This window comes from Lissotriton vulgaris, chromosome 7 (assembly GCF_964263255.1).
Source record: "Lissotriton vulgaris chromosome 7, aLisVul1.2, whole genome shotgun sequence".
Taxonomy (NCBI): domain Eukaryota; kingdom Metazoa; phylum Chordata; class Amphibia; order Caudata; family Salamandridae; genus Lissotriton; species Lissotriton vulgaris.
In genome coordinates, this window is record NC_141695.1 from 1,279,526,880 (window position 1) to 1,279,815,237 (window position 288,358).

General features: G+C 47.2%; 1 protein-coding gene across 1 annotated transcript; it reads right to left on the minus strand.

Moving 5' to 3' along the window:
• Nucleotides 1-2,602: 2,602 nt before the first annotated feature.
• Nucleotides 2,603-191,042, minus strand: TGFB1I1 (transforming growth factor beta 1 induced transcript 1). Its single transcript, XM_086931839.1, has 12 exons — nucleotides 190,710-191,042; nucleotides 94,754-94,938; nucleotides 72,174-72,250; nucleotides 66,658-66,788; nucleotides 52,120-52,246; nucleotides 36,492-36,579; nucleotides 34,672-34,965; nucleotides 32,918-33,091; nucleotides 21,680-21,761; nucleotides 14,912-15,060; nucleotides 7,951-9,276; nucleotides 2,603-7,858 (listed from the first exon to the last, which is right to left on the minus strand). The coding sequence occupies exons 1-11, from the start codon at nucleotides 190,720-190,722 to the stop codon at nucleotides 9,010-9,012; spliced, it is 1,587 nt and encodes a 528-aa protein (XP_086787965.1). The 5' UTR covers nucleotides 190,723-191,042; the 3' UTR covers nucleotides 2,603-7,858; nucleotides 7,951-9,009.
• Nucleotides 191,043-288,358: the final 97,316 nt, after the last annotated feature.

Genomic DNA, 288,358 nt, shown 5'->3' on the forward strand with positions numbered 1-288,358 from the left:
ATTCATTTTTGGTAGGTACGGAGAGATTACGTGATACGGGGAGATTACGTGATTCACCCAGAATCACAGGATGTTGAGCGTCCCCGCCGAGACTCGAACCGGGTTCCCCAGCTTCAAGGTCAACCGCTCGAGCCGTTAGGCCCTATCCGTTAGATTAATCTGCGAGATAAGCAGGGCTGGTGGCCATGATGGTTTTGAAAATGATACAGCTGGTTTTGAAAATGGTGGTGGCTGGCAAGGGGGGCCAGTGGAGTTCCATCAGGATGGGATGTTGTGATCATATCTTTTTTAGGCCCTGTATGAGAAATTCTTGGGCAAGTAGGGTGCCCTTAACGGGTGCCTAGTGGAGTCTGGAAAGCCAGGGACTATGGTGTTACCACCATACAGATGCAAGTACGAGGGCTTTAACAGCAGTTTTGAAGTCGCTTTCTGGAAAATACTTTTGCACTTTCTTTAGAACTGAAAGCTGGTTCCAGGCCATCTTTATTTTTTGGTAATGTTTTTCTTGAGGGTGAGTTTCGTGTCCAGGGTGAATCCAAGTGAGTTGATATTCGGTAAAAGTTGGAGTTCAAAGCCATCAAGGTTTATGCCACTAATCCAGGTTTGCACTGTTTCTTTGCTATCTTCTCATACGTATCCTTCCATCACTACATGTACGGTTCCCTTTCATGTCCTATGTCCTTCGCTCCATCAGCACCCCAATTCATTGTACATATGTACAGGTATTTATGGAGTTCGAGCCTAGCTATAGGACAATGAACCACTAACCAAGGGCGGGGGCCCGGAGTTACAATTCAGCATGGTTTACAATGAAGCACGATGTTCTTGGGTGGTGAAAGCAGTGCTTACTTTGAACCAGTGGTTTCCGGTGCTTGGCACTGGCACTTAATTGTCAGCACCGGAGCTTATGATAGTCTTCCACATGGTGGCGCTGCCTGCCTATTATAGTTATGAGCATAGCAACAGCTGTTTATTAATTCAATACACATTAACATTGACTAATAGCTGACATCCTAAGCCATTCTTATAGCTTTGGGGGCTTGGAATAGTATAAATTGTTAAACTTGTAAGAGTGTGATGGTTAAGTCGTTGTGTTGGTACCGTCATTGGCAGTGCTGCGGGGCAAAGGATGGTGCAAGCTGCAATGGTCTCCTGGGAGGCAACTGGCACTTATTTATCCACAAATTAAGCACTGGGTGAAACCTTCTGTAAGGAGAGCTAGATTTAGCTGAAAAGGAGCTTCTTCAGCTCCTTTCTGAACTGCAGACAGGATGGGGTAGCACTGATGTTGATGGTGTGTTGTTCCAGATTCTTGGAACATAGTTGTATTCCATGACCGTCCCTGCTTAAATACAGGAATGCTTATACCTGCAGCCACTCCCTTCATCAAGACTGGTATGTCCCATCTCTCCAGCATCAGCACAGTTCACCCCCAAACCAGTAGCGGCTGCTACCGACCAGTGAAAGGGACATAATGTTTTTAAAACGTACCTTTTCACCACCGACCGCCGCATCTTCTTTCTCCGTCCTCCTCTCTGCACCGCAGGACTCACGCAGTCTCCTAAAATCCCCTGCCCAATCACAACGCTGCCTTAGCAGCATTGTGATTGGTCTGAGCACCGTGGTTCGGCGCTCAGACAGGGGCTGTAGGGGTAGGCATGTTCTCCACGCTGGCTGTAATCCAGCCTGCAAGGAGAACATGCCAAGTGCGCATGGCGCTTTGGCCAGCCTGAGACGGCGGGCCAAAGCGCCATGCGCACTTTAAGTGCTGCCACCACTCCTACCCCTGTGATGCGCGGGGAGCCCAGCCCCGCCCACCTTCAGCTGCAAGCTGAATTCAAACTGAATGCAAAAAACAAAATGGTAATAATGAACGTTATTATCATTTTATTTTTGCGTTCAGCTTGCAGCTGAAGCAGTGGGGCGATGCTCCTCCGCCTTAGTGGAGGAGCCGCCACTGCCAAACCATGCACCCACATGCCAGGGGTACACTTATAGCTCCCTCTGGCGTCGCCGTCCTCTCGTCCATTTACACCATCCGTCTTGTACCTCGATGTCCTGTACCCTTCTTCCCCCCACAGTACAGACACTCTAGGCGTAGACATTGTGCAGGGATAGGTTTATAAGGACCCATGTGTACACAACCACATTCTGGAGTATTATTTTATGGTAAAAGACACTGATGCAACACATGTACACATGGCCATGTTTCATCGATTCTGTACATGGAAGGCAGGGATGCAGACACATAAAAAATATGTGCCCCAATGTACATAGAATTATTGACAAGTGCATCCATATTACTGAGTGCCTGACTGAGCACAGCTATGTTTTGAAACTCTCTACATACACAGACATATTTCTAAGGATCCAAGTTTATACAGCCATATTTCTCAGTTCCCGGATGTACTTGTACACACACTGCTCGTGGGAATAGCGCTTTTATCGGAGTGCCTCGGTGTACACGAACTGTGAAATATGCCAGGCTACACCGGGGCAATTAATTCTGAATGCCCTGGTGTACACAGACATTTTTCTGAGTGAGCTAATGTATAAATATATGGTTCTAAGTGGCTTAATGCACACCTTTTAAGCCCATGAATTTTTAAAAATGTATATTTTCACGTTTCTGAGCACACAGGGAGATGTTTCTGTGTGTCCCCGAGTACACAGGCATATTTCTTAGTCCTTGAGCATAAGCAGACATGGTGTAAGTGCTTGAAAGAAACTAAGACTTAAGCATGAAGAGCCAAGTTTCAAAGTGCACACACACAAGTGCATCCGAGTCCACAGCCGAGTAAGTAAATGTACAAACGCATACGTCTGATTGACCAAGTTTACATAAGCATATATTTCCAAGCACCTGAGTTTACACAGGCATATTTGTTCTCAGTACCTCACTGCATGAAGACATATCTCAAAGTGCCATAGTGGGCGCATAGACACTTTTAGGTGCTTGATAATACAATTTTAATATTTCGAAGCTCTTGGGTGTACAGAGACACATTTTTAAGTGCTTTGGCATACATATATCTGTTTCTAAGTGTCTGGGCATAGACAAACATATTTCCTAGTGTCTGACCACAGAGGGTGCCTTTATATACAAAACCATACTTCTAGGCACCTGGACATAGATAGATATATTTCTACATGCTTCTAAGCACATACTTCTGAGCACCTCTTCCGGTTCTGGGCCTGAAGCTTTAAAATACCTGAGTTCCACAAACAATAATACTGTCTGGCAATGCCAGGCTGAGGCTCGAGGGGATACTCCATAAATGAGGAGGGGGGAGAGACAGAGGGAAAAGGAAGGAGGAAAGAAAAGACAGACAGAGAGAGAGAAGGTGGGAGAGACAAAAGGTTCAGAGACAGTGATATTGCTGCCAAGTTCCAGCTGGTGCAGTTTTGGACTCGCAGTCGTCGCATGCCCACAAGACAGGGGAGTCGGTGGCAATGATCAGTGCCAGCTTGGCCAGCTCACTGCTCGGGTGCCTGGTCTTTTGCGGGTAAATGGATGTCAGGGTCGGAATCAGGGTGAGCTCCCATCGCCCCACTACAAGACTTGGAGCTGGCACTGTGGGCACAAAACCAGTAAAATATACCCAGGCAACTGCCCTGTCATCGAACCAGCTCCTTTTTTGTAAATGAGCGCCAGATGTGCTGTCTCAGTTAGGGAGCGCGTGCCCTTCCAGGCTGCTTGAGCGTTCTACAAGTCCACACACAAGTGGCCACCACTTGGTGCCACCCTTAGTCCATAGAACTTAGCTGCTTAGCATTGGCAGTAGAATAAGGGAGCATTGGTTCACATTCGGTGGATCTTCAAAGGCAGCAAATCCCACATATGAGTAAGCGCCCTACACCAGGTCTGTCAATCCCCTGCGGGGAATGCCCTGAACCTTAGAACAAACACAATGCGGGAATAGTAGATTCCAAAATTCACCGCTTTTAAAAAATGGCATTGGATCCCCAATACCTATACCACTATTGTCCTCTTCTTGTACATAAATAGTATAATTGGACACTGTGGGGATTACTCGCCCATGCTACCTTCTAGCCATCAGCCACCCATTGTCTTGCTCAACGTAGAGTCTTGCTCTGGACGCTGGAAAGCCCCGCTGACAGGTACGTGTTCCCCAAACAGGAAGGCGGCATTGAGTGTGCCGGAACCAAAACAGGAGACTTCTTGGGTCTTCTGAGGGACCCCACCACACTCAATAGTTTTCTTTCCATGACAGAAGACTGTTCACAGAGAGCTCAACCCTTTGGGATGGTTCCTACCAGAGCCCAAGCGAAGTTACCTCTATCTGGGCCAAGGATCACACAGCCACCACCACTGGATGGACAGACACCCCATTTGAAAGAAGTATCTGAGGTTGGGGCTCAGATCAATGCTGGGTCAATGGGAGTAACCTGTGGCTTTGGCCAAACCGGCCTCCCTAAGACCCTGCAGTTGACTGCGGTCACCATTTCTGAGACAACAGCCATGATCTTAGCTCCATGGGAGGATTTTGCCCTCTGCACAATCTCTCACCCCATGACCCATCCCTGCTTTTGCATTCTACCAGCCCACAAGATGTCTCCAAGCCTTGACAAATCTCCCCAAACAAATCAATTCCTGCACTCGAGATTGATCCCCCTTTAACAAGCCTCTTAGAGAATTTCGCATTTCCTCTAGCTCTTCCTTCGCACACAGCCTCTCACTGCTGAAGGCCTCTATCCTCCTCCTAAGGCTATCCCATCTCCTCTTATTGACCCCTGACGTCACTTCCGTCCTCTGCTCGACTGAGCTGTTATCCCTCTTAAACACCTTTTCCAATCCCCGAGGTCTTTATCAGCCCATCCTCATAGGATTACTCATGCCGTCTATCATTTCTAGACAATGGGGCCCCCTCCTCGAGTCATTTTTTACCCATAATTTGTAAACTAAGAATGCACTGAACCTGAGAACAACTTACAGGTGTAAAGCTGAAGAAAACGTCAATCCTGAGCACACCACACAGAACTTAGCACGCTCACTGAGAAGGAAAATGTTAAAGAACAAAATAAGGCAGAGTCTGTGTCCTGTGCAGGATGACAAGGTCACAAGTCAGTCAGAATATGACTGAAGTCGAAAGAAAAGCCTTGGAAATATTACATTGCAGTCTTCTGGAACCAACACTAGATGGCGGAAGAGAGGGGCGCATGTCCATTCATAGCAGACCCCCTTGCACGTTACCTTACAGCACTGCACCATACAAGGTAACATCATATGAAGACCACACACTGCCAAAAGCATCAGAGCAGTCCAGGCTCGACACTGCTGAGAATAGCACATTAACCAGAACACCAGTCAGGAGAGGGCCCCAACGCCGAGTGACGTCTCACTGCTCACAACAGATGAACACTGGACACAGGCCAACCTTAAGGCTTCCTGATCAGCAATGCTGAAAGGAACACGTCTTCTCAGGCCAAAGCTGGGAAAGAAGAACAGACAATTAAGGTCCTTGATGGTGGCACGTTTGTGCAGTGACATAGTTTATCAGAGTAAGGTTGCAGCAGCACTCTCCACACCACAGTTCGAGTTAGACACATAGAATAGCACTCCTTTTGGCCAAGATGTCAATCATCTGGTTGTAGAAGCATGTGGCGATGACGTGGATGACGTAGATGCCGCTTAAGTAGGTGAAAATGTTAATGGTTTGACACAGAAATATTTGATGTCATCATTCATGGTATAGGCGCTTCGACGCGGCTGGAATTCCCCCGTGGTGCAGAAGATTTCCACGCGTACGCTGAACGGACGGCCCCCCGCAAACACTCACTGTGACGTCGGACGGCCGGGGGCCATCCGATGCATCATGGAGGTTAAATGACACTTTGGTGAAGATATTGATGACTGTTCTTTGGCACTATAGAGGCTATGATGATTGATCAGTTGTACGCGTATTTGGCCATCCTTTAGGTGGTTTACATGCAGCTTTATTGAACAATTATATTTATGATTTCACTGTGTGACTGCGTGGAAAGTGGTTATGATTTAGATTAGAGGCACTTTGGTGAAGATATTAACGGCTGCCTGCTAGACCTTTTGATGACGCGATGGATGGTTTGTTTATTGGACTCCCTATGACTGTTTATGGGTTTACCGAAGGACACAACCGGCGATAGTGATTGTTTGTGGTCGGACATATCAAATTGTGGCAGTGATGTTATTGATGTAATTCTCTTTGGTGGCTTTTACAGACACATTTTATGGCATGCTCAAAGTGAGTTCTGGCCCAGGGCCCCCACATTTTAAGTGCCCCCCTCCCCCTTATTAACCTTTCTGGATAGTTCCACGTTGCTATAAAATAACCTACTTGTTTACTCAATTTTTTTAGAGCCAGCCCAGGCTGCCTGGCAGTCCAGGTCCAGCCTGAGAGATTTAGGGCCTCATTTACAAGACCATTGCGCCACTGGTGCATCACTTTTTTTGATGCAGCGCAATGGGTATGCCCGTATTTACAAGGCCACCTAAAGTCGCCCTGCGTTACTTCTCATGGCCTTGTAAATATGGGTCCCTTTCACACATTGCTCGGTGTGAAAGGAGTATTCCATTGCTGTTGCTGTGCATTTTCTCAAGCAACATCCATGGAACCTGACACATTTCCAGATTTACAACGTGTATGGCTCATTCCTGCCCTTTTATTTTGACGCACAGCAGCACAGCAGGAAGTATTGTTAATGAGGCCCTTAGAGAGGTGCAGAATACACCTATTTGATTCTGGTTTGACTCAGCGAGCACTCTAACCTTTCTCGGTGTGTAGCCCCAGCTCTGCTGCACAAGCCTTTACCTTTATTCAGAATGTGCCCCTATGCAGTAAAGATTGGCTTGGTGTGTCCCACTGCAACTGCACCATTTTTGTGGAGCTGCGACCGGGCAATGTGATTGTAGCTTGCTGGCTCCTGACTGCGACTACCTAGGTGATCGCACCACAGGCTTTGCAGTAAAGAAAGGCCCCCCTCAGCACTGTGTGCCCAAATGGGTTGGACAGACTTGCTACAGAGTAGATTGTGGGTAGAAGGCTTGGTCGGACCGCTAGTCTGTCTGCGTTTCTGGCAGGTAAGCCATGTGCTAATGTGCAGGGCAGAGCCGCATTATATTCTCTCTCCATGATTGCACCATCCACATGGAGCTGCTACTGGGCTGTGTGAAAAAAGCCTAGTTCCGCCTGACTCAAAGTGCCTTTTCATCACAGAGCAGGGACTGGAGTGCAGTAAAAACAAAAGTGGAGTACAGTAAACAGAAAAAAACACCCTCCGTACGCACAGGCCCAAAAGGTAAGACACTAGCTCACTGCAACACAAGCAGCTGGATTGTATAGGCAGCTAATGTTTATGTTTCTCTGGTGTTGGCCAGCCAGAGAGAGACTGTTTGCTTCAGGGTTAGGCACAGGTGTAGGCTGGCCAAGGGAGGGGAAAAAGCATATACCAAGAAATGTGTTGGTATGTCATACACCCACCAAGAAGGAGAGTTGTCAGTCATACGACTAAAGTCACCAGGGGCGTAAATAAGCTGAAACTTATCAAAAAAAGTTCATAGTTGTTAACTTCTGAGCAGGGGGCCACACATTATTTTTGGCCTGGGGCCCCCAAAATCCTTCAGATGTCCCTGGACGTTTACTGATATTTTATCTGTAGGGCTGTTGGATGACAATTGTGACATTTTGACGTAGGATTGATGGAGCTTTTTGTGAGGAAGACTACAATTTAGATGTAGGATTCTCTAGTACAATGTCAATATCTTTTATATACTTCTCTTTGGCTCAAATGGGATAGAACTCTTTGGTGACAATGCTGATTGTGCTGCTTTATGAATATTTAGGAATCTGTTTAGGGCCTCATTTACAAGACCATTGCGCCACTGGTGCATCACTTTTTTTGATGCAGCGCAATGGGTTTGCCCGTATTTACAAGGCCACCTATAGTCGCCCATGTAGATGCAGTCTTTTGTGAGAATGCTAATGCCTTACTGTTAGAATTATTTGGTGATGGTGAACAATGCAACTTCTAAAGGCTCTTTGGAACAATGTGAACACATTTGCTGTAGGCCCTTGTGATGTTGGTTTTGTTGCAGAATATTTGGGAAGCATATGATGATGTGTATCACAATGAGCCTTTGGTAACAGCTACAATTTGCAGTTAGACTCCTTTTTATGACTTGGTTGCACTGCAGGGGAATTTGGTGAAAATGTTGATTTAACTATAGGTAGAAAATATTAATGTCTGGACTAAAGGATTTCATTTGGTGGGGACGTCAGTTAGATTTAGAATGAACCTAGAGAGGCACCAGGACACCCATGTGAAGGTGATCTCCCCAGGGAATGCAATAAAGCAAGCGCGATATTTGACTTATTGCTCAGTGAGATTGTAGTACAGCCAGAGGGTCAACATCACAGAGCTGCGAGTAGATCTCACCGTCCCTCGCGACTGTGGATTAAGAAGCTGGGTGGAGGTTGGGCCCTTTTGAGCTAGTGATGAAGGTTTCTCCCATGAGTTCACAGAACCTGACAGCATCATCATTGGGGGTTGGTTAAGATGGCCCCTTTAAGACTTCTTTTCAAGGCTTAGTCCATGGGTTTAAGCAGGCAGGTAGGCAGAATAACTCTTTAAGGCTGGTGGCAATGATTCAGCTCAGTGGTTGAAGAAGCCACACTGGCAGAAAGGACACTTTAAAGCTGCTGAGAATGGTCTAGCCCATGAGTTTCAAGAGCGTGGTGGATGAAGGACACTTTAAGGCGGGTGCTAATCAATTAGCTAATGTCTTCCAGGAACTGTGGCAGTTGGTAGGCATCAGGGGCACAAGGAAAAGCTGATAGGTTTGAGGGCACAGACCTGGCCGCAGTTGTTGATGGAGCTGGTCTTTATAATTTTGCAGATACGTGTAATGAAGCAAGGGTGTCAGCAGGTCTCTGGTGCTGGTGGCTGTGATTTACTTGAATACACGAATAAAACACATGTGGGAAGCTCTTTGGTGCCGGCGACTATGGGTTAGCCGAAAAGCTTAATGAAGCAGGGGTGGCAGTACGGCTTCTCGGTCTGCTCTTTGAATGTCCCTTTGTTGAGCTGCTTCAGGCAGAAGGCACACACAAAATGCTCAGGGTGGAATTTCTTGCCCATGGCGGTTATGCAGCGGCCAGTGATCGGCTTCTCGCAGCCAGAACAGAGGGATCCCCGGTTCTTGTGGTAATGAATCTCGCAGTACGGTTGACCCTCGTGCTCAAAGAAGCTTCCGTTGACAAAAGGGGTGTAACATTCCTGGAAAAGAGAGACATAGGTCAGTGGTTGTTGTTGTGGCTGTCTAATGTTGAGAAGTTTAACACTCAGGCAGCAATATAATTAGTGGAACTGAGTAGGGAGAATTAGATGAACAGAATGAAGTGGGTCAGTCTGAAACCCCAGAACCATTAATGCCAATGGCTATAAGTCTACCCCAGTGGAAAATCCAAATAATTCATAATTCATAGATGACTAAAGTGCACTGGCATTACCACAGTGATGGAGTTCAGCATCTCAGTGTGATAGTAACTCTCACCTAGTGAAAGAGCATCTAGATAGACTGATATGTTTGTCATGCAGTGTAGCAGCTCAGGGAGTGATAGTGTGTTACACGCTCATGCAGTGAAGAAGCTCGGGAATAGCTCAATATGTTACACTCTCACGCAGTGATAGAAGTCAGAGCTACCGCTTAGTGTTTCACTTTTACCAGTGAAGGATCTCGCAGACAGCTTGGCAAAATATATTCTCAACCAGCGAAGGTGTTTAGGAACTACTCAGTGTGTTACAATCTCACTAGTCCATAGAGTTGAACGACAACTCCCTAGTTTACAGAGTTGCCAGTGAAAGAGTAGTGGGATATCTGAGTTTGTTACAATCTATCCACGTGAAGGCAATTATTAGATGGCTAAGCTTGTTAAGCTCTCACCGGATAGGGAGCGGGCGGTCACTCAAAATGTTACTTTTTCATTAATAAAGGTGCTCAGGGATAGTTGATGATTCAGCACTCTCACTCAGGGAATCAACTTAGGTACACCTACATTAGCTATAGCCTCATCCAGTGAAAGAACTCAGTGTTATACTTTCACTCACAAAAATCACAATATATACCTCAGTGAGTTTCATTCTTACCTTGTACAAGATCTCAGATACACCTGTGTTTTGGCACTCTTGTTAGTTAAAAAACACTCTCATAGTGGTTAACTCTTGATAGTGAAAAACTCAGGAATAGCTAATTCTGCTACACTTTCACCAGTGAAGGAACTTGGATAGCTCAATGTGTCGCATTCTCACCTAAAGAAGGAGCTCAAACATAGCTATTTTGTACCATTGGTAGTGAAAGGGTGATGGATAGCTCAGTGTGTTACACTATCACTCACTGAAAGTAGTCGGGGATAGCACAGTGTGTTACACTCTCACCCAGTGAAAGAGCACAGATATCAATTTGCCTTGTACTCTTTTTGGTGATAGAACTCATGTATAGCTCAGTTTGTTAAACTCTTGCTGGTGAAAGAACTCATAAGGTGTGCACACTCTAACCATTGAAGGAACTGCAAAATAGTGTTTATTGGTCCACTCTCACCCAAGGAAGAAGCTCACAGGTCACTGGGTACGAGCAGTCTAGCACAGTGAAGGAGTTTATGGACACCTCTTCATGTTACACTCTCAACGAAGGAAGGAGTCCATGGGTCACTGAGTGCAGGTATGGTAGCACAGTCTAGGAACTCAAGGATACCTCCTCGTGTTACACTCTCACCCAAAGAAGGAGCTCACAGGTCACTGGGTAGGAGAGGGGTAGCACAGTGAAGGGGCTCATGGACACCACTTCATGTTACACTCTCACCCAAGGAAGGAGCCCATGGGTCACTGAGTGCAGGTATGGCAGCACAATGTAGGAACTCATGGATACCTCCTCGTGTTACACTCTGACCCAAAGAAGGAGCTCACAGGTCACTGGGTAGGAGAGGGGTAGCACAGTGATGGAGCTCATGGACACCACTTCATGTTACACTCTCACCCAAGGAAGGAGCCCATGGGTCACTGGGTGCAGGTATGGTAGCACAGTCTAGGAACTCAAGGATACCTCCTCGTGTTACACTCTCACCCAAAGAAGGAGCTCACAGGTCACTGGGTAGGAGAGGGCTAGCACAGTGAAGGAGCTCATGGACACCACTTCATGTTACACTCTCACCCAAGGAACGAGCTCATGGGTCACTGAGTGCAGGTATGGCAGCACAATGTAGGAACTCATGGATACCTCCTCGTGTTACACTCTGACCCAAAGAAGGAGCTCACAGGTCACTGGGTAGGAGAGGGGTAGCACAGTGATGGAGCTCATGGACACCACTTCATGTTACACTCTCACCCAAGGAAGGAGCCCATGGGTCACTGGGTGCAGGTATGGTAGCACAGTCTAGGAACTCAAGGATACCTCCTCGTGTTACACTCTCACCCAAAGAAGGAGCTCACAGGTCACTGGGTAGGAGAGGGCTAGCACAGTGAAGGAGCTCATGGACACCACTTCATGTTACACTCTCACCCAAGGAACGAGCTCATGGGTCACTGAGTGCAGGTATGGCAGCACAATGTAGGAACTCATGGATACCTCCTCATGTTACACTCTCATCCAAGGAAGAAGCTCACAGGTCACTGGGTACGAGCAGGCTAGCACAGTGAAGGAGCTCATGGACACCACTTCATGTTACACTCTCACCCAAGGAAGGAGCTCATGGGTCACTGGGTGCAGGTATGGTAGCACAGTCTAGGAACTCATGGATACCTCCTTGTGTTACACTCTCACCCAAAGAAGGAGCTCACAGGTCACTGGGTAGGAGAGGGGTAGCACAGTGAAGGAGCTCATGGACACCTCTTCATGTTACACTCTCACCCAAGGAAGGAGCCCATGGGTCACTGAGTGCAGGTATGGCAGCACAATGTAGGAACTCATGGATACCTCCTCGTGTTACACTCTGACCCAAAGAAGGAGCTCACAGGTCACTGGGTAGGAGAGGGGTAGCACAGTGATGGAGCTCATGGACACCACTTCATGTTACACTCTCACCCAAGGAAGGAGCCCATGGGTCACTGGGTGCAGGTATGGTAGCACAGTCTAGGAACTCAAGGATACCTCCTCGTGTTACACTCTCACCCAAAGAAGGAGCTCACAGGTCACTGGGTAGGAGAGGGCTAGCACAGTGAAGGAGCTCATGGACACCACTTCATGTTACACTCTCACCCAAGGAACGAGCTCATGGGTCACTGAGTGCAGGTATGGCAGCACAATGTAGGAACTCATGGATACCTCCTCATGTTACACTCTCATCCAAGGAAGAAGCTCACAGGTCACTGGGTACGAGCAGGCTAGCACAGTGAAGGAGCTCATGGACACCACTTCATGTTACACTCTCACCCAAGGAAGGAGCTCATGGGTCACTGGGTGCAGGTATGGTAGCACAGTCTAGGAACTCATGGATACCTCCTCGTGTTACACTCTCACCCAAAGAAGGAGCTCACAGGTCACTGGGTAGGAGAGGGCTAGCACAGTGAAGGAGCTCATGGACACCACTTCATGTTACACTCTCACCCAAGGAACGAGCTCATGGGTCACTGAGTGCAGGTATGGCAGCACAATGTAGGAACTCATGGATACCTCCTCATGTTATACTCTCATCCAAGGAAGAAGCTCACAGGTCACTGGGTACGAGCAGGCTAGCACAGTGAAGGAGCTCATGGACACCACTTCATGTTACACTCTCACCCAAGGAAGGAGCTCATGGGTCACTGGGTGCAGGTATGGTAGCACAGTCTAGGAACTCATGGATACCTCCTCGTGTTACACTCTCACCCAAAGAAGGAGCTCACAGGTCACTGGGTAGGAGAGGGCTAGCACAGTGAAGGAGCTCATGGACACCACTTCATGTTACACTCTCACCCAAGGAACGAGCTCATGGGTCACTGAGTGCAGGTATGGCAGCACAATGTAGGAACTCATGGATACCTCCTCATGTTACACTCTCATCCAAGGAAGAAGCTCACAGGTCACTGGGTACGAGCAGGCTAGCACAGTGAAGGAGCTCATGGACACCACTTCATGTTACACTCTCACCCAAGGAAGGAGCTCATGGGTCACTGGGTGCAGGTATGGTAGCACAGTCTAGGAACTCATGGATACCTCCTTGTGTTACACTCTCACCCAAAGAAGGAGCTCACAGGTCACTGGGTAGGAGAGGGGTAGCACAGTGAAGGAGCTCATGGACACCACTTCATGTTACACTCTCACCCAAGGAACGAGCTCATGGGTCACTGAGTGCAGGTATTGTAGCACAGTGTAGGAACTCACGATACCTCCTCATGTTACACTCTCACCCAAAGAAGGAGCTCACAGGTCACTGGGTAGGAGAGGGGTAGCACAGTGAAGGAGCTCATGGACACCTCTTCATGTTACACTCTCACCCAAGGAAGGAGCTCATGGGTCACTGGGTAGGAGAGGGCTAGCACAGTGAAGGAGCTCATGGACACCACTTCATGTTACACTCTCACCCAAGGAACGAGCTCATGGGTCACTGAGTGCAGGTATGGCAGCACAATGTAGGAACTCATGGATACCTCCTCATGTTACACTCTCATCCAAGGAAGAAGCTCACAGGTCACTGGGTACGAGCAGGCTAGCACAGTGAAGGAGCTCATGGACACCACTTCATGTTACACTCTCACCCAAGGAAGGAGCTCATGGGTCACTGGGTGCAGGTATGGTAGCACAGTCTAGGAACTCATGGATACCTCCTCGTGTTACACTCTCACCCAAAGAAGGAGCTCACAGGTCACTGGGTAGGAGAGGGCTAGCACAGTGAAGGAGCTCATGGACACCACTTCATGTTACACTCTCACCCAAGGAACGAGCTCATGGGTCACTGAGTGCAGGTATGGCAGCACAATGTAGGAACTCATGGATACCTCCTCATGTTACACTCTCATCCAAGGAAGAAGCTCACAGGTCACTGGGTACGAGCAGGCTAGCACAGTGAAGGAGCTCATGGACACCACTTCATGTTACACTCTCACCCAAGGAAGGAGCTCATGGGTCACTGGGTGCAGGTATGGTAGCACAGTCTAGGAACTCATGGATACCTCCTTGTGTTACACTCTCACCCAAAGAAGGAGCTCACAGGTCACTGGGTAGGAGAGGGGTAGCACAGTGAAGGAGCTCATGGACACCACTTCATGTTACACTCTCACCCAAGGAACGAGCTCATGGGTCACTGAGTGCAGGTATTGTAGCACAGTGTAGGAACTCACGATACCTCCTCGTGTTAAACTCTCATTCAGGAAAGGAGCACCTGGGTCACTGAGTACAGGTGTTACAGCACGGTGTAGGAACTCATAGATAGCTCCTCATGTTACACTCTCTTCTGCTCAAGGAGCTCAGAGATAGAGGTCTGTCACATTCTCAATAGTGGAAGGACTCTGGGAAAGAGGAGTGTGTTACACTCCCACATTCTGATGCACACACTCAGTTACAAAGTAAAGTGTCTCTTTTCCACTTTAAATCTGTCGGAGGATTACAACGGGGAGAAAGATGGCGGCTGACACATATTCAATTTCAGCTGTTAATGTTGGAAAAAAGTGACAGAAATGGCATTGGAAAAAATGGTGAGTTGTGGGTCATTCAAAAAATCGGGGAAATGTATTGAGGGTAACTTCCCGTCTGAAGTCTGTGCATGCCATCTTTCCCATCCTGCAGCACAATTGCACAACATTCTATATATCTGAGGGTTTCTATGTGCTCCGGGTGCTCGGCATGGCACATTAACCCATATGTATGGAGGACTCCACAGGATCTGATCGCCAGGCTAGGTATACCCACTTTACAGCCCTGTATATATCAGGTGCCACTTACTCTACAGACGAAGCACTCAGGATGCCAGAGGGCGTTGAGGGCAGATATGTAGTTTTCTAAGATGGCCTGGGCACAGCCATGGCAGCGAGTGGCGAACAGCTCGTGGAAGTCCTGACGGCAGTACTGCTTCCCATCCTTCTCATGAAACCCTGCATGGCGGCAAGAAACATAGGGTACATCAGCAACCAGCAGGAGGCAGACCACCTTTCTCAAGCTCTACCTATCCCACTGTGAAGAGGTAAGTTGGAACTTTCACATCCTGACAGGCAAAGTCTGTCCTTTTACATAACAACTCTTCCACACAGGGGAAGCCATGCACTCTCACCTTTCCCTTCACCCTCACGGGCATCACATCTTCCATCTTGATTGAATCAGAGGGCCATCTCACCTATTACCTCTCACTCATTTGAACGTGGTAAGGAGCAATTTGACTTTTTACCTTTTACCTTCACCCTCCAAGAAGTCTTCTTTCACTGACCATTGACCTCAGGAGCAGATAATCTTGTGTTGCAAAGTGACCCCTTTTTTAAAACCTGATTGACATATTTAACTTTCCTATAAGACTATAGCATATGGTGGAGATGGACACTCATGGCATTAAAAGTTACATTGTATAAACACAAGAGAGAGTAAGGGAAGTAGGGGAGAACACTCCCGGTCCCCTGGATCGATTATACCTAAAACAATAAGGGAGTTTCCCCGGGACTAAATGTCCCAGTGAGCGGCACGGAGGAAGAAGCAATTTAGAAAGAAAACTTTTCTTTTTTTAGAAACCCCTCACTCACCACCCTGGGTGGTGACATGCTTCATCATCAGGGTCCACCCAAGCGGCCGAATGCCACTCGGGTGTGCTTCAACGCCTGCAACTGCAGCGGAGCTGGTTTTTTGCGTGACAGTGTGTGCTGTTCATTTCCTAAAAACCAACCACACTCCAAACAATATGAAATGGACAGTCATTGAAGTGGTAATACCAGAGAAAAGACCACCCAACGCCTATTTGAAAAAGAGCAGCGCTGGGTGTATAGACTTTCCACAAACACCAATGGCCTAAATGACCACATACCTTGGAACACAGTAAGACAAATATAAGGGGTTCAATTCCAGTTTTCTTTCTAAATTGCTTCTTCATCCGTGCCACTCACTGGGACATTTAGTCCCGGGGAAACTCCCTTATTGTTTTTTGATTAAAAGTTACATGCCACTTGGGGACTGTAGGAAGGTGGATACCTGACTATGGTTACCCCAGATTTTTTGCCTGTGTTTAGCTGGTTTTCGACTTAGTTGGCCTGGTTCCCTACTAATCAGGGCCCCAGGCTATCTGCTCTCTCTGTAAAATGGATTCCATGTACCCTAAGTGCATAACTAAATTGGCTTGGGTCACCTTATCAGCCCCTGTACAGAGCACTATAGGTGCCCAGGGCATAGGTGCATCCAAGGCCTACCAGGGGCTGCAGCATATCTTTTGCCACCCCTGGCTGGCTATCTAAAATTGACACAACTGGCTGATCACTCAGCTGGGGCAAGGTGGTGTAATCACCCCTTGCTTAGATATAGTATGCCTATATCTAAACCTATCTGGACACATAGAAACCTATAAGCCACTCCTATGGCAGGCCTTAACAATCCTGGAGGCAGAGTGCGTGGTCTTATGTGAGATGGTGCTATAGCATGAGCTGAGCCTGTCTGCAGCTGTCGGGACCAGTTCCCTTAGCTGTTCCAGGATATTGCCATACCATATACTATTAAGTGCATTATAATCCTCGCGGTTATATGTTAACTTTGGTTTGGCTTTATCAAAACATGTCGTGTAAGGTGTCATACGAATTGGAATACTATCCCCTCGACAGTCCTGTTGACGGGGATAGCATTCCACCCCTCTAGAGGGAGACGACATGCTACTTTGCTAAAACGCGGTTGATTTTAAAAGAAGCCTCAGCACCATAAAATGGATGCTTCTGCTACAGACACAAGTCTGACCTCCTGCAGCTGACCGAAACTCAGCCAAGGAGGCCTGGACAAAGGCTTTCCTGTCACAGGGAGGTTTTACACCACCCCAGACAGGAGATAGTGGATTGTAGCAGGGAGGTTTGAAAGAAACCAGACACTGGCTGGAGAGCAAAATGCTTCCCCTTGCATAATCCGGCCAAACCGGTTCTGGGGCAGACCAGCCCCAGTCCCAGCGTGGCCTGGACAAAGGGAAAGGGATGTATCCACCCCCTTCCTGGGTCCCACCCATACGATGGGACCTAGCAGGTAATTCAGCCCCCTAGATTGGTATAAGAATGGGAGCAGTGCCAACGCACTCAGATTATCCTGATGAAACATTTGAAATGAAACTCTGGACCCTTCGACATCCTACTCGTCATAGAAGACTGAAGAATCTCCCTTGTGGTCAAGGAGTGACCACCCTGTGCAAACAGGCACCATCCAGTACCTCGACGTCTGCTTTGTTGCAGTTCCCGCCGGAACTCGAGCGACAAAGATCAACAAGATCAAGCTTGCCTGCCTTCTACCAGCCCGATCCACAGTCCCTGCAGAGCTGAGACCCGTGGAGGCGACCGGAAGCGTGGGGCCCACAATCTTGAAAAGACCATGAGACGCTGACCGTGCAGCCCACGGGTGACCCTTGAAGCTGTACATCGGGGTTTGAGAAGCCCCAGCCCTGAGCCACTTTTGCACCGAAGCTCACCCCTCTACACTCACCGAGTGCTGCATGGGGCCCTTCTGCTTCTTTTGGCTCAACGCGTTGGCCCGGTCACTTGCCCGCTGGCTTGTGGCCCCTGTGCCAACGAAACTTGAAATCCGACTTGTGATTCTGGTTGCTCCAGACTTGCGCCCGTTCCTCTGAAAAGGAGCATCCGCTCTGACCCTCCTGGTCCGAGTGAGAAGCAATCTTCCAGTCCTGCGTGGATTGCTCTTGCCAAGTGTTGTTTGCTCCAATCTTGAAGCTGACAGCGCCGATGGTGAGAGCCTTCGTGGGACAGCTCGTGACCCGCTCCTGGACGTCGCAGATGCCCTAGAGCCCATGTGGCAGCGGAGAGAAGCTCCTCGACAACCACCTGATTTCACCCGACATTGCCTGGTTCCGTCCTGGTTCCACCCTGGTCACTGCTGAGTGACCCAGACTCTGTCCCCTCTGCTTTCAGGTACTTTACGACTCTGATCCACCCTTGGATCACACCGGACACTTCTCCTTCACATCGCCTGCAGCATCTTCAGCTTCAAGCACCAACAACCTGCGTGACGAAACCCAACGCCACTTCGACCCTATGCACCCGTTTCCTGTGGGTGAGGTAACTCAGCAACGCCGGTGTTCCCACACTGGTACACACCTCTAGGGTCTGTGTCTAAAGTTTTATCCTTCTAGGTTAAGCGGAAGTCTCCTTAAACAGTAACTTTATAACTTTTACGCACCATTGACTTTACATTGGTGCATGCGTGTACTTTAAGCGCTGCACCCGAGTCCCGCGGGCTTTTCCCGATTTCAGCATTGCTAGTCCCGACTGCTCCCAGTGATTCCCCAAGCCCTAGGCCTGACCACTGTTTGATTGGTATCGGTTATGCCACTGTCCTAATATATGGTGTGAGTGGCCACCTGCCCTCATCCATAATTGTGCAACTTTCATATGTTATACTGTGCTTTTTGTTTAAACGCTTGTGCCCCTTTGCTCATAAAGAGTACTGGGGATTATTCTAGTAATAAATACATATATTTTTATAATATATACTTGTGTGGTGTCCTTTCATTTGATATTACAGGATTGTGATTGGTAAAACAGCTCGCTTAACACGACCTCTTGAGTTTAGCCTTTCAGGCTGCTTAGTCCATGCTACCCCTAGGATAGTTTGTCTATAAGGTTGACTTACAACCAGACACCATAAGGGATTGTTTGGACTGATACAAGGTGGTTCCAGAATTGGAAACATCATATATCAGGCCAACTTCTCACAGGGACTGCAGCACCTATTGTGACATCCACTACAATGACAGTGAAAACAAAGTTTCAAGCCTACTCTGTGTAGCCTGACTGCAGCAGCTTGAACTCTGCTACAAAGACTTGTCAAAGCACCATTTTGACAGGTAAGCAAAGCTGATTTAATTATTACATAAGTCACTCCTAAGCATATCTTGCTGCTCACATGGTTGGGTGGGTAATATTTAAGAGTGGAAAGTATGTGACATTAGAATTGTCAAGTACCCAAAGAGACTTGGCCTAAGACAGCATTGTCACTGGTCAGACTATAATTGGCACATAGAAAAGGTCAAAGGATAGATGATATACTTTAATCTATAATTTTAGGCCTGTACCAATTACAGACTCCATTCAAAGATGTATTTTTTCATTAAAAACCCAATCTAATGGTGAAATAAGATTTGTATTAAATATCTGAGAAATGTAACTTTTAAGAAGTTGAATTTACTCTGCCTGATGCTGCTGGAAGCTAATTTGCATTAGCTCAAATGCAAATGCTCCCTCTAAGGGCTTGATTTATTATTTGGTGGCTGGCCCATTGTTCCGCCAGGGGGACGGAGCAAATTGCTCCACCCCTATGGCAGAGGGACCATCCACCAAATGTATAAATGAGCAGGCGGTCATTTATGATGCATTGCCAGACTCAGAAACCACTGTCACAGTGGTTTCTTCCTATGCATTTCGCTGTTTGGTGCAGGTCTGCATCAACATGATGCAGCTGTGCACCAATTTTTTTTTTTAAAATGTTTAATCTAAAAAAGAAAATTGTTACACAGGATTTAATTTTTTTTAAATACAAAATGTAATGCTACCCTCGCCATGGGAGTCATCTCCCAAGGAGGGGGAAGCCTTATGAGCATTTTACTGTACTTCATCGCCAGGGTGTGCCTGTTGGTGATGGACAGTAAAAATGTGGCTACATGTCCACCCATCCTGATTGGGTGAGTAGAGATATAGTCATTTCTCTAGCAGCCCTTACTCTGTTGGCCGTCGGATAGGTCTGGCTATGGCGGTGATAGAGTAAGTCACTGCCGTAGTCAAATCTGTGGTCCACCTGCATTTAAATCGAGCGGGCCATTGTGTTGCCAATAAGGCTACTCTGTTGCTATTTTAGATTACATATAAATCAGGCCCTAATACTTGGTCTAAATGAGGTGGGAAAGAGGTGCGAAATTCCTCCTAGGAGCTACACAATATGTTGACCTCAAAGGGCAGAGATTATTCCTCTGAGCTCAGCAGAATACGCATGGGTGGGGTTGTTGGCATCCTTTTGACACTACAGTGTCAACTCCTTCCTGACAGGTCTGCTTAAGTCACATGGAGCACTTTGGCACACTTGAAAAGAAGAAAATGGGATGCCAGGACAATTCTTGTGTATCCATTGTCTGGGTGCTGTAGGGCCCTGCCTTTGTCCTACCAGACTTCTGTCTCCTTGTTTGTTTTGCATGCAGAGCCTGCTTCAAATTGGATTTTAGTTTTAGCTGTGGGAGGACACTGGGGATTCCCATAGTGCACTTCTTTACACACCTACCACACTCAAAGCCCAAGTTTAGTGTGGCCAAATACTTTTGCCATCTTGAAAATGCCATGTCACATTAAATTTGTTTGCTTGTTGGCAGCAAGGCAAACAGGAACTACTGAAAAAGTGGGAAGTGTTGACCTTGGGAACTTTAACTCCATTGGTTAGGGAGTGCCAGGAGTCATCGCCACTTACTAGCTTGTGCCAGGCATAAATGTAGCATCTCCAGGAACCCTCTTCATAACACTTTATGGACCTATAGAAGAACAGAAGAGAACTGGACCTGGTCTCTGTGATTGCGAGGTGTTCTGACGGGCTGAACTTGCTCCCCCATGGACCCAGTACAAGGAAGTGGGCTCCAAGGGTCAGTTGGCTGACCTCCTGATTGGCTACAGGGGCACAAAATTCAGCGAATCCCAACTGACTAGTGGCAACTGTAACTTGGACTGAACTTTGATGGTGGCCATTGTCTAATACTCTGAAAGCCTTTAGATACCATCCCTAATGGGACTTATACATTTATTCCTGTGGTTGAATGGGCACCGGAAAAAGTTTAGAAACTTTTGAAAACTTTGATTACAAAGCTCCATAGCCAAGGGGGCCTTACGCAAACCCAATCTGCGGTTCCACTACTACATCAGATTGAATTTCAGATTCATCACCCTCCAACATCTGTCAAAAAATTACAAAGATACTTTCTGTTTTGGGAATAGGATTTTTTTCTAGCAAAAGTCTCAAAAGCTTCAGAGCCTTCGCGGGACCAACCTGCTGCAGGTATCCAACCAACAGTTCCATTGATACGGCTACAATCTCAAATTTGTTCCATGGGGAGACAACTTTTCCTTTAGAAAAATGACTAAGTCTCTTTTTGGATTGGGACTTTGAAACGTTTTCAAACTTTCTGACTGCCAGAATTTCACCGGGTCCTATCCACTTGTATTCGAACAGGGCTCCATTGGGGTCAGCCTCAAATTGCGCTAAGGTCCCGGCCTATCACTTCCATGGACTATTTTTGCCGCTTTGTGCTTTTTGGCTCTATATCTTCTTAAATCTTTAAGAATTTATGTAGAGGTGGACAAGTAAAGTAATGACCCACTTTCCTAAACTTGCTAATTCTGCAACCCCATCACATTAACGCATGCCTCTTTACTATAGCCACACCGCGTCAGATGAGCACAGCTTCATTGACTCCTTAAAAAATTTACACTCAAGCACTCATTTATTCATTTACTAGTGAAAGGCAGAGAAAGATAAGTGTATGTTCCCAGATCCTACCATCTTCCCCAAAGGGTCTTCCACATTTAACGCAGCAGAAGTGCTCTGGATGCCAGTTCTTGTCCAGAGCAGTCACCATTTTCTAAAAGAAACATAAAAAGAATTAATCAGAAAGCATATCAAATGAAAAAACTATGAAGTGAAGACATCAGTTATGTAAGACATCTTCCCATGATCAATGCACAAAGGCCTCTTTCACAAGGCAGTGCTGAGAACATGAAAGGGGCATAATACAAAACTGAGGACAAGATGTCACTATTCGGGAAGCCACCACAAGCTGCCATGTAAACTTTTTGGAGACCACCCCCAGGCAACACTGAAAGTTTACAAAGAGTTTCCATGATGATAAAGAGCATCACACTTTACAAAGAACATTGAAACTCTGAAGAGCACCAAACTATCATACAAGATTCTAAACATGCAGAGTGTCAAACTTTACAAAGAGGATCAAACTGTCCAGATAACATTTAACTTCAACAATAGAACTGAAACATTACAAAAAGAATTCACGCTTACAAACAGCTTAAAAACAGCATTAGGCTTACAGACATCATTTGAAACTGCAAAAGAACACCAAGTTATTACACCAAGTTTTGACACTTACTAAGGGGTCGATTATGTTGGCGGACGGACCTGCGTCCGTCCGCCACCCCCGAGGTGGAGGGACCATCCGCAGGGGCTGCGGCGTTCCCTCCATACCAATTAGGATGTGATCGCCACCCTGGCGGTCACATCCCGTATATTTTACATTGCGGCGGGTGCTGCTTTGAGCAGCACCCGCCGCAATGTAAAATATGCATGTTTACCTTTGGCATGCACAACTTGGCAGGCACTGCATGGTACCTACCACCTTGTGCATGCCAAAGCAGGGGGGTACCATAGGTACCCCCCATGTGCACCCCCCACCCCCAACACCCTGGGGGCCCTCAATGGGCCCCCAAACACAAAAGACCACATGCTTTTCCATGGCGGAAAAGCCGCCGTGGAAAAGCATGTTTCCGCCTGCATCCTAATATGGCTGGCGGTGTCTTGCAGACACCGCCACCATATTTGCGTGCATACACTGCGGATCAGCGGCAGACGAACTTGCCGTCCGCCGCTGATCCCACCGCCATCCTAATATGGCGGTGGGTGTTTCCAATGTCCGCGGCAGTGAATCCGCATCCTCCGGGCCGGCAGTGGCTTCCACCGGCCCGGAGGATGCGGATTTACCGCCATCATAATCGACACCTTAGAGTGTCAAACTTTACGAAGGGCATCAAACATTACAAAGAACATCAAACTTTACAAATATCAGACTGCACAAATAGCACCGAAGCTGTACAAAAAGTGTCCACACATACAAAAAGCATAATACTTGACAGAGAGCATTGAAACTCTGCAAAGAGAACCCAATTATAACACTGAGTTTAGAATCATATCAAGGGGCAAGATCTACAAAGTGTATCAGACATTATAAAGGGCATCAAAACTTTACAGAGAGTACTGAAATGTTACAACTAGCATAGAAACATTAAAAGTTTAAAAGGTGCATTGAAATATGAAAAGAGCACACAAACATTACAAGAAGCACTGTATCTTGCTTAAACCATGGAAACTTGAGGTAGCTTTGAAATTGTGATAAGAGACTTACAAAAGCCATTAAAACTTTGCAAAGAGCTCACTAAGGGGTTGATTTGGAGTATGGTGGGTGAAGGCTACTCTATTAAAATGGCAGAGGACGTTGCCCCCACCTTCCAGAGAAACCGCCTCCCAACATATTTAGAGTTGTCCACCAGCCTAGCGGGCAACTCCAAACATTGGGAACAACCGCTGCCATGGCGGTTCCTGTCAATGTTGTAAGAGCTTAATTCCCATCAAACATGGCAGGTGCCCCACAAACATTTACAGTCTTTAATTTTTCAAAACCAAATTCGCAAAGGTAGAGTTTGATTTTGAAAAATTAATAAATAATGATCCCCCACACCATTGGATTTTTCTTCCATGCTGTGGGGGATATTTTTCTTTTTTTACTGTCCCTCACTTCAATGTTTTTCAGGCCGTGAAGAGAGCAAAACAAAGACATCCAATTGCCCACTCTAAATTAAATGGGCAGTTGGATGGCAGACTTGCGATGACCCTTATTCTGTCGGGCCATCAGAGGAGTATGTTGTCGACGGAGCCAAAGTTGGCTCTATCGGCGACATACTTAAGAGTTTGGCAGAGAGTGTACTCCATGGGTACTCAATCGCCGTTGCAATGGAGCAGCCTCTCTGCCAAACTCTAAATCATGCATATGGTTCATAGAAACATAACAAACAGCATTGTAATGTTTTAAAATTTTTAATTTGCAACACTCTACACATAAAATATACAAATGTACGTTTAACTCTACAAAAAGAACAGAAATTATACATAATTCATGGAAACATTGGAAAGCACTTTGAGGTGTACAAGGAGCCTCATAACTTTACAAAACCTACAGAACTAACAACCAGCCTCGCCGCTGCAGGAAAGAACAGTGGGCGGTGGAGCCGGCTGGGGGAGGATATCGAGAGACAACCACAAGGGAATATTAAATAAATAATTAATTTTCACTTGTGGTCGTCTCTCGAAATCCCCCCAAGTCGGCCCCACCGGCCATCGCTCTTACCTGCAGCGGCTGCTAACAAAGAGCACTGACATTATTTGGAGTTGTGAAATTACAAAAATCATAAAAAGTTTACAAATTGCAGTGTAACTAGAACACGCATTTACATTACATAACTAGCATTTAAATATTGGAAAGACTGGATAAAAACGTATCCAATCAACAAAACATGTTGGAAATTTAAGGCCTTTAAAACTTTAGAAAAGTCAGTGGTCCTTTCTAAATGCATTGAAAAGTAGAAAAATATTCAAACTCTATCTAGGTTGCCTTTGTGAGTACAGTGTAATTTCCAATTCTGCAAAAAATTATGATGGCAGACGGATGAGCGTCTGACTCCAATCGCCTAGGAGCAGGGGACCGCCCGACAAGACTTCTGAAGTCCCACTGCCCAATTACAATGTGTCCATGGGCTGGCAGGCGGAAAAGTGCTCAATACCACTGCAGCTTGTGCTGTGGTCCTGGAAAAGGGCTGCAGCACAAGCCGCCGTGTTATTGAGCACTTTGTGCCTGGCACACGGTGCATATATGTGCCCCTGTGCCACATTACAGTGGCCTACAGGGACCCTGTTTCGGGCCTCAAAGTCCCTTTCTGGCCGCCTGTTCATGGCAGTGGGACTGCATAATGGTATGCGTGGTAACAACTGGGTCGTTGTAACAACCGCATTGTAATGGTACCACGCTGTGGAGACAGCGTTGTAAATGCTGTTTCCTCTCCAGCATACTTACAAGGAGCATCAAAACCTTCCAAAGCGCAAAGAAGTGCTTAAAGTCTACAACAGTAATGTAATGGTACAAAGTTCACTGCAAGAGTACAAAGTAAACTTACACTCTACAGCAAGCAGCAGGAATGGAGAGGGGGCGGGATAGCAACAGCGCTTGATGGAGAGGAGGAAAAAAATGACAAGCATTTGCACAGCAATAGGTCTTGCGTTTGGTACCTATTGCCTTTACCACCGGTCTTTGGCCATGCTGGGCAACATTCCTGATGCAGTGCAGCATGGCTAATGTATAAAAAAATTGAAACTTTTGACATCATTTTGAAGGCACGCGCACCACTCATGCGCATGCTTATAAAATGACGCAGCCACTTCTTTTTTCTTCTTAAGAACTGCTCCGTGTTGGTTCTGTATTTAAAAAAGCAAACCAATGTGCAAAAGTGACTCTATTAAATGGGAGGGGAAAGGAAAGGGGTGTGTAAAAGCATTAGGGAAGAAGAAACAACATGGGATTTGCTGGTGTGGGGATGAAGCAACACAAGGATGGGGCAGGGTGTGATGCAGGGTGGAAGAAAAAGGAGGGATGTGGGGAGAGGCACCACCGAGGCTGCAGGTGGGGGGAAGCAACATGGATGGTGCAGGTGGGAAGAGTAAACAGGTGAAAAAGATACATGGAGCTTGCGGGCAGAAGCACATAGGCAAGAAAGTAATGCAGTGTGGTATGAGGGAGAAGCACATGGGTGAGAGCGGAACACAGACCATATGACGGGGAGAGAAGTACACAAGGGTGACAACTAGAAAACACATGCACTTTCATGGAGTGCTTAAACAAAAAGAAAAAAGGAGCGCTTGAAAAGTGAGCAGTGAACGGATCCAAGTACATGTCCATGCTACCGGGGACGTAGAGGAAGGAAAGTCCACACAATCTAGGGCCAGATGTATGTGGTTTAATACCGGTCGGTAATGCCGAAATTCAGAGAATTTCAGCGTTAGCGACCGGTATTTGGCTGGGTGCAATGTAGGTGAGTTCATACCTACATGCAAAATAAGGAATCGCAAAAATAGCGATTCCTTATTTTGCTCTTGCTTATAAGAAATCGGAAATACCGGTTCCTTAAATGCAATGTACGTAGCACTAAAAATAGTGCACTTGAGCCTTAAGGAATCAGTAATTACCATCAACTTCAAGTTGGTGGTAAGTAGCGATTTTCTTTAAAAAAGCACTTTTCTGCTTTTTTAAATGTGTCATGTGGCACACATCCATGCCCTTAGGGCATGGATGGGCGCCATATGTGCACACATGCATATTTCAGGGGTGCAACAGGGTATCCTTTGGACACCCTTGAAATACCTCCCGCTATTAGCGATTATGTAATACTGAATTGCTAATAGTGAATATCTTCCCATTCATTCCTATGGGCCTCCTAGCCCATAAGAATGAATGGCTAGGTATTCCTTAATAACGAATCTCAACTACTGATTCGTTATTAAGGAATGTTAAGGAATCGCTAATATTTTATCGATTCCTACCTACATTCCATTTAGCGAGTCCTTAATAGCGATTCGGTAGAAATCGCTATTAAGGACTCGCTAAATTGAAGTTACCTACATCTGGCCCTTAGTGACTAAGGAGCAAGCCATTAAGAGTGGCAACAAATCCAACCAATGGGAAGCAATGGGTGGACTATAAGTCCACTGAAAGCTAACAATATGTCTCGGAACAGACAGCGTATCATGCACTATCTAGTAGACTTCAGTCTAAAACGCAAATAAAAGCTCAAGGCGGGGTACGCAACGGACGAGCTGTGCAGAATGAGGGGGCAGCATAGAGAGCAAGGTGGTGGGTTTTAGAGAGTGGAAGGAGCGCATAAGGCAGAGAGCAAGAAGATACATGCACTCCTGTAGAGAGCTGAAATGAAAAGAAAAGAATAGCTCCCTAAATGTGAGCAGGGAAAACATACAAGTCACCCAATCAAAATGATGGTAAAGAAGATATGCTCCAGGGAAGGGACAAACACGATAAGAACAAAAGCCTTTGACTAAGAAGCAACCAAATGAGATCGGCAAGAAAGCCAGCCAGTGGTAAGCAATGAGTTGACCGAAAGTCCACTGTAAGTTTCGGTATTGTGATATTGTGTACAATAGGTCTTCTAAAAGCTGTCTGTAGGTTAGATCTAAAAAGATAATTCCAACTTTTTAAATAATTTTTTTATTGCACTTATCAGCATGTTGTAAGGCATTTTCCATGATCATCTAAGTAACACAACACCCTGGTGAGATGGGGTCAGTAATCAAGCAGAGCCCTTCCCGTAAGTATAGTGCCCCCCGATCGCACTTACGATGCAGTCAGTTAGATTGTGAGGAAAGTCAAGTGCAGACCTGCCGCAACATTGTTGTGCTCTTGCCACTAGCAAATTCCCCCATCCCTTGATGGTGTGATAGCCACTTCAATCTGCTTCCCCATGTTGGTATATCTGCCAAGCCCCTCGGATCTTACAGTGTTTGTTAGGGACAACGCCTTGCCCGGCACACCACCCGCTCCATAAGGGCACAATAGTTCATACCTTTCATCTATTCCTGGATGTTCGGGGTCTCCCTGGAAATCAACCTACTGACTATGTCAGGCTTAGCCACCCTTCATCTAATCCCCAACAGCAACCACTCACCTCGAGAATCCCCCTCCTCCTAGACCAGATCCAAGAGTGCCAGTTTCAGGTTGAGCTGCACCAGTCTACCCATTACCTGCCTCAGCTCCCAGCTAATCTGCTCCCAGTATTATGAACCCCTAGTGTATTTCCATGTCATATCAAAAAAGGTACCCACAACCCCAGAACATCAAGGGTAAGCCATACCCGACTGACCACCCATCCTCACATCCGCTCCGAGGTTTGATAGGCTCCATACAAATAATGTAGCGGAATGAGGCGAATATGTGCCCAAATCGCAAGGGCTTGGGGTGCCATCAGTGGTGTCCTCCACTCATCATCCTATTTGGGTACCCACATTCTCCTGTCACCGCTCTCCAAGGCTAGTCATCAAGTCAGGGGTGTTGACCACCAAGGATCGATACAGGCCCAAGATATTGTGCACTCTAATGGGCTCTTGTATCCATCGGGCCTAAAGTGGTCTGAATTCAGGGAGAGGATCGGAATGACCATGCAACACGCTCCTCAGTTGTAGGAAGCTATAAAACTGTGAATCATGCAGCTCATACTCCTCCTTAAGATCCTCTAGTGAGTCCCTGACCATACATCCCCAGCTTGGATAGCCCTGTGATGTCTCACTTTCTAAATTCACACGCCCTACTCGAGGTCTTCACTGAGTCCCCAAACCATAGCGCATTTTCTGTGTGAGATTTCTATACCATCTGATGTGCAACGCATTGCGCTGTGCCCCGAGTGCTACACTCATCACTTCTAGCAAATCTGGCATCACACTGGTGGTTAATAAGTAATGGTGTCATTGATTATCAAGAGGTGGGCTGCCCAGTAATAAATCAATAGATCTGTGGTGCTCATGCCCCTATCATATGAATGTCATGTGCATTTGTCGTAGGAGATCCGTGGTTGTCGTCCCACCGAGATGTACAACCCATTTGAGAACTGTAGCCTCCTAAGGACTGGCAGGGAAAACTTTTTGGGATAGTGCTGGAAGATATATAGCCAATGTATAGGGCGAATCTGCCAGGAATGCACATGGGAGTGAGGCCCGTCGCTTGAGGTTCCAATCTGTCCTGGTCTAGCAGGGGAGCAACATTGTTATCCCAGCACAGACACCTCTCCGGGAGACCTGCAACCCCCAAATAGCGAAATCTATCTGTGCGGCATTGTAGTTGTGATAACCTGCCCCATTTCTGCAGTGATCCCCTCAATGGCTTCGTTCAAAACTTCGTACAGTCTAGCCCGTGAGGCAATCCATGAGCTTCTGTTACAAGTTACACCTTGTCCATCAAGTCTACCACCCTAAGTTGAGTATCTTATGGTCTAGGGATAATATTTTAGTTTCAGTCACGGCCATGTCTCCTTCTCTCTGTTTCTTCCATGCCTTGACATACACCATAGTGCGCCTTCCGATTACTGCAGTGAACGTTTCCCAAATCAATATTGAAGCAAGGGGAAGTCCCTAAAGCTTAAGAAGCTGGTTTCCCAAGCATTCGTTATGACGTAGATGAACGGATGTAAATAGCCATGCCTGTATTTGGGTAGCATGGACCATGCCTAAATAAGGACTGGGTTTCTATGCCTATATAAGGGCAATGTGAATTGCACCTATATAAGGGCATGAATCGGGAAATTCATACAGATCTAAATCTATACACAACAGGGGACTGTGTAAAAGTACGAGATTCTGGCTTTCTTGGTGCACCGGTAATCCCCTCTTGTCTGGAGATATGGTTCCTGGCTTCTGCTGTTTCTACTACTGTGATTTTGGTGTTCCTTGGTGTTTCTGTAGGGTCCTCTCTGAGTTGCTTGTAGTTCAGGTGTTACTTAGGAGGCGATTTGATGATGATGTTAATGTTCTTTTGGGGGCTGAGCAGGGCTTCCAATTCTTTTGTGGTCAAGTTGTTGAAGGTTTCATTCTCGGTGGTCTCCTCTACCTCCTTGTAGACTACCTGTTCAAAGGTGGTGATCTCCACTGGTAGAGTGGCTGGGGGCGGGCAGAATGCTGATTTTAGTTCAAACCAGTTTCATTGGTGTTGAGGACCTGCTCTCTTGGAAATTGATTTTCAAAGTAAGCCTTAAGTTTCAGTTTGCTGAAAAATTCCGTCAGCTCACAGTGAAGTTGGAATTTGTCGAGGCGAGCGGTGAGGACGAAAGTGAGTCCTTTGTTCCGGACTCGTTCCTCTGTGGCCGTCAGTGTAGTGGAAGACAGGTTGAATACTAGGTTCGATTCCCGGTGTGTGTTCCCAAATATTTAGGTCCCGGTTAGAGTTCCTTGGATTTGCTTCTGGTGTGTGCACCCACTGGACCCTTTTTTTCTGCCCAGTGTACCCACTGTTGGTCTCTTCTCCTTCCTCTGGCCTCTTCCTATAGAAAAGGGTCTTTGGTTTGTTGTGAAGAAGTTTTGGGGTCCTGGATGGTAAGGGGTCCATCCGAAGAAGGGGTTTTGCAGTGGGTGATTGTACATAGTTGGAAAGTAGTTTTGACCCTGTTGGGGATATGTATCCCATGGTTATTGCCATCTACAGGGTTTTCCTCTCCCTCTAATTCTTTGATTGCTCCTTGAGCTGGATCCACTTGATAAAGATGTGTTGTCTCCCAAGATATCTGATGATGTATCCTGTTTATTTGGGGTGACGTAGTTGTAGTCAACATATGGGTACACCTTAGTGTAGGCAAACCTCTTGAGGTCTTTTTGGAACTTGGTAATCGTTGACTGTGTCATGTATTCCTTATATTCGGTTATCTCCTTGTGGGTCTCATCCAGTTTCTTTTTAAAGGAGGCTATGGTAGTTTTGAAGTGGTTTTTCTTTGCTTGGATTTCAATGAGCATTGCCTCATATAGTCTTTTAGCTGTTTTTATAATCAAGACTATCCAATCCCTTGTGCAAAGTCATGCTATTTTCGCCCATTCCTTCCTGAAGGATGGATCATCCAGGAAGATCCTGGGCGCACTGGTCACCAGTAAACCTTTGGGTGCTGTATTGCTGCGCAAGCATTTGGTCAGGATCACCCCATGTAATATGGTGCAAACCCTGTTCCTTTTTTGTTCAGTAAATTTGTCCCAGTCTGTGGTCTGGGAGATGGAAGCAGCAAGACCTATGGCATATGGCGTTTTACATAGTGTCTGACCGTCCCCAATTGATGTAGTTATTTAAGGTGTTCATGTTCCATGAGAAGCATTTATCCCCCTGATGCCTAACCCACCTTGGTCTTCAGCCATGCTGTGTTGTGAAAGAGCACCAACCAATGGATGCATGTGTGTGTGCAACTTGATATGCGTAAAATCTCTGAACAACTTGCTTCACTAACTACATTCCCCCATGCACTCTCCTCGTAGAAATATATGTCGACTCAACGACTAAAACAAATCACCCATCTTCCCCCCTCCAAACATTATCCAAAACAATAAAGGAAACCATAGTGAACAGTGGGACAAAGTCAGAGAATGCATGATGATCCCCAAGTACACTCATCAATCTAAACGTGTGCACAGGGTCGGTCTTCTGCTGATTGCATGGAAACAAGCAGAGGGATTGCGGCTGTCATTATTTAACAGCTTCCTCACTGTACATGTTGCACTCCTCAAGTCATGATGAACTTTGTGAGAGTCAGTCCCTCCTATCCCTCCGAGATCCCCATGTTTCTAATGCTGTTCATCCTGGAGCACCTCTCTGTATCCTCTGTCCATACCTCTAACTGAAGGACGACGCTCTGGAGGTCTACAATCTTGGGTAGGAACATGCAGAGAGTGTCCTCTGCCTTGGAGGCGCGAGTTTTAGTTTTTGTAACTCTCCTGGCACTGTTGTATAAGTCCTGCCACAGCAGGGAGAGATCCTGACTTAAGTCCCAATTTTCCCTCCAATGACAGTCATGACTCCTGTATGGCAAGCAATATGGAAGCTGCAGCATCTGAGGGATCCAGCAAATTGGGCTGCCCCTGTCTGACAAAGTAGGGGCCTGGCCTTGTGTACTTGTAAATTTCCCCATGCAAGGGTGTCAGGCCTGCTTTTCCTTGCCCAAGATCGCCACCAGTGCAGGGGCCTGCTAACCACACATGCACCCAGGAACTGCCCGTACTACACTCAGGCCTGCAATGCCGGTTAAAGTTGTTCCAGACCATGGGGTCCCGGGCACCAGGTCTCTTCCAGGTTTCTCACTTAATCATGGGCCATGCTTAGACCCCAGCCAGGTGGAGTCTACTCACTATACAGGGTCCGCTCCATGCACTGTCACAGGTGGGGGTGTAGGGTGCTTGCACACATCCCCCCATCATGTAGTCTGGACTAGTGGCCTATCCAACATATGCCTCTCCCTCAGGTGTGCCTCGGGTTCGCCTCACCTGCCTCTCCCTGAGTGCCCCCTATCTCCTCACCTGGTCACACAGGGCCCCCACAGGCATCACCTTGGGGCTCGGGTAGGAAGACCACTGGCCTTCCCGGGGGTGAATGCTGCCACAAACCTCCACTGTTCGGTGCCCCAGCCCGTCACTTTTGTGAGGGCAGCCCCTGGACACCGTTTGGCCACTGGCAGGCGAGGTCCTGTGCCCCTCCTCGCCTCTGCTGCATCTCAGCGGGTCCTCCTGCTGCAGAGCACTAACGTCACTATAGGCCTGGTTTGCCAGTCAGTCTTCCGCTGACGCCCCCACACACATAACTCAGGAGGCCTCGGAGTGTCAGCGGGCCACCATGTCGGTTATGGCACCCCCTGCATCCAGGATTATGCCGGATTGTCAGGGAGCACACAGGAGAGAAAATAGCAGTATATAAAATATCAAGCCCGGGCAAGGTAGGATTGCTAAGATATTTAGGGGGACAATTTACAAATCGGCTCCACACTCGTGGCTGGGGCCCCGCAGTCATGGCAGGGCCCGCACTCATGGCAAGACCTCCATACTGCAGCTACCTATTGCGGAGGTCCTGCCACGAGTGTGGAGCCCCTGCCACGAGTGCAGGGCCCCTGCCACGCCTGAAGGGCTCCCGCCATGAGGGCAGAGCCCTATGTGAATTGGCCCCTTAGTGTGGAGCAAGTGGAAGAAATTATAAGCCTTAAGTTGGAACATAGGTTTTGGACAGTACAATGCCTAATGTTATTCTAACATGTTTAAAGCAATAACCGGTGGGAAAACAGAAGCCTCTGTTGTGTTGAGAGGAGCAAAAAGCTAACCTTTATCACAGATAATTAATGTAAAAATATATATCACTATGGAGCACTATAGCAGAGATGTACTTACGTCTATGATAGGTTCATTGCACAGCCCGCAGCGTGGGGAGAAGAGGGTAAAGTAGTCTCGCTCACAGTACGGCAGCCCATCCTTCTCGAAGAAGTTGCTGCCACCCATCTCTTTCTGGCAGTGGCTGCAGACAAAATGTTCAGGGTGCCAGGTTTGTCCAAGGGCCGTTACCACCTAATGGAAAAAAAGAATACAGTCAGATTGAGGCTAAGAGGGTGCAGATCACAGCAGAAACAAAAGTAAGTGCCCTGCATCTGCCATCATGACAACAGTAAGTACACTGTCTCCATCACCAAAGCAACAACAAGTACACTACCTCTGTCGCCAAAGCAACAGTGAATACGCTGCCTCTGTCACCAAAGCAACATAAGTAAACTAAATCCAGCTGCAGGGCAACAGCAAAGGCAATGTCAGCACTATTGTTAATATTAATGTTGATGTATGCAATGAAACATGTATGTACAAAAACTACATCGAGTCACTGTTGCCAAAATTCCCCGATATGACCTCACCATCAACCCGAAGTCAGAAATATGTGATCAAGCAGGCCCTGCTCCCTAGGACTGAGGCTACTGAGTGACCGATCACAGGTGGGATGGCACGTAAACATTAGGACAAACTCTCAACCACGAAAAACCCAGATTAGTCCCACAGATAGGCAGTGACATCACAATGGCTCTGGGAGATTGGTCCCAATAAAACACACATGGCAGGAGGGGGAGGCGTTCCCAAAACACCATAAAGCTAGATGCCACATAAGGTTAGGAGCACTCAGCCAATCATGACACAGCACACACTACACATGCAGTGATAATGCGTTCCCCATACCGGACATCTGGACACATTACCCACTGGTCCCCATTTGGTCCATGCAAGGTCAGGACCCAGCTGCAATTGTCATCAGTTGGGAGTTATTTATGGCCTCATGACAAGGCCCACATTCCACTCCCAAAACAGGACCTATGAATTGTTTTATGATGCTTCAATAAATGTATAAAAAGACATTCAAAACTATTCTACTTTGAGTCAGCCCTCAGACCCATCTCTGTATGTTGCACTCCCGGCCATAGAGTTTGATTAAACCACTGTTCCTGTTTTGCCATATGCCTCTTATCTCTGTTTTCTCAAAGTTACATCATATCCGAGCAACACTACCAAAGCAACAGCAAGCGGCATACTGCCTCTGTCAACAAAGCAACAGCAAGTACACTGCCTTTGTCACCAAATCAACAGTAAGTGATGTCCCCAAAGCAACAGTAAGTACGCTACCTCCATTAGGAGGGCAACAGAAAGGACATTGTACTCTTGTGCAAGGCAACAGTGGGTACACTAAGTCCATGGGCAGGGCAATGGGAAGTACAATGTGCCCATGGGGACGGCAACAGCAAGTACACTGCCTTAGTCACTAAAGCAACAGCAAGTACACTGCCTCCATACGTAGAGCAACAATGTGAACACTACCTACAAACCCAGATGGACAACAACCGATCTAGAGCAAAGCAGACTGACACACTAAACTGATCCCATACCTTGGGGTTCCTTCCCACCCAATGTTGCCCTCGACACCTACATCTTCTGGATATGCCCTGGTGTCACCTGATGAGGGAATACCTCACTTTGCAATAGGCATGGCTTTTCCTCCTCTATGGTGCAAAGTGTGTGTGTGTGTGGAGCTAGGAGGACTCATAAGTAAAAGTTTGGGGCTCCTGCGCTTATGTTTTTATTTTACCCTACATATCAAGCGTTATCCTCACTTGTCCAGCGATGGGCTTCTGGCAGGAAGCGCATAAGCCCTTGGCCACTGTGGAGATGCCTTGCCGGCTGAGGTCTGACTGCAGCATCACCATCATGCTGTCCAAGTTCTCACTCTGCGGCGGAGCACTGCTGTGAACAACCGTCTGCGGCGACGCCACTTTCCCCTGAGTTTGAGGAGGGGCAGCCTTCACCTGAGGCTGAGGCTGAGTCTGTGTCTGCGAAGGAGCCGCAGTCACTGGGGCTTGGGGAGGGGCTACTTTGACCTGAGTCTGAGGAGGATTGCTTGGAGGAATCTGCAAGGAGAGAAATAAAGAATCAAGTATTAGTTACATTGGCACTTGATACATTTGCTAATCACTGTGCATTAGGGGGAAGCATGTCTTGGTTGGTGAATGTCTGGATTTGGGCACTATGATTGATTCGTCGTTGGACAAGTTGCTGTTTGACTGTATAAGCTGCTGAATGCTTGGACACGCGGTTACTTTACGATGATCTGGACACTGAGTCAGCTGCAAATGCTTTTACTTTAGGTCACAATGCGTTATTGTTGGATCAGATACTGAACCCTTGGGCAATGGGCTGGTATCCAAATGTCTAGAAATTGTATCAGTTGGTAAATATGTGGGGCGTAGGTCATATTGCGAATGACTCATGTTGAATCACTAAGCGAATGCCTTGAAACTGAGACAAAGAGCGCATAGCGCATGGCTGAATGTTCAATCACAAGGCAATGCATGTGTGGAGGTGAGTTGATGAATGACTGGATGTTAGGTTGGTTGTTTTACGTAGGGCAGAAGACAGCTATTTCAGGAAGAAGATTTCTCCCCGTCAGCGCATGGTTGAGGAAGCTGTGTAGTCGTTTTGAATTGTGCTTGCCACAGGTGGGTGTGTGGGGGTAGGGAAATTAGTTAATGGATGGGAAGATCCCATCTCTCATGAGTGAGGTGCAGTTATCATCTGGTCAGTATGTGATGTCTGCCCCTAAAGTTTCACTCTTTTTTGGTTACTGTATCCATTTGTGACCATTTCTCAGTTAAAAGCCTACTTGAAACGTTCAGTTACAATGTAAATATCTGTGTGTCAAATCAGTTGGTAGGTATCTCTAGGTTGGGTTAAATGGTAAATGCCAGAGCATTAGATTACTTAGAAACTGCCTCCATGCTGCTTCAGACAGTGATAGCTGGACATTGTGTTGGCTTGATGACTGCACCTACAGAGGGTCATTCAGAGTAGGGCTGCTCGTAGCGTCCACCAGTGTATATTGTAACATCAGTGTATTTTGTAATGCTAGGTTGGATGGTGAATATCTGGATGTTGGGTGACGTTGTGAAATCATAAATCTGGTGCTGGCATGCCTGTTAGTCAGTTGGCGAATACCTGGACATTCGATCTGTTGGTGAATGTCTGGATATGCTGCTAGTTAGTGGAAGCCTGAATATTGGTGCCAGCTACTGCATTCCAATGTACTGTGTCAGTTAGTGAATGCATGGGCTCTGTATCTGATGAATTCACATAGGATGGTGAGCTGGTGAAAGTCTGGTCCTCTGGTGGCTTAGTGAAGGCCTGCACATTGGGTAAGATGGTGAATGACTGGATTCTTTCAGCTAATGAATGATGGAAAGTTGGGTCTAATAGCAAAGTCTTGGGTCATCATGGGAATGTCTGGACATAAGGATAGTTGGTGAATATCTTTACATTCAGTGTATGTTATGACAAATGGAGATGTGGCAGAAGCAGCAAAGCATTTCTTAACAATCTGTGTGACTGTCCATTACCTCTCTGGGTGCATCACCCTTTTCAACACCCTCAATCAACTTACGTTACTCTGCACCCTGAAACCGGAGAGCGATGCCATGAGTCTGTCCAGCTCCAGTGTGGCCGAAGTTGCTGACGGAGTCATTGTAGACCTGAAGCCACAGGTGAAATAATGAGAACTATCTTCAAATTAATGAGTGAACCACTCCAATGCATTGTAAATATTGAACAGCTTTAATTATTGATCTGCCATTACAACAAATACTGTGCTAATGACTATTTTTGTGTTGTGGCTAATATTCCCTTATGATTCAAAGAAAAGTAGTGACATGGATAGTATGTACCAGCTCTCTCCTGACTTTGCCAATGTAGGGTAGACACAAAAATATTGCATCAACAACTTGCTGATCATATCCCAGCAATAGCAAGCACAACAAGACGATGGACGGAGTGCTGAAACTTTTGAACCACTCACCCCCAGTCAATAAATCTGGGCTTAATCCATCATTCTTTTGCTCACAATGCCACCCCAGTTTGCATCCAGCCATATGCAAATCAGTGTTGACCCTGCTCCTCATGGAAACAGGCCATTCCGAACTGCCAGGCCAGGTTCTCCTAGACCGGAAACAAGCATACTAGGACCGGTTTCAGGGTATCACCCCTCATCAGCCAGGTTAGCATGAATCCAGTCGCACAGCCAGCAAGCGACCCATGTCTGGGCACCCATTCCACTAATATCCAAGCAATCATATAGTAGAAACAAGTTACTCCCCTGTAACGAATAGTTTCTTACCTGTCGGTGTAGTTTTGCAGCTTGAAGATCTTTCTGGATTCACTATGCTGTGCATATTCCGCGGTCTTGTGGTTGGGTCCGGATTCGTAGTCTTTTCTTTGTTTTTTGTTTTTTTTTTGTAGCCCTTGTGGGCATCGGAGTCACACCCCCTCGGGTGCATTTCCGGTGACGTCGGCATGCTTCCTGCGGAAGCTCCCACTCTTGGGCGCCATCTTCGGATTCTTTTTTCCGTGTTTCTTCCGTTTCCGAAGTGATGGCAATGTTCTTTTTAGGTGACATTTTTAACCGCTTTGCACTTAAAGTCCTTTCTACTTTTTTTTTTTTTTTTTGACCACCTCTTCCCTCTCCAGCCTCATCTTTCTGGCGGAGGTGGGTGGGTTCGCTAGTGAATCCAGAAAGATCTTCAAGCTGCAAAACTACACCGACAGGTAAGAAACTATTCGTTTTGCAGCGTGAATCTTTCTGGATTCACTATGCTGTGCATAGATTTCGTAGCGGTTTCTCATTTCCGTGGCGGCTGGGTGGAAGATGAGCTCTGGTTTCTGAATATATGCTGGAGCACCCTTTGTCCGACTTGTGCTTCCTTGTTCATCTGAACATCCACGCAATAGTGCTTCGTGAATGTGTGCACCGAAGCCCATGTTGCCGCCAGGCATATGTCTTGTATGGGTGTATTGGCCAGGAAGGCTATTGTAGCCCCCTTTTTCCTAGTGGAGTGGGCGCGTGCCCCCTCTGCCAGTTCTTCTCCTGCCCTCTTGTGGCAGAGTTGGATTGTTTGCGCGATCCATCGTGCAATAGTGGTCTTAGTCACTGCCTTGCCCATGTAACTGTTGGCGAATGACACAAAGAACTGTTTCGTTTTCCTGTGTCCTTTCGTCCTTTCAATGTAATGCATGACCGCCCTTCTGGCGTCCAGGGTGTGCAGAGCTCGCTCTGCGCTAGTGGTTGGTTTTTGGAAAAAACTTGGTATCTGTATGGACTGGTTAATGTGGAACTTGGACACCACCTTCGGCATGAAGTGTGGGCCGGTCCTCATCACCACTCTGTCATTGTGTATTTGTAAGTAGGGATCCTGTAGCGTTAGCGCTTGCAGCTCGCTCACTCTGCGTAGGGACGTAATTGCGACCAGGAAAGCAGTTTTCATAGTTAGCATCTTCAAGGAGGCCTTGTGAAGCGGCTCGAAGGGCTGCTTCATGAGTTCCGTCAGGACCACGTTCAAGTTCCATGCCGGTGGTGGCACCTGCTTGGGCGGTGCAATCCTTTTAGCTCCCTCAAGGAATCTCTTTATAACTTGTGATGTGAAGAAGCTTCTGCCCATCTCACCCCTTGTGTATGCCACTATAGCCGCCAGGTGTACTCTCAAGGAGGACGAGCTGAGGTTTTCCTCCAGTAAGTGTGTCAAGTACTTCAGTACCGTGGAGTCCTTTTTCATTTTATTGTGGAGTCTTTCCCTCCTGCACCACATCGTGAATCTTTTCCACTTAGCGACATAGCACTTCCTTGTGCTGGGCCTTCGTGCCTCCCGAAGGACCCTGAGGGTGCTCTCTGGCAGTCTCAGATGTGCGAACTCTATGTCCTCAGGAGCCATGCTACTAGGCTCATGCTCTCTGGTTCTGGGTGCAGCACCTCTCCGTTCTGCATGGAGAGCAGGTCTTTTCTTCTGGCGAATCTGTGGGGTGCATACTGCGCCATCTCCATGATCTGCGAGTACCATGTCTGCCTCGCCCACTGTGGCGCGACCAGTATCAGGGTCATGGTGCTCGCCCTGCACTTGCTCAGTACTCTGTGTATCAGTGGTATCGGGGGAAAAGCGTATGCAAATTTCCCGGACCAATCTATCCATAGGGCATTCCCAAGGGACCCTTCTTCGTGTTGTCTGGATGCAAAGTTTCGGCATTTCGCATTCCGGCGTGTTGCAAACAGGTCCACTGATGGCGTTCCCCACCTGTTGAACAGCCTCCTCGTCTCCTGAGCATTGAGCTCCCACTCGTGGGATGCCGAGGTCTGTCTGCTCAGCCAGTCTGCCTGAATGTTCTCCTTCCCTGGTAGGTGTATGGCTAGCAGGTCTATCTGGAGAGGGATGGCCCATCTCCATATCTCCTGCGCCAGCGTCGAAAGCGTTGTTGACTGTGTTCCACCCTGTTTGTTGATGTAGAACATCGCCGTGGTGTTGTCTGTCTGTAGCAACACCCTTTGCCTGTACAGTCTTGTCTGGAAGGCTTTCAGTGCAAGGAAGATTGTCTTCAACTCGAGGTAATTGATGTGCTTTGTCGCATCTGCTGGCGTCCACAGACCCCTCACCTTGAGTTCCTCCCTGTGAGCGCCCCATCCCATCATGGATGCGTCCGTGGTGATGGTCACTGTTGGAGTTGGGAGTGTTAGAGGCTGTCCCCTTGTTAAGTTCTCCAAGGTCCACCATGCCATCTCCTTCTGCACTGCGTGCGTCACCACCACAAGATCCTCCCAACTGCCAGAAGCCTGTGACCATTGCTCCTGGAGCCACTCTTGCATGGGTCTCATGTGGAGCCGCACATTCGGCACTAGGTGGATGCACGATGCCATCATCCCCATGATCTTGCTCGCAGTCCTCACTGTCCGAGCTTGTCCCTTCCGGTAAAGGCGAGTTTCCTTGACCAGAGCCCTTGCTCTCTTCTCGCTGGGGAACACTTTGCCCTGTAAGGTGTTGATCTCTGCCCCCAGGAAGATCTTCACTTGCTCCGGCTCCATTGATGATTTCTTCCAATGGACGGAGAACCCCAGGTTTATAAGTGTGCTTGTCACTGTATGTGCATGCTGCTTGCACTTCTGGTACGAGTTTGCCTTCACCAGCCAGTCGTCCAGGTAAGGGTAGACGTGTATCCCCTGTCTTCGTAAGTGCGCTGCGACTGCTGCGAGGCACTTCGTGAATACCCTTGGTGCTGATTTCAGTCCGAAGGCCAGCGTTGAGAACTGGTAGTGGCCCCCTCCGATTGCGAACCTGAGCATATGCTTGTGCTTCTCGTTCATCGGTATGTGTAAGTAGGCGTCTTTGAGGTCTATAGTGACCATGAAGTCTCCGACCTGCAATTGCGGCAGCACCTCCTGCAGGGAGGTCATTTTGAACTTTTGTGTTCTTATGAATTTGTTGAGGAACCTTAGGTCTAGGATGGGTCTCATCTTGTCGTCGACCTTTGGTACTAGGAAGTACGTTGAGTATATTCCCTTGTTCCTTTCCCTGAGGGGAACTCTTTCTATGGCCTGTTTTTGTAGAAGTTCTTGCACTTCTTCCTGAAGCCTCGCCAGCTGTTCTCTTGCTGGTGGCTTCCCCCTTGGTTTTCTGTTTGTTGGCTTTCTTTCCAACTCCAAGCAGTATCCGAATTGGATTATGTTTAGGATCCATTTGTCCGATGTTATTTCTCTCCACTCCTGGAGATAGAACCTTAATCTTCCTCCCACTGGTGTACTGTGGTCGTAGGTCCTTAGATCGTCCTGACCCCTTCGTACGTGGTGCCCCCTGGGATCTTTTCTGTGGTCGGGCACCCAGAGGTGTCTGAAGTCACTTCGAGGTGGGCTGCTGCCCCCCCCTCTTCTATTCTGGCCACGGCCATTTCTCCCTCGAAAGGACTGACCTCTTGGCTGGTATTGCCAGGACTGCTTCTGGTGGCCTTGCTGAGCCTGCGAGTCTGCCTGGTGCGTCTGCTGGAAAGCCTGGTGCGATGTACCTGGCTGGTTTCCACCTCTCCCACCGGGCCTCCGTGCAGGGGTGCCTCTTCTGTTGCCCCTGAACTGCAATGCCCCCATGGATCTTGCCGTCTCGTTATCTTTTTTGAGTTGGCATAGTTTGTCGTCCACTGTTGCTCCGAAAAGCGTATCGCCGTTGTACGGCGTGTTCAGGATACTGTGTTGTACTTCGGGTTTGAACCCCGAGATCCTGAGCCAGGCGTGTCTCCTTTCCGTGACACCCATCATCATGAGCCTGCTGGCGGTGTCTGCTCCGTCCAGGGCCGTCTTAAGGCAAGAATTTGCCGCGTTTTTCCCTTCTTCGACCAATTTTTCGGCCTTCTGCCTGGCATCCTGGGGTAGGTCCTTCACCAACTGCCCCAGCCCCTCCATGATCTGGTACATGTGCCTGTTTAACAGGGCGTTGGAATTCGCCATGCGCCAGTGTGTCGCGGCATTCCGCTCGATTCTTCTCCCCACCAGATCCATCCTCTTGCTCTCCTTATCCGGCGGTGGGCCCAAGGTAGTGGATACGCTCGCCCTCTTCCTAGCTGTGGCCGTGATAATGGAGTCAGCGGAGACCTCGCCTCGAATGTAGGCCGGGTCCTTCGAGGAGTGTTTGTATTTTTTCTCTGTTCTGGGAGTTACCGCCTTGCATGTTGCGGGCTCTTTGAATGCTTCCTTTCCCTGAGCCAAGACGCTGTCGAGCATTGGCAGGAACTGGCTCCTTGTTTGTGTTGGGAGCAATGTCTCTAGCAGGAAGTCTGCTTTCTGCTTCTCTTCGTCGAGCTTTAGCTTGAATGCAGTTGCGGCAGATTGTATCGCCGAGTTGTATGCCCCGATGTCGTCCGGCGGCGAGGGTCTCGAGGGGTATGAGTCGACCGCCTCTTCCGGGCTCTCGGTGTCGACGTCTAGGTAATCCTCCTCGCGTGAGTCAGAGGTGGCCGACTCGGCGTCCACCCTACTGCCCTCTTCGTCCTCATAGTTGTAATCCTCGTAGGGATTCTCTTCACCCTCCTGGTCGTCGACCACCTCGTCGCTAGGCACATGGTCGTCGACCTGTTCTTCTTCCTCTTCGACCAGATCTAGCACGGCGTGCTTGGTCTTGTGTGGGATCGTGAAGGTACTCATCTCGGCGGCGAAATCTTTTCTCCGCTGCAAGAGGCTTGCCATTTCGTCTTCTAACCGACGTCTTTTCCTTTCGATCTCGGCCGCGATTTCGGCTTCGGAACATTCGGCCCCTCTCTTCGTCGCCTTGTTCGGCGGCGAGATTTTCGACGTTGACGGCTTGGACGCCGAACTGGCTTTCGGGTCCTTGGACGGTGCCGAGGCTTTAGGGCCTTTCTCCCTCGACGTCGATCTGTCCCTTTCGGTGACGATCTTCGACGCTTTCTGCTGGTCAACAGCTTTCGGCGCCAGGGACTCCTTCTCCGAGGATCCGCTGGGCCTGCTTGTGGTCGCGGACGGCAGATGTCGCTGCGTCGGCGCCTTCGGGCTCTTGGCCTCGTACTTTCGAGACTCAGGGTCTCTCGTGTTCTTGTGGGACGTCGAGTCTCCTACCTTATCAGGCATCTTCTTGTAATCGGTCTCTACGACCGTGTAGCTGTCGTCTTCGGCGGCAGCGTTGTCCTCCTCCTCCGAGGACATCCCCAGCTCGTACAGCGATGGTGTCGGGGCTTTTCCTCCGAGGGTGGCGTGTGCTACCCTCTGGCTCTTCCTCACACGAAGGGTCTTCTGGGCGAAGACGGCGCAGGCGTTGCAGTCCTCGCTTCTGTGTTCTACCGGTAGGCAAAGGTTGCAAACCGGGTGCTGGTCCTTCTGCGCGTACTTGTGTCTGCAGTTCGGGCAGAACTTGAACGGCATGTTGTCCATCCTCGTGCGTTCAGGCCTCCCTGACCGCGTGGACGTTGACGATCGTCGAAGTTCTCGAGGTTTTCACCTTCTCTTCTCCTCGGCAATGTTCTGCGAAGTCTTCTTTAGTCTTCTTCTTCCAAAATCTCCTCCAACTTCGACTCTTCTCAGTACTTTCTCCAAAAATGTCTGGAGCCCAACGGGAACGATCCAGACCCGACTGCGGAAAAAAGAATCTGAAGATGGCGCCCAAGAGTGGGAGCTTCCGCAGGAAGCATGCCGACGTCACCGGAAATGCACCCGAGGAGGTGTGACGCCGACGCCCACAAGGGCTACAAAAAAAAAAAAAAAAAAGGAAAAGACTACGAATCCGGACCCAACCACAAGACCGCGGAATATGCACAGCATAGTGAATCCTGAAAGATTCACGCTGCAAAACAATGGTTTTGCCTCCTGAAGCCCTTCTAGATTCACATGCTGTGCATATTCTGCTATTTTGTGGTTAGAGCCAGAAAGCCCTACTGGGTTTAACCTTTTTTTCTCTTCTTGGAGATGGGTGCTTCTGGTGAAATTAGACCCCTTGAGCGTAGGCTATTAAACCCCTCTTTGTGTGGCCAAGCCTTCAGATTTAGTTTTTCAGCCATAGAGCTCAGAGGTGTCTGATATGCTGTAGAAGGAGACAGAGAGGAAAACCCCAGGGTCTAACAACAATAACATGGGTGGTAGGAATAAATGTTGCTTGAGGGAAACCTCATGATTTTGCGTGTTTGAGATGTCGAGTCCAGGCCTGGGATAGTGTTATCAAGAGCCATCTCCCAACTCTTAACATCTAACATAGACCTGTGTCTAGTTGGATTTGCCAGAGCTGTCTTTGAGTTGTTTTTTTTCAAGGAATGGTGAACTGCACCATCGGGTGATCTGACTGTATTACTGGCAAGCAGGTCTCCACCTTCATGTTAGGTATATTTGAATAGATAGGATCCAATATATGACCTTTAACATGGGTGGGGGAAAGGACCAGTTGGGTGAGCTGTAATGATAGGTCTTGGCAAAAGTTAAATGCATGTGTACATGAGGTGTCATCTACATGAATGAATGTTCAAGTCCCCCAGCAGTGTTAAATTTGCTGACTGAAAGCTGTATGTCGCTATCATCTCTGGTATGACATTAACAAAATCTGCAGCTGACCCCAGTGGTCGATATAAGAGCAGACCAGTAAAAGTAAATGAGTGTGACAGTTTAATTGAAAAAAGTAGGTTTTTGAATCCTACAATCTCCAGTGGGGATACTATGCACACAATCTTTTCCTTAATTGCGATGGCTACTCCTCTACCTTTTTTCCCAACCCGGTCATTTTTCACAATTGCGTACCACACCGCACACCACAGTCATCATGAACTACATCCACTCAGGAGCACCCACTGCCTTTTCAACCTAGGAAGCAACGAGATAAGCAACCAACTCACAACCATCATCAAAGCATCCATCAACACAGCCACCTTACCTGTGGCGTGCAAACATGCAAAGGTCAGAGCTCTTGCCAAGAAACCCTCCACGAACCCCAGCGAACTCCAGAACTACTGCCCCCAAATTGCTGCTCCCATTTCTCTCCAAGGTCCTTGAGAAGGCCATCAACCATCAGCTCACTGAACACCTGGAGAGAATCAACCTGCTAGACGCCTCCTAATTTGGTTTCTGAGCCAACCACAGCACTGAGACTGCACTGATCGCCGCGACATACGTCAGCACCCTACTTGACAGAGAAGAATCTGCAGCCCTGATCCTCCTCTGACTATCTACAGCCTTTGACATCATTTCCCACCACACACTCATGCAGAGACTGCAATATATGAGAATCAAGGGAGACGCACTCAGATAGCTCACATCTTTCCTTACAGGATGCATGCAGAGAATTTGCCTCCCCCTTTACCTCAGAACCCATGAGCATCCTCTGCAGTGTACCTCAAGGCTCATCCTTCAGCGACACACTCTTCAACGTCTACATGATGCCCGTGGTTGACATCAACAGAACCCACGATATAAACATCATATTCTACCCCAACGACACACAGCTCACCCTCTCGCTCTCAGTAGACCCATCAACACCAAAACCAACTTCCGCAACTGCCTGAAGAACACAGCCTGGATGAAGGATAACGGGCTGAAGCTCAACATGGACAAGACCAAACTGCTGATCTTTGGCAACCATGCCTTCTTCTTGAACGACACCTGGTGGCCTGAGAAACTCTAAACCACCCCACACCCAAGAATCATGCCTGCAATCTCGGCATCATTCTGGACAGCAAACTCACCATGAAACAACAGATCGACAGTCACCTTTGCCAGCTTCCGTACTCTGCGTATGCGCCGAAAAATATTCAAATGGCTCCCCACAAGCACAGGAAAAATCGTCATGCAAGCCCTGGTCACTAGCTATCTGGACTACAAGAATGCATTGTACGCAGGAACCACAACCAAACTCATGAACAAGCTCCAGACGATTCAGATTTCAGCTGCCAGACTTAACCTCAACCTACCCAAATGGACCCACATCAACCAACACCTGAATAACCTCCACTGGCTCCCCCGACCAGAAAAGATGTCAATTAAAAATACTGACACGCGCCTACAAAGCCATCAACGACCAAGGACCAGCATGCACGAACTAGCGACTGAACTTCCTCCAACCAACCAGAAACCTGTGCTCCTCCTTCCTCGCCCATGCACAGAAACTACACATCCTTCGGAGCAACAGCAGAAACCTCTCCTTCTCCCACCTCGCCGCCAAGTCCTGGAACGCCCTCCCTCTCCGCCTCTGAACCTCACCATCGTTGGAAGAGACTCAAGACCTGGCTTTTTGACTAAGCTCAGCAACCCAGCGCCTGGGTCCCCTCACTGGGGATAAACTGAGCTTTACAAGTACTGTTTGATTGATTTAATAAAAATTATATGTATATCATACTTATAAGAGCTTCAGCCAGCATCTTCATCCATTAGTCTATTATTGTGTCAGTCACATTATCCTTCTGCCCACTATAACATACAGCAAGATGCTTTGTGTTAGCCCACTTCAGCAATGGAACTTCACTGGGAGTGAAGGCATCACTCTGCCCTTTCAAAAGGAGTATTTAAACATACAAATTAGTTCCCATAAGTAACAGGGATTACTATAGTAAAGTGCACTTTCGAAAAAAAACATGTTGCTTCTAGACATTTTTTTATATTGCTGGGGGCCCAGCAGCTTCCCCAATAATAAAGTTTCACAAAAACCATGACAAAACAAATAAGCACTGGCAAAGGCAAAAGGTTCGTAGTCAATGCCAGATCTATTGGCTTTTGCCAATACTTGTTTAACAGTTCAATATCAATTGTCATAAGAAGGATGATGGATACTTGTTACCGATATCTGACACATGCTATAACCTACCTTAAAAGGTTTGACTTTGATAGCTAATTTCCATGCACAGCTGAGCCAAAGGCTATGAGCAGTTGGCCTGCTGTACTTTAAGTATTTTCTGTCCTATTAATGTTAAGTTATGTTATGTTAGGATGAATTTATTAAGCGCACAGACACCAAAAAACGTCATGGCGCTAATCGGATGAATGTTAATACAAGAGACCAGATTAATAAGATTGCCCGAAGAGCCATGTTTTCAAAGCCTTTCTAAAGCCCAGTAAGTTGTCACAGTTCCTGACAGAGAGTGGAAATGAGTTCCAAAGCCTAGGTGCCAAAAAGGCGAACCTCCGTCCACCCAGCCTTTTTAGTTTGATGGTGGGGTAGTGAGAAGATGGAGGTGAGCAGACCGAAGGTTGCGCATAGGGGCATGTTTAATAATCCGGCTATTAAGAAATTTAGGGCTCACACAGTGTAATGTTTTAAAAACGATGCAACCTGTCTTAAAGGTGGTGCGTTGTGCTATAGGCAGCCAATGTAGTTTAGACAATAGGGGCCTGGCCGATTGCCATCTCGGTTGTTTATAAATCAGTCTCACCGCCTGATTCTGTATTATTTGGAGGCGGTTGAGCAGACCCTCTGTAAAGGGAGTTGGAAAAGTCAAGGCGTGAGAGCACCAGAGCTATAACCACCTGAACCAGAGCTTGGTGGGATAGCAAGTGTGAGATTTTCCTTATTTTACGCAGCTGGAAAAGGCTGGTGGAGACCATGGCACCCACATGTCCTCTAAGTGAGAGATCAGAGTCTATAGACACCCCGAGACTTTTTACTGATGAGGAAGGGACTGGTAGTGGGCCAAAAAGGAGGTCCCCAACAAGTAGAGTTCTTCCCAGGCAACACCAATTCTGTCTTGCCTGGGTTGAGCTTCAGTTGATTCAAGTCCATCCAACGCTGAATGTGGAGCATTGTGGATTGGAATTAGACAGCAGCATTAATAAAGTTGTACAAATTCCTTTCATTGTGAAGTGTATGCAGAGAATGCTCTGCTAGTTATGTTTGGCTGCAAACAGCTTTATTTGTCTTGAATATTTCAATTCATCAATTATTTATAAAAGTACAATAGGAAATATGGCTGCGAGAGAGCGGGCTTTTGAACACACATTTAGTCATAGACTTTTGTGGTTTGACCTAGCGTGGATGGGCTGTCCATTGTGTCAAATCCATTTCATAGACGGTTCATTCCTCCCATGTGTGCACCCATTTGTTTTTGGTGCTAGGACATCACAAAGTAGTCCTCTTTTTAGACTACAGATGCAACATGACATGTAACATGTAAATGAGACCCAGCGTTCTATAGTGCAGTGGTTCCCAAACGTTTTAGAACTGCAATCCACGTTTTAGAACAACAACGTTTTGCAACCCACCTACATTTAATGGACATGAGACGGGGTGATTTTTCAATGTAACTAAAAGCATCATGTGGTAGCGCATTGCCATTTACAGACAGCACATTTTCCACTGAAATGGCCACTAAATTTGCACAGACATACAGTTTTACTGATAAAACATACGTAGCACACAAATGATAATGTGTGAAAATCGGGTTTCAGTGAATATTTATCATTTGCGCATCACCAAGTAAGTGTCTTGATTTGTTTTGATCCTATTAAAATCTGTGTTTCCAGCACACTTCAGGGTTACAAAAAGACTGCCTCATTTTTGCTTTTCGAACTGCTGGATACACACAGTCCATTTACAGTTATTTACAATGTGTTGTAATAAACAACATCCTGCATTGTTCATAATTCACTTTAAAAAACCCTCTCACTTTTCAGTCAGAGAAAGAAAAGTAAACACCAATCCTCTATGTTAAAAGAATAAAGCACCCTGATATTTGACCTCTGTCTTTGAATCATCAGCAAACGTGACAAGATAATAACAGAATTTAACACCTTGCCTGCGTCGAACATTCAGCTCCAGTGCTGAACGTTCGAAAAACGGGTGGGGCACCGTCGGTCAACGGACGTTAGCAGCACTACCAAGGTAGTGCACGTGACGACTGTTGGCCGACGGCAGCAGCCAAGGGGTTAAGGGCGCGTTTATTTATTGCTCTGACTTTCCTCCACCCACCAAAATATAGTGTATTTAGTTTACTCATACAAATATAGTTTATTTGCTCATTTACTGCTTTTATGTTTAAGTAATGTATTGTTTGGATGAAGTGCTATAAGGCTAGAGTGCTAGTCACCAATTTCCCTTGAGTGTTCATTTATTTTGCCTTGCCATCACATTCACATGGTGGATTTAGGGTTTTTGTTTTGTTCACAGAGTATAGAGGCGCACCCACATAGGCTGTCTTAACACCATCGGTGCGGCGCATTTTCCCGCTGTGCGCTAAAGATTCGCAAATCCAGCGGTTCATGACGAGCTCAGCTCGTCATGAGCGTACGACAGGTGTACTTCATGACGAGCTGAGCTCATCATCAGCGTCGAAGGGGTTAAAGAAGCAGCAAAAATACTGGTATATGTCATAACTATCGACTGTGTATGATTATCAACATGTAAATGTGATCTTTTGACTCCTTTTCATAACACTCTTCTCTGACGGTACAGCTTATCTCTGCTAATACAGTCTGATCAGCAACGGGGCCAACTTACAGCTTCCACGTTTGTGTAGTCCCAGAATTTGCTTCAGTATGGGATTTTATTTTTCTTTCTAGGATAGCTGGAGGCAACACACTCAACGTTACCCAACTGTTAATATGCACTTCTAACGAAAAGTCAGATCTAATGGTAGGGAGAGGTATATTGCAGCGGCTAGAGCGGCTGGCTCCAGAGCGCGTGGCTCGTGGATAGATCGCCAGCAGAAGCTCAGCTCAGCATCATGTGACTCTGGGCAATAGCTCACTTAATCTCCCCAAAGCCCCCCAGTACCAGGATACACTTAGGGGTGATAAGGCGTGCTTTACAAATATGGAATTATAATTAATATTTTTGCCAGTGCCATTTTTAAGAGGACGGGCCGAACAAAAATCATATTAAACTAATTCATTAAAATTTCAAAATGATCAAAAGTGATATAGACCAGAATCATGGTCCACACATAGGGGTGCTTCAGTTTAAACGTTTTATGCGGTTTTATGTTTTTGATGGTTTCCTGCTTAGCGCTCACTACACAATCTCAAGGCGCTTCTCAGGGAAAATACCCGAGCACATCACACAAACAATGGCACTCCTTATGGTTAGAAAGACAGGAAATAATGGGGTTTTTTTGGTCTGGTGATTAAGGTGTTGCCTTGGAAGCAAAAATATAACCTGTCTTATTTGTTGGTGCCTTGGGCCCAATTCAAGGGAACCGGGAACCGCTTCCTGTCACAGGTTCGAAGGCATTTGACACACCTGTGATGACAGCATCAAGATATAGAAGAAATGACAAAAGAGAAACATCCAGTGCTTAAGTTATAGAAAAACAAGCTCTGGGGCTTAAGGTATTTCCCATGAGGCCACTGCCACTTGCACCACCCACTGCCCCTGCCAGTGCCACTGAATAACATCATTCTCCTTCCTGTACGGCCATTTGGACTATTCCAGGTCACTCAAAGTTGTAAGAATGACTTGGATGCACTGGCATTATGTATTGTGTTTTTTTACAGTACATTTAATTGATAAACACTCAGCCAATAAAATTGTGCTAAAAAATAGTCAGGCAGTGCCACCTTGTGGGGGATTGTCGCTAACAAGTGCCGGTGTTGGAATTACGTGATGGTGCTGAAGACAGGAAATCACCGGCACAAATGAAGCACCGATTAACATCCTGAGCTATCTTACTTTATTTTGTGACTTTTTGCCACCTGCATTACACTAGTAAAGGTTTTAGAAACGGCTAAAAAGTATTTGCATGTATTTTTAAGGTGCTTGAGTAACACCCATTTCAAGGCCAGAGCAATGCTAAATGATAGTGTGACCATCGCCGCGATCGCAGAGCCCTGTTGTGTTAAGGCTTTGTTAATAGGCACATTTAAGTTGTATCTTCCAAGTTAAGTAGGTACGGGAACTCTGCATTTCCAGCAGTTTTTCAAGCCTGGTGTAGCGGGTGGGTGGGCGTGTACTAATAAACTGGTGAACAGAAGTTGGATGCTCTTAGACGTTGAACCAAGGGATGGAAAGGGGTCACCCATCCCCCCCCATGTCCTGTTTTGGGCACAAATCCCCCAGGTAAAGACTAGTCCGCGACACGCCTCTCCCCGGGGGGCATCATTACGAAGACTGAGAAAATATACAAGACAAAAGAAAGGTTTTGATCAAACTGGATGCTGAACTTTGTAGCTATGACTGAAGGGAACAGGATGAGGGCCAAGGCCTGAAGATCTCCATTGAGTAGACCAGACTGAGTGCCGACAGTAATACTTTGGTTTATTTTTTGTCGCTATTTAGTTTGAGGCAGCTGTCATTTATCCATTTTTCTACCTCTGACATATATGCCCTGAAGGTCTCCTGTGTGGCGAGTGGCAGCTCGCACAGGTAAGAGCGGTGGGCGGTGCAGGGTGGGGGATAGCGGAAGTCGACATATGACGGGATAAGTAATATTAAATAAATAAATAAAACCACTTACTTTGCGCTCGCCGCAAAGCCGAAAAGTACGTGGTTTTATTTATTTAATATTACTTATCCCGTAATTTGTAGACTTCCAATGCCCCCACCCCACCGCGCTTACCTGTGCGAGCAGCCACTGGTGGGGTGGAGTGGAGTAGAGTGGAGTGGAGTGTGGTTGAATCGAGTGGAGTGGAGGAGAAGAGAAGAGAAGAGAAGAGAAGAGAAGAGAAGAGAAGAGAAGAGAAGAGAAGAGAAGAGAAGAAGTAGGGTAGAATAGAATAGAATAGAATAGAACAGAGTAGAGTAGAGTAGAGTAGAGTAGAGTAGAGTAGAGTAGAGTAGAGTAGAGTAGAGTAGAATTGAATAGATTAGAATAGAATAGAATAGAATAGAACAGAACAGAATAGAGTAGAGTACAGTAGAATTGAATATATTAGAATAGAATACAATAGAACAGAGTAGAGTAGAGTAGACTAGAGAAGAGTAGGGTAGAATAGAAGGAATAGAATAGAATAGAATAGAATCGATCTTAAGATGACATCATAGAGCTCATGGAGGCCGTATAAGAACAAAACATCAATCAGAAGTAATGTGATGACATCGTAGAGGAGGGATGCCATGGGGTGACATCACACAGAGCACACAAGACAAGTTGATGGCATAATAGGTCACACATAGTTTGTGAGATGACATCACACCACATGAACAACGCAGAGATCGAAACAGCGAAAGGTGATGGGTGGAATGGTTGCAAAAGTTTCAGCCAATAGCAATCCCTTTTGCAACATTCTAGATAACGTTTCTGTCCACTCTGACACTACAGATGGGGAGCAACCATATGCAAATGAATCTTGGTCCCGCTTCAATAGAAACAGCCCAGTCCGAACTGCCATGCCACATCACTTCAGTGCAAGAACACAAGCCGCCCCAGGCTCGTTTCAGTCTTTTTGAGCATCATCAGTAGAGTGAAGCTTGGATCCTATAGCACAGCAAGCAGTGGCTATGTGCTGATGTCACAGCGCACAAACATTAATTACATAATGGAGCAAAAGGATGATAATGTGCATAGACCCGATTAGCAATTATTTCACAGCTTCAGCTTCTCTTGCATAACTTTCTCATCCGCACTCCACTATTCTTCTCCCATGTTCTGTTTAAATGTCAGATTCCTAAAATTATCTATAACACTACTCCCGAGGAGGATGTATGTCTGTATTTGCTGTTCATACTCCCAAACGGTTAAATTACGCTCATCAAGGACCCTTGACCTGGTTTTGTGTTAAACATCCACTTGCCTATTATTCCATGGATATTACTGTCCTACTGTCAAACATTAGTCATCGAAATGGAGGCGACACTCACGTTGCCTGACTTCCGTCCTCTGCGCCCTTGCCTTTCCCCGTCTCCGTCACGCCAGCTGTGGCTGATCCGTCCCTCTTCTTCTCTGCATTGCTGCTTTTACTGCTCGGGAACTGCGACATGATCTCATCTGCAGGCAGAAGCGGAAGTGGATGAGCGGCCAATAGATGTGGTGTCAGATTTCATCTAAATACTTAAATTGGCAATGATGGCGCACCCTGTACACAACAAGCTACAACCGGGTGCTTTATGTACCTGCAGTACAGAGGAATCCGAAGTATTTATCTCCCTGTCCCTATTTATGACCCGCCTGAAGCTGTGATGCCATCTGTGACTTCTGTGACCCTCTGATATCATTGTCGGGTCCTTGTAGCCGTGATAGACAGCAGTGTGCTGTTGCCTGTTACTCTAGCATAATATGTTCCGCCAGGCGCCTGTCACACTCTCTGTGGCCTCACATCCGAAAAATAATCTGTGATTCCCTGCACATTTTATATATTGCACAGCTGCTCTGTAAGACAAAGGATATATTCTCTCTCTCTCTCTCTCTCTCTCTATACACACACATATATATATATATATATATATATATATATATATATATATATATATATATATATATATATATATATATATATATATATATATATATTCCGAACCAGTACTCCTTCCACTTCCACCAGAGAACCCCCGGCGGCGAAGAGAGAGACACGAACCACTTCTGATTTCAGGCAAGATGTTTTAATTCACCAAACAGCAGTCGACAGATGACGCGTTTCGGGCTCAGGCGCCCTTGTTCACATAAAGGCTGTGTGTAATAGATGCCATTTTTAAATAAAATGCCCTTCCCACTGAGGTCACATGTTCAGAGAACAAACCAACGGACATAGCAGAAAGACTTGATGGTGTGTAATGCATCAATGAACTAACGCTGTTCCATCAAGACTAAATTCATTTTCAAAAAAGCCTAGATGCTAAAATTCCAAAATATATACATTGGGGAATTCCTTTGCAATATTAGGGCGTTAGTAGTTATGAAATTATAATTAGTACAATTTCAAGAGTACTTAATGCAACAATAGCATTATGCCAACATTCCTGGATAAATCCAAACACACCTAAAAACACTGCAATGATTCACTTATAACTGCTTAAATGCATGTTGTTATACTCTGAGTTGTGACTTCTGTGACAAAAAGGGAAGAAGGAATATATACAAGGCTAAGTGCATGAAGAAGCTGCATTATTAGATTTCTCTGCAGAACATAGATACCCAGTGTAAATAATAAGTTACGTGTAAAATGTGTTAAACCAAGTGAAAAGATACAATAGCATCAATCACCATAACCTCGACTGATACGAGACATGATACAATATCTCTACCATAGTGACAAAAAGTGAGGTGAAAAGAATATATAAAAAATTGGTTATCCTAATTCATATACCCAAGGACAATTTATGTCTGTAATTTGGTTATGAATTTGACTAAACACATTCAATAAATCGGAAGATATTAACACGATTTACCTAAGAAATACATTCAATTTCTGATCCAAATGATGTACAGTATGTTACACAATACGTATGGGGGCTGCACACAGAGTATCGATTTACAGGCATGTGTACATGTCTTCGGTGTTGTTCAAACCGTTAGGGCACTTGCTATCGAAGTTTAGGATAAATTTAGTCTCTAATCTTCTCAGCGAGGCTTCTCGGTTACCCCCTCTACGTGGTTTGGGAACTGCTGATACCACAAAATATTTCAAACAAGATAAGTTGTTATTATGTACTTGTTTGAAGTGGCGTGCCACTGGATAATTAGGATCACTATGAAGGATGGCACGGAGATGTTGGAGTATTCTCTCGTGTACCTGTAGCTTCGTGCTCCCAATGTAATTTAGCCCACAAGTACAGGTAAGAACATATACTGCAAATTCGGTTTTGCAGTTATAGTTACCTATTATCTTGTGTGGTGTAGGGCTAAATGGGGTGTTGTATTCTGTGGTGCTGATCCCAAACTTACACGCCCGGCACGAGGAGCATTTGAAAAAGCCATCTTTGGGTTTTAACCAAATAGAGCTAGTTCTGATTTCAGGGCTAGTTAGATCTAATTCCGCTCCCATGTTTCTACCTCTACTGAATGTTATAGTAGGGCTGGAAGGTAAGCTGGTTTTTAGGACTGGATCAGTAAGAACTATTCTCCAGTTCTTATTAATGATGGATCTAATTTTGCGCTCGTTCTCACTAAAGGCTGTGATTAGTCTTGGACATTGGACCTGTTCAGCTACCCCCGATATTCTAGATAGAACCGCTAGATCTTGTGATGCAGGTTCTATGTTGTCAGGATCAGGTAGCAAGCTATCTCTAGATCTGGTGGAAGCCTTAGTTAAGGCAGATGTTACCATTTTGTCCGAATAGCCTCTAGCCTTCATGCGACGCATGGATTCTGCTGCACAGATATTAAATTCAGCTTCCGTGCTGCATATCCGCTTCAGGCGTAGCAGTTCCCCATAGGGGATACTGGCTATCAAGTGTCTGGGATGGGCACTTGTGGCATGGAGTGTGACATTCCCAGCCGTGGGCTTTCTGAATAATGTACTTTCTATTCTGCCATTGGCTATGTATAGCTTAACATCAAGAAATTCCAAATGGGAACTACTAATGTGGTGGGTAAAGTGGAGATTCAAATTGTTGTTATTGATGTTGTTGATGAATTCCACCGCCTTATCTTTACTGCCCTTCCACACCATGAAAATATCATCGATGAATCTATAATAGTGCATGATATTTCCCTCACAAACGGCAGAATAGTCTTTTTTAAGTACCTGCTCCTCCCACCAGCCAACGTGCAAGCACGCATAGCTGGGGGAGAAGCAAGCTCCCATGGCCACACCCCTTAGTTGTTTGAACAACTCCTTTCCGAAAAGAAAGAAGTTGTTATGGAGACACCACTGCATCATGCTGACTATAGCCTTATTGTGCTGGTAAAATTCGCACGGTCTTTGGTCCAAAAAGAATTTAACAGCTGACAGTCCTGCCTGGTGGTCTATGCTGGTGTACAATGATTCGATGTCTAAAGAGATTAAATACATCCCTTCTGACCATTGGATGTTCCTAATTTTACCGAGGAAGTCACCAGTATCTTTGACATAGCTAGGCAGTGTAGTTACATGGTTTTGTAAAAAGAAATCTATATATTGGCCAACCTGTTCCGCTGCGCTGCCTATAGCAGGAATGATTGGCCTGCCTGGAGTGGGAAAAACACACTTATGCACTTTCGGTATTAAATAAAATACAGGTGTAATAGGGGTTTCATTGTGCATAAACTTGAACTCATCATTGGAGATAAGGCCATCACTACGTAATTGAGTTAACAGTTTCTTTAATGAATCTGTAGCCTGCTTGTATTTTTTGATGTTAGATGGTTCATAACAGTCAGTGTTGCCAAGCTGGCGTTCAGCCTCTTTGATGTAGTCTGCCCGGGGCCAGATAACTAGATTGCCCCCTTTGTCCGATTTTTTTATGATGATTTCATTATTTTTTCCCAATTTTTTCATTAGATTGGCATAGTCCCTTTTCTTTCTTTCAACCTGTTTCCTTTGTTTGAATTTCTCAGACTGTACTTGCTTGTTCAATTTTTTAATGTCTTCGACCACACAGTCGTGGAACGTGTCTAATGCATCCCTCGGCATCATGGGGATATATTTGGATTTTTTCTTAAAAGGGCTGAGCCCAGCACCTTTCTGTAGCAAATTGATGTTACTCATTCTTTTTTGTGTGGATGGGTCACATTCGTTGTCACTGTCCACTGCTCCGCCAGTATTCAAATCATGAAGGTCCAGGTACACAGGGATGTCTGCTGCCCTGATTCCTAGACTGTCCACATGAGTAGCCTCATCTTGTCGTGACTCCCCGTCTTTATCTTTGACGTTTTTCAGGAAGAAATGCTTTTTTAATTTTAGTTTTCTCACGAACTTAAAGACATCGATTCTTGTGGAGCTGTAGTTAAAAATGTGGCCAGGACAGAAATTAAGACCCAAGGACAACAGTCTTATTTCAGCTTCAGACAGTGGTACATTAGACAAGTTGATGATGGTTTTGTCCAAGTCTACTTCCTCTTTGTCCAATTGCTCTTCTTTTTGTTTTTTCCTTTTTTGTTTATTGGCTTTTCTTCTTTCCTTTCTTCGTCTGTTTTTCCTTGTGTTTTTTGCTGTGGTCTGTTGTCCTTTCTCGGTCTCAAGGACCTCAGTCTCTCTGCTACTAAAAAATCCAATTCTTCTCCTGCATCAAGTACAATTGCGGGTGTAGGTCTCTCTCCGCTCTCTATGCTTGATTCACTGGATATGGAAATAGAGTCAGAGCTGATGCTTTCCGCTGCTGCTCCTCCAATTGCGGCAGATTTTTGTGTGTTTTGCTCTGCACTGCTTTTGCCCTTTTGTTCCCCGAATTTCTTGCGGTTTTCATTATTGTACTTGCGGGCAAAAGTGAAAATCTGCCCGTTGTTATAGTCTGCTTCATCCCTGGCAAACTTATGCGCTTTGCGTTGTTTGATTTTCTCCTCATGCTTGCGCAGTCTTTCTTCGATAGCAATTCTTGCTGTTCTGATGTAATCAACCTTGGCAGATTTTTTTAGCTCTTCCTCCATGGTTTCGATTTTCTTTACTATTTCCACTCGGTCTATTGCTGCATATTTAATTAAAATGCGGACTGAGGTCATGGAGGCTTCCAAGTTGTTCTGTGCCCATTCTTTTAACATTGCAGGGTTGGGGTTATCATAGCTTGGCGCCAAGAGGATCCGAAGACCTCTCGGAACCCTCCCTACCTCTGCATATTTGGAGAGTGAGCAATGCTCCCACCACTTAGTTATTTCTAAGCGCATGTACTTTTCGAGGTTCTTTAGAAGCGTTTTCTCATTATCATTCGGCCCCGCCGGTGTGCTTACAGATGGTACATCATTTGGATTGGAAATGGGTCTTTGACAGAACAATTCTTCCGCTGCCGCTTCGCGCTGGCGAACAGCCTCGTCTGACATACTAACTGCTTGGTTGATATATCTTACGTAACTCGGATCGTGTCACGAGTTGCTTCGTTGTGCCTGATCTCTCCCCACCTCTGCCAGAATGCCGTCGTCACTCACCGGGTGCTGTAGCCGCTTCGCCTTTGAACCTGTCTGGTTCTTCGTGCTGGCCAGTAACCCTTTGCTTTCCCGTGACGTGTGGCGGCGCGAGGGGGCTGCAGCCAAAGTTTCACCACGAACCACTTGCACTCCGACCTTAGGGCGGCAGCCACTTCCGGGTGAGAGGGTTCGTTGAAACGGAAGAAAGTCGAGCTTCCGTGTATTATGAATTCCGAACCAGTACTCCTTCCACTTCCACCAGAGAACCCCCGGCGGCGAAGAGAGAGACACGAACCACTTCTGATTTCAGGCAAGATGTTTTAATTCACCAAACAGCAGTCGACAGATGACGCGTTTCGGGCTCAGGCGCCCTTGTTCACATAAAGGCTGTGTGTAATAGATGCCATTTTTAAATAAAATGCCCTTCCCACTGAGGTCACATGTTCAGAGAACAAACCAACGGACATAGCAGAAAGACTTGATGGTGTGTAATGCATCAATGAACTAACGCTGTTCCATCAAGACTAAATTCATTTTCAAAAAAGCCTAGATGCTAAAATTCCAAAATATATACATTGGGGAATTCCTTTGCAATATTAGGGCGTTAGTAGTTATGAAATTATAATTAGTACAATTTCAAGAGTACTTAATGCAACAATAGCATTATGCCAACATTCCTGGATAAATCCAAACACACCTAAAAACACTGCAATGATTCACTTATAACTGCTTAAATGCATGTTGTTATACTCTGAGTTGTGACTTCTGTGACAAAAAGGGAAGAAGGAATATATACAAGGCTAAGTGCATGAAGAAGCTGCATTATTAGATTTCTCTGCAGAACATAGATACCCAGTGTAAATAATAAGTTACGTGTAAAATGTGTTAAACCAAGTGAAAAGATACAATAGCATCAATCACCATAACCTCGACTGATACGAGACATGATACAATATCTCTACCATAGTGACAAAAAGTGAGGTGAAAAGAATATATAAAAAATTGGTTATCCTAATTCATATACCCAAGGACAATTTATGTCTGTAATTTGGTTATGAATTTGACTAAACACATTCAATAAATCGGAAGATATTAACACGATTTACCTAAGAAATACATTCAATTTCTGATCCAAATGATGTACAGTATGTTACACAATACGTATGGGGGCTGCACACAGAGTATCGATTTACAGGCATGTGTACATGTCTTCGGTGTTGTTCAAACCGTTAGGGCACTTGCTATCGAAGTTTAGGATAAATTTAGTCTCTAATCTTCTCAGCGAGGCTTCTCGGTTACCCCCTCTACGTGGTTTGGGAACTGCTGATACCACAAAATATTTCAAACAAGATAAGTTGTTATTATGTACTTGTTTGAAGTGGCGTGCCACTGGATAATTAGGATCACTATGAAGGATGGCACGGAGATGTTGGAGTATTCTCTCGTGTACCTGTAGCTTCGTGCTCCCAATGTAATTTAGCCCACAAGTACAGGTAAGAACATATACTGCAAATTCGGTTTTGCAGTTATAGTTACCTATTATCTTGTGTGGTGTAGGGCTAAATGGGGTGTTGTATTCTGTGGTGCTGATCCCAAACTTACACGCCCGGCACGAGGAGCATTTGAAAAAGCCATCTTTGGGTTTTAACCAAATAGAGCTAGTTCTGATTTCAGGGCTAGTTAGATCTAATTCCGCTCCCATGTTTCTACCTCTACTGAATGTTATAGTAGGGCTGGAAGGTAAGCTGGTTTTTAGGACTGGATCAGTAAGAACTATTCTCCAGTTCTTATTAATGATGGATCTAATTTTGCGCTCGTTCTCACTAAAGGCTGTGATTAGTCTTGGACATTGGACCTGTTCAGCTACCCCCGATATTCTAGATAGAACCGCTAGATCTTGTGATGCAGGTTCTATGTTGTCAGGATCAGGTAGCAAGCTATCTCTAGATCTGGTGGAAGCCTTAGTTAAGGCAGATGTTACCATTTTGTCCGAATAGCCTCTAGCCTTCATGCGACGCATGGATTCTGCTGCACAGATATTAAATTCAGCTTCCGTGCTGCATATCCGCTTCAGGCGTAGCAGTTCCCCATAGGGGATACTGGCTATCAAGTGTCTGGGATGGGCACTTGTGGCATGGAGTGTGACATTCCCAGCCGTGGGCTTTCTGAATAATGTACTTTCTATTCTGCCATTGGCTATGTATAGCTTAACATCAAGAAATTCCAAATGGGAACTACTAATGTGGTGGGTAAAGTGGAGATTCAAATTGTTGTTATTGATGTTGTTGATGAATTCCACCGCCTTATCTTTACTGCCCTTCCACACCATGAAAATATCATCGATGAATCTATAATAGTGCATGATATTTCCCTCACAAACGGCAGAATAGTCTTTTTTAAGTACCTGCTCCTCCCACCAGCCAACGTGCAAGCACGCATAGCTGGGGGAGAAGCAAGCTCCCATGGCCACACCCCTTAGTTGTTTGAACAACTCCTTTCCGAAAAGAAAGAAGTTGTTATGGAGACACCACTGCATCATGCTGACTATAGCCTTATTGTGCTGGTAAAATTCGCACGGTCTTTGGTCCAAAAAGAATTTAACAGCTGACAGTCCTGCCTGGTGGTCTATGCTGGTGTACAATGATTCGATGTCTAAAGAGATTAAATACATCCCTTCTGACCATTGGATGTTCCTAATTTTACCGAGGAAGTCACCAGTATCTTTGACATAGCTAGGCAGTGTAGTTACATGGTTTTGTAAAAAGAAATCTATATATTGGCCAACCTGTTCCGCTGCGCTGCCTATAGCAGAAATGATTGGCCTGCCTGGAGTGGGAAAAACACACTTATGCACTTTCGGTATTAAATAAAATACAGGTGTAATAGGGGTTTCATTGTGCATAAACTTGAACTCATCATTGGAGATAAGGCCATCACTACGTAATTGAGTTAACAGTTTCTTTAATGAATCTGTAGCCTGCTTGTATTTTTTGATGTTAGATGGTTCATAACAGTCAGTGTTGCCAAGCTGGCGTTCAGCCTCTTTGATGTAGTCTGCCCGGGGCCAGATAACTAGATTGCCCCCTTTGTCCGATTTTTTTATGATGATTTCATTATTTTTTCCCAATTTTTTCATTAGATTGGCATAGTCCCTTTTCTTTCTTTCAACCTGTTTCCTTTGTTTGAATTTCTCAGACTGTACTTGCTTGTTCAATTTTTTAATGTCTTCGACCACACAGTCGTGGAACGTGTCTAATGCATCCCTCGGCATCATGGGGATATATTTGGATTTTTTCTTAAAAGGGCTGAGCCCAGCACCTTTCTGTAGCAAATTGATGTTACTCATTCTTTTTTGTGTGGATGGGTCACATTCGTTGTCACTGTCCACTGCTCCGCCAGTATTCAAATCATGAAGGTCCAGGTACACAGGGATGTCTGCTGCCCTGATTCCTAGACTGTCCACATGAGTAGCCTCATCTTGTCGTGACTCCCCGTCTTTATCTTTGACGTTTTTCAGGAAGAAATGCTTTTTTAATTTTAGTTTTCTCACGAACTTAAAGACATCGATTCTTGTGGAGCTGTAGTTAAAAATGTGGCCAGGACAGAAATTAAGACCCAAGGACAACAGTCTTATTTCAGCTTCAGACAGTGGTACATTAGACAAGTTGATGATGGTTTTGTCCAAGTCTACTTCCTCTTTGTCCAATTGCTCTTCTTTTTGTTTTTTCCTTTTTTGTTTATTGGCTTTTCTTCTTTCCTTTCTTCGTCTGTTTTTCCTTGTGTTTTTTGCTGTGGTCTGTTGTCCTTTCTCGGTCTCAAGGACCTCAGTCTCTCTGCTACTAAAAAATCCAATTCTTCTCCTGCATCAAGTACAATTGCGGGTGTAGGTCTCTCTCCGCTCTCTATGCTTGATTCACTGGATATGGAAATAGAGTCAGAGCTGATGCTTTCCGCTGCTGCTCCTCCAATTGCGGCAGATTTTTGTGTGTTTTGCTCTGCACTGCTTTTGCCCTTTTGTTCCCCGAATTTCTTGCGGTTTTCATTATTGTACTTGCGGGCAAAAGTGAAAATCTGCCCGTTGTTATAGTCTGCTTCATCCCTGGCAAACTTATGCGCTTTGCGTTGTTTGATTTTCTCCTCATGCTTGCGCAGTCTTTCTTCGATAGCAATTCTTGCTGTTCTGATGTAATCAACCTTGGCAGATTTTTTTAGCTCTTCCTCAATGGTTTCGATTTTCTTTACTATTTCCACTCGGTCTATTGCTGCATATTTAATTAAAATGCGGACTGAGGTCATGGAGGCTTCCAAGTTGTTCTGTGCCCATTCTTTTAACATTGCAGGGTTGGGGTTATCATAGCTTGGCGCCAAGAGGATCCGAAGACCTCTCGGAACCCTCCCTACCTCTGCATATTTGGAGAGTGAGCAATGCTCCCACCACTTAGTTATTTCTAAGCGCATGTACTTTTCGAGGTTCTTTAGAAGCGTTTTCTCATTATCATTCGGCCCCGCCGGTGTGCTTACAGATGGTACATCATTTGGATTGGAAATGGGTCTTTGACAGAACAATTCTTCCGCTGCCGCTTCGCGCTGGCGAACAGCCTCGTCTGACATACTAACTGCTTGGTTGATATATCTTACGTAACTCGGATCGTGTCACGAGTTGCTTCGTTGTGCCTGATCTCTCCCCACCTCTGCCAGAATGCCGTCGTCACTCACCGGGTGCTGTAGCCGCTTCGCCTTTGAACCTGTCTGGTTCTTCGTGCTGGCCAGTAACCCTTTGCTTTCCCGTGACGTGTGGCGGCGCGAGGGGGCTGCAGCCAAAGTTTCACCACGAACCACTTGCACTCCGACCTTAGGGCGGCAGCCACTTCCGGGTGAGAGGGTTCGTTGAAACGGAAGAAAGTCGAGCTTCCGTGTATTATGAATTCCGAACCAGTACTCCTTCCACTTCCACCAGAGAACCCCCGGCGGCGAAGAGAGAGACACGAACCACTTCTGATTTCAGGCAAGATGTTTTAATTCACCAAACAGCAGTCGACAGATGACGCGTTTCGGGCTCAGGCGCCCTTGTTCACATAAAGGCTGTGTGTAATAGATGCCATTTTTAAATAAAATGCCCTTCCCACTGAGGTCACATGTTCAGAGAACAAACCAACGGACATAGCAGAAAGACTTGATGGTGTGTAATGCATCAATGAACTAACGCTGTTCCATCAAGACTAAATTCATTTTCAAAAAAGCCTAGATGCTAAAATTCCAAAATATATACATTGGGGAATTCCTTTGCAATATTAGGGCGTTAGTAGTTATGAAATTATAATTAGTATATATATATATATATATATATATATATATATATATATATTGGCAGTCTTCTGTTGTCTGTTTAAGTTGCACCCCCCTCATTTCATGTTTTCAGGTTTTCATGTTAGAATCCAGCGTGGCCTGCTCTCTATGCATATTCAAATATGTAACTAATTGATATTCTATCGTGAGAATTTTCCATCTTGATTATTCAGATTTGATCTGATAGAATAACATTACAGCATTGCATCGGAATTTTATTTGGTTTTGACACTTTTTTTGCCATGAACCTATTGATTTTTTGAGCATAAAGCATTGATAACAGCATTTCATAACAGAATTATAGGATGAAATGGGCACTATGCCATAAGTTTTTCTTCCTTTTTTAGATGAATAGCTGTCATTATATCGAGATTGTCATTCCAACACATTGAGTGTTGGTAGGTGAATGGTTTAATAATTCATTAATACATGTAAACCTCATAATTGGCTCAACATGTTTAACCCATTGTCTTCCCTCTTTATTAATCAGCCAGTGACCCATGGGATATGACTGAGGCAGGGATCTACCTCCATGTCACGGCTGATATTACACTTTGCACGTTTGTTTGCACGATTTCTTCATGAATTTTAGCACTTGCACTTTAAAGAACGTTGGGGGAGTATGCCAGTATTAATTCCATCCGGTACTACATAACTCGTTTTTATCCTGTCATGTTTTGCGCAGAATGTTTCACAGCTATGAATGTAGAAATATTTATGTAAATTTGCACTATCCGTGGTCCATTGTAAATAGTGATCATAACCTTATTTATAATGTTGTGAAGACAGATAAAGGAAATAGAGAAAAAAATCGTCTTTTAAACATAATAGTCAAACCCGGATTATTTATCAAACAGGATATTTTATAATCATTGTATTTCTTCTATGTTGATGGATGGATACGCCCCTTGTTTGTTAATTGTGCATAGTATTTAAACACTGGTATTGGTTCCGCTAGGCATGTGATCAAGGCTACTGTGACATAGCCGAAACGCGCCATGCTGGCGACAAGGGATCAATAAACAACCTTTGAATTCTACTCGCAGCACTGTGGAGTGGTCTGTACCTGTGTTTTCTCTTCTTCGGAATACATATCCTAAAGGGAGGTGTAGCAGGAGTTTGAATCGGATATATATATATATATATATATATATATATATATATATATATATATATATATATATATATATATATATATATATATATATATATATATATATGAACGGTTACAATCTTCAGGAACACCACACATCTGCTGTGGAAACGAAGACACGGACCCAGTGGCTGCAGTAAAGGAGATTTTATTAGAAACCTCTCTGGTTACGCGTTTCGAGCAACAAGTGCCCTTGGTCACACACCGCGCACCAGGTCAGCTACAAATTTAAACCATTTTTTTGGAGTGATGCTCCACCCATAATCGTGAGTCACAAGGTGTAGACATAAAAAAAACACGTATTATATTATACAACACGTGTACACCTATAATATATACATATATATATATATATATGTATATCGATAGATAGATAGATGTATGTGTATAATGTTTAGCTCCGCAATCTATACGTCACAAAACAGCCATACAGACTGTAACTCATACACCAAATAGAATGCTCATGCCCTCACCCTTATATGACAGAAGCCATTAGAGATGTCATTAATTCTATTTCCAGCCAGATTACATACATTACCATTAACTGTATTATCATATGCATTTCGGTTTAAGCATGTGTTGCTATTGTTGTTAATGGGGTTCCGCTTTTAGGTATTATTACTTATTGCTATAAATATTGTGCTATAAACATTGTGAAGTCATGGGCATTGCCCTTTGTGTGCGTGAGTTGTGGCTTTCATGGCTGCTTAGCGACTTGCGGGTCACCATGCCACCCTCCTCCCTCAACAATATTAACGAATTACATATTACACTTTGCGCCGCTGCATATATGGCTCATGCATGATATTTTCCATACGTATTTGTTTCAAAATAAGGCATTTAAAAAAGTGGACTACAAGGGGTGAAATTCGTGCAATGGTTTAAAATCCTATTGAAGAGGTCTCCTGACTATCAGGACAGATGTTTCCCTAGGCAATGCCAATGTTGCCGCACTACAGTAGTAAATGTTTGCTTGTTAATGCACTTGCTCTAACTTGTATTGGGCCGTATTTATTTTCAATAACTTTTCAACGTCACGCATCCCAACTCTGTACCTGTGATGTTTTCTGTAGGTTTTTTTATACTTGTAATATTGTTACATTATTACGGGGTGCAAGTATTACTCCTGGACATATATCCAGTTATTAAGCTTTATGTTATAATCTGACATTCTGTCCTTTGATGTCCTATAGGGCAGTGTTTCCCAAACTGTGGTCCGCGGACCCCCAGGGGTCCGTGACACATTCCCAGGGGGTCCGTAGGCAACAGTTTTAAAAGCACATAAACTTTTCTTGTATAATTAGCAGCTTTCCAGCAACAATAAAAGTGTCAAGAGAATGCCAGTGATTAATGTACCTGCTGGAGCTGAGGAGAGTTTTGTTCAGTTGCAGCTTTGATTGAACTAATGTAGCACAGAGGGTTAATGTGCCTACTGCAAAGAACGTGTATCATGCATCTTAAAAAGCAGTATTTTATGTGCATAGGTTCGTGGTTACTGCTTTTGTCACAGAGATTATTTTGTTACTGTGTACTTCATAAGTGACAATTGTAATCTAGCAGAGGGACCTATAAACTGTCATCAAAGAGCTGCTTGCACACTGCATGGTACCAGTTAGTAACTTATATTTTTTCCCAGGTATTCATTATCCTGATGCTGCTAAAAAGATTTATTTGGGTGGAAATACATTTTTAATGTTAAAGTCAGTGGTAGCCACTGTGTTATGTTCTGAATCCTGAGTTTGTGCTTTCACAGACCAAGCACTCTTTAAACATTTTATATACACACTGATTTACATGTATGATTCAATGTCTCTATATGTGTGTGATGTAAAGTGCTCTGACATCCTAATGGTATGAGAGATGCTATAAAACAAATGAAATACATGTGACAGAGGGGCTATTACTTCAATATAAAATACTAAGCGCCAGATGTACGATTTATTTTTATATGCGCGAACAGGTTCACGAACCAGGTAATGCATGCAAAAACCTATTGAGCCATGTACATATCCTATTTCACGAGTCGCAATTTGTTTGCGACTCGCTAAAATGGTTTTGCAACTTGTTATTTGGAAGGGGCATTCCCTTCCAAATAGGGAGTCTCAAAACCATGTACAAATGTTTTGCGGTCGCAAATTAGTTGCAATTACCTCCTACTTCAAGCAGATGGTAATGCATTCGCAAATGGGAAGGGGTCCCCAGGGGACCCCTTCCCCTTTGCAAATGCAGGCAAAATTATTTTTTAAGGGCAGGCAGTGGTCCCAGGGACCTCTGCCTGCCCTTAGAAAATGAAACGAAAACATTTCATTTTCTTTTTTTTTTTAAATGCATGGTAAACAGGCTGCATTTTTTTTTAAACTGCTTTATTTAAAAGCAGTCCAAGACATGGTGGCCTGCAGAGCCCAGCAGGCACCATCGCTGGGAGAGCTGGCATTCCCAATGGGCTTCAAAATTGTGAGAGGCTCATCAATATTAATGAACCTCGCAATTTGCGACCCCTTTGGGAATCCCAAACAGTGTTAAACACACTGTTGAACACTTCATTTAGCGACTCGCAATTTGCCACTCGCAATGTGTCGCCAATTGCGAGGCGATAAATGAAATGGTCGTACATCTGGCCCCAAAATCCTTAGTACTTTGAGTATTTGTTTTGTGTGCACACGTGTGAATTTTTTTCGAATTACTGTTTTAATTTTGAAATTTAACTCATACAAATTGCTTGGGGGTCGACGACTTCCAGTGGTGACTCAATGGGGGTCCTCAGGAGTCAAAAGTTTGGGAACCACTGCTATAGGGTGACAGTGTCTGTGATGTGCTCTGCGTCCATGTGTACTTGTAATGTGGCCTGTAGCTCCCTATAAACTGCATCCCCCAGGATTTACGATATAACCTGTGCACGTGGCGTTGAGCTCTGCGGCCCACCTACCTGTGATGTTGAACTGCGTGGCATTCAGTTCCTGTAAGAGCCGGTCCAGTTCGCACAGCCCCCCTCCGAGCACAGACGAAGAGAACGGGGGCGGCTCCTTGGCTTTGGGGGACTTGGGTTTACACACAGTGCTACAGGAGAGAGAACAACAGAGCAAGAGTGAGTGCGTGTGGGACGGAACAGCCATCAAAAGTCACCAGCACCAGGCCAAGGAGGATCTGTGAGACAAAATGGAGGCTGAATAGGAGTGTTCGCTGCTAGGAGGAGTCTGCGATAGGTTTAACTGGAGTAGCTGAGTTATCAACACCTGAAAGAGTCTGTGAAAGAGACAACCATGCTAGCTGGGTCCCTGATGGAAAGCAGGGCGTGTGAAAAAACAGGCAGAGTGGCTTGAGAATAAGGGAAAGTCTGTGAGGGAGAAAATAACATGGTCAGGTAAACAACAGGTTCTGCAATAGTCTGTGCCAGTATGAAAAGAGAGCGCCTGAGATGTCAGCTCCAGAGACAGTGCTTAATTTGTGCCAGGGTTTACCGGAGCTCTGCACCAGCAGTTACATCTAAGCAGCACTAAACCTGATGAGTTATCAATGCAAGTGAATCTCTGCGAGAAGAAAAACAACTGTAAAAATTAAGCACCAGGGAGAATCAATGAAACAAGTTATATGACAGTGAGACAACAGAAACAGGGAGATTCTATGACCGAAAAGAAAAAAATGCCCGTGAGACGTGACCCGCAGAGACAATCTGTGAGAATGGGAGAGTTAGAGATCAGGAGTCAGTGAAGCCAGGGAGAGTCTGTGAGAGGAAATGACAGTGACTGAAAATAATCAGCACAGGGAAGAGTCTTTGAGATTAAAAAAAAGAGCATCTATGGTATACACAAGGGAGAGTGTTCGAGGGGTGAAACCTAAGTGGCAGAGAAAAAGAGACAACTATGAGTCCAACCACCCAGGAGAGTCTGTTTGAGACAAAGTAGAGCCCTTGAGATAAACTTGCATCAAGAGACAGGAAAGGAGAGTAGCTCCGAATCAAGAGTCTGTGAGGAGTCGGTGCAAGAGAAAAGAAAGTGGTTCCTGGGTCATCAGCTAAAGGGAGAGTCTGAGGGAGAAAAGTTGAATCACTGTGAGTACTGGGCATCAGGGAAAGTCTGCAAGAAAGCGATAAGATGGATACAGTGGAACAGAAAATAATGGAGAGAAAAGCAGAGAGAAAAGCAAAGGGGTCCTTAGTCAACAATACAAGTGAGAGTCTGCACAGGAGAAAAGCAGAGAAAACAGGAGAGTCTGTGAGAGAGAAATGGACACATATTGTGAATCAACAGCTAAAGGGAGAGTCTTTAAGAAAAGAAAATCAAACAGTCTGTCAGAAGAGAGATGGTGAATCATATACGCTAATGATCATGTGAGGTATTGATGCACAGCCAATGAGATCAGGAACAGTCAGCGACACTGAAAAGCAAAGCACCTTGGGGGTCCACCTGAGAGAAAAGCAAAGCGACTAAGTCATCAGCACCAAGAAGAGTCAGCAAGAGGCAATATCAAAGAGACTGGGAGTCACTGAGGTTGGGGAGAGTCTGTTACAGAGGAAACAAGAGTGACTGTGAAGCACAAGTACCAGGGAAGCCAGCGAGAAACAAAACTACAAGCCGCCAGCACATGCAGTCAGGGGCAAAATCAATAGAGAAAATCTGTTAAGGAGAAACACAAAATGGCGGTCAGTAAACATTACAAGGAAGACTGTGAGAGAAAATGAGAATAACTGTGAGGGACCGGCACTAGGGAGAGTCAGTGAAAAATAAAAACGGGGTGTCTGTGAGCGAGAAAATTCAGAGAGTTCCAGACACAGAAGAGTAGAGCAACTGAGTGTCACCCCTACTGGAAAGAAGAGTCTGTGTGAAAGAACAGCAGAAATAAGAGAAACCTGTGTTTAATTTGAGCCGGTGGTTTCCAGTGCTCAGCACCAGCACCTCATTGTCAACACCGGCATCTATGAAAGTCTGCCACATGGTGGTGCTGTTCGTCTAATTTAGAAATAAGCACACAGTTGTTAATTAATAAAAAATGGCTACAACCCGTCCCCAAAGCCATTAGTATAGCTTTAGGAGCCCAAAATGGTGTTAATTGCCACACGTGTAGGAGTGTGATGGTTAGTAGTTATCATGGTACTGTCATTGGCATCGCTAGCAGGTGCCATAGGTGGTGCAAGCTGCAGTGGTCTCCTGACGAGGGACCTGGCACTTATTTGTTTAAAAATTAAGCACTGAGAGTAACAGATCTATATGAAATCATGTGATGAAAAAGAAAAACACCAGGGGGCATATTTACTTAGGATGTGTGTTGTCCTTGCGTGCCACAAGTCATCGCATGGAAGCGCAAGTCCTCAAAAGGGATTTACAAAGCCACACAAGGGGTGATTTGCAAGTAAATGTAACGCAATACAGCGGCTTGGACTGCGTTGAGTTACATTTTATTGTGGCAGGCGTTCCATGGATGGAGCATGTGCGTTCCTGTGCACCTACCCATGGAATTTGATGCAATCCCAAATTGACTAGAGGCAGTAAACTTTTGATTGTGCCAAACTTGGTGTGCCTACCACAGAGAAGCATACTGAGGAGAAATATATTTATTTCTGCTTGTTATTTCCTCTTACCATGTGTGCTGCATCCAGCAGCATACAGAGAAAGAGGAATGGGCCTCTAAGAATTTTTTGTTTGCAGGAAGGTATCCAGCACAAAAGCAACCCTGCCGGACCTCTGGCCCCCTTGTGCCACAGCGCATGGGTGCCTGCACTGGCATTAGGCAGCCACAAGTGCGCCACTGCCAGGAGAGAGCTGAACTGCGCCATATCTTTGTAAATTTGGTGCAGTTCAGCTCTCTCCCTTTCATGCAACGCAGTGCAGCAACTTACGCAACGCAGTGCAGCAAGTTACTTTTCAGTGCTGCGTTGCATGAAATGTTTGTAAATAGGCCCCTAAATGTGAAACACCAGCATTGTGAAGAGTTTGCGAGAGAATAGGAAAGAAACTGTTAGTCACTAGTACCAAAGAGAGTGTGGGAGAGAGAAAGGAAAAGAGTTTGTGAGTTTACGGCACCAGAAGGTGTTTGCGAGACTGCTACCACCAACAGCAGAGAGACTGCAAGTCAACAGAACCAGGAACAGTGCAAGAGAAACAAAGGCTGACGAAACTGTGCAGAAGGGAGAGTGTGGGGAGGGAGAAGACAGAGCAATTGTGAGGGAACAGCAGAAGGGAGAATCTGTGAGAGAGAAAGTCACAGATATCATCAAGACATCTGTGAAAAACAAAAATAGTGACTTATGTGTGCAAGAGAAATTATATGAGAGTAAGACAGGGTGAATGTGCAGCATCAGATCAAGGGAGAGTCTTAGTGAGGGAGGGAGAGAGAGAAAGAGTGAGAGCTGACGCGCCCCTGGCTCTAGGGCGAGATTGAGAAGTGTGGCTCAATGGTTAGAGCGACAGACCCTGATGCAGAGGTCTGGCCCGGGACCAAGGTTCAATTCCCGCCTCAGCGGCTCTTGAGCTCAATTTCCTCGGACCTGATAATTCTCGCCTCGGTGCCTATTCTAATCATGGGTCCCACTCTGCAACTCTGGGCAATAGCTTGCTTAATCTCCACAACGGCCCTCACAACGCTAGGATGCCTGGCCTCACCTTGGGGGTGCCCAGGAGTGGGCGCCTCACAGGGAAAAAGCCAGGAAGGGTTCCACAGTGGTATTCGTACAAGCGCCGGAGAGACCCCATGTGCGGTGATTCGGGCGCTATACAAGTAATACAACATTTACGTTTACATTGAAAGAGAAATGCAGGGGCTGTTAGTCATGAGTACCAACCAGAAAGAGTTTGTGTGGAGGAGCAAAGCAAAGGCGCTGTGATTCAACAGCCTAATAGAAAGTCTAAGAGGGAAAAATAAATCACTCGGGATCCGGAGTACATCTGGAAGAGAGAAAATAGAGCAAGTGAGTCACCCTCCCAGAGGAAACAGGAAGATAGAGTAAGTGATTCAACGAGCAGCTGTTCAACATAAACACAGGGTGAAGTACGTCAGAGAAAAAACAATATATGAATCTACAGCGCAAGAGAGAGTCTGTGGGAATCAAAAATGAAAGCGACCATGAGCCAACCTGGAGAGAAAAGCTGAGAAGGTCTCAGTCCGCGCCAAGGGGCGAGTCGCTGAGAGGCAGGCAGCGCAGAGCCTGCCCCCAGAGAAACTGCGTGGTGCCTGCACGAGGGGCATTCGGTTAGGACGTAACACCGAGCCTTGGGAAGACTCACAAGACCAGGGCGTGTCAGTGAGAGTGAAAGCAAAACGAATTTGAGCTTCTTGGGTCATGGCGAGTCCGCCTGAGGAGAAAAGTGAAGCAGCTGACCGCGAGTCAGTAGAAATTGTCCTTGAGAGGACAGCAAAGTGGCTGTGGGGCTTGAACAAATGATTGCGAGTCCTCCACACGTGGGAGAGTCTGTGACAGTCGCAAACAGAGCGAAGGTGGAAACAAATACAGTAAGTGAGAAAGAAAGTTAGGTGTAATTAATCCGCCGGGCCTGTCAGCAAGTCACCGGAGTGTGGCTTGTCAGTTGCACCATAAGCGGTGCTGGAACATGTATGTATGTATGTATATATATATATATATATATATATATATATATATATATATATATATATATATATATATATATATCTGCAATACCTCGCAGCAGCTGCGCTTTCCATTAACGAATTACGAGGCAAGGACCAGCTTCTCATCAGCATACTTTATTAGTCAAACAGACAGATTGCCATGACGAGTTTCGGCCGTCCCAGCGGCCTTGGTATATATACTTTTTTTTTGGGGTTGTATGTTGAAGGAAATTCCGCTAGATTTGTGTATGCCTACAACGGGGAAAAAAGGCCCACAAAGCAAGAACTGACCAGTTCGATCAAGGTCCACTGAGACCCACACAAACCATAATAAATGCTCCCTTAGTGGGCAATTCAATGGTGTGGTCTTAGGCCCCTATGCATAAATCTTAAGGACACAGAGACTGTTAGCTGTTTGGTAGAACTGGCCCAAGCACGTGTGCCCGGCCCCTTTTATTCTCAGGGTCGCATGTCCTGTGACGCCTGTGTTGGATGGGTGTGGGGTAAGCCAGCCCTAAGGGAGTGGCCGGTAAATAGGAACCCTAGACCAGTGACCAGCAGGTCACTACAGGCATTTTTAGCAGAAAGAACAGCAGCAACTACCTTGAAGTACAAAATTTGACCATTCCTCACGTTCTCCTGCGAAGCAAATTTGAACAGTTTTCATAAACAAATGCAAGGTGTGAGTTTAAAAAAGTAAAAAAAAAATAGGCAGATTTGGCGTTCCACTAATTAGTTTGGACGCCCTAACCCATTATCTGTATTTGCGTCATGCAGAACCAATGTGCTTCAGTCCAATATCCGCAGGTATGATAACTCTAGTTACACTCTATCTATAGAAACTCTTCAAGCCTTTCATATCCAGCCTTTGGCAGTAGTTACCTGTACAGGTGGTCTTTGTCTCCCCCTGGTGGTGCTGGACAGGATGTCGGCTCCGCAGACATGCTCACTGTGACAGCCTGAGGAGAGAAAGGCAGCAGGTTATCCAAACCGTCGCCAGAGGGGGAAAAAAGACTGGATAGTGAGGCCTGTACTCTAAAATGAGCTGTTGTGCTATAGGCACACCTCAAAGAAACGTGTAATATACGCTGATCTTTAGCATTCATTGCTTTCTATCTAGCCTGGGTAAGGGAGGCCATTTTGGCCAGTGAATCAAGCCCCCTGGATGCAATGGGCACCAGGGTCCCATGCAGAATTCTACAGTGTGGCACGATTTTCTATATTATTGGTCAGTGGACCTTGCTATTCCTTGGGTCTGTGCTCGGCTCGTCTCACGGATTTTGGGAAATACTCAGGGGCAGATGTACAAGCTCCTTGTGGCACTTTTACACCGCCGTTGCATCACTTTTGTGATGCAGCAGCGGCGTAAACAATGTGCCACAATGCGACATATTTACAACGTGACGAATCTAGTTAGATGCATCACGTTGCAAAGCCCTGCGCTACATTATACCTGCGTCAGGTATAATGTATGCAGGGTGGGCGTTCCGTCGCAAGGAGGCCCCATAAAAGTGACACAGTGAAATCTACAAGATTTTACTGAGTCACTTTTACGTCCCCGCTGCGTCAAAATCTAGTACAGCAAGTATAGGGCGCCCCCGAGCAGTGCTGGAGTTGCGTCACACTTGCGACACAACTCCAGCACTGCCTCACTTTTACGGCATTCGATGCGTCACGCATCTGTCTACTCTTGCGCCATGGTGCGCAGCATTGTAAATGCAACGCATCCATGGTGGCGCAAGGGGTTTCTGCCGTGACGCGAAAATAACTGGCGCATCCCTGCTGATATGCAGGGATGCGCCAGTTATTGTAAATCTGCCCCTCAGAGTTTTACAAGCGCTTTTCTCCTGAAAGACATGTTGGGTTTATGCTAGAGGTGGGCGAGCCAACAATTGACCATGGAGAACCGAGACAGAGCCGATCAGTTGTCGAGCTCGGCTCCGAGAGCCTTTGCACGAGCCGAGCCCTGGAAATGTTTGCCATGTAAATCATGCGACAAACATTGCATAAAATATTTTAAAATATCTTTAAAATTCAAAAAGGCGCATTTCTGTAGCAGGCGCAAGCTTTGACATTAATAAGTCACAATTATAGCACTGTTCTGGGAGGTAGTTATTAAAAGTGTGTTTTTTAAACATTTACTTAGAACCATGCCTACCAAATTTCCCCAACTCCCCCAGCCCTGGCGACAAGGCCATTAGAGAACGGAGGGGCAGAGGTAAATCGGTTGCTCAGTGGATCCTGTATGTGGCCACAGTCTTGTAGATCGAGCAGCATTATTTTTTTTATAAATGAAACAGAATACGTTTGTACAGCTCGTAGTCTGGATGCACGTATCTGAAGGTGCTTTCATGTGCGATATTGAAGAAAGAGGGAAATTGGTGAAAAAAAAGAATTGCCTAAGATCACTCAGTTTGTTTAAGTGGGGAAGCCGGGACTAATCTCAGGTTTCCTGATTTTTACATTGTACAAATCAAATGTCCCATGTGCAGGCAGGTGAGCCGCCATTCTCTCCACCAGTCACAGCAGCAGGGGTTCAGGGGGACCCCCAGACCAAGACTCACTGTGGAGGGATCGTAGCAGCTCAGTAGAGGTCCCACTTCTGATCAGATCTTCCACCAATGATGTGCAGTGACCAGGCGATCTACCCCGCACCAGGAGCGAGGGCGGCACTTACCCTCTTTTAGTGGCCTCGTGGGAATCTCAGACCAACCAGAGGGTTTGAGTTAACTGTTTAAGCCCTGCTCCAATCCTGTAGAAATGTACCTTCCATGTATCCACCTTTCGGGGGCTCTGCATCGAGGACACATAGGTCAGACTCATTTGGACTAGCCTCGAGGATTTTATGTTCGGCGCTCAGACAAAGGCCTGCGTCTGTCCCTGTTTCCTGGGGAACCAACAACAGCGCAGGAAACTGGATGGACCTGTTTTATTGAAGCAGAAGCAAGCAGTGCTTCAATTGGAAAAATAGGATTGCTTGTTTCTGAGAAGCGCTGGTACACTCCAATTAAAAGTATTACGCCACTCTTGAGAAGTGCAGGTACTCTCCATCTCAAAATAAAAAAGTGCCGGTACTCAGTACCGGATAGTACTGGCCCATTTAAAGCACGGAGCAGAAGTTAAGCTACTCTGGACCCATTAGCTACGCAGGGTAGCCATCAGGAAAGGGAATCTGCGAAGGAGTACATTCAGGTCGGCATGTCCGGCCTGGACGCCGCCAGCTTTCCCATAGGAAAGGCGCCATCATGTGCAGCATGAGGTGGAGTCCAAACACATCTCATGCGTACCCCACATATCATGAAGGAAAAGCACCCCAGTTATGGGAACTGAATAGACCTCTAACCAGGAACAGCACATCAACACTGGGTTGTTGGACCACAAAGCTGCTGCTACTGCCGCCAGTCGCTGCAAGGGTAGGTCGGTTGAGATGGCAGGAGCCGCCTCAGCTGCGAATGGGTACACAGTAACCTCTATGTCTACAAATACAGATTTAATGTCAACAACACCAAACACATGCAACAAAAAATATTCCTGTCAGAGGCTATTTTGGTTATGTTCTGGTATCATACCAATTTGGTTTTGAACCTTATCTTGATAACACCTCACCTGAGTTCAGGCGCACCTGGTGAATAAGGTGTAGGGTTGGGATCTACCCTAAAGTAGTATCCTAAAGAGAATAACGGAGCTTTAATCATGATTATAAAAGGAGGGAGATTGAAACTATTACACATATTATGCTTTTCTGCATAGAAAATGTTGGTCTTGCGAAGGGAAAGCCTTTTGCCCTTGTTTAAGTCACATGGTACCATGACTTATAAAGAAGTCTTGGCATTAAGTTAGAGCACTCATTTACTTTTGATGGAGCAAGGTTTCATACGTAAAGAAACTTGCTCGGATTCAATCCTCTCGAAATAACATGTAATTTATCAACCAACATGTTTTGTGAATACTAAAACCGCACTACACAACATTTCTGGTATCTAGGGGAAGCTTTCCTATGTGCTTTTACTAACAGTAACCTGAGTGTCCTAATATGGCCGCCGAAAATGCGGGAACTCTTCTGCGCATGCGTCTGCCACATCTACGTGGTGTGACGTATCTATGCCTTTGGTGGGAATTCTTGCAGCGGCGCACTCGTATGAAAGATGGCTGCTTCATGTCTCACATACTAATGCGCATGCTTCTGCTCGAACTAGACTTTGTTTGTCCTGCTTAACTATTAATGCTATAGTTAAAATAAAGTAATGGGGTTAGAGTAAAAATAAGTGGTATACAGTGCATTCATTTATTTTCGCATTCTAATGTGTCTCTCTTTGACTTTATTATTAGCTCGTATTTGGGCCTGAAGGGTGACTTGAATCGCCATATTGAATTCCCTCTGCTCATGTGCTGGAAGCACTGAGAGATCTCGAGCGGTGGCATTGAAACCATGCCAAAGACCGCCTTACCCCTGATGTTCCTGGGAAAATGACCTTCTTACCCCACAAGAGGAAGAAATATGAACTAATCAAATACTTTGTATATAAATTTGAAACAAATATTGCTGGGTGGAATAAAATCATGGGAAAGTAAATTATGGGCGGGAACATTGATCAACTTTATTGAATGCAAATTATCTCATACTGGTATGGTGTGATGACCTCTCCTCGCCTTTCTGACCAATCAAATGAAGGGAATACGCACATTTACAACACTGGAGGGTGGTACATGCCCTGGAAAATGGTATAAATAAGGTAGGCTCAGTTAGTAAGATTGGCCGACTTGCCACAGACCTGTCACTGACGCAACGTATGCTGAAGGAGAATCGAGAGCAGAAGGCTGGTCGAGCACTCTGACAGAAGAATTGGGGTTTCACTGAGGGAGGAGAATTGATTACCCAGTCGGGGTCCGAGTGTAGCCGCAGAGAGGGGTGTGACGCTGGTGTTGCACTTAGCTGAGGATACCTGTCCTGATCTGCACCTGTCTTATCCTGTTGGCACCTGATTAGTCGGGTGCCTTTTCTTGCCCCAGCCCGTGGCCAGGGTTGGTCTTCGCACCATTGTAGGTAAATATAAATCTGTGTGGTAGATCCTTGTACTGTTTTCCCTTTTTCACCCTTCCCAGGTACCAATGTCTAAAGGTGTTCTTTTATAGTCTTGCAGAATGTATGCTTTAAAATTATTTTGTTACTTGAAAAGTCCTTAATATCACTACTGTGGCACCTGACTCATAAAATATTGCATAGATCAAGCTGTTAAAACTTTCCAGAGTCTGTGGTTATTTATGAAGGTAAATGTTATTCTCTATCTATTATGCTAAAATCCTTGATCCTTAGGACTTAGAGCACAGGTGACAAGGATTGGCAAGTCATGGTGTACAGGTATAAGTCCTAAAAGTGAATACAATTCTGATAGGCAGGAAATTAAGCTGGATTACCGGTTCAAGGTGTGAATGTTTATGGACCCAGGTGAGTATGGTACTCCGAGCTGGTAATCACGCGCCATCACTTTCAGTGGCATCCTATGTTTGGTCTTCATTGGTGATCTCAAGGAATGGTTCACAAAGAACTGCTTTTTGTTGATGTATTTTTAGATTCATATTAAACTTCAGAATTTAAATTTGAAGAAGCAAGCTAATGTTAGTAGATATTGTTTATATTTTTTAAATATAAATGTGTTTGCCATATTGTTAGGCTTTTTAGCTGAGAACATAAAACATATGGAATGAACATACTGCAGTTTATTGCAATATCTATTGCAGGTCTGATGAGTAAAAGACATAACATTCAGGCCTCTGTCCCTGAAGAATCTAATCTTGGACTACGGTTAGGAAGACCTGGGGCCATATTATCAAGCCCCAGCAATAATTATCGCTAAGCGCACTTAGCGCTAGGATATTATCGCCGGGTAGCGTGGATTTTTATCACTGAGATAGCGTGCTATTAGCAACGCTTACCTCAGAAGTGATAACAATCCTCGCGCTAACTGCCAAATGAGAGATTATCGCTGGAAAACCAACGATAATCTCTTGGTGTTTGGCGTTAGCTTGATGATAAGGGCTCACAAACTTAGCCATGATATCCACCTTCCATAGGATATCATGACTATCATTAGAGATGCAAGGGGAAGCATAGAGAAAAAGGGTGCTAACATGCGAATTTGCGTGTTAGCACCCTGTTGCTGATATGGAGGTAATTTTATCTCCGCTTTCTTGGCTTTTAAAGCCAAAAAAGCAGATATAAATCCCTTGATAATATGCCCCCTGGTGCTAGAAGAGGGCCTGGTAGGACCAAGCATTTCTAAGGGAGGTCCCTCTAATCAACCCAATGCCACTTCCCAACAAAGTAAGCCCTCATTTCTATTTAAAGCCTTTTCTAACCATCTCTGAAGACTCTGGAGGCAGGACCAGCATTGGCCTGTCTCTGTGCTCACTGATAAAGGCCTCTGTAGCTGTTTTACTGAGGAGGCGGGAGTGAGCAGACAGCAGTGATAACTGCTCTGTTATCCTCGGAGTAGATTATTATGGACAGAAGGCAAAACCACAGAAACTGCCAACTCCCATTAGGAGGCAATTAGAACAATTACAGCATTCATACAGAGATACAACACACATGTTTTCCCGAGATAAAGTGTTACATTTGCCAGGAAATGTTGATGAGACAATGCGCAAATGTAAAACGCATTTGTCTTAACCACTTGCATGCTTGTGACAGCCGGGAGCTGTCACGCGTCACGGTGGGCGTGTGCGCAGGACGGCTCCCGGCCATCCGAATCCCGCCCACTTAGTAAAACGCCCACACAGCGTGAAAATTCGCACCGCACGCAAGGGGTTAACAGTGTTGTTATAGTGCTTTGAGTCATTCTCGTCATGTTGTGCTATATCCACCACTCAAATTACTTTCATATTTCACTATACTAATCTTTTATGGGTTGCGCTACATGCCGAAAAAGTGCGTTGACGCCTCGTCAGGGGTGGTAAGCGCTATATAAATGCAATTACAATACAATACAATAAAAGCATGATTAAATGTGAGCCACACAAAATAGCTGCAAGATGTAGCGCCCGTCTATATGGAGTATGATCCATGATGTTTACAGACTGTAGTTACAGCTGCCAAGTGGCCTCATGTCACAGTCTTGGCTTTTTAGACAACAACCCTGCATTCCAGAGCTAGAGTTCACTTTAACTAATGTAAATGTGAGTTGAAAAACCCTCAGCACAACGTCTTCTGATGGCCAGAAACCAACACAGGTTAAATGCGCCAAACACGGCACAACCAAGCCACAGAGCTCAAGAAATTAAGAGAAGCCTTAAAAAATGAGAGGATCAGAGGAAGGATTTATTCTAAGATGCTGAAAGTGTTCACCTATGAAGATATGGCTAGAGGGATTAGTATCGCACTTGTGTCTTCCGAGGTGGAGAAACGACCACGTCAGGCTTCCAGCACATCTCCAGGGGGCATCCTCTGGCGGGGAGCAGCCTCTGCCTGGTGCTGTGATCCCTGCAGGCCCGCTGCATAAAAGCAGGGCCGGCTTTAGGGCAGTGCGACTGCTGCGGCCGCACTGGGCGCTGACCTGTGGAGGGGGCGCTGAACTCAGGGGGAGCGCTGTGTTTAGCAATAACGTATGATTGGAAAGATGAGTGGCACTTTAGCCCGGTGGTAGTGAGAGAATCTGAGGAGACAGTTAGGGGGTGTGGGTGCGCCCAAAACGATTGTCACACCAGGCGCCACCAGTGCTAAAGCCGGCCATGCGTACAGGGGGGGACACACAGGTAAGCCAGGGAGGTGAGTGCAGTTTGGAGTCAGCAACGGTCTGGCTCATCCTGTTTGTGGGTGGGGCCAATGGGCTCCACAAGGGTTCCCCAGACTGTGGGAGGTGTGAGAGACCGGAGGGGTTAGAGTGGCTGTCATCTGCCATTCTCATGACCCCTGGTTCATGTCACCACACCTCCTGCCCCAGCACCAGGGATCAGCAGGAGGCCCAGGAGTGGAGGAGTGGCTTGGCTCCTGAGAACGTCAGGCACCTACTGCCAGCTTGCAAGCACCATTCTGCCTTTGGTAGGGCCAGGGAATTATGTCCCACCTGTCTGAGATGCCACTGTGCTGCTGAATGGGTCAGGCATTCACTCCTGCTCAGGTCAGGCAAGAATGCTGTGGGTATCAGTCCGCGCCCCAGAGTGAACCTACGAGGAAGCATCCTCCTGTACTTCGGTGCCATTCAAGGCACTTTGGAGGGGAGGAGTCAGCACTCCCCGCCACGGTTCCCTACCAGCCACCACTGCGAGTAGGGCATAGAATGTCCACCCTGAGAGGCACACCAACAACCCAGAAACAGTACAGAGCTTGATGTGCAAAAATATTATGACATACAGATTTACTATTCTGTGCATGTTTATATATTTTTTTCACTGAAAAATACAAAGGTTAAAGTACCGTTATGGTTAGCTTTGTCTAGAAGAACCTAAAACTATTTAAAATACACTCTGATATTCACTGAAAAAAACATAGCTAAAGTTTGGAAAAACACTGACGTTTTCCAGTTATGGTTAGGTTAGCAAACATTAACTTGAGCCCCTATCATGCACCGTTTATAACCTCACATATAACATCGCTCATTACATTTGAATGGCATCATTGATTACAACATTGATGACCTCTGAAATGCCATCATAAATGATACCACTGATGTCATCACTGACAATATCACAGATGACATCAACCAGTGTTACAAACACTCTATCATCTGTTATGCACAGCTGAGATATGTCGCTTGGTCAGGCTCTGTGCCCAACCCATTCAGAGCAACCAGCCCACACTGTGCACATCCATTGGCTCTGTAAAGCAGGGGTTGGCTGCAGGATCTGGCCTTCAAATAGAGCACACAAAATCCTCTGCTGACAGCCAATCCCCGCTACACATGGCCATCAGCTGAGATCAATGGAGGCTGGCTGTAGGACCTGCCGTACAGCCGGGCCATGAGCCCGACCCCCCACAAGAAGGCAACCTGATCTGACCAAACGCCAGCGACACCCAACAGTCCACACTTGATAAATCCCAATGTGCAAGATTTCGTCTCTGTGCCGTGGGTGTTGGCTGCAGGGCCTGGTCTTCAGCCTCGTCCAATGCACAACCTACCATGGGTGGCTATTTCCCATTGCACACAACCGGTTGTACACTGTAATTGATGACTTCAAGGGCCGGCGATAGGTCAGCCACGGCCTGCATTGAAACATTTGAGAGTGGACAGTTCCTGCTGCGTGTACCCTTCAGCCCTGTACATCAGTTCCTGCTGCCTGCGCCCTACCCTTTAAAAATAGCCGATCCAGCCTTTGGTCATGCACAGCGGGGGTTGCCTGCAGGGTCTTGACTGCGGCCAGGAACAGTGACCACCCCTTTGCAGGCAGTCAGCCCCTCATGCTTAAGTCCATCGAATCCTTTTCTCCTTGTTTTAAAAAATATTTTAGGGTTCGCAGAGTAATTTCAAAAGTTTTCTGCTAAATGTGGTGCAATTCTGCTCAGCCATTGTTTTCTGTATTGGTGTCTCATTTTCCCTATGGAAATTGCATGGGAAAAAGGTGTTTTGGGAGCCGTCTTTTGCCGGATCATCCCAAAACTTTCCAGGAAGGAGCTGAGGTGGATGGATTTTTGTTTTGGGAACCGTTTATGAAGATTCGTCACATGGCGCCAAAGTTATTAGCAAAACAAAAAGCGCTCTTCTTATGGAAACTTTGACTTGTGTATAACTACACTTTGGCTACCACCACTGCCATGCACTGCTTATGACCTCACACATGACATCTCTCATGACATGTTCTATGATATCATTGATAACATCACTAATTACATAGGAAATTACATCATTAATGACATCATTGTGCCTGGTGAGTGTGCAAGTTATAGTTACTTCATTTAACTATACTTGGTGAATTTCAGTGTTTTGAGTTTAAAATTTTACCATTTAACTTACATTATCACCTAACTATAACGTCACTTTAACCTTTGTGTTCTTTTAGTGAATTTCTGAGGGTTTAAAAAAAATTTAAAGTAAGATATTTTATCATACCTAACTATTATATCATTTTAACATTTTGTCAGTGAACATATCTATATATGTATTCTAAACAGATATGGAGTAGTGTAATATACAGTCACATATTCTTTCTTACCGATATGCACTTATATTTAGATCACAATATTTTTCGATATTCTGGTAGTATACTCTTCTTGTTCACTCTCACCGCTATGGTATTTTTGTGCCCTTTGCATCCTTTCATCTTTCATAGATACCTAACAGTTACCATCCTGCCCAGTCTGCTGCCACTCACCCCTCCCCCCGAGCCACCAGCTCACTGACTGCCATGTCTTGTTTCAACAACAGCATACTTCCATCTGCCTCATCTGTTCAGTTCAGGGGACCTCAAACACTAAGCCCCTCTTCTCACCACTTCTGTCTCCCAGCACACCATCTCACCCAAGGGATCCAAATTGTGTGCCAACAAACCAAACAACTTGGGTGGGAGTGCACTTCTGGTCTGGGTACGATCTACACAGGGCCCATTGTGTAGCTACTATTTGCCATCTAACCTATTATTCTGAGGTACAGGTAAAAAGCAATGCTTCTTTGTGTTTGTTTCATCTGGATTATTTGCTGTTGAAAAGAAGTACTCTTTATGGTATTGTGCCACACAATTGGGTCCCCCGTTCTCCATTTTCTGGTGGTGCTGTGGCCAGTCCAATTCAGCATAATCTCTTGATTTAATACTCCTGAATCTCCAGCTAAAGCACACTCTCCCAATACCGCTTACACACCGGTGTAAGGTACTCTGTACAAAATATCTTAGAGGCATTTGGACAAATCCAATAGCTTCCAAGGACTCAGGTCTTCTACCGTTCCCTGGAATGGACAGTGAGCAGAAAACTTCTATTTGCTTAAAACCTACCCATGCGGGACCCGAGAACTACTATATCACTGTTTTCAAATTAAAGATAGGACTTGATAGGTTTCCCCAATTGTAACAAAACAAAGCTTTAAGATTCAGCATCTGGTACAATTGGCAAACGTATCATATGTATTGGTATTCATGATGTATGACAAGTTTGAAGTAATTCCTAATCGAATCAGAATTTACAAAAAAATTGAGACTGCGGCACGGCCAATTTGCTTACTAACTCTTCTCCCTGAACATTTACCAGCCAAAAAACGAGGAAAACCTCAGAGTGGTAAATAACAGATACATGGAGAATTACAGTAGCAATCAGGGCAGTAATAGGGGTTCCCACAGTACCCTGCCCCTCCTTCCTAAGGGCACCCTTAGGGTCAGAGTCAGAATACTGCAGTATTCCAGGATCCTGGAATTGTCCATGCTGCCCTCCTTCAAAGCATCTTCCCAGAAGCTCTCAAGACAGACCAGATTGACCCATTCATAAAGAAAACTACACTAGACTTTGATTTTTTTTAAACAGATTTTATTTTATTTTCAGCTCTTACATACAGCTTTATAGACACCAGTTCTCACATCTTGTATTATGTCTTTTCCACATTTTAGAATACGTTAATATTTAAATCTTCAGCATCTTGGACACTAGACCTTGATGACCTTGTCAACTACCAGCCCATCACTCACCTACCATTCATTGGCAAGATAATTGAAAATGCGGTGTATGTTCAAGATCACATCAATGGTAACCATTTCCAGCATGTTTATCAGTCTGGCTTCAGATTATGTTGCACCAACATATCACTACCTTACACATCGTAAAGGATGCTATCCCTACCACAGATGAGGATGGCCCCTGCCTCTTGATATTACCGGACTTCTCAGCAGCCTTCAACAGTCGACCATCCCACCCTCTTATGCACCCTGGAGTCTCGATTGGGATTCACCAGCAATGTCCTTCACTGGTTCTCCTACCTTTCCAACCAACACCAGTTTATTCACATGTACATGTCAAGGACCCAAAATATCCTAATCACCTATGGATTGCCCCAGGGATCATGCTGCCCTCGCTCATCTTCAACCTCCACATGGAGCCACTTGGTGCTCTACTCACATATAACACCGCCAGGATTCACCAATATGTCACTGATAGGCAACTCTACTTGAAAGTCTACTCTTCATAAGGCATCTAACACCTCAAACACTACCTGCACATCATCCAGACTTGGATGCTCAGCTTGCACCTGTAGCTCAACCCAATCAAGACAGAATTCTTGTTATTTGCAAAGGAGAATAAACACAAAACAGTACAAATCTGACTCAGTGACATGAAAATCTATAGCTTCTAACCCCAACTTTCACCAAACGCCAAGTAACTTGAATTCACCCTGGAAACCAACCTCGCCTTCAAGGAATACATTGCTAATAAGCAAAGTTGGTCTGTTACCAGCTTTGTCTTCTAAAGAAAGTGAAACTGTTTCTTCCAGAAAGTGACTTCAGAACTGTTTTTCAAGCCCTGGTACTCTTGTAAGTGGATGATGGTAGCGCCTTGCTCAATGACATACCAGACCTCACAATGGCACCCCTCAAGGGCATCCAACATGCTATAGCACGTTTTCTCCAGGTCCTGATGCTATATGATAACATCACCCTATGCATGATGGAACCCCGCTTATCTTTAAGACACCCTCTCTGTTGGCCCTCTGCACACACACAGCCAGGACACCATCGAAACTAAGAAGCGTGAAAAAGTAAAAACAAGACAGCGGGCCTTTTCCAGATAAACACCCAGGATCTAGAAGAACATCCCTGCATCCTTCAGGACCACCTAAGCATGAATATGCCTCTTCTCTCCGCATGTTAATTATTCCGTATGCTGTCACAACGCGGTCGTAATAACGACCGCGTTGTGACAACGCATACCATTACTCTGCAGTCGTTACAACGACTTGTGGAGGGGGGGCGCTGGATGTTGGAATAGTAAAATTTACTATTCCAACTCCAGTCTGTGCGGACACAAGGGAAGGTGTTGGATTTTAAATCCAACACCTTCTAACCCCTCCGCAAGTCGTTGTAACGACTTGCGGAGCAATGGTATGCGTTGTCACAACGCAGTTGTTGTAACAACCGCATTGTGACAGCATGAGGGGTCGCGGATGCGAAGTGAAGATGCTTTACCCCTAAGCACAGCTGCAGTTTAAAGACCATAACATAACAATGCATTAACATGCCACAATGCAGATGCTTCTTCTAACACTTGTTGACTTTATGGTTGTCCTTGGCTTAGTACAGTGCTCCGTCGACTTTTGGCTATGTTCACCCAATAGAAATGTCATATACATGCAAACATACATACATTCTGGAATTTCAGATACCAATGACGTTGATATATCCAGCCCAATTGGAATGAGGACCTTGATCACCTTTTAAAATCCATTAGTGCCCATACAGAACGGTAAATATATATGTTCTGCCTCTTTTTTCAGTCACTCTTTCCTACTTTTTAAGGTTATGTAAGTTTTAATAAGTTCACATAGTGGTTGGGTATTACAAATTGGCAATTTCAGAACACTATGGCAAACATGCACAAGTCCCTTTTGTTCGGCGTCCATCATTCATTGATCATTTTGACTCTCCCACTGCTCTTACTGCCTCAGTTTCAGGACACTCTGACTCATATTCACGCCCTTAGATAAGCTGGTTATCGCGGTTCATCACGCTCATGTTTTCTTGTTTATCAGCCTCAAAAAGACTGCTTAAAATAGTTCACATCTTCTCTTGTTGTCATCCCACATTTTTGTCAGTAGAGTTCCTGATACGTTCCTGAGTTATCGTCACTGCCATGTTTACAACATAATGGGTATTTGCTCACAGGGGCATAGATCCAGGGGGTGTTTGGGGTGTTACAGCCCCTTAAAAATGTATTCTGTAGTAATTAGTTGGGTACTAGGGCTTTCAGTCGGGTAATGTGAAGTGTCTGTCGGATTTCAACCGGGATTTTTACATGCCAACACTGACAAAAGCACACACACTCTCTCGTCTATGTTTTGAAAGCCTTCAAAATGCGGATTCTTCTCGTCTATGTTGTGAAAGCCTTCAAAATGCTGATTAGTTTAACAAATATTGTGTTTTAAGTACCCCTAACAATCTGCACTCCTCTTCCTTTCCACTGTCCCTTAAGCCCCCCTCATGTCCTGCTTCTCATATAATGAGATTTAAACAGCAGTCAAAGTGCATTAAAAATGCAAGTTAAATGAATCCATGAGTAATGCACTTTCATACTGTATGAAACCTCTTTTAGTTAATGCACTGCAGTGGTCTGTGTCTGTAACCAAAGAGCCATGGAATTGAATCCTGATTAGAACAGTGGAGAATAGTTAGGAGCGTAACACAGGCCCCTGCAGCACAAGTGCTGTGTTACCGCCTTTTAAAAAGCACACACTTGACTTCTCTGCTGGTAACTCGTTTCTAATACAGCTCAAAAAGAATAAATCTGTGTCATCAGGAAGCGATAAATTGATTCCATTAATTAAAGCCAATAAGGGCTTCAGAGCTTCCTTTAAATTTGCCGATTAACCAGTTGTGCACATTTACATGCCTTTCAGGTAAGCAGGCACCCTGGCAAGAAGGCTTGTTTAGCTGTTTGCCCCTCGCTTGGTTTCACAGCAAAGGAGACTCCCTGCCTTACACTGCAGCTGGAGCATTTCAGCTCTGGGAATTAACCGCCCCAGGACGGTTATCTTTTCAAAGAAAGTAAGGGAACTGTTTTCCTTAAATTAAAAACAGTATGAGCACATAAATTTTACACAAAAAAAAAACAGTATGAGCACATTGTGCCACTCCGATCCCGCCCACTTCTACCACTGGTTTTAACAAAATGCCCCAGCGGGATTGCTGGAAAATTTAAAGCTCACCCCCCCCAATCACACTGATCAAGCTATGCCCCTGTTTCCTCACTCCCCTCATATCAATAGCTCTAGTCCTTGGGGGCATGTCGGGCAGATCCCCACCTAGCACCCACCAGCCAGCCACCCCTGCTGCAGCTGAGATGCACATGCTGCTTAGTTATTGACGGTATGTCGACTAAGCATTTAGAGACTATGGCAATGTTCTGCTGCTGCCTGTCCACATGCAGTTTTCATCTAAGTCAGAGGTCTTCAAACTGTGGGGCGTGCCCCCCTGGGGGTCCATAAATGGTTTCCAAGGGAGGCGCGAATGCCTCTGCAATTACATGCAAATGAACTGCGGCCTTGTTCATTCGCCACATTTCCAGGCTGTCTTTATTTACACACATCCCTTTAAATTGGGACTATAAAAAGATTCTGAGTGCCCTGAAGAGCAGTCACCATGTGTTAAGAAGTTGTCTAAAAGGAAAATAAGTAAATAGTCTAAGTATTTGGTAGTTAGCAAATACTGTCACTGCAGACTTCTGTGAGTCTGAAACCTGAGCAACACATAATTGAACCCTAGCTGACACTTTGGGGAACAGTGACCTTTGCCCAGATAGTGCTGCGAGGTCTCAGCCTTTGACAGAAAGCGCTGTGGATATGCAAGTTATTATTTTAACCTTGCATTATACACTGTCTAGCACAGGATGCTGCAAAATTATGCCGTTTTCGAGATAAAAACACGTTCCTACAAAATATAGTTTTTAGTAATAAGTAATCACACTGGACCTAGTGCAAAAAATGTTATAAGTATCTCCATTAGTCCAGAACTCCGCTGATAACACCCCTAGGTTAACTCTTAAAAAAAATCTTTGTCACCATGAAGCATTAAGCAGGGCCACTGGAATTATGTGGCAAGAGAGGACCATATTTTGCAGCTGTGTTAACTCAATTATGCAAGAAAAGGTAAATTAAGCAGCATAATTCAGCACATATTTTGATTAGCATAACTAAATTTGTTTGTCATTTTTACTCATGGTAACACTGTCGGGAAATATAAATACCTCATTAGTACCAGTTTAGCATCCAAAATAAGCAACGGCAAGATGACCAGTCTGACTTTATAAAGGGCCTTCTACTGCTCCAGAACACACGTCGCCAGTCATTTTTAAGTAACTTTTGATTTGTTTGAACTAGAATCAAATGTTTTTGTTAAAATCTGAAGATTATGCAGCGGATGATGGATTATGTAGCAAATGCGGTAAACCCATAACTATGCAGAAAACGCTGCTGCCTCAGAAACTCATAATTCCAGTGGCCCTGGCTTTAAGTGACTCAATCAATTAATGGCTGGTAAGAGGATGTAGCGTAACGGCCAGAGCGGCCAACTTTGAAGCTAGGTTCCAGTCTTGGTGGGAAGCTTAAGCATCCTGTGATTCTAGGCAAATCACTTAATCTCCCCATGCCTGAAAAAAAATGAACGTGTCTCTCTGTAATGCAACTGGTGCTCATGTAAAGCACTCATACCTTCGGGTCGAGTTTGCGCTATATAAAACTGCAAAAAACAAGGCTTGTTTCGGTTTTCAACTGTCTGCATGACCACCCCATTGTGGCTTTCAGGCAGGTGCACCTCAAAGTCGGTATCAACTATTCACGGGCAGTTGTTTTTGTAAAAGATAAGTCCAGGCAGTGGCAGGGAGGAAGTCAACAGGTTTCCATTCAGATGCAGAGCCCTGATCCTCTCAACCCCCAGGGCCTCAGAGTAATGGTCTAGGAGAAAGAGGAAACAAGTGAGATTCTTAGATATACGTAAAGAGATGGCCCAGAAGAGGAAGCACTGTGTGGGGGCCCAGAAGAGGAAGCACTGTGTGGGGGCTCATTTTATGGTCACAAATGGCCAGAGATTGCTTCCTCAGAGAGATACCCCAAGGAAGGGGATGATATAAGGGAGCCTTTTTTCATATATATATAAAACAGGGCCTTCCATTAGTGCAGCAGGTAATGCTGTCAGCTGTGTATGGAACCACTGCTGCTTAGTTATGGCTGCCTTACCATGAAGTGGAGTGGGTGCCCCTTTTCCTTAGGATTAGAGCCCAGGTCACTCTTGCTTCTTTTTTACTGCACTGTAGGTACAGTGGTACCAGGAACCAGAGGTATGAATAGCCAACTAAACCTTAATAATGGCTGTTTACTATCCTTCCTTGCATTAGGACTTGCCAGTGTTTATTTGGGCCTCAGAGCAATAGAACATGAAGGGAAAAAATTAAAGCAGTGGAGACACCTGTGTTTGGCCTCAGAGTGAAAGCAGAGAAGGGTGTGTGGCTAGATGGGAATCCATGTTTTTAACAATGGGTAGAAGAGACTGCCCTCTTTGCAAGGCAGTAGCTAACATTAGTGAAGCAGGTTCAGCAGCACTGGGGCCCAGGGATCAGTGGGGCTCACTGCATCACAAGCATGACTGCCTCACTTTACAAAAGGTGCATCTGAGCTTATTTTCCTTTCTAACATTAGGGCCAAGGGCACCATTGCAATAAAAAGGGTGACAACATGTGGGAGCTCTTTTTTATGAAAGGGAAAAGGGCCTGCTTCAAGGTTAGTGTGATGGTCCGGCACAGTGGTGGAGGGGTAAAAGACGCAGAGGGCGGTGAGACTGCCATTGCCCGCCACAGCCGCCAGGGAACTGCCACTCCCTGGTAGTGGTGCAGCAGTTAGGAGGCAGTCCCACCGCAGTCCCGCCGAACATATCAAGAGTTTCCTCTCTGCTATGGTTTTAATAGTGGCTCCTTCTCCATGAAAACCCTGGTGGGGAGATAACAAAGAGGGCTCTACAGGGCCGCCCTTGAGCCTCTGCGCCCTCGGGTGCATGCAGGGGGTCACAACATTTGCCTCCTGTATGCATGCACCCTGGTTTCTGCCCAGCATGAACTTTTCATTCCGTGCCATGCAGGAACTGTTTTTGGCGTTCCTATTGAGGTGCCCATTATCAGGGCACAGCCATAGGAACATCAAAGCTCATCAGGTAGGAGTTACACTTGTAATCTGCTGGGCGGCCTGACCACGGCTTTGGTGGTGCGGCGGCGGGACAGACCCGGTGCTGCAGCGCCAAAAGTCGCAATCAGGCTCTTAGTGTGGTTTATGAGAAATAGTAAAAGTACTCCTGAAATTATTTTATAAGCCATGCACCCTGCACTCAGCCTTTTCCTTCCCACTCACCCAATCCTTGCCGTAAAGTTTTGGAGGGGGGCCTGACTTTAAAACATTTTTCTTAGGGGGGCTCGGAGCAAAAGAGTTTGAAGACGTCTGATCTAAGTGGACAAGGGAAGGGACCGGCAGACTGTTTAGCCAGCACTTCATGTGATAAATGTCTTTGGCACAACATTGGTAAATTACCTGGACCCCCCTACTCCTCATTGGTTGAACCTGAGATCCTGGAAGGCTCAGTCAATGAGGGCAGAAGGGGAGGCCCATAACAACATAAAGCATACACTTCCATTCAACAAACACCCTGCCTCTGTTCTCACCCACCACCTGCTGCCTCTGCAGTCCTCACAGCTGAATCTGGACCGGATGTTGACGCTGCCCCAGCCCTGGGCTTAGCAAGCCTTGGCTTTGTAAGTCTACAATGAGGAGGTTACTGCCCTCTTGCCAATGAGCCCTGTGACTTTCAGGGGGCCACAGTTCCGCTAAAAATGGATTTATCAAATAAATAAGCAGGTATTGCCTGTTTGTTTCTGATGAAGAAGAATGACAGCCATACTATGAGTTTGTGCCAAATGCAGAATCCATTGGGAAGTAAATTTTTTCCCCCAGAATTTTTTTTTTTTATTCAAAGGGTGTTTCTTGAATAAAAAACAAAGTGAGGCCATGCATAAAGACTTTGACCTGAGCCACACCAAAACATCTGACAGGTACACTTGAGCCTAGAGCAGAATCCATTTTGTAAATCAGTGGTGAGCAGAGGTAGTCTTGACAACCTCTGCCTTCCCCTTTGTATACCCATCACAGCCTTTGCCTCCCCTGGTCTCCAGAGCCAAGAGGCATCAGCAGGAAGGCTTAAAGCCCTGAATTCTTTCTGTAATTTGCAATCCTATCTATTCTCTTAAACTCTCAGCAGAACATAGGGGACTGTTGACATGCTAGGGTGGGAAGTTATCAGGATTTCAAGGCAAGTGAAGTCACTTCCGCTAGTCCTGGTGATTTGCTGAATAGACGTCCATGTCACGAGCAGCACCGTGACATCTGGCGCTGAGAACTAGAACTACTGGTTCCCGTTTTCTTTCCCCCAGACTGGAAGCAGGTCACTAGTGAGAACCAGGAGCTCTGAAGTAGACATGGCCACCAATACGGGCCGGATGGGTGAGGGTAATGGACAGCACAGACCGGTGTGCGTGTGCGTGTATACGTGCATGTGTCTGGTATGAAGCTGTAGACAGAGTGTGAATCTGAACCTGGTCATTGGAAAGAGCCCCTGAAGTATGATAACAATGCAGGAAAGATTTACCGGGGCATATGATGCTACAAGGGCTGCAAGGATGAGGATGAACCTGGGCAGAAGACGCTGTTCCCAGCATTTGAAGGTGGTACTGAGGTGTTGAGACCGGTCACCAAGCTTTGAGGCAGGACACCATAAGGAGTTCAAAGCACAAGTCGACAATGGTTGGCATGAATAAGCATGTACATGAGCCCACGAGCCTGAACCAGAATCCCTTCAAAATTGACGTTTAAAACTCTGCCCTTTGAATGAATGAATAAATGAATGAAAGTTTATAAAGCGCTCTATTGCCGAGGCATCTTGGCGCTAGAATAGCAGAGATATGAAAGGCAGGGAAGGAAATGGTTACTCAGCAGGAAAAAGCCAGGTTTTCAATGGTAGCTTATTCCATAGTTTAGGAGCTAGATAGTAGAGGCTTCTGCCACCCCACTTTATTTTCTTGATTCTTGGAGTCCTAACGAGTGCTTGCTTTGTTGAGTGCAGGGAGCGACCGGGAATATACCATTGAAATAATTTACAATATTCTATAGGTCCACCTCCATGTAAGGTTTTGTGTACCAAGCATAACGCTTTAAATTCAACTCGCTCCTTAACTGGGAGCCAATGACGTTTTCTAATAGCCCCAGATATATGGATATATTTAGTGAGATTCAATAGGGTCCGTGCTGCCGCATTCTGTAGGGATTGCAACTTGTTCAATTGTCTCTTTTTCAAACCAAGATAGAGAGCATTGCAATAATCAATCCGAGACAGAATGAGTGCCATGACAACTGTTTTCCGTAGCTCCATAGGGAGATACGGTAAAATCTTCCGCAGAATTCTCAGAGTGAAATAACAGGCCGAAGTGACCTGGTTTATCTGCCCCATAAAGCTGAGCTGGGTGTCAAACATCACACCCAGGTTTCTCATTTTAGTCACAGGCAGTGGGCAGGCTCCTGCTTCTCCCCGCCACCAGTCAGAATTCCAGATGGGATGGCCAGAGCCAAATTCAATGACCTCTGCCTTTTGAGTGATCAATTTTAAGTAGTTAAGGTGCATCCATTGAATAATGTGTACCATACAACTATGAAACCTGGCCAAGGGATAATTATCTGGGGAAGGTATAGAGATTACAATTTGTGTGTCATCAGCAAATGAGACGAGCAGAAACGGAGTCACATAGATTTTAAATAATGTGGATGACAGTGCCGAGCCCTGAGGGACTCCGCAAGGAAGATGAAATTTGTCTGACTTAAGGTTATCCCAGCAGGCCCTGTGTTCTCTCCCTGTCAGGAAAGAGGTGAGGAGGGCCAGCGCGGAGTCTTGGATCCCTATTGCCCTTAAACGCTGCGTGAGAACGGAGTGGCTCACCGTGTCAAACGCAGCAGACAGGTCCAACAGGATGAGGAACGCCCTGTCCCCTCTATCAATCTTTAAATCCATAGCTCCTTTGACAATGTGTGTAGAAAAGTGTGCTATGATATGCATTATTTAGCATTATTTTATGTTTTCATCAATGCAAATTGGGTGAGAACCTCGTAAACACTCTTTGGAAAAGGAACAAGGGAGGGTGGCTCACTTACTTCGGTCACTGGGTAGCACTAAGGGAAGAATTTCAGGGGTGCCCCAAACCTAGAGCCACTGATCAGTTTACTAAATGTAAACTGCCAGAGCCAGGTGTATGTGTAACCATGCCAGAGATTTCAAGCCTTTGAAAATACAGGATGCAATACAACCAATATATTTCATGTTTCTGTTTATATATTATTGTGAACCAACCACATCTGGTGCAAGCTGATTATCTCAGAGCATCTAGTACTGCAGGTTTTCACCCCACCCTTTACACCACATCACACTCGCCTGTTCATTGGCGTCCCCGTGTCATTCTAGAGCTGGGCCTGCAGTTAGATCTGAAAAACTTCCTTTTAAGGATCTTTTTTCTCAATAGTGTTTCTATCCCTGTCTTTCTGGTAACCTTTGAGTGCCTCAATTAGAGTATAGGGACAGTTACAGAGATAGGTCATAATGATATTAACGTACACTTTACCATTCACACGGATTTAAAGTTAAGCAGTAATAAAACACGTCCCTATTGCATTAGCATTACTACGGCATAAGAGTATTTTTTCCTGGATTTACCACTGTACTCTAAATGAAGGAGTGGGCCTTTTATGTTTAGAGGCAGAAAGACTATGGGCCACATGAATCATTTCAATTTGCGATCGCAAACGCCGAAATTCGCGATTGCAATTGGCCTCAGTGGTATGTATGAAAGAAAAACTGCCTTGCAAAATAAGGAATCGCAAAATTTGCGATTCCCTATTTTGCGATTGCATTTAAGAAATCGCAAATTGCTATTCCTTAAATGCAATGTAAGAAGCACAGAAAAAGTGCAATTTGGCCTTAAGTAATCGCAAATTACCACCAACTTCAAGTTGGTGGTAATTTGCAATTTCTCTGAAAAATGTACTTCTTTGCATTTTTCAAAGTGCCATGTGGCACACATACATGCCCTTAGGGCATGTATGTGTGCCACATGTGCACACATGCACATTTCAGGGGTGCAACAGGGTGTCCTTGTGACACCCTGACACCCTTGAAATTGCATTCTCAATTTGCGATTCTCTAATTGAGAATCGCAAATTGAGAATGTTTTCCTCTTCATTCCTATGGGCCTCTAGGCCCCTAGGAATGAATATGGAGGTATACCTTAATTTCGAATCACAATTTGCAATTTGCAATTAAGGAATATGTAGGATTCGCAAAATTGTTTGCAAATCCTACATTCATAGCGTTTTGCGATTCTCAAATAGCGATTCATAAAAAACGTAATTTGAGAATCGCAAAATCAGAGTTTGATACATATGGCCCTATAAGGCTAGTACAACATTCCACCCACTCAGTATAGAATTTTCTAGAACGAACAGGGAGAAACAGAAAGGCACACATAGGAATGCTGGAGCAGAAGGCCTTAACCAGCCATTACTGAACCTAATCCACTACATTGTCTTCAATGGAGCTCTCGGCATTCCATTCTATTACAGCCTGAGAGCCTGATATAGTAGGCTCTACCAGCCATTAAAGGCCGGACTCGGGCCTTTAACAAGGGAGTGGTCCTTTAATGGCCTGTAGAGCCTGCTACGGAGTGCTCTAAGGCTATTCGAACATTCCACCCCTAGAGGGCAGAATGTTGACAGCAGCAGCTGTGAACAAACATTGGAATGTTGATGCTCTGAGCCTCTACCAGCCACTAGAAGCCCAGAGCACTCCATTGTCTTCAATGGAGCATTCAACCTTCCAATGTTCTAGTATTGAATACATGTATGAATTGATATAATCGCTATTACTCAGAATCTATGGGCTACTGCATCCTCCACTGCCCCTGCAAGACTCCATTTGCCTTAAGCCCACAATCTTCCCTAAGCACTGGCAGGGCCATATTAATTACACTTCTCCTGGTGCAGAGCAACTCGGGATATTATACAGTTTTACATTTCAAGTGCAGGAAAAATGTGGTCAATGTGTGATAAACTGATTATTTCATTTTTTACACATTCCACTTATCTATAGTAATGTGGTATTTACTGAAATGCAAAATTGCCACATTACATCTGTGGTAGATTTGTGAACATTGTCACCTGCAATAGGCTGGGGAGGGGGGGGGGGGGGGGGAGTACTCCACTCCATTTGCAAGGGTCTTTTGTCTCGCTCTCGCTTGGACGGGTTGCTTGTGAAACCATAGCCTTGACCATAAGCTGACATCTGCCCTTTCTTTGTGTCTAGTGGGTGGAGTGGCATCTAACCAGGAGGCTGAGTGTATATCAGAGAGTAGACCTTCTTCCCACAGTGTCATGCTGCAGCCATTGGGGAGCAGGATCAGGGTAGACCAGATGACAGGACCCAATCCTGATGTGGCACCAATTACATTGATTGACTTTCTGGAATTCCAGTCCGGAGAGTGTGCAAAGACCCTGCCCCACCCTGTAGTGCTGTGTGGCCTGAATATGCGAGACCTGCGGTAGAAGCAAGCTTCAACGGAAGGAGGCCTGTCTTATAGATAGGCCACAATGAAGCTATCTGTGGTGCCACCTGCTGGCACAAGTAACATGTAGCTTTGCAGTGTTTTGCAGCAGATCTGATGTGGCTCACATGTTCGTTTTATTGAGTTATGTGAACAGTTGTCTTACCTGTGGGGCACTGTAGGGCGGAGGGAGCGGCCTCTGCTCCATGTTGTCCTTCCTCACTCCATTTGTGTGGGAAACTTGGTTGATGTGACTGATGTCCACGTGGGAGCCATTGGGTGAGTCGGTGAGGAGCACAGGCCGCTTGGACACATGCGAAGTGGTGTTCTCGAGATCCGCCAGCAGTGCATCTGGGGAGAAAGGAATAGAGGAATGACATGGACTGTCGGACAATCCTGCCCCGACTCACCACTGCGGCCCACTCAGTGAACCGTCAGCCACTGAGGATCTGACCCATCAGTAAGTGCCGGCTACACCTGAGACTTTGCACACAGAAGCATGGCTGACTCTCCGCCAGTGTGTAACTGAGCCACAATTGCCCGTATCCTCAGCGGGTTGACTTCACCCAACATAACAATTGATCATCAGAGCTTGCAGCGCCCACCAACAAGTACTGGCAACTGTAATGGGAGCCAGGGTCCCAAAATTATTATTTTAGAGTGCTGTAGGCCTATACACTTGTGAAATGTAAGCAATTTTATGAAAGGTAATATTGGACAATTCTGTTTATTTCATTGCCAGATCTCTGCTCCTGCCCAATCTGCACACACAGTTGCCACTCTGCGCTTACACTGCACCGTGTGGTCCCCATCAACTAAATCAGCCCCCACCGCAGTGAAATCAGCCCCCAGCTTGGCAGTACACCAAAACGCAAAACGCCCGGTAGCCAGTCCGGCACTGGTTGCCGCCGGCACTGAGCCATCCCTATTACCCAGGGTGACCAGATTTTTAAAACCAAACGCCCAGACATTTAGCCAAAAAAAAAAGAAGGACTCCAATTTTACATAAAATTACAGAAGAAGCACTAAGAAAATAAATACAATTAATTTTTAAAGCCAGTATCATGCCTGGAAATTAAATTGCTTTCTTATAACAGCTGCTAACTATCCCTGCTATAGAAACTAGAAAAACGCACCTCTCACTCTTTTCAGCCGACCCTCTCTTAAAACCGGGACATGAGCTAAATTTCCCAAAATCTGCCGGGAAAACTCGTGAAAAACTGGGACTGTCCCGGCAAATCCGGGACGCATGGTCACCCTACTCTTACCTGTTACAAACGACCGCCCACTAGTAAATGGCAACCACCCGACTCCAAAGCCTCCTGCAACTCCTCACAGAATCAGTTGCAATGACACACCAGGAAGACTCCGTCATAGACAAAACATTCCTTCACTTGCACTATTCCCTTCTTCTATGTTGATTAGGATACATTCTGATTTATTGCATAGGGAGAATGGATGCAAAAAAGTAATTTGGTGGTGCATAGTCACCTGCATGTGAGAGCAGCACAGATGCACTCCACCGAATTAGAGTTATCGCCCATATTGGAAGTGCCCGACATAAGCCCGGAGCGGCTAGTTGCATTAAACAATTACTGCAGCTGAACTGCTGTGCCTGTGTGCACTGGATATGACATAAGATTGAAGTGGATCAGTGGCGTAGCTAGACCTTTTGCCGCCCGTGGCGATCCCTGCGTTTGCCACTGAAGAGAATGTTTGTTTTCAAGATTTACAGGCGCTTAGGTGTCTTGAACTAGTAAAGAAATAAGGAAGTAAAGGTCACTGAAAGTATAATTTAACCACAGACTGTTTCTACATCGAAATCATCGGTCCTTATGAATTGTACATTGATTGATATTGGTCAGAAGGTTGCCTTATCAGTCAATCAACGAATCAGGGTTCTTATAAAGCACGGCTGATCACCCGTTAGGGTCTCAAGGCGCTGGGGGCGGGTTCTGCAGTTCAGTCGAAAAGCCTGGTCTTGAGGTCCTTCATTCAAACTTTACGCATAATATTATGCTACAGCCACAGTCAACAGGCTTAATCTCTAAAGTTCCATAGCTGTTGGTAAGTCAATAGACTTTGATTTCCGTAACCACGTAAAAAAAAAAGTATTGTTTTTTTGTTTGATGGTCCGCCTTAGGACAGATTTGAAAATACTGTTGCAACCATCAATGAGATTACATTTTGGAATACAATATAGTGAACAGTGTACTGCGTAAATAGTAGTGATAGCGCGGGTAGGTTTTGCCTCTTCTGTTTACAAACAAATTCCCAAGGTCAAAGGTCAGGTTTAGATCTGATAACCCTGTACAGCATGAGCAAATTAAATAGGGACATATAGGCGGAGAAAATAGGGCCTCAGCTATAAAGGGCACAGCTTGCAGTTCAAAGCAAGCGTTCAAGAAGAACTGGGAGTAGCATTAGGTAACTGGTAAATACTCCACTGGGCGGAACCAAAATGTGGGTGACAAATCTCAAGTCAATGAGTGGGAGAGGCTGGTGAAAGAGAGTCACCTGTTGAAAGGGGTGTAAAGTGGGTGCCGGCATGGGAATCAAGTGCCAAGTTGCAGTCCATCAACTATGTCTCCCAGCAAGAGACATGGGCAGCCAGAGCTCTTAGGCCTGAGGTTCTTTTTCCATGGAACGGTCTGTGGCAGTGAAATTGAAGGGAAGATGGCACAAGTGCATCCCTTGGGTTGTGTCCCACAGGGTCGGGATGGTAAGGCGGGCAATGGGTGAGGTGATGGGTTGGTATCTGACTCTGAGTTGCAGCAATGGGCTGCTTTTTTGGCCTGCATGGTGGCCGATTTGGGCTGTGTCTGTGCTGTTCAGATGCCGCCAGCGGCCCAGTGGTGGCCTGTGCAACCTTTACGGAGGCAGATGGGCCTCTACGGGGTGGAGGTGTCGTTCCCTGTCTGTCGCTGGGCCAGCCCATTAATGAATGCAGATTGAGCAGGGGCAGCAGGGCCTAAGCAGAAGTGGCCTCACTTATTTATATTCAAGTGTGGGCCACCACTGTGAACGAATCGTGCACAATTTGCCCTGGCAACATTTGCATAAGTGTGGGCCACCACTGTGAACGAATCGTGCACAATTTGCCCTGGCAACATTTGCATATTTTATCATAGTGAAGTGAAGAAAACATGCCTCTTTTATAGAAACCCTCTCCTTCTTTTCATTATACTTAAAACACTGAAGCAGTGTTTTGCGAAAAGGCGCATTCCGTGAATCTGGGCAACTTTTTATTAGGATGCCAGGGCCTATTTTTGATCCCAATCCAACCTTGGTGCCCCGCTGCAAGACTGTAACTGATGAGACAAGCAAAGAGGAAGAGTTCTCCCAGTTAATTTTAGGTCCAGAGGGGGGAGATAAAGGTAAACTAAACAAAAGGGGTACCTCTAGAGAGACCTATATTTCTTTTACAAGGAATGAATCCTAATAACGTTCACAATAGGAGGATGCTAAAGAGGGAAACCAGAACCTTAAAGTATTATCAAAACATATATATATTTTTTTATAGAGATATATTTGTGCATTTATACATTTCATTTTGTCATATAACATAATTAACAGAAGTTCATCAACATTCATAATACAATTTATATAATGAGATAAAGTGCAGGTTAAGAAAATGTGAAGATACCCCTAACAATCTAGTATGTTCCTACCATACATACATCCCTTCTTACATACCAGTCATACCTGTGCAGTAGTATAAAAACATGCCTAACAACATAGATACAGGAACTAAGCACAATAAGACAAAAACCCAAAGGTGTACTTGATGGTTTACAGTTAGAACCTAGATTTAACAGTTCTGCCAATTAATCATTGGTCTGTGTGTCATTGACCAATCTATATCCAGATTGTGGATGTACGGCCGACGTTTCGGTAAAAATAAGGCGCTTATATATGGATGAAGTGTAGCGTATAATAAATCTGGGCTATCCTTTTTTCGGACAGACCCAGGAACCCCAGGCTACAGCGTCAGCTCGTTACTAAGAAGATGTAGTGGCTGCCTCACATGAAATCTCACACTTCAGGAATTATAAAGTCAAATAACCAGATTTATTATACGCTACACTTCATCCATATATAAGCGCCTTATTTTTATCATCACATACGGGAGCAACTATTTGCTATCACCCTGTGGATCTTGTCATGCAATGCACTATGTGCAGCACAGAAAATCTCAGCAGCTAGTAGCAGTATCCAATGCCGGTTTTCTAACATATATCCAAACTATGTGTATCTAAAAGAATCCCAAATAGAAAAAATTCTTTGCAATGCCCCTGCTCTTTTAACTCGTGTACAGATTATGTATATATGTTAGTCTACTATATGTTTTTTCCTGGCCCTGAGGAAGGTGACATCATCACCGAAACGTACGTCGGCCGTACATCCACAATCTGGATATAGATTGGTCAATGACACACAGACCAATGATTAATTGGCAGAACTGATAAATCTAGGTTCTAACTGTAAACCATCAAGTACACCTTTGGGTTTTTGTCTTATTGTGCTTAGTTCCTGTATCTATGTTGTTAGGCATGTTTTTATACTACTGCACAGGTATGACTGGTATGTAAGAATGGATGTATGTATGGTAGGAACATACTAGATTGTTAGGGGTATCTTTCTTCTCATTTTCTTAACCTGCACTTTATCTCATTATATAAATTGTATTATGAATGTTGATGAACTTCTGTTAATTATGTTATATGACAAAATGAAATGTATAAATGCACAAATATTTTCAAATTAATCTCTATAAAAAAATAAATAAAAATATGTTTTGATAATACTTTAAGGTTCTGGTTTCCCTCTTTAGCATCCTCCTATTGTGAACGTTATTAGGATTCATTCCTTGTAAAAGAAATATAGGTCTTTCTAGAGGTACCCCTTTTGTTTAGACTGTAACTGATGCCACCCATCTCTGCCTAATGGTAATGCCTCCTGCAGGAATGAGTGAACTCACCTGAAGACGTAGAAAGTTGGCCAAAGACCACCAGGAAGTCACCAAAATGACGCTGAGGAAAGACTCATGTTTGGAAAGAATCCTAACTTTAAAACTCTGAAAGGCAGAACACACAGGCAGAGGAAAGGATGGGAAAACAAGTAAACATGGCGGTAGGGTTCTTGAAGACTCTATTATAAGAGTATGTGATGTGCTTGTGTACAAGAAGGGCCTCTAACAAAATACCCAGGTGAAGAAGAATTAGCGAAGATCAAGAATTCAGTCAAACAAGCAGCAGGAGGGTTGTAATGTTACCCAAGAAGTGGCAACTGGTCCACAACAGTGTTGTGTCACAACCGGTGCAATTGCCCCAGTTAGGGTTGCGTGCAGGGCCGGACTAGCCGTAGCGGCACCGGGTATTTCCCCGGTGGGCTGCCAGGGTTAGGGCTAGTTTTGGGCCCCTGGCGGGCCGATTTGGTACCTGGGAGTCGGCAATATCGCCCCCTGTAACAAAATCGATCGAAACCGAAGTTGGCGATGCAGCAAGCGCAAGGTAAGTTGTTTTCTTTTTTTTTATTTAATTTTACCTCATTGTCGTCTGTCGACTCCACCCCCCACTCTGCCCCACTGCTCTTACCTGCACGGGCCGCTCTTGTACGGTTGCCACCTGACTGGTTTTGTACCCGCACCACCGGTATTTTAATGTTCTGGCAGGTACAAAAATAAGGAAAAGCGCCCAACGCTGGTATTTTCAGCCCTTATCCCTACATACTTCAAACCACAACTATAAATAGAAAACACTTTTAAATGTGTTCTAGAGCTGCATTAATGGACCTTGACCAACAATTAAAGTAAACAAAGACGTTACAAATGAATACATAATATGTTGTTTAAAGTCCTATTTAGTGTCATGATCTGGCCTTTGCAGGTTCTTAAACACAACAAATGCCCGGTATTTTTATATATATATATATATATATATATATATATATATATATATATATATATATATATATATATATATATATATATATATATATATATATATATATATATATATATATATATATATATATATATATATATATATATATATATATATATATATATATATATATATATATATCCCCTCTCTCTCCCTCTCCACCACCCCGCCCCACTCCGGGGATGCGACAGTCTGTCATCGAGGTCGAGGTATGCGTGTGCGCATGACAGCTGATCGCACGGATCCTTGTGGAATTGCCAGCGGCTGTCCCAGGAGTGTCTGTGCATGACGACGGGATTAGTTTATCTGCAGAGCCAGCCCCAGTCGAGCTTTGATTTTAGAAACGCCACTTTGGGCGCAGCCCTCTCTTCCACTTCACCCCTCCCCCTTTGACAACTTCCTGCTTCTCACTCCCCCTCCTGGCGTCACAAGGTAATCCATTAAGGGACCCGTCACAGTGGCAGTGAAAGATTTATCAGTTCACGCTGCTGTTCGTAAATGACAGCACTTGCTTATGCAAATGCACCGCCTAAAATGGCGAGGACATTTTCCATCAGAACAGCGCTGGCTGTGTCAGCTAGGGAGACTTCCTCTCTATGGCTCCTGGGAATCTGGAAGTGCCATCGGTGGTGGAGAACGCATACCCTGGGGCAGTCGGTCGCACTGGCAGGGTAGGATAGTCAGTCGCACTGATATGTGCACAGTGCTGGAGGCCTCCTGTACGTCTGGGATACTGCTGAGAGAAGGCCTCTACTACTGAGTGCTGGAGCACCAACAAAAAACTAAAGAGAGAAAGCGCAAAATGCAGCATTTTGTAAGCACTAATGAGCTGCTCGGGGGGAAAACAAGCATTGGCAAAGCCACTACGTCTGACCTATGCAAGAGCTATTGGCTTTACCAATGTGTTTCAGCCATGTGATACAACAGCGTGGCTGCTGTTCAGCATGGCTATAAGTCTGTGGCAAAGAGGAGAGCGGAGAGGTGAGGAGTTGCTTAGAGGGGAGCAAAGTGGCATAGAGTGGAGTAGAGTGGAGCGGAGTGGAGTGGTGTAGAGTGGTTTAGAGTGGAGGAGCGCAGGATGTGGGCATAGATCAGAGGGGTAGAGAGTGGAATGGGGGCATAAAGTGGAGTGGCTGGAGTGGAGAGTGGCATAGAAAGGAGTGTCGTGGAGTGGAGTGACAGAGTGGAGGGCCGTAGAGTAAAGTCTTATAGAGCGGATTAAAGTGTCATGGATTAGAGTATGGTGCCGTACAGTGGAGTGGAGTGGCGTATCTTAGTACATATTGTGCATTTTTTTCTTTCCCTTTGACGCAAAGCAGCGCAGCGCAGCATCTGTTATACAGCATTGCCTTGCGTCAAAGAATATTAAATCTGAGCCTCAGTCTCACAAAATCTCCCTCCCTCCTTACCACTGACTCTCACTCACTTTTACTCGCACAGACATGCTTACTCATACAGACACATGCTCAGTCATACACTCACATATACACACTGTCTCCCACAAGGACACACAACATATATTTAAAAACATTTGTATTACTACAGCTGCCACCAAAGGCCCCATCCCACCTAAATCTGCTCCTGTTTTTTTACAGTAATAGTGCATCATAGAATATTATTCAAGATTAGAATATAGAAATATGAGCTGAAAATAAGGAATGTGGAGCCGCTGCTGTGTTCCTGGCACTGATTTTGACACTTCTGAGGCGAGGGGTCGCAAAGGCAGTGCCAGGGGTCGTAAGGGGGAATGCCACTGGTCGCAGCTGTGACCCCTAAATTATATCCATGATCCAACAACATAAATGTAAGATACAGTGTCTCGCCTTGACAGGCAGTAACTTCATGGAGAAGAAACACAGCGAGCCGAACTCAGATAGACAATCCTACACGCGGTTAAGTCCGACCCAAGACGAGCAAACACAGACTCACTCCTTCTGCAAAGGAAGCACTGAATATGCACTGCGTTTCGACAAAACAGTGACACACATTGGCATGAAAAAGCTCCATGATGACTTTTGTTTTGTCAGACAATATCTGGACACCCCCTTCCAATGGGTGCCGAGTAACTGACTCCACAGGTTTGTAGATAGGTACCGCAAACCCCGTGTACATATTCCCAAAAGCCATTTAGCTCTTTCGAATCGCTAAATGGTTTAAGAACAACAAATCATGATCATTCCCATCATCACACATTCACTTAAAAACACTAATCAACCAATGTTATAATAAGCAGACTTCCACCAAGATACCACACATTCAATTAGACTATAATATAGCCTTAAGGCCCTCCTCACTAGGCCTCACCAGCTAGTAAAGAACTGCTGAAAAGTTATTGACCCGAGCCGAAGGTGAGAGCCGAAAACAAAGGAGTGGGCCTTTAATGCTGTTCGCCGTGTGAGGATGAAAGTTCCCAACCTGTGCCAACTTTCCTATCCCTACAATGGTTCCTTTGCCCAAGAAGTTCACTTGTAGTATATCTTTTTGTGTCTTTTGTAAGGGGACCATTATCCAAGGGGCGCCACAAACTCTTAAGGACATCATTGGTGTATTCAGGTACAGAGGAGACCCTACACTTGTCCCCATATCATTAGTATCAAGGGGTACCCATTCGACCCCTTACTGCAAGTTCTGTCTGGTGTCTGCCTCCCACTGGTTAGCGGTGCGCTTGTGGTTCCCATGGTGTGGTCTACTACCCTCATGTGACTGAAGTCCAATGTACGAGTGGGGAGTGGGTACTTCTTTGGTACACACGCCAGTAGGTTTGCCATCAGAGGATCCTGTATGTTTGAATGAAATCTGAATGTAATGACTGAAGGATGCTGTCCACAGAGAAACAACCTGCTCAGTGAAATACCCCAATTCATATTTTTCTCTTTAGCTCCTTTGGCCCCATTTCCTCCATGGAAGTAAATACACAGAGCTCTAACCAGACCTGACCACTGTAGAGCGCACCAGCCATGCATCACATACGCTCCCGCCCATATACTAAAAAGATCCATCCAATCGGATTGGTAGAGGTCGGCAGCCCAGCCACCATGAACTGTGGCTAGAAGCTGGAACCAGCTTCCAACACTTTGACAAGATGTATATCTGTTGGCCTACAGTGCTGCTGCCACTGACCTTGCCTCTGTGGAAGTCCCTAGCTAACCCAAGGAGTCAGGAGATAGTGACCCAGAGTGGAAATCAGCCCTCTGTACTCTTGACCAGAGGCAGGGGCACAGCGGCCCTAAGATCAACCTAATGCTGGTGAGCAGAGAGAAGATTCTGCATAGAAAGCACACCCCCTGCATAGATCCACATTGTTTCACCTTTGAAGGACCACCACCTTGCCTTTCGTTGGCACCCACGAGCCTCCATCTGGAGTGGAGTTACGCCCAGGTCCATCACCAGCCTCGTTGTTCTGGCTGAAGGAACAAGCATCTGGGCGCCTCACAGAGAGGTTCCTGCCCCATACTGGCTGCGTAGAAGTTCAGCACCCAGCTATGTGACTTGCTAACTCGATACATTGTTCAAATATGGGACTGTGCAGTCCTTGCATGTAAGCCTTGCTTTGGTAGGTTCAAAACACCTTCTCCTTGTGGGTCAGAGGTGCTTTATTGAATCTATATGGTCTTTGCAAACAAAAATAACAGCACTAGAATAATCTACTAACAGGACCTAATCCAACAATAGGACAATGAGCACTACACTGTGATCATTGATAATTCTTCAAACTACTGGCACTGACTAGCAAGGCATAATATCCAACATCTACTAAACACCTTGCCCTACAGACTCAAATGCTCCAATAATCGCCAGCAAAGGATCGTCATCACCTCTTCGTTTTACAGGCATTGACCTAACTATGCTTTAGTAACCACCAACATTGTGATTGTCTTCATACTTTATCCTTTTAGCCACTGATGCAATAGTATAATGAACTCCAATCAGAAACCATCAACATGCCATCAACTACAGATGCCACGCCATCATCAATATGATTAGAAGCAACAAGTGACCATCATCTCACTATGTTATGTTAAGTTATTGTGATTTATACAGCGTGCAGCTACTTCAAGGAGTTTCCCGGCGATAGTCAGACATAACGGTGCCTACAGCGATGACCTATGGAGCTTGTCGAAAGAACCAGGTCTTTCGTTTTTTCTTAAAAGCAGGGCCTCCACACTCCTGGTGGAGGACTCAGACTCATGGTGGAGGCCCGCACTTGTGGCAGAGGCCACACACTCGTGGCAAAGGCTCCACAGTCGTGGCGAAGACCCAACACTTGTGGTGGAGGCCCGCACTCATCGTGGAAGACTCACACTCGTGGTGGAGGCCCCGCACTTGCGGCGGAGGCCTCGCACTTCTGGCGGAGGCCCCGCACTAGTGGCAGAGGCCCCGCACTTGGGGTGGAGGACTCACACTCGTGGCGGAGGCCCTGCACTCGGGCGGAGGCACCGCAGTCGGGGCGGAGGCACCGCAGTCGTGGCGGAGGCACCGCAGTCGGGGCGGAGGCACTGCAGTCGTGGCGGGGGTCCCGCACTTGTGGCAGACTCCCTGTAGTCTTGGTGGAGGCCCGCAGTCATGGCGGAGGGCCCGCACTTGTGTCACAATACCCGTAGTCGTGGTGGGGGGCCCGCACTTGTGGCAGAATACCCATAGTCATGGTGGTGGCCCTGCAGTCATTGGCCGGTGGCCCACACTTGTGGCAGAATACCCGTAGTCGTGATGGAGACCCTGCAGTCGTGACTGGACCTCTGCAATGAGATGCAATGCGTAGGTCCAGCTAGGAGTGCAGGCCCACCTGCCACGAGAGTGGAGGCCCTTTGTAAATCGAGAGCTGATTGTCTGTAACATTATCAACACTAATCAATAATCATCACAACTTCAATTTCAGCTACATGCATTGACCTAAGGGTGCTGAAATAAATTACAGATAAATGTAACTGTAATAAGTAGACACTGATCAACAACACTGAAAAACACTAACTAATGATCTTCACTACACCGTCAACTAAACACTATTTAAAATGCTAAATAATGTTTACTCCATATCTATTGCTTGGTGACCAAAATTTGTTATGCTTCATTGGCAACAAACCTGAAATCTTGTAGTGTCTGGAAAAAGCAGAAGAATCCATGTACATGGTCAGGACCCCGGCTCAATGCAATCCCAGTCCCTGTACAAAATTTGAGCACCTTAAGAGCAATCTGTGATTCTGACCTTTCGCTCACCTACAAATCACACTATTGTAAAAAGGACAAGCTTCCAACAGTCACCACTCTGCCAGCCTTTATCAGCTCTGCAAAAAAATCTCTAAGTGGGACTATCAAGGTCATTATTAAACAAAAAAGAATCCACTCAGAGAAGTGGTCGTGGTCCCTAAGATGATGGGGAACACACAGTGTTGTTTAAATGCCCCTCACACACCAACAGGCCCCTTGGTGTCATGCTTCATTATCGGGGCCTTCGCACCCCTCTACGGGAAGCGGCGTGCTACGACTTGCGGATACGTAGGAGCACTTGGTAGTGAACTATGTGAGGGTGTGTGTTTTTAGGAGTGAGTAAGTGAGGTGAGGTGAAAAAAGTGGAGTTAAAAAATACCTGGCTCGTAGGAAGAAAATAAATTTATTATGTCCTCGGCTGGTATTATTAAAAAGGTGCAAGGTGGGGTTGATTATATACGTATTAGGGTATATCAACCAAAGGGTGTCAACATGTTTCGGAGTACATAGACTCCTTCTTCAGGACAAGGATATGCACATTATCCTCCCCTTACTCACATGAGATGTCAAAGTGTATTCTACAAAAATAGATTAGGTGAAATGTACCTATCAATGTTTCAATGAATATGCTCAGTTGCGCCCAATTGGCGTTGAAGAGAACTTATAGTTCAAGGATGGGAGACCTCATGAGCCTTAGCGTGGTTTTGGGGGGATCCCTTCCTTACTGCTCAGTATAAGCAACGGTTACTGCATGGCCAGTGCACCTGCCTTCCCCTCAACGCTGCTCCGATGAAGTGGCAGTAAGGAAGGGATCCCCCCAAAACCACGCTAAGGCTCATGAGGTCTCCCATCCTTGAACTATAAGTTCTCTTCAACGCCAATTGGGCGCAACTGAGCTTATTCATTGAAACATTGATAGGTACAACTTCAGTAACGCTATTGACCAACAGACAACACATTTCCCTTTCATTGATATCTCGCAAAAGGGCCCCAGAGGCGAACTCCCCCTGTACTGGGAGCAGACCCTCCCTCCCCCCATCGTACGTGGCAGCCCGGACTGAGACAGTTCCCGGGACAGCCGCACCAGAGTACTTCACAGGTCTTTAAAAGACCATTTGCTTGATAATGAGGCATCGTTGTTTTTCACCCCTTCTGAGAGCCCCTGCATCCCAACTCAGACTGGGCTGTAAGAATCCCGCTCCCCCTCCCAAAAGTTGTGTCTAGTTGCGCCTTTGACTGGGAGCAAGGATAACATTACAAGGATTAAAGTCCCATAACCGGGAGTGTTAAAACTATGCGGTAGCCAGCACTGCCGTTGGGAGATCGATGGGTAAGTCAACGGCCGTCATCTAAGAAAGTTATGGGCGGCCGTGAGGGCAAGTGATGCCATTATAGAAAGCTCGGCTTTTGAGCAGGGGGGACGGCGTCCACCCGGTAAAATAAGTGGGGGACGCCGTCCACCCGCGTGGTACCCCGACTCGTGCCCTGGTTTCAACTACTGACAAGAAACAACACAATAACCGCAACCAGTGATCATCGTCACGCTTCAATTATAGACACAAACAATGTATGCAAGGATGATCGCCACCACTCCTTACCCGACAGAAGGCTATAAGCTCTAGCCAGTGATTCTCGACATCAGTTCTCCTACAGGCACCAAGCAACAGGGCTACATGAGCACCAGTTAAGGAAAAGGGGTTGAAAGTCCCAGTGGAGGGGCTCACGTGGCAACCTGCTCAGAGGCGGCTCTAGGCTCATGGCGGCCCTGGGCAGGTAGCGTAGGTAGGAAGCCCCCGGAGGAACGCAGGCGCGGAGGCCAATGAAGAGGGGGGGTCAGGGTGTTTGGAAGTGGAACAGAGACGGAGGCCGCCAAATCCCTGCCAGGGGCCGTCACGCAAATAGGTATCCATCCTCAGAGGATTATTATATTAAGGATATATATTGGCGTGGCGGCCCCTGGGGTTTGGCGGCCCTGTGCAGGCGCACAGCTTGCACATGCCTAAGGCCGCACCTGACCTGCTCCACTTTCTAATTGTTCTTCCAGAACCTGTATGTTTTCTGTGAAAAAGACCCATATCTCGAGTCACAAGACCAGAGCTCTACGTGATAAAGTCATGTTGCTCATTGACAGAGCACTAGGTTACATCAGGGGGCCACAGCAGCTTGCACTAAACCTTGCCCCTGCTATGCTGCCAATGATAGCAGCAACTCAACTACTGATCATCACATTCCTACAAGTGAGACAATTCTGGGACTGAATTATTTGTTTGTCCAATAGTTTTCATGCAACAATAAAAATGTCAAGATAACTCTGGTGACTGATGGAGTGCTGGGGCGAGATCAGTGTTTTGTTCAGTGACAGTTTTCACAAAACAACATGAACCATGCATATTTGCAAAACTGTATTTTATGAGGATTAGCTGTGAGTTACTGCTTATTACTAGGTTAGTGCCCATCCATTTCTGGTTCTTTAAAGCAGTTTTAAGATCTTGTTAGAGTTTCTCGTTGTTCAAATGGGTGTCATTTCTGATATTTATATGTTTACCTGGACTTCATTTCTTGATATTGCTCGCAAGAAAATGTCACTCATAGTCGTTGAATATCAGTCATAATTACACTGAAATTATGAAAATGTCCCACATAAGCAATCTAAAATATTGGCAGCTATGATTCTAGTAGGTGCTTCAAGCTGCAGAAGATGCCATCTCCCTTGCATGATCTTTGAAGCCAATAAAGCTCTCCTCTGCAGCTGCCTCTGATACCGTGACGCTCCTGCCACTGGCCGACAGGCACCACCCGGATCGCTTCCTCTGACGAAAGACTATGTGCTTCCACCTGCCAGTCTTCCTACCTGCCCAGACCTATCGTATGTGGCTTCAAACATGCTAGAGATATTGACCGCCCCTGCGTGCCACATCCCTGGTAAAAGACTGCGGACTGTAAGACACGTACACACCATTGCAATGTTAGAAAGCAGGCTGCGCCCTTAGCCCAACGGCCAGAGCTGCCGACTTTAGAGTTGGTGAAACCAAGTTCTAGTCTCAGCGACAGCTCAACATCCTGTGATTCTAGGCAAATCATGTAATCTCCCTATGCCTTCCAAAAATAATGTGTCCTTGTGTAATGGGACAAGAACAGGCACCTGGAAGTGCCACTGCACCAACATAGCACTTCAAGAGCCATTTTGAGGATAAGCACCAATAACCTCTTTAGGAGATATTCTACCCAGTCTGAACCTTGGGTATGCCAATTTCCCGTGTTGTACTGCTGGTTCTTGCGATTTATTGTATTGTATTGTAATTGCATTTTTTTATAGCTCTTACTACCCCTGACAGGGCACCGAAGCGCTTTTACGGCGAGTAGCATGCTACTCCCGAACCTATAAATGATTAGTGGTGAATTAGTATAGTGAAATATGACAGTAATTTGAGTGGAGGATACGTTAGTCGGTAATTTTGATTAAGAAGAATAGTGGCGGGATAGAAGAGGGAAAAAATGTGCATTTATATAGTGCGTGCTACCCCTAATGAGGTGTTGAAGCGCTTTTTCGGCGAGTAGCACGCTACTTCGGAACCCATAATGGATTAGCGCCCGAGTCATTAAAACGGTGGCACTGAGAGGCGCGCTGTACCCAATAATGTCTGAGAGGCAGGCAACATTTTCCTTGTTTGCATTATGGCCCGTGGTACCCTTGCTATGCCACAGCTAGTGATGCAGTATTTGTGCCTGCTGAGGGAGGGTCTGGGGGAGAGTATGAGAGGGATGAGGAAGGGCTTGCGGGCAGGCGAGCTGCTGTCAACAAACTTTCATTATATTTTACCATGCAGAATTGCTACATGGTAATTTCGGGTCTGATTCTCCCACACCTGTGCTATAGAAGGTCTTACAACCTCACCTACTTTTAGGGGGGTTGGAAGGTGAAGTCTGTGTCTGGTGGGAGTAAGTGAGGGTAGAGGAAGTGTTTTTGGGCAGGAGAGCTGCTTCAGCCAAAGTTTTGCGATATTGTGATATTTTCCCATTGTAGAATTACGGCATGGTAATTTGGGGTCTGATTCTCCCACACCTGTGCTAAAGAACGTCTTACATCCCCACCTACTCTTATGGTTTTGTCAACTTGAGACAGGGCCATGCTTTGAGGAGATGACAGACAGATTATCGGAAACAAAAATATTGTGTGGCCAGATTATCCTGTCAAAAATATTGAGGACAAAAATATCGAGAAGGTAAGTGCAAATAGGCAAGTATAGATTTACTAATCCAAACTCCACTGCTACATACCTTGAAGATATATATATTGTCAAGGTACATATATGTGGAGTTATATATAGTAAAACTTTGCTTACCTATAGAAATTACTTTCACTATATTTTGTCCCACGACATTTCTGTTTCCGATATTCTGTCTGAACACGGTTTGTGGATATCCATACATGGATATCCACAGGACCACTGCGCCCTTGGCCTGGTCGCCCCCACACCCCCTGCCTGCTCCTCCTACCTGCTGCCTGTGCCACGATCTGCACGACGCCCCAGCCGCCGCAGGACCGCCGCTGAGCCGCCCCAGCCGCCGCAGGGCCGCCGCTGAGCCGCCCCAGCCGCCGCAGGGCCGCCGCCGAGCCCCCAGGTTTTCCCGCCGGATTACTGCGAGACCCCGCCCCCCCGCCCGCCGATTGGCTCCCGCGCTCCCCGCCTCCCCGCACATCCTCCCTCCCGGCTCCCCTCTTATGACGCCCCCAGAGCGACCGCGCAGCTGACGCGCGCAGCGGGAGCACCGATTGAGCGCCGAAGGTGCGCCAAAGGTAAGCCCGTCTACGCCCGTCCGCGCCTGGACCGCGCCCAGCGCCAGGACCCCTGGCCCTCGCAGACCCCAGCCCACCCGCCGGACCTACGACGCCGCCACCCTCAACGCACTCAACACCGGCCGAATCCCGAGTTGCTACCGAGCCACCCCGAGACGAACCCACGGACCCTTCAGCTGCCACGCCTGCAACTTCACCTGCATCCGGACCTGCACTACACCAGCACCCACCAAGCCGAACAACAACAGCAACCACCTGAAGTGCATCCTCCTCAACACCCGCTCCGTCCACAGACACGCCATCGAACTCTGGAACCTCCTCGACACCACAGCTCCTGACGTCGCCTTCCTCACGGAAACCTGGATGAACGACTCCTCAGCGCCCGACATTGCCATCGCCATCCCAGAGGGCTACAAGATCACCCGAAGAGACCGCGACAACCACACTGGAGGAGGCATCGCCATCATCTACAGGGACACCATCCGCATCAAGACCAACACCGACGGCACCCTGACAACCGCCGAACACCTGCACTTCCAGATCCACACGGACCCCAAAACCACCCTCAGAGGCACCCTGATCTACCGACCCCCGGGACCACGCACACAATTCAGCGAGGACATCGCCGACTTCATCAGCCCGCATGCCCTCCCCTCCGCCGACTACATCCTCCTGGGGGACATCAACTTCCACCTGGAGAACAACAACGACCGCAACACCATCACCCTGCTCGACAACCTCGCCACCCTCGGTCTCAAGCAGCTGGTGTCCACCCCCACCCACCTCGCCGGACACACACTCGACGCAGTCTTCTCATCCTGCAAAGACATCGTCTTCAGCCACGCCACCGGACTCCACTGGACGGACCACAGCTGCGTCCACTTCACCTTCAAAAGAACGACGATCCACCACCACCAGCAACAGGTTGCTCGAAGAAGCTGGAACAAGATCACAGCCGACCAGCTCGCCGCTTCCCTGAGCCAGCACCCTCCCGCCAGCTCAGCGAACCCCAGCCAGGCCGCCGACAACCTCACGAAGTGGATCAGCAACTGCGCGGACGAACTCGCCCCACTGAGGACCCCGCCCAGCAGACCCGGCAGCAAGAAGGCCCCATGGTTCACCGACGAACTCAAGAGCTCCAAGAAGAACTGCCGAGCCCTCGAGAAAGCCTGGAGAAGGGAACCAACACCGGACAACATGACCACCCTCAAGCTTGCCACCCGGAAGCACCACCAACTGATCCGCGCCACCAAGAAAACTGCATTCAAGGACCGGCTGGACAACAACGCACACAACTGCAAGGAACTCTTCAACATCGTGAAAGAGCTCTCCAACCCCAACGCCGGCAACAACGACATCACCCCATCGCAAGACCTCTGCAACTCCCTCACCTCCTACTTCCACAGCAAGATCGCGGACATACACAACAGCTTCAGCACTCAACCGACGAACGCCACGACCGAACCACCGCCCCCCACCACCACCCTCCGCGCCAGGACTCCGATCAGCACCGAAGACACCATCCGCATGATGAACTCCATCCACTCCGGATCTCCAACCGACCCCTGCCCTCACCACGTCTTCAACAAGGCCGACGCTGTCATCGCACCCCACCTGCGGGACATCATCAACACCTCCTTCGCCACCGCCACCTTCCCGGAGAGCTGGAAGCATGCCGAACTCAGCGCCCTACTCAAGAAACCTACAGCGGACCCCACCGAACTCAAGAATTACCGCCCCATCTCGCTCCTCCCGTTTCCAGCCAAAGTCATCGAGAAGACCGTCAACAAGCAGCTGGCCGCCTTCCTCGAGACGAACGGATCCCTCAACCCCTCACAGTCTGGCTTCCGAGCCAACCACAGCACCGAGACCGCCCTCATTGCGGCCACCGATGACATCCGAGCCCTGATGGACAACGGAGAAACAGCGGCCCTCATTCTCCTAGACCTCTCCGCGGCCTTCGACACTGTATGCCACCGCACCCTAGTGCAGCGCCTCAGCAACGTCGGAATCCAGGAGAGGGCACTGGAGTGGATCATCTCCTTCCTCGACGGAAGAACACAGAGAGTCCGACTACCACCGCACAAGTCAGAGGCCACCGAAGTCATCTGCGGCGTCCCTCAAGGATCCTCGCTGAGCCCCACCCTCTTCAACGTCTACATGACCCCCCTCGCGGCCATCGCACGCCAGCACAACCTCAACATCATCTCCTACGCTGATGACACCCAGCTGATCCTCTCCCTGACCAACGACCCCGCCGCCGCCAGAGCCAACCTTCACGAAGGGATGAAACTCGTAGCCGAGTGGATGACGACCAGCCGCCTGAAACTGAACTCAGACAAGACGGAGGTCCTCATCCTGGGCTCCTCGCCCTCCGCCTGGGACGACTCCTGGTGGCCCCCCGCCCTGGGCACCGCACCCAAACCGACAGACCACGCACGGAACCTGGGCGTCATCCTGGACTCCTCCCTCTCCATGACCAGACAAGTGAACGCCGTCTCCTCGTCCTGCTTCAACATCCTGCGCATGTTACGGAAGATCTTCCGGTGGATCCCCACCGAGACCAGGAAGACGGTCACCCAGGCCCTCGTCACCAGCCGACTGGACAACGGCAACGCCCTCTACGCCGGAACCACCGCCAAGCTCCAGAAGAGACTCCAGCGGATCCAGAACACCTCAGCCAGACTCCTCCTCGACATCCCACGACACAGCCACATTTCCGGACATCTGAGAGACCTGCACTGGCTCCCCGTCAACAAAAGAATCACCTTCCGTCTCCTCACCCACGCACACAAAGCCCTACACGATCAAGGCCCGAGCTACCTCAACAACCGCGTCAACTTCTACGCTCCCAAACGCCATCTCCGATCAGCCAGTCACGCCCTCGCCGCCGTCCCCCGCATCCGAAGAACGACAACAGGAGGAAGGTCCTTCTCCTACCTGGCCGCCAAGACCTGGAACTCCCTCCCGACCGACCTGCGCCTGACCCAAGACCACCTCTCCTTCAGGAAGAAGCTCAAGACCTGGCTGTTCGAGCAGTAGCAGCAACCCCTCCCCTCCCCCCCCCCCCCAAGCGCCTTGAGACCCTCTGGGTAAGTAGTGCGCTCTATAACTGTCTTGATTGATTGATTGATTGAGCTCCTGCAGAGAAAGCATGAGACTGCTTTGCTGAAACACCTTCTACATGGTATGCATGTCTGCCATCAAGTCCACCTGCAAAGGACAGTGTTGAAAGGCAGAGTGGAAGCGGGACACAGCAGAAGGAAGGAAGAGGCAAAGAGTCGAAAGCATGGAGCAGTGACTTGAAGCTGGGCCAAGTGCGGCATGAGTACCTTCTCGAGTCCAGTCTTTTCATTCAGGCGTTTTATGTTATTAATATAGAACCACTAGTAACAGAATGCAAAGGAAAAACAGGAATGTATGAGGTAAACAGAGCTGGCTGAGACAACCTTAAATCTCTAGAGAAAGCAAAAAGGGAGAAGGGATGAGCGAGAATGAGAGGAAGAGAGTAGGACGTAGGTAGGGAGAAAAGCTCTCAGGTTGAGGACCTATGAAGAGATAAGGGAAGTATATGAAAACTGGGGAATGGCCGAGAGTAGGGGATAGTGAAGGAGAGGAAAAGCACCGGATATGTCTATAGTGGAGAGGGGAGAGGATTAAGTAAAAGAGAGTAGGGTGATCAAGACAGTAGGGAGGGAAAAATGAGACAGGGAAGAAGATGAAGCGAAGGAGAGGTTGTGGGATGAGGGACAGTCTCGACAAACCCTTTTATGCCCCTCCTATACCTGTCTCCATTTCCCCATTACCAGTATTTATGCACCTGCCTCATTTCCAGCGCTTGACCTTAATTTTGGCCTGTGATGGCGATCAGTCAGTGGTGTCCAGCATGGCTCGCGGGTGGCGGGGCGGGCTGGGTGGAAGGGGAGTGACACGGTGCACAATGTAACATTTTTTAAAAAAAACATACACTTGCCTAGCTGCCGGGTCCTGCATCTCTGCTCCTGCTCTCAGCATTGTGATTGGTAAGCACCAAGGCTCCCCTGATCAATCATAATGCTGAAATGCAGCATTTTGATTGGTCTGAGCACCATGGTCCGGCGCTCAGCCAGGGACAGGGGGCCTGGGCATGTTCTCCATGCAGGCTGTAATGCAGCCTGCATGGAGAACAGGGAAAGTGTTCATGACTGTTTTCTGCTGCCCAAGATACCTGCCAAACAGTCATTGTGCACTTAGGAGGGTTCTACCACTCCTCCACTGCTCTGAAGCCCTGCCTCTCCCGCCCATCACGCAAAGCTGTCGCAGCAGGAGGACAAAATAAAATTATAATACCATTACGTTATTATCATTTTATTGTTTCCTTTATTTACTTCTTCAAGGCAGTAGGGCGACGCTCCTCCGCCTTAGTGGAGGAGCCGCCACTGCTGCCAGCAGAGTCTACAGGAAATGGGCGCTACATGCGTGAACCTTGGCAGGGATGTAACTGCTCAACTACTGTGTTTTATAGGGATTCATGTTTTGTAATGTTTGTTTTTTGCGGAGTTCCTAATGAAAGAGAGTTACCTTAATTGATCCTAAAACCATTGCTGGATCTAGTGGTTGCACTTCTCACAACAAAAGTGTAACTCTTCCTAATACCTTGAGGTAATAACTGCAGGAGGATGCCATGGCTTCAAAGCGCTTGTCAATTGTCAGAGAAAACATCAATCCCAAGTTTCTTGTCATTGTTAGGAAGCTGCATTCTCAAACTACCAACTGGAGTGCTTTCGTGGTAGAGTTGGATCTTTTTTCTTTTTTTGTTTTGGTCCGCATTCTGAGAGGCATGGAACAATCACATGAAATGATACCACTACCACAGAGTAAATCCACCCCAGTACCCTTCAAGTTAATCTCACTGAATGAATGGGATGTCTTTAAAACAGTCATACATGGGTAATGTATCCAGGATGCTAACAGCATCAGGAACACCCTGGTGGCTGAGCTCAGTTCCACTGAGAGTCAGTTGCAGCCCTTAGACCAATTTGTCAATTAATCAAAGAGTCACACTGAGCGCCATAAACAGTTGACATTGCGGCACAGTAAAATCACTCATCAACCACAATGCAGTGATTGCAAAACCTATTCGGTCACACGCCATGCAGAAGGAGACAAGAATGGAAGGCTCCTTGCTTGGCTCATTCGCTGTTACCAGGGAGGAGCCCAGATGGACACTCCATCCTCACCCAGCTCGGGATAAAGGAAGACTTACATGGCTAATATGAAATCCTATATGCTTCCCCCCTGAACCCATCTCCTGAAGATGTCGAGGAATATCTCAGTTTCAAAAGACAGTGGTCCAAAACATTAGCAAAAGATATAGCAATCAGAATGAATATAGACCAAAATTGAAATCTATATTTTTTAACTGTCCAGCCGGACAAGATTTAATAGTATAAATATTTATATGTGACAGGAGAGATGAAAAACAATTGCCAAGCGGGACACAGCCTGTGTCCTACTATCACATATGACATACAAATAAGGCAAACAAAAAAGGAAACAGGGCAGTCTGTAAGTGCTTTAGATTTAAACAGACGATGGTAAAAATACACTTTGCGTGATCTTTTCAATATAATGTCAGAAATCATCAAGTGTAAAATGTCGACGGCGTTTCGATCCCTGTTAGTATGGGATCATCATCAGGACTTGTAATTATATGCCTTAGTGTCAAGAAAATCGACAAGGTCGTCAATTTATTAAAAATAACTTTGTATGGACCGATTAAACTTTCAAAAGGAAAACAGGTCCTGCCGGCCAAATAAAGGCGAATGTGGCGAATGGGGATCGTTATCGATTTAAGTGAATGATAACCGGGTCCAGGATGAAGCTCGAGTGCCGGTCTAAGGAATACAGATTAAAACCGGAGAAAAGAACCAGGTTCCGCCGCATTGGGGGTCTATTGCATCGGTCGAGTCAATACTCGTTACGTTCTGGAGCTCATCCGGAGAGAAGAAAAAGGATCCGCCGCAATGGGGGTCTGTTGCATCGGCCGAGTGAATATCTCAGGGCAACAAGGCTCGCAAGCCTGACCGCTGAACAAATTGAAGATGTCAGCTGCCCAATTACTCTGCAAGATGTCCAGCCAGCAATAACATCCTTATCCACGAGCAAGACCCCGGGTTCAGGCGGACAGCCTGCTGAGCTCTATAGGGTAAACTCTACGAGGCTGGCCCCTAGGCCACTGGACCTATATCCTGAGGCGTTAAAGTCAGGTCAGCTACCGACCTCACTAAGAGAGGCACTATTAGTTCTGCTCCCCAAACCCAACCAAGGCACAGGTGAGGCTGGAGACTATCGACCCCTATCGATATTAAATGTCAATTACAAAATTATAAGCAAAGCATTTGCCACCCGAATTCTAGAGGTTCTTCCAGACCTAGTTCACCCGGACTGAAGCAGCTTTGCGCCCGGTCAGAGCACATCTCCTAATATTCATCGCCATCTTTAACATTCTGCACTCCAACCTGAAGGAGAATGTCAAGCGGTAGACATCCACAAGACTGTTACCACTCTTAACTGGCGTTACCCAGAGATGTTTTAAGGCATGGGCAAAGGGGGCTACAGCCCAGGGCCCCAGCCTTTCAAGGGGCCCCCTGATAGAACCAGCTCTGTTCTGTAGATAGTCTTGTTCTGATGGCTTTGAATAATTCTTAAACAGATTGTTTTAAATACCACTTTCCTTCAATTTATTTTTAGTGTGAGTGGTGAATTAGAGTCTATTACTGACATTTTGCAGAGATATGTTTGTTTTTCAAAACCATGCAACGTCTATAAAAAAAAAAAGCTTGTTTTAGATCGAAACAGGACCTCACATTTGAGAAATGGAACGGGGTCACAAAGATTATTTGCAATAATATTAGTGAGCTGTTGTTGCATTATAATACTGAAAAAAACACGTCTCTATCCTTGAATATTAGATGTAAACAGATTTATAAATTGTGCCAGTGTGCCTGTGAACTGTCACTGACCTGGCCAAAGAGGGCACGAAAGAGCTGAAACTGGATCATAAATTCAAAGCTGGTTCGAACAATCCCCACAATATGTTTGATCCAGGGCCTCCGAAAACCTTAAGATGTCCATGGGCTTACCTGTTTGCAGTGATTAAAAACATGAGACCCCCTGATTCTGTAATCAGATGGATGCTAATCCCATACACTAATCCAGTGGCCAGAGTCAAGATCGGGTTGGCTTTCTGGGAGCAGGTCCACATCCAGAGGGTGGACAGCCAGGGATGCCTCCTATTTCCCCTTTTATTTGCTTTAGGAATAGAACTGTTGGCATCTAGTTTCCAATCGAAGGGCAACACCTTGGTCATAGTGGTGGGGGGCACTCACCACACAATCTCGCTGCACGCGGGTGATGTCCTGAATTAGGTGGGGAGCTTGACCCATAGTTTACCTCATCTGAGAGAGCTCCTTGAAGAGTTTGGGCACATGTCTTGGCTCCAGGTCAACTGGACGAAGTCCTGTATATTTCTCATCAGTCCAGGTGACACGAGTTCCGCCAGATCTCTGGGACTGATAACTCTGATGGAAACAGTCTTCCTTCAAATACTCAGGCTTTCAGGATTTTCACAAGTCAAAAGATGCCACAGAGACCAATATTGGGAAAGCAATGAAGTCCCTTAAGAGCAGTATGGACTTTTGGAAGAAACTAACTCAAGGCATAATGGGCAGGATAGCCTTCACAAAGATGGTGGTGCTCCAGAGAACTAAGGGGTTCTTCCCTCTAATACCTAGATCTGCGAGGGAAATGGTGACTTGGGCACTCATCTTGTCCCGTATTGACTATGCCAATGGTCTATATATTGGTCTCCCAGGGTATCAGTCAAAGAAACTACAAGTAATTGAGAATGCGGCTGCCAGGGTTTTGCTGCAAATCCCTGGGCGTGCAAGCATGAAACAACAGTTACGAGACTTGCATTGGCTGCCTGTGGTCCATCGAATCCAGTTTAAGGCCCTTACGCTGGCTCATAGAGCCCTGCATGGTTTAGGCCCGGTTTATCTCCAGAGGCGATTTTCCTTCTACGCTCCTCGTAGAAATCTCCGCTCTACCACCCAGCGCCTGACTACCGTTCCCCGCTTTCGCAGGGTTCGGATAGAGGGTAGCTCCCTCTCTGTTAAGGCTGCGGAGGCCTGGAATTCCCTTCCTCTGGAGTTGCGTAACATCCAGGACACCATGCTATTTAAGAAACAGCTGAAGTCCTTCCTTTTTAACCAACCCACCTAAAATTGCTGCTTTTCTGTTATGGTTCACCACCGCGCCGGGACACTCTTGAGTACCCGTGCACCCGTGCGCGATATAAATGTGTAATAACATAACATAACAATTTGCCTTACTAACACTCAGCAGCTCAATATCAGAGGAGTGCCTTATGGCTGACATCTATGCCCACGGGAGAAACAAAGTGGGCATGGACAAACAGACGCCCAGATGACCTGCTAAAACCTTTACTACCTATGGTGCAAAACAAACAAAAGGACTTACCTGTCCACATATCAGCTTAAAGAGAGAGTCTCTGGGGCTGACATGCCTATCAGGGAAACTCACTGAGAATCCCACTGAGGGTCTTGCTGGGAAGTCCATCCTCCAAGGAACATCTGGCAACAATATGGACTAATGACAGAAGGGGACCTCTATGAAAATGGTCCCCTGAAATCGTATGGGGATATCACGGAATCATTTGGGGCTCCCACACTTTTCTTGGAATATGGGAGGATGGTGAGGGCAATCCATAGTATATGGGGCCCAACAGCAATCGATGAACCTACGAATAGGTGCACATTGACCACTCTATTAACAGTGGATAACGTGTGGAAAGTCCCTATCTTCCTTTATCGGGCCCTCCACGAGGATCTTGATGGGGATCTTCAAGCCCTTAGAGACGAACGGACCCGAGACCTAGAACCAGGGACGGCTACTCCGTTATGACAAAGCAGCGTCGCCCCACTGAAAAATAAAATGATAATAAAACTAGTTTATTTTCATTTTATTTTTCTTACTGAGCCAATTACCTGCCTTAGGATGGGGGCTCGGCCATCCTGACCGAGCGTCACTCAGCTGCAGGGTGGAGGATTATTGGGCATGGTAAGTATGCATGTAAGTTTAGTTTCCGGCCATCTTAGGACGGCCAAACCGACATGCGCACATTTCTCCAACCCAGATGTGTTGCACAGTCGGGTGGAGAAAAGACATAGACTACCTGTGCCTGAGCGGGCATTAGTTCAGCCTGCTCAGGCCAATCACGGGGCTCCTCTCCTGCTGGTCGTACCTGCAGGAGAGCAGCACCGTGATTGGCCCCTGAGAGCCTGTGCAGTGTGCCCAGCGTCAGGAGAGAGCCACTGAGGCGGCGGCCGCAGCGGCAGGTAAGTGCAGCGGCAGGTCCTGCGTTCATCTTGTCCCACCACTCTCAGGTTAGAGAAGCCCCCACTGACTAGAGCTAGACATCACTGATAAGGAATGGCCTGAGCATTTGAATACCCCACTGAGTGTCCAGAAATTCCAGATTCTAACTCCAGCAATTCCATTTCCTACATACAGACTACCTCTTACCCAGGAGGCTAGGTTTAATCCACCACCGGGCTAACAAGAGATGCATTAGATGCAGTGTAGTAGATGCAGGCTTCCATCACATGGTCTGGTCTTGCCACAAGGCATTGTTCTTCTGAGAAGAAGTAAAATACCATCTTGAGAAAACCACAGACTGTGCGGAAACCTATTAGATCCCAAGAGATCCCTTTTTGGGCAGTTTTTACACCCCACAAAAAGGACAAAATAGGAAACAGATTTATCAACAAACCCTCACACTAGCGAAGAGGAGCATAGCCACATACCGGAAGTACCCCAGAGGCTCCTCCCTGCATGCAACAATAGATAAGATTAGTGAAATAGTGGCCAACGATTGAATTAGATTCACTCTATAGGTATAACCACAAGGGATAAGGGAAACAGGAACACAACCAGAGATGGGAAGACTACCTGACATTCTTTCAGGTACCCGCATTCGGCGGTGCAAGTGCCAGCACCAGCCAACCACGGCAGCAGCAACAAAGACCCCCGATCTGGGGACGCCCTAGATAGACTCAACCCTGCTGAATCCCCCCTGGTATTCAACTCATGAAATCTTATTGGGGCATACAATGCACAAGGGGACACCCGTGTATAGTCACAATACTCACTCCCGCGTGAGGGAAGTGTCAGTAGCGACCCAATCTCCCTCCCCCTTTTTTGTCACTAGTTTCTTATTTTTTCTTTGAGGAGATATGATGATGATGGTGTTTGGAGTTTTAAGCCTGGAGCCACCATGCACCCCCATGAACTAAACGCAGTTGTCCGACCCCGCTGAGAGCCAGACAGAAACTGAAAAAATAAAACGATAGTAAAACTATTTTTTTAGCACTTTTTTTTTTCTTTCTGCTACAGGCAGCTAAGTCTGGGCGGGGCCATGAAGAGTGCAAGGGGAGGAGTAGTGCACACTGTAAAGTGCGCATGATGGTTTGGCCGGCTGTCTTATGCCATCCAAACCGTCATGCGCACTTTGATCTCTCTCCATTCAAGCTGTGTTGTACAGCTGGGTGGAGTAGAGGCACAAGCTCCTGGGACCTGAGAGAGCGTTAAACAATTCCGCTCAGGCCAATCACGGCGCGGCTCTCATGAGAGAAGCATCTTGATTGTCGTCTAGGAGCCTGCACAGTGTGTAGGGACCCTGAGCAGAGGAATCCCGAGCCGGCAGCACAGCAACAGGTAAGTGTTTTATTTGTATTTATTGTATTTCACCTCTCTCCCTGTTCCCCCGTCCCGCCACTTGTTAAGAAAGGGAGCCACTACTGACTAAACGCAAGAAACAAGACTTAGCTGTCTTACTTTACTGGGGGTTATCACCAAAAGATTATTTATTAATAATTGTTTATATCTAAATCTCAAAATATATATATATTTTTTAAAGTTAACCCCATGGAATGGAGAAATACCGAGTGGGGCCTATGTTTCTGTAGGAGGGAATTTCGTGGGGTTTAACGCACACACATTTAACACCTTGTTTAAGCAGACAGTAAATTAATGTGGGGGCCACTGGGTGGGGTGGAGGGTGAGGGAGGGTGTCCTGGAGGGTTAGGGAGTGTCTGGGGGGAGTAAGGGAAGGAAAAGGAAGTGTTTTCTGAAGGGGTAACTGCTGCAGCCAAAGTATCTTGAGATTTTACCATGCAAAATGAGTGCATGGTATTTTCGGGTCTGGTCTCCAACACTTGGAAAACCTGAATGTGGAAATACTGTCCCTCTTGAAATTAGCCGAAGCGCGGTACAATTAGGTCATTCCGCTACACCAGACTTGTAATGAAGGCCCTAGTGTTTTGTTAACTCACCACATGTTGTCTAAAAGCCTCTCCAGAGGTCAGTAATAAACAGAGGGACAACAAGGCATAGTGTTGGAAAAGTATTCCTGTTGGCTCGAGCTGTCACGAGCGTTCAGGCATGTCTGGATGCTCGTGACAAGCTCGTGTTCTCTACCTGTTGTTATGTTTTGAAACACCGGAGAATGCTTCGTTGTAATACATCTGTTGAGCTGGCATTACTTGCCTGATTCTTAAGACGTGAGCATCTAAATAAACTCCGTCCTTAACTACAACTTTTATTTGCGTCCTTCTTTGACTTCCTACACTGGCGACGAGCGGGAGCTGCATCACCTGCGCCTAAAGACCTTTGGATATTTTTTTTTATCTTATCCCGGATTTTTTTTTTAAGGAAATTACCGGTGTTTCAAGAACAGCGTTGGATTATAGCTGCTTAAAGGGAAGCGGAAGGACCATTTGAGTTTTACGCTGTAAAGGGAAGCAGAAGGATTATCACCCCTTTAAAGAATTTAAAGTCCGATTTGCTTACTTTTCACTGTGTGCAAGATTTCGTGCTTTCAATCCGATTGCGCAATCCCACGCTCTGTCATCGCACGACTGGCATCTTTTGAAACCTCACTGCTGGAGTCCGTGCACTCCATTTGGATTGCGAAATTCTACGTCATCGCGCGATTTCAAGCATCGCGTGATTCTAAACCAACGTGACGTTTTCATCATCGCGCACGACGATCAACACGGAACGTTGCTAGGCAACCCATTGCCGATTTCTTCTTTCGCGCAAACGGAAACCATTGCATGAAATTAAGGGTTTTTTCTTACAAAGTACTGTGAAGATCCTGCTATCCTCGAACAACTACTGGAAATTCGACCAAAGATAACTTTACTCATTATTTTTTTTTCGTTGTTTTTTTTTTCTTTCTTTATTGAAGCTGTGTTGAATAATTTAAGTCATTTCCTTTTCTCGCATCCTACACATATTTATGACTTACAATGCAATTGTTTTTTTTTAAATGCTCATACTTATTTTGATATAGTTAGATGTGTATATCAACTCTCTCATAGTGTGTAAATATCCAAGGTAACATGTCTGGCATTGTACCACCTCCTCCATTTTTGTCAACACCTGGAGAGCCACCCATGGCTTGGGAGATTTGGGAACCTGTCTTTTTGGCTTATGTTGACGTATTGGAGGAGGGGGAGTGTGAACCACAGAGGAAATTGTCCTTATTAAAACATTGTTTAGGAGGCATTGCTTTGAAGGAATTTAAAACTCTACCTGTTTTAGTGAACCCTGGAGAAATAGATGTGTATGAATATGCTTCACAACAGTTATGTGTGAGATATGGGAAAAAGAAGAACGTTGTCATGGAGAGGTTTATATTTTACTCTCGTAAACAACGTTCTGATGAACCTGTTGAGGATTTTGTCTCAGCCTTAAGGTCGTTAGCTGTGACATGTGATTTTGAACATATCTCTTATGAGCAAGTTTTAAGAGACCAGATCTTAATGAGAACCAATAACAAAAAAGTGCAAGAACGTCTTTGGACAACCTCTGATATGTCTCTCAATAATGCTATAGACATTGCCAAGTCTATAGAACATTCAGAAAAATTTGTTAAAGAAATCAGAGGTAATGACAAGAGTGATGTTTTCAGTGTATCTAAAGACAGGGATAAGTTTAAGAAGAGTTTTTCGCAGAGAAATGAGTTTTCTGCTAAGACCGATAACAAATATAGAAATCAAAAATATGACAAAAGAACTACTAGACTTTTGTGTTTTAGGTGTGGAAGTGACGGACATTTAGCAGATAATAAGAATTGTCCAGCACTAGGCAAAACTTGTTCAAAGTGCTATAAAAAAGGTCATTTTACCAAGTATTGTAAATCTACCCCAGGGAAGACGAATTGTGTACACGAATGTTGTGAAGAGTTTCAATCAGATGATGAAGGAACTTTTCAAGTTAACACCGTTATCAATGTATGTGAAGATGGTGATTGCAAAAAATTTCCATCTTGTTTTATAACCATTGATAATGTGACTTTAGAAATTTTTGTAGACTCGTGTGCTTGGTACACTTTAATTTCCTTAAACGTCTTTAAAGATAAATTCCCTGATAAGAATCTAATTGACTCTGATGTTTCTCCTGGTGGCTATACTGGTCACAGAATTGACTTAATTGGCTATTTCATAGCAGATATACAATTCTCTGGGAACCACATTTCAGGGAAGATTTATGTATCAAGATCTGGTCTGTCACTTTTGAGTTGGCCACACCAATATCAATTAGGAATGAAAATTGATCCAAGGGCTGACCCTCCCGTGTATGTGGTGCAACCTGTGAGTGTTTCTAGTGTTTCTGGGGACAGTTCTTTACTGGTTGAGGATTTACGCCAATCTTTTCCTACGGTGTTCAGTGGTACCTTGGGTAGGTATAAGGGTTTTGAACATGTCATCAGACTGAGTGAGAATTCCATTCCTGTAAGACACAGAGTAAGAAACGTTCCTTTATCCTACAGAGTTAAACTTAAGGATATGCTAAAGGATTTGTGTGAGAAGAAGATCATTGAGCCTATTGAGTCGTCACCTTGGGTTTCTCCGATCGTTATTTCGATTAAATCCAATGGTGAACTTAGGCTATGCATTGATCTTCGCAGTGTCAATAACGCTATTTGGGTTGATTCGCATCCTTTACCAAACCTCCATGAGATGGTGTCAACATTGGCTGGCGCACAAGTTTTTTCATGTGTTGATCTAGCCAGTGCTTACCACCAGGTTGTGCTTGCTGAAGAGTCCAAAAATATTACTGCCTTTATCACTCCTGAAGGGTTATATAGATTTTGTCGGATGCCCTTTGGACTGGCTAGCGCTGCCTCTGTGTTCCAGAGGTTAATGAGAGATACCCTGGAAGGTTTAAATGGTGCCATAGCATTCCAGGACGACATTTTAGTGCATGGGAAGGATGACTATGAGCATGACAAGAATCTAAGGTGTGTGATTGCTGCCTTAGCACAAAAGGGCCTTACACTTCGCCTTGATAAGTGCAAGTTTAGGCAAAAGGAGGTAGAATATCTCGGACACACCATTAGTGGAATGGGGATCAAACCAAAAAAAAATCATGTTAAGAGCATTGTTGATGCTCCCGTGCCTACGTCAAAAGAGCAACTTGTGGCCTTTTTAGGCCTTATTGAATTTTATGCAAAGTTCATTCCAAATTTTTCAGTAAAAGTTGATCCGTTCAGATGTCTTTTAAAAAAAAACGCAAAGTTTGTGTGGACTGATGAAATGACACAAGCTTTTGAATCTCTAAAATTGTTTATTGTTAATGCTCCTTGTTTAAAACCTTTTGTCATTGGTGTAAAGTGCATCATCATGGTGGATGCTAGCTCCTCTGGTTTAGGTGGAGTTCTATTGCAGAAAGATTGTGAGAAAGAATGGGTTGTAGCCTATGCATCTAGGGCCTTACGTGATGCAGAAAAGAATTACTCCGTTATAGAAAGGGAGTTACTGGCATGTGTTTGGGGCGCTGAACATTTCAGACCTTTTTTGTGGGGGACTAAATTTTTGATAAAAACCGATCACAAACCCTTAGTGTATCTCATGGCTCCGGGTGGAGGAAGAACTATGTCACCACGCCTTGCTAGATTAGCCTCTAGGTTGCAATCTTTTCAATACTCAATCGAATATGTTCAAGGAAAGGCGAATGTTCATGCGGATTGCATGTCCAGACTGATCTCTGAACCTGATGCTTCAGAACTTGTGCATGAAGAAGAGTGTGAGGTTGCTTTCAATTTTAAAGATGTCAATTCTGTGTGCAGCGAACATTTCTCCTTACAAGAGGATGTTTGGATGGAAGAGATGGATAAAGATTTGGAGTTAAGCTGTGTAAAGAAGTATCTCATACAGGGTTTTCCTGAACAGAGGAAGTTATCTGGTAACATGATGGCCTTTTATAAGGTCCAGGAGGAACTTGCTCTCGAGAATGGTTTGATCCTTCGTGGCGACAAGATTGTTCCACCTTTTCAACTTAGAAATTCCCTGCTTGAAATTGCGCATGAAGGACATTTGGGGATTTCTTTTACCAGGAGGCGTCTGAAGGAGTCCTTTTGGTGGCCAGGTATTGACTCCTGCGTTGAACATTTTGTGCGGAAGTGTACCCAATGTTCAAACAGTGATAAATCTGCAGTTGCCTTACGCCCTGAGCCATGTCCCATTGATTTACCCTTAGGGCCCTGGCGGAAATTGGGGTTAGACATCATTGGGCCTTTCAGTTGTCTACCAAAGCAAGAGGCTTTCGGCATTGTACTCATAGACTATTTCTCTAAATGGCCTGAGGTCAAAATGGTTAGGGAAGTTACTTCTAATCAAGTCATAGAATTTTTAGATGAGACCTTTTGTAGGGAAGGGATTCCCCAGGAAATTGTGACTGACAATGGGCCACAGTTTGTGAGTAAGGAGATAGAGCTTTTCTTTGATAAATGTGGTATTGTCCATAGGAAGATCGCAGTTTTCCATCCTGAAGCGAATGGTCAGGTTGAACGCTTCAACCGTGTGGTCAAAGAAGCCATTCAGCTCTCTATCAAAGGCAATTTAAACTGGAGGAATGCTTTACAATCCATGTTATTGGCTTATAGAACTTCTCCCAATTCTGTGACTTTGGTCACTCCTTTTGAGCTTCTGAGAGGGCGGAAGCCCAGCACCAAGCTAGTTCCTTGGTGGCTAAAAAAAAATTTAGCTGGTTTCGAGAATTGTTCTAAAATTGATTTTGATGCCGTCCTACACAGGGTTCAGTCATATAAGGAAAGGATGAAACGTGAGATGGCCAAAAGGATTGGTTCTACGTCTAGTCGTTCTATCAGGGTGGGCGACCTTGTTCGCATTAAAAAGAAAGAGGGTGTGAGTAAAGGTTTTCCTGTTTGGTCAAACCCCAAGAAGGTTGTTGAAGTTTTTAGAAATGCAGTCAGGCTTGATGGTGGTTCTGTCTGGAATTTGAGCAGGGTTTCCTTGTTCAATGGTCCTTTTCAATTGATGGCAGATTCGGACAGCAGTGTTTTCTATGATGTTGGAAGAATGAGTGATAATGGCGAGTGTTCTCACATGAGTGATAATGGCGAATGTCCTCAAGCTGTGCGTGATTCTGACAACACCAGAGCTGTACGCTCACATCGCTTACCTGCCAGGTTTAATGACTTTGTGATGAATTGATTTTTTTTTTTTTTTTTTTTTGTTTTGTTGTTTTTTTTTCTCTTTTAAGGGGGGAAGGTGTGTTGGAAAAGTATTCCTGTTGGCTCGAGCTGTCACGAGCGTTCAGGCATGTCTGGATGCTCGTGACAAGCTCGTGTTCTCTACCTGTTGTTATGTTTTGAAACACCGGAGAATGCTTCGTTGTAATACATCTGTTGAGCTGGCATTACTTGCCTGATTCTTAAGACGTGAGCATCTAAATAAACTCCGTCCTTAACTACAACTTTTATTTGCGTCCTTCTTTGACTTCCTACACATAGTACCTGTCCAAGGACAGTTATAGTACAGTCTGATGCGAGGAAGACTCCCCTATTCTCTTTGATTGCTGGCTTGTCTGAAAGGTTCTGTTTTGCGACATTTCCTGAATCATAAATAGTTTCCTTCTACGTTCATTTCCGGGTCTGGTCAATTCCACAGTTTGCAGTTCCGGGTCTGGTGAGTTCCAGAGTTTGCATTTCCGGGTCTGGTGAGTTCCAGAGGTTGCATTTCCGGGTCTGGTCAGTTCCAGAGTTTGCATTTCCGGGTCTGGTGAGATCCAGAGTTTGGATGTCCGGGTCTGGTGAGTTCCAGAGTTTGCATTTCCGGGTCTGGTCAGTTCCAGAGTTTGCATTTCCGGGTCTAGTGAGATCCAGAGTGTGCATTTCTGGGTCTTGTCAGTTCCAGAGTTTGAGGCTCACTATGCCGGATGATCGGCTACCGTGCCATAGCTCTTTGAACAGTGGGGTAGCCAGTGTGTCATAGGCCCTCGTGCAAAGAAGAAAACAGCCCGCTGGCTACTGTTGGCATTGCAAAATACATCAATCATCAAGGTTTTGTAGGACTCTTGTTCCTCTGGGCCCCGGTGCCACTGCAACTACTGCACCAATGGAAGCTACGCACCTGTGTTTGAAGAATCATTGTTGATGTCAGTGAGTGGTGGCAGACTGAAAAGTCCTCATAGGGTAATCAGGTGCCAGCTTATGTAGGGGCACATGGTCTTTCTTCACGTAGGCCTTGTGAATAATGCAGAGGGGTGTAAACTTCATCTTGACTCCACCACGAGTTAATGGTAGATTTTCACAGTTAGTTGCATGTACTCATGTTTCCACATTTTACTGTTTAGCAACAACACCAGAAATTCTCTTTTAGACTTATTGAGACTGAGGGAGGAGTAATTCATCAAAACGTGAATCTGAGTGAAAGGGAGCCATTTTCATGTTCTGGGGGTGGAAAAGTCTGTCTACCTGGAGGAACACTAAAGGTGGATGTAACGGTATGAAATCGACAAAAAGGGGAAATAAGATCCCAGAGTGGCATCACAGAAGGTTCTAGTTGCAATGAAGTATAACCCAGTCATCCCACAAGTTCAATCTTATTATAATAAGCATTGGCAAAGCTAATAGATCTGGCGTTGAACTACAGCCTTTTGATTTTGTCGGTGTTTGTTTTGTTATGTCATGGTTTTTGCTAAACTTTATTGTTGGGGAAGCTGCCGAGCCGTCGTTAATCTATAAAAATTGGGTAAAAGTACAACTATTTGTTTTCTTCTTAAAATGCACATATTGTCATAATAGGCCCTTGCACTCAAGGGAATAACTTTGTGTGTGGGTGTGATCCTTGTGAAACCGATCCAAATTCTGTCACTCAGGGCCATATTTATGTACTGGTTGCGTCCCTTTTGCACTAATAAACGGAGGGTATGCTCGACACAACCCACCTTGCGTGACCCTGAGTGGCTTGATAAATCTAGAGTAACGAAACGCAGCACAAATCACTGTGTTGCGTTACTGTGCCCCAGGGAGGCATTTCTTGGGTGGTGCGTGGGTGTTCCCACACAACACCCATGGATTTTAACGCGATATCAGATTTACCATTACTGGTAGACCTGAGAATGTGCTAAAATGCTACGCCCTCCCTGGGGAGTCGAAACAAGGGGAAATATCTTCAGTTATCCTAAGTTTTCCCTCTTTCTATGTGTGCTGCATTCTGCAGGAAAGTGCCTGTTCCTGTACAAAAGCAATCCTGCTCACATCGCTGGCACCCTTGCACCATGTTGCAAGAGTGCCTGCATTGGCGCTAGGCAGCACATTGTGCGCCAGCACTGGAAAAAAGGCAGGAATGTGCCGCCTTGTGTCAAATACGGTGCAATCCTGCCCCTTCCATGTCACGCAGCACAGCAAGGAGACTTACTGTACTGCGATACCTCACTTCTACATAAATATGTCCCATAATGTGCAGTTAGCCAGTGCTACAGTGGACTGACTCAGTGCCCCTTGCTGTAGTTGGTGCAATTCAAATGTGAACGGCACAGTAACAGACTTACGGATGAAGGTGGCTGCTGAAAGTCCCTATAATTGAGAATACTATGCATTTGTTTTCTAAAATCAAAAGGTCTTGATTAATGCCAGACCTAAAAAGAAGAGAACCGTATGCTGGTCAGTTTCAGCTACCCTACAACTTCCCGAATACTGGAAAATAAAGCCCTCTGTGTGAATGCCCCATCTGGATTACACGATCCACTGTAACACCTCAGGGTGGAGTTTTTCACACTAAACACTTCACCTGCTTGAAAGACAGATTCCTGCATGTTTTTATCCAAAAACCTGTACAAGGGAGTAATTCAACGCCCCCAGAGTTATAGATGTACACATTATTCTGAGGGGGGATGACCAGGCCCTATTCCACCCACTCACTCATAATGGAAACCTAAGATGGATCTGCTGTGGCTGTTGGATGTGTCAGAACAGGGCCAGCAGAAAGGCTCATTGAGCTAAGTGCTCCCTGCAATGATCTGCAGGTCATGAGGTCAAATTTCAGCAAGGCCAACTCAGTCTTCCATCCCTACAGAGTTTGTGAATTGGACACCATTACATTGGGTGATATTAACAGACTGCTTACTGCACTTCAGAATGGCAGTGCTGTGAGGTGGAGCACTTTATGGTAAAAAATAACTTCATTGTTAAAGGCGCTTCTCCCTTGTCGATTATTTAAAAGATGCAAGATTGGGCTCAAAATACCATAAGCTGGGTGGTGGCTGCATTCTCCAGAAGTTTCAATGGAAAAGAATGATTATTTTTTTAAACACTATGTCTTGAAGGCTTTTAGATCGTCTGAAATTAGATGTATATGAAAGAAAGTGGTTAAAACACATAATCAATCACTGGTACAAGATTGTCTGTACCAGTTTTGGGGCTTAGCCTTCTTGGATATCAATTTGGAGAAACAAAGGCTAGACAGCACCAATAAGAAATGTCACAAACCTGAAATTCTAATTCTCTTTTCTTTCCCTCCCTATATATAGCTTTTTCCCTTCTCCTTTTTAGGTTTCGACTGGGGAACGGAGCTTTTAGCTCCGCCCCCAGAGAAATCTGTAGTTTCCAGTATGGGTGCCTTGAATACGCCCCTCTGTTTCATTGGCTAGCTCCATAAATGGAGGCTAGCCATTGGAACAGAGAGGCGTCCGTCATGGCCGGACCAGATTCGGGGGCGTTCCCGAGAATTTTTGGCTTTTGGCTACGTCATGCTACGTCAGCCAAAAGCCGGGAACGCCCCCGAATCTGGTCCAGCCGGGCCGTGCTTGCTGCTGTCCTGCCTTCCTCCGTGTCCCTCCTCCCGCCGTCCCCCCTCCCCTCGGCTTCTGCTATCTTGGAATTGATTGCATGATGATGCTTGTGCGCATATGTGTCATCACATTGCAACTGCTGGTTCTGTCAATGCTGTTATGCATCTGCAAACAGCAAAGCTAATAGGTCGGATAATACTATTGAAAGGCGAAGAATATTGACTTTGCCATTGCTTGTTTATAAAGTTGCGTTTTCACAACAAACAATGAACACAGAAGATTGTCCCTTCTCTCTTTCAATTGCCTCGAACGTCTCATCTCCTAGCAACAAGACAGCGTCTAGAGTCGGCGGCATGGTGCCCTGTCGTCCTCGCCGGGCGACTGACTGTTCCCTTGGAGCCAAGTATTAGTAACAGATGCAACTCTGGTTGTGTACGCCGGGACAGCGGGACGAGGTAAGAGAATAGGCGGGCTTACTCGGGGCTGTGTAAACTCTGATCGAGAGTTGCGGGGCGCACATAAGGAATGGCGGTTTAGGGGACAGTATTTGGAGGAAAGGCTGAATGGACAGCAGTGAAAGGGCAGGGCAGAAGAGATGGTTCACACTCACAGATATATGTTGTGGGCAGGGAGTGACAGACGCTTTGGTGTTGGGAGGGCTTTGAGCGTAGTGATGGGTGGCGGTGTAGATAGATTAGCCAATGGGGAGACAGGATGACAGGGCAGTGATGGTCGGGTAATGAGGCGAGAAAATTATGGGAAGCCAGTGATGAAGGGCGAATTGGCCGAATAGTGTTGGGCATGAGGGCTGCGGTTACCGACTGATGATGGTAGGCTAAACTGACAACGTAATGATAGGAAGGAGCCGGCTGGCAAGATTGTGTGAAAGGGCAGGCGTGATAGTGATGCAATAGGGGACAGACAGGTCAGTGAATTGGTGTGGAGATTGTCACGCCAGGGATGGGATGGAAGCCACGGGGAAAGAGTGCAGGCAGGGGAGTGATGAAAGAGAGAGGAACTTACTAAGATTATATGCTCTGCTTCGCCTTGGCGAGAACTATTGTCGTTGCTTTTTTGTGTCCGGCTTCTCTGGAAGCGGGGTTGGTGTCCGCCCTGTCGGCATTAGGCCCCGCCCACCCCGACTGCATATTTTGCGAGCCTTGCTCGGGCTTTTCATTAAGCATTCCCGGCGTTTGTTGGTGTCCGCCCTGTTCATTAGGCCCCGCCCACCTTGCTTGCGCTTTTCGGGGAAGCCTTTTTGGCGTTCTTTATCTGCATTTATGCTTCGTTTTAGTGATAACCATGTCATGTGGCCTGCTTTCCAAGAGTGCCCTGGATTCGTGTTGCCGCTTCCACCTCCCCGTTCTGCAGATTTCCCCTTTCCAGTCGTGTTCTGCCCTGCATGCACAGTGCGTTGCTGGCGCTGCGCGTGCCCGGCAAACACCTCCGTTAATGCGCATTCCTCGTTACCCTCGGAACGGATCCCCCTGCTGAAGAGCAAGCAAGACTCCAGAAGGAATGCTGAGATTACACGGCTCACCAGGGCGCGGCAATAGTGCAAGATAAAGGACACTCCTTACGGGTGAGCATCGTGTATTTCCTCTCAACCAAGATGCAATAAGTTAACACTGATCACTACCAAGTGGTGGTCTACAAGACCCGGAGGGGTGGCCTGCCGTCTTTTGGGCTCTGACATGCATAAACTGGTTGCGATTGGCCCCCTCTGTGCCTGGACATAGCCCTGGTGTATTCTTGAGGAAAGAAAGCACGCTATATTCCGTGGGGCTTTCACCGGTATCCACCTCTCAGCAAAAAGTGTCTCTGGGCTCTAGAGTTCTTCCCATACCCTAAGGCAGCTTTAATTCAATTTCACAAAAGTTCTAAAGTCTGCTTTTGTTTTTGATGATAAACCCATTAGCACCAACTCTGACTCTGTTCTACCCCAAGGGGCACAAAGCCTGCACTGAAAGCTGCCTTTATTCTGGACCCACTCTCTTCTAGTGTAACCCCTAATCCAATTCCCCACCCAGATACGCCATCCCCTGCCGCACTTGCCACAACTTGTTGACTTCCTGTTTGTTTTTTATCTTGATGTTTTGTTGGAATTAAAGTAGAATTACGGCTGGAATTTTTTTTGGACTGGTTTTTCTTTTCTTTTTTAATTTAACCTGTGCAATGTGCTGGTCGCTTTCAACACTACTTTTGTATGAGACTTACTGCTAGCATTTTGTGGGTAGATATCTTCTTGCTTGATTGTGCTAGTGTGGAAACCAGATACCTGCACAGTGACCTGTTTAACTCCCTGTGGTTAGGTAATATTCAACAGCAGAAAATGTGGATCAGTTTAAACATAGTAGTGAGGTGTGCTTTCACATGTGCTCATTTTGTAATCTCCCATGGCAACACCCCAGGTTACGTGTGTTGTTACTCTGTAGGCTTCAATTAGTCATAGGACTGTTTTCTAAAATAGTTTTGTCCTGCCTGCTGTTGCAGGCAAGACACGCTCTCTCCTAATGCTTTAAAACAAATTAGAGCATGCATTTGCAGTTCAGTAGGTCTCGCATTTGCAGGAGTTTGAGTTGTTGGCATTGTGAATGGCAATGCCTTTTATCTGTTTTAAAAACCACGTATAAATAAAAGGCATTGTCATTCACAATGCCGATGGCTCGAACTCTTGCAAATGCGAGTCCTATTGCATTGCAAATGCTTGTTTATTTCTTAGCTGATGCTGAACAGCGTGGGTAAAAGCCATGGGCAGTCAATATGCCTGCAGTGCCAAAGACAAAAGGTAAAAACGATTGACTTTTACGGTGCATTATGAATAGCTCCTAGGAGCTCATCACTGCTCTTCCTCCTGGAGGAACTCCGACCTTTTGAATCAGAAATTGTAAAAACTACTTTGGATCATTTTTGTGGTGCTTTTATGCGATGTTTGAATTTTCTAAAAATTAACGTGACAGATTTTTGACCCCCACTCCCAATACCTTGATTACATAAACCAAAAGCCACATATTTTATGAATTTTCACTTTTAATAAAATAATTATTCGTTGGATTTGATAAGGTGGGCAGTCACAGGGTCATTATAGGCTAAGCAAAGATGGTGCATGCACATAAGGAGTGGATGCAAAGGATTGGAAGTCGCAGTGATCATAAAATTTGACAGGGAGGGGGACGGTGGACGGGCCACACATATACACGCATATATATATATATATTTATATACATATATATATATATATATACACATATATATATATATACACTAATTCACACACACCATGCATTCTGAAATACGCGCATTCAGAACACTCACAACAAATTCATACATTTATACATACACACACATGCACCTAACATTCAAAAACATAAAACTTACTTATTTTGCAGCTTCGGAGAGGAAAACTTTGGAGGTTCCAATAGGGTTGAGACTAATGTCTAGGTCAGCCAATGACTTTAGGCTGCACTCCCTCACAAGTCACAGAGTGGGATGGGTTTAGTGAGACTGCTGACCCCACCCCACTCTGTCACAAGGTATCCCTGATCGACATTTGGCCCTGAGCCCTTCACGTTTTAAAACTAAAGTACCAGGTCCGCGGCTATCAGTAACCCCCCAACCTCGTGACAAGGGAGAGGGCTTCGAGGCACTTTTCTCAGGCTGTGGAGGTCACGCCCACAGGGCTGTGTAATCCTCAGCTTGGCACAGTTCAGCTCAGACAGGCAGGGGGCCTGCACATTTAGTGCATGTCTAGCTCCTGGCTGCCTGACCTGAACAAGAAGAGTTTTAGGCTGACCTTTGCTCAGCCTGACAGACACTCTTCATCTCCAAAAAAAGGTGAGGGGATGCAGCCCTTAAGCCCATATGGACGGGCCCCGACTGCTGGTCACTGCGACTAAGTCTAGCCTAATGTATTGCTTTCAAAATTCCCCACAAGGCAACCATCAAGGATACCATTAGGAAATTACAAGCGTGTACACAAATAGAGTCGACAAAAGAATACACAACTCCTTCCAAGAGGGTTCAATAAGGATTATGAAAGTGCATACTTATACCCGCAGCATGTGATAGGAGGAGGCCAAAACTCCTTGCCTACTACAGTAATCTGCCAAATCCCATGTACACCAAACATGTCTACAGGCTCTACTACAGTAAGATAACAATCCACCTCTAAATGCCTTTTGGCTTTAACAAATGCTTCTCACAATAAACATCTTGTCTATTGTCTTGGTCATAGCTTTTCATAATAAACAGATTAGTTCAATAGTATTGATTATTGGTTTACTTATCTATCCCCCATAACCAACTCATTCTGCTACATTGAGCATAATATTTCACAAGGAAAAAATTGCAATACAAACAGTATTTTTCAGTGCAAGCAGACAACTTCTGTCACTGCCACACGGGCCTGTGCCTCCTTGAAGGGCCCTACTTGACAAACGGCTCTGACGGTTGCAACACACAAAACCTCCCCCTTTCAGTGGAAAAGACTAAGGTTTTGTTCCTGAAGCAGAAGGGGGGTCTCAAATCTATGATTTCGCTTTTATTTTTTGCAAGCTTAAGATAGTCAGCGGGGTGGGGTGACGCCGGCCTCCTAAAAACGGGCCCTGAAATGATAGCTCTGTTCTGTGGTCGAGGCCTCCTGATTTGCATGAAAACGCCTTGTGGGTTTTAATGAGTGTCTGGGCTCGCGGGCCTCAGCCCTGGAAACCCCACAGTGCACATACATTTTGTAAGGTGAGATTAAGCTAATGGCAATGTAAATGACAATGCCATTTATTTATCTGTTTTCAAAACCAACACATAAATAAAAATTTTGCCATTTACAATGCCAATAGCTCAAACTTTTCCAAAGGCGAAACCATTGCATTGTAAATGCTTGTTCCCTTTCCCTCCTTTTTTCCTCTTCCTTAATATATTACAGGTGTATATTATTTGTCACATACTGATTTATATTTACTATATTGTTTTGTAACCTATGAAATTGCCTATCTTTGAACTTCAATAAAAAATTATGACACAAAGAAATGTCACAAAATCCAAACTGCTACCCGTCGAAGGGTATGAATTGCAAGCATTCCCAGTTAAGATGGAGAGGCTAATGGAGAAAGTGCAGTGTCAGTGTTATAAAATACTTTTTGGACTCCCCAAATTCACACGTAATGGCCTGATTCGGCTTGAGTTCGGCCTGGTGCAACACAACTATGAATGCATGAGCACTCAGGTGAAATACTGGGTTGAGATACTGAATGCCCAGAAAGGATCACTAAAGGAGGACCTCAAAATAATATTTGAAGGGGGACCCAACCCCTGGCAAAAGTACTTTCTTGACGATGTGGCAAAACTCCATCTATCTATAGCAAGTCGGTCCCTAGAGGAAGTAAACTACGCTACGTAGCAATAAAGAAGACGTTAAACAACAAATCTACCAGTTATCAAGAGAATAAGAAATGACTAGATACAAGGCCATTGAAGAGCAGTCAGGCGTAATGACGTCATATGAGGCAAACAACATTCAACAGCATTTGAATAACGTCTTTGGAAAGAAATGCCTGACAGAAATCCAATGGGCGGGGAAACGCCTGGTGCCTGCTATGCCCAGTCCGGCCCTGGCTCGGATAGTGTTGCTGCCTATCAAGGAATTGAATTTGGGCTATAAATCTTTGCTGAAGATTGGTAAATGCAAGATGTGTAACTATAGTGTGGAGTCCATGGAACATCTCATATGCCGCAGTCCCGCTTTACTCCAACATTGTCAGAAGCTGCTAAAACCGATGTCCATAAGGCATGGCGTTAGGATATGCGCAGAGGCAGTCTCCTGGCTCTTGTCTTGCACAGTGCCCTCGGAGCACGCCAAATTTGGTAAATTCATGAGTGCTACTCTAAGGAATTTAAACGAAACATTGCCGGAGCGGGTCAACCCTAGAGCCCAACAAGTGGGATAGAAGATAGAACATTGGAAAAAGCTGGGATAGTGGTTTGATCTGAGTTCTTAGGCTGCAGGGCATATCTGCCTAACCTAAGTAACTCCATGGTGCACTACAGCTAAATGGACACGTTGAACAGCTGCAACCAGCACGCTGGCACTTAGGAACAGTTTTATGGTTCCCCAATGGTTCCCTTGAACAGGGGTAACTATTTCGCTGTATCTTTGCACAGAGTTATTGTTTACCAATGTGGGGATGAATTGTTCACAATCTTGCTGACTGATTGTGCAGTAGCACTATTCAGGCCATGATACAGAGTCAACGCTAACAAATTGGGGATGAATTAATAAAAATGTTGCTGATTGGTACTGCACTAGCACTTTCCAGCTATCAATCAATCAATCATTTGTAAAGTGCACTACATACCCGTGAGGGTCTCAAGGCGCTGGGGAGGAGAGGGGGGGGTCGCTACTGATCGAACAGCCAGGTCTTGAGCATCCTCCTGAAGGTCAGCAGGTCTTGGGGTCTGTCGTAAGCTCAGTGGGAGGGTGTTTCCGTAGTCGAATCTGCTGCTGACGAGGGCCTGGTTGACTGTCTTTCTTGTATCTGTTGGTATCCACCTGTAGATCTTGCAGAGCATGCGGAGGGTGTTGAAGCAGGAGGAGGAGACTGTGTTGACTTGCTTGCTCATGGAGAGTGTTGAGTCGAGGATGACTCCAAGGTTGCGTGCGTGGTCGGTGGGTGTTGGGGCTGCTCCCAGTGCCGTAGGCCACCAGGAGTCGTCCCAGGCTGAAGGGTTGGAGCCGAGGATGAGGACCTCCATCTTGTCCAAGTTCAGCTTCAGACCGCTGATCTTCAGACGGCTGTTCTTCATCCAGTCTGCGACGGCCTTCATCCTTCATGGAGGTTGGCTTTGGCGGTGATGGGGTCCTTGGTGAGGGAGAGGAGCAGTTGAGTGTTGTCGACGTAGGAGATTATGTTGAGCTCTAAGCTATGTTAATCCGCTAGCAGGGGAGTTTAGCTTTTAAAGGCTCTTTAGCTTTTCTCATATTAGAATCCTTTTTAAGGACCATTGCCTTTTATAAGTGTGCATCTGGGCTGGATTTCCCCTGCCTGGTCAATGCGGTTTTAACAGTAGAATGTCTTTCCAAAAGCTGAAATATGGTGGGCCTGGCCATTTGGATGTCCTGAACTGGGGCATGCAGCATGTTGTATCTTAGCACAGAGTCATGGTCCACAGCTGTGAGGGGTGCTGTTTACAGTCCAGTCGACTGATTCTACATAGGCACTTTTCATGCTAAATCTTTAAGGGGAGTGGCTGGCTTCTAGGGGTCTTTTTTGTCTGGTAGTTTATGCGCAGTCATAGGTGGGTATCTGGGCTGGCTTGTTTCCGTCCGTCTGTCTTGGTTTTAACTGTTACTAATCCCATAGGTGTGTAATGGCAATGGTTTTAAGTTATGCAATAACATTATTTCATTCATTCAGGTTAGACCTTTGTTACCCTTGACCCTGCCCTTTGTTACCGCTGACACTGCCTTTGCTTCCTCTGATCTCAAGGGTAATAGAGGAAGTAAGGAAGGTTTTTATAACCCTGTTTATTTTCTGCATTTTGCACTCATGCACTTCCTCTATATTCCTAGCAGCACAGGAGGCTATGAGTCCACACTGTTATCATCAGGGTCAAAAGGTATGTGATCTCAATTTCACTTCCTTTGGTATTTTGGTGAATTGCGTTTAGGTGGGCCTCCCTCCCAATCTGAGCTTTAATCAGTCTCATGCCAGCAGATGTAATTGAATGCTCACAACGGGTGATTACTAACCTTAGCACATGATTCCTTTTGATCGAGGCAGTTTGGTACAACACCACTGCTCGCTTCTTACTCAGGGTGGAGGTACGCATAAAGTCCATCAAGGACTTGCGACAATACCATTGACACAATATTAAATGCCAAAATATCAACAGGTGAGTATATGTATATAAGTATAGGTTTACTATACTTCACTATATATATATGTACCTTGACTATATATACTTCGTCATTGCCGTGCGGCGATGATCAGTATGCAAGCGTTAGATAATCATGTATCTGTAGCAACAACGACTATCTACCTAAGGAATGTGATGATCATCAGGAAACGTATGACTACATAACTGCACTCTAAAATTGTAATTGCATTTTAAAATTGTAACTGTCTTATTTATGAATCCAATGAATTATTGTATTTTATATTTTTCTTTTATATTGTAATTTGTAACTTTTTACCTGTACTTTTATGATTGCACACAACAATCGAATAAAGATATTTTGAATTGAATTGACTATATATATATACCCACTGCTCGTTGCAGGTCCGTGTTGGCGCCATCAGGTGCTACAAGATACGGAGAGAAGAAGCTGGCGCCGATGCAGGGTTGGTGTCAGCTGGGGTTCCTATTGAACTCTTCAAAGCGGGGCAGGCAGTTTTACAGGACAGACCACAAACCCACTTGGGCATGTATTTGAACTTTTATTTTCATGCAGTATTGGAGCATACTCACGGGGGAAGAATTTCGGCGCACTGCACGCACCAGGAGGCCTTGCGAAAGGCCACAACTATTGGAGCAGGTGCTATGAATATATGAGGTGCGCGATAAACATTGCTCTTTGCTGTCGTGCCTGCCACTGATGAAAGTAACATTGTGGATTCCTGAAACGCTTTTGGCATATCAAAGACACTGATGCCTGTATCCTGCTTATTGCCTGCCTGCAAGTTTTCAATTAAACATTTGGAACTACGTGACCTTCTGGTGGTTGAATTCCTTTGGGGCTAACCTGCGCTTGAAGGATATATATATATATATATATATATATATATATATATATATATATATATATATATATATATATATATATTTTTTTTTTATTTTTTTTTTTAAGGTACATAGGTATAGATGCATCAACAATGCCATTTGCGATTCCTTATTAGTGAAAAATAAGGATTCGCTAATAAGGAATAGCAAAAGGCTATGCATGTAGAAATCGCAAAAAAAATAGCGATTTCTAAGCATTCCTTAATTGCGACTCGCAAATTGCGAGTCGCAATTAATTAATTAATAGGCGCACTTCTTCTTAGTGGCTTTAAATCTATCTAATTAATTGTGCCCACTGTGATATCACTCTGTCACATGCGCCGTCCTTAGCCACTCACTGTAGATAATTTGCACTCTATACACAGTGCGCCGACTACGCTGTTTTCACTTTTCTCACTTGCGTCGCCACTTGCACTATTTATTCACGTTTGTTGCACCAAGTTTAATGTGGTTGTCAATACATTTTATGCAGTGCTGTTCTTAACTGTGTACTCCCAACCATGAAATGAATGCTATAACAAAAAATGAATAACTATTTTTTGATTAAAAAATGAGTGATCTCCTTCTTGTCCATTGCAGCAATGCTATGTGCATGCTACTCATAACTGTCTACTAACTTTTACCTTACAGGACATTGTGTGACAAGTATACCTTCCTACCCAGTCCTGACTTGGTCTATGGGTTATACTCCTGTCTTATTTACAAGTGTGTCAAAAGGACACCCTGTTGCACCCCTGAAATCTGCATTTGCGAACATCTTGCACACACACATGCCCCAAGGACATGTGTGTGTAAAATGGAACTTTGAAAAATGCACTTTAGTGCATTTTTCAAAGTTTTTGTAAATTACCATGAAGTTCAACTTTTTTATTTAAATTTGTTTTTATTGTTGCATCAAAGTATATCAGTACAGTGTAAATAATCCGCTGACGTGGCCTCAACATTCAGCCACGAACAGCTAGGCGTGCAACGTTTTCTTGTTTTATATAACTGGTACAAATATACATTTCCTCAGTTAATCAGTACAGATCATGCAAATATGTCTGCAGGCTGGGAGACAGTGGACCTGCGTCGCCAAGAGGACGATCAATAATGACAGGCATGCAAGTTCCTGCCACGATAGCGTAGGATCGGGGTCTGTACTGTCCATATGACGGTGCTACCAGTGAACAGGGGGGGACAAAACTGTGGGAAGGAAGCATGTGGGCGCTAGCAGGGTCTAAGCAGGGGGATACTGGCGACGGGTGCCGGGGGGGGGGGCCACGGAGCCATACAGTCTGTGCTCCAAAATGGGGGGGGGAAAGAGGGGATTGGCAGGGGGTGGATACACCCCGCGCAGGCGAGTAACGAGATGGGCGGTATGACATACGAGAATTTGATCAGGATGCAGGGGGTACCGGGAATCGATCCTGGGATGGCTTACACCAGGTAGGGGCTACTGGCCCTCTCGGGCGGGGGGGGGGGGGAGGAGTAGGTGGGTCTCCTGCATGCGTGGACTGCCGGAAGCTGTGGAGGAGCATGGCCCATTCCATGGATATGGGAATTTTACGCGCGCCTCTGGCTTCTTCTTCTCTAAGAGCATCCTCCTCCGCCGCCGCCCACTTACCAACCGCCCCCTTCCATTGTGCTATAGGGGGGCCCTCCGGGGATCGCCAGCGCATGGTTATGCATCTGTTCGCCAACAGGAGCGCTAAGGACACGAAACGTCTATGCACCGGTTCTTGCTTAGAGACATGGAAGATGCCTAGTGCGCTGGACTCCCAGGTGGCCAGTGTAGTGAGACCTGTGAGTTCCGACAGTGTGTCGTGTACCGCCCGCCAAAAGGGATGAAGGTTGGGACAACTCCAAAACATGTGGCGAAAATCTGCGGCAGGGGAGCAACATCTGGGGCATAGGAATGGTGTGGAGGGATAGAACTTCTGCAATCGCGCTGGGGTGAGGTATGCCCTGTGTAGTATATAGTATTGGATGTTTTTGAAGCGGGCGTTCCTAGAGACGCGTTTTGGGGCCTCAAGTGCTTTAGTCCACTCTGAGTCGTGTAGAGCGCGACCTATGTCCTCCTCCCATGTAGCACGTAAGTTCGTCAGGGGAGCGTGTGAGAGTTCCCGGATGGATTTATATAGCCAGGTGACTAGGTGGCGTCCCACCCCCATATGCAGGATAGCATGTATTACTGGATGCGTGTCTGGCTCGCCAGTTCGGAGATTAAAATGGGGCCGGTATCCATCGAGCAGCTGCCTATATCTGAGGAATTGGCCCGGGGGGAGCCCGTATTCAGCGACCAGGCGGTCGAGTGGTTTCAACTGACCCTCCTCGAAGAGCGATTCCAGATCCGTGATGCCACATTGGGACCATTCGGCGAACAGTGGAGCCGTGAAGTAGGAGTCCTGCCTGGGACTGCCTATCAATGGTAGCAGCGGGGAGTACGGGGGTCTACTGGGGGACAACCGGTGGATCCGCATCATGCACCGGCGCGCTATCGCCACATGAAGGGGGTATGTGCGCCGTGGCTTGGTGCCCGGGAGGAGAAGACGGGTGAGTTCCGGGGTCGCGATTCTGCCGGTCGAGGTAACAGTCTCCTGATGGTAACGGTCCGCCGTCCAGTAGGATAGCCATTGGAGCTGTGCCGCGAGGAAATATGACTCGAAGGATGGAGCCCCGAGCCCCCCCTGCGTCGTGGGGAGTTGGAGGGTCTTCAGGGCGACCCTGTGTCGGCCTGCGCCCCAAATAAGGGTCCCTAAGAGGGAGTCAACGTCGCGGAAGAAGGACCTGGGTGGTATCACCGGTAGATTTGTGAAGTGGTAAAGGAGTCGGGGAAGCATCACCATTTTAGCTAGGGCTATCCGCCCTATTGGGGCCAACGGGAGTTTATTCCAGAAGGCGACAGTCGGGCGCAGACTAGCGAGTACCTTGCAGTGATTACCCTCAAAAATGTGTGCTGGAGAATGGTACAAGCGGACACCGAGGTACCGGGGAGCCTCCGCGGACCATGAGAGTTTATGCGGTCCGAGCTCGACTTCCCGGGGGGGCAGGCCCGGGTGTAAGGGGTAGACTGTGGACTTGTCCCAGTTCACCTGTAGTCCCGAGGCGTCTGCAAACTCCGCTAGCGTTGCCCCAATGGGGGCTAGGTCCGTTTCAATGTCTCGGACATATATGAGAAGATCGTCCGCGTACATGGATACGCAATGGGTGCCGTCTGCAAGCGGTATGCCCCAGTCCACACCCTCCAGGCGCAGCCGAACCGCCAGCGGCTCGACCGCCAGCGCGAATAAGAGAGGCGACAGGGGGCACCCTTGTCTTGTGCCTCGCCGAACTCCAAACGCCGGTGAGATGCGTCTCCCGATACGAACTCGGGTGGTTAGATCGGTGTACAGGAGGCGTGTGTACGCCATGAGTGTCGGGCCGATATTGAGGCGCCGCAGGACTGAGAACAGATAGGGCCAGGTGAGGGTGTCAAACGCCTTCTCCAGGTCCATAATGAGGCAGGCGGCACGGGGAAATCTGTCACGCACTTGATCTTGAATATGGAAGACTCGGCGGAGGTTCTGGGAGGTGTTCCTCCCTGGAACAAAGCCGCATTGGTCGGGGTGGACTAGTGGGCGTATGACCTGTGCATATCGATCAGCCAGAATCTTCCCTAGGATCTTACAGTCAGCCGACAGGAGCGTGATGGGCCGATATGACCCCAAGTGGAGTGGATCTCTGTGGGGTTTGGGAAAGGTGACAATCACGGATTCTCGCAGTGACTGGGGTAACCTCCCTAAATGAAGAGACGCCCCGAACATCCGTGACAGACGGGGGACCACTAGGGGAGAGAATGTCGAGTAGTATTCTAGTGGGAAGCCGTCCAGTCCCGGCGCTTAATTCCGAGACATGGCACGTATCGCCTGGGTGATGTCAGAGGGAATTATCTTGGCGTCAAGTTTGCGCTTGTCATCATTCGATATTGTGGGCAACGTCAGCGGGTCTAAAAAGTGATCCACAGAAAACGGGGAGTATTGGGCCGGGGTCCCGTATACTTGTGCATAGTGGCGCTGGAATGCCAGGAGGATCTCGGCCTGTGAGCGCACTAGTACACCTTCCGGGTTGATAATGTCCGTGATTGGCTTGATTTCGGGTCCTGCCTCGCCATCCAGGCCAGTAGCGCCCCAGTTTTGTCTCTGTCCTTGTGTACCCTAGAGGCGTAAGCCCTAAGATTGTATTTTCGGAGGTCAGCGCAGGCAGTCTGATACTCCGTCTTAGCCTCGGCCGTGAGCACGGCGTGTTCCTCCGAGTCGTCAGGCCGTTTAGTGAGTGCGGCCAGAGCTTGCTCTGAGGTTAAATGTAAATGTAAATGTGTAGGCATTTATATAGCGCACTGCTACCCGTAGGCGTCCTGGCGCTTCGACCGCCGCAAAACCCTTCCTGGCTTCCCTGAGAGATGGTCCCTTAATGGGTATCTCCAGGGTGAGACCAGGCATCCCCGGCGGTCTGGGGGGCCGTTAGTGAAGATGAGGCAAGCTAATGCCCAGAGTTGCCGAGTGTGATCGCTGATCAGAGTGGGCACCGAGGCGAGAGAATTATCGAGTCCGCTGACCCTGGTCCAGAAACCTGCCGCGCCGGGAATCGAACCCTGGTCCCGGGCCGTCCTCTGCTCTTGGGTCTGCCGCCTCTAACCAGTGAGCCACACTACTTCACTTGCTCTGAGGTTAAGAGCGTCCGCTCCAAGGTGCGGCGGACCCCTACTACCTGTTTGATGCATTCTCCCCTTGCCACCACCTTAAACGCGTCCCACTCTACCAGTACCGATGATGCCGTGTTCGCGTTGTGAGTGAAGTAATCTTGTATGCTGGTTTTGTGTGCGCCTCTGAAAACTGGATCCAATAGGCAGTCCCTAGGGAGGCGCCAGGTGGGGACCGGTGGGTGCGGGGGGCGCCAGGTCAGACGAATGATGTGGGCGTCATGGTCTGAGAGGATCCGACCTAGGTAATCTGTAGATGTTATCCTAGGGAGGATTGGTGCAGAGCAGAGGAAACGGTCTAGGCGGACTCGGAGGTTGTGTGGAATCGAGTGGAAGAGCCAGTGGGTGTAGGTGTCGCCATGCGTCAGTGAGCGCCCAATGCGTGGTCCATGCCCTGAAGAGTTCTGCCTGTCGGGGGGCCGGGGAGTGTGTAGGGGGAGGATGCGAGCGGTCCAGGGTGGGGTCCAGTGTGCAGTTAAAGTCACCTCCCAGCACCCACGGAACTGTAGTGAACTGGGCCAAAACGCCCGTGAGGTGATCCCAGAATTTATCCTGATCCGTGTTGGGGGCGTAAATGCTGCCAAGGAGTACTCCCTGTCCATCAAGTATTCCATCCAGAAGCGCATACCTGCCCTCTCTATCTACCACCCGCCGGAGCACCCGGAAGGGAGTACCTGGCCTTACCCAGATTAACGCGCCGCGCGCAAACGCTGAATATTGTGTGGCACAGAAGATCCCTCGCCATTTGACCTGCAAACGAGTGAGTTCAGTAGCGTTAATGTGTGTCTCCTGCAGAAATGCTATACTGGCTGACATACGCTTAATGTAGGAGTATACAGAGTAGCGCTTACTGGGCGTGTGTAGGCCCCGTACGTTTAGTGTAAGGATATTAATGTCTGAGCGTGGGACTGCCATTCCTAGGGTGACGTGGTTGGGAGAGGGGCCCCCCTACAGCTCCCGTGGGCCGCCCGTGTGTATGTGTCACATGTGCTCCTGCGCGCCAAGCTTCACAATCTTGGGGGGGGGACTAGGGGGATTAACAACAAGTAGAACCTTGGGTGGGTAACAGTCCCAATACTGAGGATACGTCACCGGGTGTGCCATATCCAAACTAGTGTCCCACTAGGGGAGAAATACAACAGATATCTGCGGGGGTGGCAGCGTGTGTCGCTGCTGGGCCTGTGCGCGGGTCGGGCTCTAGCAGGAGAAATGTCTATCGCTCGCTAGCGCATACATTCATCTGGCAAAGCAGTCTAGGCTCCTAGACGTCGCGCAATACAGTAGGCAACCATGAGAAGGATATAGCAGTTGACAGTTCAACCTTCACGAAGAGGTGGTAGGCTGGCTGGCCAGGGCAGCGTCCAGTGTGAGTGCCACAACGAGGGGGGAAGAGATTGGGCCCAATCCCGACATTGTCCCATCACTGTCTCGGTCTTTCTCAGGGGTGAACAGGTGCGGCTGACTCTCCAGGTCCGAAGCCGGGGGTGACGTGTGCAGTTTGGTCACCGCCCGTAAGGCATCTCGTCGCTCCTGCATGATTTGCGTGAGGTCGGGTGAGCCCGTGGGGGAGGATGCCTGGCTCTTGGGGCGGCCTGATCGGGCGCGGCTCGCGCCCCGTCTTCTGGATCGTCTGGAGTCGTTGTTGCGTGTCCTCTGGGGTCCGGGTTTAGGGATCAGCGGGCAATGAAATTCAGTCCAATCCTGCGCGTCCGCCGCCGTATTGAAGAAGAGGGCTTTCCCTTTGTGGATCACTTTAAGGCGGGCCGGGAACAGCAAGAAATATTGAAGATCGTTTGCGCGGAGGCCCCTCTTGACTTCCAGAAATGTGGATCGTTGCTGTTGGACCTCTCGGGCATAGTCTGGGAACACCATGACGTGTTGGTCTTCCACCTGCAGGGGACCCGCCGTCCGGGCCGCACGGAGCACCGCATCCCGGTCTCGGAAGTGCAGGAATTTAGCTAGCATGGGTCGTGGAGGAAGGCCGGGCTTGGGTGCCCGGGCCGGGACCCTGTGGGCCCTCTCGATGGAGAAGTATGGCGACCGTTCGCAGTCCGGGGTGAACGATTTAGTCCAGGATTTCATGTAGGTCAGAGGGTCCGAGTTTTCAATCCCCTCCGGCAGGCCCAGGACGCGGATGTTACATCGTCTCGAGCGCCCCTCTAAATCCACTGTGCGCTCCTCTAGGGCCGCCACGCGGCGCAGGACCTCCTGCATGTCCGCCTCCTGCGACTTCACCGCGGGTCACGATCCGCTCTCCTTCCTTCACCCTGTCCGCCAACTTACGGTGTTCATCACGGATTAAGCTAATGTCCGTCGTCAGGGTGCCCAATCTCTCTTCCATCGAAAGGCGAGACATTTCGATTGCCGCCAACACCTGATCCAACTTCGCCGATAGCGTAGGGTCGGTTTGCGACGCATTGGCTTGCGTCCACGTCCTTGTGTGTGGCATCTTCTCGATGGCCGTTTCAGGGACAGCCGTCACCTGAGAGGCCTTCGGTTTCCCCATGGGTGCTGTCAATAGGGCCCCCGGATCGTCGTGTGCCTCGGGAGCGGCAGGCCGTCGTCTCACAGTGTCGCCGGGTAGGTGGCAGCTCAGTGCCGGTCGGCTCCCCTAGTCCCCCCGGCTCCAGGGCGGGGTCCGTTTCTCTCCGGGGAACCCCCACCGGGGGTGTCAGAGGTGGTTTGCGGCCGCCGGGGCCGGTAGGTCCGACTGCAGGGGGTCGTGTGGGCGTCCTCTCCCCCCCGGGGGGTGTGGCACAGTATCAGTGCCGATTGGCAGGGTCAAAGGCCGGGTGGTGTGGACCAGGGGGTTCCGGGGCAGCGGATGTCCACCGGTACCGCCTCAAGTTCGAGGGGGGCACTCCTACCCCCGGGGCGAGGTTCGCGCTGTTCTTGGTGTCAGGCCTCCATGGGCGCCATCTTAGGGTCAGGCACCCGGGTCCACCGGGCAGTTCGTGGTGGTGAGCGCGTTCTGGTTCCCCCGGTCAGGTGGCGAGGTGCACTATGTCCTCCCACGGGGCCCGGAGGAAGGAGGGGGCCACCGGGGTGCTGGCGCTGAGATCCTCGGGGGAGGGGGGGAGAGATCAGCACTCACCGCCCTCGGTGGAAGGTTGCGGGCTTCTGGAGGGCCCAGCCCCGCACAGGCGGCGCGTTCGTCGGCTCCCCGCAGTCCGCGGTGGCAGGTTGGCCGAAGCTGGAGATTGATCAGGCTCCCGGCGGGATGATTGCTCCGGTGCAGCGGAGCCCCGGCGCGGCGGCCGCCATCTTGCGTGCCGGGGTGCTGTAACGAAGGAAGGCGCTGTCCGGTGCGCACCCCCGTGGGCCGGTCCCACCGCTTCCCCAGGTCTCTCCACAGCTGTCGGCTGGCCGCGTCCTCCAGGGCCGTCGCTCAGGGAGCCGGCTCTCGGTGGCGTGTACGCCCGCAGCACGGAGCTGCGCCCGCCATTTTCAGAGTCGGCGCCGCTCGGCTCCGGCGAAAAACAGTTCGGCTCGCGCCGTCCGCCAGCAGCAGTCCCAGGTCACCAGAAGGATGCCCCAGCGCGCGGGGGCATCACAGGTGCTTATTCAGCGAGTTGAGGCTCCCGGCGACTGGGCAAGATGCTAGCCCGATCGCGGAGCCTCAGCAGGACACAGCCGCCATCGTGGCTTGCTAAGCCACGCCCCCCGACCATGAAGTTCAACTTCATGGTAATTTGCTCCCCCAATTAGCGAAATCGCTATTTTTTTTACTTTGATGCATTGCATTTAAGGAATCTCAATTTGAGATTCCTTAAATGCTATCGCAATTTAAGTAATCGCAATTTTGCGATTTCTTAAATTGCGATTTTTGCATTTGGGATGATGCATCCCAAATGCAAAAATACACGAATCTGCCCCTTTGCGACCGGTTTTTCCTTTGATGCATCTATGCCATAGACATGAAGCTAAGAACTGCAAATATATAGTTACCTATATGCTCTTACTGCATGAGTATTTTGTTCCTTGATATTTTGGATACAATATTCTGGCAAATCGATATTCCCTTCTTAATATTTCAAACCACGACCCATACTCAGAGATCTTGTGTACAATGTGAAATTGTGTCGGAGGGAAGCTCTGCAAAGTGTCCAAGCAGTTGGCTTCTTTACAGATGTAGGTTCACCTAACCAATTCTCCAGAGTTTTTAGAATTTAACCAGTTATTTCGCGAAATGTTGTGCCTTTCAATACTTTATGCCTTCAGACAGTTTTCTTTCTTGATTGCAATAATGGGGCTTTTTAATAGCCTCTTCACCAGTGCTTAACTTGAGCCAGTTGTTTCTGGTGCTCGGCACTAACGACAGTCCACCACAGAGTGACGGTGTCTGTCTGATTTCAAGATGACTAGAACAGTGTTTTATAATTCAATATACATTAAACAAGCATTTGCAATGCAATAGGTCTTGCATTTGCGAGAGTTTAAGCTACTGGCATTGTTCATGACAATGTCTTTTATTTATCTATTTTACTAATTAACACATAAATAAAAGGCATTGTCATTTACGATGCTAATAGCTCAAACTCTTGTAAATGCCAGACCTATTTCATTTCAAATAAGTGGACGCCATTGTCCAGGCTGCTTGGAACGTGAAAGCACGTATGGCGCGCTGAATGTTGCAGGAAAGCATGTCATACCTCCAGTAGAAGAACCTCATTAAAGAAAATAGAGCTTACAGACTAAATAAGACATACTGTGTAACAACAGAAGTAAAAGAGCCAGTCCTCATGGGAGGTTACAAATGAAGGCAAGGAGGGACTAGCATGCCTATTAACGAATCAGAAGCGAGCATTTACGAAGGGCAATGACACAAGCCAATGACAAATATGGGCAGAGAGTGGGCGGAGCTTCTATTTCATACTCCAATATAGCATGTCACAGGGCAGCGATTGTGCTACCCAGGCTCGGCCTAAAAATTAAGAGTTTGTGCCACTCACGTCTTCCTTATAGCTTTGAGGGGCCTGGAATAGCCTGACTTGTCACACTTGTAGTAGAGTGGTGGGTAGTAGTTGTGTTGGTGCTGTCATTGGTAGCACTGGCAGGGGCAGTGGCTGGTGGACCCTACAGTGGCCTCATGAGAATGACCTAGGCACTTATTTATTTTTACAAACTACGCACTGCTTCTTTATACTTCTTTACATCGCACATCGAGGGATAATTTTGCCAAAGGTGTTGGCACATTCCACACTGGAGCTATAGCAATTTTATTTCCAATGAGAAGCATTTAGTTTGCTTGATTTTTAATATAATTATGTTCTATTCCAAGTGAAAAAGTTATTTCATGAATAATTATCATAATATTAACATTATCACGACCAAGACCTTAACATTAGTTCCCATCTCTGCCCACCACACTTAATTTTAACTCCTAGCCCACCATCACTAATGGAAGATGAAATGAAATTTCAGGGAGTCCATGTTGGAATTGGGAGTAAAGGCTGATTGGCGGGTGTGGGGTGGGATCTAGGGTTAAGTTTACCATAACTCCCACCCTGGCTGTCACTTGAGTAAGATCGAAATGAGATGTGATAAAGGGACTGAATATGTATATGTACAAGTGTCTTGCCATTACAGATGCACATCAGAATACTGTACATTAAATTATGTGGTATCTGGCATGCATCGATATATGTAGCATGTTAGAGACAGTGCATAGCGGAAGTGGGAATTAAGGTTTACCTAAGACAGCTGGCTGTGTGCTATGGTGGTCTTACCATAATATATGCATTTCTGGTCCTTTTACTATTGGTGCTTTAGTGAATATTACATCACTATCAACTATATTGTTAATGTTAATTTTAAAGGATTTTAAAGCGTTCATGTACCATTCGGCATCTAGGCGCTAGTGTCTAACATGGTGAACAGTACGAAGGCAATCAAGAAGAATTAAACAAGGGAACCATAGAGCCACGTTTTAAGTTCTTTCCTAAATTTACGCACATTAGGCTGAGCTCTGAGATGGAACAGCAAAGAACTCCACCATTTACAAGTGAATATGAAAAACTCCTCCCTCCCCAAAGTACTTTTTTGATTTTGGTGATGATCATCCTGCCCTTTAACTTTAGTTTTTAGGTCGAGCGTAGCGATGGACCTCCAGTATACTTTAGTATACATATATGCTTGAATATGTGGACACCAGACTGGGGCGCGCATTTTCCATCTCGGATTTGGCCTCGTGAGCGCGCGTTTGCTGCTGGCATGAGCTGTGAGCGTGTACGGCGGCGTCAGCAGCGTCTGTTCTCGCGCTCCTGCTTTCAATTTTGAGACGCCACATGAGCCTCTCGCAGGCACCTTCACTGTCGCCGATCTCTCCCCCACAGTGCAGTGCTTGTTTAGTTATCGCAGAAGGATGTATTGTTTTACTGTCTTGTCTGCCAAGTGATACAGACCGGACACCCGCAGATTGGCTTCTGTGTACGCGCTCGTGAACAAATGCATGTGCACATGTCACTTTCGTTTTTGTAATGCGCACGCGCGCTCCGTTTCCATCCACTCAACTTCGAAAACCGCTCTGTAATTATGAAATATCAATTTAGAAAAGCTGCATGCGGTGGTTTGCTAAACTAAGGAATATAAAATGCATAAATCAATCCAAGTACAAATGCAAAACAGCATTACCGACAGACGCACCCATGTCGTAGGGAGCACACAACTACGGTCCAATGTTCCTCGTACAGACTACCGCAACGTTAGTCCAATATAGATAAACTTTTATTTAACAGGGCTCCTTTTGGGGCTTGTAAGAATGCCTGGCCCTGAACCCACTGCTTCTCACACATGTGAATGCACTGCTGTGGCTGGGGTCCAGGTCCATGCAGAAAACACACACGCTTCACTGGCCCTCAAGGTGCGGTCCGTTCTGCCAGGAGTTTCACTCACCATTGCCGCCAGTCAGCCCGACGCCCTGTGCGCTCCAACGCCGAGGGCCAGTTCGCACGTCCAGCGCCTCCTTTCGGCTCAGCCGCTCGCTGTAGAGGCCCTGCCCCAAACCTTCCCCCTCGGTGCCGCGCCAGGGACCACTGCTCTCTTCTCAGCAGGGCCTTCCCGACAGGCGGATTTGAAGCCCCAGGTGCTCCAGTGTGAAGCAGGTTCAGCCAACCCGAATTTCTATCACATGACAGGTGTCATTAAAAAAAAAAAAAGTTAGCGGTATCTCTCCCCCGGGCCCTCGCCCACAAGAAACACAGACAAAATGTCAAGCGTGACTCAAATGGCAGAGATCCTGAAAAAGTCACTCCCTCCGCCTCGGTTTCTTTATCTGTGAAACTTAGAAAAGCTTAGAAACAGGTTCAATGTTGTTATTAAGTGATATTAAATAACTAAAAGTTAACCTCTTCTGCAGTAGATAAACAGATAAGCGAGGGGCGTGATATTTCTAAATGTTACATTCCCAAGTTAAAGAACTTGGCACGAGTTTGCAGCACCCAACCTATACCTGTGGATAGCGAGGCACATAGTGCTGTGAGGGTCCCCACCGTACTTGAAAACAGTTACTGCAAAATGCCAAACCATAGCACAGTGTGCGACGTAGCTGGAAACCATCCTGTCCAAATACCTTAGTCAGCCAGAATTCTAGTTTCCTTTCCACTTAAAAAAAAAAATAGAAAAGAAGCGCTGCATGTTTAAAGAGGATGGGATGGAGCCCCTCTCTGCCAGCACTACTCGGAGTGTGACGGGGTGTCAGGGAGCAAAGCCCGCTGCCGGGCAGTGCCATCTGCAGCCGCACGAGATTGTCTCCGGCAAACAAACACATCTGCCTCTGCGTACCCCTCTGTGCCGCCCATCTGAAGCAGGTAAGCTAGGGGGCGGGACCCCGGTATCAATGGGGGCCAAGGGGAGATGGCATGCTGGGAAATAAGGTAACGCAGCACAATGTCACATCCTGCTGTGCCGAGAAGCAGATTACATTTCCCTTATTAGCTACCGTATTTTTAATGGCTGTCGGTGCCTAAGTAGGCAGACACTTGCAGTCTCACTCTCACCTCTGCCATCTTCTCTTGCAACAGCATGGCCTGCTAATAAGCAACCTACCCACAAGGTTACCACAAACAGATGGTGGTAAAGAGGGCTAGTAGCTATGCCTCCCCCCGACGCCCCCAAAAGAATCATAGCCACAAAGTCCGTAAAAAGGCATGGTGAGCAGACCAGCTACCTAGGAAGCATGCGTGCATTCTGAAGTTCATATGTTTGGTCAGAAGTACAGCAAATGAGTCCTAAAATTGATAACCTTCGGCTAATAGGACTGACTAGGTGTCAGTAATGTGCCAAGAGGCAATTAGTTAGTTGGCAGCATGCGCTATAAAACCACTCAGTGCCACATAATTACACTGCACTCAATGCAACATACACTCCAAATAGCACTCAGTGCCACATAATTACACGCCACATAATTACACTGCACTCAATAGAACATACATTCCAAATACCTCTCAGTGCCACATAAATACACGCCACAGAATTACACTGCACTCAATGCAACATACACTCCAAATACCAACAGTACCACATAATTACACACCACATAATTACACTGCACTCAATGCAACATACACTCGAAATACCACACAGTGCCACATAATTACATGACACATAATTACACAGCACTCAATGCAACATACACTCCAAATACCACTCAGTGCCACATAATTACACGCCACATAATTACACTGCACTCAATGGAACATACATTCCAAATACCTCTCAGTGCCACATAAATACACGCAACAGAATTACACTGCACTCAATGCAACATACACTCCAAATCCCACTCAGTGCCACATAATTACACGCCACAGAATTACACAGCACTGAATGCAACATACACTCCAAATACCACTCACTGCCACATAATTACACGCCACAGAATTACACTGCACTCAATGGAACATACACTCCAAATACCTCTCAGTGCCACATAAATACATGCCACATAATTACACTGCACTCAATGCAGCACCCACTCCAAATACCAACAGTGCCACATAATTACACACCAGATAATTACACTGCACTCAATGCAACATACACTCGAAATACCACACAGTGCCACATAATTACACGCCACATAATTACACTGCACTCATTGCAACATACACTCCAAATCCCACTCAGTGCCACATAATTACACGCCACATAATTACACAGCACTCAATGCAACATACACTCCAAATCCCACTCAGTGCCACATAATTACACGCCACATAATTACACTGCACTCAATGCAACATACACTCGAAATACCACACAATGCCACATAATTACATGCCACATAATTACACAGCACTCAAAGCAACATACACTCCAAATACCACTCAGTGCCACATAATTACACGCCACATAATTACACAGCACTGAATGCAACATACACTCCAAATACCACTCAGTGCCACATAATTACACGCCACATAATTACACTGCACTCAATGGAACATACACTCCAAATACCTCTCAGTGCCACATAAATACATGCCACATAATTACACTGCACTCAAAGCAGCACACACTCCAAATACCAACAGTGCCACATAATTACACACCACATAATTACACTGCACTCAATGCAACATACACTCGAAATACCACACAGTGCCACATAATTACACGCCACATAATTACACTGCACTCATTGCAACATACACTCCAAATCCCACTCAGTGCCACATAATTACACGCCACATAATTACACAGCACTCAATGCAACATACACTCCAAATCCCACTCAGTGCCACATAATTACACGCCACATAATTACACTGCACTCAATGCAACATACACTCGAAATACCACACAGTGCCACATAATTACATGCCACATAATAACACTGCACTCAATGCAACATACACTCCAAATCCCACTCACTGCCAAATAATTACACGCCACATAATTACACAGCACTCAATGCAACATACACTCCAAATACCACTCAGTGCCACATAATTACACGCCACATAATTACACTGCACTCAATAGAACATACATTCCAAATAACTCTCAGTGACACATAAATACACGCCACAGAATTACACTGCACTCAATGCAACATACACTCCAAATACCAACAGTACCACATAATTACACGCCACATAATTACACTGCACTCAATGCAACATACACTCGAAATACCACACAGTGCCACATAATTACATGCCACATAATTACACAGCACTCAATGCAACATACACTCCAAATACCTCTCAGTGCCACATAAATACATGCCACATAATTACACTGCACTCAATGCAGCACACACTCCAAATACCAACAGTGCCACATAATTACACACCACATAATTACACTGCACTCAATGCAACATACACTCGAAATACCACACAGTGCCACATAATTACATGCCACATAATAACACTGCACTCAATGCAACATACACTCCAAATCCCACTCACTGCCACATAATTACACGCCACATAATTACACAGCACTCAATGCAACATACACTCCAAATACCACTCAGTGCCACATAATTACACGCCACATAATTACACTGCACTCAATAGAACATACATTCCAATACCTCTCAGTGACACATAAATACACGCCACAGAATTACACTGCACTCAATGCAACATACACTCCAAATACCAACAGTACCACATAATTACACGCCACATAATTACACTGCACTCAATGCAACATACACTCGAAATACCACACAGTGCCACATAATTACATGCCACATAATTACACAGCACTCAAAGCAACATACACTCCAAATACCACTCAGTGCCACATAATTACACGCCACATAATTACACAGCACTGAATGCAACATACACTCCAAATACCACTCAGTGCCACATAATTACACGCCACATAATTACACTGCACTCAATGGAACATACACTCCAAATACCTCTCAGTGCCACATAAATACATGCCACATAATTACACTGCACTCAAAGCAGCACACACTCGAAATACCAACAGTGCCACATAATTACACACCACATAATTACACTGCACTCAATGCAACATACACTCGAAATACCACACAGTGCCACATAATTACACGCCACATAATTACACTGCACTCATTGCAACATACACTCCAAATCCCACTCAGTGCCACATAATTACACGCCACATAATTACACTGCACTCAATGGAACATACATTCCAAATACCTCTCAGTGCCACTAAAACACGCCACAGAATTACACTGCACTCAATGCAACATACACTCCAAATCCCACTCAGTGCCACATAATTACACGCCACATAATTACACTGCACTCAATGCAACATACACTCGAAATACCACACAGTGCCACATAATTACACGCCACATAATTACACTGCACTCATTGCAACATACACTCCAAATCCCACTCAGTGCCACATAATTACACGCCACATAATTACACTGCACTCAATGGAACATACATTCCAAATACCTCTCAGTGCCACTAAAACACGCCACAGAATTACACTGCACTCAATGCAACATACACTCCAAATCCCACTCAGTGCCACATAATTACACGCCACATAATTACACTGCACTCAATGCAACATACACTCGAAATACCACACAGTGCCACATAATTACATGCCACATAATAACACTGCACTCAATGCAACATACACTCCAAATCCCACTCACTGCCACATAATTACACGCCACATAATTACACTGCACTCAATGCAACATACACTCGAAATACCACACAGTGCCACATAATTACATGCCACATAATAACACTGCACTCAATGCAACATACACTCCAAATCCCACTCAGTGCCACATAATTACACTCCACATAAGTACACAGCACTCAATGCAACATACACTCCAAATACCTCTCAGTGCCACATAATTACACGCCACATAATTACACAGCACTGAATGCAACATACCCTCCAAATACCACTCAGTGCCACATAATTACACGCCACATAATTACACTGCACTCAATGGAACATACACTCCAAATACCTCTCAGTGCCACATAAATACATGCCATATAATTACACAGCACTCAATGCAACATACACTCCAAATCCCACTCAGTGCCACATAATTACACTCCACATAAGTACACAGCACTCAATGCAACATACACTCCAAATACCACTCAGTGCCACACAATTATATGCAACATAGTTACACTGCACTCAAAGCAACATACATTCCAAATACCACTCAGTGCCACATAATTACACACCACATAATTACACTCTACTGAATGCAACACACACTCCATACAATACCACTCTATCTATCGCCCTGACTCTATCGGCCTCACTCTATTGGCCTCACTCTATCGGCCTCACTCTATCGGCCTCACTCTGTCTATCTATCGCCCTCACTCTATCTATGTATCGCCCTCACTCTATCACCCTCCCTCTATCTATCTATCACACTCACTCTATCTATCGGTTCGCCACAGCATCACTCAGCACCACCACAGCATCACTCAATGGCACCACAACATACTTTGCACTACCACAGCATCACTGAATGCCACAGCATCACTCGTCGCCACCACAACAACACTCAGCGCCACCACAGCATCAATCTGTGCAACCATTCAACAACGACTGATTCAAATATGTTCTCCCAATGTTTCAAACTTTATTACAAATGTCACAAAAAGATGTTAATATTTCACTTCTGTTCTTGCATTTTCATCATAATAAAAAACAGTGAACATAATCTTCACAAAAGTTATTTACAAAAGTTTAAGCTATTGCCATTATAATTTACAATAACCTTTTTTTACGTATTAATTATTAAAAAAATTACAAGCCATTGTTATTTGTAATATCAATACATCTAAGTCATGTAAATACAACACATATTGCGTTACAAATGCTATAGCTGTCTCATTTGCGAAATTTAAAACTATTGGCATTGTAAATGACAAAGATATTAATTTTGCTATTTTCAAAACCAATACATAAATACAAAATTGGTCATTTACAATACCAATAGCTCAAACTTTCCTAATGCGAGACCTATTGCATTGCAAATGCTTGTTTTATTGTATGATGTTATTTGTAACCAGCTAGTCTATAATGTAGCCCCTAGAACCAGTCGCCAGTTTTTCAATCCAATGTACTCGTTTACCAGCCTCCATGAGTCACACTTCACCAGTACCATACCTCATTTTTTTTGTAACATCGTTTTTATTGCAGCACCAAAATAATTGTACAGACAATATCTTTATGGCATATCCATTAAGCATAGCAGGAAGGCACATTATCAATTCTCTCCCCCCACCATACCAGGCACGTCTCCAGAAAGAAGACTAAACTGCCATCGTGGCGAGTCCATTCCCTGCTGCACAGGTCAATGTCCGTGGTCACATTCACAGGAAGAAGTGGACTGCTTTTGTAATTTTTGCCCCTCCCCCACCCCCATCAACCACCCTCCCCCCAACTTCTTACAGTCCCGAACTCCCCCCCCCCCCCGTGGCAGCGCTGTGTGATAATCCCAGTCAGATTAGATTAAGGTCTGGTGTGTGCAAGGAGGTCCTATACATTCACTAAGGTGTGTTCCCAGGTGTGTTGGTGGGGTCAGCTGCTACCGAGTCCACCTCCTCTCCTTCCTCCTCATCATTATCATCCCGGAGCGCCTGCACCATCATTTCCCACGCTGTAGCCCTCTCCATGGCTTTCACATCATCAGTCCTCCTAGCCATGTGGTACCTCAAAGTGCTTTCACAGGCTGCCCACCGCAGACATTCACCATACCACCGTTTATACGTGGGTCCCACTTTTGACTTCCAATTCCTCGTTATTTCCCTCTTTGCCAGGATCAGCCCCAAATCTATAAATCGGCTGGTATTTTTATTTTTAGACGTGTGTGGAAACCAATGTAGGACCCCCACTGCTTTGGTGTACTGTATTTCCCTATCTGTGGCATTATTCAGGGCCCTCCCAACTTCCTGCCAGTATTCCCCCAAGACAGGGCAGTCCCACAGCATGTGACCCAGATCTGCCCCAACTGTGTTACACCTGGGACAGGCCGCCTGTTCCACCCCGAAGTATTGCCGTATTTTCCCAGGCGTGAGGTATGCCCGATGAATAATATAAAAGTGTATGAGCTGGAACCTAGCGTTCCTTGAGCTTTTCCGCGCCCTTCGCAGCAATTGACCCCAAGTTGTATCAGGGATCTCCATTTGGAGGTCCAACTCCCATTTAGCTTTCAAAGCTGCGAGCGGCTGCAAGGCCTCCCGCAACATTCTGGAGTACAGGCAGGTTACCGCCTTAAAGGTCCCGGCTGCCATCATCGTATATTGGCACGCCATGGATGTCGCAGGTTCCTGCAAACCCTCACCCCAGTGGTCTTGCATGGCGCCTGTTACCGCCACATGTAACAAGTAATCTCCTCGCGGGAGGTCGAACCGCTCCTGCAACTCCTGGAACGGAAGCAACGCACCATCCTCATACAAGTCGCCCAGCATTTGAACCCCAGCCTCTTCCCAGCCTAGCAATCGCGACCAGTCCCCACCATGAGGCAAGGCTGTAACCATTCCCAGCGGAATTTCCGGAGCATACATATGTCGGATACCTGCTCGTTTGCGCGCCCGGTTCCAGCAAAGTCGGAACGTCTGTTCCTCCACTGTCAAATCTCTAACCAAGAGCTTCTGATGCAGCGTGATGTATGCCAGCACATGCCGCGGGGTGCCCTCATCTCTAGAATGCTCCGGGCCTCGATACACCCTCACGACCTCCTGAGTGAAAGTCTGCCTCCCTCATCCTTGGGTCGCAAGAGGGTATCCAGCGCGATTCGTCGCCTGCCCGTGCCCCAGAGAAACGCTATGGTCAATGGATAGGATAGGATAGGATAGGATAGGATGTGGATTTGTAGAGCGCGAATTGTTGCCCGGAGGCGTCCAAGCGCTGAGAATACCAGGTCCCACCAGGGGAAAAAGAAACACAGAGGGAGGGTGGGAAGTTTAGGTTGGAGTAAATAGGAAGGTTTTTAATTGTTTGCGGAAGGTCGTGAGATTAGAGGCGTCGAAAGACGGAGCCCGGAATCCATACCTGAAGAGTCCTAAAGTAATACAACAGCCTGGGCAGAGCCACCATCTTAAGTAGGGATACCCGACCAGCCAGTGAGAGTGGGAGAGTGGCCCAGAAATCCATACACCCTCTCAGGGCAGTAATACAGCGATTAATATTGCCATCCAGCATATCCGTCGGGGTATGGTAGATGTAAACGCCGAGATAGTGCAGACAATGCGGTTCCCATCGGAGTTCCTGCGCCGTGAGAGGGCACGGCTCTCCCTGTCTCAGAGGGTATAGACAAGATTTGGGCCAATTGACCCTCAAGCCCGACAGCCACCCGAACAGCTCCAACAAACGTCTCGCCCCCAGTAACTCCGCTTCCGAATCAGCCAAGAACATCAGTAGGTCGTCCGCGTACAAGGAGATGACATGCGGCCTGTCCCTGTATATCAGCTCAGTGTAATGGCGGCCAGACCTGGCTTCCGCTGCAAAAGGTTCCATTGCCAAAGCGAACAAGAGGGGAGAAAGGGAGCACCCCTGCCTAGTGCCTCGTCGTACCGGATATTGCTTCGAGATCAATGAACCCACTCTGACTCTAGCTGTGGCTTCCGTATATAGGACTTTGGCCCAGTTGATATACCCGTCCCCCAGCCCGAAACGCCTCATCACCTCATACAGATAGTTCCATTCAAGACTATCGAAGGCCTTCTCGATATCTATAGAGAGCACGAATGGAGTAGTGGCTTCTGACCACTGGGCCCCCATCAGCCTTGTAAGCCTGCGGATATTGTGGGTAGTGTTACGTGTCGGGATGAAGCCGCATTGATCCTTATGAATCAGACCGGTCATGTGGGTCAATAATCTATTTGCCAGGATTTTGCTCAGGATCTTGTAATCCGTTGTGAGCATAGACATTGGACGGTAGGATGAAAGGGCAGCACCCTCTCTGCCAGGCTTTAGCAATGGGATCATAAGGGCCTCGCACATGGAGCTCGGGAGCCTACCTCGTGATTGCGCTTCATTATAAACCAATTGCAGTTGCGGAGCCAGATACTCCAAGTACTTGCTATAAAACTCTATCGGGAGACCGTCAAGCCCCGGAGTCTTATTTCTAGCCATCTGCTTCACTGCACTCCCTATCTCCCCAATCGTTATAGGCCGACCCAGCTCCTCTGCTTCCGAGTCCTCCAATCGTGGTAGCTGCAACCCTTCGAGAAAGGTGCCCAGCTCGTCCGCCCCGCCCGACTGTCCGCTCTCATACAAACCCTCGTAGTACGCCCTAAACCTATCCAGGATCCCGGCTTGGGTGTGGCAAAGCCCCCCCCCCCTCCGCCTGAATCGCCATGATCGGCGCGCCCCGCCTGATCGGGTTGGCAAGCCACGCCAGCATCGACCCCGCCTTATCACCTTCCGCATGCGCCTTCGTCATATACGCCTTATGGTCGAAGCTACGCAGCCGCTCCAACTCCACCGCTAGCGCTTCCCTGGCGCCACTAATCCCCTCCTGAAGCTCGGGGTGGTTCGGGCGTTCCCTCTCCTTCTCCCTCAATCGTCTCTCCGCCCTCTCGAGATCATCCAGCAAAGTTTTACGAGCCCCTGCAGTGTTCCCAATACAGTGACCCCTGACCACCACCTTAAACGCGTCCCACTCCACAGCTCTTGTAGGGGCGGAGCCACTATTCTCCTCAAAGTAACGCGCTATTCGCTCCCCCAAGGCCTCCCTAAAGAGCAAGTCATCTAAGGTATCAGGCTGCAGCCGCCATGTTGGTACACAGTTGATTTCCACCATCCAGTTCAGGGACAACAATAAAGGGTTGTGGTCCGACATCGTGCGAGCCAAATACTCCGCGCTACCCACTGTTGAGAGCATATGCGACGAGCACAGAAACGCATCCAGTCTAACATGCAGGTCATGCAATTGTGAATGAAAGGAATAGTCCCTCGTGGTGGGGTGTAGTGTTCTCCAGGCGTCCCCCAGGTCCCAACTCTCCTGCCATTCCAGTCTGCGCTTCGCTACCCTGTGTACTGGGGATGTGTGCAGCGGGGGATGAGATCTATCCAAATCAATATCCACCACCGAGTTAAAATCCCCCCCCATGAGCATCGGCCCTGCAAAATAACTTGCCAGTTTGCCCGAGAGTGTCGTTAGAAAAGCGGGCAAATCTACATTTGGGGCATACACACTGCAGAGAGATACCACCCGGCCCCTGAGTCTCCCCTCCACCGCCACAAACCTACCCTCTGGGTCCACCACCGTCTTAGTGACCTGGAAAGGGATCCCCGCTAGTATCCAAATCAATGTCCCCCTCGCAAAGGCCGAATATGTCGTGTTAAACAGCTGCCCCCTCCATCTTCTTTGCAGCGCAATTCCCTCCTGCTTGGTGATATGCGTCTCTTGTAGGAAAGCTATATGCACACCCCTACGCTTTAGATACGCGTGAACCTTGTGTCTACACACCATAGTATGGAGGCCCCGCACATTCCAGGTCACACATTTCAAAGCCCCCGTACTAGCCATGTCCTCTTGCACAAACAGACAGAACAATAAAAGCCATCGACCATGCGCTTTTGCCAACAACGAGCTGCCCCCCCCTCCCACTCCAAACAAGTGAACCCCCCAACCCCCCAAAAACAACCTGAGCGTCCCCAACTACTCTCGGTTCCCACCCCCCCAGGACAGGCCCCCCCCGCAATTGGAAGCAAACCCATCCAAACTATCACAACCAACTATCCCCTCAAAGGAAGGCACTATTATTCGCAGTCTCCACTGCGATGACCGTAAGGGCCAGTAGGGCGTGGACCGATGTCGAGAGAGTTCGTTAAAGCAAATCAATCCCGCATATCCCGCCCCATGATCCCCCCATAATAGACTCACGAAATCCCATACAACAGTAAACTGCGCTCACGGGCACAGCGCCCCAGTGTCTGACCAGTAGGCCGCTCCTCCAGTCCAGCGGTTCATGCCTCGACTATCTCCCCAGATGTCTGCGGTGTCACTATAGGGCCTTTGGCTCCACCAAATTCCGAGAGCCCCGTCTCCGACCCTATGCCCTGCTCATCAGAGTCCGTGCCCTTCCCGGACTGACTTCTGGTCATGCTAGATAGGTCCACAACCGCCTGTAGGGCCGCCTTCCTCTCTGTCTCTGTCTGTGACACGGATGGTTTTCCAGTTCTCCGGCGATTTTTACGAATCCGTTGCGACTTCCTGATCGGCTGTGTCTCTCTAGCCTCCTCCGCCCTGGCCTTAGCTCCGTCCGTTCCAGCTTTATAGGTGTCCCACCAGGCCCAAGCATCCGCCGAGGTCGTGAAAAAAAGCGACTTTTCGTCCACCACAACTCTCATCTTCGCTGGGAAGAGCAGGGAGTATTTTAAGCCCTCTCCACAGAGCTCACGCTTGAGGGACAAGAAGTTGGCCCTGAGTTTTTGGGTCTCAAAAGTGTAGTCCGGGAACATGGTGACTCTGTTGTTGTCAACTTGAAAGGGTCCCGCTTCCCTCGCCCTCTGTAGTAGCCAGTCCCGGTCCTTGTAATGGAGCAATTTGAACACCACCGGGCGAGGCGGCAGGCCCGGGGCCGTTGGTCGAGCCGGAACCCTGTGGGCCCGTTCCAGGGAGAAGAAAGGAGATAGTCCTTCTGGTGCCACCTCAGTGCGTAGCCAGTTGTCGAGGTAGCCCACCATATCGTCGCCCTCAATTTTTTCCGGTAGGCCCACGAGGCGAACATTATTGCGCCTACTCCTGTTTTCTGCATCCTCGGCCCTCCTCTCCAACACCTTCAGCCTATCTAGAGCATCCGCCATCTGCGCTTTCACAACTGCGTGGTCCGGGGCCAATTCCTGAACAGCGATCTCCATAGACTTGACTCTGTCCTTAAGTTTATCATGATCCGCTTTCAGGAGACCCAAGCCCGTCGCCACCTGGGCGATGTCCTGCTGCAGGGCATCTTTCGTGGTCGCGATGGCCTCCAGTATACGATCTTGCATGCGCTGGAGAGCAGACTGGTCGCGATCCGCTCCATCCGCCACCTCTGTGTCAGTCGCTCCGTCCCCCTTCCCCTTTGGTTTCACCATCTTGGCTGCAGCTGTTAGCGGCCCTTAGAGTCCCTTTGTCCCCCTCACTGTCTCCGCACTGCAGAGCTCCGCCACTGGTTAACTCCCCGGGCAATAGGATCAGGGACCTAGGATGTCCTCAGGGCATTGGACTCTGCTCCGATCGCACTAGATGGTCCAGTTCCCGGGGGTCCACTGCTGCCGCTGAGCATCAAGGTGCTAGATGGCGCTCGGATAATCGGGACCGTCGTCACAAAGCCGCCGCCATTTTAGGACTTCGTCGGCGAACGTAATTGTGGTCGCGTTTCCCAACAGCTCGCACCAGCGTGAGGAAAGATCACCCGTGCTCACCGAGAAGGTCAAGAGGGGCCCTCCAGTTTAGTAAACACTGCCAGTAATAGATCAGCAGGAGAATCAGGCCTCGTGCCCCCGTCGTTGCTTTGTCCAGGCCTCAGGGCGCCATCTTAGATCGATGGCATCACACCCGGTGCTGGTCTTCAAAGTCAAATTTCAGGACAAGGAACAGCTCTGGGTCGTCCACTCTGAACGCCGTAGCTTCCGCGATGACTTCAGATTATGGATTATCCCAGTTTCACTGGAATCCGCACGGATAATCAGGATGATATTCGGGATCGGGCGCGGAGCTCCGGGCTCACGCTGCCTACCTCCTCGGCATCCAAGCCACGCCCCACCAGTACCATACCTCATTACCTTCATCATAGCCACCTCTCTCACTACTATCTCTTTTTGGCAACTTCAGTGCAGCCTTCCTTGCTCATAAAAAGTCTCTGCGCATTACCACGTTCTGTATCTACGATACACTCAATACCAGAGCAACTATTACCCTATCTCACCCACCTCCACTATACCACTGCCACTTCAACTTTTCCAGTTTCCAGACATCACCACTGAAGTGCCTTAAGGGGTTAGCAATGACAGAACCCTTTTGGCTCCTGATGAACTCCATAGAGCTGTGGCGTACATTTTAGAGCGGAATGCAATAAAGGCTGGTTTAGAATGTTGAGTTCGCACTTGCACGCAGACGAATAAAGGCATGTAATGCTAAGCTCTGTGTGTGGCATAGTCATTGGTGGGTACGCAGGTTGGCGACTATGCTACAACCACCCCACTCAAGACTAAACCCATTGACCAGCTTCAATTTATTCTTCCACAACTACTCCCATATTCCATGCATTGCCACCTTCTGCATTTACATCTCACCGCTTCGCTCATTACCATCTCCCATGCACCACCATGTTCTGCACCCAAACATCTCCCCACCTTACCTGGTACAGACTCCACACATCGCCTGCTTTTATATCTTTCATTTCCCCATTCCCAATCTACATATCTTCCCACTTTACCCAAAACGCTAGGTTGGTGCAACAAGGGGACTCCAGACCCCTAGAAACAGCCACACCCATGAGCGCCAACAAGGGGAGGAGGAGATTGCTTTCTCAGCACTATAAAGCACTTAAACACCTCATGCTACACAGGACTATATTGTTGCCACAAGGGGACTAAAGGCCCCTAAATCAGCCACGCCTATGACCGCCACTGAGGAGAGGAGAAGCCTACCTTCCCAGCACTCTAAAGCGCTTACACTCCTCCAGTTGCACAGGACTACAGTGGTGCAACAAGGGGACTCCAGGCCCCAGAAACAGCTGCGCCCATGAGCGCCAATGAACTGACTAAGGAGCCTGCTTTCCCAGTGCTATAAAGTGCTTACACACCTCCCTCTGCACGTGCCGCGGCTGGGGGAAACAGCCATTACAACGCAACTAAAACAGCGCACTACCATTACAATGAAACTTTTACAACGCAGGATCCATTACAACGCATGCCATTAAAACGCATGCCATTACAACGCAGCTGCTATTACAACACATGCCATTACAACGTAAGTATGGGTAAGTATTTACTTAAATGTTAACCCCTACACCATCCAACACGTACCCTACTATTACGCCCCCCTGGAGTTAGAATAGTAATTTTAACCCCTACACTATCCAACACTTACCCATCTATTACACCCCCCTGGAGTTAGAATAGTAATTTAAACTCCTACACTATCCAACACTTACACTACTATTACATTCCCATTAATTAAAAAAAAATATTTACCCATACTTACGTTGTAATGGCATGCGTTGTAACAGCAGCTGCGTTGTAATGGCATGCGTTGTAATGGCATGCGTTGTAATGGATCCTGCGTTGTCAAAGTTTTGTTGTAATGGTATGCGTTGTGAATGGATGCACTGTAACGTCATACATCCGCGCCTGGGCAAAGCCCGGGCCAAGGGCATGCTCGTCTGCGCCCATCAAAGCTGGGTTAAGGCTGGGCAGGGCCCCCCCCTGGTTTGCATCGGGAGGTTAGAGGCAGCTGTTTTTCTGTAAAAGCAAAGGTAAGATGACTCTTTTTTTCCTTTTTTGGTTGTTTGGATGCTTTTTATTTGAAGACCCAGGGCAGTGAAATTGTTGCTGACTATATATCTCTGTCAGCTCATCATTTCCCCTGCTTGTTCGATTGCCATTAACGTGTGTCTCCATGGGGAAAAGAAAGGCAACTAGCAGCTCCACAGGTGCTTCCTCTCAGATTAAAGAGCCTAAACATGCGGCTGAGAACTGCGTGGCCAGGGACATAGACATTCTAATTGAGATAGTGGAGAGTATGTTAACAAGCATTTGCAACGCAATAGGGCTCGCATTTGCAAGACTTGGAACAATTGGTTTTGTAAATATAAAAGGGGACCCCATGCTCAAACATAAAGCGTGCTACTAGTACACATAAAAGTTATGCATATTGCGGCCCGTGAAGCACCCTCCATGGTAATTTAAAAAAAATATGAAAGCTCTCGCTGTGCTCAAACATAAATTGTATCACCCGTGTTGTAAATTTGAAACAATTGTCACACTGAAACATAAAGCGCGGCGCCCGAGCACATAAAAGTGTTTTTTTTTTAAAACAGGGAAGCGGGCGCCCTGCTAGGCGCCATGGAGATACAATATCATTAGCACTAAATTAAAGAAATAGTCCCTAAACAAAACACATAGTCCTGAAGCGTAAGTAAACTGTAGTTGTCCAGTGCTCCTTGCCAGAAAACGGAAGTGATGTATCTGGAGTGACAACCAATAAGAAGCCAGGAAAGAAGAGCAGCGCAGGAGTGAACTAATGGCAAGAAGCAGGTGGGATTGTACTCCATATACTGATTACAGCAGGTCTTCCAGACAGTGCATGCGCGCTGCCTAGGTTCGATCTAAAAGTGAATGCTTCTTGCACACCAGGCCTAACTAAAGGGGGAAAGGTGGCTGAAATATCTAAGAAAAGACCCAAGAAAATAATCCCTCAGCCGCAACACAACCTATTGGAAAATTAATTTCTTCTACTTCTAGTGATTGTTCAATCACAGCCAGTAGGGGGGCAATTGGAAATAATTCCTAATGTAGAGTGTTAAAACAGATGTGTCATTTTGCTGCCTAAACAGGCTACAACAAGCCAACCTTTTAAACATCTGAACCTAGTGCTGATGATCTAATTAGTTGAGCTGATCTCCCAACTCTTGCCGAGGCAGTTGGCCTCATTAATGCCCTGAGAGGGGAGATTAGCGATTTAAAGCAAGTAATTTTAGGTGTGGTGGACACTTCATCCAAACAATCTCCGTGGGCCCTAAAAAATTACAATTGTTTGGAAAGTACAAATCCCAAGCTTACTACCTCTATACCACCCACAGGAGCCAAAAAATCTGAAGCTAACTTTAAAAAACTCCCCTGGGAATCAGACTAGGGTCCTGCCAGATGTAATAATTAGGACACAGATTAATCTTTGGCATTACACACTTTTAAGGCAGCTTGTTCATTATCCCCGAGTTCCTCGTACAATTACCTTACACCTTCTAAAGTAGCTCTGAATACTATACTTTCTCTTCTCCGTTCGCGAACCCAATTAGGTCAAACTGTGTACATGACGAAAGTTCCTAAACTATCGATTGGTTCTATCAAAAGCAGAGACTCACTAAACAAGCATTGGAAATGCAATAGGTCTCGCACCATTAGAGTTAGTGCTTTTAGAATTGTTTATGGGTTTTTTTTGTAAATGTTTAGCATTTTTGTTTCCTGTAGCCAATGCTAAAGAATTACAAATAAAAAAAGCCATAAACATTTCTAAAAGCTCTAACTGAAATGGTCTGAGACCTATTGCACTGTGTGAGGGTGAGGGGTTGAGGGTGAGTGAGGGTGAGGGTGAGGGTGGGTGAGGGTGAGTGAGGGTGAGGGGTTGAGGGTGAGTGAGGGTGAGTGAGGGTGAGGGGTTGAGGGTGAGTGAGAGTGAGGGTGAGTGAGGGTGGGTGAGGGTGGGTGAGGGTGAGTGAGGGTGAGGGGTTGAGGTTGAGGGTGAGGTGTTGAGGGTGAGTGAGGGTTGAGGGTGAGGGTTTGAGGGTGAGTGAGGGTGAGGGTGAGTGAGGTGTTGAGGTTGAGTGAGGGTGAGGGTGAGTTAGGGTGAGGGGTTGAGGGTGAGTGAGGGTGAGGGGTTGAGGGTGAGTGAGAGTGAGGGTGAGTGAGGGTGGGTGAGGGTGGGTGAGGGTGAGTGAGGGTGAGGGGTTGAGGTTGAGGGTGAGGTGTTGAGGTTGAGTGAGGGTGAGGGTGAGTGAGGGTTGAGGGTGAGGGTTTGAGGGTGAGTGAGGGTGAGGGTGAGTGAGGTGTTGAGGTTGAGTGAGGGTGATGGTGAGTTAGGGTGAGGGGTTGAGGGTGAGTGAGGGTGAGGGGTTGAGGGTGAGTGAGGATGAGTGAGAGTGAGGGTGAGTGAGGGGTTGAGGGTGAGGGGTTGAGGGTGAGTGAGGGTGAGGGTGAGGGGTTGAGGGTGAGTGAGGGTGAGTGAGGGTGAGGGAGGGTGAGTGAGGGTGAGGGGTTGAGGGTGAGTGAGGGTGAGTGAGGGTGAGGGTGAGTGAGGGTGAGGGTGAGGGGTTGAGGGTGGTGAGGGTGAGGGTGAGTAAAGGATTAATTTGATTGCAAAAGGTATGGACCATTAAAGAATTAAGATCTAAGGTGGAACAAATAATACTCAAATAAAAAAATAAAAAAAATACCCTGTGCAAGCGTGCTACCAGTAGCAAATTATCAGTTGTTGTAGCCCTTTAGAATTAATGGAAACAGAAATGACATTATAGTTAACATGACAAGAGCACAAGTAGAGATATTGAACTACGATTTACAATGCGAGAGTTGGAAAGTTCTTCCATAGTGCATCCAATTAATGAGGGCACATTCTGGGGGAGTGCGAGCGAAAGTTGTTGTTACATACTCTCCCTGCTTTAGTGACTCCGTTGGACAATAAAAGTAAATGCATTTCTGCGTGGTATCTCTGAAATCGATGTAGCGCAGACGTACTCTCCTTTCACGTTAAAGTTTGATTAGAGGCACGACAACATGGGGTAAAAAAAAAACAACAGGCTTTTACCATCTCTCACATTTTAAATGACCAAATGTTGTTGTATAAAACGGCAAATGCTAGCAGTCAGCGATAACACGCCACCTCCAAAGCCACCACCACTGGGGGACCAGTTGGGCCAGGGGAGGCGGGGCAATAACTGATAGAAAGGGGTCATCCAAGTTCTGGCAGCCACGATCCAGCTGTGAGGGCGGGGAGGTAGTTTCAGGAGTACCAACTTCTGCCGAAGATCCCAACAGACACAGAGGGGGAGGAGAGCGGGCTGAGAAAGCAGATCTGGCCGGGTGAGTTGGAAAAGCCATGCTGGATCTCCACCCCCTCCATACACAGCAGAGGTCTACTTGCCAGCGGAAAGGCAGGGCACAAACAGGCAGCCCAGGTAAACACAGAAACAAAATAAGTTTCAGAAAAAAAGCAGTCTATGGTTACTAAACTCCACCATCCTATCAGCCACACTTCATTACAATTAAGCGAGCAGTGCGAATTCTTAAAAAGCGGTAAGACATCGCAGGTAAAATCCTACCTATGAACATTCTGTGTGGTTTTAGTTTACATGTGTGCCCCGATCGCACTCTCATGTTCTTAGAATGCATGTAAATAAAAACAAGCATTGCTAAAGGCAATGCAATGCTTTAGGTCGAAACCTAAACGGGGGGGGGGGGCAAAGCCTCTCGCAGCCAGAGCACCCCCAGCCCTTTGAAGCCGTGTGTACAAAGAACGCCTGGAGGGATGGCGTCGTGGAGGGGGGCATTTGAAGCTGTATTTTCCCCCACTTGGCCCTGCTCTTTGAAGAGTAGAAAGAAGAACGGTGTGAGGGCGAGGGTCATTGACCAGGGCTGGCTGCACGAGGGCCTCATGGCGTGGGGTGATTGGAACATCTGAACCCACAGCGCAGCGCATTAATTAGCTGTGCCGCTCTCTTTCATTTGGCAGCTGGAGCTTTGTGCACCCACGTTTTTGTTGCTCATTTGCGCATTAAGTCCACCCAATGCAATAGGCCGAGTCGGCTTTGTAATGGCAAACCCCAGGGCATGTACGCTTTGAGGCTTCATCAATGCAATGACGCTGATGATGCAAGAAAGTGCTCCCGGGTATATTTAAACGGCTGCGACACAGGGACAGAAAACGTGCTAGCTTTGACCTTAGTTTCCAAACATGGACATTTATCAGCTCCTACAACCAGATGCACTGGGTGATCCTCGGCAAGCCCCCCCAATTCGGCTTCAAGGTGAGCCTGGTTAAAAGCTTTGGTGAACTGTATAGAAATTAGCACAGGGGATGGCAGAAAGAAAGCTGCATTATTTTCTGTTGAGTTGACAAATGATTTTATTACGTAATCAGGATTCTGTCATACTTGTCCGCTGTAACAGAGAAGTTTGGTTTAACAATAGCATTTTTTTTAAATACATGTTGCTTTTAGCTAACTATGTGGTACACAGTCATCAATCACGAACGGGTGAAAGGCAGTTGTCAGCACGTTTCTAGGCTGGTCTTTATGGATAGACACATAACCCATGTTAATTGCCTAATATTCCATAACAACCCATTCATTTAAAGAAGCCCCTTCAGCACCTATGTGCAATAGCCGAGAAACGCGGTTAAAACGGTACAGTCTAGAGAGGTGCAAAGCTCGGAAGGGACTTTGTCCTAAACACTTACAAATACTATTCCACATCAACAGACCTAATTTTAGGGTAGTGTGAGGGCTATATATGTTATGATAGACAGATAGTCCCACTGGACGTTCCCAGTCGGGAGAAAGCGTAAATAATAATAAACCGGGAGATCTGCAGCCTCCTAGCCTGGAGAACGGGAAGATGGAGGGCATTTCTGTGGGGAGGGGGAGGAGAAATGCGACACGGCGGGCAGGGGAGGGGGCGGAGCGGGGAGAGGGGAGAGGTGCGACACGGCAGGCAGGGGAGGAGAGTAGAGGAGGAGGGGGGAGGAGAGTAGGGGCCGTGCAATCAAGAAGTGGAGGAGAGTAGGAGGAGGAGGGGGGAGGAGAGTAGGGGAGGCACGGCCTAGCGGCCGTGCAATCAAGAAGTGAGGGGGCGGAGCTGGGGAGGCAGTGAGAGAGGGAGTAGGCAAGGCAGGCGGCTGGGGGCATGTGCACGCGCTTTTAAGCTCAATGCGCATGCGCATTGAGCTTAAATTTCTCGTGCACTGCAAGGAATCGCCACGATTCCTTGCAAGTTGGATAAAGAGTGGATAAGCCACCATAGTCTCGCTTGCTCGATGCGCATGCGCATCGACAGGCGAGACATAAAAAACGAAGTGTCACATTAGATTTGAAATGTTCGATATTGTTATTTTATTGTTTACTCAGATATTGATTATGAAAAACATAATGCTGTACATGGGGGGGCAATGGGATTCAATTGAGGTGAAGCTGATAGATGTAGAGTGAGCTGATGTCTTGATTATGCTAGATCAGCCTACTTCCCCCCAGAGGGGTCTGAAATTCGATTTAAGTCGGAACTCCCAGGCGACGCCCAAGAGCCATCAGGTGCAATATAGTTAGAAGCAGTGAAGTATTGCAGGCAGCATCTCCTTCAATGGGAGGAGGCACAACTGCTCTAGATTGACAGCCTTCTCTTCCATTTTCCTTAATGAAAGACAAAGTCCCTTCAGATAATATTCAAAGCCTTTATCAGCGTAGCCGGGGAAGTGAAGCGATCATCCATCTCAACATTAAAGGGCATCTATATAATCTGAAAGAGCATAAAGAAAATAACTTGGCCCCCGAAATTGTCCAGTGCATGATGCTTGTTCCAAAGAGTAAAAATGCAAAGAAACTGCACTGAGCCTCCCATTTAAGGCTAATGGATTGGAATAATTTAGCTGGGATTAGATCAAAACTAGCTGATGAGGAATTGTGAAGATTTATTGATGAATACCATATATGTCTCTTCGGAGAAACCCGGGCCGTCAATCAAGTTTACAGAATAGTTTACATCACATATAGCATTTTGTTTTTTAAATATATTTTTATTGCAGGAATTAGCCAAGTTACATGTTAGATCAGCAACATATCTGCAGTGGAAATAAAAAACATCCGATCCCCCGTGAGGAAACATCTTGGATACACAGCCATTCAGCCCACAACCCGAGGGTCGGGCGGCGTCTGCTTACAAAATCGCAGGTGGGGATCCGGTATAAAGTCGAAGCTGATCCGGATAATCCAGCGGCCTTCGTCCGCTTTTCTAAATCAACCTAATGGAACAAACCCTCCCCAACAGTTGCTCAGCTCAGCTCCCTCCCCCCACCCAACCCCGCCATCAGTGTGTGATACGTGTAGAAAGCGCTCGTGGGAAGAAACCCTAGGTAACTGCGTAGAGATCAGTGTTGTGGATGTCTAACGGGACTCAAGTTGTGTTGCGTCGTCGCCCTCAGAATCGCTGGAAGCGCAGTAATCTCGCAGGGCCTGCACTAATGTCTCCCATTCCAATGCTGTTTCTAGCGCCCTCTCATTCTGCTGCCGCCTCGCCAGTTGGTATCGTAGAGTTCTCTCCCCTGTGGCCCATTTCAAAAGTTCGTTGTGCCATTTAGCTCCTGTTGGACCAACTCTTGCCTTCCAATTCCTGGTTATCTCTCTTTTAGCGAGAATGAGTCCTAAGTCTATAAATTTGCTTGATATTTTATTTTTAGGGGTATGCGGGAACCAATGCAGGATCCCCACCGCTGCGTCGACAGTCAAAGTTCTCCCAGTAACCCCATTAAGAGTGTCCTCGATCAGAAGCCAGTATGAGGATAGCGCTGGGCAGGACCACAGCATGTGAATGAGCCGAGGTCTGCCTCGGGTGCTCGGCACCTGGGGCAATCTGCCGTGTCCGTGAGCGAAGTATTGCTGGATTTTCGCCGGGGTCAGGTAGGCCCTGTGGAGTATATAAAAGTGAACCAGTTGGAACCGGGCGTGGCGCGCTCCCTTCCAGGCTCGGCGCATTAGTTGTGTCCACGTCGTTTCCAGTATCTCTTTTCCTATGTCGGCTTCCCAACGGTTCCGCAGTGCAGTGAGCGGGGGCAAACCCTCATTAATCAGTCTATTATATAAGCACGTGACTGCCTTGACCGTCCCCGAGGACATCATAACATATTGGCACACCGGCGACGTAGGCGGTTCCTCCATACCACTTTTCCAGTGCGTCTGAATTGCTCTAATTAGAGCTGTATGTAGGAGGAAGTCGCCTCGGGGAACGTCGAAACGGTCCAGGATCTCCTGGAAGGGTAGTAACACCCCGTCTTCATAACGGTCCCCCACTAACTGCAATCCTGCATCCTCCCAATGCCCTAGGCGGGACCAGTCTCCCCCGTGCGGCAAGGCCGTTAACATCCCCAGCGGTAGTTCCGGTGCATATGGGAGTTTCAGCTCCCCTCGGGCGTGGGCGCGATTCCAGCACAACCTAATAGTCCGTTCTTCAAGCGTTAGGTCTTGCAGGGCTAAGCGCTGGCGTAGTGCGATGAAGGAAATAACATGTCTGGGCATTCCCCTGCCCCTCCCATTCTCCGGGCCACAAAACTATCTCGCTATCTCCTGGGTGAAGGTCTGCAATTGAGCTGCCAGATAGTATTTTTCAAAGTCTGGCACCGCTAGACCGCCTTCCGACTTTGGTCTCATCAGGGTCTTGAGTGCCACTCTCCGGCGGCCCGATCCCCAGAGGAACCCCACCACCATGGATCTCAGGAGCCGAAAGGTGGCTGGCGGGACCCAAATCGGAAGCGCCCTAAAATAGTATATCAACCGGGGTAGTGCCACCATTTTCAACAGTGTTATACGCCCCGCCACCGAAAGCGGCAGGGTAGCCCAGAAATCCATGTTGCCTCACAACGCGCGAATACAGCGGGCTATATTGCCGTCTAGAAGGTCGGCGGGGTCATGGTACACGTACACCCCCAGGTACTTGAGGCAGCTAGGTTCCCACCTAATCTCTCTGTTGGTGTCGGGTCTGGGTTCTCCCCTACGAACTGGAAATAGACAGGTCTTGGCCCAATTCACCTTAAGGCCCGAGACCTCCCCGAAGGTTGTCAGAGCCTCTGCAGCCCCGTCTAAAGCAGTATTTGAATTCTCAAGGAAGAGCAGCAGGTCATCAGCATACAAAGAAATATAGTGCTGTCCAGACAAGGTCCGCAGTCCGCCAAAAGAAGCTCCGGTCCGATCTGACAGCGCTAGTGGCTCCACCGCTAGCGCGAAGAGCAATGGGGATAACGAGCATCCCTGTCTCGTGCCTCGTTCTACTGGGTACTGTTGGGAGATCAGCGGGCCTGCCCTCACCCTGGCCGACGCCGAGGCATAAAGCACCGTAGTCCACCTGACAAAGCCCTCTCCTAGACCGAAGCTCAGTAGAACTCTGCGCAAGTAGTCCCATTCTAGGCTATCAAAAGCCTTTTCCAGGTCAACCGAAAGGACCAATGGGCACAGGGCCTCCGTGTGCGGTTCCTCTAGCAGACGAAATAACCGGCGAATATTCATGGTCGTATTGCGTTTTGGGATAAATCCTGCCTGGTCTTCGTGCACTAAGGAGCACATGTGTCCCAGCAGCCTCGACGCCAATATGCTGCTTAGAATCTTATAGTCGACCGTTAACATAGATAACGGTCAATAAGACGCCGGGTCAGCTGACTCCCTCCCAGGTTTGAGGAAGGGAACTACTAAGGCCTCACACATCGAGCCGGGGAGTCGTCCCAGGCGCTTCGCTTCTCTGTAGACTACTAACAGTCGAGGCGCCAAGAGGTCCACGTAGGTGGAGTAAAATTCGACCGGGAGCCCATCGAGGCCCGGGGTCTTATTTCTCGCCATCCCCTTTATGGCACTACGGATTTCCCCCAGTTCAATATCGGCACCCAGGGCCTTGGCCACGGCGGGCTCCAGCGCGGGAATCTCTAAGGATTGCAGATAATCGTCGATCAGGGTGGGATCTCGGGTCAGGTTACTGCGGTACAGCCGTTCGTAGTAACGCTGGTAACAATCTAATATCTCCGGTTGGGTGTGCACCTCAAGACCCTCCATGGTGCGCATGGACGTCGTCAGGGAAGTCCGGCGCGTGGGATTGGCCAACCAAGCCAAAAGCGCGCCCGACTTATCCCCTTCCGTGAGCGACCTGGTGGTATAGGCTTTATAATCAAAGCAACGCAGTCTTTCGACCTCCGCTGCCACCGCCTCCCTCGCCGCAGCAGTACGGTCCTGTAGTTCTGGATGGCCGGGGCGGCGAAGTTCCAGCTCGCGGAGCTTCCGGTCCGCAGTGGCCAGGTCATCGAGGATGACACGACGCATTCCCACTTTCTTAGATATACAATAGCCCCTGATCACTACCTTGAATGCATCCCACTCCGACGCCCTCGATCCAGCAGTGCCCCCATTGGTCGCAAAATAGTCAGAAATTTTGTCCTCCGGGTCCGCCCTGAAGACTATATCCTCTAAAATCTCGGGGCGCAGTTTCCAAGTAGGTACATTAGGGACCCCGGGAAACCAACGGAAGTCCGCTAGAAGGGGGTTGTGATCCGAGATGGTCCTGGCTAGGCATTCAGAGCGTACTGTCGCGGACACCAATTCCGCCGACCCCAGAAACCCGTCTAGTCGCACATGTAATTCGTGCAGGCCAGAAAAGAATGAATAGTCTCTAGTGTCGGGGTGTTGCGCACGCCAAATATCCGTCAGCCCCCAATGCGTCTGCCATACCTTCCTGCCTTTAGCCACTCGCCGGACCGGGGAGTCCGGAAGGGGGGGTGTGAACGGTCAGCGTCGACATCCACCACCGAGTTAAAATCGCCACCTAGTAGGAGGGTTCCTGACAAGAAATGGGCCAAGGAGCCCGACAACCCGGAGAGGAAGGCGAGCTGGTCCACATTAGGTGCGTAAACGCAACAGATATTCAGTGCTCTACCCCCCAATGTACCAGAGATAGCCACGTAGCGACCCTCCGGATCTACCACCGATTTGGAAACCTGCAGGGGAACCCCAGCCCTTATCCATATTAGTACCCCCCTCGCGTAAGCTGAGTAAGTAGTGCAGTAAACCTGCCCTCTCCATCTACGCTGTAGCGCCGCCCCTTCCGCCTTGGTGAGATGTGTCTCCTGCAGCAGCGCTATTTGCACCCCTCTACGCACTAGATAAGCGTGAATTTTGTGGCGTCTGGACATATTGTGAAGTCCCCGCACATTCCAAGTGACGCATTTCACATTAGCGATCTCAGCCATTGTCCCACATCGTCGCTCCCAGGCTCTCCCAACAACGCTCAATCAAAAAACAGGCAACATTCAAGTCAACACAAATGGCGGCCATCCCCCCCAACAGCATTTACATCACATATAGCATGGAGGCACAAGCATTTAAGGCAAGTAGACCATCTGGGGTGCTAATCATATGGATAAAAAGGGAAACAACCTTTACAACGCAACTTTTACACCGCACTACCATTACAACAAAACTTTTACAACGCAACATCCATTACAACGCATGCATTTACAATGCAACCATTACAACGCATGACACTACAATGCACACCACTACAACCATGCCATTACAACGCAGTCATTACAACGCATACCATTACAACGCATAACATTACAACACATAGTACCCTTACACTATCCAACACTTACCCTACTGTTGCACCCCCTGGAGTTAGAATAGTAATTTTTACCCCTACACTATCCAACACTTACCCTTCTGTTGCACCCCCTGGAGTTAGAATAGTACTTTTTACCCCTACACTATCCAACACTTACTGTTGCAGTCATCCTGTGCCCTGGGCACCCCCCAACTTTTTGCTGACTGGAACTGGTGGTAACTGACTCTGACTGACCCTGGGCTCTGTTTAACCAGGCCCAGGGCCAGTGCCAAGCCAAAAGGAACACATTAGAACACAGTTAAGACACACAACCTACACTAAGGTACACTTTAGTATGGTGGGGAACCCCTGTAGTTGGCATGACCTACCACCTAAGCCCCTAGTATGTAATAGGGCAGGGGATTGAAACTACCTAGAAGTCTCCAGTATCCTGGGGCATGGCAGTTTAGAGGCCAGCAGATTCTCTGCACCAGCATGTGTGCAGTGCTGAAGCCTGAGGTCAGTTTAAAAGCTGCACTGGTGGCCAGGACAGTTTTTTAAACCTTAAATTGTGCCCAAACTCGACTTTGGGGGTAGGGGCCCTTAAAAATTAAAAACCTACCATGTTTTTGCATATTTGGGACCCCCAGGGTCACCCCTAGGTATCCCAGGGGTGAGGGGTCAGTTATCTATAAGGAGCGCCCTTATAAAATTAGTTTTTAGAAGCCTGGGTAAAGTGAAATTTTACATTTCACTCCCCACATTGTCTTAAAGAGGTGCTCAAATTCGACTTTGATGCTGGAAGAATTGGATAAGGGTGATCTGCAATATTTCTGCAGATTCAGAACACCTGAAGTCTCCCCTAGTTGCACAGGGGGTGGGGGTCCGGTAGAAATTAGGGAAATACTTATAAAATATGGTTTTATAAGCCCTGGTGCTACAAAAGTGGCGCAAGTCATTTTCCCCATTGCAAACCCCATGGCCCATAGGTTAACATGGGTGTAAGTGATTGATTAATAAATATTGATAGGAGACGACTAGCCGAACCATTCAAAGACTTCCCAGAATGGTCGTATTAAATCCAACGATATTATATTGTTGAATTTCTCCTAAAGTGTACATACAATAAGTTATGAGACTTTCTTGTTTGTAAGTCCAAATTCAGCCTTTCAGTGGTCTGTCCTGATTGGTCAGAGTTAAGTGGATTAACCAGGCTGCTGGGAGGGCAGTGATCTGTTCTATAGGAATTTCAGGCCAGGAGGTGGCGTCGTAAACTACCCTCTTCAAAGGCAAGAGGGGAGGCCTGGGTTTTAGTCCACTTTGACAGTAGTGACCCAGAGTCAGGACTAGGCTTAAGAAAGGCATTTGCAGATGTTACTGGGATGGTCCATGGAAATGAGATATCCCAGGGGGTGTGTTTAGCAAGCTCTTACCTCCTTGCTGGAAAATCAGCCATTATGGATTTGGAAGGATGATGCACTCTGGGACAAAACTAATGCCACACTCCACCGGATGTGGTCATAACTAGGAGGAGTTGCCCTGCTCTCATTGGTCAGCAGTGACCTGGTGCTTGACCCAGAGAATTTTGAATAAGTATCTGAGAGGGGCAGAGCCCTCCAGATCTGCTGCTTGAAACTGAATGAAGCAAGAAGTGCCCTGCTGAAGATTTTGCTGTGTGCAAGGAACTCTAAGGCATGACCTATGAAGACTGCACCCTCTGAAACTACAGCCCTGTGGATTACCTTGCTGCCAAAAGACTCAAGAGTGGAAACTCCCTGCAAGCTACAGGTTAACAGAGCTCACCTGAACAGCCCCACAAAGAATTCAAAGCCTGGAGTACCAGTGGATTTGTAAGGGTTTTGTTCAAGTGGATTGCGGAATTGAAGTTTCACACTTTCAAGGACCCTCTTGGAGATTCCAGAACCTTGGATTGTGTGTTGGATACTTTGGTACCTGCAAGCAGAACGCCAGGAAGGTGTTCTAACTGGACCCCGCTTGCTGAAGAAGGTGGCCCACTACAGTGGTGAGAATTCTTCAGAACAATTTATAAAGGTGTGTCCCTGACAGAGAAAACGAAATGACTTAAAGGGGCACTGTTGGTTCCTAAGCACTAGAAAGTGACTAATCTTTAAAAATTCATATCTCTGGTTCCCTACAGTGGATTATTTTAGTTTTGGTGTCATTTAAAAGATAAAAATATTACCTATTTTTATAAATTGGTGTTGGATTTTTATTTTGTGTTGTGTTTTGATTATTTACTGAAATGGTGTTTTTAAATGCTTTACATACCTGTCTTTGAAGTTAAGCCTGTCTGCTCGCAGCCACGTTACCAAGGGTTGAGCAAAGGAATACTTTTCTAAGACCTATGCTGAGTCCTATCATGTGTTAGTGGCCTTATTGCCAGTGGCAGACCTACATTTATCCCTACCAATAACCCACTTTCCAACACTTACCCTACTGTTGCACCCCCTAGAGTTAGAATAGTAATTTTAACCCCTACACTATCCGACACTTGCCTTACATGCAATGTAATGTTATGCGTTGTAATGGTATGCGTTGTACATGTAGTATGCGTTGTAGTGGAATGCGTTGTAAAGGTAGTTTCAAAGAATTTGTTGTAATGGCATGGTTTGTAATGGTATGCGTTGTAATGGATGTTGCGGTGTAAAAATTGCGTTGAAAAGGTAGGCATTGTAAAAGTATGCGTTGTAACGGCATACATCCGGATAAAAACTGCACTTGATGGTACAGTCCTGAAAATCGATATTTCCTCTCCAGATTTACTAGTTCTTAGATTGACACCAAAGCAAAGGACTCCTTATGTGTTGGTAAATATTTATAATAGGACTACCCCTCAAAACTAGGAATCTCACACTCTAAACATCTTGAATAAAATTCTAGATGATCACCGGGAAAGACATTTTGTGGTAAAATCACAGGAGATTTTAATACCTGGTTTAAGCCTTATAAAGCCTATGTCATCGATCAACGATGAGGACGAGAGCTGGGGAATTTATCTTTACTTCACTTGAGGAGAAATAAGAGGATGAGTGTAGCTGCTTTACACATAGTAGACATACTTGTGTCCCATGGCTTAAGAGCTTCTAATGGTCCCTCTATAGGATCCATATGATAAATCTGCCTTTGAGGGCAGTGAATTCAAAAGTAATATTGATTGTATATTGATTGATGTTAGAATCTGGCACGAAATGGTCGATATGAAGGCAATTGAACGATTTGAAGCCCTCTTATTTTAGAATTAAAGGGGTCTCAAATCAGAGATGTATCATGCCCAGAAAGATGGCCATCTGAAACAATAGTATTATCCTCAATCGGAACAATGTGAGATGGGCGGACATATACAATACTGCGAACTCCATGCAAGAGGTTTATAAAATACAAAGCGTAGCATTATTCTCACTTGAGAATCAGCCATGCACAATCTTCCAGACCATGGTCGTCCATAACAAATTATTTTCTAGACTGAAAGAATTCTTTCAGAAAGACATCAAAACCCATAAATTTCTCCCCAAAATACATGAATGGTTTGAACACGATTGTAGAGAGGCTAAAACAGCACTTGTCAAGGCCATAAAAAGTAAAGTTAGGACTGTCAAAACAGCATACAGACAAAGGTAGGCAAACATCATTAAAACCAGCAAGACCAAGTGGGAAACTCAGATATGGGAGGATCTGCTAGAAGCAGCTAAGACAAGAGATGGCAGAGGGTTTTGGCATCTAGCAACACATGGAGGGTGCAAGGATTACACCTGCCCAGAAAGCCACATTTCTACTGGTGAGTGGGTTCAACATTTTTCAGCTCTTTCCTCAGAATTATCATAGGTGGGAGATAATATGAATCATTTGCCCTCTATTGTAATCAAAGACAACAAGAAAGAGCTAGTGTAATTCACATTAAAGAGAAACCCTCATTGCAATTCAGGGCCAAAAATCTGGGAAAGCGCCTGGTCTTGATCAGAACCTCTCTGACTTGTATCGTTCTGAACCCTTAATATGGAGACCGTACATAAACAACCTGTCAAATGCTATTGCTGCAGGAGCTCCAATTCTCAACTCTTGGAGGGAGTTGACATAATACCGATTTTTTAAAAAGGTGCTAGGACTATCCCTGCTAACTATTGACCGATAAGTCTTATTGATAATGTTCAGAAGGTCTATAGTAAGCAAATCCTCCCAAAACCTTGGGGGTGGATATCTACCAATGAGGTGCTGATGCGTTTACAATCTGGGTTTAACCCCTTGCATGTGGGGCTGATTCCCCCGCTGTGCTGGGGGGCGTGCACAGCGCCCCCGTGCTCATGACGAGCTCAGCTCCGCATAAGCCACTGTGGTTGTGTGCTCATAACGAGCTGAGCTCATCATGACCACAGCTGTTCCTGTAGAACACTCGCACAGCAGGGGAATTAGCTCAGCGTGCGAGCGTTCCAATGGTCATGACAAGCTCAGCTCGTCATGAGCACACGAGCACCGTGGCTCATGACGAGCTGAGCTCGTCATGAGCATCGAAGGTGTTAAAGCCAAGATCAGTTCAATTCACCAGGTCCTACAGTTTCTGACTATAAAATGAAAATCAGTAGACATTGACCCTCCCAGTATGTATCATTTGTAATCTTGCAGGCCGCCTTCGATCTAGTGCCAAGGGTGAAACTATGTGAGGTATTTGGCAAAATGGGGTTTCCTCTTTGCTTACTAATCCAACAGCTATATGCAGATAACTTTGCTAAAGTCAGGTTGGGCCCGGATGAGGACCACCGAGGACATCCCTATCAGCAGAGGTGTTTGCCAGTGTTGTGTGCTGGCACCTACCCTCTTCTTATTGTTTATTAATGGTTGTGTTACGTACCTAGTGGATTGTGAAAGTGATTCACCAAAAATGGCTGGTTCCAAGGTACCATAGTTACTATTTGCCGTTGATGCACGTCTTCTTTCAAAAACCCCTATGGGCTTGTGCATTCTTCTGGAAAGATTTAGGGCCCAATTTAGATCTCGGTGGACGCGAAACTCCGTCACAACAGTGACGGATATCCCGTCCGCCAAAACATAAATCTCAATATATCCAATGGGATTTATATTTCAGAGGGCGGGATATTTGTCACCTTTGTGTTCGAGTAACCCGTCCGACAAGTTCTAAATTAGGCCCTTAGTCTTTTCTGTAAAAACCATGACCCGGAAATAAATGGCATCAAAACTAAATACATAGTGTTCAACTTGTGAAAAAAAAGCTAAAGGAAGAGTTGTCCTGGAAAGGAAGATATTGGAAACGGTTTCCTAATTTGATTACTTAGGGGTCAGACTTACATATTCCAATAATTGAAAGGCCTAGACTGAGAAAAGTTCCGTAACCCTAAGGCATCAAGCTTGGGCAATCAATAGGTTTGCTAATCGAGCCTCATCCTATCCTATCTCTCCGGTATAGGAGATCTACAAGGCACAACCCTGTGGAGCAGCTCTTTATGGAGCAGAATTGAGGGGTTGCTGTGAACTAGACACACTTGAGAAAAATGAGAAATTCTTTCTCAAAACACTGTTGAAACTTCCAACTAGTGTACCATTGCTCCCATTAAAACTTGAATTAAATCTAAATTCAATTAATTACATAGCCAACTTAAACCAATTTTATACTGGATCCGTGCATGGGCAACAGAGGAGTTGGCATCCTATAGACAATGTGTTGAGGACATAATAGCTAACCGCCTGTCACACTCCATCCCTTGGCTAGGCAATATACAACATGACTGAGTAGGTTAGGCTTGAGGGAGTACCGGTTGCACTCCACTTTAATACCAACAAGTGCTTATGAATCTGTGAACTCAAGCTATTGGAATACTGTATTGATCTCAAGGCTTTTCTCTGTTCCATAAGGTAGGTATAAATGTATAAACAAGTAGGAGGACCCCACTCTAACTTGTAGAGGACGGTGGGGAAAGTAATTTGAAAAAAAGAAGAACAAACGTCCGGGTTCGTTGGACAGTCTGGATGTTGTCTTATTTTAGTGTAGGACTAATGGGCATCTTCTTAACAAACTAAGTTAATTTATCAATGTTTGAGGGGCATATTTACCATGAAGAAGGCAAAAAATACACACCTATTGCAAGGCAAAGACCATGCATTCATCTACTTGCTTGTGGTAGGAAAATTACATATATGTTGTCTGGTAGAATAAATTACGGGGAAGTGACAAGTTCCAAAAAAAGTTGATTCAGTTATCTGAAACTAATCTTATGTATTTACTTATAATGAACAGACAAATTTTAAACAAGTTTTTTGATTTAAACACGATTTTTGATTAAAAACATATCACCACATATGTTCGGTAACAGTATACAAATTTTATTACACATTGCAAAATATAAAAACACATTAAAAACGTTTAAACAATGAACATGATCATCACAATGTTGTAAAAATAAAATAAAAGGTCACAGAATCACAAGGTCGACGCGGCGTTTCGGCTTTTTCTAGTACACCTTCATCAGGACTGATTCTTGTTAATCCAAATGAATTTATTATCCACATGGATGGAACTTCTTGGTTCTATGTGGAGTCCTTTTTGGGAAATTTGGACTTTTGGTGCTTTGCTTATTGAGTATTCGCAAAGTTACTCTGTCTCCAGGTCGTGGGTTAATTGAATTTCCACTACTTCCAGATCAGCTTATGAAAATGTATGGTAGGAGATTTAATACCCTCCTTTTGTGCCTTGGTAAGGCTCTATTAATGCCGTGTCTTTAGCTGCCAGGAGGAGCCGCCGTTCTATGTACAATCGTCTGGCACTGTTCTCCCGTGGGAGCCGGAGTGCTGGTCGCAAAACCAAAACCTCTTTCAATTAGGTAAAGGTATACTGCGTGATTCTCTTCCTCTGTTAGGTTGATATCGATATGTTTGCAGTCGGCCTCCCTGCTCCTTCCTTCCTGGCAGCCCGTCCCTGTGATCACCGCACGGCGTTCTTTTGGAAAAGGTAGGTAGCCTTTCAAATCTTTTTTTGGCTTTTAAGTGCGATTTCCACTGTGAAAACTTCATGGATTACGTTAATCCACCGCTTACAAGAGTCTTGTTTATTAAATTCAGGCTTCGGATATAGTTTCGCTTGCCTCTTTTACACGTTCGTGGACTAAAAATGATAATGTAACAAATGTCTGCCCTATGGGTTGCCAGGCAGAAGAGAACGAAGAGCATTTGCTGTTTTTTGTAGTGCCTATGTGAAACAGCGTGGCCAGTGGTTTGCAGGATCGACATAATGCACGGAGAATATGCAAGTCAGACAACAAGAGCTGCATTATCTTTTCGTTCACAAAATACCAGCAGTCAGTTTGGCACATACGATCAGGGAGAGGTGTTACATATTGATTTTGAGGTCTTTTTTTAAAGCACAGAGCACTTTAAACATCCTTATTCGCATGAAGTTGCCACAGTGAAACAGCTGATGGTCAATTGATCTGAGCTATAACGTAGCACTTTACTTTAAGCTTATAGTGTAGTTCTGCTTTTAGCTAGCTCAGAAAGCTCTTAACGTTTTCTGGATAGCATAGCGAACCCTTTCTAGAGGTCTTTTTTCCATTGACCCTTTTTGAGGACTTTGCTGATCAGTCAAACTTGTTTTAGCCCGGTGTTTAACGCTTTTTTTCTTTTTATTTCTTATTCTGATTAACACCGCAGAACTGCCATGCTTCACTGACTCAGCAGTTATACCATTGGACTTTGTACTTTTATGAGCTGCAAAGATTTTGATGTATCTATATGTTTTTATGTGTACTTGCATTGCCACCTCTCTCACGGCCAGTCTCTAAATCTCCAGGCTCTAGGCCTCCTATCTACTGCATTAAGCATCACCCATAATCCCACTGGTATGTGAGCAGCAGCTTCCTCACAGTGACTAATATGATACAATGTCACTTCCTGCATTGTCACTTCCTGCGGGTGGGGAACGTCACTTGCAATGAAAGTCCCGCCTTAAAGTTGAGCCCGCAGAGTGGAAACCCTATCTTCAATCCAGCACAACCACATGTGGACGCATTCCACCCATGCACACCAGCTTCCTACTCATCCCACATACTCTTTGCTGTGTTGTAGGCGGTGAAACATTTTTATTGAACCAGGAAAGGCAAAAACAAGGACCGTTCACTCCACTAGCTTCAGACACCAGGCAGTCCCTTTTCAGGGGTGAAAGTGAGTGGGAAGCGCTTTCCTCTGAAGTCCTTCCCTACCACACATGCTTCCTCTCACACCCCAGCCTGGATGGTGGCTTGCCTCTGGAGGAATGGGCATTTCCCAGTCCTTACAACTGCTTTTCCCAGGCCCTCACGGAGGTCAAAGTGAGAGGAAGGAAGGAAGTGCCTGATGTTCCAGAAACAGCACACATGGAGCCAGGGCCTGTAACACTACTGCTGGCAGGGAGCGGTCTCTGACTGACTCTCAAGAGGTGAGTGTCTCTCAGGAAGAGGGAAACCTCCAGTAGTTGATCTATTTATAGTTCTTGTAAAGTGCTACAAACCATTTGTGGAGTGGCAGCAGGGTGCTTGGGACCAGACATCCAATCATTGGTGGTATGTCGAAGGCAAACAGGTAACAACAAAAAACAGAAATCATGTAAACAGACGACGCAAGGTAAATAGGGCCGGATGGGCCTTTTATTCCACCGGGCATTTCCCCGGAGGGCTGGGGCCTTTTGAGGCTGGTTTTAAAGGCCCAGCAGCACTACTCCTGGTGCCTGAGAGATACGATGAGAGATAGGATACAAGAGGGAAAGACAAAATAGAGGGAACCAATGGATGGAAGAGGGAGAGAGATTGAAAGAGCAACGGAAGGGGGACGGATGGTTTCAAAATGTTTGCCTGCGCTACTTCTGATTCCAAATCCGGCTCAGAGCAGATCAGAAGGAGGTCTCCCTCTCAAGGTGTGAGGGGGCGGCCTCTCAAGCCGTGGTCTTCAAGCTGTTTAATGCCGCCCACCCCAACTAAAGAATACAATTAATCGGACCCCCCTCAGATTTTTCTCAATTTTTCTATCGAACTGGCACTGTTTAAACAGGTTTCGACTTATTTAAACACGAGACATATTTAAATATTGCCGTTAACTTCTGTTAACACTGTGATACAAGCATATGTACTTACTTATCTGAAACAGTGTCATATGTTGAAAACTATGTTTTGTTTCTTTTTAACGTCTCTGTCTTCTTTGTTCAAGACATTTGGTGCCTAATTTACATCTTTTGATGGCCCGACTCCCGCTTTGGCCCTCGGGGTAATGCAGACTCATGTGTCGGCTCCCCCCAAGCCTGTCCGGGTCCTCCCCTAAAACTGGGTATGTCTATCGCCCTCGGGCTGACTGTCTCTCTTCTGGTGGCGGTCTCTTTCGGGGTAGGAACGGTCTCTCTCTGGAGGTTATTATTCCCTCTCAGGAGGGGCCCCGCCGCTGCTCCACTGAAGGGGCTGCCTGTGTCTTTCAGAAGGGGGGTGTCATCCTGCCTCCCGCCCTCGGTTCCTGGAATGTTTTATTGGAAACACATGGAAACGAGAGGCAGAAAATGTGCAGATTAGGCCAAAAACCACCAAAATACAGGAAACAGGCGGGCGGGCAAGACAAGGCGTGGGGCAGAGCCAAGAACCCGAGCGGGAGAACACGAGAGGAAGGGAGAGAGTGACAGGGCAGAGAGTGAGAGAGAGAGGGAGCACGGGGGCCGGAAATAAACATGTGACGGGTGGAAAGGGGCGAACGCATGGAGCTCTGGAGGGAAGGGGCATAACGGGGAGGTAAGACGGTAGGTGAGGGGGGAAGGTTCTAGAAACGCAGTAAGGGGGCCAGTGATGGGAGAGCCGCCAGGAAACGCGCTCACTGCATTAAGTACATTACTGGTCCACGTGTCACATGCATGATCTATGAGCACGTGTATTGCCTGGCGTAAGTACGCCACATGCGTCGGGTCTGTGTGTGACAGACGTGACAGAGCAGCCTCGGTGCTCACTGCTGATGCTCTGGTTGAGTGCCATGCCTTGTAATCTCTTTCATAGAGAAGGGGGGGGGGCAGCCTGCGGGTGCGCCTCCTCCTGACCCCGCCCCCTTCCCCTCCAGCCCTGACTCATTTCCTTCTGGTGGATAATGAAAAGTCCAAGCGAAGGCAGTTGTACAGCACTCACTCACCCCCCTCCTCCACCCCCAAACACTAAAGCAAGCTCAGTCATCACATGAAACCTCACGAACAGGCCCACCCACCCAACATACATGCAATCCCCATCCCTCCACGACACCCCATGAAGATACCCAACCCAAATCACACCAAAACCCATCTCAGCAGTATCCATACTCGGGCACAAGCGGCCAGCGTATTCGGCCCCCATAGACAGACCAACCATGAGGACACGCCAAGCCACATCAACCCACTGCAGCCAATGTCCTTTCCCTAACCATATTAAACCCAGATAACCCTATAAATTAACCATAAGTGAATCAATCATATATCCATAACAACGTCCAATGGCATACTCGACCACATTACCGCAGAACGCCACAAGCGTATACCACCCCTCCCATGGTCATCATCAGCACACCCACAATCTTATCCAGCCACCATTCTAGCATTTAACCCCGCAACAATATCCATCTCAAAAGCCGCTTCCAAGCCTTATAACTTTAGAATCTGAAACAATGCAACCTCCACTTCCTTAGACAACACTCGCGTCCACGTGGCCTATGTGGCCTATGGCGTAACCGTCTCCAGCTGCGATAAGTCAACCAAACTCTCAAAACTCTACGAGATGCCCATATTCAACCGCAGGCAATATCCAACCTCAAAAGCCATATCCAAGTCTAATAACTATAACCAGCCCCCAACCATATCAACCCCACACCAATATTCTGTCCATAACGTAAGGACAGTACTCAGCCCTCACAACATTATCTAAAACCCAAGACTGTATCCATCTTCCCATAGCTGTCTACTCACTCTAATGCAACCGTACCCCGCTCCACAACCAACGTTTATCACAATGTGAAACCCCAAACCCAAAGCCAGCTTCCCAAAATCATATCCTCCACCACCATTGTGCCATATCCAGCCCTTCATATCATATTGAACCCTACAACATACCCCAGTGCCTTATAACCATATCCGACTGACTTACAACCATATTCAACTGCCTCATGACGTATCCAATAGCACAGCAATATCCTCGGCTTGCATGACCATATCTAAAGCACATAGCCAGCTGTAACCACACAAGCGTATCCACGTCCAACACTACAACCACGTATTTCTCCCTTGTAAAGACAATACCCGTGCAGTCTCAAAAGCACATCAAACCAATTCCACATCCAACCCATGTAACCATATCAAACCCAACAACCACATTCATCCCCGTAAGCATATCACTCCTCCAATAACTGTGCTCAACACGAAAACAATATTCAACTCTTAACTAACCCGTAAATGTACTCCACCACCCATAACCATGCCAACTCCACAACCATATCCAACACTCCATATTAATATCCAGGCCCATTCACCGAACTCAACCCCACAGCCAGGTCCCCCCCACAACCATATCCAACACTCCATATTAATATCCAGGCCCATTCACCGAACTCAACCCCACAGCCAGGTCCTCCCCACAACCATATCCAACACTCCATATTAATATCCAGGCCCATTCACCGAACTCAACCCCCCAGCCAGGTCCCCCCCACAACCATATCCAACACCCATATTAATATCCAGGCCCATTCACCGAACTCAACCCCACAGCCAGGTCCTCCCCACAACCAAATCCAACACTCCATATTAATATCCAGGCCCATTCACCCAAATCAACCCCACAACCAGGTCCTCCCCACAATCCTATCCAACACTCCATATTAATATCCAGGCCCATTCACCCAAATCAACCCCACAACCAGGTCCTCCCCACAATCCTATCCAACACTCCATATTAATATCCAGGCCCATTCACCCAAATCAACCCCACAACCAGGTCCTCCCCACAATCCTATCCAACACTCCATATTAATATCCAGGCCCATTCACCCAAATCAACCCCACAACCAGGTCCTGCCCACAACCAAATCCAACACTCCATATTAATATCCAGGCCCATTCACCCAAATCAACCCCACAACCAGGTCCTCCCCACCATCCTATCCAACACTCCATATTAATATCCAGGCCCGTTCACCGAACTCAACCCCACAGCCAGGTCCTCCCCACAACCATATCCAACACTCCATATTAATATCCAGACCCATTCACCGAACTCAACCCCACAGCCAGGTCCTCCCCACAACCATATCCAACACTCCATATTAATATCCAGGCCCATTCACCGAACTCTACCCCACAGTCAGGTCCTCCCCACAACCATATCCAACACTCCATATTAATATCCAGGCCCATTCACCCAAATCAACCCCACAGCCAGGTCCTCCCCACAATCATATCCAACACTCCATATTAATATCCAGGCCCATTCACCGAACTCAACCCCACAGCCAGGTCCTCCCCACAACCATGTCCAACACTCCATATTAACATCCAGACCCATTCACCCAAATCAACCCCACAACCAGGTCCTCCCAACAATCCTATCCAACAATCCATATTAATATCCAGGCCCATTCACCCAAATCAACCCCACAACCAGGTCCTCTCCACAATCCTATCCAACACTCCATATTAATATCCAGGCCCATTCACCCAAATCAACCCCACAACCAGGTCCTCCCCACAATCCTATCCAACACTCCATATTAATATCCAGGCCCATTCACCCAAATCAACCCCACAACCAGGTCCTCCCCACAACCAAATCCAACACTCCATATTAATATCCAGGCCCATTCACCCAAATCAACCCCACAACCAGGTCCTCCCCACAATCCTATCCAACACTCCATATTAATATCCAGGCCCGTTCACCGAACTCAACCCCACAGCCAGGTCCTCCCCACAACCATATCCAACACTCCATATTAATATCCAGACCCATTCACCAAACTCAACCCCACAGCCAGGTCCTCCCCACAACCATATCCAACACTCCATATTAATATCCAGACCCATTCACCGAACTCAACCCCACAGCCAGGTCCTCCCCACAACCATATCCAACACTCCATATTAATATCCAGGCCCATTCACCGAACTCAACCCCAAGCCAGGTCCTCCCCACAACCATATCCAACACTCCATATTAATATCCAGGCCCATTCACCCAAATCAACCCCACAGCCAGGTCCTCCCCACAATCATATCCAACACTCCATATTAATATCCAGGCCCATTCACCGAACTCAACCCCACAGCCAGGTCCTCCTTACAAGCCTATCCATAGCTGGACGCAAGTCCAACGCCCAGACTATATTCAAGCCCCAAATTAGAAATACTCCTGTAGCCCACCCGTATCCATTTCCATTTCCAGACCCATTGCTGTATCCGACCACCATTCATAGTATCAATTTCCCCAATAGCATAGCTCACCCGAACAACCTCGGCCACCCCATAGCCAGCCCCACAACCCCACCAGATACAATAACTATAGCTAATCCCTATTTACAAGTGAACACACCACAGGTAACAGGAGTGCACCCCTCCTCCGACTCCTAACCATCCCAACCCACCCCGTGGGGATACTCAATCCGCACCAGCATTTCCAGTCCCCGTCACCAGTCCAACCACATACATGGGAAACCCCATAATCATAGCCATCTCAGCGCCTTAGCAAACCCCACAGACCTTCCCGCCCCTAAACAGCGTCAGCCTTGCACAGCAACGCCCGCTCCTGAATTACACCCCATCCCTCTGCGCCCGTTACCCACAGCTCTCTCCCTCACTACTCTCCATACCCCCGCCCTCCATCTGCGCTCCCTCACCGCCACCTCCGTCCACCGGGTCCCCAAACTCGGAGACCGCTCTCCCTCTGCCCCCAACCGGTACCTGTCCCCTTTTCCTCACCCTCTCTCGTGTCCCACTCCCTGCGTTCTCCTGTGTACCATGGCCATCCCTCGCCGCTCTTGAACTCTGTCCCGTGACCCTCTCTCTTGTCCGCACTCCATACACTCTCTCTCTGCCCGTCTCGCTTGTGCTACAGGATGTATGTAAAGCGCTCTGATGCCTACGGGGTAAGCTAGCGCTATATAAAACTTTCAAAATAAAAAATGAAATAAAAATAAAAAAGTTGCCCTCTGCTCCCCTCTTCTGGCGTCTCTCCCTGCCCGTCTCGCCTGTGCTGCCCCATGCTCTCTGCTCCCCTCTGACTCCACACTCTCTTCTCATCTCTGACTCCACACTCTCTTCTCCCCTTTGACTCCACACTCTCTTCTCCCCTTTGACTCCACACTCTCTTCTCTCCCTGCCACCACGCTTGTCCTGCCCCTGCTCTCTGCTCCCCTCTGCTGGCGTCTCTCTCTCCCTGGCTCTCCTCCGCGGCTCTCACCTCCCTCCTCCCCAGGCGCGCTCAGTCTCGGTTCGCCCTCGCGCTCCCTCTCTTACCCAGATCCTCCATCCTGGCTCCAGATGTGCCTCTCCCGCAGCTGGCGTCTCTTCTCCCAGGTCCTCTCCCTCGGCCCCTGGGTGTGTCCTCCACCCCTGGGGTCTCGCCCTCTGTGTCTCCGGCGCTGGCGGTCCCTCCCTCGGTTGCTGGGGTGTCTCTTCCCGCTGACCCTGGATGGATACCGAGGTCCCCCCGCCCGGGGCTCCCGTCGGGTGTCTCTGAGCCCTGGACTCTCCGTGGGTCTCTCTGCAGCTGGCGGGAGTGCGGGCCGCGGGGTGCGCTCCCCGGCCCCTGGCAGTCTCTCTCCCTCTGAGTGGGTGTGTCTCGGCCCCTGCGCCCCTCTCTGCTCCAGCCCCGCTCTCTGACGTCTCACATTCTTCAGCCTCGGTCACCATTTAAGGGAAGAGCCCTCAACGCGTGGAGCGTGAGGGATGGGGCGAAGGGGCCCGGCGCCCACCCCGAGCATAAACAGAGGGCCGGCAGCGGCCCCACCCAGAGGAAACACAGACACCCGTGCGCAGGGCAGCGCAGACGTCCCGCCATAGGGACCACCGGGGGAAGCACAGACGGACCACCGGGGGAAGCACAGACATCCCACCGGGGCGGACCAGGGACATCCCATCAGAGGGAACACAGACATCCCGCGAGAGGGACCACAGACATCCTATCAGAGGAAACACAGACACCCGCGAGAGGGACCCCAGACATCCCACCGGAAGGACCATGGACATCCCAACAGAGGGACCACAGGCATCCCATCGGAGGGAACGCAGACATCCCATCAGAAGAAATACATACACCCGCGAGAGGGACCACAGACATCCCATCAGAGGGAACGCAGACATCCCATCAGAGGAAACACAGACACCCGCGAGATGGACCAGGGATTTCCCATGAAAGCGATCACAGACATCATGTCAGAGTTAACACAGACATCCCACCGGAGGGACCATGGACATCCCATCAGAGGGAACACAGACATCCCATCAGAAGAAACACAGACACCCGCGAGAGGGACCAGGGACATCCCACGAGAGCGATCACAGACATCATGTCAGAGGGCACACAGACATCCCGCCGGAGGGACCAGGGACATCCCATCAGAGGGAACAGACATCCCACCACAGGAAGCATAGACATCCCACCGGAGGGACCGGGGACATCCTGCGAGAACCCGAGTGATCTTAGACAGCCCGTGAGAGGGACCGCAGACATTCTGTCTGAGGTAAAACAGACATCCCACCGGTGGGACCATGGACATCCCAACACAGGAAACACAGACATCCCAACACAAGAGACCCAGACATCCCATGCAGGCAGAACAGACATCCCATCAGAGGAAACATGGTCGTCCCATCAGAGGAAACGCAGACATCTCACCGGAGCGACCACGGGCATCCCGTGAGAAGGACCACTGACTGACATCCCATCAGAGGAAATAAAGACACCCCCTGAGAAAAAACGCAGACACCCATGCACAAGGAACCAAAGCCATCCCGCGAGAGGTACCGCAGACATCCAATGAAGGAAACACAGACATCTCACAGGTGTGACAACAGACATCCCACGTGAGGGACCATATACATTCCATCGGAGCAAAAACAGACACCCCAACGGACGCACCGGAGACATGTCATCAAAGGGACCCGGACTACAGACACCCATCAGAGGAACCACGGACGCCTCAGTGAAGAAATTGAGTTAACACTTGCGGAAGCACATACAGCCATTTACAGAGGAACCACAGACATACCATCAGAGAAATTACAGACATCCCGTCAGAGGAGCCACAGACAAGCCCGATACGGAGGAAATATAGTCACACGGCCCTTCATGAGGAATCGCAAATATCCCGTCAGACGGACTACAGACATCGCATCTGAGGAACCACGGACACTTTCACCCCAAGGACATACAGCCATCCCTGCATGAGGATTTGCAGGTCTCCCTGTAGAGGGTCCACAGAACACCCCCCCCTCCCGTAAGAGAAAAAATGCATCCATCCCTGCATGTAGAACTACGGACACCCCCCCCCCCCCAATGGAGTAACCTCAGTCCACCCGACTCTTAATGCGGAATCGCAGCCATCCCTTCAGAGAACCACAGAGGCCCCTGCTACAGACATCTATCTATCAGTAAGAAAAAGAACAGGTATCACTGTATGAGAAACGATCACATCCCAACTCAAGGAACCACAGACACCCCCACGCTGAGGATATACAGGCATTTCCGCTTGAGGATCCACAGACATCCTCCTGCAAACTTATTCGCCCAGCAGAAACCAGACATCACTGCATGAGGAGCTACGGACTCCCCAACCGATTAACATAGCACCCATCCGCACCCCCAGGGAAACACCGAAACTTCAGACACGAGGAAACGATCTCTTCATGAGCAGCTACGGGCATACCACCCGAGCAACCGCAGACACCTACACATGACAGACATTTGCATCACGAGGAAATACAGACATCTCTGCATGGCATAGATAGGCATCCCAGACCTCCACATCTGTGACAATGTTACAGTGTCTGAACAAAGGTGGGATCTCTGGTGCTGCGCTGAAATGGATCCAGTCCTTCCTGACAGATAGAGGCTTTCAGGTCAGGCAGGGAGACTACTATTTGAGAGTGGTTAATTTGGGTCAGGGCGTGCCCCAAGGGTCGTCCCTGAGCCCAACTCTTTTTAACCTGTATGTCTCCCCTGTGGGTACCGTAGTAGAGAGCCATGGGCTTCGCATAGTGTCGTATGCAGACGACACGCAGCTGGCCATCTCCCTATCGCGCGCACCCGGTCTTGCTGCAGAGAAATTTAGAGTTTGCATGCAGGAGTTGACAGCATGGATGTCTGCCAACTGCCTAAAGTTGAATGGCAGCAAGACGGAGGTGCTCGTGGTGGGGGGAGGCCCGTCGGTGTGGTCGTCGGCATGGTGGCCATCCTGTCACCGTGTCAAGAAGCCAAAAATCTTGGGGTATGGCTTGATGCTGACCTCACATTCGGACCTCAGATTAGGCGTGTGGTGGGGGTATGCTTTGGTGTCCTAAAAAGCCTGCGGAAGATTCTTGACTTGCTTCCGGTAGAGGCCCGTAGGACGCTGGTGCATGCCCTGGTAACGGCTCGACTGGACTACGGCAATATGCTATATCTGGGGACGACAGGAAAGAACATCAGTCGTCTCCAGGTATTGCAGAATTCCGAGGCCCGTTTGGTCTTGAGATTACCACGAAGGTCGGCCTCGGGAAGAGCGCTCCAAGCACTTCACTGGCTCCCAGTGAGAAGCAGGATTGAGTATAAGGCATTGTGTACATGCCACCGCATTTTGCACGGGAAGGCGCCAGTGCCGTTGCAGGACCTGATTTCTCGCTATGAGCCATCCCGCGCCCTGTGTTCCACCGGTGCGGGGCTACTGAAAGTCCACAAAGTAAGAAAAGCTGGGATGGGGGGCAGGTCCTTCCGGTATCTGGCACCCAGAAGCTGGAATGGACTGCCGCCAGAGCTGCGCCAGGAACCATCCGAATCCAGATTCAGGGGGAAACTTAAAACCCATCTCTTTATCCGCTAGACTTGCTCTGCTTCTGGCTGCCTGATTCTGTCGCTTCCACTTGTCACAGCGCGGGGACACGCCGGTGCACGTAACCAGGCGCTTTACAAATCTCCCTATTATTATTATTATTATTACAATGGTAAAACACCTTCACTCCACAAAAAAACGCAGGTACTGTTACTCCGCAAAATATTACAACGCATGCCATTATATATTATATGCTTTTACCACGCATGCTTTTACAACGAAATTCGTTGTAAAAGCATGAATGGTAATAGCATATGTTTTTTATATTTAAGTGTAAGGTAAGTATATGGTTTTAGTTTGTGGGTGTTGGAGTATATGTTTTAGGGGTTCAGGGTTATTTTAAGGATGGGTTTGGGTTATGGGGTACAGGGGTATTTCAGGGTTAAGGGATAGGTTTGGGTATTGGGGTATAGGGGTATTTTTAGGGTTTAGGGGTAGGTTTGGGTTTTGAGGTACAGGGGTATTTTTAGGGTTCAGGGCTAGGTTTGGGGTACAGGGTATTTTTAGGGTTCAGGGCTAGGTTTGGGTTTTGGGGTACAGGGGTATTTTTAGGGTTCAGGGGTATTTTTAGGGTTCAGGGGTAGGTTTGGGTTTTGGGGTACAGGGGTATTTTTAGGGTTCAGGGCTAGGTTTGGGTTTTGGGGTACAGGGGTTTTTTGAGGGTTCGGGGCTTGGTTTGGGGTTTGGGGTACAGGGATAATTTTAGGGTTCAGGGTAGGTTTGGGGTACAGGGGTATTTTTAGGTTTATGGGGTATGTTTGGGTTTTGGGGTCCAGGGGTTTTTTTAGGGTTCAGGGCTAGGTTTGGGTTTTGGGGTACAGGGATATTTTTAGGGTTCAGGTCTAGGTTGGGGGTACAGGGGTATTTTTAGGGTTCAGGGGTAGGTTTGGGTTTTGGGGTACAGGGGTATTTTTAGGGTTCAGGGCTAGGTTTGGGTTTTGGGGTACAGGGGTAATTTTAGGGTTCAGGGGTAGGTTTGGGGTTTGGGGTACAGGGATAATTTTAGGGTTCAGGGTAGGTTTGGGTTTTGGGGTACAGGGGTATTTTTAGGTTTATGGGGTATGTTTGGGTTTTGGGGTCCAGGGGTATTTTTAGGGTTCAGGGCTAGGTTTGGGTTTTGGGGTACAGGGATATTTTTAGGGTTCAGGTCTAGGTTTGGGTTTGGGGGTACAGGGGTATTTCTAGGGTTCAGGGGTAGGTTTGGTGTTTGGGGTACAGGGGTATTTTTAGGGTTCAGGGCTAGGTTTGGGTTTTGGGGTACAGGGGTATTTTTAGGGTTCAGGGGTAGGTTTGGGTTTTGGGGTACAGGGGTATTTTTAGGGTTCAGGTCTAGGTTTGGGGTTTGGGGTACAGGTGTATTTTTTGGGGTTCAGGGCTTAGTTTGGGTTTTGGGGTACAGGGATAATTTTAGGGTTCAGGGGTAGGTTTGGGTTTGGGGTACAGGGGTAATTTTAGGGTTCAGGGCTAGGTTTGGGTTTTGGGGTACAGGGGTATTTTTAGGTTTTAGGGGTATGTTTGGGTTTTGGGGTCCAGGGGTATTTTTAAGGTTCAGGGCTAGGTTTGGGTTTTGGGGTACAGGGGTATTTTTAGGTTTATGGGGTATGTTTGGGTTTTGGGGTCCAGGGGTATTTTTAGGGTTCAGGGCTAGGTTTGGGTTTTGGGGTACAGGGATATTTTTATGGTTCAGGTCTAGGTTTGGGTTTGGGGGTACAGGGGTATTTCTAGGGTTCAGGGGTAGGTTTGGTGTTTGGGGTACAGGGGTATTTTTAGGGTTCAGGGCTAGGTTTGGGGTTTGGGGTACAGGGGTATTTTAGGGTTCAGGTCTAGGTTTGGGTTTTGGGGTACAGGTGTATTTTTTGGGGTTCAGGGCTTAGTTTGGGTTTTGGGGTACAGGGATAATTTTAGGGTTCAGGGGTAGGTTTGGGTTTTGGGGTACATGGGTAATTTTAGGGTTCAGGGCTAGGTTTGGGTTTTGGGATACAGGGGTATTTTTAGGTTTTAGGGGTATGTTTGGTTTTGGGGTCCAGGGGTATTTTTAGGGTTCAGGGCTAGGTTTGGGTTTTGGGGTACAGGGATATTTTTAGGGTTCAGGTCTAGGTTTGGGTTTTGGGGTACAGGGGTATTTCTAGGGTTCAGGGGTAGGTTTGGTGTTTGGGGTACAGGGGTATTTTTAGGGTTCAGGGCTAGGTTTGGGTTTTAGGGTACAGGGGTATTTTTAGGGTTCAGGGGTAGGTTGGGGTTTTGGGGTACAGGGGTATTTTTAGGGTTCAGGGCTAGGTTTGGGTTTTGGGGTACAGGTGTATTTTTTGGGGTTCAGGGCTTAGTTTGGGTTTTGGGGTACAGGGGTAATTTTAGGGTTCAGGGGTCGGTTTGGGTTTTGGGGTACAGGGGTAATTTTAGGGTTCAGGGGTAGGTTTGGGTTTTGGGGTACAGGGGTAATTTTAGGGTTCAGGGCTAGGTTTGGGGGTACATGGGTATTTTTAGGTTTTAGGGGTATGTTTGGGTTTTGGGGTCCAGGGGTATTTTTAGGGTTCAGGGCTAAGTTTGGGTTTTGGGGTACAGGGGTATTTTTAGGGTTCAGGGCTACGTTTGGGTTTTGGGGTACAGGGGTATTTCTAGGGTTCAGAGGTAGGTTTGGGTTTTGGGGTACAGGGGTAATTTTAGGGTTCAGGGCTAGGTTTGAGTTTTGGGGTCCAGGGTATATTTATAGGTTTAAGATGGGTTAGTGTTTAAGGGTGTTGGGGTATTTTAAGGAGTAAGGGTGGGGTAGGATTTTGGGTAGCTGGGGTATTTTAAGGGAGCAAGGTGGTATTAGTTTTTAGGGTGAAAAGTGTATTTTTTAAAATGTTATATAATAATAATAATACAAATATTATATTTAATATATATATATATATATATATTTTTTTTTAATTATTTAAAAAAATATATAAATGGTAAATATATATATATATATATATATATTTATATACATAAGCATTATTTGGTATATATATATTTATATATATTTGTATGTATATAGATATATATGTATATACTATAGATGCAGCGCTGCTTTTCAGACACGCCGAGCTCCTCCTCTGAAGAAGACCGTGGCACGGTCGAAATGCATTAGGGATTGAAGCGGAGCCTTTTGAATAAACCAACTGAAAATAAACGTGATGCGTGTGCCACTCGTCTCTTTCCTCTGAAAGGTGTGTACAATATATATATATGTGTGTGTAAGAAGACAAGGCGCGCACTCTTGTGGGAAGAACATCTTCTTTATTCAGTCACGGCATTCTCGCACAGCGTCCCTGACGCGTTTCAGTAGTCCCGCTACCTTTCTCAAAGGGTCCACTGCAGCATTCTACTGTTTGCTGTCCGTGTAAATTCATGCCGTGTGCCTACAAGTCCCTGCGCAGTCCTATTTTCGAGGCTGGTGTGGGTCCCTACCTCGGCCGGTCCGAGGTGGCTGCCAATACCCCTTTCAATGTCTTGCGACGCCCAAAGTTGTAGTCCATAAAGCAGGGCATTGTGGCGCTCTAGCGGGTGGTGCGTTCCTTGTTTCGGCTGGACATTACCGATTAGTATCACAGAAAAAACCTTCACTTAAGAAGACAAGGCGCACACTCTTGTGGGAAGAACGTCTTCTTTATTCAGTCACGGCAATCTCGCACAGCGTCCCTGACGCGTTTCAGTAGTCCCGCTACCTTTCTCAAAGGGTCCACTGCAGCATTCTACTGTATTGCTCCACATTAGCTTCGGCAAACCGAGCTTCTTTTGTAATGATGGTCCCCATGGGACCTCCCGGTGGTGGTCTTTATGTTGCATTATGGGGCTTGTGCTGCCGCTGTGGTGTTTCTCGCAGTAGTTGATGCCGTCTGTGTTTGCTGTCCGTGTAAATTCATGCCGTGTGCCTACAAGTCCCTGCACAGTCCGATTTTCGAGGCTGGTGTGGGTCCCTACCTCGGCCGGTCTGAGGTGGCTGCCAATACCCCTTTTAATGTCTTGCGACGCCCAAAGTTGTAGTCCATAAAGCGGGGCATTGTGGCGCTCTAGCGGGTGGTGCGTTCCTTGTTTCGGCTGAACATTACTGATTTGTATCACAGGAAAAACCTTCACTTAAGAAGACAAGGCGCACACTCTTGTGGGAAGAACGTCTTCTTTATTCAGTCACGGCAATCTCGCACAGCGTCCCTGACGTGTTTCAGTAGTCCGGCTACAGGGGTAATTTTAGGGTTCAGGGCTAGGTTTGGGTTTTGGGGTACAGGGGTATTTTTAGGTTTTAGGGTTATGTTTGGGTTTTGGGATCCAGGGGTATTTTTAGGGTTCAGGGCTAAGTTTGGGTTTTGGGGTACAGGGGTATTTTTAGGGTTCAGGGCTAGGTTTGGGTTTTGGGGTACAGGGGTATTTCTAGGGTTCAGAGGTAGGTTTGGGTTTTGGGGTACAGGGGTAATTTTAGGGTTCAGGGCTAGGTTTGAGTTTTGGGGTACAGGGTATATTTATAGGGCTAAGATGGGTTAGTGTTTAAGGGTGTTGGGGTATTTTAAGGAGTAAGGGTGGGTTAGGATTTTGGGGTGCTTGGGTATTTTAAGGGAGCAAGGTGGTATTAGTTTTTATGTTTATGTTTATGTTTATTAAAACTTTATAGCGCGCTCTATTACCACGGGGTATCCTGGCGCGGTGAGTAATTTGACAGCAGGAGTGATGGATCAGAACCAAAAACGAACTGTTAGAGAGGGGCATTGAACAGATGAGTCTTAAGTTCCTTCTTAAAAACAATAATGGACGGCGAGGCTCTAAGGGACAAGGGGAGAGCATTCCAGGCAGAAGCTGCCTTGACTGAAATTGATTGGCCTCCCAAACGGGCGTATTTGTATTTGGGGGTGGCCAATAGGCATTGATTGGCCGATCGTAGGGCACGGTTAGGAGTATAGAATGAAAACCGTTTCTGCAAATACGTCGGACCCTGGCCATGAACTGCTCTGAATGCCAACACAAGAATTTTAAACAAGATTCGATGTGGTACTGGAAGCCAGTGCAAACTTCGTAGGTGGCTCCGCACGCTTGACCTCCTAGGGAGAGAGAAAAGCAGACGTACTGCAGCGTTTTGTATCACCTGTAGGCGATGCACCATGTACGCAGGTAGGCCACTAAATAAGGCATTAGCGTAGTCGAGCCGAGATAAAATCAGGGCTCGCAGAACAGACTCCTTGGCTGCCCTGGGCAGAAGAGGAAAAAATTTTCTCAAGGCTCGCAGGGTACCAAAGCAGATGCCGGTCAATTTTTTTATATGGTCCGCGAACTTCAGATCCTGACCGAACCAGACCCCCAAGTTCTTAGCTGGGCCTCCCGTCGCACTGGGGCAGGGCAGGTCCGGGGGCCAAATCTGATCCTTGAAGTTGTCAGGAAAAGAGCCGAAGAATAGTACCTCGGACTTGTCTTCGTTGCACTTAAGTTGGACTTGTGCAAGCCACCGAAATACTTCCGACAAACAATGCTGGACTGCTGATGGATCAGACACACCCTTAGGCCAGGTGAATAACAGCTGTGTGTCGTCTGCGTAAGCTATTATCTTGGCTCCCAGCTGTTCCGCCAGATATAATACAGGGGTCATATAGACGTTAAACAGTAAAGGGCTTAACGTAGAACCCTGCGGAACTCCAGTTGACGGTCTCTTCGGGGCCGAAGAGTAGGGGGGCATCCAGACCTGCTGAGTTCTGTCACTCAAAAACGATGACAGCCAGTCAAGGGCCAACCCTGAAATGCCGACGGCTCGCAGTCTGGCAATAAGCAAGGCATGGGGCACCGTATCGAAGGCGGCAGAGAGGTCCAATAGAATCAGGACCGCTCTGCCACCCCCGTCCAAGCACTCTCGAACTGCCTCCGAGACCTCGACTAGTGCTATCTCGGTACTGTAAGCTGCTCTGAACCCTGACTGGGCAGGGTGTAGGGCGTGGGAGGATTCAATAAAGCTATCCAGCTGTTTGAAAGCCACCTTCTCGCATACCTTCGCCAGAGCTGGCAACAGTGAGATGGGCCGATAGCTCGATGGCATTGCTGGGTCTAAACCAGCCTTTTTTAACAGAGAAAGCAGCTTTGCCTCCTTCCAACTTCTCGGGATCAAGGCCATGGAAAGGGAGAGGTTAATGATATGCGTCACCTCTTGATTAATAATATCCGCTATCCCTCCCAGAACCCTGGCTGGGCAGGGGTCTGAGGGTGATCCGGACTTTAACGCTGCCAGGATTTGCCGTATGTCCGATTCCGAGGCCGGGAGGAAAGCAACAAACTGATCCTCTGAACATTGTCTATCCGATACTAACAGGACAGGTGGGGTCGTAGAGGACTTTTGAGCCACTTCTAAGTCCAATTGAATGTTTGCAATTTTGTCCGTAAAGTAACAAGACAATTCTTCACACCATTGAGCGGAAGAAGGGAGCCGGGGTTGGGCAGCACATGGAGATAGAAAATTTTGGACGATTGAGAAGATCTCTTTACTGTTGTTTTCCGCCTTCTCGATTCTGTCCGAATAGTACCTGCTTTTAGCTGTCTTAATCGCAGCGTAATAGTCCTTTTGGGCTGCACGTAAGGACTTCTTATCAGCTGGCAGGTAAGCTTGTCTCCAGGCTCGCTCTAATTTCTTACAGACCAGCTTCTGTTCGCGCAGAGCATGCGTGACCCATGGTTGGGAGGGTCTCGATCGCATCCGACGGACATCCCCCCCATTAGTGGAGGCAGCGACACCATTCGCTATCCAAAGATTGAATGCGTCAACAGTCGCTTCCAGCTCCATCATTGGGGCCGGACGGGTGCCGGAAAGGGACTCAGATAGGGACATCAAATTAATCCGTGGGCGATGTACCAAAGAAGGAATTTTCCTCAAATCCTCATCTAACTGCCAAGCAAACTTAATCAGGCAGTGGTCGGACCACAACATAGGCATCGGGGGGGACAGACTGATGTCAAAGTTAGTACATATCAAGTCAAGAACATGACCTCCCGCATGAGTGGAGGCATCAACCCATTGAGAAAGGTGAGCCATGCTAAAAGTCTCACTGAGACGGGTAGCTTCAGTGGTATTCTCAGAATCCACATGAATGTTAAAATCGCCCAGCAGTAGAAAACGGGAGAACCGTAAAGCTCGTGGCACGATAACCTCCTCCAGCGATCCAATAAAGTTTCCAACATAGCCTGGGGGACGGTACACTAGCGTGCCGCCTAAGGTAAAATGCGGACTAAGCTTCAAGCAAAAATGGAGAAGTTCTGCCTCTTTGATTTCATCCAGATGTTCGCAGGTGAGAGTCCAGTGATCCCGATAGATCACGGCAACCCCTCCACCTCTTCCCACATCTGCTCTACGATCTACTCTGCAAATCCTGAAACCACGGGGAATAGCAAACTCGACTACCGGACTCAGTGACAAAGAGTAGATCAAAGTCATTTTCTGCTAATAGGTCAAAGACCTCGGCCGTGTGGCACACCAAAGATCTGGCGTTGATCAGGCCCGCCTGAATGATCTTAATATCATTACAGGATTGGATAGGCGGGGGAACAGGACTATTAAGCTGATAGTTGCAGAAGGGGCAAGATCGAAACCGACTATCAGTGACCGCCCAGGAATGCGCAGCCTCACAAGAGGGGACATTTAGGGCCCTAAGATCAGCCGAAGTATACCGAAGTGCTACAGAGGGGACAGAAGTGGAAGAGAAACGGCCAGGAGTCGTGGCCCTGTGCCCGGCCAGAGCACGGACGGGCACAGACGGGCCCTCCTTTGGCGCTCCTTCGGCGCGCAGACGGCGCGCCCGCTGCGCGCGTCCGCTGCGCGCACGTCTCATTACGGCGTTTAATACGGGCGGGCGAGCAAAAGGCTAGAGCGTCAACCCCGGTGCAATGCGGCCCCGCCTCACATCCGGTGACCGCTGGGGCCGAACGCTAAGGGCACATCCCTGCAATCCTAACAATGTAAGTAGCAAAAATGCTCACACAATGTCAGCGCTATGCTTTTAAAAATGTTACACTAACGAATTTAATAAAAGCGGCAAGTTTACTTTTAAAAAGCTAAATCAGAACGATGAGCCAGCGCAAATTCGGAAAGGACTACGAGCAGGATCCTCGTGAAAAGTGTATTTTTTTAAATGTTATATAATAATAATAAACATATTATATTTAATATATATATATATATATATATATATTTTAATTATTTAAAAAAATATATAAATGTTATATATATATATATTTATATACATAAGCATTATTTGGTATATATATATTTATATATATTTGTATGTATATAGATATATATGTATATACTATATATATGTATATATATATATATGTGAGTATATATATATATATATATATATATATATATATATATATATATATATATATATATATATATATATATATATATATATTCTCACACAGGTTGCCCTTGTAGAAATGCCTCACACGAGGGGGTTTCAGCACAAATGCTGCAGGTAGCAGCTCAGCAGCCTGTCACACATCCATCCTTTCAGGCCATACGCGTTTCGGGCGTCCTTTCGCCCTTGATCACTGGCAGCGCAATGAAAGACTGCTGGCTCAGTCGCGGAAATGCCCCGCCGCTGATGCAAGGCGGATCTACTGTGCTCAAGCAACGGAGCCATGGTTAGAACGAGGGGGGGCCTGAGCTGCCGGCAAATATTGGCATCACAGCGGTACTGTGCGTACTTCTTTCCGCCCACTTGGGTAATGACATTTTCAACAATGCAAGACTAAAGGCACCCACTGGGGTAGTTTGGCACGTTTGACAAGTCGAGCAAAAACTGCATCTACCAGCATGCTCCAGCTTCACTTGGGCGGAACTTGTTAATTTAAATAAAACACGTGACAAGAGACAAGCCTCAGTCTTTCATTGCGCTGCCAGTGATCAAGGGCGAAAGGACGCCCGAAACGCGTATGGCCTGAAAGGATGGATGTGTGACAGGCTGCTGAGCTGCTACCTGCAGCATTTGTGCTGAAACCCCCTCGTGTGAGGCATTTCTACAAGGGCAACCTGTGTGAGAATATATATATATATATATATATATATATATATATATATATATACATATATATATTCACTTAAAAACCATAGGTTTCAGGCCTTATATAGTTAGGAATTAGCATTTTAAAAAATCATTGAAATTGCTCCTATATAGTTAGTTGTACAACTATATTTCGTGCACCCGCAATCCACTGTTGATGATGTCACATATTACATCATTCATGACATGGTCAGTGACATCACTGATGACATCACTGATGACATCTCAAATGACATCACTGATGACATCACTGATGACATCTCATTTGACATCACCGATGACATCACTGATGACATCATCCAGTGACTGTGTGTTTCTGTAAAGTTTAAATATGTTTTACATATTGAAGAATGAGTGGATGTATAAGTGTCTGGATGAAGGATTTAGTAGGTGCGTGACTGACTGTATGAGTGTGTGATTCATTTTGTCTTACTGAATGCATGGGTTAGTGACTAAACTCTCTGAATGTGTGCATCAGTATGTCTGTTGTTGTGTATGTGTTGATCAGTAGCTATATGAGTGGCTATATGGGTCATTGATTGGTTGCCCAAGTATTTGAATGGGAGACGGAGTGTGTGTGTGGGTGGCTGGGAGGTGTGTGACTCTGTGCATAGATGTGTGAGCAGTTGATTCACTAGGTGTATGATTTCAAGAGTGCATGTGGAAACAGATATATGGGCGGTTGACTGTGTGCATGGGTGTGTTGGTGAGTGAATGGATATCTCAATGCTACATGTCCAAGTAAGTACATATGTAAAACACAGTGCATGTGAGAGTTGGCATATATAAATGACTATACATGAGAGCCAGTGAATGTGCGAGTGGCTGTATGGATCATTGTGTACTTGTATCAGTGATTGTATAAGAGAGTAAGTATGTGTTAGTATATGTTTGAATAAGTAAGGTGTTGTGTGTATAACTGTATGGTTGAGGAAATGGAAGTGTGATTGATTCTTTGCATGACTGACTAGATGTGTGAGTAACTCCATGGATGAGTGGCAGTATGTGAGTATCTGTATAGGTGTATAAGTGCATATGATAGTGTTGTATTTATGAGTGACTGTATGTATGAGTGATTCTATGGGTGAATGAGTGAATGTGTGTGTAGACCTAGGAATCAGTGAGTGCGTATGTAGTAACTGGTATTGGTGTGTCAATGGTTTCAAGAATGGTAGTCTGTATTTAACACTGGGTGAATCAAAGGTTATATTAGAGTGTGAGGAGGTGCATCGTATTATCAAATGAGATGTCATCAGTGATGTCATTTGAGATGTCATCAGTGATGTCATCAGTGATGTCACTGACCATGTCATGAATGATGTAATATGTGACATCATCAGCAGTGGATTGCGGGTGCGCGAAATATAGATAGTACAACTAACTATATAGGAGCAATTTCAATGGTTTTTTAAATGCTAATTCCTAACTATATAAGGCCTGAAACCTATGTTTTTTAAGTGAATTTGCAAGGTTTTTAAAATGCTAATTCCTAACTATATAAGGCCTGAAACCTATGGTTTTTTAAGTGAATTTGCAAGGTTTTTTAAATGCTAATTCCTAACTATAATACTATATAAGGCCTGAAACCTATGTTTTTTTAAGTGAATTTGCAAGGTTTTTTAAATGCTAATTCCTAACTATATAAGGCCTGAAACCTATGGGTTTTTCAGTGAATTTGCAAGGTTTTTTAAATGCTAATTCCTAACTATATCAGGCGTGAAACCTATATTTTTTTTTCAATAAATTTCGAAGGTTTTGTAAATGCTAATTCTATTAGCGGATAACGTTTATATATGTTATTATCCTTCTAGGACCACCTGAGCAACCATTTTGTTTCTCAGGAGAAGTGAGGTACAAGAGAGAACAAAACAAGAGTGGAAAACGCGAAAAGGGGGCAGGGTAGAGACCCCCTGACCCCCTAGCCCTTCTCAGGGGGTCCCAGAAGGACCACCAAGTGCAAAAAAAAATTATTATTATTTTTTTTAATTGTGGGGTAGGCGCACGGTACGCGTACCGTACGCGTACCGTGTGCGTACCCCTCGATTTTTTTTTTGCCCTTGGGGGTCCTTCTGGAAATTCAATTCAATTTTCTCAAGAACTACTGGAGGGATTTTCACCAAACATAGCAAAGGCACATATGCATACCAGGCCCTACCATTTTGCCAAGTTAGGTGTAATTCCATTCAGCCGTTCGGGCTGCAGCCGTGTCTAAAGGTCCCTATGGAAATTAACATGGGGAAAACACGATTTGGGACCCCCCTTTCGGCCCCCGCTTGATGAATCCCCCCGAAACTTTCAGGGAAGGAGCGGAGCGAAGCTGGCCAAAATTCTGGAAAATACACGCAGATTCCTCAATCGGCACCAAAGTTATTCCCAATAGAATGTTGAGCGCATATAGATATATAATTTGCTCAAATTCAATTTTCTCAACAACTACTGGAGGGATTTTCACCAAATAAAGAAAAGGCACTACTGCATACCTGTTCCTACCATTTTGCCAAGTTTGGTATAATTCCGTTCAGCCGTTCAGGCTGTAGCCGTGTCTAAAGGTCCCATAGAAAATGCCATTTGAAAAATTTCAAATTCAATTTTCTCAAGAACTACTGGAGGGGTTTTCACCAAACATAGCAAAGGCACATCTGCATACCAGGCCCTACCATTTTGCCAAGTTTGGTGTAATTCCATTCAGCCGTTAGCCGTGTCTAAAGGTCCCTATGGAAATTAACATGGGGAAAACACTTTTTGGGACCCCCCTTTTTTCTCGGCCCACGCTTGACGAATACCCCGGAAACTTTCAGGGAGGGAGCGGAGCGTAGATGAGCAAATTTAAGGAAAATTACACGCAGATTCCTCAATCAGCGCCAAAGTTATTCCCAATAGAATGTTGGGGATTTCCTATGGTAACTAGGTCCTAACTATATATACCTACTGGCGACCGTCAGTAGGTAATATAGTGTAAGTACATTTTCTAAGTTTACCCCACATATAACTTCACCACACATGCCTTTGCGTTGTAAAGGCATGCGTTGTAAAGTTATATGCGGGGGTCAAATTTTGCGGAATGATTGTACTGCGGAGTAATGGCTCTGCATTGTAATTAATGCGGAGTCATGGTATGCAGGATTTTTGATTGCGGGATTTCATCACATATTCGTGACAATGCAGGTTGTCCAGCCTGAGGAACCAATTATTCTATCTAAAGAACTACAGACATCGTCACGAGTGACCACAGACATCTCTTCATTAGCAGCGACGGGCATCCCACCCAAGGGACAGCAAACACACCTGTTACAGACATCCCCATCCGGAGAAAGGGCAGGCACCCCAGCAGGAACAACTACAGACACCCCGCCAGAGGAGCCACTCACCCATTCCAAATAAATGCAGAAACCCCGCCACGAGGTAAATACACGCATCCCTTTATGAGAAGCTACGGTAATCCCACCCGAGGAAATACCACCCTGCACGAGGTACCACAGACATCAGACCCAAGGAGCCACAGACAATCCAAGCAGCGGAAGGAGACAACTTCATAAGCCACTGCGGGCATTCCAGCTGAGGAAATACAGACTGCGAGAAACCACAGACCTCCCCACTATAGACATGCGCATCACGAGAAAAAATGACACCCCTGCCCGAGGAACTACGGACCTCTCACTTTAATAACGCCAGACACCACACCCAATAAACCACAGGCGCCTCCGTTGCTGACTTCCCTGCACGAGGAATCACACACAGACACCACACCAAGGAGACAATCCCTCCATTCAAAGAAAGGAGAACGCCCCCGTCACGGGGAAATGCAGACATCCAGGGCCGGTCCTAGGATTTGTGGGGCCCCGGGCAGAATAGTAACATGCGAGGCCCCTATAATTTGCATAAGATTTAACCTGACAGGAAGTTACCTCATAGGGTCAGGAAATAGGCCCAGCACAAAAATAAAAGTGGCCCCCATTAGTGAATTAGTTAGCTAGAAAAGTGTCAAAATTAGGTCAGTTTTTAACTTGTAAAGACATGGGGCCTTATTTATGAAAAGTGACGCATCGCTGCGTGAAAACAGCGATGAGTCACTTTTCACTGCGCACTCCTTGCGACACCAATGATGCTTCATATTTAATGTATGACGCATCATGTCGCAAGGAGTTACAGATACGTCAGTATTTCTGACGTATCTGTAAGCGCAAAAGTGACGCATTGCTGGAGTGTGTCACAAAAGTGACGCAACTCCAGCAATGCGTCCTTTCACATGTGGAAAGCCCCATGTGAAAGGGCTTGCGTCAGTCTTACGCCTGCTGTGAGGCAGGCGCAAGATTTTGACGCAACAGCGTCCTAAAAGTGACGCAATGAAATCTCATAGATTTCACTGCGTCACTATTACGAGGCTTTTTGCGGGGGAACGCCCCCTCTGCATACATTATACCTGACGCAGGTATAATGTGGCGCAGGGGTTTAAAAAGTGACGCATCTACCTAGATGCGTCACTTTTTAAATATGGCGCAACAAGGCGCATGTTTTACGCCGCCGATGCGTCACAAAAAGTGACGCATCAGCAGCGCAAAACTGACGCAAGGCCTCATAAATGAGGCCCAAGCTGTTTACGTTTTTTGTAAGGTATGAGAGATTGCATAATTTGATTTTGCTGCAGGCAATGTTTGTTTTAATATCATGAAAATCAACATTAAAAACATGTTCATCTGACCATAAAGCAGGCAAACAAACAGCCCAAAAAACAGGTCAAATACTAACCCGGCAGATTGGACCATTACACACTGCCTGATTGCCCTAATGTCCAACCCGGCAACTGTGTTATACAATTATTGTGCTAATACAGGATCATTGTTTTTGTAGGTAAAGTAAAGGACATGAATATAGGGTCCGGTAGGGCCTGTTTCAATATTTTAATTTACCACCAGGTAAAGACTCGAGGGACCTAGCACACTGAAAGCCCTAGTCCAGCCAATTTTACATTCTGATTGTGCTACTCTTCCTGCACCTCTTGTCTGGCTGCTATCACACCTATCTGCTCCCCCTGCCCCAGTGGCGTAACGAAACTTGAGGGGGCCCCCCTGCAAAGCACATGGAGGGGGCCCCCCCTCCGCGGCCCACCATGCCTCCACGGCGGCGCGGCATCCTATTACTCAGCGCCCTTTGCCCAAGCCTTCCATTTTGCCCAAATATGCCAACCTTACGGAGTCGGCTGTCCGACAAGCTCTAAATCAGGCCCTAAGCTTTCATAAGACCTGGAAGCCGCACAAAATGCAGGTGTGTAACTTGTTTATTCTGGCAATAAGTCATAGTGGTCATTTTGTGGTAGAGTGTCTGGCAAGCAATGCCTTCCTGGCCTAGGCTCGCTACCATCTCATTCTCTACAGTCTGCCTGCAGACAGACTTTGGCTTATGTGTGAAACCATTTGTATGGCACTAAAGGGTTGTTGACATCGATATTACATGCCGAATATCTATGCAGACCCAGGATTGTAAGATCGAAGTCCGTTACCCTTGTTTGTGTAATAGCACAATGCCTGGACAACAGTACTCTCATGAGGACTCCAAAGGCTACTGTGGGGAATCCTACTTTCAGACAAACAATTAGGAACGAGATAGAATACCATTTTAGGAAAATGATGAGTTGACCTGTGAGGTGCTACGGACAAGTCACTGAATCATACATTAATCATACATGCTGCTACCCAAGTTTATGAATATCGAAAGCTAGTGCGCCAGTCCATCATGATTTATGAAGTCAAAGTGCTGGTATTTACAATTAAACGCTGTTTTGCCATCACTTTTAAACAAAAGTTTTTTTTTTTAAAAATGCGTCTTATCCATTCTCATCAAAGTTGCAGTTTTGACACAAGGACATTTCTCTATTTTAAACATTCTCCAGCTTACCGTGTACCATAAACTGTTATCAAAATGTTCAAAGTGTCATTCCCAAGATTTCCCCAGTTTATTATTGCTGCTTCAGTTGCATGCATGTGTTGGTGCCCGTCCTCACGCGCAGCAGCGCACCTGGACGGACCTCAACAGCTTAACATTCTTATGAAGAGGTTCTGCGCTGGTAAAGCAAAAAAAACCCTTGAAACAAACATGCACTCACCAGCATGTAGACTGTGACCATCGGAACTCGTGGCTGCTCGAGCTTAGATTAAATACCTCAAAATCACTTGAGTAGCCTTTCCAATGAGATAGGGAAGAAAGCAAGCACTGGCAAGTGCCATTGAGTTAGACTTGTGTTTGCTGAAAGGTTTTAACAGGCTTCACTGGCCTACAGCAGGGTTACAGCATGAGAAGTTCCCTAACACAAGGAGCAAGAGCAAGCTAGCAGACAATAAGTCCATGCAGTAGAGGTGGTGAAAAGTTTCCTCTTTCACCCCCCCCCCCCCCCCACACACACACAGCAGGTAGAACGCAGATGGCAGCAGTGCAGTCAGCACTGCCTCCTATACTGCCTTCACTGTATGCACCACTGCCTACGCTATTATCTGCACTGTATGCACCGCTGCCTCCTTTACGGTCTTCACACCGTATGCAGCACTGCCTCCTATACTGCCTTCACTGTATGAACCATATAATTTCTCTACAATGTATGTATCGCTGCCTCCTATGCTATGTTCACCGTATGCACCACTGCCTCCTACTGTGTGTCCTCACTGCCAGCCAGCGTCACTGCTTATCACACGGTCTCCTCACTGCACGCACCACCGGCTGGGATACTGTATGCACCACTAACTACTGTCTAAGAAGCCCCAGAGAAGAGAAGCACCACCCTGTGAAGAACAATTTCAGAAGACAGAAGAGAAGATGCCTTTTACAGGTGCCATGAACAAGGCCATGTCAGTAACTCCCACGACAGACTGGTCCATATCCAATCAATGCACAACACTGATGTTTTTTAGGGAGAGTCCTTTTAGGGGTTTCTGAGCTTTGAACTCGACTTTTGGAAATAGTTAGGAATTACATTTTCACTGAATACATGCAGAAGAGGGGAAGGGACGGAGAGTCTAGAATCCTCCTGTCTGCGATTCTACCATTACTTTATACTCTCCTTCCTCCCGGCTCTGCTGCTCCTAGCTCTACTTCACCCGCACACCGCCCTAGCAGCAGGCCTCTTTGCCTAGACTCACGGAGGTGCATCCATGAGGCCATGAACATGAGGGACAAGAACTAGCTTAAGAAGCAACAGAAAATGCAAAATTACCACCTTTGAGAAAGTGTTTGAGCTGGCAGTACGTGACAACGGTGAGGAAACAGGCTCTGACTGTGTAAAAATAACAGGCAATCATCAAACGAAAATAGAAAGAAAACAGAAAACTCACAATTCATCAGTCTGTAGATTATATGGTGTTTACTTGACTGTAACGCTCTTCTTAGAATTGCCGTTCTGTGCTTCAAGGGTTGAGTCCATCGCCCACTTACTGTTTGAGTGTAAGGCTTATGCAGCACCTAGATCGAAATGGCTAAAACCATTGTGTAGGAGCAAGATCACACTCAGAAGCCCTACGCATACTATGCTCAGATGCCCGCCCATTTTTTGCATGTTGTATGGCAAAATTTTTAGGTTGGGCCTGGCGTATAAGAACCTCAAGGAAGCTGCTACTCCAGTAAAGTGCCCCTTGATGAACTATATTTCGTATGGGTGCTCAAATGTTAATGTTATTCTTATTTGCACATCTCGCTCTTATTGCTTTTACTCTCAAATCTCAAATCTGAAGGTATTTTATATTATGTAAATTGTATTGTTTTACTTGATGCTTTGTATTGCTTTTATGATATGCACTGTATCGAAATAAAGCTTACTTACTTACTTAGAATTGCAATAAAAGACAAGTGTGATGTGCAGGGGAGATATGAAATGTAAATAAACGGCGTAGATGAGCTTAGACCGTTGCAGAATATATACAGGCAATGCCCGTTTACTTTCTTCCCTCCATGAAAGCATGCATGGACAGACAGTCTACAGACTACAAACCTTTACCAAAGGCTGAGTGACTACAGCAAGGGCGATTGGGCGAAATGTGCAGTCGTTCAATATCATTGTGGGCAAAAATCCGAGCAACGCTCCGAGTCGTCCAGGACTTAAGAATTCTGTGATCTTTTGGAATTCATTGCAGTCTGGACAACATTGTCTTTCTGACAAGGTGTCTCTATCCATTACAGGAGCAATAAATCCAATACTACGTCGTTGTTTAAAGAACTAGGAGCCTGATTATGATGGCGGTCCGACTGCCCGATTCCCATCTGTGCAATGACACCGCCTCAAGACCACCGCCCCCGCTGATACTTCTGCTTCCAGGGCACTAAAAATATAGAAAAGAGGGCAGAGTACGAATACCCTGCCCAGCTAGATGTGGTGGTGGGACCCCCACAGGGATACCGCTGGGGGGTAAAAATATGTTTTCCAATTTTGCCGTAAAATTTCAGGTGGAGCTGCAAATATGTGGCAGAATACAAAAAAAAAAAAAACACAAGCACAGTCTCCTGCACAGTGCAGGGGACAAACAACTCAATATGGGATTTTCATAGTGCGCAACCCGTGTTCTTCAAATGACAAGCATCATATGAAAGAATTGGCAATATCTAAATAAGAGTGAATTACAGCCAATGTAACAACAATGTTCAATAAAGTTAAGCAGTTATTAGAATATAGTGCATCCTATGATTGGAAAACGCTTGGGCAGGAGAGCAGCTCATAGGCCCTGCACATATGAACAACACACATAATGCCCAAGCAATGGGCCCTTCATTCTGCCACTGTCACCAGTGTCTTGATTGATACATCACTGGCACCACCTGCCAGACGGACAGTAGATTTCGAGGTCTGAGTGAGCACGTGTCGTGCGATTCAAAGCACAGCATGCATGCAGCAGGGACTCTTTTCAAAGTTTTCCCACTCCATCCGTCTTTATTATAATTTGCCGATGCATCATTACCAGCCCAACTCCACATGCCCCCTTCCCTCAGTGAGCAAAATATGAGATATATGCATGGCCTACTGCTCGGCTCCCAAACGCACTTATGGGATTTACAATATGTAATCTTGAATAATGCACACCAACACAGCCTCATAATTAAATAATCGTAGTTTTTTATACAACACAAACCCGACCCGAAGGTGTCAGGGCGTTTTACATGAACACCAGTTGCATGACAAACACATCAGACACATTCATTTTTGAGGCATGGAGAGGTTAAGTGATTTACCCAGAATCACAGGATAATGAGCCTTCCGCCAATACTTGAACGTGGTTCCCCAGCTTTAAAGTTGGCTGCTCTAGGCAAGGCATTACGCCAAATACTCTCCCTAATCAACCATTTGAATGTGGTTTACAGCTCGTGCCCTTCCGGACCTCCGGCTCCCCACCCACTTCCCTGGCGGCCTTCCTACTACCTGTCCTGTGGATGTTTGTTGACACTGTGGGCACCGGCCAAGGGCAAAACATGAAAATACATGATGTTTGTAATTGGAAGAACTAAGAAGAGTGGACCCTGCAGGCCCTGGCCCCGCCGGTGACCGTGACCATGACGGACTTACTTCGGACTGGAGTTCGGTTCGGACAGTCGCACACTCGAGTCGTCCTGAGCGTGGGCGGGCCGGGCCTGGTGAAGTTCGTTGTTCAGTTCTTTGTCTTCTTCTTCACTGACACTATGGCTATGCGAGCGCGCCCCCTGGCCACAGGCACACGTGACGCCACACCTCACACCTGACTGCTTATTGGGCAGTGTTGTACCCCTGGGCCCGGGGCCGGCTGCCTGGCATTGGTCACCACTCACCAGCAGCCCGCCCCCCACACGGCACGCGCATACGCGGCGGCGGAACGGAATTGAAAGTGAAAGAAGGTCTACTCTGTCCCTGTCTGTCATTTCAAAGATTCGAGACGAGTGGCAGTGGCGGCTCATGTAATAAATGCTCACAGTGCAGTATGCCACACTCAGACACTCTCACACCCCGGCCGCCCCCCCCTCCCCTCCCCTCCCCCCCCATTTTGGACTTCACTTGCTCTCTCTGGGGCCCGCACCATTTCGAAGACTCAGGCCCCGGCCGGCGCCCCGCCCGGGGGGCCTGGCCTGCCCACACCATTTTGAAGACTCCTCTCCCAGTCCCACTGTCCCAGGGGCCCCGGCCGCGGCCCGCACCATTTTCTAACACTCGCAGGGGCCCAGGCAGGGGGCCCCGCGGCCCGCACCAGGCACAGCCATTTCAAAAGTCGCAGGGGCCCCCCGGCCGGCCCGCGCTGTGCAACATTTTAGAGCCACAGAATAGATTTATTGTGTGACGTGAGGGAGGGGCCCGGCGGGGCCCCCAGGAGCGCGTGGCCCCCCCGCACTGCGTGGGCTGCGGGGGCCTGTGTTACGCCCCTGCCCTGCCCCCTCTCACTTGATTCCGTATTTCGCACCCCTTTCATTTACTTTGTGCTCCCTTTCCCTAGTCCTGGATGAGCTGAGCTGTTTTCAGTGTGAGGCGCCGTCAGGGGCAGGGCGCACTTCACAGGTGATGGCTCTTGAATGACCTGTCTAATCGCTGCTATCCTTATGCAGATGCAGCGATTAGGCCAAGGCAGGCAGATATTGATTAAATCCCTTGGGCCTCCTGGGCCTCCTGGGCCCCCTGGGCCTCCAAACTCTGAAGCATTTGAAAGCGCGAGGCCCCCTGGCTGCGAGGCCCTGGGCCGCTGCCCACGCTGCCCATGCCTAGCGCCGGCCCTGCAGACATCCACCCACGAGAAGCTACAGGTATCACAACAGGGAAATACAGGCGTCCCTGCACGAGGAGGCCACAGACTTCCCGTCCGAGGAACCACATGCCACCTCCACAGACCTCCCCATTCTGAGGCAATAAAGGCCCCGGGGCTCGAGGGACCTGGTGAGAACCCAATCACGACATCCAAAGCACTACAGACACACACGTCACGACGAAGCACGGGCATCCATTCTTGAGTAGCTGCAGGCATCCCACCCCGCTACAGACATCCCCATTCACATGCAATAAAGGCTCCTGCTGATGAACCTACCACTCTAATGACGGAAGACACTCCCATCTCAAGTAAACACAGGCATCCTTACATGAGCAGCTACAGACATCCTACCCTAGGAACCACAGACACCCCCGCTGCAAACACATCTGTCTCGAGGAAATCAACATCAGGCACGCCCATTCCGAGAAAAAGCACGCATCCCTGACGCGGGACCACAAGCAGCAAGATACAGACCACCCCAAGCTAATACAGACACACCCACCACAAGGAAACACATTAAAGACCGCTCTGCATGCGGATGCTGCCGAGCGACCAATCACGCTCACGAACTTGAGACACCCCCGTCGCAAGTAAACACACGCACCCCGCCGTGGGGAAACACAGACCTTCCTTCACCATCCCACCAGAGGAAATACAGACACCAGGTACAGACACCCTCGTCCCGACGAAACAAACACAGAAGGCAAGGCATCCCTGGATGAGGAACTCCAGACACCCAAACTGAGGAACCAGCCACTCCCTGTCACATATACACACAGCCCCACCCCGAGTGAACGCAGGTGTCCCTAATGAGGGAAACAGATGAACAGGGCAGTCACGTCCCCGCTACAGACACTAACGTCACGGGGAAGAACGGGGCTCCCAGAGGAGAAACCAGCCACAGACCTCTTGCCCTGAGGAGTCATCAACATTCCGCCCGAGGGACTGCAGACACACAGACCACTATGGACCACAGACATCCCGGCTGGGCGACGACTAAAAGAGGGTACAGGGAGGGACCCTGTCAGCGGGGAGACCCTTTCCCACTGCTGTTACGTCGTCAAGGAGGTACCATCAGGACTCGAAATGTGACCCCAGGTCAGACTTCCCCCGGAGTCTGATCGACCCTCCTAAGACCCCCATACTCAGTGTGAACGGACTCGCGGTCCTCCCTATACAGCGCTCCGAGCGGCCGAGGCGCGGCATGCGGCGCTAGACAACAAAAGGTTAATACAACGAACGATCGAAGCGCTCGGAAGACATCCAGCTGACAGGAATCTCTGGAATAGAAAGCACAGACCCCCCCCCCCATGAGAAGCAGCTGTCACACTCCTCAGAGAACCAAAGAGCCCCTCAGCGAGGAAGCACAGTCCTCCCTCCGCAAGGACCCTAAAACAGAGAGGAACCGCAGACATCCCGCAGAGAGGAAACACAGACATCCCGCAGAGAGGGACCACAGACATCCCACAGAGAGGAACCACAGACATCCCACAGAGAGGAAACGCAGACATCCCGCAGAGAGAAACCACATACATCCCGCAGAGAGAAACCCGAGGGACCACAGACATCCCGCAGAGAGAAACCACAGACATCCGGCAGGGAGGGACAACAGACATTCAGCAGAGAGGAAACACAGACATCCTGCAGAGAGGAAACACACACATTTCTCCCCAAGGACACTCAGAAAGAGCGGAACCACAGACATCCCACAGAGAGGAAACGCAGACATCCAGCAGAGAGAAACCACAGACATCCTGCAGAGAGGAACCACAGACATCCCACAGAGAAGAACCACAGACTCCACACAGAGAGGAAACGCAGACATCCCGCAGAGAGAAACCACTGTCATCCTGCAGAGAGGAACCACAGACATCACACATAGAGGAAACGCAGACATCCCACAGAGAGGAACCACAGACTTCACACACACAGGAAACGCAGACATCCCGCAGAGAGAAACCACAGACATCCTGCAGAGAGGAACCACAGACACCACACACAGAGGAAACGCAGACATCCGGCAGAGAGGAACCACACACATCCCGCAGAGAGGAAACGCCAACATCCCACAGAGAGGAACCACAGACATCCCACAGAGAGGAAACGCAGACATCCCGCAGAGAGAAACCACAGACATCCGGCAGAGAGGGACCACAGACATCCAGCAGAGAGGAACCACAGACATCCGGCAGAGAGGGACCACAGACATCCAGCAGAGAGGAAACACAGACATCCTGCAGAGAGGAAACACACACATTTCTCCCCAAGGACACTCAGAAAGAGCGGAACCACAGAAATCCAGCGGAGAGGAACCACAGACATCCCACAGAGAGGAAACGCAGACATCGAGCAGAGAGAAACCACAGACATCCTGCAGAGAGGAACCACAGACTTCACGCAGAGAGGAACCACAGACTTCACACAGAGACACAGAGGAAACGCAGACATCCGGCAGAGAGAAACCACACACATCCCGCAGAGAGGAAACACCGACATCCTGCAGAGAGGAACCACAGACATCACACACAGAGGAAACGCAGACATCCCGCAGAGAGAAACCACAGACATCCTGCAGAGAGGAACCACAGAGATCACACATAGAGGAAACGCAGACATCCGGCAGAGAGGAACCACACACATCCCGCAGAGAGGAAACGCCGACATCCCGCAGAGGAACCACAGACATCACACAGAGAGAAAACGCAGACATACCGCAGAGAGGAACCACAGACTACCCGCAGAGAGGAACCACAGACATCACACAGAGAGGAAATACAGACATCCCACAGAGAGGAACAACAGACATCCTGCAGAGAGGAAGTTTGAGAAGTTTGCCTGGCATATGATGTCCACTATTCTAGTGGGCACCTTGCACCAGTCCAAACGACCCTTATTGATGGTAGGTTTAAAGTCAACCTTATAGAAAGCTATCCTAGTGATAGCTGTGGAGAGCAGTTTTCAGGCTAAGACTTAGAGGCGAGTTAAGCAAGTTGTTTTACCAATTATAATCTCTTGAATGATCAAATGAAAGTACACCGCACAAGGTATATATCAAATATATGTGTATTTATTCTAAACACAAACCCTCTGGTCTCTTTATGAGGTCAGAGGTAAAAGTACAATACAAGGAACGTAATTAGCATACGATAAGTTGCACAGTATAAGTTATGCCCTAGGGGCCTCACAAACCATATACTAAAATAGTGGTATAAGAACCACGTGAGGGTTAGAAAGCAGGCCTAGGGCCTGTAGAACTGCTGGGGCAACCAGGAACCACCCAAGTTACGGATGCAGGAAACCCACGGGGGACGCGTGCAGTGTCTAAACACAGCTGCGAATCACGATTGACTTTCTATGGAGAACAAACAAGTTACAATTTAAAAGAATAAGGGCACTTAGAGGTGAACTAAGATGGAACCCTTTTAGACTAGAACACTTCGAGAGTCAAGACCCACAGGAGCACCAGAGTACTCGTGTTACCTCACCCAGGGAAGCCGGGTGCATAGGTGTCTTTTGGTGTCAGGTTTCGTCGTCTATTCCAATGGAGAGCTGTGAAGAAATGCTGCATGCGACCAGAGGAAAAGTGTCCAGGTGGATCCAAGGGTGGATCGGCGATGTGAAGAACCTAAAAGCAAAGGGGACAGAGTCTGGGTCACTTGCCAGTGACCAGGATGGCAACAGGAAGATGCCAGCCAATGTCGGGTGTTTTCAGGTGAAAGAGGTGAAGCTTGACTCTTCAGCCATGAGGTCCAGGAGGCATCGACAATGACCAGGAGCTGGATTCGAGCTGTCCCACGAAAGATGTTGAGTGCTGCAGCGTCAGAATCTGGATTGGACCCAACAAGCCTTGGCAACAGCAACCGACACAAGATGACAAGATTGGCTTCGGTTCAGACCAGCAAGGTCTGAGGGACTTCTCCTTTGGAGGGTAGTCAGAGCATGTCAGGAGCAACCAGGAAAGCTCAAGAAACAAAGGATTGGCCTTTGTGGGGGCTCACTAGCCAACAGACTAGGAACAGCGAAGGAGCCTCAAGCTGCGGTGAAGAAAGGGGACTCATGGGTCACTCGTGAAGTGCTGGCCTCTGTACTTCGGTTCAAAAGGTGCTCGGGGCAGGGGCTTCAAATACCCCAATGCACAACTTTGGGATACCTCGGGAAGTAGGTGCAGTTGCAAAAATGCAGGATGCCCAGGAGTTCTAGTCCCACGTCTCCCTTGTTAGCTACAGGTCTCAGCTCTGCTGGGAACTCGTGTCAGCTTTAGAGATGTCTGAAAGTCCATGTCTTGTGTCGCAGATTCTTCGGGATTCGAAGGGAGCCTCGAAAATGCCGATCGGCAAAGATGCTTCTTTGGTGCCTGTTTGAACAGGGAGGTCACTCCTTGACCACAAGGGAGATTCTTCAGTCTTTCAGTCGAAATGAAATGTCGAAGGTCCAGGATTTCTTCTTCAGAGTTTCGTCCAGGGTCATTTAAAGTCCTAGGGACTGGGTTCCTATACTTATACTAAGTTTAGGGGTTGGACTAACTCTAGGGTCCCACCTATGGGAAAACCTGTGGAGGGGGTGGTTACACCCCTTCCCCTTTGTCCAGTTTCGCGCCAGAGCTGGGGCTGAGTGCCCCAGCAACCGGTTTGAACTGGGAAATGCATGAAGCACCTTGTGTGCCCCAGGCAGTGTCTGAAAAGCATTCACTGAATGCAGCCCTCCCTGCCCCAATACACTAAAGCCTGTCTGGGGAGGTGCCAGCACCTCCCTGGACAGGAAACCTATTGTCCAGGCCTCCCCTGCCGGAGTTTCGTCCAGCAGCAGTAGGGCAGACTCGTGTCTGTGGCAGCAGCATCCATTTTATGATGCTGGGGCTCTGTTTAACTTCAACCGGGTATACCAGTGTGTACATGTCTTCTCCCTCTAGAAGGGTGGAATGCTACCCCCGCCACCAGAACTGACGGAGGGGTAGTATTCCAAAGTGTTTGACACCAAACACGACATGTTTTGATAAAGCCAAACCAAAGGTAGCGGTAACCGTGAGGATTATAATGCACTTAAGAGTATATGATATGGCTATATCAGCTCATGCTAGGGCACCCTCTCACATAAAACCAAGCACTCTGCCTCCAGGATTGTCAAGGCCTGCCATAGGAGTGACTTATAGGTTAATATGTGTCTATATGTAAAGGTAGATGTAGGTATACTATATCGAAGTAAGGGTTGCTTACACCACCTTACCCAGGCTGCAAGTGCAGACCTGTGGTGCCATTTTGGAAGGCTAACCAGGGGTGGCACAATACATGCTTCAGCCCCTGGTAGGCCTCTGGGGTACCTATGCCCTGGGTACCTAAGGTACCATATACAGGGACTCATAAGGGTGACACAGTAACCAATCTGGTATGTACCTAAAGTACATGGTATCAATTTAGAGAGAAACTTCCATCCCCAAGAACCCAAACACGGAAATACATCCATGAGGAACCAGAGACATTCTTCTCCAAGGACCCTAAGACAGAGCGGAACCACAGACATCCCGCAGAGAGGAACCACAGACATCCCGCAGAGAGGAACCACAGACATCCCGCAGAGAGGAAATACAGACATCCCACAGAGAGGAACCACAGACTTCCTGCAGAGAGGAAATACAGACATCCGGCAGAGAGGAACCGCAGACATCCCGCAGAGAGAAAACACAGACATCCAGAAGAAAGGAACCACAGACTTCCCGAAGAGAGGAAATACAGACATCCCGCAGCGAGGAACCACAGACTTCCCGCAGAGAGGAACCACAGACATCCCGCAGAGAGGAACCACAGACATCCCGCAGAGAGGAAATACAGACATCCCACAGAGAGGAACCACAGACTTCCTGCAGAGAGGAAATACAGATATCCGGCAGAGAGGAACCACAGACATCCCCCAGAGAGGAAACACAGACATCCAGCAGAAAGGAACCACAGACTTCCCGCAGAGAGGAACCACAGACATCCCGCAGAGAGGAACCACAGACTTCTCGCAGAGAGGATATACAGACAATCTGCAGAGAGGAACCACAGACTTCCCGCAGAGAGGAAATACAGACATCCGGCAGAGAGGAAACACAGACATCCCGCAGAGAGGAAACAGACATCCCTCCGCGAAGGCCCAAAGACAGAGCGGAACCCTAGCATCCCTCAGAGAGGAACGACAGACACGCCTCCATGGGGAGCAGCTGTCATCCTCCCGTAAAGAAACACAGCCACAGGGCGGGGCCGCTTCCCCAGATACCGATCATATAATTAGGGAAAGTGCTTTTGCTCTGCTGCTTTTGAACAGACACCGCCCAGGCAATAAACGCCTTCTGCACCATGCCATTGTCATCCCCTGAAGCCCGGCTACTATCGGGAGCTGCAGGAGCCACCCCCCCCCCTTTCCCGAAAATGCAATAAAAATGCACGTGTTTTTTTCTCGTATGGAATTTTAAACCGATTGTGGGAAGAAACCCCACAGATGGCCTGCGATCGCCAGTAGCTGACACTTTTTGTAAACATACCACCCACTAACTTTTGTTATTTTACTGCATGTACTACCCCGCCCCCACAACGTATTTAAGTTTGCCGACGTGTAAAAAAGAAATGCACCGGAAAAATATTGCCACACTGAAAGGAATCTAAGAATGTTACGTCGCTAACAGAATCTGTCACAAACCGACTGGGGCGCGGACACAGCTTTATTTACCTACCCTGAAATTCCAAAGAACATTTTGGGCTCTGTTTCATCACATGATCTTTAAATTAAAAAAAATTGGGGGTGCATGCCAGTATTGCACACCTTCGATCAGGAATGGCAGCCAATGGAAAAAATTGGTCAGCATGTACACATCATAATATTCTCACTTTGAGAAAACTGAGAGAGTTTTTATATTTGTAAAATATATATGCTCATTTAATGAAATTGCACTTAGTCCCGGCTGCAGGAGGGATTCATCTGAGCACACAAGGCAACTGGCCTGAAGTAAAATAAAGTGTTTGTCCTGGATCACACATGGTGGTCAAATTGAGAAGCTGAGACTCAACCTGGAGACTCAGGGGCAGATTTATGAAGGGCTTGCGCCACGTTTACGCCGCCGTTGCGTGATGCAACGGTGCGGAAACGTGGCGCATCCCTGCGCCCTATTTACAACGTGACGCATCTAGGAGATGCGTCACGTTGTACAGTACTGCGCCATAAGGAGGCGTTCCTGCGCAGGGGGGGCGTTCCTGCGCAGGAACGCCTCTTGAAAGTGGCTGAGTGAAATCTATGAGATTTCACTCAGTCACTTTCAGGGCAATGCTGCGTCAAAACCCTGGGCCTGCTTGAAGCAGGCGTAAGGCTTGAGGCAGCATTGAAAGAATAGGCCCCCCCAGAGCATTGCTGGAGCTGCGTCGCGCTTGCGACGCAACTCCAGCAATGCGCCACATTTCCGGCACAGATGCGTCACGCATCTGTGCCGTTTTTGCCCCATGGTGCGCCGCATCATAAATGCGGCGCACCATGGGTGGCGTAGCTGTGGCGCACTGTGGCGCATGTTAACTGGCGCATCCCTCGGGATGCGCCAGTTAACATAAATCTGCCCCTATTTGTTTCTATGTTGGCAACTTAGCCACTCGCCCACGTATGCAGTAGAATTAAAACTGTCCTGCTGTAAAATCATGAAGTCTCAGAGACAATCTTTAGTCCAAAGACATCATCACCGCCATATTGCACTTCCCACTTGCATCTCCTGAAGAACATCCGGCCACATGGTAGTCTCTTCTGAATATATTCCCACCACTACTTAACTTGGCAGGTCTCCACCTTGCCACCAACTAGCCTTTCCAAGCAGCATCCTGCACCACTCCCATAGAAAGCCACTTATTTCTCATCCCACTGCTGCCCATTGTTGAGTGGCATAGCTTGCCCATACATCGTTTACTAGGCAGGGTGGCGAAAACTTGGAGGCACCATCAATAGGCATTGCCAATATAATATTCTCCTGGCCCAACATCACTCACCTTGAATACACCTTTTAACATGTTATGCTCCTCTCCAGTTTCTACCTTACCAGCTCCTCCTTCCAGTGGCGGCTGGTGACTTTTGAAAGTGGTGAGGCGTAAACGTTCTTTCCAACTTTCACTGCACGGGCAAGGCACGGTCCCAAGGTCTGAACTGCATAATGTAAAAACAGAAATCCTCTGAACGCTTCCGGCTTCCCCACTTGACCAAACTGTGTGATCCTAGGCAAATATTTTATTTTACCAAGCCCCACTTTTCTTCATTATCATATATGAGTGCACCTTCAAATGTGCAAGTTCAAGATGTGCTCTGTACAAACACATCTTACGTCTGATTTCAAAGCAAGTCCAGTGATAGTCGCATACCTTTCTTTGCTTGACATCACATCAAATCTGCCCTTGTCCTACTGGCCAATCAGAGACAGAGACCGTCAGAAAATCAACCATTTTCTTAAGAGTGGTATTAACAAGTGGTTATGTGCTGATCCATGTCTCCTGTGATCTCCCCTCATTGACACTTAGACTAAATGATCCTGACAAAAAAACTCCAGCAATGATGTACTGTCGGTGATGCTTTTTACAAAGGACGATGTTTGCACTCTTCCTAATGCGCAAAACACTTGACGTGTTTGCGGCTCCAGCCACAACTCACAAGACCTGGCTCCAAACACAGTTTGCTGGTTCATAAATGAATAAGACATTCATGAAAGACTAGCCGAGGTAGCCTGGCCCTTCTGCAGCCACTTTAAGCATACAACTAAAGATGCCAACTCAAGTTTATAGTGCCAGCATACGTTTCTGGCAGTTTGTGGTGTGGTGCCCCTGGAAATATATAACTAATCAAAAAGAATATAAAGAACTTTAGGACAAAATGTATGACAACGCAGCTCAGGATAATACTGAAGAAACTTTGTGTATTCGTTCAGTTGAGTCAAATGCACTCATATGTTTTTTTGCAGATTTATATAGGGCGAACTCGACCCAAAGGTATTGAAGCGTACATGACCACCAGTTACGTTACACAAGGACACATTCATTTTTAGGTCTCGCTGATCCAGCGCATGCGCTGCTCTGAGATATTTAGTAGGTGAGTTTTCAAAGTGCTACCCCACACTTTGGCTGGCCTAGCGCTTGCGTTCACACGAGCGTGCATGCGTGCAGCCGCCATCTGTTTTTCACGGGTCATTAAATGCACTGATCAGCCGCAAGTCTTGTGGCTCCTGCCATGTCTGCTTTTGACCCAGGAGTTTTAACAGGTTTTTTAAAATACATCAACAAAAGCAAACTTTCTTGCCCCCTGTGCTTAGAGCGACCAAAATAGAGCTTGCTAACCTTAACTCTTTGACAAAGAAAATATTACAACAGTGCAGTTAACTTTTCATTTTTGCATTCACGATGATCGGTGTGAATAATCTTTATACCGTGAAGACGATTTAACTCATGCCTTCTTTGTTGCATGACTTAAAATTTTTGCATTTAAAAATTGCAGCAATATCTTTCTCCGTTTCTTTAAATTGTAAGTTTACATTTTGCATGTCTTACATAAAGGCCGAAAATATGTATTACAATAAAAGCAATGGAATGCGAAACGCTTAAATAAATGTCCATATTGACTAGACTAGCCTGTTAATATTTCAGCCAAACTGTTCTGTGTTAAGTACTTGCAGGGTACATCCGATACACGGGCTCGCAATCACCTTTTTGATATATATTGTGTGTGTTTTTTGAAGTTTATTTTAAATTCTAATATAAAAGGTAAAGTATTTTATGCATCATTGGATGGAGAGCATTCATCCCTTGCAGTTCATCTGCATGTTTGATGCCCTAGATACATTTCTCAACCCATTTTTGGTTCAGGTTCCAATCGTGTAAATTTATCTCTGTTCCAGGCGATGCTTGGCAACTGATTAGATACATTAGACTGGTCCTTTGTATTTAAGAATCTAGCATGGGGTATGATACTATGCTGCCAGCTACTTCTCAGAATGGCTATTGCATTGCTGGTCACAATTAATAAATCTTTGGGGATAGGGGTTGGGTGCAAAATCTAAAATGGCTGAACCTGGACTTTTGCCAATACCTACCACTGTGCCATTCCTCCAACATTTAACCTTTATTTAAGAAGAGTACTTTCCAAGGTTCTACTGAAAGGTAGTGCATAGGATTGCAAGACCGCTTTCAGATTTCTGACATTTATACATTTCTAATTTTAAAGCCAATCCATTAAAATGAGGCTTCCACAAATTAGGCATTATGCTTCTTGCTACAACATATACAGAAACGAACTTTAATAACCTCCAAATTACGATCCTGATATTGAATGCCGTTCAGTATGAGGAACATCCTTAAACAAGCACTGGCATAGCCATCAGGTGTCGCCTTTGTATAAGTGTTTAGCCATGCAACAGTTGATGTTGTTGCACCAAGGATATTGTGCTGCATAACTAAATACTTATAAGGTCCCAAAAGCGAGACCACTGGATTCATGCTAGCCTGACTGATGAGGGGTAATGCCCCTAAATCATTCCCAGGATGCTTGTTTCCGGTCCAGGGAGGACCTGGCTTGGCAGTTTGGTCTGGAATGTTCCCATGAGGGACAAGGTCAAGACTGATTTGCATATGGCTGGGTCTAAACTGGGGTGGCATGGTGAGCAAAAGAACAATGGATATAACCCAGAACTATTGACTGGGGTGAATTTTTTATTTGCTCTGCATTCGGTCCATCATCTGCGTGTCTTTTGCTTTCTCGCCCTATGTGGGCCGGGTAAGCCCAGACGTGGGTCCCAGGCTCACTGTGCCGCTGGATTCAAACTAGCTTGGCTGATGAGGGATGATGCCCAGAAACCAGTCCCAGGATGCTTGTTTCCGGTCCAGGGAGGACCTGGTTTGGCAGTTCAGTCTGGACTGTTCCCATGAGGCACAGGTTCAAGACGGATTTGCATAGGGCTGGGTCTAAACCTGGGTTGCATGGTGAGCAAAAGAACAATGGATTTAACCTAGATCTATTGACTAGGGGTGAATATTCGATTTGCTCTGCATTCCGGTCCATCATCTGTGTGTCTATTACGAGTATGCCTGCAGCACTGATTGTGCCACCCACACAAGTAGCCCTTTAAACATGTCTCAAGCCTGCCATTGCAAAGCCTGTGTGAGCAGTTTACACTGTCATAGCTACTTGGCGTTAAAAACCCCTCTGCCAAGCTTTAAACTACCCTTATATTACATATGTCACCCCTAAGGTAAGCCTGGGTAGTCTATAGGGCAGGGTGCGGTGTAAGTAAAAGGTAGGGCACATACTTTTGAATTTTACATGTCCTAGTAGTGAAAAACACCAACATTTGTTTTTCACTACGGTGCGGTTTACCCATCTCATAGGTTAACATTGGGAATTCCTTATTACACTTCTAAGCTGTAATTCCTGATTGAGAAGGAGTAGTTCTGTGATGTTTAATATCATTGGAATGGTAATGATAACTTCTCTTTGCTGGCAAAGATGGATTTAACATTACTATTTTAGAAACACCACTTTTAGAAATGGCATTTCTCAGCTCTTAAAGCTGTGTGTTCAATACACGTCTGGGGTGGATAATAGCTGGACTTTGTGCATTCCCTCTAGACAGCCACACACAAAGGAAGGTTAGGTGGGACTGAGAGGACATCTGCATCCAGATGGGTCATCCTGGGAGGGATGGAAAGGAGGACCTGGTACATACACTAGCAGGGCCAGTGTTCTGTCCCCACTCACAGGGTTGCATATCCCCCTGTAGTGAGTCTGGAGCCAGGGCTTGGAGGGGAAGACCTTTGTGCACTTCAAAGCTCATCTTTGAAGTCACCTCCAATTCAAAGGCACAACATGGTGTAAATACTGGGTCTCTCACCCCACAATATGAGACACTTATGGACCGGTAAATAAATCTGCCAGGAAGGAGGACTGGTGTGCTGCAACAAGGACTGCCACTCTGCTGGACTGCTGCTCTGGAACAACTGCTTTTCTGCTGTGCTGCCCTGTTGCCTGCTCCCCCATGCTCCTGCTGAAGAAGAACGGGACTGTTGCTTGAATCCAGAGTGATCTCCAAGGGCATGCTGGCTTTCCTTCTGTTTTGAGATTCAGGGAGATCAAAGTCTCACATCTTGCTCCTGTGCCTGGTCCATTGGAAGTGTATCCAGGTGCTTCCTTCAGTTGAACTGCAGCATCCTCTGCTGAGAGAAGCAGAATCAACGCATTGTCGCTGTTGCGGGAACAGAATCGGTTCATGGCACTCAGAATCAGCACATCACCTCCAGAACCGACGCATCGAAACTGCTGCATGGCTACAGTGAGAGATGACTGATGCATCCCCTTGACTTTGGGGAGAAAGCGGGCACATCAGCTTCACAACCAATGCATCTCGTTTTCAGCCTTTTGCCTTCAGAACTGCGCATCACTATCTTTTTGTGAAGAAAGTCGACGCATCACCTTGAATGGGAGATCGATACTGATGCATCGCTCGGCTGCACCCCACATTAACTTTGTTATAAATTGGTGTTGGATTTTTATTTAGTGTTGTGTCTGAATTATTTACTGAAATGGTGTTTTTGAATGCTTTACATACCTGTCTTTGAAGTTAAGCCTGTCTGCTTTCAGCCATGTTACCAAGGGTTGAGCATAGGAATAATTTTCTAAGAGCTATGCTGAGTCCTATCATGTGTTAGTGGCCTTATTGCCAGTGGCAGACCTACATTTGCCCCTACATATAACCCACTTTCCAACACGCACCTTATGTGTTTTGCCTAATTATCGACACCTACATACCACACTATAAGACACACTCCATTACATTGTGTACGTGTCCATTATCATGAATTCAGATTTCAACAAATAAAAAAAAGCTATTATACAGGTGTGCTTCTTTAAATGTTGTAAACTACCACATTACACACATATGCATTTCAAATTCTTGTAATATTGCTTGCAAGAGTGATTTGAAAATGCATGAGTCCAGACCTCATATCGACAGGTAATTCAAAAGGTAACAAGTAAGAAAGAAGCCTACCTTTGATTCTGGCGGCGACAGGGTTGATTTGCTTCATGATCAAGAAGCAGCAGCAATGGCAGGACTTGGACAATCAGGTCCATGATGGAAAATGAAGTGTAAAACAGAAAGAAGGTAAGTTTCTGTCTTATATCCCTTCCAATCCACCAACTCAGGTGTGGAGGTTTCCTCACCATAGTTGCATTGGCAGAAAGGCACATCATGATTTGGCTGGCGACAAACTGGTTGTATTCCCCCTGAAGGCCGCTTTTGCCTATTGCGCTGTCGATGCAAGTAGAACATTCTGGTGGAGTCAACAGCATTTTGACGGTCTTTTGTCCATCGACCTGCCAGCAACTAAATAGAGCGGACATAACCAACTAGTAGACAGAAAGAGAAACCAACGGGAAAACTACAGTGGGACCAAATCCGCAAAGATCTAAATCAAGTCCATAATCTTTAAGATTTCATATTTCGACTTTTACTTATTGGATGTTTGTCATTTTGGTCTTGTTTTATTTAGAAATCCTAATCAAGTTTTTTAAACTGGTGTGGAGTCTTTTTGTGGTGTTTTCACTGTGTTACTATTTGAAGTTTTGCACAAGTACTTTACACATTGCCTCTTAAGTTAAGTCTGCCTTATCTGTGTCAAGCTACCAGAGGGTGAGTACAGGTTCAATTATAGTGTGTATCTGACTTACCCTGACTAGGATTGTGGTTCCTGCTGGGACAGGGTGCATACCTCTGCCAAACAAAAACCCAATTTCTCCTTCAAGAAAGTCCGTATTGTAAACAAAGTCAGCTGACCCCTTAAACAGTAAGCAGAATTTTGGGAAACATTCTCTCAAACAAATCTTACTGAGCACCACTGTAGCACTTCTGGTATTTATCACAGTTACTTTTCAACCTCTTCCAATATATAGAAAAATAAACAGCTTCTACATCAGCAAACACATCTCTCTCCTTCCCAGAGAGTCCATAGGATCAATGAAGTCAAATCCCACACTTTGTCATGCATTATGAGTCAGCTCAGTGTTATTCCCTTCTTCTACCAACCAACCTCTTCTCACTCTCTTTAAAATCTCCACTCATCTCTGTCATACGCATTATCTCCTTGTCCATTGATAGCCAGCAAAGAGTCTCACAAAAGAATGCTTCATCACCAGTACCGGACTGGGAACCAGCTGCGGCCGTGACGGTAAGAGGAGTGAGGCTGGGTGTGGGGGATTTTGACCGACGACGATGAGGGAAATGTAATTATTTATTTAATTTCCCCTCGTGGTCGTCTGTCAAATACCCCTCCAACCCGGCCTCACTGCCTCACCGCTCTTATCTGCATGGGCCGCAGTTCCTGGGAACGCAACCCGGCACTGGCAATTGAGTCAGACTGGCCATGTGCAGGCGGGGTGAGCGCGGAAAATACTGCAGTTGGTTTTGTTACAGGGAGCCGATAAAACTGCCCCCAGTGACAAAAACAGCCCCCAGGGGTCCAAAACCAGCCCCCACCCTGGTGGCCCATCGGGGAAATGGCCAATCCGGCCCTGTTCACTAACAACCGATCTAAATGCCCCACACAAGCCAACAAGTTCACCATCTTTAATTCTGAGTTTTGACGGTGTATGTTGCTATCAATATAGAGTGAATTTTGCATCCCCTTTTAAACCATTGACTTTCTTCGATGAGCCTCTTTCAGCCATTGGCTTGAGATTTTGCCAATTACCTATTGGCTCAACCCAAGGAACCTCCATCTATCACCTTTTGCCACCGTTTGTTTAATAGCAGTCTTCTGCCGCCATACGACTGCTTCAATTGAACTGCACTAGGGACTATTTTACACGCGCCCGCGATCTGTCCGCTGCTGCTTTTATTGTGCTTACGCTGTATGCAAGGAACATTGAAACCCAAATCGAATGCTTGTTTTAACGTTGCAGAAGAGTTGTCAGTCGAGAAAGGTGTATTAGTTTCTTGAGTGAGTTTGGTCTTTGTGTTGCTAATCCAATGTGCTATGCTTGTATGGATGCATATTTCGTCCTCGTTTCCAATCTATAATAGGCTTCTCAGGAAAAGCACAGAGCCAGCAAGCACAAATGTAGTGTATTAAGAGGCAGCTACTGCACAACCAGTTGCATGTAACAGTCACCAGTGTACTGACTTGACCTACAACATTCATATTAAAACACAGAAGCACATGCCATTGCACACATCCATCCTAAGACACTAGCTATTTCCCATTCTGTTATTAACCTAGCTCTGATTAGGGGTGGGTGGAGCTTGCGAAGTTGTACTCTACAGAATTCTGTAGTTACCTAAAAATTTGGTAAGATTCTGTGGAGTTCTATGAGTGGCAGAATTCTTGTCTGTCTTGCTGCATGTGCTGATTTTTGGCACCGGGAGCTTATCCTGCACTGTAAAATCAGCACGAACGGCACCACACGGAATGCCAGAGGGTGCTGCTTCTTGCTACCGCTCGAGAAGATTTTCGATTCTAGCAGCAGCTTTCGCAACGCGAGTGGCAACTTTCTCAATGCGAGCAATAGCGACCTGCTGCAACTGCCCACATTGAGAAATCTTACCGGGAGGCGGTGTATCGCTTGTTATTTTCTTGCTTGTGCTTTTCAACTAATCATTGGCGAGCTGCTCATGAGAACAACTCCGCCACATGGCGGTTGGCAGAGTTTTTACTGAACTCTATCCTCCGGGAAAACTCAGCAAACTCCACCAGTGGAGCGTAGATTACCGCACACCCCTAGATCTGAAATTTTCAGAACACTAATATAATCTGAACTGCAGCATAAACAGACCTCGGAGGTGACATAATCCCAGTTATATTCAATGACTTGTCATAAACAGTAATGCAATTAATTGCTAGGACACTGTTGCATAATGTGCTCTCCACACATTACGCATCCCAATTCAGAGATAGCCGACACTCTGTAGGAACCACCTGTTCTTCCCTGAGAAATACATAGCATACCCTCTGGACTGTTTAGGACTTCTTTAGAGGTGGCTTATATGTATGAACCGCATGCGCGCTAGCGGAATTCCGCTCGCACGCTGGGTTTTTTTAAAACGCACTTTGCGTGACGAGCTGGGCTCGTCATCAGCGTGCGAGGAGGCTACGCGATGACGAGCCCAGCTCGTCATCAGCGTCGAAGGGGTTAAAAAGGAACGTTTAGGCCTGACAAAAGGTTCATTTTGCCAGGTCGAGTTGGCAGTTCAAACAGCACTACAGGTTGCAGTGGCAGGCCTGAGATATGTTTTAAAAGGTTACTTTCAGTGGTTGGCACAATGAGTGCTGCTGTCCACTAGTAGCATTTAATTTACCTGATCTGGGTGCCAGTTGAACCATATACAAGGGACGTAAAAGTAAATTAAATGTACCAATCAGGTGTAAGCCAATTATACCATGTCTTAGGGGGAGAGCGGATGCACTTTAGCACTAGTTAGCAGTGGTGAAGTGCACAAAGTCCTAAAAGCCAAAAAAGGGGCTCAGAAAACAAGGAGTAAAGGCAAAAAGTGAGGGTGACCCTGTAGAAAGGGCCAAGTTCAACACTCGCCCACGCTTCCAAGTTTAAAGTGAAAAGCAATACTTCTAGCCCCGCTTCCTCACAATTTGTCACCTCTGTAATAAGTTTTCACAGCTTGTCTTAGAGTTGATAATGTTGGACTAGTTTTATAGTTAATTTTCCCCGCCATATTCTACTTCTATGCTCGCTCAAGCGTGCTTTCTATTTTCTTGTGGTCATTCCAACATATCTCAGTTTAAAAGGGCACAATAAGCTGAAAATCATGTTAGTTGAGTTACTATCAGAGAACAATGCTTTCCTCTGAGGCGTTCTGTGACCCTCATCAATTTCTGTACTTTTTTGAGGAAACTGTATCTCATATGTTGCTCCATTGCTTTAATGCAAATACTTGGAGGAAAGGAGGTAAGGGATTCTTTCCATTCATGTTTATATTTCTCCACTGTTTTAGGATTATCCTTTTTAAGCAAACTAAAAAGGTGCAGATTCATGTGACAACTGTGTTCTAGTCCCTGTTATCTTTAGGGTACTGTTGTCCATGACATACTCACTATATACTATCCTGTCAGACAATCGATAACAAAAATGTCGTCTGATAAAAATATCAGGTTTTAAGTATCGTTTACAAAATATCGCTATATTGGGTGTAGACTTCCCATTATTAACTCAAAATGAGCAATATTTTTGTAAACAATATTTAGCTCATGATATTCTGGCACGATACCCACCATGCCAAACAGAGTGTTAGAGTGTTGAATGATATTGGTACATCTAAGGAATTATTTTATCATGGGTGGCTACTGTCCGCATTAGCAGACTATGCCTCGACGAACACTTGGTGGTAGCTGACCCTTCGGCTTGTGGTACAGGACCTTATGAAATGCACGCCAGCGAGTAGACTTCCATTAGGCACCCTGTAACAAAAACAGCGTAATCTGTCACAAGTGGATCCCCTGATTCTCTCTGTAAGAGATGTTTGTGAGTGGTGCTTGGGTACACATCAGGGCCCCCCTGCAAGAGGTAGGAACTAAGGTCATAGAGTGCCACTAAAGTCTCAGTGGTGACTCACAGATCTCTCACCACCCCATCCGCACAGCCGTAATTAGCACCCTCCTTGTAGAAATCAATGTAAAGCCAGAGTGTTTGTGTCTGGGTTTGATTCACATAAGCTTGAATGGAGCAGGCAGGCTTCTATGTATTCAACTTCTCTCAGTGAAGCCAGTTCTAGCAGGTTGGTCCATGGCTTGAGAAGTGCAGCAAAGAACATTGGCCCGGGGCATGTCCAGAGCTACAAACCTACGCTAAAGAAATGGGTTATATAACCAACTCTTGCATCCTGTGACCTTCTTGGACCTCCTGAATGGTCTCTGGTCAGTTTGAACTCAGAAGTGAGTCCCAAACAAGTAGGGTCTCAGCTTCTTCAGGAACCAAACCACGGCAAAAGTTTTCCTTTCAATGGCACTCCAAAGCTGCTCTCTGGGGCAGAGTCACCTACTAATAAATACAACTACTTGATCTTGCCCTTCATCATTTACATGTCACAACACTACCCAAATCCCATGTTCCGAAGCATCTGCTTGGACAAAAAAGTCTTTACTGATATTAGGTGCCCTTTAGGACAGGTGCTGACCAGAAAGCTTCCTTAGTACTGTCAAAGGCCTTTTGACACTGCTCATTCCATATACATTTTCTGGGTTTCTTCTTAGAGGTGAGTTCTGACAGTGATTCCATAATGGTACCAAAACCTTTTACAATCTTCCTTTAGTAGCCAGTCAGGACTAGGAAGGTCCCAACTTGGGTCTGGGTCTTAGGAGCCTCCCAGGTCTGGATCTTGGGCTGAAGAGGTTGCAATCGGCCTCCGCCTACTTGGTGGCCTAAGTCCACTACTGAGCCTTGCGCTATCTTACACTTACCTGCCTTGATAGTCAGGCCTGCCTCCTGTAGGGCCTGAAGGACTTCCCTCAGATGGACCTGGTGCTCCTCCAAGGTGGATCTAAATACAGCAATATCATCTAGATATGTTGCACTAAAACGTTCCAACCCTGAAAGAACTTTGTTCACCAACCTTTAGAAGGTGGCAGGTGTAATTGTTTACTCAAATGGCTACACCTTAAACTGAAAGTGGCCTTCAGTATTTGAAAAGGCAGACCTACTCTTAGCTCCTTGTCTAAGGGCTATCTGTCATTAAACTGACATCAAATGTGCTTAGGTTACTTTGCAGCCCATAACTGGTCCATTAGCTCATCCGCTCTGGGTATGAAGTAAGCATCAGTCTTGGTGACTGAATTTAGGCCTCTGTAGTCCACACAAACCCACACCTCATCTCAGGTTTACCCACTTCGGGGTCTGGCCTGAGAACCACCACAGCTGAGCTGGCCCATGGACTGTTAGAGGGCTCAATCACCCCAAGCTCTAGCATCTTAGCAATCTCAGCTTTGATTCAGGTTTTACCTCATCTGGTAACCTATTAATCTTTCTACTGACAGGCAAGCTGTCATCTATGTCGACATCACTGGTATACCAAGTTGTCAGACCTGGAGTAAAGGAGAACAGATCAGCAAACTGTTTTAATAAGTTGTAACAATCTTTTTGCTGCTAGCCTGTCCAAGTGAGGGAGATACCTACTCCAACCCACTGTGACCTCTTTCGCATTGCTTGACAGTAAGTCCCCTTGTAGGAAACTGGGTTATTAGCTATGTGGCCTGCACAAGTAATAGTGCCACAATTTTCCTTTCCAGGAACCAAGAACTCCTTTGTAGCGCTTGACTTTCCCAGCGTAGAGTAACGGCAGTCCAAGGTCTACCCAGGGCAGGTGGTTTGGGCTAGCAATCACCGTTCCCTGGCATGCAATAACAACACTCAATAGATGATTTTCCAGTCAGTACTTTTTCTTTAGAAAAAGGAGAACTCAATTCATTACACATATACTACTAAATAGTATGCAGTAATTTACAAATATATACATGGTATTGGTAGATGGAAATACCGCAGATGACATTACATAATCACCTTTGACTCCCTAAATGGGTCATGCAGACATGTAAAGTAAGTCTACTGACTTGGTCAAAGGGTCAAGAGCAACAAACCACATGTTAAAGACATCATTGTGTACCTAAATGCAATCATCAATAAAAATAATTGTGTAAATCAGGGGTCTCCAAACCGGTCCTGGAGGGCCGGATCCATGCCAGATTTTTAAAATTACTACATGTATCTCAATGGGGATATCCAAAAAATCTGGCATGGATCTGGCCTTCCAGGACCGTTTTGGAGACTCCTGGTGTAAATGCACCTATTACTGTTAATAAAACATATGCACTGTGTTCAATAATCATTGTCAACATTATTACCTCAAGAAAGAATTTAAAATGAGCAAAACCTGGGTCTGTGTATTTTGTATAAACTTACCAATTATGAAAATGCAATCATAAAAGTCGCCCCTGGAGGACTTCACATTTTGACAACATTATATGCAGCCATAGACTTAACCCCTAGAGAACGCTTGACACAATTTCAGGCCCCAATACATATAGTTCATTGATATATAGCCCCTAGAGAGTGCAGCACTCCAAGCTGTAGACCAGAAGCTCCAACTTGGGGAAAACTTTAAATGAAATATTCATAAAATCCTGGAAGGTCCTGGATACCTGACCTCTGCAGAAATAGGGTCAGTATATTAACATTACTGCTAAGAGGCTGTTGTCACTCCTACAGCCCCAGCAATACTTTTCAAATTCCCCTGTCCTCCTGGGTTCACCACAAGACATGAAAAATATGCAAAAGAATAAGCCCGCAGGACATTATGGAGCACTCCAGCCAGGGCCAGTGAATATTTTAGTTATGGCTCACCTGCTGACCCGGGAGAACCACAGACCTTTTCTTTTTCTGGTCCTAGGCCTTGCGCCTCTTTTATCTCTTTTTTGTTTTCTTTTTGGGAGGAGTACGGTCCAACTTGGGCATTGCATGCTCCTGATGTTTGGGGCAGCCAAGGAGCCCAACCCTGGCTGCCCCGCAGGCTCTCGAGTGGCAGCCTCTCTAACTAGCTGCCCCAGGAGCCGGCAGCCCTCTTCTCCCCTGCCTGCTCTGTGCGGGCAGGGAATGTGTGATGTGGTGGCCACCCTGCTCCCCTATACACTGGCACAGGGAGTGGGGGCAAGGCCACCGCTATGGGGGCATGACGACACCCCCTGGTACAGTTCCATCGGCCCCCGGGGAGATGGGTGTGGGAGTAAAAGTGAAGACAGGGAGATGGCTTCACGCACACCCTTCCCTGGAGAATTTAAATAAATAAATAATATATTGTTACATGTGTGTGGGGAGGTATTTTTTCCTGCCACTGAAGAGAAATGTAATTAACCTGGCACACCATGTTGGCAAAAGGACTGGACACTGATCCTGAGCGGAGCCAGGGAAATATGACAATTCTGAATAACCCATAAATTGGACAGATATTATTGTGGAACTTGCAGATTTGATTTCCTCGCACAGGTTACACCCCATTTCAATAAGTCACTGGTCTCTAATAAAGTGTCACTACTGATAAAACAGTAAATCACACTTACTTTCCCTATTACTGTACTCTAACATTATAAGGCCTATCCAAGGTCAATATATAATCCTGTAGAGTCCCCACTGTGCCAGCCTACCAGTGCCCAGTTATCGGGCTGTGCACAAAAGTAGTCTCCCATGAACAGACTGCACACGTGTGCACACACATGTGCATGTGTTCACATGTAACCAGCCAAGGTCCCCTCACCCTTACTGTGTCTCAATGACCTTATCTTAAAAGGCGGACTCTGGCAGTAAACTAAACACATGCAGTCCATTTGCCATGTGATTAGGGTGGGTGAGACACATTAACCGAGATTCACCCACAGTAGAAAAGTCCAAAACCGGGTGATCCAAAAATGAAAAAATTCCAGGGGTACTGAACAGGCGGAACCCGTTTGCAACACCTTGCCATCTATCATCATCAGCATAGTCATATCTGCTTTATCATGGTGGCGTTTTAGCCTGTTAACATGGATAACCCTGTGACGGTCTCTTGGGGTGTCTAATTCCACCAGATAGGTGACTTCCCCCTTTTTTTCTCAAATTTGATATGGATAGGACCCAGTCCACTTTCCTGGATGCTCCTAGGAGCAACAGGCTCTAAAATCCATACAAAATGTCCAGGTTGGTATTGTACCAGTGAGGACTTCTGGTCATCCCAGTGCTTCAGAAACTTCTAGCTGGCCTTCAAATTCATGTTTGCTCTTTTCATATACTCTTGTGGAATCTTTCAACTGAGCTATTCCCTTGGGTGTGGAAGGTGTGAAACTGTAGGTAACCCGATACTTATCCATATTGCTGCCAGATAAGCAGACACAAAGTCAGTCCCCCATCCGAAATGACATACTTAAGCAGGGAACCCTACCACAGTGAAGATTCCAAGGAGTCTTTAACCACTGCAGGAATAATCACTTCTTGAGAGGAATGGCTTCTAGATACCTATTGGCACAGTCCTCTACCACCAGAATAAATCCATTTCCAGATGCAGTGGGTGGGTCAGGGGAACCAAGAATATCAATCCACACACTCTCAAGGTGAGTCCCCACCACAGGTAGTGGTATCAGGGCAGTCTTTGACTTGCCTCCTGTCTTGCCTCTAGATTTACAGGTGATACAGGAGTGACAGAACTCCTTCACATTCTCAGACATCGGGGTCTAGTAAAAGTGATAAACCAACTTCTCCCAGGTCTTGATTTCCCCCAGATTGCCTGACAGGAGAATTGCATGGGCTAGGTTATGGAAGAATTCTCTGTACTGTTGGTGGATCACCACTCTCTTGCTTGCACTGGTTTGGGGTCCCCTGACTCTCCGTACAAGACTCCAGCCTCCCACAATACCTTATAGGTACCAATGACATCCCCTGGTTCTTGCCTTTCAGCTAGTTGCCTTGGGCTTTCAAGAGTGCTAAAAGTCTTTTGACTCTGTCTCAAATCCTCCCTGGAAGTACCTCCAGCTCCATGAACCTCTGCCAGCTCGGGCATGTCTGTCAAGGGAACATCTCCATCTTCAGGCCCAGACCCTTCCCCTCAGGGTTAAGTTCCTTCTGGGTCTGAGGACTCTGGGAAGCTGGCTGACCAGACTTCCTGCCCTTTCTCTTGTTACTTGGGACCTAGACCATTCTTCCAGGCTCCTGAGTCCCTTCACTTCCATTTAAGGCAGCTAGTAGAAACACATGCCCACTCAAGGAGACCAAGAATTGCTGCATGAGTCTCTCAATCCACATCTGCACAGGCAAAGTGTTTCCCTGCCATTGCCCAGAAGACACTCCACTGGAATAGCAGGGGATATAGCTACCTTCTGTAGGCCAGTAACCCCTCTCCACTCAATCAACCATAGCTACGGGATGTGGCTTTGTAGCATTGTTAGAATTTACTATCTGGTGCACCTCATCTTTGATGATTTGGTCTAGGGAAACCAGCTTAGCGTTGACCATGGTTATGCTTGCATCAGTATGCCTTGGAGCCTTCACCTTCACCCTATTGATTCTTGACCACTACCTACACTTTTCCATGCTTGGAGGTCAGAGTGCAAGGGTTAAATTTACCCGCCCACTCACTGAAACTACAGTGACCACAGTGTACCCCTAGGAACTCCCAGGGACAGCTTCCACCCACATCCCTAACTATGCCTTTGGGATGGTCACCAGTGGGTGACTTTTGAATACACACACACTCTCTACTCTTGTGCTGTTGACAGTCATAGCATACCCCCTCACTTTGAAGCGTCATAATTCTTGAACAGGTACTCCCTACCCTTAGACTGGGATGAGCCTTGGAACTCACCCCCATGGGCAATTTTTTGTGGCTCTTTCTGTTTTTTTCCCTTTTATCTTTGCCAATGTCTTCGTCTGAAGGAGGGCCTTATCCATTTCTTAGGATAACCTCAATGGGATTTCTTGAGCACCCTGGTGTACCCATTCATCCACAATCTTGCTCAACCCTCTAGGACTATAGAGCTTAGAAACCACTAGATGCTGGTGTAACTTCCCTGAGGTACAATTAGTAAGTATGTGCTCTTTTACCAAAACATCGTAGAGCCCCTCATAGGTATCCACTTTGTTACCCATGATCCAGCCTTCCAGTGACTTTACAGAATTATCTACACCGTCAACCCTTGTCTGTGTTGATCCCTTGTAAGTGTTCCTAAACTTTTACCTTTACCCCTCAAGGGTGAGACCACAGAGTTCAATAAGTGCTGCCTGCATGTGTGTGTACGACTCTACCACCTCATCCTTCAGTGTCAGGAGTCTATTTTTCCCCAGCGCTGAAACCAGTTCCCACAACAAGGACCCCCAGTATTGGACATCCACCATCCTCATCTTTAGAGTTTTCTCATAGGATGCTAGCCACTTATCATTGTAATTCCCTGTGAGATATTTAGGTACAATACTCTTGGGTGACCTTAGATCATAAACACCCACTGCAGTTACCTAATTATCTTTTTTGCTGCCATCATTGTTTGGGGTCTTCAACCCCAGCTTGACCCTTCTCTTCTCAAGGGCCAGTTTTATCTTTTCCAAAGCCAGTCTCCTTTTCTCCAACTCCAGGAGGCTAATTTGGACCTCAAGGTTTCTTGGTCCTTTCTAAGGTTGTGCTCCTTTCATATTGAGGGGAGCCTCTGGCCAATGCTGGAGGTCAGGATGTCATCGTCCCCCTCATCTTCATCATTGATGACCTCCCTGTCATCATCTTGTACCCCACTGTCTGGGTGATCGTCTTTTCCAACAGTACTTGGGCTCTGAGGGCCTCTTCCCAGGTCCTGATGGCTTTCTGTAGATTCCCTTTCTTTGCCGAGGCCCCCAAGATGATTTACCTATCCTTGCACATGATCCTCAAATCATTGATTCTGAGGGTGGACAGAGTGGACCAAGTCAAACCCCATGTTTCCTAGTCCTTTTGGTGACTTGAATACACTTTGCGAAAACTCTGGCAAACTTTTCACAAACTTTTCTAAACTTTCTGAATTTTTTTTTAAAGTTTGCAAACTTTTGTAAAACAGTACTTAGGAGAATCCAGAACTTGGCAGCTTGATTGTAACTCAGAAATAACATATCCTTAGTGTTAACCTGGTGGTTTTGTGGGAACTTCAGACATATTAATGGTATGGTTCTGCAAAACACAAGTTCTGGATCAAACCACTAGGCACCAATGTGAGGAAAGTGGTTTATTATATGGTACAGTTGTGCAACCTCACTGTAATAAACTTACAAATCCATCTTTGGTTCAATCAGGCTTGTTTCAGGTTCAATGGACGAACTTTCAAAGACTTCAATGGATCAGGCTTAATGTAAGGGATACCGGATGCTTATGATGCTAAAAGATGCTGACGATGCTTGTTCGGTGAGGGGGGTCTTCCAGGGGCTACTTCTTAGTCCAAGGTCATGGTGGGGCAACTCTGGCCATAGAAGCTAACATCCATCGATGTCTCTGGGTGAAGTCTAGCCAAAAGCCAGCTGCCACTGGTCTTGGGTTAAAGCTAAACTAGAGGCTCACCTTAACTAAAGCTGGTATCTTTTTTGTGCAACCAAACAGCTCTCTGATGTCTCTACAAGTTCCAGCAGACTCAGGTGCAACTTTTGAGTGACAAGTCTTGGTCTTCCGGGCTTGGCTTCAATGGTCAGCAGAGGTCAAGCAATTGTAGCTACCAACTTTCCAAGGCAGACTTCTTCAGCTTTTGTGGCCCTGTAGCTGTAGTAGGAAGTCAACGGACTCACTCTTGGAGTCACTAATTCTGTCTATGGCTCAGGGACAACTTTTCCTCAAGCCGGGCACTATTGGCACCGTCCTCTCTTTGCTGGATCAGGAGTAACCCTGGGCCAAGCACTACGCTACGCTTGCGTAGTTTGTGAAGTTTCCGTTACTTCGCACTACACAAATTGCACGTAGCACAGTGCAAACACGCGTTGCGTAGCGTAGTGCCGCAGTCACTTTTTGCTTGCTCGCGGTCCTCAACATCAAGTTGGCGACCGCGAGCAAGCAAAATGAAATTTTTCCTCGTTCGCGATCGGCAACATCAAATTGGCAATCATGAGCTTGGAAAATAAACCTCCCGGCGAGATTCTCAATGCGGGGAGGTCAGGTTTCTCATTGCGAGTGGTCGCGTATGAGAAACTACCAGTCCGCGTTGAGAAAGTTGCCGCTCGAGTAAAAATCTACTTGAGCGGCAGAAAACTACAGCTCGCATTGTGCAAGATGCCGTTTTCAATGATTGCACAGTGCCGGATGCTTGTCAGCACTGTGCATTCATTGAAAACGGCATCTTGCACAGTGCGAACAGGCTACTGCGCAGTTTGCGTAGTGCTACACGTAGCTCGCGTAGTACGAAGTGCACTTTGCGCAGCTTTGCGTAGCGCTACTTCACGAACTAAGCCCAGCCCTAATAGGAGCAGCAGGTGCAGTCCAGTCTTTGGTGCAGCCTCTCCTTGCCAGGACTAGGGAACAGCAGTGCAGGCAAGAGCTGATGTCTGGGTGAAGGGGCCACTTTTATACCCTGAAATTGTCCTTGGGGATTCAGTGAGCACTAGCCATTGGGCCACCAGATCCCCTCCCGCTTGATTATGCCTCCCTGAAAAGTGTAGTGTACAAAAAGTGATGGATGAAATGCTTGAATTAATCTCAGCCACTGGTATTTTACTCAGTCCGCATCCCAATCCATCATTATTTTGCACACCATGTCACCTCAGTTTGGACAAAGCTAGATGCCCTGCTCCAATCGGAACGGTCCAACCTGAAACACCAAGCCAGGTTCTTCCTGAACCAGAACACAAGTGATTCAGGACCTGTTTATCCCTCGTTATGAGCTTATCAGCTGGGTACAACTTGGCTCTGGGGACACAGTGTGCGCAGGACCTGCGTCTGGGCATACCCGTCTGACTTAAGGTGACAAACAAAAGTATACAAAAAAGTGATGAATGGAATGCTTGAATTAATTTCCTGCAAAGTGTGGCATCTAGCTATCTCACAATGTACTATTTTCCCACTCCCAAGATGGTAGGACCCTTTTCTCGCTGTGTGGGGCTTGGTGGCCAATCCTAGAAGTGTGGCTACCTGAGGACAACATGCCCATGGGAAAACTTGTTGGGCAATAGTTTCCTCCTCTCTGCCTCTGCCCATGATGCCACCTGTCTACCAGAACAAAAGAGCAGCCCCTCACATGTGTCCACCAGTTTCCTTTCAAAGACGACATCCCCTTTGAAGCTCACCTTTTGGGCTCACACCCTGTTTGGCCTTCCTGCCAGGGATAGATAACAACTCTTCAAAGGGTAGCCCTTTTTGAGTTGCTTCATGAGAGTCGTTCACACCTCCCCCCAGGTGGGCAGAAGGTTGTCTCGTGGCCAGCAACCATAAACAGTCAGTGGAAAACTTTGGGAATAGAGTAACAACTTTCTAAAGTTGCAATTTAATTAGAAGTTACATTAAATGCGACTTGGACATCGAGTCAGGTTTAACCCCTTCCATGCTGATGACGAACCCCAGCCGTCATGCACTACGGTGCTCGTGTGCTGATGACGGCTGGGGTTCATCACGGCCCGCCCCTGTTCGTGTTGTTTACAGCACACCAGTGGAATCGCGGCCGCATGGAAGGGGTTAATGCAATGGTTCTTTTGATACCTTGAAGTACCAACTTTAGTAGTCCCATTCAGAAGTTAGCACTGCTAAGTGTCAGCATGTGACCCTGTACTTGTCAATAGGGCTACAACCCTTTCCACAGCAAAAATGACAATTTGGGGGGTTTGCAGTTAGAGCATGTAAAAACACATCTACTTTTAAATATACTGCACCCTGCCTTAGTGCTCAATAGGCCTGCCTATTGCGTAACTTAAATATTAAAAAAATGAAGGTTGGACTTTGTCAATGTTTTAAATGGCAAAGTCGAATTAGCTGGTTGAGAGCTGCTCTGCCAGTTAGCAATGGCAGACTGGGAGTCATGCATTTACTTCGTCACACTCGAGAAGGCACAATAAGTGCTGCAGTCCACAAGGGACACTTTAACGTACAGGCCCTGGGTATCCTGGTACCTTATACTAGGGACCTATAAGTAAGTTAACTTATGCCAATTGTGGGTGAGCCAATCAGACATAAACATTTTAAGGATCAGAACACTGGCATTAGCAGCCGGTTGAAGGACTCAGTGCACTGTCAGAGTCGAAAAACCAATCGCATCATTCCAAAACTTTGAGTGTGATCATGCAAAAAAGAAGCATTTCCTTACACTTATGATTAAGGTTTTAAATCCACAAGCAGGAGCAAAGTCTGTTGTTTGAATGCTTCATTATATGAGACTCAAAACACAAACTAAATGCATTAACTCAATTAACACTAAGGCTTCATGTAGGTTATGCACAGCTGAAAAGGATTTTATGGAAGAATTGAATGAGAGGAGACTGAAGGTTGGGCAAAAGTAGGGAAAAGAGAATGAAGTGGTTGGGAAAAGGAAGAAGAGGCAGTAAAGGACTTAGGGGTACATCCAGAACTCAGTTTGCATTTGAATAGGAAGAGGACATTTTGTACTGTAAGAGATAAAGAACATGCTTGGAATCCAGAGTTGGTGGTATGAAGTGATTGTTATTGGGCTAATAAGCCTTTGGGAGATGCATATTTGACAGGAGAAAAACCCATTAGTAAGGGAGTTTATTATGTGTCCGGGAAAAAAACATACTCCCAACTTCCAGTTAACTAGATTGGTAGCTATTATTTAACTTCAGTGTTTCCTAAAAAATATAATGTAGATTACCTAAATATAGATGATAGTGACTCACGAGAGAGGTAAACGTAGTGCTTTCCAAGTAGTAGATGATTGTCTACCTTGGCAGATTGCCTTGCCACAATTACAGCTGGAGCTTAAGCTACTATTAATGCTGAGCTTATAGCAATAAGGGCAATGGTTTTGCAGAACGGTCATGCTTTAGATATCTTACTCATGAAAGAGTGCAGAGTTTGCTGCATGTTACATGTTCAACAAAGCTGCACTTACATTCCAGAAAACAGTGGTAAAAAAAGAATACGTTTACCATCTCTCCCCACCTCAATATATATAATTGTCAGTGTGTCACTGCAGCTCTGTAGGGAGCAGGTATTTGGGAATATCACAATGTTTCTTCTTTACAGAGGAAAACCGAATATGTAGACAGCCCCTTCATCTCCCTACTACTAGTTCCCATTATTGTTCTTCATTCAGAGTTGAGCCTACAGTGTATTTCAGATAAAAGTGATGCTAGCCTCACTTCTGCTTCACGTCACTATTTGGGCCAATAGCGAGCCATTTTGAATAGGGACATGATATTGGACTGGATCAAATTAGATAAGGGCTTATAAATTCCTAGGTTGGGGTATATTTCTAAGACTTTTAATGAATTACGTTTTTCTGATATGTTTGATTCACCTTCTATCTTGAGGGCCGTCATGTTGTCATTGGTCTGGTTGTGGCGCCAGACTAAAAGTGAGAAGTCGGAGGTTATGCTCCGCTTTCAGAAACTTTTTCAATCCAGCAAAAGTTCTATTTGAGATTACATTATGTTTTTAGTACCTGTTGAGCCCTTGATGTATTTACCTTTAGAAATTACAAGATGGGAGAGATCACTTCTCTTTGATTTCAGAGCCGGCATCATGTGACAGCTTTTGTGCATCTCAGAGGCTCAAAGCACTTTGGGTAGCTCTACATTGGTTTGCCCATGTGATGCACTTTCTGGACATTTTATGTTTTTTTTAAATTCTTTAGATCCTTTATGCTACTTTTTCTAAAGCAAATCTTAAAGCATTTAGGGTATCGAAAGTGCAGCAATGCGTCATATTCCCTAAAGCTGTTAGGCAGCCCTGATATCAGCTATAGAATATGTTCTTTTTTTTTAAAGTGGCAGCACAGTATAGGAAATCAATGGAGGGGTGAACGTCAGGTTGGAGTTACAGCCATAGCATTTTAGGCTTGATGGTACGCTATTGTCATTTGACCCTTCTTTCTAGCCATGGTACAAATCTATAAATGTATAGACACCTTTTCGTATCGGCCTATAGTTCTACCATGGTTTTGAAGAATTTTTTATGCCTACACAGATGCAATGCTGTAGGATATCCTAAGCATGTATTCATGTGCAGATTAGTTGTCAGTCCTCACTTAGCTCTGTAGGTGTGACCCTACTGCCTATTATTATAATTATTGTTGGATTCATCTATTGCATTTCGCTTTTGTGGAGGCTCGATTTTTGAGCCTCAGGTCTTGCTGCACTGCCATCTGCTAGATAGTTAGCACTTTACTTTGTAAATTTTAGAATTGATTATGCTGGTAGCATCATTGCTAGATTCCTGGTAGGCATTTTGTTGTTAAACATGTGTTTTATGGATCTTGTATCGTTGCTTAAGTTGCCTCTCTGCTCTGTGTTACCTGATTGGGCGGCACACACATCACCTCACTCTCAAAATGCTAATGATGTCATGGCTATTGTTGTTGCACATGATTTACTGTATTTCTTTTATGTTTTTTATTCAAATCGAATAGGCTGAACTGTGGGGGTAAAGTAATCTTGCCCTATTGACTAGTGCCCAAAACAAGTTTTTAAGGGTATAACGGGCCTTCCAGCATCCACCCCCTTAGTTCCCCTCTTTTACGATTTGGGATGCCAACGCTTGGAGGATTTGGCTCGGTATAGACCGGTGGCATACTGGAGGAGACTGTGGGTAACTCCTGATCTCTCCCAGTATGCTCGGGCATTCCTCAAAGTCAGAGATGCTGACAGTGCACATAAAATCCCATGGATGAGAGAGGCAAGGGCAGCATATATCGCCATGGGTTTGGGCTGTTTGTGGGAAGATCCAATAGCTAATCCATTCCCGCCTAGGAAAGTTTTGAGAGAATTATACTGGAGCATGGTTTCTTTGAGAAGGTTTAATAGTTGTACTAGCCCGTCACTTACAGCGGATTTCTTGGAACTAAAACATTTAACTGCTCTAGAGGGCTACTGGGACTACATTATGGTTCCTGGGGATAGGAAGAGGTACCGTCAATTTAGGGACGGGACACTTCCCGTAAATTCCTTCACTTCCAAATGGAACAGTAATTATAAACCCAGCTGTCCCTTCTGTCCTACACAACGGGAAAGTATTGCCCACATTTTACTTATCTGCCCAGAATACAAAGCTCCAAGGCAGATGTGGTTGAAGCCTATCTGCTTGCAGATGGGTCTCACCACTGGCTGTGAGGCTTTAAGAATTCTCAAAACAAACAGCCCTCAGCCCGTGGTTATAGCTGTTGCCAAGTTCTTACACAGGATGTGGATAATCCGAGCACGCAAACTAAGTTTACAATGATTTTTATGGTTTTAAAACACTTTATGATCTTGTTGCTAAAAAGACTATCTGGGCTACAATTGTACATGGACCTTCTGTTTTCCTTCTTTTTAATCTTTTTTTTATAATTAAAAGTGTTTAAGAACGATTTTAAAAAGATATTTATATACAATACAATGCATTTAAATTATTTCCTTTTGAACATGGATGGACTAACTTAAGTACCATATCCCCCCCGATGGTTTCTTGTGCAATGTAATCGGGTAAAAGAAATGTTATGTTCTCAGTTTTAACTTCTATTCTTAAATTTATGATGTTTGTCTTTTATGATACTACAATCGAAATAAAGACTTTATGAAATGAAATGATGATGATGATGATTTTTCAAGATTGGTGAGTGGTTTAGTACTATTGGTAATAGAATACTGAAAAACATACTTACCCTGATATTAATCATTATAATTTGTGTGATATGTTTATTTCTGTTTGTAGGATGTATACAAATGATTACTCCAAAGGGTTGGCAAAGATAGAAAGGAGAGCAACGGCCTGAATCAAGAGGTAGAAAAAGGTTGCATACAGATGGTAATATCTTGTGAGTTAGAGATGACATGTCCATTTTGGTTCCTGAAGGACTCTATAGAACAGTGACGTAAGTGTGTGGGTGATAGAAATTGTGATGTAGAATGTTCAGATAACGGTTACATGCTGAGCAATAAAGATGTGTAATACCAAGCTCGGTGTGTGAAGTGATCATTTGCAGGTACATGGGCTGGAGAGGACTCTACTACTGCAGACAAGATAGGGGATTATGTACACCCCGCGACCCGAAGAACCGAGAGTGCTCTCCAGGAGAGTTTGCCGTGGTCCAGTAAACTGCTTGTGCGAATCATGTGTGCCTCAGTTTAAGTGAAAATCGACGGTTGGTATATGCATCACTCCAGCTAGTGCAAGGCCTACGAAGAAAGTGAAGGCCTTAGAGAACATTTAAAAAACATGTTTTAACCTTTTATTTAAAGATTTTCCCCAACAGATACAATCAATACATCGTGAATGCCACAATTATACACTGTTCACCGCAACATACTAGTTTCAGTTGTACAATAACCCTGGTATCATGTACATTCGAGTAGGAGCAATACCATAAGTACAACATTACTGCTAAATGGAGGGCACTGGGAAAATTTGAGAGCTCACGGACGTCTGATCTAAGAGATACCACTTGAATGGCTGCCAAATATCAAGTGGGCGAGAGGCTGGGGGTTGCAACTGGGCATACAGTTTCGAGTTGGTGTGAAGAACCAGGGGGTCCTAAAGGAAGACCACCCAAGTCCACAGCTTCCTCCAAGTACGTTAAAAAATGGGAAACCACACCACTGGGAGTGAAGAAACACAGGTTTATTAATCACACACAGGAATCTCTAGAGATGGAAGTGTCCACGACCCACTGGAGGTAGGTAATGGGAGACTGTTCGACTTGCAAGGAGCACGCAGCATCCTTTATAGGACGTGGACACTCCCCTCGCAAGAGAAGGAACACAGAAAGTCCATATAGCTTGCGGAGATGGACATACAGATCACCTGCCCTTTGTCACGGAGCATGATGCAGGAATGGGAAAATCTAAGCCTTGGGCACATCACCTGCCTCTTTCCAAGTAGTTGGAACAGGAATGGAACCCGCGGGCGGGGTCATCTGCCATCTCAACATTCCTGGCACATTTTAGCATGGGTGCGGTAAAAAGGTCAGCTCGAGGTGCAGGTTGACATGTACATGGTCAGTGAAACAGAGGTGAAATGGACGCTGTAGTCACAGAATGGTGGGGCACATGGCAACTTAGCAGATTCAGGTGTTACAATAAGTCATGCTATACAGCCAGCACTTAAACGCGGGGGAGCGTTTGTTGCCCCAAAAAATGGCAACCAGGCCTTAGAGAAAGTTTGTTTGTCGTAGGCTAGAAATTTGCTGATAAAGTTGAGAAAAGAGGTACTATGCCACAACGTGACACAGAGCTGTTATTTTTACAGTATGAAAATGCTAAAGGCAGCATCAACCAGGTACATACAAGCGCTAAAGGCCATGTTAGCCCAGTGCAAGGAAGTACTAAAAACAGAAACATTTCTGACACCACGAAACTATTAAAGCACTGCATCATTGGTTATCACCCATAGTGGTAATGCCAAAAAAGGATAGTGGACGAGCCGTGCACATCTGCATTGAAAGAGAATGACATCCCAGTCTGCACATTGCTGACATGATTACAAAGCTGAATGGCGCTAAAGTATTTTCCTGCCTTGAGTTGAACAAGGTGTATCACTAGCTCGAACTGAAAGAGAACTGCAGGCACAATACTATTTTTTCAACTTATGTTGGTTTATTTAGTTATTAAAGGCTGAGGGACAGATGTACCAAGCGTTTTCCTGTTCCCAAACGGGCGATTCCCAGAATCGTCCCATTTGCAAAAGGGATAAAGCCTTTTGGGATGTATCATCCCAAAAGGCAATTGCAAAATAGGTAATCACAATTTTTCGATTACCTATTTTGTGAAGGCATTTAGAGAATCGCAATTTACGATTCTCTAAATACAATGCAGGAAGCGCTTTTTAAATTGCGACCCTGCTTTAAGGAATCGCAATTTACCACCAACTTTAAGTTGGTGGTAAAATTCAAATCCTTAGGAAAATGCACAATTTAGCAGTTTTCCAAGTGCCAGATGGTGCACATACATGCCCTTAGGGCCTCTAGGTCCATAGGAATGAATGCGAAGGCAGTCCTTAATAGCGAATCACAATTTGTGACTCGCTATTAAGGAATATGTCTGAATCGCAAAATATTGACAGAAACCTACATACACTGCATTTAGCGAGTCTATAATAGCAAATCGGTGAAATTCGCTATCATAGACTCGCAAAATGTAATCTTGATACATCTGGCCATAGTTAAGTTTCGGAGTGTTATCAGCTACAGAACTTTTTCAGGATGTCTTTCGTCGCTTAATACAGCCAGTCACAAATGCGTTCAATTACAGCGAAGACATACTTGTTTTGGGGGCCACATGAAAGGAACACAATAAAGCTCTGACATAAGTGTGTCTCATACTTGTTGATGCAGGTCTCACTTTCAAAGCAGAAAAAAATGAGTAAACTCAAGTTCTTTGGTCAAATTTTATCTGAAGGAGGAATGACTCCGGATCCAAGTAAAGTACAGGCCTTGTCAGCCACTTTTCCCCCACAAACTGTAACTATGCTGCGATCCTTCCTTGTTATGGCCAGTTACTTTTCAAGGTACATGCGTGACTTTGCCACTGTGAGTGCTCCATTGAGAGACTTAACAAAACGAAATGTCCCATTTTAATGGTCAGGTGAATGTGAACAAAGCGTTAAGAACTTCAAGCATGTAATTAAGAAGGTAACTGAAATGGCATACTTTGAACCAAAATTGCAGATGGAGTTTGTTGTTGATACAAGCCTCGTGGAGTAGGGTGAAATCCTGCCCAGCACACTGAACACCCAATGCCCCAAGACATATTGTGACATATACTAGCCGAAGTTTGTCAAAGACAGAACGTGCCTATTCACAACTTGGAAAAGAAAGCCTTGCTGTAGTATAGGCTTGTGAGCATTTTCTTGTGTTCCTATACAGAAAGCATTCCACAGTTGTCACCGACCACCAATCATTGCTCACCATTTTCGGTAATCCTAAAGCCAAGAAGCCCCCCACATTGAGCATTGAGAGGAGTGGATTGCAATTGTAGGCGTATGATTATATGATAGTGCATCATCCAGAAAAAGATAAAAACTGTGGACTGCTTCACTTGTGTGCCAATACAGGCACTACTTCTAAAGCGGCTGATTCTTATGTTAACTTAATTGTGATATCCAATATCCCTGCTGTCATATCCATAGAACAAATCACTACTGCCACGATTACTGGCTAAGATCTGCTAATAGTGGGAAAACAAGGGGGAGAGCAAGGAATGGTGTCCACCCGTGGTGGACGGGGAATACTCCTGTTCCCCTGATCAAGGTTATAGAAAACAAATGGAGGAGTATCATCCAAAGTTAGGCTGAAGGTTTTCCAAGAGGAGGAATAATTATTCCTTTTGTAAGAAACCCCTCACTCACCACCTGGTGGTGACATGCTTCATCATCGGGGTCCACCCTGGTGGCCTAGCGTCACCAGGGTGTGCTTCGACACCTGTAGTACAGTGGAGCAGGTTGTGAATGTGGGTGCAGAAAAAATAAATGTTAAAAATTGTCCTGTTTAGCTTGAACAAGTGAGTTTTATTAAAAAGCAACTGGACAATAATAAAAATAAGGGGCGAGATACTGGGAGGAGAGTTACGACCTAAGTATCTCTGTATGGGTTATGGTGAGTTGGTCAACATGTTTCTACCGTGTGTGAAAATACCCGGTATTCATCAGGACCAAGGAGATGGACGTTGTGGGTCCCCTAAAAGACTCACCCTATCCTAAATCCTTTCTATACCATTGGCAAATTGGCCAAAGGTAGTATGCTCAAAAAAATGTTGAGCATGAGTAAAAAACTATTTGTAGTTATTTCAGGTGCTTCGTCGGGCAGGGGGTAGGCACGTCACGCAGTACAACGTATTAGTTTACTGGCGTGGAGAGTGGCCCATAACCTACTTCTACCTTCCGCAGCGGAAGGTAGAACTAATACGTTGTACTGCGTGACGTGAATGAAATGAGCCGCTACGCAGGACTTGAGGTTTTTGGTGCGTATGTTTTGGTGCGTATGTTGCAAGGTTTTTAGAAAGTTGGTGTGCAAAAATGGGTGGTTTATCAAATATTTTATTGAAATCCGTTTCAAGTTGAGCATTTGCGTTCTAAAAACCTTGCGTCCATGTTGAAACAATCTCCTACCAAAGAACAAATTACCTACAAAGGTACCATACCATGCCACAACTGTGGCCACTGCAGCAGCATCATTCCAGGAAATTGTGTATCACACCCCACTCAAGGGACGCCCATTCGCCTTCAAGTTAATGTCACCTGTGACTCAATGAACGTTATATACATGCTAAAATGCCCGTGTGGCCTCCCATATGTGGGCAAGACTGAACGCAAAATTAAAGTAAGACTGACAGAGCACCGCAGCAACATACGCACCAAAAACCTCAAGTCCTGCGTAGCGGCTCATTTCATTCAACATGGTCACAATCCCAGCCAAATTCGCTTCCTCATCCTGGAAGTAGTGGATAAACACCCACACATCGACAACAACAAAAACTTGTTGCGTCGTGAACTATACTGGATACACTGCCTTCTGGCCATGCACCCTAAGGGATTAAATGATAGACTGGAATACAGTTGTTACCTCTAGAATTCTTCCAGTATTATACCACGATCCTATTGTACCATTAACTGCTGATTTGGTTGATCTCCCTTGACGCCCTTGTTCACCCTTCACCCCAATTTGTTTAATATATGTCCTAGATTTAATTGTGTTACTATTGTTACTATACTTTACCTTGTTTGTATTTTTATCTTCTGAATTGCTTTGTACCACATCCATGCATTCTTTAATTTTTTTCCCTATAGATTTTCACTCCACTATGTGCGTTTTCACTTTCTTCTGTTCACTTTCACTTTCTTCTGCCACCTTATTTCTTCTATTTCTATTATAAACGACAGTTTCATGTTTCACGTCTCTCACATTCATTTTTTTATTCTCTTCTATGCACACGCTTTTTTTCGGCGAACTCTCCCCAGACTGTTCACCCTATTCCTGATCACACTTCGCCTCTGTATCACTCAGTTACGTTTATTTCACTCTCGTATTCCACCTTTCTTGTAGTTTAGTCCGTTTTCACTCTCTATGTTCCTTGTGCACCCTCATGCGCATGCTCGGCGTCTTCCGGGTTCACGGACATCTTTTCGGAGTTTCTTTTGTTCACACCGGATAGAATGTATCTCAACTTCGGATAATCGGTAAGAGTGCACGACTTTCCTTCACGCCCCCCTCGATTGCAGGCTATCATCTATTCACTAGAGTACTGCCGTGTTGTTTAAACTATCACGTTTTACCTCGGGTTTGGATTCCTTGGTGTACTCTATCTCTCTACCGTATATCCTTGACTTCTATAATCACCCTTCCACTTTTTAACCTCTATCGTTGCGATTTACTTGCAGATAATTTGTGACACCTCTCTTTTGTATAGCGTTTTTACCCACCATTGGTTTATTTAGTACCGTTTGTTTAACCTCACATGAGTATGTGTTGTGCATTCAGGACTCCTGTACTAGCGCCCTACAGATGTTTTCTTTTACTTTCTAGATTCCCCCTGAAGAAGTGCATCTTTGCACGAAATGCATCGGGATTATTTGACTGTACAGTTCTACATAAACTTTGATACCTAATACTATTGATCATATGACTGCAATATGATGATGGAAATATTGAACTGTCAAAGTTAACTACCACTACGAAAAAGATTTGTTGAAATAAATCTCAAAACTTCATGTACAACTTCAATTTTGAAACTTTATTGATCACAACTACGCACTGTGGTGCCTATCAGAGTGCCCAGGATTAGTCCTTACCCCCTGTAAGGCTTGCATTGCTTTCGTATCTATATGCACCTTTTGGACCTAGAAGGTGACATCCTGCGCACCTATTTAACTGAATACCTACCTTACCTGGCCTAATTCAATTCATCTTGGAGTGCAGCGGTTCTTCTACTCTTTATTTAAACACCAGACAAGCACACTTATCTGGCAACAGGTGAATGGTGTGGTTAAGAGATTTATGAGCACCCTCAAAAAATCTGTTTGGTGCGCTGCGCTAAAAAAAAAAGCTTGAAATCAAATCAGGTCTACAGTTTATGATTGGTGCATACAGGCCAACTCCCTTTTAGATCACAAGTGAAAACCCTGCCACATTCATGCTTGGGAGAACCACAGGAACCAAATTGCCACAGTGGACCACTGAGAGATCTATTGCCATGGATAAACTTAGAACCACTGATTTGTGACACAAATGCAAAATGAAGGCCTATACTGACAGATTCTGCAGTGTTCGAAACACTGTGCTCCACAGAAGAGACCAATGTATCATCAGCCAGAAACGGAAACGCAAGTCTGATGCTCCTTCTGATACTGAGGGTTGTGACTAGTAAAGGACACAGGTTGACTGCTCATCATCCTGAAAAGTAAATTACGCAAGATTCTTAGCATTTTGAGCACCTGCCTCGATCTTTGCCAGCTCCAAATGTCAGGAGTGAGACTTGTCCACCTGAGAATCCATAGAGCCCAATGACTGTACCAATATCTCCGTCACCAATGCCAGTCATGGACACTTCTCTGGTAACTCCACAGCCTCACATGAACAGATCTGGGCGATCGATTCGAACACCAAAACAACTCATTGAAGAGTTGTAATGTATATATGTATTATTGGAACTATTAATTTAACAAAGGGGGATATGAAGTGTCTTGTGAGTTACCAATGATGGGACCCTTTTGGTTCCTTAAGGACTCCATAGGACAGTGACATAAGTGTGTGGTGAGGGTGATAGAATTCATGATGTAGAATGTTAAGTAAAGGCATGTAATACCAAGCTCCGTGTGTGGCGTGATCATTTGCTGGTACCCAGGCTGGGGTAGACCGTACACAGATGTGGAACTTGAAGACCTAAACAGTAAATTTATGACAAACTAAAGGATCCGGAATAATCTAGACACAAGCTGCAAAAGTTGACAACCTCTGTGTAAGAGGAGGTTTGAAAGAAATGTGGGTGTAATGTATGTTTACTCCTAGAGTCACCACAGGGAGTATTGATGAAGTTATTTTCTTATTAAATGTTCGGCATTATATCAACATTCACATGTGCTCATGCAGTATACTAACTGTGCAGTCTTCAGGTTTAGATTGACCATAGCTAACATAGGCCTGTGTTTAAAAGGGATATAGTCTGGTTGCTATCTTGTTCAATATCACAGATATTTCTCTATTTCTATGAGAAGCTGTACTCATGTTTATCAAAAGCGATGTGTCCTTGTTTCTCTGTTTCATGTGAAATGTTTTAATTTACATGATAACTGCAGAATGTTCTAATGAGTTGTTACAGTGCACCTGCAGAGTACAGGCTGGTCCAGGGTATCGTGTTATATTGGTGATAGCCGTAAGTTTGAAGGCCATTTAGAGAAGCATCTTTGTATAGTGTCCTAAGAAACTAATGAGTTAATCTTGTATGGTTATGCCTTATCCTGACTGGAGCATTATATGGGACCCATGTGTAAGTGTAGCAAATGTTAAAATTGTGTGATTTAAGCTAGTGCTGAGCAGAACTTTCCCAGAATACCTTTAAAATACTTACTGAGCAGAGTAGGCGACGTAGAGGCTCTCTTTATGGGAGAACTTATTTTACTTTACATTTTTTAAAGGTGACTTTATAATAGTTTGACATCTTATATGATTTTGAGTGATTTCAACTGCATATTGACTAATGCCTTCAGGTAGTGATTTTTGATTAGAACTAATTTGATGATTTTTAATTTGTAAACCTTTTAACCTTAAATATATTTTTATGGTTTGAAACGTAACCACTCTCTGCCTTCCTTGTGAAGCCTAATGTGCTTTATGTTATCTAAAAGTATTGACTTGGTGATTAGCCTCAGTTGTGAATTTCGATTAATCAGTTGCACTTAAGGAGCCCCGAATTTGCATGAAAAAGCTCTACAACACCAGTGGCTGCAGAGGGCATGGGAAGGGGGGTTCACCTGCACTCCTTTTGGAGGACCAGCACTTATTTTGCATCACCAGACACTAACCTAGTACAAGAGAGAGAAAAGCATCAAAGGGGTATTGAAGGAGTAAGAGAAATACGGAAACAATGTAAAAGGTTAAAAAAAAAGGGTCAAAATGAACCTGCAAGTGTGAGATAAGGAGTAGGGAGAGTGTGTTGGTGGATGACAGAGGCATTAGGTGAAAGACAACCCTTGGAATTGGACATTCTCAGCATTTAGCAACCGTGCTGGTGGGCTTTTGAAAAAAACCTGGGCATCGGCACTTATTCGTTTAGAAATTAGGCACTGTAAAGAGGGACTTCTAAGTACTGCCACCTGATAATTCTGGCTGAACACATTAGACAACAATTTACCTGTCATCAGTCTACTGGCCTGGCTACAATTCGCCTGGTCTTAAATTATGCAGCAATCAGCCAAGCGCCTACTCCCTGGCATCGCCGCTGTTTCCCAAGCCCCATCAGCCATTGGCATAGCAAAAGCACCATGGGCCCTAATGCAATCAAAGATGTTGGGCCCCATACGCTGATTTTGTATTTTTTTTTTTAAATCACTAATCTGGGTGATGTGTGTCCTATACAGTCCTGGGAGCTGGTACCACCCCACTTGGAGCAGTACTGACAGATACAGCCTGGCGACTTCTGCCTGTCATCCCTCCAGGCCAGGCCTGGGCAAGCGAGTGTTGAGAAGATTTGAAGCTGCTGAGCTTTCTGCATGGATATGGAAGTGTCCTGAAAAGTAACTTCACAAGTGGAAATAGTGGTAAAGCCAGACAAGGCCTGCCCCCACCCATACAGACTCTATAAACAGGCCAACTGTCCTGTATTGGTTTCGATTTGAGGATGCCAGTGCCTGTCTTGGATCTGGTTTGCCCTCATTGACCCTACACCAACCTCCCCAGCCCTAGCCCAACTTCGTCCAGGAAGAGCAAACAGACACCGGTCTGAGGTGGGCAGTGGAAAGAAAAATTCTAAATTTGCTAAACTACCCAGCAAGTCACACTGGGCCCTCGCAACGTCTGGCTCCTCCAGACTTTCTACCTTTCCAGGAGACAAATACCAGCTATTTGTTTGTGTTTTACGATTCGGCAAAGGTCCGAAAAATTTACTAGAATAGCATTTCATATCATATCATTTGAATTCATTTTTTTTTTCAGAACAACATTTTTATTGTTTTCTTGAGAGAGATTGCAAATAAACCACAGTACTCCGAACACCGGAGGGGCTGTGAGCATATAATCCAAATGCACCGAATAGCAATCAATACAGTCGTTCAATTAAGCATAATGACTACAACTCTCCCATCCCCCTGCCCCGTATTAACTACCCCCTCCCGGATCCCACCCTAGCCCCTTGCACGATGTCCTTACAGGTCCAAGAAAGAAAATAGTTATGAAACAGGTAATGCATACTCTCCCTCACCCAGGTTCTTAAAGCATCTGTCCTGCATCCACATCACGCTGTGCTGGCGGCTCCGGCCACAATCCCCTGTACTCCGCCCATCTCTTCCATATTTTGTTGTGCTTCCTGGGGAAACCTCGGGCCTCAAACACTGGACGCTCCAGCCCCATACAGTAATCTAATCCCTTTGTCCACACTCCCACCGGGGGTGCCCTAGGGTCCTTCCAGGCGCGGGCCACATCCCTCTTGGCCACGGTAAGGCCAAGGAGCAGTAAGTGTTGTTTATAAATGTTGCCACCCACTTGTTCCATTACATGGAGAAGGCCCAGCTGCGGTGTACGGGGGAGCTCCCAACCCAATACTTCTGCCAAGCAGTCCCACACACCAGTCCAGAATCTCTCCAGTGCTCCACAGGACCATACAGTATGTAGTAAGGTGCCCACCTCCCGACCACATCTCAGACATTCAGAGGACGCAATCAAACCCTCCCATGTGCTCCGCAGCCTATCAAGGGAGGAGGAGCAGTGTGTAACCAAAGATTGGTAGATGCGGGATATTTACTTATCCTCTAATTCACCCATGAATTCCTTAGCTTCCAGAGGGCTGAATTCAGGTAAGGGGTCTAGTCTCTCCAGGGCAGGAGATATGGCATGTCAGAACTGCAAGTATTTAAAGAACTGGGTCTGGGGCATACTATACTCGTCCCTCAGCTCTTGGAATGATTTTAGGGTCGTGCCTTTCATTATGTGGCCCAACACCGAGATCCCTATTGCGTCCCAGCTGCGGAACCCCTGTAAGGATGCCAGAACCGGTAAGCGACCGTTTTGCCACAATGGAGTCTCCGCGGTCAGTCTGTTCCACCATCCCATGCGGTGAAGCGCCTGTCGCCAGATCTGGAAGACCACCTGTGTGACCACCGAGAGCCTCTTCCTCTTCCCAGCTGAGTACAATATTGTATGTAGGGTGTCCGGCTCCATCAGATACCTCTCCAGGGCATAAGCTGGATCACCCCGATCCCCATACCACCACTCATTTAATACCAACAAGTGGGACGCCTGATAATAGGACAGGACATCCAAAGTCGCCAAGCCGCCGCAATATGTGGAGAGGAAACAGGTACGGAGTGCCACTCTCACCGCAAGAGGAACTGGCCCAGCGCCGAATTGACCTGGCGAAACGACTGTGGGGATATAGGGTAGGGGTGGTTCTGTAGTTGATAAAGTAAGCGTGGGAGGGCCACCATCTTGAAAATGGCCGAGCGGCCATAGAGATTCAGGGGCATACGGGACCATGTTTTCATTTCCAACCGGACCCGGTCCCAGACAGGGATGACATTGCGCTCCCACAAGACTCCAGATACGTCCGTCAGGAACACCCCAAGATACTTAAGGCCCCCAGTCGCCCCCTGCAAGGCCGATGCCCAGGCACCCAGCTCCGTACTGTCCCCCAGTGTACACAAAGTGGACTTCCGCACATTTAGATTGAGCCCCGATACCGCCCCAAACACCAGCATAATTTCCAGGACCCTCGGTCCTGACCTATTGAGGTCCATGAGGAAGGATAGCACGTCATCAGCGTAGAGTGCGATCCTGTCCGATGGCCTGGCCTCCCATTCGAAGCCCCGCATCTGCGCGTCTATGCGCACCCACACCGCCAGGGGCTCCATGGCAAGGGCGAACAGGTACGGCGAGAGGGGACACCCCTGTCGGGTGCCCCGTCCGATAGGAAAGGCGCCGGATACAGCCCCAGCCACTCTCACTGAAGCCGTCAAGTCTGTATACAGCAGCCGTACGTACGATAAAAACTGGAGTCCAAGATTCAGGCGAGGCAGGAGTGCATGCAAGTAAACCCAACTCAACGAGTCAAAGGCTCTATCAATGTCAGCCTGTAGAAGCGCCGCCTGGGTTCCTGTGGCCCGCATCATCTCCATTGCCACCTGAGCACGCCTAATGTTGTGTCTCGTCGCCCTATGCGGCATAAATCCTGCTTGGTCCGGATGGACCAAGTTAGTGATATAAGGAAGGAGGTGATTGGCGAGGGCCTTAGCCAATATCTTCGCCTCAACATTTAGAAGCGATATGGGTCTTTATGATTCGTGACGTTCGGGGGGCCTCCCTGGTTTACAAAAGACCACTATTTCGGCATGCCTCCAATCCGCCGGTAAGCGGCCACACTCCCTTGCCGCGTCCAGTGCCCTCTTATAATGCACCCCCAACTGGAGGTGGTATTTCCTAAAGAACTCGCACGGGAACCCGTTGGGTCGGGGGCCTTCCCTGCATTCAATTCCCCAAGGGGCCTCTCCCAATTCCTCTGCTGACAGCGGAAGCTCGATACGATCTTGTTCCTCCTCCGATATCGCCCAAGGCGGGAGGTCTGCGAGAAATTTATCGATAGCGTCTGCTGAGAGGGATTCCCTAGGGGCATACTGCGCCGCATAGTAACGCGCAAAGCTGTTTGCAATCTCCTCGGGAGCTAACAAAGGGTCTCCAGCCTCGTTTCGAAGAGCCGGCGGTGTCTGCGCCTGGAAAGTTCCCTGGCAGAGCCTATACAGCATCGTGCTGGACTTATCCCCCCATTGGTAGATTCTGCTCTGCGTAGCAAGCCACACCTGACGAGACTCCTCAAGATGTAGAGATGCAGAATCCTGCTGCGCCTGTAGCAGCCGTCGCACGTCTTCGTCATCCCCGGTCGCCGTGCACCTTTCTTCTGAATCGCGGACACGATCTGCCGCCTTCTCTAGGCCCTCCCTACACGTCCTACGGGCCGCCGCACACCAGGCTATATACACTCCTCTGAGTGTGGGCTTCAGAGCCTCCCAGAGGGTCACGTCATCTGTCTCCGATCCCTCATTATCCTCCCAATAGTGGGCTATGGCCTCCCTCATGTGAGACTGGTATTCTTCCTGTTGCAGGTGCCAAGTGAAGAGGCGCCATCGAAACGGCTGCCGCCTCTTGTCCAGGAGGAGATTAATAGTAATAGGGGAGTGATCAGAGAGACCGCGAGGCAGTATAGCCATCGAGTCCACCCTCCCAATCCGAGTGCAGGGGACAAACAGGTAATCTAATCTTGAGAAGGATTTATGTACCGCTGAAACATATGTGTATTCCCGGCTATGTTTATGTTGATAGCGCCATGCATCTATCCAGCCCATTCCTCTCACCATGTCACTCAACCCGGTAGGGACGCCCACCGTCTGCTCACCACTGGGTCTGCAGCGATCCATCTGACCATTCATAACATCATTCCAGTCACCCCCGATGACAGCCATCACGTCCGGGATCTCAGCCCAGATGGTGAACAGTTTTTCCACAAGCGACCTCTGCAGCGGGGGAGGAGCATACACACTTCAGAAAACCACTGGTTCACCTCCAATCATTCCTTTGACAAAGACATACCTGCCCTGAGCATCCACCCATTGTGTCGAGTGGACGTAAGACACCCTGCGGTGAATCAGAACCGCCACTCCCCGAGAGGCCCTAATGAAGCCGGCATGGTACACCTGTTGATAGCCATAGCGCTGCAAACTAAGGGTTTTGGTCCCCAGGAGATGTGTCTCCTGCAACAGTAGGATATCTGCCTTCTCTTTTTTTCCCCTGTCGCAGTACAGCGCCCCTCTTTATTTTATCCAGCATGCCCCTTACATTCCAGCTCACTATTCGCAGCAATGCCCTGGGGAGCTCTGGCACGGGACCACTAACCGCCATCTAACGGTTGAAACTCCAATCGCCCCGGTATCGGGAATTGAGACTGCATACATGCCCACAAAAGAACCTGGTGAACCATCGTGCTGTAGAAAACTGCCCCCCCCACCGAGCTCTTGCCTCCCCCCACCCCCCAACCCCCCCATCAACCCCCAGTCCAACAACTCCTCAACTTCCAGCCTCCCCCCCTCCCCATACCTCAGCAACGTTGAAGTACCTGTTGCGGTGTAGGTGCGCTCCGGCCAGAAGCCACCCACTCCAATGGATCCCCATGAACCACACACTCAACCCCCAACTTACCCCCTAGGGGCAATAAACGTCTCTGAACTCGAGGAACGTGTCCACCCGGTAGATCGTTGCCCCCCCATCCCCGCCCCCATCCCATCTCAGTTTGTTTGGAACAGTGCTACATCGGATGTGGCTAGTCCCCAATCCTTCCTTCGTCTCCAGTAGGAGCTATGAAGTACCACTCGCCCACCATATATGGTTAACAGTAGAAAGTGTCCTCTGGTCCTCCTCGGTGTTTCAAGGATCTGGCTTCCGAGTGTCTGGTGCATCAGGCCCCTCGTCTAGCCCCTCTTGAGAAGGAGAACTTTTCTTGGGCCGGGACCCCCAGTTGCTCGCACTCCGCGATCTCCGGGAAGGCTGCCGTGGCGCCGCCGTCGAGGATGAATCCGAGTCATGTCCAGGTGGAGTGTGTGCTCGGACTCTAACAGTTTCGTCGGTCCAGTTAAACACCTCCTCCAGTGTCTTGAAGAAAAGGTTACGAGACCGATACACCACCCGCAGGCGGGCCGGGAAGAGCAAGGCGTATTGAATCTTCAGGTCTCGCAGTCACGCCTTGGATGCCGTAAAGGATTGCCGCTGCTGTTGTACTTGTTTAGTATAGTCCGGAAATATTAGGATCTTCTGATTGTCATACATGAGGTGTTCTTTCGCACATGCTTGCCGCAGAATAGTGTCCCGGTCATGGTAGTTGAGCAGCCGAGCTATCACAGGTTTTGGGCGGGCGTCAACCGGTGGCTTCTTGAGGAGCGCTCTATGTGCCCGCTCGACTATGAAGCAGCGGGAGAGGGAGTCCGCCGGCATCCACCCCTCCAACCACTGGGTCAGGAAGGCCTCCATGTTGTCTTTCTCGCAGCCTTCTGGAAAGCCAACAAATCGCAAGTTGTTGCGCCGAGTCCGCCCTTCTGCATCTTCGGCTCGGAGCACTAGGCCCCTTTGAATCCCCTCCATATTAGCCACTTTTTTCTTTAAGGTCGCCATGCCATCCTCCACCTCCGAAAGTCTGGATTCGGCTTCAGTAATGCGGGTCACAGCATTCCGTAGGTCTTGGCGCAAGAGGATAACGTCAGCCCCCACCGCCCCAATCTTTGCGTCCAGCATATCTCTGGATTGCATGATCGCCGCCATAAGGGCCGCATTGTCTGGCCCCGAGGTCTGGGGGCCCCCGGTGGCACCTGATCCCCCGCTTGGGCCCGCAAACTTGTCCATGGGCCCCTGTTTCGAAGCCCCACCGCTATTTCCTCCTCTGGTCATGGCCGGTCTCGGTCTCCCCAGGCGAGTCACTCGGCTTCTGCTGTGTCGTTTTAGAGGGGCCTCGTCCCAGGAGTATCACACTGTTCGTGGGCTCCAAGGGCGGCTGCCGCCCGTCTTCCGAGTCTCACCCAAGGCTCACTGCCTTTAAAGTCCCCTGCCAATGCCAGCCAGTCACACCGTCAGTGCCAAACACTGTTTCCGCAGCAGTCACAAAATGGCATCGCTGTCACACAATGTCATGTCCCAATGATCAAGTGCCAGCAAGGCCCGTCTTCACTGTTGTCAAGTGAGGAGCTTGTACTCCCTTATATCTGCCGCTCACCCCTGGGCTCGGCGCCCCTCAGCCATCAACCGCCTCCACCCTGTCTCAGTCGACCAGTGGGAACCGGACTGACCCTGCAGGAAGGAGGACTCCCTGCTTGCTTTCCTTTACCTCCGCGGCCCGATCCGGCCGCTGGGGAAGGGGGGGACCGTCAATACTCAGGACCCCTCCTCCACTTTACCTCTTACAGTCTCTGTCAGGGAATAGCCCTCTACACTTGTGTCCCGCGGGCCCACCGCCGCCAGGGGAATTCGCCAGTCACCAAGATTGGGTCCCCGGCTCCGCTGTCTCCACCAGGCTTCGCCGCTGCCGCTCGCATCTAGGCCCAGCGCCCCTCAGCCTCCAACCGCCTTAACACTGCTCAAGCTGACCAAAGGGGACCAGACTGCCTCTGCCTGAAGGAGGGCTCCCTGCTTGCTGTCCACTATCTCTGCGGCCCGAACCGGCCGCCGGGGGGGGCCGTCAATACTGAGAACCCCCCCTCCACTCGAGCACACACAGTCTCTGCCCGGGAGCACACCACCTTACTTGCGCCTCTGCGGGCCCGCCGCCGCCAGGGCAGATTGCCACTTCCACCGGAGCGCCGGCTTCTAGAATGTAGTCCCCGGCTCTGCAGCTTTCTCCAGGCCACCCTGTTGCCGCTTACACCAGGGCCCGATATTCTTCAGTCGCCTGTCCCCCCGCCCGGTCTTCTGCAAGGCGGGGGCCTCCTGCCCGCATTCACTGCCGCCGCGGCCTGATCCGGCCACCGGGGGGGGGGGGGGGGGGGGGGGAAGAGTCCGTCAATGCTCAGGATCCTCTCTCCGCTCGGCCCCCTCCGGTCTCCAAAATTTAGGCCCCGGCTTCACTGGGTACACCAGGCCTCACTGCTGCCACTCCCACCTGACCGCTCCCTCACGTCTCTCATAGATCCACGGGGGCCAGATCACTCTGGCCAGACGCCTTCTACCCCGATGTCGGATCGGCGCCTCTCGCAGCCCGTCTCGACGTCGCCCGGTGCACCGGGGTCCACGAAACTCGAGGCCCCCGGCTCCACTTCACAGCATAGGCCTCCCCGCCTCCGGGGATCACAGCTCGGTCCCCAGTGCCCATGGCCAGCCAAAACTGCTCCACAATATCGCCGCCAATGTCCGCCACGGGGACCCTCCGTCGGGGTACTGCCAGAAGGGGGGGATTAGGGATAAATGGACGGATTCGTGAACGGCGGGACGGAGCTCTCTTAGGCTGCGTCCGCCATGATGGCTACCTTGGCCACGCCCCCTGCATTCATTTTTAATATGGATGTTCTGCCTTTTTTTATTCTTACTATCAGTTGTGGATCATTATAGCAACTCTACAACACATTTAAAGTGTTTTTATAAGTATTGTAGGAAATTGGATTTTGTGATTGAGTGGGGTAAAAACCCTACTCAAGCAACAATCACAATCCTAGTTAGGGTAAACCACAAGTCCCTAAAGTAACTTGTAATTACCCCTCCGGTACCTTGGCACAAAAGCAGTTAGGCTAAACTTAGTGGCAATGAGTAAAGTGTTTATCAAGCACACAAACAGTAACAAATTGAAAATACAACACAAGCTCAATCAGAAACAGATTTAGAAGAACAGATCAGAATTTTTAATAAATAAAATGAGACCAAAACAACAAAAATCCAATCAGTAGAACAATGGATGTGCAGTTTTGAAGGTTTAAGTAAAAATAGTGTTAAAAAGCAGAAAGGGTTGTTTCAGGACCAGGCGGTGGCGGGCAGAACGCTGCAGGAGGTGCCCTTCCTGCGGAGGGCCCACCGCCCCCCCAACCTCTATGCGTCCTTCGTAACGCGGGTCCCGCTCCGAGTATGGGACTCCGTGTCCACCAAGCACGACCTCACCACCTTTCCTTCTCCTTTCACGCCAATAGTTGGTAGCCCGGACTTTGGCCCAGGTATGGAACCGGGAGCCTTTGAGCTCTGGCGAGCGGCCCGTTGCTCCGCCCTATTCCACATGTATGGCCCAGAGGGTGCGGTCTCCTTCCAGGATCTACGGCGGGACTTTGGTCTACCCGAGACGGAGCACATGAGATATATGCAGGCGCGCCACTGGGCGCTACAGCCGCAGGTGCGAGCATCGGCGGACCGGAAACTCACGGCATATGAGCGCTGGCTGGTAACTCGCTCATCGGACGCCAAGCTTATATCCGACCTTTATAAATTGTTGCAAACTCCCCCCTTTCACATCTACAATCCCGGGAGAGAGCGGTGGGAGCGGGAGTTGGGGCGAGCGTTGAGCCATACTGACTGGGACCACATCTCCTATCGGGCACGACACTCTGCCTACCACACTGGGCTCACAGAGACTTTCACAAAAATTTCGACTTACTGGTACCGCACCCCCGAGAAACTACATGAAATGAACCACTCAATACCCAAGACTTGCTGGAGAAACTGCGGTCAGACTGGCACACTCACTCATATACTATGGGAATGTCCCCTGCTGACTCCTTACTGGGAGGAGGTGCTGAATGAGGTTGACCAATGCTTTGAGATTGAATTACCCCGCTTTCCTGCCTATGTTCTACTGGGCTTGCCAAATGGTTTAATGTATCCACTAAGATCTAAGAAGGGTAGGCAGATAGCGATCGCCCTGGGATCGGCAATACAGAATATACTCATTCATTGGCGCACTACCACACCTCCTACTGTTGTTGGCTGGCTACATAGATTGTGGCATGTCCTAGGCATGGAAAAGATGTCCCTGGTGGTGGCAGGGGAGGTGGACACATTTGAGGAGCTGTGGGCACCATTTCACACATTGTTAAGGTCGGAATTCAAAGAAATCACTTGCCCTAGATATCTCAGATTGCTACGGCTGACGCCGCCGCCAGACCCGCCCGTCTGAGCTGGCCGAGTAGTTAGCTAGAGGGGGGGATGGATATTACGCTGCCACAGTGAGAAGACGGAAGGTTGATAGCACAGTACAGGGGGTGGGGGAGGGGTTTGGGGGGGGGCAGTTGGTTGGGGGGGGGGGTTTCTTTGTCTTTCTTTTTCCTTTTGTTTTGTCCCCGTCCACAGGTGCGCTAGCCATGTGACTCTGGTACAAAATGTGCCCATCGCACTGCACAAACTGACTTCAGGTATATGTTGAATTGTACACACTAATTTGCGGGGTGCACCTGTGGTTTCTCGTCTGTAATGTTGTCCTTTTTCTTTCAATACTGCAATAAAATACTTTAAACCTAAAAAGCAGAAAGCGTTAACTGTGGGTATCTGGTCACGTTAGACTAGGACAACGTCATAACTTAAGGCCAAGGGTCTAGGGTCTGGGGAGTCATCCCTGGGTTATCAGAACTCCCTCCAGCAGAAGCCACCGGGGTCCAGCAAGGTCCAGTTGCAGGTCCAGGCAGGGGCATCGGCAGGTCCATGCAGGGCCAGTTGCAGCAGGTCAACTTAGTGATTGCAGGGAGGCCACTGCAGCTTGTTGTATCCCTGTAGTACAGAAGACGAGATCAGCCAACTGACCCGTGGAGTCACTCAGGTCAGCCTTGGATAAAGAGAGCAAGTCCAGTCTTCCTTCTGACAGACCAGGACAGGCCTCAAGCAGCAGGGCAGTCCTCTGAAGAACAAGGCAGACCTCAAGCAGCAGGGCTGTGTTCTTGGGAACCAGACCGTCTTCAAACAGCAGGGCTGTCCTTTGGGAGCAGCAGGGCACTCCTCTTGGAAACAAGGCAGGCCTTCTTCTGTTATGTGCACAGGACCAGGAGTGTATTGACGAGTGGCTCAGGTGGTCCAATATCTATGCCTGGGGCCACCCTTTGAATTGGGGAACCTTCCAGTACACCTTCACATCTCGTTCTGAAAAATTATTTCCTTCCCCTTTCTTCCCCTACCCAGTCGCCAAGAGGTATAAGATGACAAAAGTCTGGTGTTACGTTCCATTGTGAGTGTGCTGGAGGGGAGCCCTTTGAAATATAAGAGAACAGCTCCACCCCTCCCATCTTGGCAGGATGGCCTTCTCCCAGCTACAACCAGGTCCTATTGTTGACTCTCTGGGCTCAATACACATTCCTGATGGGGGAGTAATAAACAGTCCCAGGCAGCTGGAAACTCCTAAAGGGTCTCAGAAAGTTCAGGGCACAAAAATGTCAACTTTCTAAAATTGGCTATTTCAAGATTGTAATCTAAAATCCGACCTTGACCTTAAAGAGGATTTCAAATTACAACTCACCTGAGTCAAAACAAGACATTCCCATCTATACCCAACCAAAAGTTAGCACTTATTAAGTGTAATAAGGTAAAACAATGTTATCCTATAGGAAAGATAGGCCTCACATTAATGAAAAAAGAATGTGGCAGTTTTTTATACGTAGACATATAAAACTTAAAAGTACATTTTCAGCTTTTTAAATACACTGCCCTATATGCTTTTTCAGGGCATACCTTAGGAGTGACTTATATGTATAAAAAGGTAGGTTTTGGCCTGGTAAAAGGTTTATTTTGATAGGTCGAATAAGCAGTTTAAAATTGCCCACAGGCTATAGTGGACGTGTTTTAAAGTGCTACTTAAGTGTTGATGTAAAGTCCCTAAGGCCAGACTCTATCTTGAGCAGGCTGAGACTCAATTTTCTCTATTTTTGCCTAATCATAGACATGTCCACCTTTGAAGCAGATGTTATGTAATCTTTTATATATTGTGGTGTTTTAATAATATTCAGTGTGGTAATTTTAGATGGGGCTGTTGAAATAAACACTTTTTAGTTAAAGTGTATTTTTCTTAGTGCAGTTCTTGTGTCTAATATTGTAAAGAGCAAACGTTGGCTTTTAAATTACCACCACCTCCCTGGATCCCAGTTTAGGGAACGTTAGTAACCTAAAAATATGAACACTGCTTCAACTATGTATTGAGTGGGGCTACCACAACCTGTTTTTCACATTCAGTCACTGGTGCATTGAGCTAAGTTCACTCATGACACCTGTGGGGCTGTTATGTTAAGATATTTGTATTGGAAGAGCGCTGTATCAACCGGGAGGGAATCTTGTCACATAATCAGGTCCAGTCTGGTCTGACCTAGGGCCAGGCTTGTTGTACCTATTCGAAAAGTCACTTCTTCAGCTTCTTGAGAAATTCTAGAATGGAAGAGGCGGCTCTGGTCTGCAGTGGCAGCTCGTTCCAGGCTTTAGGAGCATGTAGGAGAAGGCACAGATGCTAAACACAGGTAAGGAAGTTGGTGGGGAGAAGAGGAAAGGGATCTTGGAAGGAAAGAGTGCTGTCATGAAAACAGGTGGCGGCAGTTCTAGAAATCTAACATAGAACACTCGAACTGCTTATTCAATGTTTTGAGAAGGAATCAATAGTCCATCAAATGAGCTAATGAGATGTGAGTTTCTTGGAGTCTTGCAAGTGTGGCCTTGATTTTTTGTTGCACAGTACTGTAAAACTGCATGTGATTTTGCCATCAGGGGCATAGTTTGTCAGTAAGATTTGCTGGGGTGAGCTTTAGATTTTCTGACAATCAGGCTGGCATATAATGTTTACATAGATTATTTGATAAGCATGGTGCATGCAAGGGGCGTAAGGGGCAGTGGAAAGGGAGAGGAACGTGGATTAGTAGGAGTAGTAATTAAGAAAATATTTTGTAAAAGATCCAATATTTTTTCGGACTTTCAAAACATTCAAAACATGTGCGTGTGTGTTTCGTCTGTTCGTATGTAAAAATTCCTGGTGAAATCCAACAGATATCTCACCATACCCGAATGAAAACACCTGAACCCAACTTTCACTTGGAAAATACATTTATTGGTGGGGCGTGTAACACCCACCCTGAAGCTACGCCCCTGTTTTCCATTTCACCCCTGTACTGTGTAATATTTGAGTCAAACCCCATAGAATTGGAAATTACCACATGAGAATGATTTTTCTAGTTGTAAACCCCTTGGAGTCCCCTATTCCATGTGATTTGAGTGCATAAATGTACCGCTTGCTCTGAGGAATAGAAATTACTTATGGTCACCAGGTCTCTACCTCTTCCCTTCTGGTGTTTTACTAGTGAAGGCGAGCCGCTCTTTAAGTATACTAAATGTATACAAGCATTATTATTTTGCATCAGATAGATTCACAGATGTCATGATCTCAAGTTTCACGTCTGTTCTTTTTTTTTTTTAAAACCTTTATTGTGCAGATGGAGGCATACATATACGGGCCTACAACCAGTCTGGCCGGCCACGACACATTATGAAAGCACATGAGAGAATAATGAAATTTCCCGGCAGTCGCCCAGCGTTGTACAAGCAAGCGATCCAACATTAAAGGGCTGAATACAACCGCTGGAAGCAGGATTAGAGAAGGTTAATTTTATAATATAATAGGAAGTATAGCAGGATCAGGTGCAACTTTTTGTCATCTAAGTTCCCATGGCGGGCCACGTTTCAAGCATCAAAACAGAAGGGCATCGATAGAGACGGGTAATAGCAGCGGTTAACAGGAATCAACTTATAGACACCCCAATTCAAGACATTCCCCACTGCGGCCCATCACGCACCCATCGACCACCTAAATGTGTGCTAGTACATAACAGAGGAACCAGAGCAGCAGCGTAAGTATATGCATCCACTATACTAACCCAAGTAAATAGAAAAAGAAGGGAGGAAAGAATATCAGAAAGAGGGAAAGAAAGAACGCCGCGCTACTGCACGCGCCCCACAATGATAAAAGCGCGCAGGACTAAGAGACCCGCTATCAGGGTCAGGGCGTGCAAGTCGTGATATATGTGCAATCAGTACCGTAGAAGCAAGCAAGTCATGCCCTTTCCCACCAGCTATAACACCATGGGAAACCCGCACAAACACAGCGTCCTGATAAAGGGATACAAAAGAGCCATAGAACTGAAAGAAAAACGAACAGTAAAGAAACCTCATCCCTCCCACCCCACCCTGCACCCCTGCAGAAGGCTACGGCCTACCCCCCCAGCAGCGTGCCTGTCGCCCTAAATAGACCCCAAAATATAGGAAGATTAGAAAGTAAGAAAAGAAACAAAACAGAAAAAAAGGGGGGAAAAGGAACCAGTAGGAGAGGAGATCTGCAATCGAGTCAGTCGGCCCCTACCCCCCGCCTTCACATAGATGAAACCCACATCAGAGCGAGATCGACACAACCTCAAGTATCAGAAACATTCGAAGGAATCGGCCATATTGTCTCGGCTGCGAGCATTCCTCATCTCCATCCGTTAACCAGTAATCCGCCGGGTCCATTCCGGCTCACCCCTGTCCTCTCCTGATCATAGCTTTCATACGACACTGAGTAGTGGGCAGCAAATAGTTCGAGGTGGAATGGACACAGGGTCAAAACAAAGCAGGCCAAGGGCGTAAACCAGAGTACCACAGTAGCAAACGGCAAAGCAAGCAATGGCTGCGGCAGTCCAGACTGTCCAATAGCAACATCAGGAGCAGCAAACAGTTAGGGTGCGGTCTCGCCGCCCAAAAAAGCGAGGTCTCCCCCGCAAGGTAACAGCGGGACCACACCAAAGCAGTTCGAATCAAACATCTACTGTGTTTCCCAGTCAGTTGGGCATAAGCGGGCCCCGAAGTGGGGCCCCCGCCCACGCCCGCCACAATCAAAGCTACCTGGAGATTCGGGGCCGCAGGTGTTCAGTCTTGGAGATTCACGGTGGCAGTACTCCTCGCAGCAACCGAGGGGGACGAAGCAGCACACATTCGGAGTCGAGCCGCGTTCATGAGGGATGGCCCAGCAGACATGGCGGCAGACCTATAATCTTGCACAACAGCACCGAAGACCATGGCCTCACGTAAAGAATATAGGGCGTTAAGGACATCACCAATCGTGGGCTCACGCTCACAGAACTCGGTCCTCGTGCACTTCAGCGACCCAGGTTCGCCGCCCCGAGCAGATCCATGACTCAGGGCGCCGGACGCCATCTTGCAAGTTCAGCCGTGACTCTCCGCGCCTAAACTTCTGGAGTGGGCGCTCAAGCAAGGCCCACCGCTGGAGTCCCCTCGAGCCCCAGAAATGGCAACCTGGGTGCAGAAAGGAGGGCCACCAAAATTGGGGACCGCTGGCGCCACCGTCCCACGGACACCGCCCGCCGAATCCGAGCGAAGGGCTTCAAGATGGCCGGACAGGGCAACAAAGGGGGGGCATGCCTCCTGCACGGTCTACCCCCATCCGAGGCGGGCCGCGCCCTACCACAGGGCCCCCAGGCCGCCAGACCGGGCCCGGTCAGTCGCCACCGGCACAACCGCACAACGGCCTCTTCAGCCGACCCCTCTCCACCACCAGGGGCCGACGCCGACACCCCTACTCCGGCCGACCGTCACAGGCAAGTCCCCGGTCTGCACGCCGCGGAGGCCCCAGACCAAGCAAGGGCATAACTCCAGATCCGCAGCACACAGGAGCCCCCGGGACAGACGGTGAGTGCGAGCATTGGTTCACCTTTCCGTTTCTTGCCGAGTGTGTCGCCTCGGAACAGGATGGAGATCAGGATATGCGTTTAGGCAGGAAGGTTGGCGGAGCCGAGCTACAGTGCGGCCATCACGGTCGCCAGCTTGGCTCCTCCCCTTCACGTCTGTTCTTGTTAAATAGTTCAAGCTCACAAATGTTGCGAAACTGTTCTGAGGCCACCCCAGCCTTCTTTTACAGATGACATTTTTAATCCAGGAGGGTTGAAAATTTGTCACAAGGCTTCTATATTTAAGAGAAGCCACAGCTCTTTGCTTCAAAATAAGTCAAGACCGAACTGACGGACAAGAAACCTTTTGGTTTGTAACTTTTTGCTGGATCCTAAAACAGGGTCAAAAGGAGATTCTATGTAAAAGCAGATTAAACATGCATTTGCAATGCAATAGGTCTCGCATTTATGAGAGTTTGAGCTATTGACATTGTAAATGACTATGCCTTTTATTTAGGTGTTGTTTTTAAAACAGATAAATAAAAATCATTGTCATTTACAATGCCAATAGGTTAAACATTGCAAATGTGTGCTATAAAAATTACTAAAAGCGTTAGGAGAGTGCGTAGGACAATGCTATTTGAGAAAATAGTGCTCGTAGGCTGTAATTAAAGCCTATGAGCAACAACACACGTAACAGGGGTGTCTCCATGGGAGGTTACAAAATGAGACAAGGCGGTACTAAGGAGGGACTACTAAGCCTTTTGACCAATGAACAGCCACAGTTTACAGTGGACAATGACACAAGCCAATGAAAAATGTGGGCAGAGAGTGGGCGGAGCTTCAAATTCCAATCTCAATAGAGCATGCCTCGCAGAGCAGCGCATGCGCTGCCCAGGCTCGACCTAAAAACCGTATGTTGAAAAGGCTGCGGCTAACATGCATGTCTCAGGAAAATACAAAAGTGGACAGGTAAACAAAAAACAAAGTTTTACTACAACATTTGTTAATACTTCATAGGCCTGCTTGTAGTTGTGGTGAGAGAGAGGTATAAGAATTCCCCAGCCCTTAATAAAAAATGGCAGTACCACCCGGTAGCAGCTCTTGTCCCAATATTGAATATTGCTGCTGACTCTGGGAGAAGCCAAAATGTGTCTTAGGGGCGACTCATGAAACTTTGGACACAGTTGCAAATACCACATTTTATTTAAAAACCCCTTGTATATTTTTTAGGTCTCGGCTGGCGAAAGCAACGTGCATGCGCTGCTCTCATCATACGAGAGCTTCTTGGAATCAATACAGATTCCAAAGCTCTCTGAGGCGGAGTTGAAGCCCCGCCATCTTCCTCATTTGTTGGTGTCATCCTGCATGCAAAATGCAGGTTCACAATTGAAAAGGAGGCTTCTTAGTCCCTCCTTGTTGGCGCTTTGTCTCCTTTTAGCCCCGCCCACCGGGATTGGATCTTTCACTTACGGCGTCACACTCTCTCCTTCATTAGCTGGGATGCACTAAGTTTTCAGACAACGCCGACAGCTTGTTCTCATAGCTGTGTTTAATCAATGGTTTAGTAGGTAGTGAGCAATTTTCTTGTACTATTCTTTCTGAACGCATTTCCGTGAGACATGAAGAATTCACTGCAAATGTAGAAAAGACACACATTTGCCTACAGAAAACCTGGCACCACCTCGCATCAGATCCATAAAATATGAGACGTCTCTTAGTGTGGAGTGGGAGTCCTAACGTATAATTAATCGAAAAGTTGAGCCTGAACCGACATAACTTAGATGTGGGACTAGAGTCTCTTCTCGATCCACCACTCCATTTGTGAAGTTCCACTTAAACTCCTGTTGGGTTCTGGAAACCGCGGATGTTAAGACAGGCATTATAGGGGCAGCTTCTGCATAGGCCCCTCATTGCCTCTTGTGATTCTGCGAAGACCGTGACCGTGTAGCAAATCAACAGCGGCAGTCAGGGCTCCCACCATCCGGGTGAAGATGGCACAGGTGAGTCCAGCGGTCGTTTAATTACCCTACGATTAAGGCATTATGCCACCCGCAGATTGCATTACAGCCCAATATGTTATGGGAAACTGCAATTCAAAGCTCGCCATACACTGCTCCTCGTAACGTCACGGCGTTTGTGTAATAGCAGAAGTGTGACTTAAGAACATAGGCATGGCTTTGTACACAGTACTCTGTCTCTAGGCATATAATATGGTCAGCTCTGTTGCGCTTACGCTTTCAAAAGAACACTATTGGTGGGAATGTGTGCGCTCAATTGGATAGCATCCTGGTTGAAATGGCATTGGTAGCCTTTAGGACGATTGCCTGGGAATTTTACATCCCTAGTTGTTTGATTTGTTTTCTACTTTATATTGTTTGCCTTTGTAGGGTTAAGAGCCAGTGTTAGAGGCTGGCACTTCTCCAAACTGAATCTAAGGCTGTGATGAGTGCATTACCCTGGGCAGGATTCCCCCCCCCCCCAACCCCTCCCCATATCAAGCGATAGGATAGTGACCCCCTTGGTCAAGACATAGCATTGTTTACAAGGATCCTAACAAACCATCACAGGTTATATGCCAAATTAAACATCCTTATTCAGTCTTATGTGAGAATTTTATTATTATTTTATTTTATTATTGATAACCAATTTGTGTTTAGTCAACACCTGTTTCACAGGCAAGTTAGTCAGCGAGCTTTCTCTAAGCAGTGACTGATAGTCAAAATAAAAATCTTGGATAGTTGTTGATAGACACAATATTATAATGTTGCTATATCGGTTATCATTAGTGGGCCTATTAACATAACAGTCTCAATTTAGTAGTAATACTCACATTCTACAAAATGCTATTCACTAATCTACTTACTGAGATTTCTGCTTCACCTCTCTTCAATGCATAGATCTTTGCCAAAGTGTGGAGATTTCCGTACACTTAGGCTTGGGTGTATGTTTTAGTAGTAAATATGGGCGGGGAGTGGCTGGAAAATTGTGAATTCTTATACCTAAATGGGATGAGTTTAGGGAGAAGTATGCAACAACAAAAAACACCTACCAAACAAGATAAAGCCCATTGCTAATCACAATATGCACATCTAAAGTTACTATCTCCAAAAATGTCCCAAAAGAGTTGTAAATGTACTCCAGCCTAACCTTGGGGTAAGTCTAGTACCATGCATTGCCACCCCCAGATAGTGCAACGTACTGCCATAGAAAACAGGCAGGGATTTAAATAACACCCGTAGTAAATAATGCTTAAGTACATAAAATGGCGCTGCCTTTTTAAATAAATATGTGCATTTTGTTTAATGTGAAATAAATATGATTAGTAAATAAATATATTATTAAAAACTCAATCAAATCTGACAGGATAAAAAAACAAGATTTAAAGTCATCTTTATTGCTCCTTCATTTTCTGACTTAACAGAACACCTGTTGTTTGTCAACTCGCTCGACCTGATAAAATCTGACATGCCGTAGCGAGTAGATTTTTCGAGACCTGGTATGGCTTGTCCTGTCATTGTAGAACAGGGTATGGTATGTTATGGCTGTAGGAGAGTGGGGTCTGCAATCCTATGGTCACCCCCGATTTTTGCTTTTTGCTTCACTGGTTTACGACTTTCCCTGGCTGTGGGCCTGCTAATCAGACCCACAGCCTAGCTGTTCTCTCTCTAAATTGACACACATGTACCTTAGGTGCATTTACCAATTGGTACTGGGCCACCTTATCAGTCCCTGTACAGCATACCTTAGGTATCCAGGGCATAGGTGTACCCAGGGCCTACCAGGGGCTGCAGCATGTATTATGCCACCCCTGGCTGGCCATTCAAATCTGACACAACTGGGTGCACGACAGCTGGGGCAAGGTGGTGTAATCACCCTTTGCTTTAGATATAGTATCCCTATATCTAACCCTAAAATGGACACATGTATTCCTATCAGTCACTCCTATGGCAGGCCTTATCAATCCTGAAGGCAGAGTGCTTGGAATTATGTGAGATGGTGCTCTGGCATGAGCTGAGCCCATTTGCAGCTTGTGGGACCCAGTCCTAATAGCTGTTCCATGATAACGAGTACCATATACTCTTAAGTGCATTATAATCCTCGCGGTTATTTGCTAACTTTGGTATCGCTTTATCAAAACATGTCGAGTAGGGTGTCATACGAATTGGAATACTAACCCCTCGCCAATTCTGGTGACGGGTTAGCATTCCACCCTTCTAGAGGGACACCACATGTATGTAACTGTGAACCCCGGTTAAAGTTAACTTGAGCCTCAGCATCACAAAATGGATGCTGCCACCACAGACACAAGTCTGACCTCCTGCTGCTGGGAGTCCTTCCAGCGAGGAGAGCTCGGACAAAGGGTTTCCTGTCAGGGGCGGTGCTAGCACCATCCCAGACAGGGTTTTGTGTATCCCAGGTAGGCAGGGCTGAGAGGAAGGTGACTGAAAGTGGCTCACTGTGCATATGACGGCTCAAACCAGTTCCAGGGGCACCCCAGCCCCTGAGCTGGGGAGAGACCGGACAAAGGAGAGGGGTGTAACCACCCCCCTCCTGGTCCCACCCATGGGCAGGGCCTAGTCGCGTGCCAGCCCCTTTTCTTAGGATAAAGGTAGGAGCTGGCCCCCTTCCCAAATTAGATAATCTTGAATCTTGAACTACTTTCCACGAAAGGAACTCTTGATATTCTTTGAAAAATCTCCCTTGTGGCTAAGGAGTAGCCAGCCTGCACCAGCAGGCACCACCTAAGCATTTGCGGTTTGCTGCACGTCCATCCTCCGGATCAAGACTGACCAGCTCGACGAGACCCAGATTCCCTGGCATCTCTGACCTCTACCTGCATCATCAGCCCAGCTGAGATTCGTGGATGTGTCGAGACCTGAGGGACCGGCCATCTTCAAAACCTGCACGACGCTTAACCAGCACGACCGCCGAGGGATCCTCGAGTGAGTGCACTGGGGTTTGAGAAGCCCCAACCCAGAGCAGCTCCAGCACCGAAGTCCAGCCCCCAGCATCCACGAGATCTGCGTGGGGCCCTTCTGCTCCTTTGCTGCTTGCCACGTTGTCCGGTCACTTGCCCGTTGGCCAGTGACCCTCCTGACGACGTACCACAACGTTTTCACTGCTGGTCTGGTTGCTTCAGACTAGCCCTTGCTCCCTTCCAAAAGAGGAGCACCCCGGACCCTCCTGGTCCACTCCAGACGCCATTTTGACTCCACCGCGTGGGCTTGCCTTTTCCAAGGCTTGTTGCTGCAATCCTGGTTCCAGATTCGCCGACAGCAGACACCCTCGTGGGACAGCTCGCACCTCCAGCCTGGTCGCCGACAACGCCTCCTGGCCCGTGTGGCTGCAGAGTCCAGCGTCGCCCACTCACCTGATCGCGGTGACCTCATCCGGTGCCATCCTGGTGCCCACACAATCACTGGCTAGTGATTAAGAACTGAGTCCCCTCTGCTTTCAGGTCGTCTCCATCACCGATCCAGCCTTGGATCACCCGGAACATCTTCACTGGTCGCCTGCCAGCAACTTCTTCTTTCAGGCTCCATAGACTACAACAAGGATTCCCGACGTCTTTTGAACCCTATGCAGCCGCAGCCCCTGGGCTAGGTAACCCGAGCATTTCGGTGCTCCAACGCAGGTTCACTATCCAAGTGTCCAGATCCTTTTTCGTTTTTAGTCTACCTAGTCGGATTCGTCCGGAAACAGTAACTTTAGAATTGCTAGCATCCATAGACTTTGTCCCGCATCCCGCGTGAGAGTGCACACTCTGCACCCAAGTTCCCTAGGTCTCCTGCTCTTAACCTTAGAGTTCAGTAGTGTAGTCCTAGCGGTCCTGAAGCCTCTGGATCGTGTTACTCACCTGCTAGCATTTCGCATTCTACTTTTAGAGTATATGGTTTTTCGGGCCCCTCGGGCATTTGTGTAAATTGTGCAACTGGTAGTATTTTCGCAAGAGTTTTGTATTGTGCTTAGCTCCCTGACTCATAAAGAGTTCAGGGTAGACTTGTTATTAATAAATATCCTTTATTTTTATAACAACTTGTGTGGTGTCCTTTCACTTGGTGTTCAAGGGGTATACGTGATGATAAAACAGCTGGCTTAACACGCCCTCTAGAGTTTAGCCTAAAGACTGCTTTTGTCCACGCTACTAGGATAGCTGGTCTATAAGGTTGACTTACAACCAATCATCAATAAGGGTCGTTTGGTATGATACACAGTGATCACTAGAATAGTGAGCACTATATATCAGGCCAACTTCTCACATTGGTGTGCAGTGGTTGGGATTTGAGCTTGCTGTTGTTTTATCACACACGTATCCTAAGAATATCATTTGAAAGATCACATAAGTACCAAGGTACATATAACTTAGCTTAGAATACTCTGAGTTCTACTGAACCAGCTGTTGTAGTGTAACAGGGCCTAGCACACCCGGACTACAACTCTTAGCAAGGGATCAGTAGGTAAACCCTTAGTGTAGGTAAGTGCACCACTTACACCTCACTAGAAAAGCATGTCTACCACAGGAGGGAACACAAAGGGCCCCCTTGTGGTTGATGACCTTCCACAGGTCACTTCCAGATATGCAGCTCTTAGCTTCCAGGAGATGAGACAATTGTGTACCTCCGGGAAACTAAAACAGGGTTCTAACCCTACCACTCCTTTTCTGATAGGTCTCTTAGAGACTTATGATGCCAGGAGGGCTTCTAACCCAGGCCCTTCTAATCCAGATGGGAGCATGCCCCCCTTAGAGGGAACCCTTGGTGACCCTGACCTTAACCTCCATGGAGCTGAAAGTGAAGAAGAGGAAGAGGAAGAGGAGTTATCAGGGGATGAGGCAGACAAAGGTCAGGTAGTAGTCAGTAGGCTCACCAGGACCAACTTAAGCATACATGAGAATGGAACTGGGGGACCCCCAGGCCCACTCTCAGGTAGGCTTAACATTGGGGATAGACGAGTTAGGTCTCGCTCCAGAGGCTCTAACAGATCTATCCATACCAATGACTCTCAGGCTTCTTCTCACAGAGGGATGACATCCCCTAAGAGAAGAGAGCATGAAGCTAAGATGAGGGAAGTCAATCTGAGATTTGAGAGGGAAGAACTTGCCCTTGCCAAAGAAAGACTTGCCTTCGCCAGAGAGCAGAAATTGAGTGGGGCAGACCCCACTGGTGGCAGCATTATCCCTAGAGATAAGGACAGGAGCTCTGATACTAGACACCTGAGTAAAATAGTGCCCCCTTTAAACAAGGGGATGACATCCACAAATGGATGACTGCTTTGGAGAGAGCCTGCACTGTCCAGTGCATCCCCCAGAGTCAGTGGGCAGCTATTCTGTGGCTCTCCTTTGAAGGTAAAGGTAGAGATAAGCTCCTCACTACAAGAGCTGAGGATGCTAACAATTACCAAGTCCTGAAGAATACACTGATTGATGGGTTTGGCCTAACAACTGAGCAGTACAGGTTGCTGTTCAGAGACACCCAGAAAATTCAGTCTCAGGATTGGGCTGACTTTGTAGATTGTGCCACTAAGGCTTTTGAAGGCTGGTTACTGGGAAGTAAAGTTACTGATTATACAGGATTGTATAACTTAATTATGAGAGAACAAATCTTAAGTAATTGTCAAAATCAGTTGTTGCATCAGCACCTTATTGACTCAGATCTGACCTCTCCCCAAGAATTGGGAAAGAAGGCAGACAGATGGGTCAGGACAAGGGTCAAGCAGCAGAACCAGAACCAGGGTGGTGGCCAGAAGAAAGCAGACCAGAAGGGTAATGAGAGTAAACAAAATGACCAGAAGTCTTCAACAGGGCCCCAACAATCTAAGGAGGGTGGGTCCCAGAACTCCCAAAAGAAGAACAACAATGGTCAGAAGAAACCATGGTGCCAGTACTGTAAAAGTAATACTCACTGGTTTAGTGAGTGTACCAAGAAAGGCCCAGCTCCTACCACTACTGCCCCTAAGGCACCTGCAACCCCTAGTTCAGTTAGTAGTGGAAGTGTTCCCCCTAAGGCTATAGTGGGGTTGACATTGGTATCTGAGGCAGGCTCTGACCTAGTCAGAGTACCTACCCAGGCTGTTCTTGTTTGTACTGGGGACATGGATTTGAGCCCTACAATAAGTCCCAGTACTCTGGGCAAGTACAGGCAGACGCCTTTAATCAATGGAAAATTGGCTCAGGCCTACAGGGACACTTGTGCCAGTGTCACTATGGTGACACCAAACTTTGAGGACCCTGATCAGGTAATACTAGGTTCAGACTACCTAGTGACCAACGCTAGCAATGTCACTACCACCCATAGTATGGCACTTGTTAATTTCTCCTGGGGAGGGGTAAATGGCCTCAAAAGGGTTGTTGTTAGTTCAGACCTCCCAGTGGACTGTCTTTTGGGCAATGATTTGGAATCCTCCCTATGGTCAGATGTGGAGTATAGGACTCATGTGGAAATGTTAGGTTTGTCAGCACATGTCCTTGCTGGGACTAGGTCACAGGCCAAGAAATGCCCAGCTGAACTAGTGCTGGATCCTGGAACAATGGACCAGACACTCACCAAAAGAAAGAACAGTAGGGTTAAGGCAGTGCCTTCCCCCTTGCCTCAAGGAGAGGATCAGCTCTCACAGGAGACTGACCCAAAGGCCCCAGAAGGAACTGTCCTAGAAGAACTTGAGCCTGAACAGGTTGAGTTTCTTGGGACAGGGGGACCTTCCAGGGCAGACTTGAGACAGGCACAATTAGACTGTTCATCTCTGGAAACCCTCAGACAGCAAGCTGCTGCTTAGGCTGCAGGGAATGCCACAGGTGCCCATAAAGTGCACTGGGATGATGGACTCCTTTACTCTGAGGCAAGAGACCCCAAGCCTGGTGCTACCAGGAGGCTGGTCATCCCCTTGTCTCTGAGAGGTTTCCTTCTCACCTTGGGCCATGAAATTCCCCTTGCAGGTCACTTAGGCCAGAACAAGACTTGGGACAGGCTTGCCCCACACTTTCACTGGCCTCATATGTCTGAGGACACTAAGGAGTTTTGTCACTCATGTGTCACCTGTTAAGCCAGTGGCAAATCAGGTGGCACAACAAAGGCCCCCCTTATACCACTACCTGTGGTGGGGGTACCCTTTGAAAGAGTGGGGATTGACATTGTTGGACCAATGGACCCCCCAACAGCATCTGGACACAGATTTATACTGGTGGTAGTGGATCATGCCACCAGGTATCCAGAAGCTATTCCCCTTAGGACCACTACAGCTCCTGTTGTGGCCAGGGCCCTACTTGGAGTTTTCTCCAGAGTGGGGTTTCCTAAGGAGGTTGTCTCTGACAGAGGTGCAAACTTCATGTCAGGATACTTGACTGCTATGTGGAAGGAGTGTGGTGTCAACTACAAGTGCACCACCCCATACCATCCACAATGCAATGGGCTTGTTGAAAGGTTCAACAAGACCCTAAAAGGGATGATAAAAGTGTTACCTGAAAAGCTTAGGCGAAGATGGGACATCCTTTTACCCTGCCTTCTGTTTGCTTACAGAGAGGTCCCACAGAAGGGGGTTGGTTACAGCCCTTTTGAACTTCTTTTTGGGCATCCTGTAAGAGGACCCCTGTGTCTTGTGAAGGAAGGATGGGAGTTACCTCTCAAAAAGCCTAAACAGGACATAGTGGACTACGTACTTGGTCTTCGCTCCAGGATGGCAGAGTAAATGGAGAAGGCATCTAAAAACCTTGAGGCCAGCCAAGAACTTCAAAAAGCTTGGCATGACCAAAAGGCTGTCCTGACTGTGTATCACCCAGGGCAGAAGGTGTGGGTGTTGGAGCTAGTGGCCCCAGCAGCTCTCCAAGACAAGTGGTCTGGACCCCATACCATTATTGAGAAAAAGGGAGAGGTCACCTACCAGGGGGACCTTGGAACTCCCAGGAGCCCTCACAGAGTACTTCATGTGAACAGGCTCAAGGCATTTGGCAACAGGGAAGACATGGGCTTGCTCATGGCTACAGATGAGGGACAGGAGGAAGAGAGTGACCCTCTCCCAGACCTGCTCACTCAGAACTCTGATGATGGGTCAGTAGATGGTGTAGTCTTTTCTGACAGCCTCTCTGAGCATCAACAAGAGGATTGTAAACAGGTTCTTCAATCCTTTAGACAAATGTTCTCTCTGACACCCAGTCAGACAAACTGGTGCACCCATGAGGTGGACACTGGTGACAGACTGCCTATAAAGAGTAAAATCTACAGGCAACCTGACCACGTCAGGGACTGTATCAAACAAGAAGTACAGAAAATGTTGGAATTGGGAGTCATTGAACCCTCAGAGAGCCCTTGGGCTAGTTCTGTAGTTCTAGTGCCTAAACCTCACACCCAAGATGGTAAGAGAGAGATGATGTTTTGTGTAGACTACAGGGGTCTCAATGCTGTCACTAAGACAGATGCCCATCCAATACCAAGAGCAGATGAACTCATTGACAGAGTGGCTTCTGCCAAGTTCTTGAGTACATTTGGCCTGACAGCTGGCTATTGGCAAATCAGGTTAGCTGAGGATGCCAAGGCCAAGACGGCATTTTCTACCCCAGGAGGTCATTACCAGTTTGTGGTGATGCCCTTTGGTTTGAAGAATGCACCTGCCACTTTTCAAAGGTTGGTGAACCAAGTTCTCTCTGGGCTGGATGACTTCTGTGCAGCATATCTAGATGATATTGCTGTCTTTAGCTCCACCTGGGAGGATCACCTGATCCACCTGAGGAAAGTTTTAGAGGCCCTGCAAAAGGCAGGCTTCACTATCAAGGCTACCAAGTGGCAGATGGGGCAGAGTCAAGTTGTATACTTGGGCCACCTTGTAGGTGGAGGCCAAGTTCAACCTTTGGAGAGCAAGATACAGGCCATAAAGGACTGGGCTCCTCCAACCACCCAGCCACAGGTCAGAGCTTTCTTGGGCCGGTCTGGTTACTATAGGAAATTTGTCAGCAATTATGGAACCATTGTGACTCCACTTAATGACCTGACAAGTAAGAAAATGCCAAAGAAAGTTCAGGGGACAGTTAGCTGTCAGAAGGCATTCGATGACCTAAAGCAGGCCATGTGCACTGCACCTATTCTCAAGAGTCCAGACTACTCCAAGCCATTCATTGTCCATACAGATGCTTCTGAGTTGGGTGTGGGAGCTGTTCTTTCTCAACTGAATATTGATGGTCATGACCAGCCCATTGCTTTTATAAGTAGAAGGCTGACCCCTAGAGAGAAACGTTGGTCAGCTATAGAGAGGGAGGCCTTTGCTGTGGTTTGGGCCCTGAAGAAGTTGAGGCCATACTAGTTTGGCACTCACTTCAAGATTCAGACCGACCATAAGCCCCTCTTATGGCTAAATCAAATGAAGGGTGAAAACCCCAAACTTCTTAGGTGGTCCATTTCCCTACAGGGGATGGACTTTACAGTGGAGCACCGCCCAGGGACTGACCATGGTAATGCAGATGGTCTCTCCCGGGACTTCCACTTAGAACAAGAAGACTCACCTGGTCAAGGTTAGTTTAATGTCCCTAAGTTTGGGGGGGGGGGGGGTAATGTAGGAGAGTGGGGTCTGCAATCCTATGGTCACCCCCGATTTTTGCTTTTGCTTCACTGGTTTACGACTTTCCCTGGCTGTGGGCCTGCTAATCAGACCCACAGCCTAGCTGTTCTCTCTCTAAATTGACACACATGTACCTTAGGTGCATTTACCAATTGGTACTGGGCCACCTTATCAGTCCCTGTACAGCATACCTTAGGTATCCAGGGCATAGGTGTACCCAGGGTCTACCAGGGGCTGCAGCATGTATTATGCCACCCCTGGCTGGCCATTTAAATCTGACAACTGGGTGCACGACAGCTGGGGCAAGGTGGTGTAATCACCCTTTGCTTTAGATATAGTATCCCTATATCTAACCCTAAAATGGACACATGTATTCCTATCAGTCACTCCTATGGCAGGCCTTATCAATCCTGAAGGCAGAGTGCTTGGAATTATGTGAGATGGTGCTCTGGCATGAGCTGAGCCCATTTGCAGCTTGCGGGACCCAGTCCTAATAGCTGTTCCATGTTAACGCGTACCATATACTCTTAAGTGCATTATAATCCTCGCGGTTATTTGCTAACTTTGGTATCGCTTTATCAAAACATGTCGAGTAAGGTGTCATACGAATTGGAATACTAACCCCTCGCCAATTCTGGTGACGGGGTTAGCATTCCACCCTTCTAGAGGAACACGGCATGTATGTAACTGTGAACCCCGGTTAAAGTTAACTCGAGCCTCAGCATCACAAAATGAATGCTGCCACCACAGACACAAGTCTGACCTCCTGCTGCTGGGAGTCCTTCCAGCGAGGAGAGCTCGGTCAAAGGGTTTCCTGTCAGGGGCGGTGCTAGCACCATCCCAGACAGGGTTTTGTGTATCCCAGGTAGGCAGGGCTGAGCGGAAGGTGACTGCAAGTGGCACCCCGGTGCTCACTGTGCATATGCCGGCTCAAACCAGTTCCAGGGGCACCCCAGCCCCTGAGCTGGGGAGAGACCGGACAAAGGAGAGGGGTGTAACCACCCCCCTCCTGGTCCCACCCATGGGCAGGACCTAGTCGCGTGCCAGCCCCTTTTCTTAGGATAAATGTAGGAGCGGGCCCCCTTCCCAAATTAGATAATCTTGAATCTTGAACTACTTTCCACGACAGGAACTCTTGACATTCTTTGAAGACTCTCCCTTGTGGCTAAGGAGTAGCCACCCTGCACCCGCAGGCACCACCTAAGCATTAGCGGTTTGCTGCACGTCCATCCTCTGGATCAAGACTGACCAGCTCGACGAGACCCGGATTCCCTGGAATCTCTGACCTCTACCTGCATCATCAGCCCAGCTGAGATTCGTGGGTGTGACGAGACCTGAGGGACCGGCCATCTTCAAAACCTGCACGACGCTTAACCAGCACGACCGCCGAGGGATCCTCGAGTGAGTGCACTGGGGTTTGAGAAGCCCTGTTGGACAGGCCCATGAAGGGCTCGCTCCCTCCCCGCATGACAAGGCCCAGACACCGGCTCTCCAGGTGCTACCCACAGAAGCAACCCGCAACCCGTCCCCTACGGGACGCCTGCTCCCGGATATCTCTGTATCACTGGCCCGGGCCCCCGTCAGCACCATTGCCCGGCCCAGCCGCCATCTTGGACACTGCACCACGAGGCCGCATGGCCTCAGCTCGACCCCAACCCTGGGCCTGGCCAGGCCCCGACATCCCGGCACCACCATCCACCCAGGAGGTGAACGGACCACTTGGCAGGTCAATGGGAGAAAGAAGTGTCGATGGCTCTCCCCCGCCAGGTGCCGATCGCCCCCAGCCTCCCCGGGCGCTGGCTCCACCCCCCTGCTGGGTGTCTGGACTCCCTCATCCCAGACCACCCGACCTCCAAGTGCGAGGGTCCGGACATCAAAGGGCGCCAGACCTACAACTGAGGCAGCTCCAGAGCAGGAAGGCAGTTGTATCCTGGAGTCGAGAGACACCGTGAAGAACTCATCCTTGACGGACTGCTGGCGCTGCCGCAGCCCTGCCTTGTGAACTGTCGTCCTGCCTGCCGGCGCTGCCGCGGCCTTCTGCAACCTTCATCCTCGTGGGACCTGCTGGTGCTGCCGCGGCCCGTGCAACCTTCATCCTCGTGGGGACCTGCTGGCGCTGCCGCGGCCTCTTGCAACCACCATCTTCGTCGGGACCTGCTGGCGCTGCCGCGGCCCGTTGCTACCTACGACCACCTCGGGATCTGCTGGCGCTGCCGCGGCCCGACCTTCCCGAACGCCGAGCTTGAGGATTGTGAGCTACCCATCGTCTCATCTCAATACCAGATTGGTAACAAGACTGTCCCGCTACCCCCGTTCCCTTCCAGAGACTAGAATTGAGAGGATCCTCGTGTCCTGATCTCATTGTACCGTACTACCTTACTTCAAGAACTGCATATAAAGAGCGTTAACCTTATCTTTGTGTGGTGTCCATCTGTGGGGGGGAAGTTACTTGTCTGTACGATCGCTGGAGACGGCCCTCACCGGAGGCCTCTCCCCTTGTCCTCGGCCGACCCTCCAGGTCCCCGTCTAACATTGGTGGCCAGCGGCGCGATCCGAACCAACGCGTAATCGTACAGAGAGTAACTCACCCTACGACTAAACCACAATGACGACCAAAGAGAGCGGATCTACAGAGAAATTCCAGATGGAAAAACTAGAAGAGTACAGCCACCGAGAGCTAAAACAATTTTGTATAGAACTAGGCATTGCTACCACCGGTCTGAGCACGAAAGATGACTTCAAACACGCCCTAGAAACCTGGGCAGAAACAAATGCCGCCGGACCCCGGGACCAAAACATCGAAGCACCAGAGACAAACACCACTCTGACGGAAGAAAGGAGAACGGGTCTCTCCCGAGAAGAGATCCAAGAACGAGAAAAAAGCAGACTACACGAATTAGAGTTGGCACGGCTCAAGTTGGACGGAGAGCTGAAACTGGGGGAACAAAAGATAAACTTAGAACACTTACGGCTCCGAGAAGAGCGGGAAGAAAAGCAAAGACAGAGAGAACTCGAAGAAAAAAAACTGGCATACGAACACGAGCGCAAGCTAGCAGAGATAGAAATGCAGAAACAGAACAAAGACCTAGGGGTGCCCGAACAACCGCGCACCACAGGCGCTACCGAACAAAAGGTCCACATCCCCAAAGATGTGGTCCGTGAATATTATCGGAACGACGACATACAGCAGTGGTTCAAGGCCTACGAGATCGCCATGACCTCCCACCGGATCGATCGAAGTGACTGGGGAGCCGGTCTATGGGGGAGGTTCGTCAATGAAGGCCGCGATGCCCTGCTACAGCTCCTGGACCATCAAATGACGTCCTATGACCACATGAAGGCCGCCCTCCTCACTCGATATGGGCTTACGCCCGAAATGTACCGCCAGAGGTTCCGCGACTGCACCCGGATCCCGGGTACAACTTGGGTAGAATATGTGAACTATTTCAGCCGAGCCTTCGAGGGATGGATCAAGGGTAGCCACGTAACAACCTACGAGCAGCTCTTCAACTTCATTGTGTGGGAGCACCTCTCCAACAACTGCTTCGTCGAGCTCAGGCAGCACCTCCTCGACAGTAAATTGACTGAACCACGGCAGCTCGCCGCTGAGGCTGACCGATGGGAAAGCACCCGAGTGGCCCGGAGTGGGCCAAACGAGCAGAACAGAACCAACCAAGGTCATCATCGTCCCCGAGGAGGAGGAGGAGGCCAGGGCCGGGGCAGAGACGCCGTCCCGGCCGCTCCCGCTAACAACACCCCGCCCCCGGCCGGCCGGGGCAACCCCCGATGCGCCCGGGGTTCCGAGCCAATGTTACGTGTCACCGATGCCAGCGAGTCGGCCACTATGCCAGTGACCCGAACTGCCCAAAGAACCAGACTCCCGGGCCCCGCCAGGTAGCTGCCGTCGCCCTAGGAGAGGAGCAAATCTCCGAAGAGCATGAAGAATACGAGCAGGAGCAGCCCGAGTGGGAACCTGCCGCCATGGTCCTGGCTTGCCTAGGGGGAAGAGACATGATCCCGCGGGCTCCCCTACCCGCCAACACCAGGAAATACAGTCAATGGGTGAACATAAATGGGCGCAAGGCCGAAGCCCTGCGTGACACGGGGGCCAGTGTGACGGCCGTCCGCTGTCACCTGGTGACCCCAGAACAAATCCTGCCAAACGTTCTTTGCCCCGTCCGATCGGCCGACAATTCTGAGAGCCTGTGTCGGATGGCCTGCGTCCCCTTCGAATGGGGAGGAGTGTCCGGTATGCTAAAAGTGACTGTCCGCGATGATGCCCCCGTGGACTGCCTCCTGGGAAACGATCTCGAGAGTTCCCCGTGGGCGGCCGTTGAAAGAAGAGAGCACCTGGGGATGTTGGGCCTCCCGGACTGGGCGTGCGTAACAACCCGGTCCATGGCCGCCCGCACCATCCCCAGACCTGAAGAACCCGAATGGCCAGCACCTCCTCCCCCGATCGCTCCAGAGGAAGACACCGTCCATACCGACCCCCCGGAACAAACCCAAGAAGGGCCCACTCAGCCCCAAGACCTTCCAGACCTGGCTCAGTGGCGTCAAGAAGGGGGACCCACCCAGGAGCAATTCCGGCAAGAGCAAAAGACCTGTCCCTCCCTCGAGGGACTGCGACAGCAAGCGCTCGCCCAGAGCGCGGGAGACACCGCAGGGGCCCACGGGATCTATTGGGACAATGACCTACTGTACAGCGAACAAAGAATCGCGGAGTTGGGGGCCAGTCGAGTGCTGGTGGTGCCCCTCCGCTTCAGAGACTTCCTTTTGAACTTGGCACATGATGTCCCCCTGGCTGGACACTTGGGGCAAGACAAGACATACAACCGCCTGGTAACCCACTTTTACTGGCCAAAAATGAGAAATGACGTCTCCAACCACTGCCGGTCCTGCCCCACCTGCCAGGCCAGCGGGAAGAACGGCCGCAAACCCAAGGCACCCCTGCAACCATTCCCCGTTGTTACCACTCCGTTCGAAAGGGTGGGAATAGACATTGTGGGGCCCCTGGACCCCCGAACAGCACAAGGGCATCGATTCATCCTGGTCCTGGTGGACCACGCCACCCGCTATCCCGAGGCCGTTCCCCTTCGAACTGTAACAGCACCAGTGGTAGGCCGAGCCTTAATGGGGATCTTCTCTCGAGTGGGCTTCCCTCGGGAGGTCGTCAGCGACAGGGGCACAAACTTTATTTCAAAGTATATGAAATCCCTCTGGCAGCAGTGCGGAGTCACCTACCGATTCACAACCCCCTATCACCCGCAAGGAAACGGACTGGTCGAGCGGTTCAACCGCACTCTCAAGGGGATGATCATGGGGCTGGAAGAACCCCTACGCCGCCAGTGGGACGTGCTACTCCCGTGCCTCCTCTTCGCCTACCGAGAAGTCCCCCAGAAGTCCCTCGGCTTCAGCCCCTTCGAACTCCTGTACGGACACCCAGTTCGAGGGCCCCTCAGCCTAGTTAAAGAAGAATGGGAAATGGCCCCCCTGAAGACCCCTCCGGACGTCTACAAGTACCTCCTGACCCTCCGCAATCAGACCAGGCGATTCAGAGAGATCGCCAAAGCCAATCTTGAGGCCAGTCAGGAGGACATGAAGAAATGGTACGATCAACATGCCTCCTCCATCGAGTTCGAGCCTGGTCAGCAGGTATGGGTGATGTCCCCCATCGAACCTTGTGCCTTGCAGGACAAATGGACGGGGCCCTTCAAGGTGGTCGAGCGCAAGAGCCCCTGGTCGAGCGCAAGAGCCCCGTCACCTATCTCATCGACATGGAATCCCCCCGGAACCCCCTCCGGGTCCTCCACGCCAACAGACTCAAACCACACTTCGTGCGCTCGGAGCTCAGCCTGCTGATGGCTACAGACAGTGGAGCGGAAGAGGACTCCGAGCCCCTCCCTGATCTACTGAGGACCCGTGAAAAAGATGGTTCGGTGGACGGGGTCCGACTCTCCGATGCCCTGACCCCGGAGCAGCGCCAAGACTGTCGGGCCCTCCTGCTGCAATTTGCAAACCTATTTTCCCTCACCCCCGGGGTCACCCCCTGGTGCCTGCACGACGTGGACACTGGGGACAGTCCCCCTATCCGACACCGGGCGTACCGAGTACCAGATCGGGTGCGCGCCTGCATCCAAGAAGAAGTCTCCAAGATGCTCGCACTCGGAGTCATCGAACCCTCGGACAGCCCCTGGGCCAGCCCAGTCGTACTGGTCCCCAAAGCTGCTGCCCCGGGCACCACCCCCGAGCTCCGATTCTGCGTCGACTATCGGGGTCTGAACGCTGTCACCCGAACCGACGCTCACCCCATCCCCCGAGCAGATGAACTGGTCGACCGCATGGGGGCTGCCCGCTACCTAAGCATCTTCGACCTGACAGCAGGCTACTGGCAGATCGGCCTCACCCCCAGGGCCCAAGAACGATCCGCTTTCTCCACCCCGGATGGACACTACCATTTCAAAGTGATGCCATTCGGCATGAAAAACGCTCCAGCCACTTTTCAACGACTTGTGAACCAGGTATTGGCGGGCCTCGAAGAGTTCAGCGCCGCCTACCTGGACGATATCGCGGTATACAGCCGCCACTGGTCAGACCACCTCCGCCACCTCCGAGAGGTCCTGCAGGCCCTCCAACAGGCCGGCCTCACAAACAAGGCCAGCAAGTGCCAAATTGGCCAGGTGTCCGTGACCTACCTCGGACACCAAGTAGGAAGCGGTCTGGTGGCCCCCCTCCAGCTCAAGATCGCTGCCATCCAGTCCTGGCAGCCCCCCGTAACCCAAACCGAGGTCCGAGCCTTCTTGGGGCTCACCGGATACTACCGGCGGTTTGTGAAGGACTATGGCAGCATTGTGGGGCCCCTCACGGAACTCACATCCAAGCACCACCCAAAAACAGTCAACTGGACTCCCGACTGTCAAGCGGCCTTCGAGAAGCTGAAGGCCGCCATGTGCACCGCCCCTGTGCTCCAGGCCCCCGACTACAGCCACGAGTTCATCGTCCAGACTGATGCCTCAGACCATGGCATTGGGGCCGTCCTCTCCCAACTGAACCCCGAGGGAGTCGACCAACCAGTGGCCTTCATCAGCAGACGCCTGCTGGCCCGAGAACAGCGCTGGAGCACCATCGAGCGGGAGGCCTTTGCAGTAGTATGGGCCCTTAAGAAGCTCCGGCCCTACCTCTTCGGTACCCACTTTCGGGTGCAAACAGATCATCGCCCCCTGCAATGGTTAATGCAGATGCGGGGGGAGAATCCCAAACTATTGCGATGGTCCATCTCCCTGCAGGGGATGGACTTCACTGTGGAGCATCGCCCTGGCCAAGACCACGCCAACGCGGATGGCCTGTCCCGCTTTTTCCGCCTCGACGAGGAGAGTCCCCAAGAGGATGGGTGACTCTCCCCGCCTTCAGCTGGGGGGGGACGCATGTTGGACAGGCCCCATGAAGGGCTCGCTCCCTCCCCGCATGACAGGGCCCAGACACCGGCTCTCCAGGTGCTACCCACAGAAGCAACCCGCAACCCGTCCCCTACGGGACGCCTGCTCCCGGATATCTCTGTATCACTGGCCCGGGCCCCCGTCAGCACCATTGCCCGGCCCAGCCGCCATCTTGGACACTGCACCACGAGGCCGCATGGCCTCAGCTCGACCCAAACCCTGGGCCTGGCCAGGCCCCGACATCCCGGCACCACCATCCACCCAGGAGGTGAACGGACCACTTGGCAGGTCAATGGGAGAAAGAAGTGTCGATGGCTCTCCCCCGCCAGGTGCCGATCGCCCCC

Excerpts from the sequence above, each read along its gene's own strand:
- TGFB1I1 (XM_086931839.1), bottom strand. Across the intron at positions 36,580-52,119 it reads GAGGACGGAAGTCAGGCAAC|GTCTACAATGACTCCGTCAG; the intron begins GTGAGTGTCGCC and ends CTGTGGCTTCAG. Across the intron at positions 34,966-36,491 it reads GTTTCAGGGTGCAGAGTAAC|ATTCCTCCAAGCAATCCTCC; the intron begins GTAAGTTGATTG and ends CTCTCCTTGCAG.